Genomic DNA, 263,856 nt, shown 5'->3' on the forward strand with positions numbered 1-263,856 from the left:
CTCCCGCTCTGTCTCTCTCTGTCTCTCAGAAATAAATAAACGTTAAAAATAAATTTACAAAAAAAAACTGGGGGAAAAAAATCACACAAAGATCCCAGACATTCATACTCTTTGACTCAGAGTAATTTCACCTCTAGGAAATAACGAGAAATGCATACTCACAGCCTGAGGAGGTACAGAATGGTATAGGCCCTCTACAGAGCCAGCTGGCTCTAGGTAGAGCCCTTCTAGAACTTCCTATACATCAGATGCAGTGACTACCAGGTAATTCTCTTTCCAGGAAAGATCTGGCAATGTATAAATGCGAAAGTTCCATATAACGTCATCCCAAAGAGCCAAATATTGAAAAGCACCTAAATTTCCAAATAAAGTCTATTAACTAACATGATGTAACGTATCCAAGTGCTGAAAAATATTTTAAAAAGTGTTTGCGAGAGGTGAGGCATTTGAAGTTTTCATATAGACAAGGTATACTCAACTACGTTAAAAAAGTATTTTTGAAAGTTTGGCGAAATGGTGAATGTGAACGATTAGGTATCTCCAGGTGATGCAAATATGGAATCTTCCCCTATTTCTCACAGTTAATTCACTCAAGCAACATTTAGTGAGCACCTACTACGTGCTGGGCTGGGCACTGGGTTTCGGGCGAGGTTCTGTCCCTCCAGAAGTTTCCAATCTGGAAGAGGAGGGGAACAATGAAAATTGGGGGGGGGGGGTGTTTAGCAGGAGCTGTGAGCTCACCTAGGGGGTAACGGTTGGGAAGAAATGCATTCAGGAGAGCACAGCAGGCGCAGACCTTGGTTGAGGCCAGGAGACTCATACCCCACCCGCCTGCCCGCCCTTCGGGGAGGGAGAGGCGGGAGAGGGAGAGGAGGGAGAGCCGGGAGGGGCAGCAGCCAGCAGGGAGGGAGAGATAGGGGAGGAAAGAGCTGTTTCCACATTTCGAGCTTCCCTTTCTCATCTGCCCTTTCTTCCAGTCTGGTTGCAAACGTCCCCGGCGGCCAGTTGGTCTTACTCTGCCCTCGTTCCAATTTGGACCTTTCACCTAGACCTTTCTAGGCAGCTGAAAGGGCTTCGGTTGGTACAAGGAGAGGAGGTGCATTTTTAAGAATTTCTGTTTTGGAGTTTGGACTCCAATATAGAGCTGTCCTGGCAGACAAGCAGGGACGTGCATTCGAGACACTAGGAACAAGTTTGGGAGGAAGATGAACCCCGGGAAGATTCCACCTTTCAGCTCCTCCCTTTCTTTCCTTTTGTATTTGGACCTGACTGGGGGACACCCCTAGGGGATCCCTGTGGGAACAGGGTGTGCAGGCCTAGGTATGCAGGGTGTAGTCCTGGCCAACGTGGGCCCTGCTTTTGGGGACCCCCAAGTGGCCAGCTGGAGCAATCCCTGAGGATCTGGGGGAGACGGAAACGGTGTCCTCCAGGGAGAGGGGTGGGTGCGGGGGAAGATGGCTTTTAACCCTCTCGGTGCCAGGGGCTCGGCTGAGTCTGTCAAGGAGGTGGGAACTTCTGTTCCGCGGTGTCAGGTGGGGAAACTGAGGCAAGGGGGCTCCGCGAGCAGCGGAGGGGACTGGACCTCCCCGCCAGAGCCTCTCCCGAGCACAGAGCAGATCCCACTCAGTGTTTCCCGTCTGGAGAAGAGGGAGGGGGCGAAGCAAGCCGGAAAGACGGTTCGTCGCCGGGTCCGGATCCCCGGGGAAGAAGAGCTCGGGCCCTTCTCTCCACCTGCAGGGCCCTCCCCCCACCTGGGCGCTTCCGAAGCCTCAGCATCCTCCCCCCACCCCGCGCCGACGCCTCCCGCCCCGGGCGGTCTCCCCTCCAGCCGGCCGCTCCCGCCCCTCTCCCAGCCGCACCCCGTCCGGGGCCAGGGGCGAGCCCCGCCCGGCGGCGAGGCCTCCCGAGGGGATGCCGCGCCCCGCGCCCCAGGTCGCCGCGCAGCGGGGCTCGGCCCCGGGCCTCCCGCCCCCTCGGCCCCTCTCGGCGGGCGCAGGACCCCGGCCCGGGCGGCGCTGCTCCGAGGGCTCCCGGGCGCGGCGCGCCCTCCCCTCGCCGGCCAGGCTCCCGGTCCCGCCGCCGCGCTCAACTTCGGGGCGCAGTTGGCCGGGGACCGCCGCGCCCAGTCGGCGCGCACCCTGGCGTCCCTCCGGAACAGGTGGCCCGGGCGGCGGCCGGGCCCTCCCCGCCCCTCCGCAGCCCACCCTCCCCCCTCCCCCCCGCGGCGCCCCCGCCCGCCGCCCCCTGCGCGCGGCCCCCGGTACCTCCGGCTCCCGCGGCGGCGGCGGCGGACGAGCTGGCCCCGCGGGGCGGCGGCGGGAGGCAGTGCCCGGAGTCCGGCGGCCGGAGCGCCGCCCCTCCGGCCCGGGCGTGGTCAGAGCCGCCCCGCCCGCCCGCCGCCCGCCGCCCCTGCTGGGTCCCGGCTCCCCGGGCCGCGCGTCCCCGCTGCTCCCGGCGCCGCGGCTGGACCGCCGGCCGACGGGCATGGGGAGCTCCGGGGCCTCCCGGCCGCCCGCCCTGGGGCTTTATAATCCGATTGCCCCATTTAACAGATGAGGAAGCCGAGGCTCACACGGTTGTCCCTTGAAGGTCATGCAGCCGAGTCGGGGCAGCGCCAGGACTGGAACCCGGGCCTGGAACATCTGCATTAACCTCCCCAGCCCCCGTCCCCAGCTGTGACCCGAGCTAAACGCCGTGCAGGCATTTCAGTGATGTGCTTGAACCTTCACAACTTCCGAGGGTCCTCGCGGCTGCTGCGCCCTGGCCCCCACCCCCCACCACCGGGCCCTCCTGCGGGTCCACCCCCCACTCGCCCTGTTGTCCCCCCTGCTCTGGGCCCAGCCTCCCCGTCAGCCCGTGACCCCCCCCCCGGCCACCACCTTGAGACACGGGAGACTCTCCACCCCGGCCCCGGGACGGTCTGGCACTTAGTAGGTGCCTTTGAATGAATGAATCAGAAGGACATTCCTCGAGGCTCCCGCCACCCATCGCAGTCTCCGCCGACCTGGCACTTAGACGCCGCCTTTCCTCCCAGGACCCGCTGACCCCCTACGCCCCCTCCCCTTGTCCGCAGGCTCCCACCCTTCGCGCCCGCACTGACGCAGCAACTCTGCCCTCTCTCTCGGTCCACCTGCCGGTACTTCTATCATAAAACCAAAACAAGACGAGGAAAACCCTTCCAGGCCCCCCGGAAACCGCCCCCACTGCTGCCTCACATTCGTGCTTCCCTTTCCAGAAAAAGTTCTCTCCTCCTGTCTCCAGTCTCTCTCCTCCTTTGTCCCTTATGCCCTGCCCCCCACCAGCGCACTAAAGCCGTCCTTTTGGGTCCCCAGCGACCTCGTGCGTGTCACTGGAGCCACACGGAGGCTGGTCCTTGTCTCCCGGTCCCTCCAGCAATTCCCGTCAGTGCTGCGCTGCGGACTTCCTGTTCTCTGAAGCACCTTCCTCTTTTGGCCTCCCAGACCCACGCTTGACTGGGTCTTCTCCTTTGCAGACTCCCTTTTCTCCCCAGCCTCTAGAAGTTCCCACGGGCTGCGCTCAGCTCTTGATCTTCTGCTCCTTTCTCCACTCTTTACCTCGATGCTGCCGTCCAGGCTCGCGGCTTCCGGAGACATCTGTCTGCTGATGACGCCCAGATGTGGCCCGCAGCCCAGACCTCTCCCCGCACGCACGTACCTAACTGCTCCCTTACAAGGCTCCAGCCAGAGGCCTGATCTCTGCCCATGCTGCCCTGCGACTTCCCCGTCTCAGCTGAGGACGCTTCCATTTTCCAAATACTTGGGCCCCAAACTTGACTCCTCTGTGGCCACCGCACACTTTCCCCACGCTCACTCCAACAGCAAGTCCTGGTCCGATCTGCCCTGAAAATACGTCCAGAATCTGACACTCCTCATCCTCCACCCCCCCACCCCCCCACCCCCGGTCCAAGCCACTAGCCCCCTCCTCCCCGCCCCCACCTCCTCTAGCTGGTATTCCTGCCTCCCCCACTCCCCTGTCCAAAGAGCAGCCTGAGGGATGATGGTAGGAGGTCAGACCAGTTCCCTCCTCTCCGCCCCTCCCCCCCCCCTCCAGTGGCTCCTCACAGAACTCAGAGGGAAAGCCCCCCTCCCCCCCTGCCTCACCCAGGCCCCATCCCTTCCATGGGGACCCTGCCCAGCCAAGCTGGCCTCCTTGCTGGCACTCACCGCCTCCAGGGCCTTTGCTCTCACAGCTCCTCTGCTAGCAACAGCCTTGTGGGGATCTCCGTGGCTCTCTCCTCCTTCGATGTCAGCTTCTCAGTGAGGCTTCCCTGACCTCCCTATCTCAAACCAGACCCACACATCCTGCACGCCTTGATTTTCCCCCAGACACTTACCACCATGCCTTATGTTTCACTCATGCATTTCTTTCTTTTTTAATTTTTAATGCTTTACATTTTATTTTTGAGAGAGAGAGAGCACGAGCAGGGGAGGGATAGAGAGAGGGGGATGGAGTATCCCAAGCGGGCTCTGCAACGGAGAGCAGGGAGTCCAGTGCGGGGCTCGGACTCATGAACCAGGAGATCATGACCGGAGCCGGAGTCGGACGCTCAGCTGCTCAACCGACGGAGCCACCCAGTCGCCCCACGTATGTATTTATTTTAAAGCCAGTCCTGTGCTCTGGAATGTCAGTTCCACAGAGCAGGGGGTCCTGCTGACTTGATCACTGCTACATCTCCCTCCTGGAACAGTGTCTGGAACAGAGTAAGTGGACACTCAGCAAACGTGTGTAGAATGAATGAACCTGTATGATTTCACCACTGGTAATACAATCCTTTTTCTTTCTTTCTTTTTTTGTTTTTTCATGGTAGTTTATTTATTTTGAGAGAAAGAGATAGAGCACGAGCAGGGGAGGGGCAGACAGAGAGGGAGAGAGAGATTCCTAAGCAGGTTTCACACTGCCAAGCCCCCCACCCCTGATGTGGGGCTTGAACTCACAAACCGAGAGCCATCCCCACCCCCCCTCCCCCAGCAGCTGGTTTAACCTCACGACCCTCTGAGATCATGCTGCCACCAACTCCCTTTTACAGCCGAGGAAACTGAGGCTGAGATGGAACTCGCCCAGCTCACAGAGCATGTCAAGGTGGACAGAGATTGGAACTTGAGTTTGCCTCACCCTAAGCCCTGGGCAGACTCTGAGGTCAAACCCCTCTCGTCTGCCCTGGCCTGGCTGTTGGGGGCACTGAGGGCAAGGCATGGAGGAAGTGGGTGGGGATGGAAGAGCCCTTATGTCAGCCCTGCTCTGGCCTCAGTTTACCCATCTGTAAAGTGCCGCCAGGGAGCGAGGGGCATCACTGGAGCCTCTCTGTCCCCCCCACCCCCACCTGACCCTCTTGACCCGCAGGCTTCCCCATTGTATAGTTTGGTGTAACCAGATCAGCTAGATTCTTTTTTCCTTGTACGTAGAAGAATCCTAATTGGTTCAGCTTTCACCACTGACACCTGCTCCACCCAGAAGCAAACTGGAGGCGCCCCCATCGTCACAAAAAGGACAAGAAATCAAAAAGCAAAGCGACCCCCGCCTCCGTGACCTCCAATTCTCTCCTACCTCCAGCCTGGTTTCTCAAAAGACTCATCTCCGCCCTGTTGTGACCCTTCCCTTCCTGGTCCCCCCTCTCATCCGCCCCCCTCCCGCCCCATGCCTGTTCTCAGCTGCTTCCTGTCCCCATCTGTGGATGGGGGCTCTCGTCAGTGTCACAGTTACTTGTCAATACAGGATCAACAACAATACTGCTAACCTTTGTTAATAAAACCACAGACTGAAAGGATTTACTGTATGACCTTAAAAATATAGAAGTATCGGGGTGCCTGGCTGGCTCAGTCGGTTGGGCGTCCGACATCGGCTCAGGTCATGATCTCACAGTCCGTGGGTTCGAGCCCCGCATCGGGCTCTGTGCTGACAGCTCAGAGCCCGGAGCCCGCTTCGGATTCTGTGTCTCCCTTTCTCTTTCTGTCCCTCCCCAACTTGTACTCTGACTCTCTCTCAAAAATAAATAAACACTAAAAATATATATACATAGAAGTATTTCCTGTTTTGTTTTTGACCAGAGTGTCCTAAAAGCCACAGGAGCCTCTGACCACCATCCCCACATCTCAAGGACACCTCAGTGCACAGACTTTGACCTCGAAGACCTTCTCCACTAAAGGAAACCGGGATTCTTTGGAACATAAGAAGAAAATGAGAATGGCCCAGGATGCCCTGTTGTGGCCAGAAAGGAAAGCCACCCTCAGAAGTACTCGGCGAGCAGAGGAAAGACAATGGAACGATCCAGTCTCCCCCAACACGAGCCAAGCTGTAATAATACGACCTTCAAAAATTATTAATTGAAATAATTACAGTCAGCTTGAAAAAATTCACTCTGTGAAAGGTCAGGGCTATAATGATACCCCGAAGAGAAAGGTCAAGATAAGCATTCCAAGAGAATTGGAAAGATGGCTGCCCTGTGACTTGTTTGGATTTTTTATTGAGCTTAGTAAGTTGGGATGTGTTGGTCTGTGCACCCTCTGTCTCTGTCTCTCTCTCTCTCTTTCTCCCTCTCTCTCTCTCTGCCCTTCTCATGCGTGCATGCATGTGGTTTCTCTCTCTCTCTCTTTCTCTCTCTCTCTCTCAAAATAAAGAAATAAACTTAAAAAAAAAAAAAGAATAAACTTTTTCTGGCCCTGGGGAGCCCCGGGGACCACCCAGAACCGCCGGGGTGGAAGAGGTTTCTTCAGGTGCACTGCACGGGGTCACCGTCAGTTGTCCAGGAGAAGGGGGCATCACAGAGCATGTCCACAGTGGTCAATTAGCCAAGTGTCATCCCAGGAGAGGCAGCTAAGGCCCGTGTCCCAGCCGAGGACACAGTTAAACATCCACATCCCGTGACCTCAGCTTGTCCTGCGAGATTGTCACAAACATGAGATGGTATCCAAATTTCATCACCAAAGCCCCAAGAAGAAACAAAAGCGAGGATGGAAATGATGCCTATGGCCTTGACATTTTAGAAGCTTTTAAGGATAAATGTTATGGCAGAGCTGTTCTCGGACCTCGCCTCGGGACGTCTGTAATTGCGGCTCAAACAGTTGACAGGGATTTCATCAAGTTTGTAATCAAGGATGGAATACTCCAGAAGAATTGGATTTCTAAGTCTCGTTTATCATAGAGACGAGCTTTCGGGAAGGAAGTCCGCATAGCTGTGGCTGTCCCCTCCGGGGACTGAGGTCTCCTGACAGTTCCATCAGCAAAATTCGGTGGGCGGTTTCCAGGCCGCCTTTCTGACTTTCTGGTGCCATCTGGCTGTTGACCATAAACTCTCTGTGCTTCTTAGCCTCCTGCCCTCTGACTGTCATCCTCGGGAGGACTCTACGTTCTCCACCTGTCCCGTCCATTCTAGAGTCCCTGGCCCTTTTCCAGGCCCCCCTCAGGCATCTCGTGCGCATGTGGCCTGGCCTCCGGGTACCCTGGCCTTCTTCCAAAGCTGAGCCCTCATCCGGCCCACAAAGGGGCTGCGGGACCCAGAGACACCATCTACCTGCTCAACCTCTGGAAACGGCAGCGTCAACCCTCCTGGGCCCTCACCTTCCCCTCCGCCACCTCCTTACACAGTCAACCACCAGGTCTGGCCCATCTCCCCCCCCCCACCCCCCCCCAAGGCTCTCAAATACGCCTGCTCCTTCCACCCCCTACAGCAGCCCTCGGCCAGCCATCCGTCCAACCCTCGGTCCTTTCTGAGCACCCACAATGTTTGAGGTCCTAGAAATGCAAGATGGACGAAGGGCTGCCATGATGGGACTTAAGCCAGCACTGCGCGAGCTCTACCGCGCGCACCACCGTTCCCGGGGGACTGGTTACGGCGCAGGCTCTCGTGCTGCGGGTCTGGGCTGGAGCCCGTGAGTCTGCATCTCTAAGAGGCTCCCGGTGCCACTGCTGCTGCTGGTGGCCCCAGACCCGCTCTTTGAGTAGTGAGGTCCCAGATTACACAGGGGTTTTGGGTCTTGCCAAACAGGATTAGCAGACGGCATAGGGGGCTCAGAAGAAAGGTCCTTTGATGAAACTGAAGTTTAGGCTCCCCCCGCCCCCTTCCCGGCAAGTGCAATAGACCCTGGTTTCTTTCATCAAAGCCTCTTCCCCAAGATGGGCCCTCCCCCCACTCTTGGCCGCATCAGGAAATCTCCCATGATGCTTAATGAGCCTCTCGCCTCCTGAGCTTGATAACCAAGATCCCCAAGGCTGTCAACCCATCTCTGGGGAAGAAAACAAACGCCCCTGCCCCAACCCCCTCCTCTGTCATTACATCCAGCCCCAGACTCCAAAAGGGTTTTTCCCCAGCCAGCTTCATGCCCACTCCCAGCAGCCCTTGATGGGTCTCCTGCTTTTAGGAAACCGGGTCCAACTTTTCCTTCTGAACTTCCCAAAGCTCCCGGGGCTGAGGATGAGGTCGGGCCCTGTTAGATGGCGCTCCAAAGCCCACCTTCCCGGACCTCCCCTCTGCCTTCGAGCCCTGGATTTATAGGCTCCTCCAACCAAGGACACACATCCTTTTTCCTTCCTGCTTCTCCTTTCGCCCCTGCTGGTCCTCAGCCTTAGAATGGACTTCCCCTCTCCTGGACTGACCCTTGAGTTTCTTAACAGGATTTTACACTGTTTACATCTATTTAATATCTATGCAAGCTTAGGGAGAGCATATGATTTTGACCATTTTAGAGATGACAAATCAGGGTGGCTCAGTCGGTTGAGCATCCAAACCTTGATTTTGGCTCAGGGCATGATCCCGGGGTCGTGGGATTGAGCCCCTCATGGGCTCCACACTGGGCATGGATCCTGCTTAAGATTCTCTCTCTCTCTCTCTCTCTCTCTCTCTCCCCCTCTGCTTCTCTCCCCTGCTCGCATTCTCTCTCTCTAAAATAATAAATAAATAAATAAATAAATAAATAAATAAGGCACCTGGGTGGCTCAGTCGGTTGAGCATCTGACTCTATTTCGGCTCAAGTCATGATCCCAGGGTCATGGGATCAAACCCCATGTCAGGCTCTAAGCTAAGTGTAGAGCCTGCTTAAGATTCTCTCTCTCTCTCTCTCTCTCTCTCTCTCTGCACCTCTCCCCTGCATGTGCTCTCTCTTTCCCGCTAAAATTTGAACTAAGTAAATGTATAGATGACCAATCAGAGGCTTAACAAGGCTGGGTCACTTAGTTCAGGTCACACCGGTGGGCCATCTAACCTAGCTAACCTAGCTTTGGGACGCAGGAGAAACGGTTTAGAGTTTATCCTGCACACACCTGGGGGGGCCTGGGGGCAGGCAGGGGTGGGACACAAGTGAATGTTTTAGGGGAATATCTCTCTTATAGCAGTGGGAAGCTTGGAGGGTGCTGACGGGCTGATTTAAGGAGGCCACTGAGACAACCCAGAGGAGAGACACTGAGGCCACTCTAAGGCATCTCCCCCGGGACTGGGGGCTGGGGGGCCGGCCAGCTGCAAAATCCACAGGACCGGGGGCTGACAGGCTATGCGGGGCAAGAGGAGGCAGGCATCTGGAAGGAAACTTAGGTTTCTGGCTTGAGCCCCTGGATGCCTGTCGTTTGTGATAGGAAGCCTGGGCTGTGGCTGGCTTGGGGGGAATCGGGATGAATTCAAATTGGGGGTGTGCTTGAGATGCATCGAGGCACCGGTGACATCCAGGCGGGAGGTCAAAGGCAGATGGACATTGGAGCTAGAGCTCCAAGGACAGATCTGGGCTGGAGACGTACAGTCGGAGCGCAGGGATGATGGGTGCCTGGACGGAGCCTTGAGCGGCACCAGGGTTCAAAGGACGAAAGAGCGTTGCCAAATATTTACCTTCAGAGTGGTGGGTTGGTTTTTTTTTCCCCCCTCTTAAAGAAAATGAGAATGTTCAATTTCCGGCGCAGCCCGTAGAGAGCTGGGAGGTCAGCACTCCCATCCTCACAACAAGAAAAAAGGTGAGCAAACTGAAAATCAACAACCTTTCTCAGATCCGTTAGAGAACTGGGGTCACAGGGCAAACCGGGGCCCAAAGACTGGAGAGAAAGGCACGTCCGGGGAATCACAGCTGCTTCGGAGCAGAAGCCCCCAGCTGGAGCTTATAGCGGTAGGAACACTTCAGTGGCAATTGCCACTGGCCGGAGGCTCCGAGTAGGCAAACTCAAGAGAGAAAAGCTGAAGGAGACCCCCACACTGTCATGCAGAGCTTTGGGCAGGGAAAGGGGCGAACCAACTACAGTAAGACCTTGGATGGCGAGTAACTTGTTCTGCGAGGGTTCCCCAAGACGAGCAAACGTTTCTAATAAATTTTAACTTGATAAACGAGCAATGCCTTGCAATACGAATAGTAGTATGGGATGCCGAACGTCACGTGATCGCAACTGAGCCAGTGGTTTCCTCTCTCTGTGTCTCTGTGGGTGATCACGCTCGGATGCTTGGTCTCAGGCCGTGATGTTTGGCAGAAATCAGTGATTTTTCAGAACGTTGAAAGGTCCCCACAACTGGCACCAGTGTATTTTTGGTCACTTCGAGGCACCTACAGACAGTCCTTGGCTTTTCCAGACAAGAGCAAGCTTAGGAATGCTTTGCTTCCTTCTAGGTCAGGCTGCCTGCGGATATAGACCCTTTCCTCTGCTGCCTAATTGCCAGTTACATTCAATATAGTACACGACAAAAGTTTAGTAACGCTACGTTATATTACAGTATTGGTCATTTTTATACGAATAGTTTTTGGGTTGCGCAACGAATCATCAGAGTTTCCATTACTTCTTATGGGGAAATTCGCTTTGCTATACAAGTGCTTTGGAGGATAAGCATGTTTCCAGAACGAATTACGCTCGCAAACCAAGGTTTTACTGTATTTTGAAATATATCACAAGGGTTTTGTTCTTCTTTCTGCTCTCTAGTGCCCAGGTAGTAAAAATTTTCCTCTACCCTCTTCGGGTTTCCAGCTGAGACTGACATAAAACAGATTAACAGCAGAAAAGCATATTATATTTACATGTACTTGGATGCCCTCACAAGACAAATGAAGACCCCAAGAACGATAAGGCCCAAGCGCTTAGATCCTAGGTTGAAGACAGAGTAGTGATTGTGGAAAAGTAACTAAAATACGTGGGGAGACTAAAGGAAGGTTAAGAGTTATCCGAACAATGTGTGTTTGTGCAAATTTCTCTTGACCTTAACTTCCTGTCTCGTGATAGGAGTGTTTCTTCCTCCTGGTACAGAGAAGGCACCTTTCACATGGGCATTTTATCTCCTGGAACTAAAAAAGAGAAAAGGGAAGGTCACAGTGCACCCTGTGTGCATGCACTGTTTTTCAAGTGCCTTTAATTCAACGTAATCAATATGCCAAAGCAGCACATTTGGGAGGAAGGAGGGGGGTGCTTTGAACTCCTTTAGCAGCAAAGCCAGCCCTTAAAGGATGGGACTTTACCAGAACCTTATCCCACCTGGGAAAGGGAAATTAGCCAGCTCCACGTGCTCTGACCTTCCAGTCTTATATATGATAAGGGAAAAAAAAAAAAAAACAACAACTAAGAAACTCTTCTGAAGGTCATAGCCCAGGGACAGGACTCTGGCCTGCCAACAACAACAAAAACCAGGCAGATTTAACTATAAGATTATAGAACACTTCTCCCCATAACCTTCCCAAACAGAAAGCACCAGGCCCGAATGGTTTCACTGGTGAATTCTACCAAACATTTGAAAAAGGGACACCAATGATCTATGATCCCTTCCAGAGAATAGAAGCAAAAGAAACACTTCCTAACATTCTATGAGGCCAGCGTTACCTTAAAACCAAAACCAGACAAAGACGTTACAGGAAAGGGAAACAATAGGTCGATATCTCTCATGAACATAGATGCAAAAATCCTCAGCAGGATATTGGCAAATTCAATACAACAGTGCATGAAAAGAATTATACATCAGGACCAAGTGGGATTTATTCCAGGTATGCAAGGCTGGTCCAACATTTGAGAATCAATTAATGTATTCCATTACATCAACAAGCTAAAGAAAAAATCATACGACCGTATCAATAGTTGCCAAGAAAGCATTTCACAAAACCCGACACCTACTCAGCAAACTAGCAGAGCAGGGAACCTCTTCAGCTTGACTGAGAACATCTACAATCTGCCCAAACTTCTGCAAATTTAACCTGCCCTAAAACATAAAGTCTGTTAATTTGAAAAATACTATAAAAAACAAGGGGCACCGGACTGGCTCAGTCAGTTGAGCATGTGATCTCGGGGTTGTGAGTTCAAACCTCACATTGGGTGGAGGGATGACTTAAAAATAAAATCTTAAAAATTTACCATAGGGGCGCCTGGTGGAACATGTGACTGTTGATCTTGGAGTTGTGGGTTTGGGCCCCGCATTAGGTGTAGAGATGGGTTAAAAAAATTTTTAAGAATCTTTAAAAACACTATAAAAAATTTTTAAAAAACTGCACACACACACACACACACACACACACACTGTAGTATTTTGGATGCCCGATTCTGCATCTTGCTTTTTCTCCTAACAACACACCTTGGAGGTTTTTCGTGGCAGGACAATCAGCCACGTCTCTCAACCAGGTTCCCTGAGAGATCTACAGAAAATGATTTGGAGGTCTATTTTCTCAACTGACCCAGCGATGGGACACAGCTGATACCTTCCGAGATGCATAAGAGAAAAGTGAATTCATGATTCTAGTTCCTTCTCTTTCTTCCTTTCTCCACTTCTTCTCTCCTTGTGTCCTGCCCTTCCTTCCTTCCTTCCATCCTTCCTTCCTTCCCTCCCTCCCTCCTTCCTTCCTTCTCTCCTTCCTTCCTCCTTCTTCCTTCCTTCCTTCCTTCCTTCCTTCCTTCCTTCCTTCCTCCCTCTTCCTTTCTTCCTTTCTCTCTTCTTTCTCCCTTTCTTCTTTTTCTTTCTTCCCCTCCACCCTCTTTTTTTTTTTTTTTTTTTTTTTTTTTTTGCAAGAAAGGGGTGGCTACTACAAACAGTGCTGCGATTTAGACATGTCTGTTCTGGGGCATGTTCAATAACCTCTCTGGGCCGTGATAGATTTTCATTCTTTCTTTCTTGTTTGTTAACATAAATAGGTCCTGTCCTTTAATACGTCGAGACCACTGCTCTATTCCTTATCCCAAAGGTCCGGACATGTGCTTTTATTACAGACTTTTTCTAAATGTTCTGCAGTTTGGATTTTGATTTCCTTCCCACCCCCACCCAAGTGTTATTTAAGAGGCTTTGACATTTGCCGGATGGTAGGACCTTTGCCGGGAAGCGGGGTTGTTTCTTTTATAGTCTGGGCTGAATTGTGTCCACCTCAAAATTCATAGGTTGAAGTCTTAATCCCCAGGACCTCAGAATGTGACTGTATTTGGAGATGGGACCTTTGCAGAGGTAAGTAAGATAAAATGAGGTCATATGGGTGCACCCTAATCCAACCGACTGGTGTCTTTATATAAAGAGATTGAGACAGAGGCACCTGGGTGGCTCAGTCTGTTAAGCGTCCAACTTCAGCTCTGGTCATGATCTTGTGGTTCATGAGTTCGAGCCCTGCATTGGGCTCCGTGCTGAGAGCTCAGAGCCTGGAGCGAGGGCATTTGTCAAGTTTTCCTTTGTTATCTGCCAGTGCGTATGTTAGGTTTTTGCGAATGTCCTGCTGGTGCCTGAAAGGAAGTGTGTTCTGTTTTCAGAGTCTAGAATTTAATCATCTCAATCTTTGTTAAGTTTATTTATTTAAGTAATCTCTACACCCAGTGGGGGGGTTCAAACTCACCACCCCGAGACCAAGAGTCGCACATTCCTCTGACAGAGCCAGCCGGGCGCCCCTCAATAATCTCACCCTTCTTGATCAAGTCATTTCTGTCTTCCATATCGTTACTCATTTAGTTTTATTTCTGATTTTGCTACTGGACCTGTCATGGGAGGTGATTAGTCCGAAGGCTAAGAGACAAGCATCTGACTTCAGAACTTGCAGGGCACAAGAGTATGCAGTGAACAAGATCCTCATTCAGAGGGGAAGGGAATGAGGCATGGCCCGGGATCCCTGGCCGGCTCCTGCTGGACAGGAGTGACAAGGGTCCTTGCTTTGGCAAAGGGCTAAGCTTCTTCATTACCCAATATGGCGGCCGATGTGGAGGCCCAGCCTCCCTTTCCCTGCCTACCCAACCTGTTCTCCGCTCTGCTGGTCAGAGGCTTCTGCCTGGCCTCTTCACTTACTGTCCTGTACGACTTCAGAAACCTACAGATCTCAGGGGGAGGCAGGGATCCTTCCTGTTGCCTTCCCTTCCCTCTGGGATCCTGGCTGTCGAGGCGCTAAAATTTGCTGCCGAGCTTCCCAAGATGGTCAAAGGCTCTGCTGCCTTGTCTCCAGAACTTCTGCCCCGGGCCGTACCCCCGGCTTCCCTCCCCCACTCTCGGGTGAGCAGACGCTTTCGTGGTTTGGCTCGGCTCGCCTGTGTGTGCACTCCACCTGGCTTTCCCAGCTCTCGGCGGATCCTCACTCCGAGGCAAACCTTCTCCCGCAGAGCTGGAAGCAGAAATCCCGATCTACCCCCTTTCCAAGCAGCATCACCCCTGCTTTCTGAGCGGAATCCTCCTGGATTCTGCAGCTCCTGGGCTTGGCCACCACAACAGCCTGGCGTTCATCTTTTTGGGGGTCTGTTAGATGAGTTAGGCTCCTTCTCTGCCTTCCAGCTTCCAAAGTGTAACCACCGTCTCCTTCCCTGTTAGTTCTGCCCTCGAGGTGTTGTGCCTTTGTTTGCTTTTAATGTTTATTTTTTGAGAGAGACAGAGACAGAGACTACGAGTGAGGGTGGGGTGTAGAGAGAGGGGGACAGAGGATCTGAAGCAGGCTCCGTGCTGAGAGCAGCGAGCCCATCATGGGGCTGAAACTCCCGAACCCGTGAGATCGTGACCCGAGCTGAAGTCAGCCGCTTAACCGACTGAGCCACCCGGATGCCCCGAGGTGTCGTGCCTTTAAAAGTCTCCTTTTTGTGCCACTTTGGTTAAGCTTTGGAAGGAAACAGAAGTGGCACTTCCATATATGATCTCAATCTCCCTGCCAGCTCCTGGGGAGGGATGATCATCCTGCTTTACAGATAAAGAAACTGAACCCCGGGGAGGTCCCTTGACCCGCCCAAGGTCACTATGCCAGATGTGGGACGTGGCCCCACATCTGTCTGCCCGCCTTCTTTCACTTGGCAGCCTCTGGCTGTGACTCACTGGTTGACCAATCCAGCTGCACAGAGAGCTGCTTTCCCGCCCGGAGCACTTGGAGAAGAGACACGGAACAGAAGAACCAGGCAGGAGGAGGCCTTTGGCAACCTGGCCAGGGCTACGTACGGGCTGGTTCCCGCCCAGAGTTTGGGCTGACGGTTAAAGCTCGGGCTTCCTGGGCACAGCAACCTGATTCGAGTGCTGATCCTGCCCTGGGCTAACCTGTGACGCTGTCCCGCCTCGGGGGTCACGCTGGGCCTGCTGCATGGATCGTTGGAGCACCCAGCCCACACCGGACACCTGTTACCGTCCCCTCGGACGGTCTTCGGGACTCCAGGACAGTGGCTTTTGAACCCTCAGGTTCCTGGAACCCGCAGACAGCCGGGCCCCATCCCTGGAGTTTCTGATTCGGTAGGTCTGGGGCGGGACTTTGAGGGGCTGCCTTTCCAGCAGTTTCCAGGGGCTGCTGCTGCTGCTCGACCGGGAACCCCACTCTGAGAAACGGAATCCTATTCTGCCCTAACCCCCAAGGCCCCGCAGCTTCCTGCACAATCCTGCCAGGGGTGCCCCTGGCCCCGGGAGGTGAATGGCAGTGTCCAGCTGTTCGGGGGAAGGCCCTGCCCGCACTTGGCAGGCAAGAGGAAACTCGGGATCGTGTTCCAGTTCTGCCTCCCAATGTGGGGACAGCAATGGGTCGGCCTCCGTGTCGGCCCTGCCTCACCTCTCCCTGCCCCCATCCCGGCCTCGGTGACACAGCAGAGACATGGTCTGCTTTCTTCTCTCTCGGCTCCGCTGGCCAAGGGCTTCTGGAGGGAAGGCCTGGGTTCCATTCAAGCGCAGGGCCTGGAAGATACTGGATACCTGGCAATGTTGAATGAATGAATGAATGAATGAATGAACTGAGGCTTTTCCCCAAAAGTCAGCTCAAAGTGCCTTTCTACCTGTAAGTTCTTTGGTTTCAATCCCCCTGCTGGTGTCTCGGAAGGACAACGCTAACCACAAGCCCCACTCGAAATGGTGACCTCCGGGCCAGCCCGGGGAGGCAGGTGAGTTGGAGGTTACTGTCCCTGTTCTGCAAATGAAGACACGGGCACTGGAGGGTGGGGGGGTGAAGCCACCCGCTCAGGCCTGCAGGGTTCCTGGCAGCACCCCTCTGGGCGCCTGGTCTTCCAGCCTGGACGGAGGCATCGTCAGAGGTGACTGATGTCAGCGATGCTGAAATCCAATCAGCTACAGGGGGGCAGTGACCCTCTCTGCTCTGGAGCTGAGTCGGGAAGCACGAAAGGCCTCTCGTCCACAGGTCGGTGTGGCGAGGGCGTCCCTGGCAGGGGGCACAGCCCGTACAAAGGGGCAGGGGCAGGAGCAGCTGCTCCGGGAAGGACAGTGAGTTCAGTTTTGTCGTGTTGCATCTGAGGTGTGACTTCTCTGGGGGACAGCCCAGGGGCACCTGTGAACCTGGATGTCAGGGGAGCCGGCTGGGCTGGTGGGGCGGGGATTTGGTGGCTCTGATTGTCCTGGGAGTGGTGAGAAGGACGAGAAGAAGAGGGCTGGAAGGAGCCCCGCAACAGTCTGGGACTGGCCAGCGTGGAGGGAGAATGCCCTCGGGTGACCGAAGCGGGGCCAGGGGAGAGGCCTTGGGGAGGGACGGTGTCGAGGCCTCAGACCCTGCAGGGATCCAGGAAGACAAGGGCTGACATCCCTGCAATGTGGGACTCTGGGAGGAGAGGCCAGAGGGACCAGGGGGGACAGCAAACATATATACCATTCTCTCAGGAAGTTTGAACGCAGAAAGGAGACAAGGGATGGTCAGGAACCAGAGGGCGAGGAACAAGGTTTTCGGGGTTTTTTTAGTGATTTAGGGATTCAACAACTCTACACATTACTCAGTGCTCCTAATGACAAGTGTCCTGTTCACCCCCTTCACCCGTTTCCAACCCCCCCAACCTCCCCTCTGGCAACCATCAGTGTGTTCTCCGTAGCTAAGAGTCTGTATCTGGGTTTGTCTCTCTCTTTTTTTCCTTTGCTCGTTTGTTCTGTTTATTAAATTCCACATATGAGTGAGATCACATGATGTTTGTCCTTCTCTGACTGCCTCATTTCACTTAGCACAATACTCTCTAGCTCTATCCATGTCGTTGCAAATGGCAAGATTTCATTCTTTTTTATGGCTGAGTAATATTCCACTCAGTAATATGGCTGAGTAATATTCCATATATATACATCTTTTTTTTCCAAAAATTTTTTAACATTTATTTATTTTTGAGAGACCGCGAGAGGCAGAGCAGGAGTGGGGGAGGGGCAGAGAGAGAGAGGGAGACACAGAATCCGAAGCAGGCGCCAGGCTCCGAGCTGTCAGCACAGAGCCTGACGCGGGGCTCGAACTCATGGACCGCGAGGTCATGACCTGGGTTGAAGTCGGACGCTCAACCGACTGAGCCACCCAGGCGCCCCTATACCACATCTTCTTTATCCATTCATCAGTTGATGGACACTTGGGTTGCTTACATATTTTGGTTATTATAAATAACGTGACTATAAACATCAGGTGCATGTATGCCTTTGAATTTTTTGTATCCTTTGGGTAAATTCCCAGTAGCGCAATTACTGGATCGTAAAGTGGCCCTATTTTTAATTTTTTGCAGAACCCCCATATTGTTTTCCACAGTGGCTGCACCAGTTTGCATCCCCACCAACAGTGCACGAGGGTTCCTTTTCCTCCACATCCTCGCCAACACCTGTTGTTTCTGGTGTTGTTGATTTTAGCCATTCTGACAGGTGTGAGGTGGTATCTATCTCATTGTGGCTTTGATTTGCATTTCCCTGATGATGAGTGATGGGGAGCGTCTGTTCGTGTGTCTGTTGGCCATCTGGATGTCTTTTTTGGAGAAATGTCTGTTTGTCTCTTCTGCCCATTTTTTTAATTGGATCATTTGGGTTTGCGGCGTTGAATTGTATATGTTCTTTATATATTATGGATACTAAGCCTTTATCAGAGATGTCATTTGCACATATCTTCTCCCATCCAGGAGGTTGCCTTTTAGTTTTGTTAATTGTTTCCTTTGCTGCGCCCAGGTTTTCACGTTGATATATTCCTAGCAAGGTTTTTTATTTGCTTCTTTTGTTTTAGGGTTGGGAGGCCTTGAGTCAGCAACCCAACTCATTCACTTAGACACAAAGGGGATTCAGTGGCCGGGAGCGTCTCCAAACTGTTGGGGAGGCAAAACTTCCTGCTCCCCTCAGATTCCACGGTTGGCCTAAGAATTAGCTGACCTGAGGCAGGTTAGCAGGAGAGAAACGTACAAGTTTATATAATGTTTCTGTCTGTACACAGGAGTCTTTGGAAGAAACAGAAGGATCTAAGAGGCCCTTAGGCCCCAGAGCTTGGGGCAGTAGCTTGTGGGACAGTGACTAGGAAAAATATGGGGAGACACAGAGCCTTGTTTTAGTAGCTTTGTACACATCCGACTCCGCACTGACCCCCAGCCTCTGGTGATAAGAACGTTCTTTTCCTGCTGCAGGGAGGGCACCTTTCTCTCTGGGGAAATGTTAGGACTGGCTTTTGGGTAGAAAGGGGGAGGGCAGAGGGCTTTGTTCTGTCTGCTGCTTCTCAAGCACCTTTGATAGAGAGCTCCGGGAGTGCCTGGTGGCTCAGTCAGTTGAGCCTCTGACTCTTGAGTTTGGCTCAGGTCACGATCCTGGGGTTGTGGGATCGAGCCCTGCATCGGGCTCGGCGCTGACAGTGCAGAGCCTGCTTGGGAGTCCCTCTCACCCTCTTTCTCTGCCCTTCCCCCTGCCCTACGCCGTACTATCTATCTAAAAAAATTTTTTTTTAATTTCAAAGAAAAAGGGGGGGTTGCCTGAGTGGCTCAGTCAGTTGAGCGTCTGGCTTCCGCTCAGGTCGTGATCTCTCGGTTCGTGAGTTCAAGCCCGCGTCGGGCTCTGTGCTGACGGCTCGGAGCCTGGAGCCCGCTTCGGGTTCTGTGTCTCCTCTCTCTCTGCCCCTCCCCCACTCACACTCTGTCTCTCAAAAATCGAATAAACGTTAAAAATTTTTTCTTAAAAATCTCCAAAAAAACCCCCAAAAAACAAAAAACAAAAGAAGGCTTCACCTACCTCCATTTTCACCTCAAACTTTCCAGTTGATTGAGTTCTTCTTTCCAGTGTATCTCTTAACTTGGGCAAAAGGCTGGAGGGTAAAGCGAAAGTCCCCCCTCAAGCAGTAGGGACTGCCTGAGCCAGCCTGTGACTGACCCCGTGGCAGTGACCGACCTGACCTGTCCAGCACACCTGCACGCACCCACCGACCTCGATCCCACACTCTCCCTCTATAAACCTGGAAGTTCAGCTCCTTACAGCCAGTCTTTGGGACGTTAGTCCTCTGTCTTCCCGGTGTCAGCCTCACTGAAAACCACTCCTTTCTTGTTTTCCCACGGTTTGTTTCTCGGCCTTTGGATTTCGTCAGCAGCAGTGGCCAAACCTGGCCTGTTGGGGACCCCAGAGCCAGGCGCTCTCATGCCCCCGGCCCCGGCTACACCTTCAGCTCAGAAGAAGCCATATGCGAAGCATATTGGGATGGTATGTTCTGAACTCCTTCAAAACCAAATCTTGGGGGGCGCCTGGGTGGCGCAGTCGGTTAAACGTCCGACTTCAGCCAGGTCACGATCTCGCGGTCCGGGAGTTCGAGCCCCGCGTCGGGCTCTGGGCTGATGGCTCGGAGCCTGGAGCTTGTTTCCGATTCTGTGTCTCCCTCTCTCTCTGCCCCTCCCCCATTCATGCTCTGTCTCTCTCTGTCCCAAAAATAAATAAACGTTGAAAAAAAAAATTTAAAAAAAAAACCAAATCTTGGGGCGGGTGGAACCCCCCCCCCCCGAGCGTGCAGCCTTGACTGCCCCCCCCCCCCCCCCGTCAGGATAAAACAGAGCTCCTGTGTCTTTTCTCTCCCTGGGTGACATTATCTCATGTGGGGTCCGACTTCTTCTACATGGTCAGAAAGACACTGCCAGAGGCTTCCAGGTTCCACCAGTGACATTCTCCGCCACCAGGAAAAATTAAAATCTCGTCCCCAGCTCCGTGTGCACAGCCCTGGGTCTGGGCTCTGATCGGCCTACAGCTGGGATGCGGTTCCCGCCGGACCAAGGTGCTTCGCGGGGCCCTGAGGCCGGTTCCCCGTCTGCGCCTCTGGGCCAGCGCACCCGTGATCTGGACACTCTGGGGCCTCTCTGAACAGCCTCCTCTCCCGCTGGGAAGGCCCTGCGGGCCCAGGCATGGTCACTTGGTGTGGCAGGACGCCCAGCGTCTGTGAGGGTCTGGGGCGGGGACGCTCAGACTGAGGGGTGGGGGGCAGAGTGTCCTCTGTCCTGGGCTGCCCTGCTGACTCTCATATCACCCTCCAGGGGCTTTCACCCCTGCCCCCCGACCCTATTCTTCTCCCCCTGGACATCTGTTCCCCAGGGAACAGAGAGGGCATCTGGGGCCCCCTTGAAGTACGTCCTCCCTGGGGCTTGGGGCAGGAAGGCCCTGATGGTGGGAGGGGGCCGGGCGTTTGGAGCCAGGCTCAGGCTCAGGCTCAGCCCTGGGGACGCCCTGGCAGGGGGCCTGCTTGGCCTCCCCCTCTTGGGACCTCTGTTCTTTCCATTGTTTGGCCTCTGTTTGCTCCCAGTTTCCTAGGAAATTTGCTTTAGGGGAGATTCCAGCTGGTCTCAGCTGAACGGAGAGATCCACACTCCCATCTGTGCATCTCTCAGGCCTGGGGGGGTGGGGCGGGGGGGGGGTGTGCTGGGAGCATCCCTGGAGGCTGGGTGGGGCCCTGGCTGGGTCCGGAGAGCACAGGGGAGCCAGGAGGGGGCGAGGGGGCCGGGCAGTGTGAGAGATGGGATGAGTGGGAGAGAGACGGGAGGCGGGAAGAAATGCCGCTAAAGAGACACAGAGGCCCAGAGATGGGGGGAGAGCGAGGGTGCACGGGGAAAGGGTCAGATGCCAGGCCCACAGGGAGGGGGCCCCAGAGACGGACCCGGCCCCCCTGTCTACCCCCAGGTAAGAGCAGGCTGAGGACTTTCGCTGTTTGGGCCGGACCCTGAAGATCCGTGGGTGCCTCTCCTGGTCCCCAGAGCCCAGAAGGAAGGGAGGTTGAGAGTGGTAACTCGGGTTCAGGCCTCCTGGGACAGACACGTGTGGGAGCCACGCTCCCAGGGCGTTGCCACCTGATGGGAACACACGAGTTCCTGGACAGAGCCAGGCTGCACATCACATGGGCCACGACCACAGCACTCCCAGGCATTGGCTACCGGCTCCGCGGCTCCCTCAGGGTGACAGGACACTCAGGAGCTGCTGAAGGGAGGGTTGGGGCCACAGGACGAGGCATTGGGTGGGTGGCAGCACAAGGTGCGATCATTAGCAGACTCATTCCTTCAGCAAACCCTCTGAGCAGGCCCTGTACTGCCTCTTGGGGACCAGGCACACCAGAGTGAGGGGGACAGGCCAATCAACAGACAGGGGCGGCGGGGTGTGTCCAGGGGACACAGAAGACCAGAGGAGATGGCTGATCCAGCGAGGCATGTTGGGGAAGGCTTTCTGGTGAGAAAGAAGAGGCTGGAAAATGCGATCCGGGCAAAGGCCCAGAGGCGGGAAACAGCAAAGTACGTGCGGGAAACAATTGCCGGTCGGAATTCTCAAGTTAGGAGAGGAGCCAAGGCCAGAGCCAGGCACGGAACAGGATACAGTGGAGAGTGAGTGCGGAGGGACGGGAGAACACCTGGGAGAAACCTTGGGCCTTGAGCCACAGGGTGTGAAAGAAGGAAGGCGGCCCCATCCCCCACAGGAAGCGCAGATCTTCCAAGGGCTCTAGACTCCCAAGTTAGTAAGGACCCAGGCTCCTGGCCCCTGGCAGAAACAAGAGCAAACTTTGCGGGAAAGCAAGCCTGCTTCGGGCCCCTCTGGATTCCCAGATTAAGTTCCACAACATAGGAGTTTACAAAACACGCACACGCACGCGCACAGAAGGCATTACGAATGAGAGTCAGTGGAAGTAAAACAGACTGGGAATTTAGACATAACTCTCCGCCCCCACCAAGGACTACAGATAGGCGACATCAGGTACAGAATATAAAACAACCAAGTTCCAGATACTTAGAAGTAGAAAAGATGAAATAAAATGGTGATCAGGGAACGAGGGACCGGGGTGGTTTAAAATTAAGCCAAATAGGGGCGCCTGGGTGGCTCAGTCGGTTGAGCGTCCGACTTCGGCTCGGGTCATGATCTCACGGTTCGTGAGTTCGAGCCCCGCGTCGGGCTCTGTGCTGACGGCTCGGAGCCTGGAGCCTGTTTCCGATTCTGTGTCTCCCTCTCTCTCTGCCCCTCCCTCGCTTGCACTGTCTCTCTCTCGCTCTCAAAAATAAATAAACATTAAAAAACTTTAAGTTAAAGTAAACCAGATAGAACTGGTAGGTATTAAAAATATAATTTTTAAAATGAAATTCTCAGCGGAGAGGGTCTCCACGGCCACCACAACGCGATGAAGAATGGGCTGGAAGGCAGAGATGAACAAACACGGGGAGAAGGAGATCGAATGAGTAAAGAAGGCTGAGACACCGAGAAGAGTAAGGTGTAGCAGAGGCCAGCCCGAGTCCCAGAAGGCAGGGTTGGAAGCGGGGCGGCAAATGAGGAGATAACGGCTGAGAATTTTCTAGAAATGGTGCAAGTCATGAATCTACAAATAAAGGGCTCACGACATGTATTGAGCAGAGTAACTAAGAATTGTCTAAACCTGCAAATGTCACAAAGCCGGGAGGGTCAGAGCTCTGCTCCGGGCTCCCGTGGCCCTGTGCATCCACATGCAGCTCCCTTGGTCGTGGCCAGCTCCCGTGGCTTCAGAGCCTGGCAGCATGCAGGGATAGGGACCCGCAGGGACCACTCTGCTGCCCCACCCCACCCCATCCTCTCCTGAGACCTGCCTGTGTGACCTCCCCAGCCCTGTGGGCCCGGTGGCTGGCTCTTACCGCCACCATCCCCTTGCATCACTGTCGGGCCCCATGGCCCGCTGGGCCTACTCTGTCCTCAACCCCAGGGGGCTTGGGCCCAAGTCCTGCTCCTGATCCTGTGTGGTCCTGGCCAAGCCCACTGCCTTCTCTGGACCTTAGCTTTCTCCTCTTGAGGATACAGTTTGGCTCCCCAGCTTCCTGCCTGCTAGAAAGGCCGTGGGGAGGATGAACCTGGGTTCAGCCCAGCCCGGAGGGAGGTTGGGATTCTTTGATGGAGAAGGAGGGAGGAGCTTGGAGCGCTGACCTTGAGCCCTCCCTTAGAGTTTAAAATGAGTCCTTCCAGCCCCGGGGGGTGGGGGGGGGGTGGGGGGGGGGGGTGGTGTCTCAGGTCAGCTGGGGCGACACTGGGAGAGGAATGTTCTGCCCCGGCTCTTCCCACGGGGTCGGCCCTCCACTGTGGGACCTCGGCCATCCCTTCACCTCTGCAAGCAGAAATAAGTTCAGCGGCTGCCACCCAGCAAGTTCTGCGTGTGCGGGGGGCGGGGGGGGGGGCTCCTGGCCTGGGGTAGGAGCTCAGTACGTGAAGCTGGCGCGCGGCTTCCTCACGGTAGGGCGTCCGAGGCCTCCGCTCTTCAGATCAAATGGGAGCTCCTCACAAAGTTCAGGTGCGGTGCCTTTGGGCCGTGGGGGCTGCAGGAGCGTCCGCAAGGTCACGGTCTCGGGGCCCCGGGACGGAGGTGGCGTGGGCTCGAGAGCACTGAGTGTCCTGGGCACCGACGCTCCTGCCCGCGCACCATCCAGCCCCCTCCTCTCTCTTTGAAACGACGGTGTCTCCCCCAGCATGTCCGTCACACTGGGTGGTCTCTCCAGGTGCCTGGCTGCCTCTGTCCAAGGCCGGGCACAGACCCAGCCAGGCCTCTTGCGGGTGAAAGCACGCAGCCGGCCAATGACCTACGGCCTCCGCCTGGCGCCCAGAGAGCTGGTCCATCATCACTATAAACTATAATGTCATGAGTCCTGCTCTCCCGTCGGCCAGAGCTCTGGCTCCCGCCGTTCATTTATGGCTCTCGGCCAGGGAGCATCCGCTGGGGGGCTGGCTTGGCTCCAGTGTCTTCTGGGCATCTGTTCATCAAAAGGATGACTCTCAGGGAGGGGAAACCATGAGCACACACAGGAGGGAGCGTGACAGCCAGGTCGCTTTGCCCCTCGCCACAGGCTTGCAAGGTGGGACGGGACAACTGTCCCTTTCGCAGATGAGGGACAGAGACCCAGGCTGCAGCCAACGAGGGACCAGGCGCCAGGACCCCAGGGCTCAGTGAGAAAGCCAAGGGCCAGCCTTTTTTTCTCAACGCTGGGTTTGTGCAGGTGCGCCCGGACCCAGCAGGAAGCAGCAGGAGCCTCCCCACGCCCCCCCCATGGCCAACATTTTACATTAGGATATTCCTCCCAGGAAGTAGAAGCCTCCTCCACCCCAAAACAAGGGGGAAGCCCAGGGTGAGTGGAGAGTGGGGGGCCTGCCGGCCACGCCCACCAACCCCCATCAGTCCCCCTCAGCAGGGCTGTGGCCATCTCCCACCAACTGGCAGAGTGAAGCTGGCCCCCTGGGTGCTATGTGACTTTCTCCCGGAAGGCCCCAGTCCAAGCTGCTTTGACCTTGTATGTGAAACAAAACAAAACAATCAGGAGATAGGAATGTCCCCTAATCAACTTAAGAATTGTTCCCCAGGAAAGGAGGACAAAGGACAACCCTGCCCAGGGTGCATCAGTCATTTGGGAGCCAAATTGTTTCCTGAGTCAGGGACACACGTGGGAGGAGGTGACAGGCACCTCCCATATGCCGTCAGGCAGCATTGAGAGACTGACTCCCAGGACTTGACTCTGTCCCTGGGTCTCCTCCTGGGGGACAGGGAGAGACAGGAGGGGCAGAAACGCCAGGGCCCCTCAGTCCCTCTAGGCTGGAGGAGGAAGTAGGGGGGAAGGAGCTGGAGGCCAGACTCCCCCCACCCCCCCACCCCATGGTCTTCCCCGCCTTGGGTATGCCTGGCTGCTCGTCCTCCAGGAGACAACGGCCATTCCCAGCCTCAGTTTCCTCATCCGAGAACCAGGAAGGATGCCCATCCTTCCTTCGCAGGCTCAGCGTGCAGCGCTGGTTACCTGGGGGGCCTGTCCAGGGGGCACCATGGAGGCGGACAGGGAGACCCCGTCAGCCACGAGGACTTGTGGTTCTCTAGCCGGTGGCCTCCCTCCCTGGGCCCTCCCAGGACACCTGTCAGGCTGTCTGTCTGCACAGCTTCGGCCCTAACCAAATTATCTGGGCATCTGGCTCCAGTTCTGGCAGATTCCCTTGCTGCTCTGCCCCTCTCCAAATGGATAAGACAAGCAGATTAAATACCAATTATGTCCCCGTGACCCATGGCTGGGTTTTCCTGGCCCGAGGTGGGATTTTTCTAAGTGAGAGGATGAAATCGAAGAGGCAGACTCCTGCCGTTTCCAAAGTGCCTTCGGTGTTCTGGGCGACCACGTTCCAGGAAGACTCGTCCCGCAAGCCCCGTCCACGCCTCCTCCAGGAAACCCCCGGGATGTCACAGCTTCAATCACCGGGAGCGTGTGCCCTACTCCGGTGGGTCCGCCTCCCGCTTTGGGCCCTGAGCTCCTATCTTCTTGGCCAGGGCCAGCCAGGGCCGGGGCACCAGAGCCGCGGGGGACTTTCCGGTCGCCGAGTGCTCTGAGAATTGCAACCTCCCCCCAAAGGCACAGGCTCATCATGATCATTCTCCTTCACAGCCGCCCTGGAGCTGCCCAGTACTGGCTGTGTGCCTTGGGCAAGTGGAGGGACTTCTGAGGCTCAGTCTTCCTCCCCTGCAGAATAGGGAGGGTGACGGACAGCAGGCAGGGTGCGCTGTTAACGGGAAGGTGAGTGCACGGCCCGGACAGTGCGGGGCACACAGGCCGGGGCTCAGCAGAGGGCTGGTCTCGGTGGTATCAGCTGCCCTGCTTGTCAATCTAGGGCACTGTGGCCCTTCAGTGGTAAGCAAAAAAAAAAAAAAAAAAATTTTTTTTTTTTGAGAGAGCACACGCATCCGCAGGGGAGAGGGGGTCAGGGGCAGAGAGAGAGAAGGAGAGACAGTCTTAAGCAGGCTCCATGTTCAGCCTGGAGCCCGACACTGGGCTCAATCCCACGACCTCGGGATCGTGACCTGAGCTGAAATCACCAGCGGCACGCCCAACTGACGGAGCCACCCAGGTGCCCCGGTGTTAAGTAAGTTTTTAAGAAGACTCACAATTGTTGAGATAAAAGAAAGCATAAGGGCTCAAAAAGAAACGATAACAACAGTAACACATATGTTTAATAAATGGTGTTGAGTCAATGGGATAAGCCGTAGGGACAGAAGTGAGTTTCGACACGCGTCCCCACACCATACGTAAGAATTAATTCCCAGGGGATTGAGAATCAACACAAATAAGAAAGGCGGGGGCGCCTGAGTGGCTCCGTCGGTTGAGAGTCCGACTTCGGCTCAGGTCATGATCTCACGGTCCGTGAGTTCGAGCCCCACGTCGGGCTCTGTGCCGACAGCTCGGAGCCTGGAGCCTGCTTCGGATTCTGTGTCTCCTCTCTCTGCCCCTCCCCTGCTCACGCTCTGTCTCTCTCTCAAAAGTAAATATAAATGTGTAAAAAATTTTCTAAAAATAAAATAAACTAAAGGCACCACACTCGGGTCACAGTGCCACACAACCACCAGCTGGGTTCAAGAGAAGAACAGCCCCGTGGACCCTTGTGAGTGTGGGGAGTGACGGCAACACCCACACACTGCTGGTGAGTGAGCACTGGTTACTTCTGGAAGATTCGCCAAAGACACACGCCCGCTGCCCTAGCCTATCCCGCTCCCGGGTACGTGTGACAGAAAGCGCACTGGCGTTGCCCCCCAATCTCGGACCTGATAGTTCACAGCAGCTTCATTCCTAACGACCCCGAATCGGAAACACCCAAAATGGGTGCACAAATTGTGGTCCGTTCACACCATGGAACCGTGAACAACACTGAGGGGGAGCAAGCCACAGTGACCCAGCAACGGTGTGGACAAACAAAATAGTGAGAAAGCCAGGCACGCGAAAAGGGCAAAGCAGACAGTGCTGATGGGGGTCTGAGGGGCCCATGGAGGGAGATGGTGACCGAGGGGCCCATGGCGGGGGGGGGGGGGGGGGGGGGGTTCCTGGCGCCGCTCACAGGGCAGTTGTGAAAATTCATCCTGTGGCTGTTGTTGTAGTCACGGAATACTTTAATTCAAAAACTTACTTTAAAAGAGGAACAGTGGGGCGCCTGGGTGGCTCAGCCAGTGAAGCGTCCGACTTTGGCTCGGGTGTTCGAGCCCCGCGTCGGGCTCTCTGCTGTCAGCACAGAGCCCGCTTCAGATCTTCTGTCCCCTTCTCTCTCTGCCCCTCCCTCGCTTGCACTCTCTGTGTCTCTCAAAATAAATAAATAAACTTAAAAAAATAAAAAATACGATTAACAGTAATCATTTGGAAAACAACTCCAAATCCTTGTCCTCCCCCCCGTGAGGAGGGGCAGTGGGGGGAGCTGACGGGGTGGACAGTCTTGTCCGAAATGCATCTGTATCGTCTGTAGGCTGCATGTTAAGTCTTACTTAGATCATATTATTCCCGGAATCTTGGAAAATCCCCCTAACCTGGAAAATCCCACAGGCCCTTGGGGTTGACTTGTGGCCTGTGATGGTCAGTTTTACGTCAACGTGGCAGGACTACCGTCCCAGTTATTTAATTAAACACTAATGCACCTGTTGCTGGGAAGGTAGTTTGTAGATGTGATTAACGCCAGCAATCAGTTGGCTTTATGTAAAGGAGATTATCCTGGATGAAGTGGGGATTCTTGATTCTATCAACTGAGAGGTGTTTTTTTTTTAATTTTTTTTTTAATGTTTATTCATTTTTGAGAGACAGAGAGAGACAGAGCATGAGCGGGGGAGGGCCAGGGAGAGAGGGAGACACAGAATCCGAAGCAGGCTCCAGGCTCCGAGCTGTCAGCACACAGCCCGACGCGGGGCTCGAACTCACAAACGGCGAGATCATGACCTGAGCGGAAGTCGGATGCTTAACCGACTGAGCCACCCAGGCGCCCCTCAACTGAGAGGTCTTAAGAACCAAAGCAAGGTTCCAGAAGGAAGAAGAAACCAGCCCACGAGGGCTCCTGCTCACCCTTCCTGGGGGCCTGCCCTATGGGTTCCAGACCTTGACTCACACGGGGCCCTCTGGGGGTTCGGGTCACATCTGGGCTCAGAAGCTGGGGACGGTTCCCCAGGAGACTGCCTGCGGTGTGGCCCCAGATGCTATACTGACCACATGTCGCCCGCCTGACCTGTGGGTGTTTCGGGCCCGCAGACTCCTAAGTCTCTCTGGTGGGTTTCTTCACGCTCTGCCACAGTATTTAGATATAGCTAATAATTTGCATGGTTGATGTAATCCTCGGCCTGGTAAACAAAACGAAGGGTAGCGGTCATGTGGCCAGAAGTAGAGGGCCAGTGCTTCCGGAGTCCCGACTTCACAGCCGTGTGACTGTGGGCAAGTCACTTGACCTCATCTGGGACTCTGGATAAAACACCACCCCGAACACTCATTCTAAGCATCCCACGAGTCTGAACATATAAGGCGCTTAAAATAATGCACGACACACAGGAATTGAGTCCCTGCCAAACGCTAGCGAAAATCATCATGATTTTGGTTGGATTGTAACAGATTATTCGGGAAAGAGCCAGACTGTCAGCGACCCAGCTGTTCGTACCACCCTTCTATCTTCGAGACGTCTCCCTCGCTTGTCTTTCCGTGAAAATGGCGACACTTGGCCACAAAACAGACGCGTGCAAAACGACATACTATCAAGACACGCCATGCTCTCAAATCAGTTGGCATCAGGGAAATGGCTTTTTACTGGAATTAACGGTATCAGGAAGAAAAAAAGGAAAAAGGATCCCACCCCAAGTTCCCAGAGTTCCCGAGTGAGGCTCGCACCTGCCCATGGAAATCCAGTTCTATAACAGGCGCCGTTTCAGCCTGCTAAAAAGACACATCATGGCCGGCTACCGTTTGGTTCCTTGACTTTCGCCACCTCCCTCCCCACCGAAGCAAGGGGAGGAGGGCACCGTTGAGCCCCCAGAGGCCTCTGCGAGTCATGGAAACACGGAAAGACATTTGTGCACAACCTCTCATTCCACGTGTGTTTGGTGCTTCCTCAAAGCTGGTGTTAATGAGGCTTTTCCTCTTTTGAAGCCGAGGGGGCAGTTCACACACACACACACACACCCCATCTCTTTTCCTGAGCCTGGGTTCTCAGTGACACACAGAAGCATCAAGCACTTCTCAGTCATCTACAAACTGTCGGACAGAGGCCGAGAGTGGAGACGTCGGTGGTTTTGCCCAAACGACAAAAATGTCTACTGGTCCCCTCGTGTGGTCTTTCTTATCATCCCCCCCCCCCCCCCCCCCCGCCCCAGGATGTAGCTGATATTCTGTGACCTCCAACCATGTGGATCAGGGACTTCGTTCTTGCAGAACGGAATACCTGAGTCTGTCTTGGGCAGTGTACTTGTGTCCTGGGGCCGCTGTCACAGCACCACAGGCTGGGCACTTACTTAAGCACCAGAAATTCATGCTCTTCCGGTTCTGGAGGCCAGAAGCCCGACATCAAGGTAGGTTTCTTCTGACGGCTTTGGCTTGTAGATGGCCATCTTCTCCCTGACCTCTGTGTGTGTCTGTGCCCTGATGTCTTCTAATGTCCCCAGTCATACTGATTAAGGCCCGCCTTAATCACTGACCTTGACCTTGTTTTAACGTGATTACCTCTTTGAAGACCCTATCTCCAAATACAATCGCCTTCTGAGGATTCCAACTTGTGAATCTGGGTGGAGGGGTCACAATTTAGCCCCAAGGTTTTCCTACCCTCTCAGATCTGTTTCTGGTGGAATATGCTGGAACGTGCGATGGTGTCTCTATAGTTTGGACAGCTCTTCTGCTTTTAGCCGTCAAAATTGATCCGTTCTGAAGTGGAAAGAATGATTTTTCTGCTAGTTCCAGAAATAGCACCCGGGGTGTACCTGGAGAAGCCATGGTGCCGTCTTCAAAAAACGAGCTGCCACCCGTCCTGCCAAAGCTTCATCAGCCACTGCGCTGGGAGGCAGGACCGGATGCATCCAAGAAAATTGGCGTCTACTCCCCGTTGTCAGCCCATCAGCCTCTGCCTTTTCCAGCTGCTTTGTGGAAGCATCACACCTGCGGATTTGCTGCCCAGAACACGCACGCGACTGGGTTTGCACGGTTCTGCTCCCGTGTTTACGGTTACCTCATCACTCGGAATTCTAGAATTTATATGTCTCGTTGCACCCCCACGCTTAGGCCCGAGTGAGTCACTTTGAGCCATGGATTCCAGCTCCGAGTTGGAGGGATATAATGCAATACTATAGTAATAAAGAAAATGCAAACTTAACACATGTAAACTCTAACAGGCAAATAATATGCAAATACATCAGGCTGAGGTGAACGGGCCAGGACAGTCCTTGTCGCTCACCTGCAGCCTTTAGGACAATGATTTTTTTTTTTTTAACGTTTTATTTTTGAGACAGGGAGAGACAGAGCATGAACAGGGGAGGGGCAGAGAGAGAGGGAGACACAGAATCGGAAACAGGCTCCAGGCTCTGAGCCGTCAGCACGGAGCCCGACGCGGGGCTCGAACTCACAGACCATGAGATCATGACCTGAGCCGAAGTCGGCCGCTTAACCGAATGAGCCACCCAGGCGCCCCGAGGACAATGATTATTAAGAGCACCGGGGAGATTTCTGCGAAATCATCATTATCAACCTTGCATCACACATTGGTGAAATTTATGTCACAAACGTGTGTTCTTTTCTCTACCGGCGCAAACTCCTCGGGGTCTCAGACAGACATCTGGGGATCTGCCCAGACTCAACTTGCAGAAACGCCTTGCTCTGGGGATGGGAGAAGCGATCCAGTGTGGTCTCTGCCTCCGAGGCCTTACCATCTCGCAAAAAGGCTTGCGGCTCTGCACAAGAGAGTTTGTAAAGACGAAGGAGCGGCGCCACAGGGCCAGCCAGGCTTTGGTATGTGGGGACCGGGGCTCTGATCCCAGCTCCACCATTTACCGGCTATGCCATCCCATACCCGGTGCAAGCCTTGGTTTCTGCATCTGCGAATTGACGGTGAGAATATTTTATGGGGGTTAAAGTCTCTGCACAAAGTAGACGCTCAGGCAATGTGCCCCCTCCCTCAGGAGGGCACCCCCCAATCTGCTGCCCCGAACCCTCCCCCTTCTTCCCAAGGCACCCCTACCCACCCAACTGTGTGGTTCCCACAGCGCCCCAGTCCTTATAGTACACCACCCCCGGCCACTCCTGATTGGTCGGGGGGCGGGTCCTGGCTGGAGCAAAGCCAATCAGAGCCCTTTCTTGGGAGTCTGCGCCAGCCTGGAGCCAGTAGGGCTCCTGGCCGAGGCGGAGGCCGGAAGTCACGTCCAAGAGCTGCTGGCCGTGCTGCTCTTGCCGCTGCGGGCAACAGTCTGCAGTGAGGGAACCGGGCTGGGCGCCCTTGGTGGCACTCCTGCTTCCCGCCGTCTCTGAGGCCAAGGTGCATCTCCGTCCTCCACCAGCATCGGATTCACTCCCCAACCCCTCCATCGGGTCCACTGGAACCCCCATGGCAGCCTCTGTTCTCATGCACCTTCACCTCCCAGGCCACCCTCGGCACCTGTAACAGTCTTCCTCCCCCAAGCTTTGCTGAATAATGGTTTTCCAGGAGATTCAGCAGGTGAGGTGCCTCCCGTGCACGGTCTCCCGTTTGCTCTTCCCTGTCTGTTCCAGACCCTACCCCTGCCCCTGCCCACACACACCCGGGCTCTCCCCCCACCACGTCTAGACCCTCCTCTTTTTTTTTTTTTTTTAAATTTTTTTTTTCAACTATTTTTTTTAATTTTTATTTTTGGGACAGAGAGAGACAGAGCATGAACAGGGGAGGGGCAGAGAGAGAGGGAGACACAGAATCGGAAACAAGCTCCAGGCTCCGGGCCATCAGCCCAGAGCCCGACGCGGGGCTCAAACTCACGGACCGCCAGATCGTGACCTGGCTGAAGTCGGACGCTTAACCGACTGCGCCACCCAGGCGCCCCATAGACCCTCCTCTTTTTAAATTTTAATTTATTTTATTTTAGAGAGAGCGAGCGCACACCACTGGGGAGAGGGGCAGAGAGAGACAGGGAGAGAGAGAGAGAGAGAGAGAGAGAGAGAGATCCTAAGCAGGCTCCATGTCGTGCAAGCCCGACATAGGGCTGGATCCCACCACCCTGCGATCGTGACCTGAGCTGAAATTAAGAGTCAGGCACTCAACCAGCTGAACCACCCAGGCACCCCCAGGCCCTCCTCTTTGCACATCTGCAGGCGGGAATCCAGCTGCACAAATACTGAAACCAGGCTGAGTTCCCCCCCACGGTGACCGCCTGTGGCCTTGCAAACAGGAACCTGGCTTCTCTCTTCACCAGATGCCCCACCCTGGAGGAATTTGGGACTCTCCACCCAGAGAGTCCGTGCGGTGTGCTTGCGGGCACCAGAAACTTCTCTGATCTGAGGCCCAGCCTGCACCCACCTCCCCCCCACCCCCGGCCCCCCAATAGCTGGGGCTGTGCTTTCTGCTGAACCTGTCTGGGCAGGTTGGTGGCAGGAAGGGGCCCAGCCTGGCAGCCCAGGCTCCGGGGAACCTCTAGGGACTGTGGCATTTGTTTCTGTTGGGGCCAGTCTCCCCGGGGTCTTTGACCCCCACTCTCTGGACCCTTGGGCCCTCCCTTGGCTCCTGAAAGGCAGGTCGCAGGGTGAGGCCTCGTATGTCATGCCCAGCCTTGCACAATGAATGGACTAAGTCAGCGTGCCCTCCTCCAAGGCCTGGGAAGCCCTCTTTGTCCCTGAATTTGTCTTCCGCCTGCCAGGGCCCCGGAGGACTCGGCTGGTGGTGCCTGGGTGGGCCGTGGCCAAGCCTGCCCATGGGAAGAAGCTCAGGTTGAGAGTTCTGACGGCGGGGGCCAGTCCGCAGGGCCCGCCTCACTGCCACCCGGGGACCGCTCCCACCACACCCCTGAAATGTGGGCTTGTTCTCACACAATAGCCCGCTGCGTCTTGCTCCTTTTCCTAAGTTAGCCTCACTGACAAGGGAAGTTAGAAGGCGGGTAGTCTCCGGGTCTCTGAAAAAGTCCCCAGTTTCCTAGGGACATTTCTTTCTAAACTGCTGTCCCCTGGCCACCTCCTCCCAGGGCCGATTCTCCACCCTGGCCCCCCACCCCCATCACACTTTGGGGCTAGCTGCAGCTTTCTCTGGTCTCAGAGAAATTCATGATTCTCAGCAATTGCCCCAACACTGGCCTGTCCCTATTGAGAACTGTTGGGCATTGGGCCCCTGGGACGTGACTTCCTGACTTTGAGCCCCCAGTCCTTCCTGGTGATCTGTCACCAGTGTACCTCTGAGCCCTGTCATGTGGGGACATTTGGGGGGCTTAGTTCTAAAGGTGACCGAGGCCTCCCCTCCTCGCTCTGTTCGGCCTCTGAGACCCACCTGAGGGCCAGTCAGAGGCTCTGAGGCTCAGCCGGGTGGGGCTGCCTTTCAGGGGCCTCGGTGAGGGCCTGAGTCATCGACCCAAGCATGTCTCCTGTCCACCTACCTACAGTCTCCCAGAGTTTGACTTAAGACGTGTGGTTATTCTGGCTTAAACTCAGCCCACGATTTTACAGGAAAGTTCCGTGAACTTCCTTGACCAAGTGATTTCACACAGTACTGAGCCAGGAAACTTGAACCTTGTGACCAAGCCCTCGGAGGTGCCCCGAGAAGGCACGCACAATTCTTTTGTAAAATTTGAGGAAGTGACACATTCCTGTTGCGAGTGGTTCCGACCGCCATGTTTTTCCACCCTGACTGACCCCACGCCCTTCCCCATCTCTCCCTGGGTGTGGGCACCAGGCTGGCTTTGGTGTGGGCACAGTGTTTTGATAGTCCAGCTACAGAGAAGTTGAGTCCAGGGTGTATAACGGTTTGGGTCGAGTGGAATACTTTGATGTGGTTTGCACTCGTCACTCTGTCCCCGCCACCCAAATAGTGTCCTGTGGGCGATAGGATGGTGTCCCCCAGGCCGAGCCCAGAGGACATACGGGTAACGGGGGGAAATGTACAATTGTCAGCAACATGCGACATGCGGTGTTCAGCAAAGGTTGAAATGTACAGAGTCAGAAGCTAGTTGCCGGAACATTCTCCCAAACGCCAGGCAGGTCAAAGTGTATGCAGGGAATTAAATTGTCACCAATGCCTGGTCAAAACTATCTATAATTTATAAAGTCTTTTATTTATTGTTTAATATTTACTTATCTTTGAGAGAGAGGGAGGGACAGCGTGGACAAGGGAGGGGCAGAGAGAGAGGGAGACACAATCCGAAGCAGGCTCCAGGCTCCGAGCTGTCGGCACAGAGCCCGACGCAGAGCTCAGACTCACGGATCGAGAGATCAAGACCTGAGCGAAGTCGGACACTTACTTGTCTGAGCCACCCAGGGGCCCCAATACCTCATTTTATAGTCACAGCTTTGCATCTTTTTTTCTCATAAAGAGGCATCCGAACAGTCCCCTTCCTGTCCAGCTGCCCCCCCTCCTGCAGGGGCACTGCCGGTCTGGAGTAGCTGCCACCGTTGCCCTAGAGATGCAGGGGTATGTGAGACCCTCCAGGGTCACGGGGGGGGGGGGGTGTCTCTGACCATCTTGTTGAAGGTCACAGGGCGGGTCTGCTTTTGGCTCACCGCCAAGGGGCTTGATTTAATGCACGATCCAGCCGAGCACTGCCCGGGAGCTCAGGAGCCCCAAGGAGCCCCTGAATGTAACCAGGCTTAGCGAGGCCCAGGGTGGGCAACCTCACCCTCCGCCCTCCCCTGGCTCCCCCCCCCCACCCCCCCGGCTGCATGACTCACTTCCTGCCAGAGACGCAGGGTGGGGATGTGGCGGGTAAGGCCCCGAATCACACTCCACGACTTGCCAGCGGCCTGGCCCGGGCACCTGCCTCCCCGTGCCTCAGTTTCCCTGTGTATAAAGGCAGGTGGTACTGTGCCTGCCACGCAGACCTCTAGAGGAGGGGCTGAATTAATAGTGTCTGGTGCCCGGCAAGCCCTGTCAAAGCTCGACGGAAAGTTCTGGACGCCTGCCAGCCACTCTTCCCGGCTCCTCCTTGAGAGCATGCGTGCGCCGCGGTGGGACTTCTCCCCGGCAGATGCGGGGACGGGGCCTCCTGTCACACACCACCCTGCCAGGCCCTCCGGGTCTCTCTGCCCACCCCGATCTCCTGTGAAGCCTGTGTCCTGCCTTCCTCTCCCGCCTTTGCTCACGTCCTTCCTCGGTTTCCCTCTGAAGGCCGCTCTTGCCCCCACCCCCACTCTCTGACCGGGGGCTCAGGCCCCCAGGGGCCCTGCCGCTGTCACATACAAGGAATCCAAGTTCCAATCCTGCATTTCATGCCCCCGCCCCCCACCCCCAGCCCCATGATCTGACCTAGCCACACAGCTGCTCGGTCATGAGAGGCCACGGAAAACAGAAGTTTTCCTCGGAAAAACCGGGAGACCCGTGTTCGAGTCTTAAGCCTGGAGGAGGCCTTGTTCTGTAGGCTTCCTTTTGGTTTGTGGAACAAGATGGGGTGGGGGCGGGGGAGACACACATTTCTCCTGGGTCCTGACGGGTGGTGGGAGGGTGAACCTGGACAGGGTGGGAGGCTTTGAGGCCCCTGCTGTCTTGTTTCAGGCATGGGTTCGGCCCAGTTATGGGAGGAAGCCCAGGGCACGATGGGTCCCATCTAGGAGCCAGCGAGGCCGAGCCCGGTGCCCGGCAGGTGACCAGGAGGGGCAGGGAGGCCTCGGGGGCTCTGGCTGGGTCAAGGAGGAGGTCTGGGCACAGCGTGACTGAGCAAGCCCCTTCCTTAAGATCTCTGAACCTCGGTCTCCTCCTCTATTAGAGGCAAACGTCAACCCTGCCTCTTCTGAAGGACTGAGGTTAAACCCCCTGATTCTGTGCGCAGAGCGTTGACACTGGGGCAGAGTTGTGTCGTTGGGTACCTCGTGTCCCTGTCCGTGTCCTTTTTTTCTTGGAAATGCCCTTGAATCGTTTCTGTGATGATTTCCTTCCCTCTGTTCTCTCTGTTCTCTCTTTCTGAACCCGCTTATTCGGAGGTCAGCCCCCGGCATGTTCCCTGATGTCCTGAGCTTCTTTAAAAAAATTAAAAAAAAATTTTTTTTCAATGTTTATTGTTTTTGAGAGACAGAGAGCAAGCAGGGAAGGGGCTGAGAGAGAGGGAGACACAGAATCCGAAGCAGGCTCCAGGCTGTCAGCACGGACGCGGGGCTCGAACTCACAAACCGCGAGATCATGACCTGAGCCGAAGCCAGTCTCCTAGCCAACTGAGCCACTCAGGCGCCCCTCACCAGTCTGCTTTTACGGCGTCCCAGCCAGAGAGCCTAGGAGGGTAGAAGGAAAAAGAACTTCCTTCCCTCCACTTACTACACCGGAGCCAGAGAGGAGGTCTCTGGGCCATGCTTGGGCCTCTCAGACCTGCCCCTCAAAAGCCTGAGGAACGTGGGGGTGTGAGCAGGACAGAGGTCCGAATGGTGAATGCACTCGGGGGACAGAATCGGGCCCTGGGAGCCTGCTGGACCAACTATTGGTCACATGCTCTGAGGGCTCCTTCCTGGAGGAGGTGACAACCGCGGAAAGGCCCGGAGGAGACCCAGAGCCTGGCTGCCCCGGGACTGTGAGAGGCACGGGGGCCGAGACCCACGGTCCCTGGACAACACCGAGGAGTATAGGACTCAGAGGGGAAAAGAGAGCCGGGTGGTCTTGGGTGGGAAGACGGGAGCCCTGAGTTGTTACAGGGCCAAGAGGGGGGTGGCTGGGGCCTGGCCGGAGGAGGGGCCCTTGGGCTGTGCAATGCTCCTGGCCAGAGACAGCAGGAGCTCCTGTCAAGTGGGTCAAGCAGAGGCCGTGGGGCTGGGGACACTCAGGAAGTAGGCTCCACAGACCCATGGGCTGCTGGCACAAAGTGGGAGCAGCGGGCAGGTGCAGGCAGGTGCGGGCAGGTGCTGCCTCTCACGGGTGTCCTTGGAGGACCAGGTGGGGGGGAGGTGAGGGAGGAGGCTGCCTGCATTGTTGGGGCTCGAGGGAGGGGTGCCGTAAGAACATCCAGAGCCAAACTGGAATGCCTCAGTATCGGCCTAAACTCAGACTGAGCCCCGGGTGCCGAGCAAACGCGCGCCCTCCCTAAGGAGTGCCCCGGGCCGTCTGCGCCTGCTGGGGCACAGCCCCGGGGTTCACGCCAGCACTCACACCCACTGTGTGTGCTGCAGACAAGGGTGCAGCTAACTGGGCGACGGTAAGGTCAGAGGGTGACAGGGAGGAACTGAGGGCGTAGGCGCCTGAGGTTGGTGTCCCGTGTGAGCGGTGGGGAGGAGGTAGCATCAGGGCCTCAGGACACAGCTGGCAAACTCAGCAGGGCTCACCTCCGCCCCAAACCCAGGTTCGGGGCGGGGTGGGGGGGAGGGGGGGCGGGGGTGGACAGGCGCAGGAGAGGGAGAAGCACAGACAGGGGGAGGGAGATCAGGCGCCGGAAGCCTGTTTGCAAAACCAGCAAGTCCCCTGGCGTCTGCTCCCTCGCCGTCCCTGTTTCCGTCCGTCTGTCCATCCATCTGTCCGTGCCAGGCCTACGGCCGGCGTTCCTGCCACGGTGCTCTTGTTTCAGGTGAGACAAATGACCCGGACAAGCAGAATGATAAGAACTACAAACAGGAAAATGGACCGGGAGTGGAAAGAAAGGGAGGAAGCCTGTGTGTGCCTTTGTAAACCGATCACAGGACACAGAGCAAACACGGGTACCTGAGCCTCGTAGCCACAGAGGTGCGCAGTTTGCAGGGGGTGGGGGAGGGGGAGGAAGGCCGGTGATCCCACATCCCAAGGGCCGGAGTAGCTGGTTGGGGGGGGGGGGGCGGGTCCTCAGTGTCTGACCCTGGAGGTCACAGTCACCCGGGGTCCCAGACCTGATTCCTCATCTGGCCTCAACGCCACTGGCCACCATGCATTCTGGGGGTTGTCACCCCTCCGCACCTTAGCAGCTGGGCTCCTGGCGCTCTCTGCGGGCCTTGGGAGCCGGGTGTGGGCAGGGAAAGGGCTGGGAACAAACCAGAATGGGTGACGGCGGAAGAGATGGCCTAACACAGTAGCGCCAGGGGTTAACAAGGGCAGCCTGTCACCCCCCCTAGGGGTGGGGCTGGCAGGACAAAATTCCCCCATTCAGACTGTGTGAGAGACACCAGGGAATCAGCGAGCAGGCCCTCAGCAACCTGCCCTCAGGACGCTGATAATTCTACAGAGCTAGGAAGGCAAATGGGCAGGAAACACACAGCAGAGGAGGGAGTGGCAAGAAGGCAAACGTTCCGGGAAGGAGCCGAAAGCAGGATGGGGGATAAGAAGTGCCCGGGCTTGGGCTGCAGTTTTTAAATGGGAGATCAGGGTCATGGAGAAGGTGACTTTTGAGCACAGACTGCACTTGGGGTAAGAGATCTGGGGGTAAGGTCTTGGGCGGGAGAAAGGGGCACAGTGGGTTGGCAGGGGGAGCGCAGGGAGGGGCCAGGGGAGAGGACCCGGGCTTGTGCTCTGGGATGGGCGGAGGACCAGCGAGCAGACCCGGCCCGCAGCGCGTCAGGCTCTAGGTGCGCCTGGGGGTGGGGCCGCGGAATTCCGGGCGGGAGGTCACCTCTGACCGCCCGGTTTGCAGGGTGAGCGCCTAGAAGGGCGAGGAGGACACGGCGGGCAGGGCAGGGGTGCCGAGCTCACTCGTGCGGGCGGGGGCTGGTGGGAGCCGAGCGGCCGAGGCCGGGCTCCCGGGCCCAGCAGGTGGAGCTCCGCGCCCGGCGCCTCCTCGCCCTCCCGGGAGCCCCTGGGTCTCCGCCCCGCGGGGGAGGGAAACCAATCGGGGCCCAATCGGGGCGCACCCACAGCTCGGTTCACATCTAGTTCCCAGCCGCTCTCCAGGGTGATTAAATAATTCTGCATTTCCAAGGAGAATTTGTTCTGGTAAACGCTTTGTAAAACTAGCCCCGCCCCCTGGCTTTCTCAATTTCTCAGAACTATCATCCGGTCCTTACCGGCTTTGCTCCCAAGAATGAAAGCGCAATAAACCCCTTTTCCAGAGCACCACGGCTTAACCCCCGAGCCCAGGCTGGGCCGGTTGCCACCAGACCCTTGGATCGGCCTATTTCCATTTTCTTTTTTAATCCGTAGGTCCAAAACATGTTTTGTTAGAACAGTTATTAACAACATCCTTACTATATACGAAGCACTCACACTGATAATGAAACAAAACAAACACCGAGGCCCAAGGATAAACGGGCCAGGAACACAAACAAAACCCCCACGTGCAGCAGGAGGCCCACCTGCACACGCACGATGCACACTCACACGTGCTGGGGAAGGTGTCGGGCACTGAGATGTTTTCTCTGAATACCTCGGACAGGGGGTCCAGAAGGCCCTGAAAAGGCACCCAAGCCGGGCTGGGGGGTGGGGCTGCAGAGGCCCTTCCTTGTGAGGAAGTTCAAGGAAAAGCCACTTTCAGAGCTAGAGCAAGCGAACCACCTTGGGCAGGAAATCCAGGAGGATTTCCTGGATGTGGAATGAGCCCAGGCCCCGGCCTGGCTGGAGCAGGGCCAACCCAGTGTGGAAATTTCTTGCGGACACTGTTAGGGACGGAATTGTGTCTTCCTAAAATTCGTGTGTGTAGGCCCTAACTCCCAATGTGACTCTACGTGGAGATGGGCCTTTAAGGAGGTAGTTAAGGTGAAGTGAGCATAGAAGGGTGGGGCCCAGATCCCACAGGAATGGTGCCCTTGTAAGGAGAGGAACAGAGCCCAGCCTCTATGAGGGCAGAGAAGAGAAGGTGGCCTTCCACAAGCCAGGGGGAGAGTTCTCTCCAGAAATCACCCCTGATGGCACCTTGATCTTGGACTTCTGGTCTCCAGAGCCGTTCAGCCCCCGGACTGTAGTATCTTGTTACAGCAACACATTGGGCTCGGGACATGCCACTGTGCACATCCTCACTTTCAGCAAGGACACCCCACCTGCCACTGCCCTGGGGACAACACCTCAGTTAATGACAGCTGCACATCAGGCCCCAAACGTACATGAAAAACAGATCCATCTCTAATTATATCGTAGTTCAAATGCATGCCAATGTTATATCATGAGCCCTGATTTACAAGATTCATTACAAAGGCTTTTGCAAAAAATAAAATAAAATAAAATAGGCAACACGATCTGCTGCAAGGGTTTATTATATTTAGAAGTCTACAAATTTGATCTTTTAAGAAAAATTCACAAAATATTCAGTTGAAACCACATTTCTGGTTCATCAGATTTCAAATATATTTTACTGTGCTGAACAATATATTCTAACGCTGTCTAAAACACAGCCAAATTATTTTTCTTTATTCATTTATACACATTCTGTAATTTTTTGAAAACCAAGATTAAGATAAAAAATATTAACAAAACTACCCAGTTACAACTACTGTTCTCCCCTGTACTGAGATATTTCCCGTGGGTCTGTCTTCTTACCTTATTCATTTTAAATTCTGTCCACTATGTCGGTTCGTAAACACACTCAGGAGATTCTCAGCTGACATCTCCCATAAATTCAAACAGCAACACCGTGTCCGAAGATTAATTCCCTTGGCAATGCAGAAGCTTAGCCTTGTTAAAAGTGCTCACTGTAAATTATTTTTGAATTCATAGATCATACAAAGGGACAGACGGCTTTAAACATTATTTTGAAATCACTGTGACATGTGGAAATACAAATGAAGCAACCTGCCAAATTAGACATTTTTGGTCTGTTGTTTTTATTCTTTGCTCCCTTTTGAATGAAACGTGTGTTGGTGAATTCGGTTTCTCCGGGCCCCTGGAGCATCGCTGCTTGGGGTAGCCCTTCGCCCACAGGTCACACGGCACTGAGACCCCCTCCCCCAGTCCCGGAACGAAGGCTCTCAGCCCCCCAGAGGTGGGAGAAGCCCTTGTCTCCAGACCCCCAGCTGCTGGAACCAGATTCCACACAAATAAAGCAAGGCTACACACAGATATGCCCAAAGGAGCGCATGGGCAGGAAGGAACGCAAAACAGAAATTACAATAAAGCTTCTCCTACATCAAAAATGAGAATTTCTCAAAGGAAATATTAGAAATCAGGAATGCATGTATACCATGTGAAAAAGCGGCAGAAAAATCTGCAAAACTGTCTGGTCTTCACTGCGGTCTGCGACGTGCTCACTGGTTCACGTCAAGAGGCCTTTCTGGAAACGCGCGGCCCCGCGTGGGTGCTAAGAACCGTAGCGATCCTGGCGAGAGAGAAGCAAGACGCACGTTTGCTCGCGCTCAGCGCCGGTTTCTCCCTCTCACGCGCACCGAACGCTCAGCGTTCCCAAACTGACATCGCAGTGAACACGGAACACCGACTGTCTGTCTGGCATCTGGAACGTACGCCGCACCCCCGCCCATCCCCTCAAAGAGCCCAGTAACTGGAAGGGGCGTGGCCACAGCCGGGGCTTCCTGATGCCGAGGTCTGCGTGGGCGGGGCCGTGGACAGGAGGACATCCTGTCCCTGAGCCCCGCGGCCACCTGCGGCTCCCGCGCTGTGGGAGGGTCTGTGGGGAGGGGCGCAAAGCATCTGGGGGGTGGGGGTGGGGAGCCAAGTGGGGAGCCTCTCTCTGGGAGGCAGGTGTGACACAAGTGGAGTCTGAACCCTGAAATTCTGGCTCAGCTGAGCGATCCCGCAGAAGCAACTTAACCTCCGTACCTCCGATTCTGCATCTATAAAATAAAGGTATAAAAGAGGGGTAACCTGTAAAAGGGGATGACCTTCCCTAAAACATGGATGTCACCTACGTGGAAGGACTGATGTGGGCTCAGCTGACCTCAGGGACATGAAAAGAGCCCCGTGAATTGTAACCAAAGGTTGTTCTCAACAGCAGCCAAAACAGCAGGAAGCTCTGGGCGGAGGGGATTCTCTTCAGTGGGGGCCGCCCCACCCCCTCCCCAAGCAGGGAAGCCCCTTCAGAGGCACCAGAGGCCGCACTGATTAGGTCCTACCGCCCGTGGCCACGTTTTCGCGTTAGTAGCAGCATCCTAGAACAACAGCACGTGCACCAGAAGGTTCACGAAATAAGCCTTAAGCGATGGCCCTCCGCGGTGGTACGCGAGGATGCCCCGTCCCTGCCTTATTTCGGAGACCGAAATACCACGTAAATCCCCAAATTAGGGAAGAGTTAAATAAATGCTCTGCATTTTCGCTCAACAGAAGGTAGCTTCTGAAGAATTACACAGAAACGCTCACAGCAGAGCACCACGGAGAATGTCAAGTCATCTGTACAGCCGAATCCTTTTGAGTTCTAAGAAGATGTGCATAGAAATCAAGAACTAAAGTAAAATATGCCGAAACAGTAACAGAAGCTGTCCTCGGGATCATGGGCAGTTTTTATTTTCTTCTTCCTATTTCTCTGTTCCAACACAGGAGAGAAGCGCAGCATACGATCAATTCCTGTAACAATTCCTCTAGAGTCATCAACGAGAACATTTAAAGCAAAAATAAAAGCCCAGTTTCTGGTTTTCATGACGCCCCGGGTTCCACCGTAGCAGACATATAAGTCAACAACAGGAAATCGAATTTGCCGGCAGGTGAAGAGCGGTCCAAGTTGCATTTTCCACGCCGGAGCCACCACCCCACTCCGTTCCTGTCACCCCCGGGGCACTGACCTGGATGGAAGTCATGACGCCGTTAGCGAAGACCGAGAGCTTTCCAGCAACGGATCGCACTCCCTGCTTAAACTGGGCCATGTCAGGCGCAGTGGGCAGCACGCTCGTGAGGTTGTAGCTTCCTGCACACAGAACAGATGCCGTTTGTCACTGGACCGTGGCGACAGGCGGCACAACCGGTGCCCAGGGCACTCCATGACCTTAGAGGGCACAGAATCCCCTCCCCTCCCGCTTCCCGCTTCCCGCAGGCAGCAGCTGGGGGGAAGGGAGAAGAACCTTGCGGTGGGGTCAGGACCCTGTTTCAGTGCCAGCCCCACCCTGAACTAGCTGTAAGACCCCGTACGAGAGCAGATGTCGTATTGGGTCTTGGGACCACCAGGGGATCAAATACTGGCACTGTCTCTTCTAAGCTGTGTGTCTTTGGAGAGCTTTCTCACCCTCTCTGGGCTCCTGGTTCCTCCTCTGAACACAAGATCTGACAGGTAAATACTCAGTAAATGGCAGATGGGCGGACATCTCTAGGTTTTGAGTGCTCAACATCCTCCCCCCCCCCCCGCCCTGCGCTTTTGGTACAAGCCCTCCTCCCTTCTCTTGGGGAGCCCCGTGGACTCCATCCAGAGGGGTGGGCGTGTGACCCAGGCCTGGCCGATCAGAGCCTTCCTGGGACTCCTGTATCTCTCAGGGAGAGGAGCCTTTGCTTGCTCTGGGGCTGCCGGTGGGGATAAGGCACCGCAGCGGCCGCTGTCTCTGTCACCCGCCACTCAGGGCAGGGGAAGCCTGCAGGACAGGAGAACGAGGTTCACTAGGGAGGGGAGCCAAACACACAGGTGTCTCTCTGAGGCTTTTCTGACTCTGAGCCGGAGCCAAGCTCACCCCCCCCTCTTGCTTCCTGAGGCCAGAACCAGTGGGATTTCTTTGCTTCGGCTTTGGCGGCCGGCGGAAACATCAGCCTATTTCCACCAGTGCAAGGGAAGCGCATCGGCGGTATCGCACCTGAGCGGCGGCAGCTCCGGAGCAGACAGCCAGGGTTTCGGGCTGAGGCTCCGTCACAGAGGTGTGACAGAACGCTGGAGGGGCCCCGTGACTGTGAGCGAGCCCAAACCCTGCAGGTCCTAGGGTGCCAAGCCCAGCCACCCCCGCACGACCCAGCCGCACCCACCTGCCCCTTAAGCAACAGAAGCCAGTTCCCTTTCCAAGAAAAAACGGAATGGGTGTGTTTATCTTTCCACACGGACGCCGCCCAGAAGGGACAGTGTGGATCCCCAGCACGGCTCCCGTGCCCACCATGCAGGGAGGGGCCGCCGGTGCGGGTTCCTCCCCTCTCTGCTTCCAGCTGACTTGTTACTCATTTTTAATTTTGTTTTTATTTCTTTCAAACATTTTATTTTTGAGAGACAGAGCGTGAGCAGGGGAGGGGCAGAGAAAGAAGGAGACACAGAAGCCGAAGCAGGCTCCAGGCTCCGAGCCATCAGCACAGAGCCCGACACGGGGCTTGAACCCATGAGCTGAGACCACGACCTGAGCCGAAGTCGGATGCTCAACCGACTGAGGCACCCAGGCACCCCTCCAGCTGACTTTTTAAAGTTTTGCAGGCCTTGGCCAATAAAAGAGTGGAGGCCCAGCCTGGACGCTGGATCTGGGTTCAAATCCTAGCACAGTCGCTCACCAGTGTTGCTACTGGCCTGCAGATGGGTCTTCATAGCAAACAGGAAGCTAGTATGAGATCCTGAGGGTGCAGAGGCAGGGTCACGGCTGCGCCACTACCCGGAGAGGTCCACAGTGGCTGGGTAGGTCTGGACCAGAGGTCACAGGAGGGACCTTAGCAGAAGCACCTCCACTTACAAGTTTCCAACTTGGGAAATTTTTAAAATTTTTTTTTAATGTTTATTTAGTTTTGAGAAGCAGAGACAGACAGCATGAGCAGGGGAGGGGCAGAGAAAGAGAGAGACACAGAATCTGACACAGGAGTCAGGCTGTGAGCCGTCAGCACAGAGCCCGACACGGGGCTCGAACCCACGAACCGCAAGATCGTGACCTGAGCCGGAGCTGGACACTGAACCGACAGAGCCACCCTGGCGCCCCTCCAACTTGAGAAGCACTTAAAGAAGAGAGCACAGCTAAGGCGGGACAGCTCTGGGACCATGATCTCTCACTGACTAGGTACAGTCCCCAGGTGCCCTGAGATGGCGGCCCATCCCCTAGAGTCCTTCCTCTCCTCTCCTCCCCTTCTCTGTACAGAGCTCCCAAATTCTAACCCTTGCAACAAGGTGTGTTCAGGTGACAGGGTTCTGGCCAATGGGATGTAAGCCGAAGTGCCATCCAGGGCTGAGGCCTGCCCTTTTCCCTGCCTCTTCCCGCTAGCAGGGATGCAGATGGGATGGCTAGGGCTGGAGCAACCATATTGGGCATGAGGTGAAGTATGGAGAGGAGATCATGAGCAACAAGAAGAGAAGGGCCTAGGTCCTTGGCATCTGGGAACATAGCACATGTCCTGAACTGCCCCCCCAGAGTCCCATGTAAGAGGGAAACGAACTCAGATCTGATTTAGCCTCTGTTATCGTGCACCTTTACTCCTTACTTAATCCTCACTATCCATCTAAGTCCTGGGAGTGTAAGCAGCCTGCCAACTCCGGAACGGGTGTCAGGTCTCTGGCAGGGAGGTGGCTTCCCGCCCTCCGCCTGTAGGTCTGCTGCCTGCAAACCTGTGAAAGCTGATTGAAGGTCTCCCGTGTCTGTGAGGTCTCCCTCCTCCTCTCGTATCTGGGTGCCGTGTCTCCTTTGAGGGCCGCCCAGGGCAGCAGAGCCCCGGTGCGCTCAGACTACACAATGGGCTTCAGGAAATGACGGCTCAAGCTGCTTCCTCAGGAAGAGGCTCCCTGACCTATGGTCTAGGTCAGGTGCCCGGTCTCCCTGCTATCTATCTGTCCCCATTACACCCCCAGCGGGCTTGGTGCTGAGGACATCATCACAAACGTGCTTTTCCAGAGCTTACTGCCTACTGGGGAAGGCAGACAATCAACCGATAACAGCACCGGGAGAGCTCGGCCAGCAGTTAGAGGCCACCGAGGCAGTCCAGGCACGAGTGGCTGCGGCCGAGCCGAAGCTGGTGGCAGTGGGGTGGGTGAGTCCGAGTGTCCCGAGGAGGCTTAGGGACCAACTGGCAGCGGGGGGCTGGGAAAGAGAGAAATTAAGGCTGATTCCCAGGTTTCTGGCTCAAGCAACCGAAAAGGTGGCAAGACAGAGACAGAGGCCCCAGAGCGTCCAGGCCAGGGGACGGGGCCAGCCGAGCCACGCCACATTAAGTGGTTGGCGTGGAGGCCCTGTATCAGTCGGGAAGGCCAAGTGACACCGTGCTAGCACCTCACTGTGCCCGCCACGGGCCGGCAGGGGGTCCGCTTTGCACAGTCACCCGAGATGGGGGCCCATGGGGCCGTCTCTCGGTGGAAGCCTCGGAGGCCACCTCCGCACAGGAGGAACCACGGCAACGTGCACACGGCGCCTGACACTGGCCACGTGACATCCCGGCCGGGGCAGGGGACGTTCCTGTTTGTGCTGGAAGGGGCACGAGCACAGTGACGACCATGGCTCCCGCGCTCAGCTGGCGGAGGGACCCGCTGACCGGCACCCCGGCTTCCAGGGCTCCTTCATTACCCGTCCGTTCGTTCACTCGAAAGACGCATCCTGAGGGCTTTCCCTGTGCCGGGCATGCCAGCTGCCAGGGGACGGAGATGAAAACGGACAGGTCCTGTCCCCGAAGGGCTTAGGGTCCAGTCCGGGGGGGGGGGCTCATCAGATGGCCTCTACCCTGGTTACAGCAGAGGATGCCCGGAGCGTGCACCCAGGGCTGGAGCAGGAAAACGCTGGGAACTGAGCCCGGAAAGGCCCACAGGAGCTGAGAGCCAAGCGGCAGGGAGCAAGGGCAGGATGTGAAACCTGGGCCAACCAGAGACTTCTGGGTAGAATCAGCCCGGAGAAGGGAAAAGGGGTAGCTGCAGGAGGTGGGAGGGTGGCGCTGCGGAAGACCGAGGAGCCCAGGACGGTGCCCCGGCTCCTCAAACAATCGATTTTCAGTAGACGGTCATGTACCCGTTTCCCTGAAATGGGGACGAAGGGAGAGAAGAAAGGGTTTCCAACATGACACGAGTGACGAGTTTAATAACGAACAGAGCACGGCAGTGACCTCTCTGCCACCCGCCCAGCAGCCCTGTGCCCAAGCGACGAGACTCCGGCCGGCGGCCGACTCCGGGTCGGCGACGCCACGGCGCAGCTGTGACAAACACATTCACCGCCTGACCAAACAAAATCACGTGGCTGCGGACTGAGGCCAGTGCTTGGAGATCTGCGGGCCCCGAAGAGGTCGCATGCCTGGACTGCGGGCCTGAGTAAGAGGAAAGGCGAGCAGCCAAGGTGCCCCAAGGGGACAAAGCAAACAGGTGCACGGAGCAAACGAGTGAGTGGGGCCTAGGAGACAAGGGCCTCAGCGTCTCTGGCCCTCCCGGTGGACACGCTCAGATTCAAATAGCCAGAGTCATTTTCTCAAAAGAAAAACCCCGAGGGGACAGACTGGGCTTGGAGCTTCTGCTCTCCCAGAGCTGCCTCTGTTCTGTCATTCAGTGCCCTGAGTGGCTGCCTCCTGACACAGGACCCGGGTGATGGCAGTCCCACCTCCCCCAGCTGACCCTGCTCTGGGAGGATGGCCACAGGGACCGGCGCTATGCCAGGCTGGCGGTGGGTGCTTGCGTGTGTTTTTCATCTGGTCCTTCTGGTATCCTGAAAGGGAAGGGCCCTTGACAAATGTCCAGGCTGCTGGATTAAACACATCCCCAGGAAGCATTTTGTTTCGCCAGGAGGCATTTCGAAGCTGGAGTCATTCCCCAGTCCCCCCACCACAATGAAATTATAAAGTATACCATGATCTCCTCAATGACTGAGATTTCACAGATGGGAAAGCTTCTAAGGTAAGAAACCCAGAAGAGTCTCTTAACCAGCTTTTGCTGTTTGCCGAAATGCACTCTTGACAAAAAGTAAATATTTAATAAGAGTTGTTCAATGCGCTTACACTTATGGTCGTTACCGAAGGCAACTTTTATGATGCGCTTGATGGAAGATGCCAAGCGAGGGTGACCACGGTCTGAGCCGTGGGCTTGGATGGAGGAGGGAGCACGAAGGCCGGCAGGGGGGGTGGGGGGGTGGGGGGGGTGGCACCCTTTCTGTGACCCTGAGTTTGGGACCCACACAGGGCCCAAACAATTAAAGAACCTTTGTTCTCTGAAAGGGGACAGGAAAGCATACATGGGCCGGCCACAATTGTCCTTCAACAATTGGAAAGAGTTTTCATTTGATCTCCAAATGTTTTTTTTTCCTTTTTTAAACAAACAGGGTTTCAGAGTGAAACTTCCAATAACCTGAATTACAAAATCACACACAGCTGGTTGTGGGGGGACGACTTTCAACACCTGAGGTTCTGAGGGGCTGACCTGATACCCTTTTGCCGGGGGGGGGGGGGGGGGGGGAGGCGGGGCTGTGGGGATGCTCCCCTGCTCCCCTCCGAAGGGCGCAGGGCCAGCACCCCTCCACCTGGGAAGGCGGCCACAGGAGGAAGTCCTGACAAGAGATAAGAATACAAGTCCAGGAGCCACCCTGCCCCACCCGGACTCGGTGCAGAAGGCAGCCCAGAGAGCGGCGGGAGAGCCGCAGCCCCACCGAGCACCCCTGCCTGCAGCAGCTGAGGCCCTGGCCCCCACCTGCCCCTGGGGCCCTGCATCCCCTGGGTGGAGAGCTCCTTCCCACAGCAGCAAGCAGCCTGGTGTGCTTACTGAACCTGAGGGCCACAGTGGATCTTCCAGCATCCCCCACACCCCAGAACTGAAGGTTCCAGGCACTCGGGTCTGTCCCACGACCTTCTCTCTTGAGGCTGTTTCTCGCTGTACTCAGAAAACAGTTGTTCTCTGCAGCTGCCCATGCTGGTCACCTGTGCCCAGGCCTGGCTCCTCCAGGTTTGGGGACGAGGGGGAGCAGGTGGTCCTGGGCCTGGAGCATTTGGCTCTGGAGGTCCCCTCCCCCTGGGCTCTCCCGCCGAGTGGGTTCCTGAAGTGACTTCAGAGGACACCGCTCCTTTAAAGCGAGCTGTGACGAAGGAAGAACACACAGCCTTCCCGTCGCCTTTGGCCAGGCTGAGGCCTGGGTAGGACTCAGTCATGGCTCAGGGACCCAGAGGCACAAGCAGAGACCGGCTCGGCTCTGGACGTCCAGGATGGGCCCATGCTCTGAGGTGCACTCCCTGGGGCTCCCTGGCATCTCTCGTCCATGGGGTCTGCACCCTAAGAGGGCTGGGGAGACAGGAGATTCCTCTGCACCTGCCTGTTTCCACAGGCACATTCTGCCTTCCCTCAAAGACTGAGCCTGGTGAAGTCCCCTGTTCTACCTGCCTCTGTCTCCCCTGGGTGCCAGACACCCAGGTGGCACTTCACACATAGTACCTCACTTAAGCCTCAGTGCCACCTTGCGCGGGATGTAGCATCTACCCGCTTCACAGAGCAGGAATCTGGGAAGACTGGAAAATGACATGAAACACTCAAGGTCTCAGGCAGGGAGCGGTCAGTGACAGCTAGGAGCCCAGGGCCGTCCACCCGCGGGGCTGTGATACTACACAAATCGGACACGGCCTTTGCACTGGACCAGGAAACATGTTCCAGGAAGATGACTTCTCTGGCAACCCGGGGACGTCGCTTAAATGTCCTGACCCAGTCTCCTCACACGCCAGGCCTGAAACGGTAACTTCTGCTCTGTTCACAGAGGGGGTAAGAGCATCACGTGACGGTTGCGGATGATCTTGGAAAAGTAAAAAGTTCTATGCAGAGAAAACGTACTCACGCCGTAGACACGGCGGGCACCAACCTTGTTGGCAGCCCCGCCCCCGCATTACCTGCCGTCTGCTTCCTCTGCTCATCAAACAGATCTGCTGAGCTTATGGAGGAACTCGCCGAAAGCCTCTCCAGCCGAGCCCTGGTTTCATACTAGAGAAGACAAGGAATAGGAAACATCAGGCTCCAAAGGCTGTGAGCAATTCTGCAAAAAGAATCAGCAAGGAGCTGTCGGTTCACAGCTGCTCAGGGCAGGGGAACCAGAGAGCAGCAGGGCACCTCTGTCGCGGCGCTGTGCCCACCAGCGGCCAGCAGAGGCCACTGCACGGCTGCCCACATGGGCTCTGCTCCGTGACTTTCAAAGTAGACTTAAATGTTGCCAGCTTTAAAATAAGGCAGCTTTTAGGGGGTGGGAAGAGCAAGTGGTAACTCTAAGCTCCTGAAGTGCCGGGCAAAGCTCTGTTGCTACGAAACAGACTCAGTGCCTTTAGGAAGCAGCTCCCTGTGTCGCCCAAGAAACCTGGCAGTGACGCGCGCCTCCGAGAGCTTTGGCAAAAGCACACCAGCACCCCGACATCAGAAAAAACCTTAGGCCTCTCCATTGCCGTATGATCCTTCTGTGTAGCAAGACTCCTCTAAGGCGAGAGGCAACAACCTGAAAATAAATCTATATACCCTCCCCGAACATATCTATATACACCATTTAACTTCATTAATAATAATTAAAAAGTTAAGTAAATTACAGCTGTATCAAAAATCGCCTGAAATTTTTTCTCAACACATTAAATAGATGTGTGTTCACAACACTGAGAGAGGAATCAGAGAAACGTGAGACACGGTCCCTACCTTCTAGCCAGTTCTCCAGCTGGGGCAGTGAGGGAGAGGAGTCAGGAGGACCTGGGTTTGAGTCCCGACTCCATCACCTTGGGCCCAGGGGCCTCTCACGCTCTGAGTCCCTCCCACTCTGCGCCTATCACCTCCTCCCCTGGCTCCCAGGTCCCTGCTCGCTTCCTGCTCAATAGGGCTCACACACAAACTCTCTGGACACTTACATCAGCTTGGGCTTGTCGTCCAAAGTACATATCTGATGAAATGGCTTTGACATTGCCAAACTTCTTCTGGGCTTCATCTGTGTTCTCAACTGGCTCATAGTCTGGCTTACGGCGGGCAGTAGGTCTATAATTAAAAACAGGCAGAACAGGAGCGACGTCAGCAAGACGGTGAAGTAGGAAGTTTTCTACCATCGTCCCCCTACAGAACACTGATTTTGACAACTGTCCACAGACAGGACGCAGGGGTGCAGCAGAGAGATTCCAACACACTGTTGGGAGTAAAACGATCCAAGACTGGGCACAAGAAAGAGGGTAAGAGGCACAGTTTCACCTTCCCTGAGTCACCCCTCTCCCCGGGTGGCACAGCTCAGTACCAAGAGAGAGCCCCCTGGCCTGCGATATCTCCCATGGGGGAAAGTGAGAGGCTGGTGAGTGGGAGCCCGACTTCCCCTGCTGGGTGGGACACTGCAGAAAATGCCCCTTCTTTCCCACCCCACCCGGAGTACTGAGGTGATCTGCATGGCTTAGGGGCTGGGAGAGGCTGGAAGCACAGCAGCCAGGGCTCAGAACTCAAAGGCACGTAGGTCCCACCGACCATTTTGTGGACGCCACGAGGAAGCCTGCTCACAAGCAGCTGGGTACACTTTGCCCGTGGAGCCCCCCGCTGGCCCATGGATGCCTTCCAACGCTCTGTGCACCTCACCCACACATCTCCCACCTTCATAGTCGGCTCCCCACACAAGCCCCCACAGACGGCGAGGACAAGCCTTTGAGCGTGTGCAGAAAGCCAGCCCGCTCTGGGGCTGGGAGGAAGTACACAAAGGAGCATCTCCGGGCACCAAGGGAGAGTACACAGGAGGCTCGAGCACCTGGCCTGGCCTTGTGGGATTGAGAGACGGCATTCATCTGAAGAATCCAGCCCCAAAAGGGAAGTGGGGTATTTCCATAGAAATAGAGTGGCATAGAAATAGAAATAGAAATAGAAATAGAAATAGAAATAGAAATAGAAATAGAAATAGAAATATAGAAATAGAAATAGAAAATAGAGTGGTATTTCCATAGAAAAGGTCTGAGAAAGCTTCAGGATCCCTAGCAGGGCTGCTGGTGAAGGCATTGCTCATCCCAAGCCAGTCGGTAGAGACAGGAGGAGGTGACTCTTCTTCTAATGCGAAGACAGCAACACAAGACGCCAAGCAGCACGAAAAATCAAGGAAACGCGACACCACAAAGGGAACGCAGTAATTTTCCAATAACCGATCCCAAAGAATCGGCTGACAAAGATTTCAAAATAACTGTTTTAAAGAAGCTCAGCAACCTATGAGAACACGCACAACTCAACGAAGTCGGGAAAATAACACGCAAACAGAGTGAGAAGTTCAACACAGAGACGGAAATCACAAAAAAGAACCAAACAGAGACTGTGGAGCTGAAGAATACAACAGAGGACATCAACAGCAGACTGAGTCAAGCAGAAGGATTTGTGAACTCGAAGACAGGTCATTTCAAATCATCCTGTCAGAGGAGAAAAAAAGAAAAAAGAATAAAACTGAGTGAAGAAAGCCTATATGAATTATGGGACACTGTAAGAAACTAAGTTATGCATTACAGGAGGCCCATCAAGAGAAGAGAGGGCAAAAGGGGCAAAAAGCTTATTGCAAGAAATAACAGCTAAAAACTTCCCAGATCTGGAGAGAGATATGGACATTCGGGTACACGAAGCTCAAAAGTCCTCAAAGAGATTCAACCCAAAGAGATCTTTACCAAGACACATTATAATAAAACTGTTAAAAATCAAAGACAAAAAGAGAGAAAGATAAATACCATACGATTCAACTCATAAAAGAAATCTTAAAAAAAAAACATGAATAAACAAAAAAAGAGCAGAATCAGAAGTATAAATATAGACACAGACAAATGATGGTTGTCAGACAAAAGGGGGGTGGGAGAATGAGCCAAATGGGTGAAGGGGAGAGGGAGATACAGGCCCCCAGTTATGGAATGAGTAGGTCATGGGAATAAAGGTAAAGCATAAGGGGGGAAAAAAAGAACTTTTAAGTTTTTTTGTTTTTTCTTTTTGTTTTTCTGAGGCAGGGGGTGGGGGTGCAGAGAGAGGGAGAGAGAGAGAATCCCAAGCAGGCTCCACACTGTCACACGGGGCTCGAACCCACACACTGTGAGATCATGACCCAAGCCAAAATGAAGTCAGATGCTTAACTGACTAAGCCACTCAGGTGCCCCCCCCGAAAAAGAATTTTTAAAGCAACAAGAGAAGAGAAACTCATCATGTACAGTGGAATCCCTGGGAGACCATCAGCAGATTTCTCAGCAGAAACCTAGCAGGGCCAGGAGACAGGGGAAGGATATATTCGAAGTGAAAAACAAACAAACAAGCAAACCCTGCCAACCAAGAGACTTGTGTCACCGAAATCCTAAAAGGAGTCTTGGAAGCTGAACTGATGAATGCTAATTAGTAACACAAAAACATGAAAGTATAAAACTCACTGATGGAGGTAAGTGTACAGTCAAATTCACAATACTTGAATGCTGCAATGGTGGTGTATAAATCACTTACCTCTGTGTAAAAGTTAAAAAACAAAAATGGTAAAAATACAGCTACATTAATTTATTACTTGATATACAATATAAGAAGGAGTAAATTACGACATCAAAAACATAAAATGTAAAGGGGGTAGAGTAAAAAGGTAGAATTCTTGTATGTAATCTAGGTTAAGTTGTTATCCACTTAAAATAGACTGTTATCGTGGCGCCTGGGTGGCTCAGTTAGTTGAGCATCCGACTTGAGCTCAGGTCATGATCTCGCAGTTCGTGAGTTTGAGCCCTGCATCGGGCTCTGTGCTGACAGCTATAGGCTGTTTATAGACTGCTATAATTATAAGATGTTTTATGTAAGCCTCATGGTAATCATAAAGCAAAAATCTATAGTATACACACAAAAGAGAAAGAGAAAGAAATAATAACATACCACTATGGAAAGTCATCAATTCACAAAGGAAGACAGCAAGAGAGGAAGAAAGGAACAAGGGAACCACCAAACAGCCAATGAACAATTACTAAGATGGCATTAGTAAATCCTTACTTTAAACATAAATGGACTAAATTCACCAACCAAAAGACACTGAGTGGCCAGATGGATTAAAAAACAAGGTCCAATGACATGTTGCCTCCAAGAGACTCTCTTCAGCTTGAAGAACACACATAGGCAGAAAGTAAAGGGACTGAAAAAGATACTCCACGCAAATGTAAACCAAGAGAGAACAGGGATAGCCACACTTATATCAGATGAAGTGCACTTTAAGCCAAAAACTGTAACAAGGAACAAAGGTCATTATATAACTATATAAATGTGTATGTGTGTGTGTGTGTGTGTATATATATATATATATATATACACACACACACACACATATGATCAATTATAAATATATATGTACCTAATATTGGAGCACCTAAATATATGATATAAATATTAACAGATCAGAAGGGAGAAATAGTACTGTAATCACATAGGAGACTTCAGTATCCCACTTTCAATAATGGACAGATCATCCTGAAAGAAAATCAAGAAAAACTGGACTTCAACAGCATTTTAGACCAAATGGACAAACAGACACATTCAAGACACTCCATCCAATAGCGATAGAACACACATTCTCAAGCACACATAGAACAGTCTCCAGGACAAATATATGTTAGGTCACAAAATAAATTTAAATCATACGTTATGTTTAAGAAAGTTGAAATCATATAAAGTGTCCTTTCCAACCATAATGGTTGCAAGTAGAAATCAGTGACTGGAGAGAGGAAAACTGGAAAATTCACAAATATATGGAAATTAAACAACACATTCCTGAACAACCAGTGGGGTCAATGAAGAGATCAAAAGGGAAATAAAAAAATATCTTGAAACAAATGAAAATGGAAACACAACACACCCAAACTCATGAAACACAGCAAAAGCAGTTCTAAAAAGGAAGTTTATGGCCACCAGGTATCTGAAAAGATGCTCAACATCACTCATCATCAGGGAAATGCAAGTCAAAACCACAATGAGATGTCACCTCACACCTGTTTGGATGGCAAGTACCAAAAGAGGTAAGTATGGAGGAGAATTGGGGAAAAGGGAACCCCTGTATGCTGTCGGTGAGAACGCAAATTAGCAGAGCCATACAGAGAACAGTATGGAGGCCGGTCCCTCAAAAAATTAAGAACAGAGAGAACAGAGGGGCGCCTGGGTGGCTCAGTCGGTTAAGTGTCTGATTTCGGCTCAGGTCATGATCTCACGGTTCATGAGTTCAAGCCCCACATCGAACTCTGTGCTGACAGCTCAAAGCCTGGAGCCTGCTTCGGATTCTGTGTCTCCCTCTCTGTCTGCCCTTCCCCCGCTCTGTCTCTCTCTCTCTCTCTCTCTCTCAAAAATAAATATTAAAAAATTAAAAAATTAAAAATAAAAAATAGAACTACTAGTTGATCAGCAATCCCACTTCTGGATTTGTATCTGACACAAACAAATCAGTATCTCGAAGAAATCTCTGCCATGTTCACAGCAGCATTATTCACAATAGCCAAGATACATGTCTGTTGATGGATGAATGGATAAAGAAAATATATATACAGTGGAACATTATTCAGCCATTAAAAAAAGGAAATCCTGCCATTTGTGACAACACGGATGAACTTGGAGGACATCATGCCAAGTGAAACAAACCAGACAAAGAAGAAAAATACCGCACGATTTTGTTCCTATAGGTGGAATCTAAAATTAAAAAAAAAAAAAAAAAGTCAAACTCATAGTGTGGAATGGTGTTTCTTTCCCACAGCCTTCAAGGTAGGGGAAATGGGCAGATGTTCAGAGGGTACAAACTTCTATTTACAAGATGAGTAAGTTCTGGGGATGTAAAGTAGGCAGAGTGACCAGAGAAAGTAATACCGTGTTATATACGTGAAATTCGCTAGGAGTACAGATCTTAAGTGTTGCCAGCACACAAAATGAAAACAAACAAACAAAAAAACCCCCAGCCCAAATAGGTTAAACTAATTTGAGGTGAGGCAAATGCACTTCTCATTTATAATGTATACTAATGCCATTTTACTTTTTAAAAAGCTGACAGTAGTAATTTTGTAAAAGGATTTCAGGCCATTTAAAAAAGCCTGAAAATTCTAAAAAAACATGAGTAAATATCCAAAGCACCCGACATTTGAAGGAATTTTCCTATTTAAACAGACCCAGCATTCTGATCTTCAGCTCCCTGTGGAGGTAAGTTGGTGAATACTGAGGGCACTGTTTGCAATGCACGGAAGACACCGTTCCGCATCACGCAGGATACAAAATCAGTAGGCTGGCCACAGACTGCAGTCACCCAGCATAATCCCAGGCTGTGCCTGTTGTCCCAACGTATTACTAGGTCTCCCTGCACTTTTGTCCGGTTTGGACAGGAGATTGTAAAGTCTTTCATTCATAATCAACAACTGGAGGTAGTTGTTCGGCAGGTGAACGGACAAACAACTCAACAACGAAGAGGAAGGAACATCATGACAAGCGTCTCACATGCACTACGAAAAGTCAAAGAAGCCGGTCTAAAAAGGCCATTTGCCGTATGATTCCATTTATAGGACGTTCTGGGAAAGGCAAGATTGTAAGGTCAGAAAACAGACCAGGATGCAAAGAATATTCTTGAAACAGTAGAATAAAATCATTCGCTAGTCTTAGAGAATTTCCCTGGAGACCCATGGCCTCAATATTTACAATCCCACTGTTCTCTGTTCATACCTGTCTGAATAGCCCGTGGGTTTCAGGATAGTGTCCGTATCTTTGATGGTCTCTTTTTTCCAATAGGAATCTGAACTGTCATCCCAGCTAGAAAAAGAACTGCTCCTTAACTCCATCGGCTCGTCAAAGTACCTGTATGAAAAAGAGGGACATGGTGACTTGGGAGACCTTACTGATGTCCGCTCACATGGGGTGCACGGCGGCTACACTTCCTGGGCCTTGCAGTTGGAGTGGCCATGTGACGAGAGCTGACGAATGAAACAGAAGCAGGCGTGAGGAGAGTCATTTCCAAGGCCTTTAAAGTGCCTGTGCTTGGGGCGCCTGGGTGGCGCGGTCGGTTAAGCGTCCGACTTCAGCCAGGTCACGATCTCGCGGTCCGTGAGTTCGAGCCCCGCGTCGGGCTCTGGGCTGATGGCTCAGAGCCTGGAGCCTGTTTCCGATTCTGTGTCTCCCTCTCTCTCTGCCCCTCCCCCGTTCATGCTCTGTCTCTCTCTGTCCCAAAAATAAGTAAACGTTGAAAAAAATAAAATAAAATAAAAAATAAAGTGCCTGTGCTCAACTCGCCCAGTCCCTTCTTCCTGTGCCACATGAAAGATAAGGTGGTTTTCCAGGCGCTCCAGCCTCAGGCAGGAGAAGCTTCCATCCATCTGGAAGATCAAGGTGTTACTCAAAGGACAGGTAATCTGGACAATCACCTGTACCCTCAGCTGAACAAGAAATAAACCGTTGTTGTGTTAAGCTTTTAAGACGGGGTTGGGGGCCGGGGCGGGGGGGTGGATACTTGTCAGTGCAGTATAACCTAGCCCATCCGGATAGCACACGATGCCTTTGAGCGTCTTTACTCACCACAAGTTACGTATTTTGCTTTCTCTGGGTCTAGTTCTGCCTAATCAGGTAGTCGCAACAAAAACCCCACTCGAGGAGCTCCCTGTTGGCAGTCCCTGCCAGGTAAGCCTGGCGACAGCCCTGACCACTTAATGTAAATGGTGCTAATTAGCCTCTTGGCGGAGTCAGATACAAAGCTGTGGATGGCTAATGGCTGGACCAGTGTGCGGATGCTTTTCCAGCCTGGGGCTTGACGTGAACTTGATCTGTAGGCCTGTAGGTGGGTTTACTCTTTCACCAGCCGAGTACCGCTGAGCCAGGCCTTGCTCAGAGAGCAAAGCTCCACGACAGCTTCCTGTCCTGCACGGTGACAGAAAAATCTCTGACCACGAGCAGCAGGGTTTGCCTGGAACAGGACAGAGACTCAGAGGCGAGGTGGATGTGCCAGAGCCTTAAGAAGTGACCGTGCTTTGTCAGAATTCACAACAGCTTCGGATGGAAAAGAGCCCTGCCAGAGACATGCTCCTTTTATTTATTTATATTTTTAATGTTTATTTATTTATTTTGAAAGAGAGAGAGTGGGGGAGAGAGAGAATCCCAAGCAGGCTCTGTGCTGGCAGCACAGAGCCCCACATAGGGCTCGATCTAACAAATGGTGAGATCATGACCTGAGCCAAAACCAAGAATCAGATGCTTAACAGATTGAGCCACCCAGGCGCCCCCCACTCCTTAAATGTGGAGTTAAAGAGGTTCAGCAGAGGCAGATTCCAAGGCTTAGGTCTCGAGAAAGGAAGGATGATGGAAGATAATGTAGAGGCTTCCTTTCAAAAATGTCACCTGGCTTTCTGCAGAGTAAGAAAAGACGCGCATGGGATACATGGTGAACACCGAGCTCGGATGTCACAAGAAGTCGCACAAAGACGGAGAGCCTGGGCAGTCAGAGGGGCCTGTAACCAAAGATGAATAGAAGAGGGCAGCAAGAACCTGTAGGAAAAAATAGGCCAAGGGCCCCTATGAGCTAAGAGTTGGGGGGTTGGAAATGCTAAGAACAAACATACTTTTTCTGGGTTAAAAAAAAAAAAGGCGAAAGGGATAAACCTGCTATTTGAAGGAGATGGTGTGGCTTTACGTGGATAATAGAGAGAAAGCAGAATTTCCAGAAGGGGCTCTGCCTTCTCTGGCGAGGAGGTCCTGAAGAACAAATCTCCTTCCGCTAGCCTTCTCTTCCATGTAAGGAAGACACAGGTTCAGAGTAGATCCGTGTTTCAGCGAGAAACAGGCCAGGCTCTCTTGGTGGCTGATGGGCAGGTGGGCCCGAGCCCCGGCTCTGCCTGGAGGAGCAGGGACAACCGGTCCCTGTGGAGGAGAGACCTGGACAAGCAGACTTTTAAGTGGCTCAGAGAAAGGGGGCTTGCCAGATGTGGGAGGCACACTGGCCTGAAAGTGATCTTCAATTATTCAAGAGATTTATTTGTAAAGGTCCAAGCGAGAGAGTTAAGACCAAGTCGATGAGGAATTTAGAAACGACTTAACAAGCATCTACGAGGAGGAGCCGGTGCTCTGCTAGATGGGGACACAGGGCAAGGAGACACATCCAGCCCCTGCTCTCGCGGGCCTGGCTGATCTGAGCTCAGAAACCCAGCAAGGTACATAAGTAAAGGCATCATTCCTCACAGAGCTGCCCCAGGACAGAATGGCTGCCTGGAGGAGGAGGAGGAGGAGGAGGAGGAGTGGGGTGGGGAGAGGGGCAGCATGGTCCCCTGGAGGATGCTCACCAAGAGGATGCTGGGGGCATGAGGGTGGGAAGGACCGGGCAGGGGGTGGTTGGAACTTCCAGGCTCTTCGCAACTCTGAGCTGCTGGGACTTAGGATTTTGCAGATTTAGTGTCACTCCAAGGAAATATTCTTCATTCTTATAAGTCCAAGTGCTCATCTTGGAATATAAGCATGTCGGATTTTTTCAATGACTGGATTATTCAAAAATCAGGAGGGAGATGGGCGCCTGGGTGACTCAGTCGGTTGGGCGCCCAACTTCGGTTCAGGTCATGATCTCACAGTCTGTGAGTTCGAGCCCCTTGTGCTGACAGCTCAGAGCCTGGAGCCTGCTTCAGATTCTGTGTCTCCCTCTCTCTCTGCTCCTCCCCTGCTCATGCTCTGTCTCTCTCTGTCTCAAAAATAAATTTTAAAAAAACATTAAAAAAAATTAAAAAACAAAAAAACAAAAATCAGGAGAGAGAAAGCCATTCTGCTCGGATCCTACTGGTCAGCAGGAGCACTGGGCAGCATTCTAAGTGTGGGACAGGTGGGCGTGGGGGTGGGCTCTCTGTGCTCTGACAGATGTGGGAGGTGAGCAGCAGCCCTGGGGGTGCAGACAGCTGTCCCATCGGTTGGAAGGATGGGCTAACTGATGCCTGATGGCTGTGGGGCACTTGCCTGACCTTAGAAACACAGCAGTCTTGATTTCCACATTTTTCCTGACTTTTTTTTTTAATGCTTATTTTTGAGAGACAGAGAGAGAGCACAAGTTGGGGAGGGGCAGAGAAAGGGAGACATAGAATCCAAAGCAACCTCCAGGCTCTGAGCTGTCATCACAGAGCCTGACACGGGGCTCGAACTCATAAACCGTGAGATCGTGACCTGAGCTGAAGTCGGGAGGCTTAACCAACTGAGCCACCCAGGCGTCCTTTACTGACTTTCTAATGTTCTGGTTTCTAGATCCTGGTTCTCAATGCTCTTCACTTGTATTTTTGTTCTCACTCTGTCTTCATCCAACCCTGAGGACATTCCTTGCAATCCTTTGGTACCCCAACAGTGCATATCTGATTTATAGCTGTAGACAACCATCTACCCAGTGAAGGCCACGCTGACTGCTTATATAAGGCTCAGCAAATCACTCTAGTTTCATTATTTTGTACTCCGTATATAATTACACTGTTTATATCCTGAACATAATGGAATTCAATTTGAAAAATCCCAGACATGGTGGATTTTATTTTTCATAGAAACAGCACTATTTCATAATTTATAATGTTCAAGTTCTAAAGGGCTAATGAATAATTCGGAAGCAGTGCAGGCTGCTCATGGAGCTAATAGGCTGGCTCTCCTGGAGGCTGTGTTTACGATCCGTCAGTCGCCAGAGTACTAATAGCTCCCTTGTTCTCTACCAGCAGTGGTCACAACCAAGGAGGCTAGAAAAGGCACTCATGGGGCACCTGGGTGGCTCAGTTAGTGTCCAATTTCAGCTCAGGTCACGATCTCCCAGTCTGTGAGTTTGAGCCCCGCATCGGGCTCTGTGCTGACGGCTCAGAGCCTGGAGCCTGCTTTGGATTCTGTGCCTCCCTCTCTCTGCCCTCCCTTCCTTGCTCACGCTCTGTCTCTCACTCTCTTCTCTCTCAAAAATAAATAAACATTAAAAAAATTAATGAAAAAAATAAAGAGCAAATCAGAAATGATCTCACATGCATGCAGCTTTTAAATCAAGTTAGAAATTTTATCCTGTAGAAAATATATGTAAATTAAAAAAAAATTTTTTTTTAACATTTATTTACTTTTGAGACAGAGCATGAATGGGGGAGGGGCAGAGAGAGGGAGACACAGAATCCGAAACAGGCTCCAGGCTCTGAGCTGTCAGCACAGAGCCCGACGCGGGGCTCGAACTCACGGACCGCGAGATCATGACCTGAGCCGAAGTCGGACGCTTCACCGACTGAGCCACCCAGGGGCCCCTATGTAGATATTTTTATGTGTTTTGTTTTTTTTTTTAGTTTATTAATTTATGTTGAGAGAGAAAGAGAGAAAGCACAAGTGGAGGAGGGTCAGAGAGAGGAGAGAGCGAGAATCCCAAGCAGGCTCTGTGCCGACAGCGCGGAGCCCGATGCGGGGCTTGAACCCGCAAACCGCGAGATCCCAACCTGAGCCAAAGTCGAACATTCACCCGACTGAGCCACCCGGGCGCCCCTAAATACTTTTGAAAGGCATGATTGGGGGGTTGCCTCTGTGTAAACCACACCTGGTGTGTTATACAAGTGACTCACAACAGGTGCAAAACCATCCCTGTAACTGACAGGGAACACCACTAACCTAGTAACTTTTTTTGGTAAAATATCCGGACTTGACAGAATGGGAAGCAGTGTGAGGAGAATTTTTTAGGCAGAGTACTAAGCTATGAACTTTGGGAGGATGTGTGTCACAATCAGCTTCCAGTTAATAGTTAACATGTATGTGTATCTCGTATGTATATGAAACATATATCCCATGTAGATACGAAACCGCTTCAGGCCTGCGTAAGTAACCGCCAGACGACAGTAACGGCCTTCCAGACGTGAGCCACGGAGCCTCCTTCAACGCACCGCCCATGACTGATGGACACACACTCGATTTTCCCGAGCTCCAAACTTGGAAGGTGGCCCTCGGCGTAGTTAAGAATCTAACCACAGTAATTACACATTTAGATTGAGTCACGTCTCTTGAACTGAACTCCTATGTCATAAACGCAGCTAAACATCACACAAATAGTCAAGCGCTATTCTAAGTGTTCCATTTGCATCAACTCATCTACCATCGCACAACACAGTGAGGCAGACCCCAGCATCTCTAACTTACAGATGCGGAAGCTGCAGCACAGAGAGGTTGAGCGACTTGGCCAAGGTCACACAGTCACTAAGTGGCCCAGCCAGGATTCAAATCCAGACCGTCTGACCCGGGGTCTACACTCTCACCCCTGTGTTCTCAGCTGGTGCTCACCTCCAGTTCACAGCCCAGGTTTCCACGGTGCCTTTTTAGCAGGACTCTCCTGTACGGGTCAGGTTCTTGGAAGAACCTCACACGGTAAGTCAGTTCAAGTCTCAACTTGTTCTCCCTGCCCTTCAGGCCCCTGGACCTGAACCGTGGTACTTGCCACGGTTGCCTTCACACCGAAGTTAGGCAACTGGTCCCAATCTGATGGCGGAGGCTGAAGGACCGGCACCTAGCTGACCCTGAGAGCCTTCAGAGTGTACTAGTGTTTTCCACGAATCGATCACACACACACAAATAGTGTTTGCTATTTGTTCTGAAACAAAAGGATACGGACCTTTGGGCTCTTGCCTCGTTCTCCAATTTCACACTTAGATAAACACAATTCCTACTTCTTATTTTTTTTAAGTTTCTTTATTTTTGAGAGAGAGAGAGAAAGAGAGAGCACACGCAAGCAGGGGAGGGGCAAATGGGAGACGGAGACAGACAATCCCGGGCGGGCTCTGTGCTAACCGACACAGGGCTTGCATTCAGGTTGTGACCTGAGCCAAAGTCAAGAATCAGATGCTCAACCAACTAAGCCACCCGGGCGCCCTGCAAGTTCCTACTCTATTTTCAACTCTTGGTCACTGATTTTATTATAAACATCTCGCAGGCATTGTCCACTTATGAATCTTTCCCCAATAATTTTCCAAAGGACACCCTTGACTCCAGCCGAAGCTTGTAAAAGCAATGAAGTAAACTGATTGGTATTTGCTCTTCATGCAAATAAGCGAGTAGGTCCACATGAATGACCGCTTTCTAAAACAACGCTCTCAGGCTGATTTGGGGCAGGTTACCTTGAGCTGGAAGTAAAATATGGGTCGCCACTGTCATCGCTGTACTTCTTTCTTGATTTTGCTATGATCGGCGTCTCCTGCTCAATGGTCTGCATATCTGAAGTCACGGAATGTGAAATACCACTGGAGAAAACAGAGAATAAAATGGAGAGGAATTATATCGGTTCAGGAAGACACTTGTGCTCACCAAAGAACAAACGTTTTATACTTTCAACAAAAACGTCAGTGGGGTTAAAAACATGAGCAATAAAACGGCATATATAGTTTTTGGCATAAGCATCGAAAAGTACTGGGCCTTTGTGAGGACTGGAACTAATGACACAAGATGCAGTCACACATATTAGCTCTGTCTGCAGCATCCGCTTAACAATGAGTCAGGCCTATTCCCTTTTTGCTTTGACTCAATTTGGAACTTTTCATGCTAGGCCGAATACTAGAGAGGAGTAAAACAATTGAAGAAAGGAAGGAATCATGAGAAAATACTTTCCCAGTTGACGCCAATAAGGAAAATCCACGCGCCATTAGCAACGTTTAAATTCTGGAAGCCACGTACCTCCTGCAGTTTCCGAACCCCATGCCGAGTCTCTCTGACTCTATCTTTTTTTTGCCACTCATGTTCATCTTCTCGTCCTTCTTCATTTGAATCTCAAGATCCTTATAGGCTAATCGCAGTGATGAAACGCTGCCAGAAAACCAAAGGCTCCTTAATTTAGCTTTAATTCTGTGTTCTCAAGTTAAAACACTAAGTGAAATTAAACACGTCGCTGATAATCTGAGCTTCGTGCTTCTTTCCATAATTAACAACTATGAAGGCGAATTGGCTTTTTGTTTCCCTAAAGGTCTTTTTTGAGTAGATGTTCAAGAAAATTTGAATGAGTTTACACCTGCTTTTTGGTTGCTGCTGACCCTACCTTACTGTTCTAGTTCATATCACCTATCATCATGTATTAATCATCACATCATCATATACTACCTGCCGCGTAATAACGTAATATATGCTAAGATTACGTCTACATAGCACAGTAAAAAGCAGAATTTCTTACTTGAGCTAATATTTATACTTTTTGCATTACATAGCAAAAGTATGAGGTTAGTTGCATTGGTTTGCACATACATTTGACTTTACAAGTAGTTAAATGAAGGGGCACCTGGGTGGCTCAGTCGGTTTAAGTGTCTGATTTCAGCTCAGGTCATGATCTCACGGTCCGTGGGTTTGAGCCCCGCGTCGGGGCTCTGTGCTGACAGCTCGGAGGCTGGAGCCTGCTTCGGATTCTGTCTCCCTCTTTCTCTGCCCCTCCCCTGCTTGAGCTCTCTTTCTCTCTCTCTCTCTCTCAAATATAAATAAGCATTTTAAAAAACCAAATATATAAATTAAGACGGAGTTACTTAATTGCAAAAGATTCTTCAGAGGACCACTATAGAATCAGGCTTCCAAGAGCAGTCACTTCTTAGCCAACCTTCCTTCTGTGCTACTCGTCAGACACTAATCATCTGTTTATCAAATACCTGTTACAAATGATGTACCACAGGGGTAAAAAGAGGTATCCAACACTGTCCCTTGCTCTCAGATTCCTAAAAACGTTACAAATACTTAATTTTTCATAAAGAAAACTACACAATAACAAGAGTATTTTATATTAGTAAGACAGCAACAAAACTTGGGGGCCCTGAAAGGTGATATACCCATGTTATCAGGAATTCTAAGCTATTATCTGTTTCATAAAATTGTGCAAAATCTCATGAATTTGTCCTAAGAAAGCCACCGTGTAAATTCCATAATAACATAAATACATTTTCCTGTAGTAACAGGGAATGACAACTAAATTTCTTACTAGAAAAAAAAAAAAGAGTCAACAGAAAACAGAAAAAAAAATAACACTGCTGCTGTTTCCTTCCTTAGTCAGTCAGGATTTGTTTTGTTTTAATCTGGTAGTTTTGTTTTCTTTACCATTATTCCTACAGAGCAGGGTCTGACCACGTCCCCAGTTTTATCACTCGGAAAATAAATGATACTCTTGCGTCAACTTTTTGGAGGAAGACCAGAGATCTGCCGAAAACCACGAACGGATAAAACTGGAGCGGCAGATTCTTCTGGAGAAGATGAACGGCCGGGAAGAAAACGTTCCACTGGGAAGATGTGAGACGGGAGAACTTTCCTCCTCAGCATCTGGCTGGGACCGAGGCTACCGCCACCAACAGCACCTGCTCTCCGACCTGGGCTTCCCGTTAACGCGGGGATGGCAACGCCCACAGGACGAAGGAGTCAGGGCTCCGTGTTTCCCAGGCCCTGCTCAGGGGAGGCTCCCAAGCCGCTCAGGCCAAGCAAGGGAGGGGGCTCCGGGGCGGCTCTCCTCTCCCTCATCTTCCCACCCACTGTGCGCAGGCTCCTCTGAGGGTGGGCCCAGGAACCGCCAGCAGGTGAGGACCAGGACAGACAGCTAGGGTTTCACAGGCTGAAGACAGAAAAATGCCGTTCCTTGACAGTTTACTCAACTGAAAATAACTCTATTTACAGCCGTTAAAAAATTAACTTGCAGAAAAATAACGCTGTTGCGTCTTTAGGATAAGACACGTGTGCTTTCCCGGAGCTGGCGCAGCCCTGGCTTGGCGGGATGGGGCTGTGACGGGTCTGAGAGGGAGGACAGTGTCTTGGGCACAGTGGCGCGGCTGTCCTGAACACGGCCAGGAAAGCTGTCAAAGCAGGTTCCCAAATCAAATTCATAAACACCCATGGCCCGCATCTTTGCGTATACGCTTTACTGAACCGTCCTAGTGAAAGATTCGAGTTAAGGCTGGTGTTGCCTCTAACAATACGCTAATCTCCATCCACCCCCCCTGCAGGGAGGGAGCAGGTGCTTCGTGTTCCGTGTCTTCTGTTCTGATCAGGCTCTAGATTGTACACGCTCCAGGAAAACCACGCATGAACAATCTGCACAGAGCCCACTCCCAAACACCAAGAGAAGCAGTCTAAACCTCAGGTTGGACCTTCCCCCCATTTTCAGGGTCAGGATCCCAGCTTAGAGAAATTACAGTGAAGTCTGTGACCACGGCTCAAAGCAAATTTTACATAAAGCATTTCAAACCACATTTAGTCTAACTACAGTTTAGTGCTGCCCCCTACGTTCTAGGAGTTAAATGACAATGAGAAACAACAACTTCCAATTCTCTGGGCTAGAACATCCCTTAGCAAGCTGCTAGCATGAATAACAAGAAATCACAGCGGGTTGAGCACTTACTCTGTACCAGGCACTGTTCGATGCACTTTAATAAACGTTAACTAAGTTAACCCTCAAAGCATTAAGCCTCATAAAATAAGCATTATTATTTTCTTCATTATGCCATCCGTAGTAACTCAAGCCATAATAATAATAATAATAAATAAATAAAATAAAATAATAAATAAAATAAGCACACATAAGAACTAGGAACCCAAGCTGCCTTTCCTTTAGGTGTTGTGCTCACTCTGCTTTCTTCTCTCCTTATGATTGTTTTTATACCCAGCACGTGCACTTTCCAGGCGGCCATACTGCTCCTCTGTTTCCAACACAAACAAAAACCTCTCAAGAGCCTGAAATGTCTACTTACAATTCTCTTGACTGGCTTCCTGGTTTCCAGTTTCTGCCCCAGTCTGTCTGTCCTAATCTCATCACCAAACTCACTTTCCAAAATACACCCCCTTCATCAAAACGATTGGCCTGACTTCAAGGTACCCCACATTATCATTCCAATTTCACCAATCCAGGCAACTCCCCCTTCCCAGCACCGAAAAAAATTAAATGGCATTTTGAAAGCAAATCTCAAGAGTTGTTTGATTAATAGCCTTATTCACTAAACACACGCTACTATAACTAAATCAAACTTACATTGATTCTTCCTTAGGTGCCGCGCTGGCCAGAAGGTCTTCCTGTTCCTTCATTCTATCTACAGCTTGGGCTTGTTTTTCAATTTCATTAAAGCATGTATTTGCCAGTTTCTGGGCTCCCAAACTTCCTTTTTTGGCCCCAAGCTAGAAGATATAGAAGATTAGATTTGACCCACGCTGTTTGAAAGCTTCAGCTAATGGCTAACACTTCCTGAGGTCTATTACCCTCCAGGCAGTGCAACCCACACTTCATATTTGTTCTCTCGCTTAGTCCTCACAACCCTGTGAAGTTGGCACTACTGTTATCCCCAGGTTAGATGAGGAACTCAAGTCTGGTGCAGGTTAACTGACTTGAACAAGATCACACAGCCAGTAAGATGACAGACATCAGGAATCACACCCTGGTGACAGCATCCCTTATTAGAAACGCAAACACGACAGGAACTCCCACAGGGCCTCTCCTGATTTTTTAGAATTCTGTCATTAGCAAAAGAAATGCTGTCGAACACTCATTCTAGAAAATCTTCACTACGTGTAACATTCACCTCATGGAACAAAACCTATGTTTTTATCAAAGCCCCATTTATGGGGCACAAGGGTCTGACTCTTGACTTCGGCTCAGGTCATGATCTCACAGTCCTGAGATCGAGCCCCTCGTTGGGCTCTGCACTGGGCATGGAGCCTGCTTGGGATTCTCTCTCTTCCTCTCCCTCTGCCCCTCCCCAGCTCGTGTGCATGCACTCTCTCTCTCTTTTTCCAAAAAAAAGTCACATTTATTATTACAATATGGCTCAAAATAAATTTTAAAAAAGTGACAGGGGCACCTGGGTGGCTCAGTCGGTTACGGTTCAGGTCGTGATCTCATGGTTCGTGGGTTCAAGCCCCGTGTTGGGCTCTGTGATGACAGCTCAGAGCCTGGAGCGTGCTTTGAGCTCTGTGTCTCCCTCTCTCTCTGCCCCTCCCCCACTGATACTCTGTCTCTCTTTCTCAAAAATAAATAAACATTTAAAAAATTTTTTTAACGACAAAGGTGGCTTTCTTGAAAACATAGGCTATTTTAAAGCCAAACTACCAGATATTTATATGCAATACTTACTCCTCTTTTAGCTTGATTTGGTTTCTTTTTTATGATAGAGGACACCTCTGTCAAAAAATAAAAAGTAGAAAGTCAGACCAATAGAAATACTCAATTTTTCTAATTCTAGAGTATTTTTTTTTAATTCTAACATATTGTACATATTATGTAAGAGACTGTAACATTTTCCACCTTAGTTGGTCACCCAGAACATTCAAGCACACGAGTGTATTGCAGATTAAGAGAGCTTTGTTAAAATGGAGTTTCTCGGCACTTCTAAGTAGGATCCAAGCTCACAGAAAACATTTTGTGCACACCACACTAGAGAGAAATGAAGAGCCTGGCCTTGCCCACCCCACCCCACCCCACCCCACTCATTGCTTTCTTCAGAGCATTTCTTAAATACATTAGAACCAACTCTCCTCTTAAGCTCTGCTCTTCAAAAACTTTTAGAATTATTTTAAGATATAAAGTTAGCCAGGCATTATGCACACAACGGAAGCAGTGGTATGGTTTTTCACCCTGACTTGTATACAGATTTATCACATCAATCAATGAGAATTACAAAGCATTCCATTATTTGAGTAGTAAGGCTTTCTAAATTGCACAAAAACAGATGAGGCTTTAAGATAAAGTTTCTTAAAAATCGTTTTCTGGGTAAACTTTAATCATAGATTACACATTCTGTTTCTACAATTATGTTTAAGAGACCCAGTAAGAATAAAATTTTAACTTTTTTCTTACAAAGATGAGAATGTGCTTTAATAATAGAAAAGACAGCATAGGGGCACCTGGGTGGCTCAGTCGGTTGAGCAACCAACTTTGGCTCAGGTCATGATCTCGCGGTCTGTGAGTTCAAGCCCTGCGTCGGGCTCTGTGCTGACAGCTCAGAGCCTGGAGCCTGCTTCGGATTCTGTGTCTCCCTCTCTCTCTGCCCCTCCCCCACTCATGCTCTGTCTCTGTCTCAGAAATAAACATTAAAAAAATTTTTTTTAAAAATAAGAAAGGACAGCAAATAACCACACACAACTAAAGATTCAAATTTAGCCCTAACGAGAGAATAACATCATTACGTGCCAAGTAGGAAAAAGATATCTATGGAAGTGTTTCTTTCCATCACTTTCTTTTGGATCCATGTTAAAGCACTCACGTAATCTGCTCCCAACCTCCTACGAGGCTATTAACTCGGGGTGAAAATATCTGGAACATTTCTAATAGTTCAGCTATTTTTTCACCAAAGTACTTGCTTTCCAATTAATGCCATATGTGCTCATTTCAGAGTATAATTCCCTGATGATGAAAAATTAAAGATCCTGGTAAAATCAGAAAGAGAAGAACACTCTAGGAGACGTCGCTCTGCCCTCTGCTCATGCTGGGAACATAACCCAGTTCAACACAGATGAGCAAATCAACAGTTTCCGCAGCTCAGCCAGGGACCCCGCACTGGTTGCCGCCACTCACGGGCCTCAGGCTGGTCCTAAAGGGGAACGGCATTTTTGCTCAATAAAAATCTTATTAATAGATTAGTAATCATGATGCCAGATTACACATTCTAGGCAGAATGGAAAGCCAGGATTCATCTTTCTCTCTTAATGAATCTCACTGTCTGAATCAGAATATGGAGTCGTAGGCGTATTACCTAAAGCAGCCTTTGTTGGTGCGTTAAGACCTTCCACACTTGGTCCTTGTTCTGGTCCACCTGAAAGTTAAACATATTGATATCAATGCAGAAAATATACTCATTAAATGTGCTTTTGAATATAGGACACATTCAACTTGCTCGGTACCACGTGTTACCCGAGTTTGTCGATTATTGGTTTTCTTTTTAGCTCCCTATTCTATTTTACCATTACAAGAATTTTTTTTTTTAATTTTTTACATTTATTTATTTATGTTTGAGAGACAGAGAGAGACAGAGCACAAGCGGGGGATGGGCAGAGAGAGAAGGAGACACAGAATCCGAAGCAGGCTCCAGGCTCCGAGCTGTCAGCACAGAGCCCGACGCGGGGCTCGAACTCACGAACCACGAGATCATGACCTGAGCCAAAGTCGTGATGCTCAACCGACTGAGCCACCCAGGCGCCCCTATAAAATTTTTTTTAATGTTTATTTATGTATAGAGAGTAAGAGCATGCACCTGAGAGAGTCAGGGAGGGGCAGAGAGAGGGGGGTGGAGAGAGAAAGAATCCCAAGCAGGCTCCACGCTGTCAGCACAGAGCCTGACGCAGGGCTTGAACTCACAAACCTTGAGATCATGACCTGAGAAGAAATCAAGAGTCGGATGCTCAACCGACTGAGCCACCCAGGCGCCCCCAAGGGGAGGTGGAATTCTAAACGATAAGACCTTTTGGAGAAACTCTGCGGCTAAGAATGCAGGGTTTAAAATATTTATAAGAACAGAATCTTGTTCTGCATGTAGTTACCTCAGTTTCCTGTTAGCAAATCAAATGGGAGACACCTGGACTCCAGAGGTCACAGGGACACCTCCAGGGCCCCGTATGCTTCAACCTCCAAAGGCCTCTTATGCTAACTAGTTGTAACAGTAACAATATTCAAATCGCCATCGGTACTTTCAGAAGGTACAACGCTCGCCTTGTCTCTGTGTTAGTCAGGAGAGTGTCGGGATTATTTTTTCTCCTCTGTCCTTTTGGACAATGACAAACCCGTCGATGGCTCAGGTAGATTCCTTCTCTTAAAAAACAATCCCCCTCTGGAGGGGCTCACAGCCCAGGGAAGGGACACACACGGACGTGGTAATTCCCAGAACCAGGCCGAACTGCGCTAAGAGGGAGACCACACATAAATGTGGTCGTGACTGGGAGTGTCCGTGGGGGTGGACACAGCCTCTCTGAGGACAGGCGTTCGCGCAGAGACTCCAGGAAGGAGGCGGCAACATGACAACCGAGGACAGATTCCCACTGCAAGCGACAGGGCCGAAGGGCCAGTGCGGCTACAGGGCAGTGTGGGTCTAAGGAGCTGAATTGCTACGCGTCACTTAGAAAGGTGTCTGTCTTCTGGGAATGCAAGCTGGTGCAGCCACTCTGGAAGACGGTATGGAGGTTCCTCAAAAAACTAAAAACAGAACTACCCTATGACCCAGCAATCGCACGACTAGGCATTTATCCACGGGATCCAGGGGTGCTGTTTCGAAGGGACACATGCACCCCCATGTTTATAGCAGCACTATCAACAACAGCCAAAGGATGGAAAGAGCCCAAATGGCCATCGATGGATGAATGGAGAAAGAAGATGTGGTATGTATACACAACGGAGTATTACTCGGCAATCAAAAAGAATGAAATCTTTCCATCTGCGACTATGTGGATGGAACTGGAGGTATTATGCTAAGTGAAATGAGTCAATCAGAGAAAGACAAATATCATGACTTCACTCCTATGAGGACTTTAAGAGACAAAACAGACGAACATAAGGGAAGGGAAACAAAAATAATATAAAAACAGGGAGGGGGACAAAACAGAAGAGACTCATAAATATGGAGAACAAACTGAGGGTTACGGGAGGGGTCGGGGGAGGGGGGAGGGGCTCCATGGGGAAGAAGCACTAAGGAAGCTACTCCTGAAATCACTGTTGTACTAGATGCTAACTAATTTGGATGTAAATTTAAAAAAATAAAAAATTAAATTAAAAAAAAAGAAAGGGGTCTGTCTTCTTACCAGACACTTAGGGTCACAGGCACAAAGAATGAAATGTGCCAAAACGTCACAGACTGCAAATCATACAAAACCCAGCCATGCCAGCGTCCTTCGCATACGAAGGGAACAAGCTTTTTGTCTACATATGAATTGCAAAACGCTTATCACCTGTCTTTAAAGCATCTCTTCGGAACAGAAATGTTGCATGTGTGATAGATTCGTTACTCTCTTCCCTTCACGAGGCTTGAACGTGCACAGAAGGCTCCCCCGGCTCCGAGAGGACAGAAAACCTCCACCCGTTTCCTTGCAGCACCTTTATACTTCTATGATTTATATTTAAATCCTTGACCCGCCTGCACTTTGTTTGGTATAAAGAGTAAAGAAGGAATTCTACTTTACTGTAATATTTTATCCAAAATGCTAGACGCTTGTCCCAACTCATCCACTGTTCCCCAGAACGCAAAGGGTTCCCGTCCTGGTTCCCTGACAGGTCTACTCCTAAGACCAGTAAAATGAAAAACCGGCGTCCTAACATCTGCAGTTTGCTGCAATCTCAGACAGTCCCACCCTTACACCTGCACTTCAGTGCAAACGAAGCGACTTTTCCTCACAGCAAGCTCCCTACCCCGCTCACAGAGACCTGAGTGGCCACTCTCCCAGGACTCTCTTCTCGATAAGTATCAGTCACTCTCTCCGACCCTCCAGCAAAACCCTCGCCAGGAAGTTTCTCGAGTAAGCATCTCAGTCATAAAGCTGGTGGAGTGTTTGGTCTTTGCTACTTCACAACCGAGGTTCTCTCAAGTTCCCCAAAGCAGCTCAGCCCTTCTGGCCACGCTCCAGGGTGCCCACGTAGCTGTCAAATGTCACCTCGTTGTTAATTTGCTCAAGCGTTCCGGCTAACAAAAGATGCTCAGTCTTAAACCAGAAAAGTTGACATCTTGATCCTTGTTATTCCTATCACATAAGTGATGTTTTTAAATGCGAGCAACGGACATAAGTACGGGTACAATAAATACAATCCTATAATAAAGTCACCAGAGGTAAATCATTAGATACCAACTATTCATAGAATCGGTCTTAAAATGGAAATCTTGTTTTCTGACCGTAGAAGTAACAGAGACACATAAAAAAGTTCAGTCACATCAAAACTATATCAAGTTGAAAGTAAAAGTAATTCATTCGGTAATTTTATTCTCTGGTTAACAATTTGGTATGTACCTTCCAGAATGTTTTCTGTGTGTATATGTTTTTGCTTCAGTGTTTTACAAAAATGAGATCATATTTCCTGTTTGGTAATATCTTCTCCCCCCACTATATAATGTACCATGGGCATCTTTCCTTCATGAAATACAAGGATCTTATTTTCTCTTTCCTTTTTTTTTAAAAAAAGATTTTATTTTTAGCGGCACCTGGGTGGTTCAGTCAGTAGAGCGACCGACTTTGGCTTGGGTCATGATCTCACGGCTCAAGGGTTCGAGCCCCGCGTCAGGCTCCGTGCCAACAGCTCGGAGCCTGGAGCCCGCTTCGGATTCTGTGTCTCCCCCTCTCTCTGCCCCTAACCTGCGCACATTCTGTGTCTCTCTCAAAAATGAACATTTAAAAAAAATTTTTTTTTAAAAAGATAAAAAATGATTTTATTTTTAACTAACGTCTACACCAACGTGGGGCTCAAACTCACAACCCTGAGATCAAAAGTCACGTGCTCCACCTACTAAGCCAGCCGGGTGCCCCACAGGACCTTATTTTCTAATAGTTTCATAGCCATTGAACCAAAGGATAACATCACACGACAATTCTGAAGACTACCTTCATTATTAGCTGGAGTGGTCTCCACATTCCTTGGTGACGAAGAAGATGCTTCTGGCTGTGCTGATGTCCAGCCTGTGCCACTCACCTGAAGGTGAGAAAATTCACCAGTCAGCAAAGCAAGAAAAGAAAAAAAAGAAAAAATCAAAGCTAATAATGGAACGGTCACCTTCCAGGTACCTGGGTTAGCGGCAAGGAAAGATAATATTAAGACATGTCTATTCTTTTTTCTTTTTTTTAATTGAAGTATAATTAACGTACAGTATCCCATTAGTTTCAGGTATACAATATAAAGATTCAACAACTCCATATATTACTCAGGGTTCATCAAGATAAGTGTGCTCTTTGTCCCTCTTTACCTATTTCAACCCTTCTTCCACCCCCCCACCCGTGCTTCCTTCTGGCAACCACCAGTCTGTTCTCTGTATTTAAGAGTCTGTTGTTTTATGTGTCTCTTTGGTTGGCTTCTTAAATTCCACATGTGAGTGAAATTACATCGGATTTGCCTTTCTCTGATTTATGTCACTTAGCATTATAGCCTTTAGGTCCATCCATGTTGTTGCAAATGGCAAGAGCTCATTCTTTTTCGTGGCTGAGTAATATTCCTGTGTGTGTGTGCATGTGTGTGTGTGTGTGTGTGTGTGTGATCTTCTTTATCTATTCATCTATGGTGGACATTTGGGCTGCTTCCAGAGTTTGGCTACTGTAAATAATACTGCAATAAACAGGGATATAGATCTTTTTGAATTAGTGTTTTCATTTTCTTGGGTAAATAGCCAGCAGTGGCATTAGTGGATCATATGGTAATTCTATTTTAAATTTTTTCAGGAACTTCCATTCTGTTTTCCACAGTGGCTGCACCAATTTGCGTTCCTACCCATGGTACATGAGGGTTCTTTTCTCCTCACATCCTGTCCAACACTTATTTCTTGTGATTTTGATTTTAGCCATTCTGACAGGTGTAAGGTGATCGCTCACCATGGTTTTGATTTGTGTTTCCTTGATGATGAGTCATGTGGAGCATCTTTTCCTGTGTGTTTGCCATCTGGATGTCTTTGGGAAAATGCTTATTCAGGCCCTCTGCCCATTTAAAAAAAAATTTTAATGTTTATTTTTGACAGAGAGAGAGAGAGAGAGAGAGACAGAGCACGAGCAGGGAAGGGGCAGAGAGGGAGGGAGACACAGAATCCGAAGCAGGCTCCAGGCTCCAAGCTGTCAGCACAGAGCCCGACCTGGGGGCTCGAACTCACGAACTGCAAGATCATGACCTGAGCCGAAGTCGGACGTTCAACCGACTGAGCCACCCAGGCGCCCCTGAAAGCAGCATCTTAATGGTCCCTTCTCGTTATTCGTGGTAGTTACGTTTTTTTTTTTAATATTTATTTGTTTTTGAGACAGAGAGAGACAGAGCATGAGTGGGGGAGGGACAGAGAGAGGGAGACACAGAATCTGAAGCAGGTTCCAAGCTCTGAGCTGTCAGCCCAGAGCTCAATGCAGAGCTCAAACTCACAGACCGCAAGATCATGACCTGAGCCGAAGCTGGACAGTCAACCGACTGAGCCACCCAGGCGCCCCTCGTCTGCCCATTTTTTAATCAGATTATTTATTGTTTTCAGTGTTGAGTTGTACAAGTTCTTTACGTATTTTGGACATTAACCCGTTATCAGACATATCATTTGCAAATACGTTCTCGCATCCGGTAGGTTGCCTTGTCCTTTTCTTGATGGTTTCCTTCGCAACGCAAAAGCTTTTTATTTTGGTGTCGTCCCAAGAGTTTGACTTTGCTTCTGTTCCCCTTGCCTGAGGAGGCATAGCTAGAAAAAGGTTTCCGTGGCTGATGTCACAGAAATTACTGCCTATGTTTTCTTTTAGGAATTTAATGGTTTCAGGTCTTGCATTTAGGTCTTTAATCTATTTTGAGTTGTTTCTTTCTGTGTAGGGTGTAAGAAGGTGGTCCAGTTTCACTCTTTTGCATGTCGCTGTCCAGTCTTCCCATCACCGTTTGTTGAAGAGACTTTTTCCTCATTGTAGAGTCTTACCTCTTTTGTTGTAGATTAACTGACCACGTAAGTGTGGGGTTATTTCTGGCCTCTCTATTCTTTCCATCGAACTGTGTGTCTATTTTTGCACCGATATCATACTGTTTTGATTACTACAGCTTTCTGGTATATCTTGAAATCTGAGATTGTGATGCCTCCAGCTCTGGTTTTCTTTGTCAAGATTACTTGGGCTATTCAAGGTCTTTTGTGGTTCCACACAGATTTTAGGATTTTTTTGTTTCAGTTCCTTGAAAAATGGTGTCGAAAACACGTATATTCTTAAGTCTCTGTTTTAAGGCTCCAATTCCTTATTTTTCCTCCACCAGATTTTTATTTTGTGATAACTTCAGACTTGCAAAAATTCTGCAAAGATAGTAGAGTTTCCATATACGCTTCACCCACCTTCCTCTGATGGTAAAGTACCCACGGCACGTCTGCCAAAACTAAGAATTATCACGGAGGGATCAATGATTTAGCTATCGTTATTAGCTAAACTCCAGACTTTATTCAGATTTCACCACTTTCCCACCCCTGTCTCTTTTCTGTTCCAGGCTCCCATGCTGCATCGGTCGTGTCTCCTGAGTCTCCTCCGGTTTGTCACAGCTGCTCAGTCTTTCCTGGTTTTCCATGACCTTCGAGCTTCTGAAGGGTAGCGATCGGCTAGTTTGTAGAATATCCCTCAGTTCGGGTGTGTCCGATGTTTTCTCGTGCTTAGCCTCAGTTTGGGGGAAGAATGGCACAGGGCTGAGGTACCCTTCTCACTGCCACACGTCAGCTTCCCTGAACGTGGGCGATGCGGACCCTGATCCCTTGGTTAAGGTGGTGACTTCCAGGCTTTTCTCTGATAAAGTCACTGTTTTCCCCTTCCCATTCCCCAGTTTTGGGAACAAGTCACCAAGTCTGGCCTGCACTCAAGGGGAGAGGGGGTGAAGCTGCATCTGTGGAGGGGCAGACTATCTACAGATATGACTGAATTTTTCTCTAAGAAAAATCATCCCTTCTCTCCACTTATTTATCCAATCATCTCATCATTATTCGTGGGGACTCGTGGATATTCGTTTCATTCTTTGGATTGTAATCCGAACTGTCGTTATTTATTTTGTTGCTTGAATGATATCAGTTTTGACCACTGGGACCTCTTTCCGGTTGGTCCCTGAGTCCTTTAGACATGCCCTCCCCTATCTGTCACCCGCTCCGCCCAGCACCTGCTTACTTTCCGACACTCCAGGGCACTCCAGGCTCCCCAGTGGCCCGGGCCCTAGAATCGGCCATTTCTCTGAAGGTAGCCCCGGTCCTCCTGGCAATTAGAAACCAAGATGTGGGTGCTGGGTGTGCTTGTGTACCGGAGCGTCCCTGTCGCTGGGCCTCTTGGTGGACAGAGGCGGGTAATACACGTGTGTCTGTCTCTGCTGACCCATGTGTATCCACTACTGTCATCGTGCTCCACTGTGTGTGTGCGTGCGTGAGTGTGCGTACAGAGACATGCTGAAATAAACGTGAGTTCACGTTAATGCTAATTCCACACGAATTCCCACACTAGGCACCAAACTGTCGTCTCCTCCTTCCAGCCTGTCACTTCTATTCCTAACACTTCTCGGCTACTAGTCCTGGACGTTCTAGATCTCGTTCTATATTAAACAAGAGGCACAGATCATGACAGACCACCTTATCTTTTCTTTTGTTTTCTGTTCTCTTCTTCTTTTTTTTTTTTTTTAATTTTTTTTTTAACATTTATTTATTTTTGAGACGGAGAGAGACAGAGCATGAACAGGGGAGGGGCAGAGAGAGAGGGAGACACAGAATCTGAAACAGGCTCCAGGCTCTGAGCTGTCAGCACAGAGCCCGACGCGGGGCTCGAACTCACAGACTGTGAGATCATGACCTGAGCCGAAGTCGGACGCTTAACCGACCGAGCCACCCAGGCGCCCCTGTTCTCTTCTTTTTTGAGAATTGTTTCTGGTAACTGTTAACTATGTCAATGAATGTGTATGTGCACATCATAATAACAACAACAAAAAAATCAAGGCTTAGCAATTTATACACCTTTCCACATTTTACTTGGAAGTTGGTTACAGAACGGGTTAAACAAACAATGCTCCCTCCCCAGTGGGGCTGGGAAGAGGCAGGGCAGTGAACAGACATCTGAGGCTCTGAGCCAGGGGTCCACCTACGTTTCCTCACAGGACAGCTCCGTAAATATTTTAGGCTTTGGAGGGCTCACGTTCCCTGACCTGAGAGATCTGGGGATTGTTCTTGGCTCCTGTCGGACCACGACGACAAAGATCATTATTCTGATAGCATTTACTGACGGTGCACCCTGTGCCAGCTCCTAACTCCTTGCATCTGTACTGACTTCATTCTTACAACAGCCTTGAGATACGGTATGCTCTATGGGCACGACTAAACAGGGACAATGAGGTTCAAACCCCTATTAAAATTTGGGTTAAAAAAAAAAAAAAAACCTGTCTTCGTTCTTGGTCAGTTCCATAGCTGTGACCTGAATCATGGCACCACCAGTAATAACTGCTCAGCCCCCCTGGAGCCTGGGCATGGGCCTGTAACCAAATTCTGGCCACTAGGATATGAATGGAAGTGATGTGCACTGCCTCCAGATTGTTTTAGTAAAAGGGGGGGGGGCACACGCTTCCCTAGAAGCTTCCCTGCCCATTGCTGCGAAAGGTCATGAGCTGGGGCAGACACTTTGGACTGTGAGATAGAAGCCAGTACGTGGAGAAGAGCAAAATAAATCCCTCGGTCAGTCCTGGACAGGCGACTTCCGAACTGCTGATGGAGATTCATTTCTATCTTGTGTAAAGTGATTTATTTCGGGGTTGTTTATCACAGCGGCTTAGCTTGGATCCTAAGTGAAACATTTCAATATATGCCCTTTATAACTGTAGGAGTAAGCATACTTTAAAATTATATAAAGCAGACTACATACCTCAGGAGAAGCATGAGAGGCAAAGAAGTCTTCCTCTTTCGGTGGAGAGGACAAAGGCGGAACCACACAGCTATCAAGCCACAGCTAGAGCAAAAACATAAAGTGTGTGCTGAGTCCTTCACCTGGCTTTAAAAGTTTTTCTTTAATACTCTCACTCCCTTTCTAGAGACCTGTTTGCTAATGATTGGTACTTTCCGCTATTATACAATCAGTTAACAGGCCTACACGGGGCCCCTGAGCACATTTTGGTTATGTGTCAACCCAGTAACTTTTGCTCCCAAGCCTTGAGGATGTCAAGACCAGGTTCACAAGCCGTCTCTGAAAAGGAAAGGTGGAGGGCTTAATATCCAAGTGCATATTGTATCTAGAGTATCATCAATCCTCATTTTTAGTGGATTCCATGTTTGCAAACTCACCTACCTGCCACAATTTATCTGTAACCCCCAAGTCAGGACTTAAGACACTTCTGCGGTCCTTCATAGACATGTGTGGATCAGTAAAGAATGTAGGTCACCCCGAGGTGCACGTTCCCAGCTGAGGCTGAACAAGGTGACGCTCTGTCTCCTTGTTTCAGCTCAAACTGTAAGTAAGTGTCCTTTTTTGTGGTCCATTTAGCGACACATTTTTCACAGTGCTGTGCTTTGTTGGTGATTTCATTGGTTAAAATGGCCCCCAAGCCCAGCGCCGAAGTCCTACCTTGTGTTCCTAAGCACAGGAAGGCTGTGATGTGCCTTATAGAGAAAACACAGAATGAGGTAAGCCCCACCCCCCACCCCCGGGCATGAGTTACAGTGCTGTGGACAGTGAGTTCAATTAATGAGTCAATAATTATATATTAATGATATATTAAATATTATATATATACCTATAGATATATCTAAATATATAGATATCTATAGATATATCTATAGATATATATTATATAGATATATATATATCAATATACTATTAATTATTATATATTTAATTGCATATTAATAATATATTCAGCCTGGCTGGCTCGGCCTGCTTAAGCATCCTACTCTTGATTTCGGCTCGGGTCATGATCTCAAGGTTCGTGGGTTCGAGCCCTGCATCGAGCTCTGTGCTGACAGTGCGGAGCCTGCTTGGGATTTTCTCTCCCTCTCTCTCTCTCTCTCTCTCTGCCCCTCCTACTCCCTCTCTCTCTCACAATAAATAAACTTAATTTTTCTTAATTTAAAAATTTAATAATATATTCAATAAGGTGTCCTTAAATAGTATCACATGTAAGATAAGGTTATGTACTGATCAGCTGATGGGAATGTTGTGACCAGACACTCACAGGAACCTAGCCCTCTCTCTCTCCTAGGAGTGATGTTTCCGCATTTACTCATTCAGTGCATCACTCCCATGAACCTCAAGAATCGACCACACATGGTTTCCTTGCAAGAGAATCCAGCTAGAAGGTTTTACTGTTTGGGATAGGTAACACCACTTTAAAAAAAATTTTTTTTTTTTTTTACTGCTTTTATTTATTTATGAGAGAGACAGAGTACGAGTGGGGGAGGGGCACAGAGAGAGAGACACACACAGAATCTGAAGCAGGCTCCAGGCCCTGAGATGTCAACTCAGAGCCCAATATGGGGCTTGAACCCATGAACCACGAGATCATGACCAGAGCTGAAGTCGGACACTTAACCAACTGAGCCACCCAGGCGCCCCTAAATTCTCTTTTTTACATTTTTATTCACTTTTGAGAGACAGACAGAGACAGAGTGCAAGCGGGGGAGGGGCAGAGAGAGGAAGACTCAGAATCCGAAGCAGGCTCCAGGCTCCGAGCCATCAGCACAGAGCCGACGCAAGACCCGAACCCACGAACTGTCAGATCATGACCTGAGCCGAAGTCGGACGCTTAAATGACTGAGCCACCCAGGAGCCCCCAAAACCACTTTTTGTACCGAAACGAATGTTCATCTGCCGGAGGCGCTCCAACCCACCCGTGACTTACATCAGTGCCATGCTTCCGCGTTGCCTGGGAGGCCAGCGACTTGATTCTCTCCCGATAGAGCTGAGCAGCACGACTGTTGTACTTGGCATTGGTGTCATTGGTGGCACAGCCGTGTTGATGGAAAAAGGAAGACTACAGAGGAAAATGCACGAATTAATAGCAACGCGGCATTAAATCTCACCTGTGACTGAAAACATTACTTCATGTTATGAAGGAGTTTTGGGGAAATACTAGTGAAAACAAAAGTAATTAAACCACATAATTTACAAAAAGAATTCGTACTACCTAATTTAAAGTCAACTCCTCCTCGTAAAAGGGAATGCTTTCCACACATTGAACATTGGTATTTTTGTGTAACCGGGCATGAGGCTCACGGTACAAAATGACAAAGCTGTGACCCTTCATTTCTCCATCAACCCACTTTGGTCATTCTGAATTATTCTGTTATTTGGGGGGACGCTTTCCACTCTGGACTACTTTTAGCTCATGAGAAATTCATTTCAATTTGAATTCCTCTAACTTGGAATTTCTGACAAATTGGTTAACAGGGGCCACGCCAACCATCACCTTGTCTAGTGCTGTTTCTTCGTGAACAGAAACCACAGCATAAGCACGAGATAAGATAAACGTTTCAACAGTTAGAGGAAACTGTTTCCAACCACCTCATAAGGGTCGGAATTCATATCTCAATGAAAGCAGGCATTCTAGAAACCTGTATGAGCAATCCTCGTATTGACCCAACTGGATTCATCAGATATACTGGGTTTGTAAATGAAGTTTAACATATTTGAGGCTCTTTATTTAGGTTTGTAAGGGAGGGTAAAGAGACCTGCTCTTTTAAAACTATAAGTTAATTGGACACTTGAGAAGTTATGTTTTACGCAGAAGTTACTAAGAAAGGGGATCTCCTTTGTCTTGTTCGGCGCTGTATCTCAGCACCCAGCCCAGAGCTTTGTGCTTACGAGGTATTTAAAAGATTTGGGGATAAACAAGTTACCAGGGCCATCCACTCCCAGGCCCGTCGTCTTGTCTTAGCTACTCAATAGGGCCTTCCAAACTCATACATGCAAATACCCAACTTCCCTCCCCGCTGACAGCGAGAAGGGAGACAGCAGGTCTGCGATGAACTTACTGCGTGAGCATTTCCTCCAACTTGCATGCATCGCAGCTGAAACCAAGACCAGTTCGAGTCCAGCTCAGTAGATCTAAATGGGGAGAATGTTCGCAAATGTTAACACGTTCTTCCCCCAGAACGAAGCCACCAAAGTTTTGGAAGCAAGAGTTCCCTTGATTTTCAGCATCCTGGAGACTTCTAGGTCTGTGTTAACAGTGACAGGGGATGTGCTGGGCCTGCAGAGCCTGTGATAGTGATGCAAACAGCTCCCGGCCCCTCTCATCCTTCCTGGCAGCCATGTTTCCGATGGCCCAGCCACACGCTCCCCTCCACGCGTGACCACAGGTGGGCCGCCCCAGGCCAGGAGCACTTCCGCTGCTCCAGACAGCGCCTCATCTGGGGCTCAGGGACAAGACGAGCTTCCTGGGCCGTTGGAACAACTGTGGCTCCTCGCCTCCCATTCTCAGTGGCTTATGATCTAAAAATCGGTAACGTCTCTCTGCTCAAAACAGATGTGCTCTTCTGATTTTTCAGATCAGCTACGCATTTGTCCAGTCCGACCTCTAACGGGAGACTCGGGGACGCTCACAGTCTCATCAGCAAGCAGAAGGGACCTAACCAACACCACCGCCATCAGGGAGGGGAGAAAACTCAGGATTTAGTGCTCCTGACGTGAAAGCTGGAAGGGCCTTCTCCCCTACCACACCTCGTGCTCTACTTCTCTGCAACTGAGACCAAATCCAGGCAAGGTAAAGGCAATAACCGTATTTCCCAACAATAACAATTCGCCGAGCGATCACTGTAAAGCAAGGTGTGATATTCCAACAACGTTAGAAGCCTTTACATTAAATCCGTAGGTAACAGCAAAAAGCAAGGCTGTCCCATATGTAACAGCTTGTCCCCCACTAACTGTAAAGGAACGTGGACATTTCTGAATGGGTGTAGGTAGAGTACCTGTACAAAATAGGAAGGTAAAGGGGCGCCTGGGTGGCGCAGTCGGTTAAGCGTCCGACTTCAGCCAGGTCACGATCTCGCGGTCTGTGAGTTCGAGCCCCGCGTCGGGCTCTGGGCTGATGGCTCAGAGCCTGGAGCCTGTTTCCGATTCTGTGTCTCCCTCTCTCTCTGCCCCTCCCCCGTTCACGCTCTGTCTCTCTCTGTCCCAAAAATAAAACATAAACATTGAAAAAAAAAAACACAAAATAGGAAGGTAAAAAGAAAAGACGCCTCTTTTCCTTTTATACTGCCCTCCCATTTGCCAATTTCTATGCCTATTTGTATTGCTTATTAGCCTTTGTAAACGTTAGAATGTTATTTTGAAGCCAACAGCTACCCTAAAATAACAACACTAATACATATCATTACTTGCACCTGTAACAAATCCACTCCGTGTCAATACATAAAAAGCAAAATTTAATCTACCCTTTATAAGCAGCAGGTTTCCCAAAGACAAAAATAAAATCTTTTAGAATTTGATGACCAGGCAGTGTGACTAAATGATATACCTTGTTCTGAGATCCTTTTTCTGATGGATCTTAGCCACATGTTCACGACTCTGCATCAGACGGAGTCAGGTACCACCCCCATCCCACGCTGTCAGAGCATGGCAGGTAACAGCACAGCCTCTGGAGACAGACTGAGACAGAACAAAGCTCAACTCTGCCATGGCTAGCTGGATGACCTCGGAGAAGTTACTTAGCTTCTCTGTGCCCGCTTTCCTCATGTGCAAAGCAGTGATAATTATAGTATTATCTATCTCACTCTTGTAGAAATCAAACAAGCTAATATCTGCAAAGTGCCTGGCTCGCGGTCAATCCCATATGGCTAAAATTCTCACCGTCGCCATCACCATGATCATGTTAACCCTGTCACGCTGTGTCAGGTCAGAAGCAGCGAGCTCCAGAGGACAGGAATGTCCCACGTTTTTCTGCCACACTCCTACAACAGGCACATAACAGGTACCTGAATTTGGGCTGACTTAATTAGGTCCTAAAACTGAGGCTGCAAGTACTTGGCTTTGCTAATCGGCCTCAACTTTTGGTCTTAAACTATCTTAAAAAAACAAAAAAAAAACAAAAAATAGGGGCGGTTCTGCCATTTAAGGGTCCAACCTCAGCTCAGGTCGTGATCTCACGGTTCAGTTCATGAGTTTGAGTCCCACACTGGGCTCTGTGCTGACAGCGTAGAGCCTGCTTCAGATCCTCTGTCTCCCTCTTTCTCGGCCCCTCTCCGGCTCGTGCTCGCTCGCTCTCTCTCTCTCTCTCTCTCCAAATATTACTCTATATATTCCTTAGAAAAAAAGATTAAAACGAATTGTTCCTGAACTGGGTTGTGGAGCCTGAAACTAGTCAACCTTTAGAGGAAACTTAATTGCTCACGAGTGCCCATTCCTACACGAGGAGCTGACTTCACTGTAGGTGATTTCTTCCCTCCAATGTAGATTGACAGACACGAAAGGTAATTGACAGTCTGTGACAGCGCTAAGAAAAAAGTCAAGCAGAGGCAGTAAGAAAAGTGGAAGAATCAGTGACACTTTAACAAAGTGGCTCCTGTTAGCAGCCAAGTCAATGAGAAAAGACGCTTCCCACAACCTCTGTAATCCTTACATGAGTCCAGTATAACCTCCCCAAAACTGCATGAATTAGCTTCCCTAGTGGCTGCCAGAGTCAGTAAGCAGCACATTTAAATCGATTTTAGAAACCAGAAGGAATCTCACCAAATAAACATGACAAAGCTATCACGTAATCAAAAATTTTAAATGGAATTTCATCCATCCAGCACCGTTAATCTAGACTTTGGCTCACAGACAAGCCCGGGAACAGCTTCAGGAGCCGCCTGTTGCTAGCTGGCTTGGCTGCTTGATTGAAGGCCACCACGCAAGGCGTTGCCTTCCTACACGAACATCACAAGTGTTTCTCCTCCGGCATCCGCTGGGCGGGCACACACGTGACTCAGACCTGATCGCTGGCGGCATCTGCGGGGGACTCACCATGTGCCAGGCTTTATGTGGGTTCATCCGCTTTCTTCTCCCAAAGCCTCTACGATGACTCCCCGGCTTCTCATCCCCACGTTCAAGGGAAGGAAACAGAGACACCGAGAGGCAAGCAGCACACCCAGAAACAGTTGGGGTGGTGCTGGGCTTCAGCCCCCAGCAGCCAGGCACAGTGCCCTCTCTCCTCACGCCTGCCCAGCACCGCCTGGCCAATGTCTGTGGGCACCTTCTGTGCCCGGGGCCCAGGTCGGCCTTCCTGCGTTCGCCCCTCAAGGTCTCAGCAGTTAAGTACAGGCTCTTGGCCTGGCAGTCAAGACCCTCCACAACGTCCCCCAAATCTTCCCCTTGAAATCCTATGTCTCTTCATTTTCCTCTGCCTAGACAAATTAGCTACTAGGGCCCCCCCCCCGGGTGGCTCGGTCAGTTAAACATGCGACTCTTGGTTTCAGCTCAGGTCATGATCTCCAGGTTCGTGAGTTCAAGCCCTGCATCGGGCTCTGTGCTGACAACAAGGAACCTGCTTGAGATTCTCTCTCTCCCTCTCTCTAGTCCTCCTGCGCTCTCTCTCTCTCACAATAAATAAATTTTTTTAAAAAGGTGGTTACTTGGGGCGCCTGGTGGCTCCGTCGGTTGGGGGTCCGACTTCCGCTCAGGTCATGATCTCGTGGTCTGTGAGTTCGAGCCCCACGTCAGGCTCTGGGCTGACAGCTCAGAGCCTGGAGCCTGTTTCAGATTCTGTGTCTCCCTCTCTCTCTGACCCTCCCCCGTTCATGCTCTGTCTCTCTCTGTCTCAAAAATGAATAAATGTTAAAAAAAAAAAAAAAGTAGTTACTAAACAGTTCACTTTTTCCAGCCTCTATACTTTTTTAAATTATTTATTTATTTATTTATTTATTTATTTATTTATTTAGAGGGAGAGAGAGCATGCGCGCATGCGTAAGCCAGGGAGGGGCGGGGGGGGGGGGGGGGGCGGGGGCGGGGAGAGAATCCAAGCAGGGATGCTGGGTTCGATCTCACAGCCCTGAGATCATGACCTGAGCCAATATCAAGAGTCAGTAGCTCAACCGACTGAGCCACCCAGGCGCCCCATACCTTTTCTCAAAGCCTGACTGCTGACCTCCTCTCCCCTGCCTTGTTTCCATGATCAAAATCTCACCAAAACCTCGAAATTCATTGCAAATGTTACCACCTCGTGGTCAACTTGGACTGACTTTCCAACCGGAAGTAGAGGCAGTGCTGTTTTCATGTCCTATGGGGCACTTTACGGTCTATCTTTTTGTTTCTTTTTTTTTTTTTTATTTTACTTTTTTAGTGTTTATTTACTTTTGAAGGAGAGGGAAACAGAGTGTGAGCGGCGGACGGGCAGAGAGAGAGGGAGACACAGACTCCGTGGGGCTCGAACCCACAACCCGTGAGATTGTGACCTGAGTCGAAGTAGGATGCTTAACCAACTGAGCCACCCAGGCCCCTACAGTCTATCTTCTTATTCACGCTGTACTGAAGCCTGTCCCTACCCTGCTACTAGATTCCATTCACCTTTCATAAGCTCATGAAATACTTAACAGTGAACCTGAGAGGACAGGGCTGGAGGGAGAGGAGCACGGGGAGGCGCAGATGCCCCAGGAGCTGAGGCCCGGAGTTCAAGCCCCGGGAGGTGGTGGGCAGGGGCCAATACAGTTACATCCTCTGCAGTCAGCTCCGAGGCAGCTGGCCATTTCCGTGGACGCCTAACCCGCCTTTCCCTTTTTGGTTGGCAAAAGTTCATAGGTTTTTTCCTTTGTAAAATTGTTGACTTGAAATTCTACTTAAAAAAAAAAAAAAAAACAAAAAAACCCTCCATTTAAATAAACATTCCACCCATGCCAAATTGTTCATCTGTTCGTGACTGGGAGGTGGGACTGTTGGGGGGGTGGGGCGGTGCGTGCGTCTGGCAGGGGAAGAGGGTGTAGAGGGGCAAGGGATTCTAGAGGAAGGACTTTTCACTTACTTTATGAACTTTGGGACTGCTTGGATTTTTTTTTTTTTTCCCAATGACCTAGCGTTTGTAATTTCTTCCCACCAAGAAAAAATTTTAAATTTTTTTTTTTCAACGTTTATTTATTTTTGGGACAGAGAGAGACAGAGCATGAACGGGGGAGGGGCAGAGAGAGAGGGAGACACAGAATCGGAAACAGGCTCCAGGCTCTGAGCCATCAGCCCAGAGCCTGACGAGGGGCTCGAACTCCCGGACCGCGAGATCGTGACCTGGCTGAAGTTGGACGCTTAACCGACTGCGCCACCCAGGCGCCCCCAAAAATTTTAATGAGCAAACCTCCGCCTCTTAAAAACAAAAACCCTGCTGAGTACTCTCACCTTCCTTGACTTCCTCTTGCCCAAATCCTAGACTGCTGCCCTCCGGTTGTATAGGACTTTTGGACAGTTGTTTCTGAATCATTTATAAACACTGCGATTCATAGTTCTATTTATCTGACTTTTAAAAGGCTAGTCATTAAACCTACAGCAGCCCAGACAGACCCTGCTGTCTAGCCTCATTATGATCTGGGTCAGTCCTCCCCTCACCAGGGAACACGTCAGAAGACCGCCTGATTGCCTGGAATGGTTTATACTGGAGGTGTGCTTTGCTGGAGAGGCAAAGGGAGGGCCAGATTACAAGGGCGGGACTTGGCACAGAGGAAGAGGGACAGAACACAGTGAAGACAGAAAGGAAGACCAATGGAGTCCAGACTTCATGAGCTCTGGGCAGAGCAGCTCACCTTATGGTAACCAGTTAACAACCAATCCGGGGGGTGGGGGGGTGGGGGGGGGGTGGAGAGGAGGGAAGTACCCTAAAAAGAAACCTGCCCGGGCAAGTAAATCCCTCAACATTTAAAGAAAAGGACAAGAACAGGACAGTGTATTCAAAATATCCTGGGAGCAGCATCTAAGACAAAAAGACCAGAAATGGATAGATACTCTGAAACCAGGAAGAACACAAAAGAACTCCCTTTTCTAAGTAATTGCCTACAGAGTTATGTGGCTATAAATATTTAGCCCATCAGCCTCTACAAACTGATTTCCGGAAAAAAGAACTCACGAAAGTACATCAGAATGTTTTTTTTTTTTTTAAGTGAATATATTTTTAAAAGAAAATTATATTATTTTTACTATGTAGCTTTTGTGCCATTATCGAAAATGTCTCATTACAAATAATAATCGATTTATCTTATAGGAACCAATGTTCTTCATAGTAATAGTATTATATCGATGTTCCTTAAGTCATAAGGAATGGAGGGGGGGTTGCTGAAGAGCAAGCCTCGCTCAGTTCCAAGTGCTGAGCCTGCCTGGGGATCCTTTTATTATTTCAGATTATTTTATTTCACACAAGGGCACTTCAGCCTCCCACCGGACTGTGGGGCTGTGTCCAAGGGGGCCACACGCAAAAGCCCCATCTAGGCTGCAACCAGACTGTCCAGAGTAGAAGATATGTACTCCCCAGAGGGAGCCAATGGCAGCCCACGTCTGCAGATTAAAGAAAAAAAGACTTTCTTTTTACAAGCACTTGAAATTGCCACTCAAATTCCCAACACAATCATTCACTCAGGCTTCGTGAGGTCAGCGGCCCTGGGAGCCAGAGCTGTAGGCCTGTGCTATAACGAGCCTTCTCACCTTTTTCAATCTTTATTTATTTTTGAGAGAGAGAGAGAGAGAGAGAGAGAGACAGAGCATGAGTGGGGAGGGGCAGAGAGAGAGGGAGACACAGAATCCGAAGCAGGCTCCAGGCTCTGAGCCGTCAGCACAGAGCTCGACGCGGGGCTCGAACTCACAACCAGGAGACCATGACCTGAGCCGAAGTCGGACACTCAACCGACTGAGCCACCCAGGCGCCCTGCTTCTCACCCTTTGTATCAGCTCTCCTCCAGGCCCGCAGCACCCCAACCCCCTGCTGTCGCTATCTGCTGGTTATTAGAAGGGGATAAAAGGAAGGGAAGAGGGTCTCAGATCCTCCCTCCTGACTCTGTCTGCAGCACCACAGCCTCAGATCTCTGACACAGAGCTCTACGGGACAGTCACCGAACGGAAAATAAGTCATCTTCCCAGTTACCTAACTATAAAGATTTCGATCCCCGCGACTCCTCGCTGGCCTCTCATAAGCAGAAAAGGGGAAAAGAATCGCTTTCGCCCATGACGAAAACAGACTCACTCACCTGATAAAGCTCAAGTGGACCCCGAGTGACCTGTGTGACCCTGAGCAGTCGATGCAAAGGAACACTCCGTAGGTTATACTCGCCCAGCTGGGGTTCTTGGCCCCACAGTCAAAACACACCTGGAAGACAATTTCAAAACTCAGTTATTAATTCATCCCTATCAGCTAAATGAGCCATCTTACAGGCTGTGATACATGATCGAGCTTGAAAGCTGCTTAACGTTCACAATTTGAAACGGGTTAGTACAAAATATCTCACCTGGTTGTTTTTTTTTTTTTTTTTTTTAAACCTCAACATTTGGGGCGCCTGGGAGGCTCAGTTGGTGAAGCGTCCAACTCTTGGTTTTGGCTCAGGTCGCGCGATCTCACAGTTTCGTGAGTTCGAGCCTCACGTCAGGCTCTGCGGGGAACCTGCTTGGGATTCTCTCTCTCCCCCTCTCTCTGCCACTCCCTGACTCACCCTATCACTGTGTCTCTCAACATAAATAAGTCAACTAAAAAAAATTTTTTTTAAAAACCCTGAACTTTCAATTTCTTTATTATTATGTTACAGGTAATTATGTATTAATTAGGCATCAGCAGGGCTCCCTACCAGTCACGCGAATGAACACTAACCAGGGACGTCCCCCTGGTGGGAACACTCAAGGCCTTGTGGCCTCGTGGCCTTCCAGCCAGTGGCTCTCCACTGGCCCCCAGTCAGCTGAGGCGGAGGGGATGGGAGCCGCCCTCACTTGCGCGGGGTGACCTGTGACCAGTAAGAAGGCAGAAGTTTCCAAGATTAGATAATAAAAGACGCCGTGGCTTCCTTTCTGTCTCTTACCACCTCTCTCCCCTGGAGCACTGGCTCTGGGGGAGGCTAGCTGGCAGGTCTGGGGGACACTCGAACGGCCCAGGGGAGAGGCTCAAAGTGGTGAGGGACGGACGCCCCGAGGGCAACGGGCCGCTGAGGAGCAGGGGCCGGCGGAGCACTTCAGGACCAAGCTTGAGAGTGGGGAACCCCAGCCTGGAGAGACGGCAGCCCCAGCAGACGGCCTGATGGCACCCTCATGAGAGAGCCAGGGCCCTCCTCCCTCAACACTGACTGAGGTCAAACAGTCCTCATCTGAGAGCGTCTGGCAATAGGGGCATACAAACGACTTTAAAATATCCAGAGTTTGTCACGGAATTTAATATTTATAATTAATTAAAGTCAGAACAACAGAAGGGGACGGGGCGCCTGGGTGGTTCAGTCGGTTGAGCGTCTGACTTCGGCTCAGGTCGTGATCTCACAGCTCATAAGTTCGAGCCCCGTGTCCGGCCCTGTGCTGACAGCTCAGAGCCTGGAGCCTGCTTCGGATTCTGTGTCTCCCTCTCTCTCTGCCCCTCCCCTGCTCATGCTGTCTCTCTCTGTCTCAAAAATAAAAATAAAAACATTTTTAAAAAAATTAAAAAAAGAACAACAGAATGGCAAAAACTCCACTAATAAGAGAACGTTTTTTTTTTTCTTCCAGAATAAGAGTCCCAGATTTTAAATACACTTGATAGACAGAGACGCCTATGGGAAGTTTGTCCCAACTACAGTCATCAAGAAAGATCTGGCTTCTGGCCTTCTGAGGGCAACGCGAGAGTGAAAACATGGGCGGATTTTCCAAAGGCCCTCAGCACGACAGGCTCCCACGAAGTATGGGGTTAGAGTGACAACTGACGCGGAAGGTGCCGGTCCGCTCCAGTGTTTACTGACTACCTGCTGTATGCCAGATACCATGGTAGGCACTAAGGTATTTGAGAACGGATTCCACAAACACCTGCTGGGACCCTGTCCCCTGCCAGGCCACCTGCTGGCCTTTCTGGAGCTCACTGCGCAGGGGGAGGGTAGGACACAGAAATTAAGATGCCCCGAGGTAACAGCCAGTCGAGTAAGGAATCCCCTTCCGTGGGACCCCAAACAGTGTGACCAACTCTGCCAACGGCGCTGCCCCTCTGCAAGAGGCCGCCCGTAGTCCCCCACTGACTCAACCAATCGTTGTGCACTTACTACCAAGTGAGGACCGGAAACACGGGAAGCAGACATCCGAAGGGGGTTCAGGAAGAGTCTGCCCGCGTGGAGCCCGCACATGCACCCACAGTCAGCAGGCAAGAAGGCAAGACGGTTAGTTATAGGCGGAATCTTAGTAAGCAAGGACAGGAGAGAAAAAGTTCTCTAGACAGCCCCCGAGAGGCAACTGGACTCTCAAGAACAGAATCTTAAGGCACAGTAAGCGGCGACAGCCTGCGGAGGAGAGGCCCCGCGAGGGAGGTGACAAGGGCGATGGCGCACGGCCCAGAACGGGCAAGACTGAGAATCTTCCCGGTGTGGGCTTGTCGCGTGGCTGGGGAGAGCGCAGACTGGCTTCTAACAGGCTGGTCTCAGCACCCTCGTGACCAGCAGCTAAGATGAGAAACTGCCAGAACGTAGCTCCGCGAGGGCAGGCGTCCTATCTTGTGCACCCGAGCTGAGCACGGAGCCTGGCACCAAGTGGGCACCTACTGAATGCACACACAGGTTGTTGGACAGTGTGTAGGGGCGGTTGAGATCAGGTACTGCGGGGTGTGAGACCAGCAGGCAGTTAGCGATGCAAGTCTGGCTCTCACACATGCTGGAGCGGGAGGCGGCTTTGAGAGCGGGATTGCACTTGGTTGTGATATGCAGTCCCACAGCAAAACTGAGATATGGTTTTCTTTTGCTTTTCCTTTCTTTTTTTTTCTTTTTTTTTTTAGTTTACTTCTTTATTTCGGGAGAGAGAGAGAAAGAAAGAACGAGTGGGGGAAGGGCAGAGAGGGAGGGAGAGAGAATCTCAAGCAGGTCCCTCGCTGTCAGCACGGAGCCCAACTCGGGGCTCGATCTCACGAACCCCAACTGTGAGATCATGAGCTGAGTGGAAATCAAGAGTTGGACGCTCAACCGACTGAGCCCCCCCGGCGCCCTGAGATACGGTTTTCTAAGCAGAATATCACTTCTCATGGTGTTGGAAAGCAACTATCTCTAACGGTTGGCTTTGCCTACTGACGAGAGTAACTACTAGAGAAGTAACAGCTAACGCGGAGTGTTTATTCCACATCAGGCACTGCTATTGGCCAACTGGACCATCCTAACAACCCTACAAGAAGGCATTATTATTATCCCCATCGAGGCCAGCTTCTGGGCACACGTGTGACCTATACGGCCGCCCAGGGCCCCACGGCTGCTTAATGCTCCGCTGTCCCATCTTGAAATTCTCAACACTTTTAATTTTTTAATTTTTATTTTAGAGAGAGAGCGCGCACGCACGAGCAGGCAAGAGGGCGGAGGAAGAAAGAAAGGGAGAATCTTAAGCAGGCTCCACGCTCAGCATAGACCCCGACACAGGGGCTCGATCCCACAACCCTGGGATCATGACCTGAGCCAAAATCGAGCCGGACGCTCAACCGACTGAGCCACCCAGGGGCCCTGAAATTTCCAACGCTTTTTAAACAAGGGCCCTGCATTTTCATTTTGCACATTTCGTATTCTCCGCAAAGCACTTGGTGTGGGTTTTCACCCCCATTTTAGAGAAAACTAAGGAATTACGAAGTGAAGTATCACAGCTGAGAAGCGGGATCTTGGGGACTCTACACCCCCAGCGGTCTGCCCCAGGGCTCACTCTTCACCCCTCACCACACTGCCTCTCACAGGCCAGGCTGTCCTTTACCTGTCTTCCACCCGCCAGACTGGAAGCTTCCTGAGGGCAGGAGTCTGTCTCTGGATCCCTCAGTGTGCCCCACCGCTCTGTGGACCGCAGCTGCCCAGCGAATACTTGTTGGCGGAACAACTCAAGCAATCGAGCAGTAAAACTCGAGCAGTAAAACACAGAGAGACCAGGAAGGACTTCTCAAACCAGAAAACAGACCCTTCTGAGTTAAAACCTTGATCCACGGTAAATATTCGTCACACACGAGCAGGAGACATCGGATAACGTATTCTTAAAGTAAACCACGTGGTTTCTTTTGAAGTACCTCTTCCGTCTGTATATCTTACAGCTCTCTCCATTACAGCCCCTTCTTAAAAATGCTTACGGTTAGGGCGCCTGGGCGGCTCAGTCGGTGAAGCGTCTGACTTCGGTTCAGGTCACGATCTCGCGATTCGTGAGTTCGAGCCCTGCATCGGGCTCTGTGCTGACAGCTCGGAGCCTGGCGCCTGTTTCAGATTCTGTGTCTCCCTCTCTCTCTGCCCCTCCCCTGCTCACGCTCTGTCTCTCTCTCTCTCTCTCTCAAAAATAAACATTAAAAAAAACTTTTTAAAATGCTCACTGTTCCCCAACTCTTCCACATCACTAAAATGAGTTTTCATCTTTGCTTATCTAACGGTTTCTTCCTAAGGATCAAGTGAAAAATTCTTCGTCAAGAAAGGTAGCACAATGCTGCGGAACACTACCAGAAAATATTTTTGCTCCACGCTTTTATTAATCCTGTTACGGGACATAACATTTTCCACAGGTGCGTGGGTTTGTGACAATAACAGTAACAATAAACTAGCTGATACTAGTGGGGACCGGCACATGGAGGTACTGTTCCAACTGCTTTTCTTGGGTTTTCTCATTTAATCCTTTGCAATAACCCTCTGGGTTAGAGCCTGCTCGTGTCTCCATTTTCCGCTGAGGAAAATGACGTACAACGTGGCCAAGGAACCTGCCCAAGGTGACATAGTTACCAATAAGCCCACACGTATCCCTCAAAGGGTCCTAAAGACGATGAGCTCTTCCTTAAAAGAAGGCACCTTCGGGGCGCCTGGGTGGCTCAGTCGGTTAAGCGTCCGACTTGGGCTCAGGTCATGATCTCACGGTCCGTGAGTTTGAGCCCCGTGTCGGGCTCTGTGCTGACAGCCCAGAGCCAGGAGCCTGTTTCAAATTCTGTGTCTCCCTCTCTCTTGGACCCTCCTCCGTTCATACTCTGTCTCTGTCTCAAAAATAAATAAATGTTAAAAAAAAAAAAAATTAAAAAAAAAAAAAAAAAAGGAAGGCACCTTCCCTTCGATGAATTCAGAGAAGACACACTGTTTCGGAGATAGAGCAGACAAAAAGTGTAACTTCTACACTGCCAGGCGCAGACCCTAACCTTGTCTAGCTCTAGGGCAACCACTCTTTGTAATAACAGATGAATCTAAATTTGAAAATCAAGAAAACGGCCAAGAAATGGGCACTCGAGAATTCCCGGAGCCTTTCTCCTCCTCCGACTTCCCAACATTCATCAGACATCCCCTCCAATAAGCCGTTTCCTTTCTCATCCTCGTAGTCTGTAAAAATACAGGCTCCCTTCCAAGGCTTAGGACAAAGACGTCTTAATTTTGCGAAACTCGGGATCTTTCCATGCTGGGACGCCCCGGATCACGACCATGATCGTTAACAGCTGTTCACTTTGGAGGTGACAGTGGGGAGCCCGACAAACTGCTGCCACGGGAGGGGAGGGGAGAGTCCACGCTGACGCCCTGACAGCCCTTTGCACTCTCCAGCTTCCACGCTGACCTGTGATCCTCAGGGGAGGGTGTCACGTGAGCGCGATGTGTCATCACAACATCTCCAGCCGGTTGCGAAAAGTTGTAAAAGTCAGAGGAGAAAACCACCTCTGAGACCAAAAAAAAAAAAAAAAAAAAGGAAAACCCCAATCTCCAAACTCTCCAAAGATTTTAGAGAGACCCAAAGGGAAGAAAGAGAAGGGGGTGTACGGTGGGCCTTCTTAGCAAGAGAAAAGAGGCCATTGAACACACACCACTTGGCCGCTTTAGCAGACAGGGAAACTGAGGCTGCCATCAAAAACCACGGGCAACCAAGCAGGCTCCAACAGGCACCCCAGGAACTTCAGAGGTCAGCTCCAGTGTGCGGGGCTGGGGGTGGGGGGTGCGGGGTGGGGATTGGGGTCGCACGAGCTTCCCCACGCGCCCAGCGCTGCCAGCTGGAGTTTCCGAGCCGGTGCATGCGTCCCAGCTGGGTCACAGGTGGCCTGCGGTGTCCGCCCCGCTCACAGGAGCCCCTGTGTATGCCCCCCAGCCCTCTCTCGGGGCCCCGAGCTCGCCCGCAGCTCTCTCCAGAACTCACGGGGTCCACTCCGCCACCCTGCCCCCCGTGTGTGCTCCCCCGCTCGGTGTCAGGAACCACAAGGTCTGTGCCCCCCCCCCCCGGCCCCCGGGACCCCCAAGTGCCCGCCCCGCCCGGGGCCCCGGTGTGCGCCCCCTCCCCCCCTCCCTTGCTGAGGCTGGGGGCGGCGCGCGGCCCGGACTCCAGCGAGGCCCAGGCGCCGCCGCAAGTGCGACGTGTCACAGGCCGGGCCGGCCCCTCCTCCCGCGGCCGCGGCCACTGCCGCAGCAGGGGCCGCCCGCGGGGTTCGGCGCCGATGGCCAGCAAGCCTCAACACGCCCGGCAGCCGTTACCTTATTGGTGGGCACCGAGCGGAGGCGCTTGAAGATGGTCAGGATGTCTTGCTTGCTGGGGTCCCCCATGGTCACCACAGAAGCGAGGCGCCGCCGGCCCGGCCAACCGGGAAGGACCAAGCAGGAGCGGTTGCCGCCTCCGGGAGATAGACGGCGGCCGAAGGGGGCGGGGCTGAGCGTGACGGCCAGGCCCCGCCCCCTGCCCCCGCCCCCTGCCCCGCCCACAACCGGAGCTCACGCGCCGCTCTCTTCTCGCGGCCTCGCTCGGCAGCGCCGCTGGCTCCGCCCGCTCGGGCCCCGCCCCGGCGCTGTCCGCGCGTGCGCAGGAGTCTCGGGCGCCTTCTTCCGGTCGCCGTCTGCTCCCGGCCGTGCGAGGCGAAGCTGGGGGCGGATGGGTTTGGTTCCCGCGCGCTGGCGCTTGGGACCCGCCGCCACTCGGGCTGGTGGATCGCCACGTCGACCGACGGCCGACTGCGTGCTTGGCCGAGGTCTTCTCACCTCGTCCTCGTGAGGGCGCAGAACCAGTCCCTCCAGGTGGCAGAGGAGGAGACGTGAGGGCAAAGGGCCGACCCGCCACCTCCCGACGCCGATTGTCGCTTGTCACCTTCCTTCCTTTAAAAAAAAAATCTTTTTTTTCATTAAGGTGAAGCCGACCCCTGGGGTGGGGAAGCTTTCATCGCCCGAAAATTGGTTTTCTTAGAGGATCTGTTTGGGTATCGGGTCAGCGAGAGAGGGCCGTTCTCTTGAGGTTCAGCCCCAACTGGTGAATAGACCAGAAAAGCAGCGCGACTTTCCCCAGCGCCCCGGGCTGCAGCCCATCCTTTGGCTGACGTTACAGAGGGTTTGAACTCGAGGAGGGGCGCCTGGGCGGCTCGGTCAGTTAAGCATCTGGGTTCGGCCCAGGCCACGATGTCACGGTTCATGGGATCGAGCCCGGGATCCGGCTCTGCACTGATGGCGAGGAGCCTGCTTGGGATGCTTTCCACCCCCCCCCCCCAACTCTCTCAATAAATTAGTAAATTTTTAAAAATATAAATAAACTCGTGGAGAAAGGTGCCTCTTTCAACTGTTTGGGTGTCGAGCCGCCAGGAAATTGTCACCTGAGGCTGGGGTGCACCTGGGTAGTGCATGCACGTGCAAGGAAAACGGGGCAACCTTAGCTCCAAGCCTGATTCAGCCCGCTACTTCCTCTTCTGTGGCCTTGGTCAGGTCGCCTTGACTCCTGGCTTGCTCATCTGTACAATGGGGCTGGAGATGAAGAATCAGGGCACCCCCGGAAGCAGCTTCCCCCCCGGGATCCCTGGAAAAGGCTCTGGCAGTTTCTTTCTGCTTTTAGAAGCCAGGAGTGCTCACTCAACCTGTGTGGTTAGATGCCCTCAGGGGAAGTTGGCAGCTTGCTGGGATGTGGACTCAGATAAACCCAGGGTTGGAACTTTTCCTCAAGGAAGGAAAACACGACCGTCCAGAACAGTGAGTTACTTTTGCAGATAGCTGTGACTGAAAGTTCTTCCTTCTATTGAGTCCAAGTAGATATTCCTGTACTCTGGGTCCCTTGGTGTTGATGCAGGCTGGCCCTTCAGAGGACCTGGAGGGAGTCCTGCAGGACCAGCCAAGAGGGCCCTTGGCTTTGCACAGGACAGAAATCCAACCTAGTGGGAGAGAGGAAGTGAGAGCAAAGGTTATTACATAGCGTAAGTGATACAACATAGCAGACGGAACGTCTGGGAGACTCAGAAAGGAAAGAAGAGAGTCTCTCCTTTGCTTGGGGTCTGGGTTGTTGTTGTTTTAATGTGTGTTTTTTTTTTTTTTTTTTGAGAGAGAGAGAGAAAGAGAGAGAATCCCAAGCAGGAGCCATGCCGTCAACACAGAGCCCAACAGACTCAATCCCACCGACCGTGAGATCATGACCTGAGCCCAAATCAAGGGTCAGACACTTAACCGCTTAACTGACCGAGCCACCTGGGCACCCGGAGGGTCTGGGGTTTTAATGGAGGGTCGTGGTCTGGTGTACATGACTTAGGCATCTCAGGACTGGTCAAAACAAGGACAGGGGCTCAGGCGTCCTCCAGAAGCCCTGGAGCCCGGGGTCTTGGCATCGAGGTATCTGGAGTCTGTGGTCTTGGAAAATGTACCTGACGATCCTGCTTGGTCACTCCTTGGATGTTTCTATCATGCTGGAAGGCTCTCAAGAAATCATTAACTCCTTGACCTTTACAAGGAGGATATACGTGAAGGCATGCGCAAGACAGGGGTGCAGGTTCCCGTAGGAAAAAGAGCAGAGAAGTGTTTTTGTGCTTTGTGTTTCTCGTTTTAACGAGGTCCCTTCAGTTTCCCTGTTTGGCCCTACACACAACACCCGGCACGTTTATGAGGAACTGTCCTATCTTTTGATGGGACTGTTTACTCTTTGGAACTGAAATCTTACTTACCAAGTTACATATCAGACTCGGAGTATTATCTGCCCTACGGCATAGAGATCCCCGAGGAGAAGAAAAAGCCATTCAGTGAAGTGCGGTGTCTACGCTGGTAGGCAGGGGTATAAAGGGAGGAACACCACCATTTGTACCCCCATCATTCTCTTAGTCCTCATCTGCTTAAGTGTCCTTCATAGAACTTACTAGCACCTAACACTACGGTCTGTAATACTACAGGCTGCCTCTCTTCGACTGCATATAAGTTTATGGAGATCAGATCTGTTTTGTCTCTGCCTCTGTCCCCCGCACCAAGAACGTGCCTGGCACATTGTGTACATTCACGAAGGATGTGCGGAATAGACTTCGAAGGTAGGAAGCTATAAAGAGCGCCACTCCCAACACGATCACGAGCAAAGACTGGATAATCAACAAAAGCATGCCTTTTCTCAAGCCAGTCAGATGGCTGAGGTTGCAAAGCCACCAAGTAAACTGAATTCCAAAGAGAAACGAGCCTCCCCAAAGAGCAAAGGAACACAAGAACTCCTTCACCTTTGGCAAAGCGTAGGAGAAAGGTGGCCGCCATGCAAGTGGGCAAGGGCAACTCAGTTACAGTTGTAATGAATTCTTGAAGGCCAAGTGTGGGCTGGCACGTCAGTTTGAAACAGCCAGAGGCCTCAGATGCAAGGGGTTTGCATTCACTCACAAGCTCTTGTCCATAAACCTCCATCAGAAACCTTTCTTCATAAGAAAGATGGAGGCAAAGAGACGTGAGAGACACCCCTGGGTGAGTCAGGTTTCCAACTGTCCGGAGATGGGCGCAAAACCCCACCCGCATCCCTTCTGGAAAACAAAAGTGGCAGACAAGCACTCTCCCTCAGGGTTCAGGCAAAGACCCGCCGCTGCCAGGAGAGGAATAGAACCAAAGCCCAGTAATACCAAATCCAAAAGAGGGTAAGAGAGGTTCTCGCTCTCAAGAGGGCAGGCAAAAATTCACTGCTCCAGATTTAAGAATAACAGAATACAGAAGGAACCAGCCGACAGGCAGGTCCACGTGGCCTGCCGGGGACCGTCCTTGCTATTTACCTCTTACGAAGACATTCTGGTGTGGCTGTGGCCAAGTGAAATAATAGTTTATTCAGTTCATTCAGTTAGGAGCTTGCTGAAAGCCAAGTGCGCCTCAACGGAAAAAGTAGACTTGCCTAGACAGTCATCCGATGAATCACAAAGTGAGAACAGGCACAGACCTTGTCCCTTGCCCCAGGAGGACACCAGTGAACTTTGGTTAGCGCCGAAGAGGAAAAAAAACATAGGAATGCTATCTCTTACGCCACTTCTGTGCTGGTCAGATACATCTGAAAATGAACTCAGGAAATCACGAGCAGCATTATCTGATTCCCACGAACGCCTATGATGCTCCGATAGTGCACACTTGTCAATTCACAAATGCCCCGCTTTAAAAGGTAAAATATATAAATAACGATGTTTGTTATTGCCTTGATGTTACTGATTTTTACTTTTTATTTGTATTTTTTTTAATGTTTATTTTTGAGAGAGAGAGAGAGACAGAGTGCGAGTGGGGGAGGGGCAGAGGGAGAGGGAGACACAGAATCCGAAGCAGGCTCTGGGCTCCGAGCTGTCAGCACAGAGCCCGGGCGTGGGACTCGAACTCACAGACGGCGAGATCATGACCTCAGCCGAAGTAGGATGCTTAATGGACTGAGACACCCAGGCACCCTGCTGATTGATTTTTAAAAAGAAATTTAAGCTGATGCCCTTAGCTCCTGTAATGGGATTAACAATTTGGGATATCCTCATTGCTATAACATTTGCACCATTAGCAAAAATAATTGGAAAGCGAAATGAAAACTATGTTTATACAAAACCTGCACCTGAATGTTTATAACAGATTTATTTACAATCATCAAAAACTGGAAACAAAAACAAAAATTGGGGGGGGGGGCACCCAGGTGGCTCAGTCGGTTGAGCATCTTACTCTTGATTTCAGCTCAGGTCATGATCCCAGGGTTGTGGAAACGTTGGGGTTCGGAGCTGTCGGCCTACAAAGAATTCTTGAGACATCTTTGGTCCAAAAAGGTGCTTTTACTAAAGCACGAGGACCAGGCCCCTGGACAGGAAGAGCTTCTAGGACATTCTGGAAAAGGCAAAAGTGGACAAAGGGAAAACAGATGAGGGAGTTCCAAGGGGTGAGGCCATAAGGAAAGGTTGACTACAGAGCAGCCAGGAGAAATTTGGGCGGTGATGAGACACTTCCATTTCTCCATTGTGGTGGTGGTTACAGGACTATATGCATCTGTCAGAAGTTGACTGTACGTGAAATGGGGCGCATGTTACCGTATGTAAATTATACCTAAAACGTGAAAAAAGAAACAGGAAATGAAACAAAAGCTCAGGAATATGGGACTCAGGACCCATGGGATACCACGCAGCCATTAAATGTTCTATTTTGAGTGGAAGCATATTTAGGGTCCTGAGAAAAGGCTCGTGGAACGTTAAGAGAATGAAGCAGGGTGGCAAACTACATTTGCGGTATGATCCCAATTTTGTAAGACGCGTGCGCACTGCTGGCAACGACGACACGATACGTGCGCTACACACGTGCGCGTGTAGAAGAAAGACTAGATAAAAATACACGGGAATATGAGCAGTGCGGCGCATGGACAGCCGGACCACGGGTGACTTCGTCTTTCTGAATACTTTTTGCCCGGTTTCCCAGGGTCCAGCCGAACCTTCGTTCCTTTTTACAACGAAGCGAGAAACATTAACCTTGTTATTTGCAAATATTATAAAGGGGCAGGAGCAGCCTGGCTGTCCTGACCCGGAAGTGGCGCGTTAGCTGCACCCAGCTTGTTTTGCGTTGGCCATTGAATGCCGTTGGGCTCCGGGCTATTGGTCTTTGTGCCTCCCGGCCAGCCCGCCCTTCAGGTTTCTGCGGCCCGGCCATCTCTGCCACACTGGACCTGACCTCACAGTGCTACTTAACCTTTCCTCAAAGCGGTCAATGTTATTTACGTAGTTCTTCGTTCATCTGTTCCGATGAAGTTTTGGGGTGACGGTGGAGGGGTCCGGAGCCGACGGCCAAGATAGAATTCTTGAAGACGTCTTTGGTGCAAAAAGATGATTTTATTAAAGCCCGGGGACAGGACCCGTGGGCAGGAAGAGCGGAGCTGGGGTCGTGAGGGGTAACTCATTACACGCCCCCCCCCCCCCAGGTTGGCAGGGGGCAGGGATAGAGTAGATCTCTAAGGTATTTTGGAAGCAAGGTTTCCAGGACCTTGAGGGGCTGGCTGTGGCCGGGGGAACGTCATTTATGACTTAGTAAAACCCCTGCAGAAGGGAGAGGGGGGTCGTAAGCTTGGAGCAGGATTGCCAGCATATATACTGGGGCAGTTGAGATAAGGAAGTACATTTACCGGATCCTCGGTGGGGATAATGTTAGGCTAAGGTCCTCTTCTGCCCCCAGCGGAGTGTCATCATCGGGGCAGCTGAGCTCCTGGAGGGAGGTCACTCTTGGTTTCAAGGACTTGTCGATGGGCTGTAGGCAGCAAGGGAATTTAATTTTTCATTTGCCTGAGTTTCCCCGCAGCACCACGGCAAGCACTTAAACCCCTTGCCCTTTGTTCTTGGGGGGCCGGGAGTCTCCGAGGAATATTCTATCCCGGGGGTGGGGGTGGGGGCGCTGTTAGCCTGTACTTTGTGATCAGGGAGCTTGCCCCACGCTCCCTAATCACGTTCCTCCCTTCCTTCATTTCCCAGTCCTTTCCACAAAGGATTCGAAGAGGTGGAAAACACTAGAACCTGAATTTCACTGGATGGTCCAGAATGGATGTCATCTCATCTTTTCAGGTTAGCTCCGCGAGCGCCAGAGCACTAGAGACAAGCTCTGGGGCTGGAGATAGGAAGGCTCAGTCCCCACACCAAGCGGCTTGCTCTTCGTGCCCGCAGTGACAGTGAGGTGGGGTGCTCCAGAGCACAGGGGAGGGCCTTTCGGTCAGGCAGCGATCTGCTGGGGAACTGGGTCCCGGACGTGTGCTTTGCAGAGCGCCGCCCGGGGGGGAGGGGAGGGGGGGGCGGGCACCTCCTCGCCCTCACAGTCCAACAGCACAGCCTAGCGGGCATGGCTTGTACTGCACCCCCCCGCGTCTGAACGCCCGCCTGGCCGGGTGGCAGCTGTGGCCCGTTGGGCAAGTTCCCCCAACCTCTCTGTGCCTCCAGCTCCTTACCTGTAAAACTAGGAATGATCTCATGCACGTAGTTCATGGGGCTGCTGTAGAATTCAGGAAGTTAACAGATGCTGAAGAGGTTAGAACAGGGTCTGGCACAGAGTGAAATACAAATGTGAACCACTATTGTTCCCATTTTATCAATGAGCAAACCAAGGCTTAGAGAGACGAAGTATTTCAATCAAGCTCACGTAGCTCATTACGGTCACAGAGTTGGACCAAGTCTGAGTACAAGGACTGTTACCTCATAGTCCATGCTTTTTTTTTTTACTTTGTAATGTTTATTTATTATTTTCTGAGAGACAGAGAGAGAGCAGGGAAGGGGCAGAGAGAGAAGGAGACACAGAATCCCAAGCAGGCTCCAGGCTCCGAGCCATCTGCACAGAGCCCGACGCGGGGCTCGAACTCACGGATGGTGAGATCATGACCTGAGCCGAAGTCGGACGCTCAGCTGAGCCACCCAGGCGCCCCTCATAGTCCACGCTTTTAACCACTAGCTTCATTTTTATGCCTTTGTAAGACTGTTGTTAAGTTTCAGGGAAACAAAAATCTTTTCTCAGATTTTGGTGCAGAAAAAACCCAGCCTCCTTGCATACAGTTTCATACATGGATGAACACATGGGGTCTGGAGGAAGGACACATGCCCAGCGACTGGTCGGGAGGAATTGGACTCTCCATCTGAGATCTGCTTACCTTGGCAATTATCGGCTTGAGTCGCGATGACGTCCGGGGCTAGACTGCCTCGGCAACAGTGTTCCCCAGATTCGTGTGTTTGTCAAGCACGTTCACACTCTAGCCCCGCATGATCATGAAAAAGAGAAGGTAGGAACCGGTTCCCCATTTTCCAGATGAGGGGGAGGGGCTTACCTGAGGACCTGAAGCTCATTGGTTGACACGAGGTGCCCCTCTGACCCCGGTGGGAGATCTCTCCCTCTGCCAGGTGGCTGCCCCTTAACCTTCCCCGCCCCTTGCATGGGAATCATGGGAATAGCCAGGGATGGGATGTCACATTGGTCTGTGTCCCTTGCTCCCTGGGCTCTCTTTGGACATATTTTCCCCACCTCCTTGGGCCAGACCGTGGTCTATCAGTCTCTGAGTCCCCAGAGACCAGCTTCCATGCCCCAGAGCTGGGTTAGACGCATCCGCTGGTCATATGAACAAATCAAGGAATACGTGGAATCGCTGGTACTTTTGGCGGCTCTGACTTGCTGGTTGGACCAACGGTTCTCAAAGTGTGGTCCTGGATCAGCACCGTGGGACTTGCTAGATAGGCAAACTCTGGACTCCATCCCCAACCTCGTGACTCAGAAACTCTGGCACGTGGTCCAGGAAGCTGGGTGGTAACGAGTCCTCCGGGGGTTCGATAGCACCTGCTTTTTGGAGTTAGGCACTGGAGTTGAAACCCCAGCTCTGCCCCTAACCTGCTGTGTGGCCTCATGCAAGTCAGTCAACCTCTCTGGTTTGTTTCCTCATCTGCAAAATGGCGCTCAGACATAACGAGGAGGTTTGTATGACCCTTCGCCGAGAAAGGTGCTCAGGACTGGACCCGACATGTAGCTGATAAATGTTAAGCCCAAGGCTGGATGGAAACAGTGGGCTGAGAAACTGCCTGTCCCCTGCCCGTGCGGGCTCAGCCTGGCTCCTCGAACTCTGTGCTTGGCAGTGGCCCCACCTGGTGCAGGATGACCTTGTGCCTCAACAGCAAGCCTGCCAGATTCCGTCTGGCCTGGGTCTGTCCTCCCTGGGGCAGCGGAGCGCCTCTATCCTAGCCCCAGATCCCTCCACCAGTGGCCCACATCTGTGTGCTGGGCGCTGTGGCCTGGGCCCTGCTGCTCACTCCCACCAGAGACCACAGAGGTCCAGCCCGGAAGTTGATGCCTGGCCTTCTAAGGGAAAACAGAGTCCAGAGAGGGGCACACACCTCCTGCAGGTGTCTGGGGAAGGGATGCAGAGGGCAAGGCACCGGTCCAGCAAGGTCTCCTGCTTCCGCCCCGCCCGCCCCAAGATCATTCCCATTTTATGGAGAGCGAGGCTCTGAGGTTCAGGCACTTGCTCGGGCTTCAGGCCGCACAGGGGTGGGGGTCCTCCCCGGTCAGTCTGCAGTCCATCCCGACATCTTGCCAGGCAAGGGATGCTTCCCACCGGAAGTGGGGGCAACAGCTCCAGGACCCCAAGTACTGTGCCCCCAAGAGCCTTGGAGATGGGTTGGGGCCCTGTTTGTCCGAACTTCCTGAGACTTATAGGGTGGCCTCCAGAGTCCACTAGGCACCCCCTCCTCCCGGGTGTCAGAATGACTCGGTCCCTCCCTGAGCTTCTGGAGTCCCCTCGAGGCAAACTTGTGTCCTTCCTCGCTTCTGTCCTGGCACCGTTTAGCCTTGCATACAGTAGGTGCTCAAATATGCTCGGTGAGTGAATATCACCTAGGCAGAGGGCCAGCTGACTCCCCGCCAGGAGGGGCTACTCAGGGTCAGGCGCCGCTCAGTGCCCCCAAACCATTCACTCTGCGACCGCGGAAATTTCACTCCTGCCCCTGACGTGGCCCGTTTCCCCGTGAACAAGTAGAGGGGGTGGTCCCGTGGCCCACAGGGACCCTCCCCGACCTCCCCCATCAGTATGCTGACGGGTTGTAGGCAGCCGCCTCCAAGTCTGCCCCCAGTCACAGCCCAAGCCCACAGGTCACCCAGCAAACACCAGACCAGGCACGTAATGGGTGGTAAAGGGCCCTGCCGCGAAGCCCAGGACACAGGCCCGCTCGGAACTCGGAAAACCTAGTGTTTTAGCTCAAGCTGCTGCAGAGCGGATCTCTGCCTGGGTCACTCAGCCAGGGCTTGCTGGCCCTCGGGGCATTCCCTGGGGCTTGGACGGGAGCTGAAATACCCTTTCCCACCCTCTGCTGAGGGGAAGGGACCGGGCAGGCAGCAGAGGGTCCCAGGGCCCCGTGAAGGTGGTGTGCGTGCAGTAGTGATACCGGAGATGAGGCAGCTGGGACCCCGGCGGTTGCTATGGAGGGGGAAGGACAGAGGGACGAAGAGGACTCGGTGGCCCAGCACAGAAGGTGTGGGAGGGGCAGTCAAGGATGCCAGAAGGTTCTGGCTGGGGATGGGGGAGGGGGGTGTCATCACCACAGTAACAGCTACCACCTCCTGGGCCCCCGGGGCCTTGCACGCCTGCCTCTAACCCTCCAACAGGAAGGCGGGCACCACTTTGGCCTGGGCAAGCGAGGGGTGGGTTGGGATTCCCTGAGGGCCAGGACGGGAGGGGGCAGGTGGGCAGGGAGGGCCCTTCAGGATCTCTTGCAGGAGCTCTGAGAGGACAGGCTGCGAACAGGGCCTGGCTGAGCAGAGGGGGTTTCATCCTGACTTCTGAGGGTTCCTCCTGTTCACCCCCTGCTCTTTAGCCGCCAGTGGGGGCTGCGAGGAAGGGCCTGCCCTCGAGAACCCTGCAGTTCTGTCACGGGACCTCAGGCAAGTCGCAGAACTTGAGTTTCCAGACCTTCCGTGTCTCTTCTGCAAAGCAGGGGGACTCCAGCCTCCCCTGAGGCTGTCATGATGCGAGCTCACCACGTGCCCAGGACTGGCCGGCTCGGGCCTCGGGGACGGGAGCCTGCTCCGACCCCTCCCTTCCGCCCTGTCCTACCTCGCGTCTCTGCGGCAGCCGGGGGGCAGCTCCGATGGGCTCCAACTCCTCATGAGCGGAGAGCAGGGGCCCCATCGCCCATCGGGTGACGAGGCTTGGTCTCCGCCTTCCTGAGCTGGGCAGAGCGGGGCTGCGGCGGCAGGCGCCCGCCTTGCTCCTCCAAGGGCCCAGTGCCCAGAACGGGCGCGTTTCTGGACGAGCCTTACCAGGGTTCGGTGTATGGGGCTGTGGCAGCCCTGGCAGCTCTTTCTCGCCTTGCCCTTTCGACTCAGGCCACCCCAGGGAGGGTGGAGGGCCCCACAGGGATTTTAGTGCCACAGGCCGGCTGGGACTCCTTGGGTAACTATGGCTCTAGGAGCCTCCGTGTCCGCTGCAAAATGCAACGGGGAGCCTCATCCCGCTCGCGGGACGTCCGGAGAGGGGCATGTTATCTGCAGGCACCGTATGAGCAGAGCACAGGGCCCAGGAAGTGTGTTCACAGCAGCCCAGGTGATGGACGGTCACTCATCTGGGTCCAGCCAGCCTGTCTACACCGGGGAAGCCCAGGCCACAGCGTGCGGGTTTTGGGGAAAACCCTGAGGGGTTCAGGTGCCTCAAATCCCCAACCTCTTTCTTTTGCAGGGGACATAATAACCCTTTGGGCAGCAGTCCGGTGCCTGGGATCTCGCCCAGCTCCAGAGCTGGTAAACGCTGACGGAGACACGGTCGCACCGCTGACGGGAGCGTGAGGCACACACGGCTCTGAGACGGTCACACTCACGAGATCAACTGTTTATTGATTTTTTTCCTAAAATACTATCCATTTAAAGAAACTCCTAACTGAAAAGACTTGACAATTTTTGGTAGATCTGTAGCAAAGGAATGAGGATTTCTGCTGGTAAGTTTTCATGACAAAACAGACACACACCCACTTTCCAAGCAAGACCTCAAGCTCACTGGAAACGTTGAGAAAATGCATAGCTTGTGATGGCGGCGGCCATTCCAACAATGTCTGAGTTACACAAAATAAAGGTTTTCCCTCCTTCCCTCCCTCCCCTGCCCTGTCATTACAGTGTGGCTCCTGCCCCAGCACGTCTGCTCCCGATGACCACGGCTGCTCAGAAGAGACCCCCGTGCTCTGGGGTGAGACCCAGCTTTCGTGCACTCACGAGGAATAAAGGAGGACTGTGGACCCTGCGGCTGCCGCAAAGACACGGGAGTTTGTACAGTGTTCTGCTACGGAAACGACTAAGGCTAGTCAGAAGGTGGACCCACGGCTGGCCGGCGAGGACACGCTTCCCCACAGCTGTCTCCGCTGCAGAGGCCCAGGGCCGCGTCCCGAGCCCAGAGGAGGCCTGGCCCACCGGCCAGGCCTGTGCCCAAATGTCACAGTCTTCAAGCAGTTCAGTTAAACCCACTGTCAAAAGCCGTTACGTCTCGTTAAAACAGTAGGCGAACTCTTTAGATTCTCTGAATATCCAATAATATATACAGATATACACCGCGAGAGAGGACAGTCTGATGTAAAGCATCTTTGGCTACAGATGCGTGTGCTTGAAAAGTCAGTCTTACTTTTTAACCTTCCAAATCACTGACAAAATCGTTAACCGGCAAGAGTAGAATCTTAAACACAAATAGGATGAAAATAGCTTTTAAATATGGCGACGCGGGGAGTACGACGTAAGGTTATCCCCGAAACTCGTGGAGGACGCCCCGACGCGGACAGCATTCACGGCCGTGTCCAGCCTGATGCGCTCCTGCCTTCCCACCGCTCTCTCTTGCCTCCCAGGCCGCCCGCCCCTCTCGATGAGCTGCGGCGGGACCTACCGGGCAGCACGGGAACAGACCCCCCCCCCCCCCCCCCCGCAGGACTGGTGTATATCAATCTGTGCCATCGTTTAAACACAAATGAGTGGAAGAACAGGCATGTAAAAAAAGCATCACTGTACACAGCCTTTAAACAAAGGACCTCGAAGTCCTCACTCGAGTGAAGCGTCCACTTGAGTTGCAGGTGAGGAGACTCGTCGGAGAAAGCCATCGGCGGAGCGAGAATCAGCGGAAGCCACTGCCGATTCGGAGGAGGAGAGGAGGAAAGACGAGGGCGAGACTACACAGATCTGTGAAAAGCCAGCACAGCACGCACAGCGGGCGGGCCGGGGGCCGGGGCGCTTTCCGTCCTACTGCGGCTTCCTGCGCTCAGACCTCTCCGTCGGCACCGCGTGCGGGAAGGGCGCTGAGTCCCGGGTGAAATGACCGGCTCGTCCGCCTTCGAGAGACACCATGAAGCCAAGAGCAACGGAACCGTCAGCTTTTGCAGGAAAAGGAGCAGACGCTCACACGGCCGGCTGGTGCCGGGGGTGTCGCTGCCCGGGCCCGACGGCCAACGGAGCTCCCGGGACCGCTGCCTCCACCCTCCGCCAGCCAGCCGGCTGGCCTGTCACTGGATTGCCTCGACGTAATTCGCGGGGTACAGGCCGACCTGTCCGTTGTCCAAGCGTCCCTTGCACCAGCCCTGCTCATCCTCGTCCTCGATCTTGGTCAGCTCGTCCCCTTCAAGACAAGAAGGGAGCGGTCCCGGTGAGCGGGTGGGTGACAGGCCGACCGCCCGGTTAGAGTCGCCCTCGCGGCTCAGCCCCCACCCTGGGCCCACAGAGGGTCTCGGACCTGGGGGGAAGGGGCAGGCATTCTCTGGGGGACAAAGCGGGGCCTGCGGCCTGGTTATTTCTCTACTAGGTTGCATCTGACGCCGTCCTTTCAGCCACAGGGGCCTCTGAGAGGTGTCATGGCTGCCATCTCTCAGTGACCCTAAAACAAGCAGCTCCCACAGACACTGCAGAATTATTATTTTTTTTTTTTTTTAATTTTTTTTCAACGTTTATTTTTTTATTTTTGGGACAGAGAGAGACAGAGCATGAATGGGGGAGGGGCAGAGAGAGAGGGAGACACAGAATCGGAAACAGGCTCCAGGCTCTGAGCCATCAGCCCAGAGCCCGACGCGGGGCTCGAACTCACGGACCGCGAGATCGTGACCTGGCTGAAGTCGGACGCTTAACCGACTGCGCCACCCAGGCGCCCTGACACTGCAGAATTAAATGCCACAGGCCCGTGCTTCCTGACTGTCCCAGGCCAGGTCAGAGGAATCCCTTCCGAGGGTCCACACCACCCCTCCTCCACCCTCTCCTGCTGTCCTCCCTCCTGGGCCCTGGCCACTCGGTCTGGTATCTCCTCCAGCACTTACTGCCCTGCCTCATGCTTTCGTTTCATCTGTGTCCAGAGCAGGCTGTGGGAAGGGCAGGGACCCATCACTCGGTCCCCAGCGCCCAGCTCGGGGCATTTGTCCTCAACCCCCCTCCAAACACTGTGAAATGGAAGCCATTCGCCGCGTGTGTTAGTGGGGCTGATGCACGTCTGGTCTGTTCGGACACGGAGGAACCACGAATTCAAGCCAGGCCCCGGGCAGCGGAGGAGATACACTCATGAGAGGGGACAGAGGGAGGCCCGGTCCTTCCAGGAGCCAGACCAGGGGGACGAAGACCAAAGGTGGGGTCGGGGCCGTGGTGGGGGAAGGTCCAGGCCTGGCGGCCAGAGGGGGCCAGAGCCAGGGGATGGGCGAGGAGCCACCTTGCGGAGACGCCGTGGGAACCCGCAGCCCGGACTTTCCCGGGAGCGGGGAGCCGGTGGGAGCCGGTCGGCCCGGCTAGGAGACCGGGCAAAGCGCCCTGCGCCTGGGCCCGGTTTCCTCATCTGCAGACCGGGTGCCGGGAGGATTAAGCGTCAGATCGGGGAAGGGCCGGGTGGTGGCCGATATGCAATGAGCAGCTGCCGTCACTCCCACGTGGGGGTGGTTTTTCCTGCAGCCGCTGCGCCCGAGATGGGCACCGGGGCCGCTCTGTTAGCACTGGCCCCCGCACAACTCTGACTCGGCAACATCAGCAGTGAACACGGGGCGGAGGTGAGCGTCGCGAGCGGTAAACTCTATCTTCTCCTGTCCTTCCTGCCCCCCACTGTGGGCTCCTGGCAGGGCCGACGCTTCTACAACTGGCTTTTCCCTCATTCCGCCTTGCGTGCCGCCAGGCTCGCGGGTGCACGGCGAGACCAGCTACGTGACACTCGCACGGGGTGGCAAGGGCGCCAGGGAGAGGCTCCGTGGGCACCTGAGCCCCCGAGGAGCCGCGAGCACCAGCACAAGCTACAGACAGAAGGAAGCGGTGGCAGCCGGGGGCAGACGTCACGTTACAAATAACACAGAAAACAGACACGGTGAAGAGGGCAGCTTTCGGGCTGTGAAACATGAATCGGTGATTAAAAGCATGGGTTTCAGTCAGTGTGCTTTTATCAATTCACTCGGAGCAGAAGAGGATGTTTGTATCTAAAAGCTGTTGGCAAATCCAATAGGTGGGACTCAGAAAGAATGAGGAATTAAAAATGATTAAATCGAGGGGGTGCCTGGGTGGCTCAGTCAGTTAAGCGTCTGACTTTGATTTTGGCTCAGGTCATGATCTCACTATTTGTAAATTCGAGGCCCACGATGGGCTCTGCACTGACAGCAAGGAGCCTGCTTGGGATATTCTCTCTCTCTCTCTCTCTCTCTCTCTACCTCACTCTTTCTCTCTCGCTTGCTCTCTCTCAAAATAAATAAATAAACTTAAAAGGAAAAAAAAAATCAATGAACAGATGAAGTAAGGGGCTAATGACCACTAGATCTCAGAAACTGGGCAGAGATGCGTTATGGTGCTTAAGGACTCTCTACAAGCGGCCAGGGGCACCTGATGACCAACCCCGGGCTCGAGGGTGTGGGGCCAGCTGCCGGCCTGCCGAGCACACGACACGGCCCTCCGCCCCACAAGCTGGGCACGGGGGTCCGTCCCAGTGCACACTGCAGCCTGCGCTGGTTGAGCTCATCCACCTAGAGGGGTAGGTGCTGGATCTGGGGTGTCTGTGAGGAGGGAGCAAGGCAGAAGGAAGGAGCTTGGCTCTTTGTGGGCCCACGTCTGTGGGCCTCCTCTGAAAGGCTCTAAGATAGGCTCTTTCAAACTGAGGGTTGCAACCCATTTTGGCAAATTGCAACCAGCATTAAAAAACAAACAAACAAACAAAAAAACAATAAAAGACAAAGGCTAGAAAATCTGCGGCACAGGGCTCCCGTAATCTGGATCCAGACTGTTCTGTAAAACAGAAGTTTCCGCTACTGGCAACAAAGGTGTGCTGGTGACAGAACGTATACGATGTGGCTGCAGGAGTGAGTTCAAAAGGCACTACCCTAAAACGGGACTCCAGGTGGCCTAGGGGCACACCGAGTGCTATTCTGGGGTCTGGGCCAGGAGGCTGGCTAAGGGCTCCTCTGCCAGCTGGGGGCGTCTCTGGAGACAGGCTTCCCCTGGGGACCCCCAGGGCTGCTGGGAAAACTGGCTGGTGCTGGAGACCAGCATGTCCTGCCCAGTGCCCCGCTGTGCCCGGTCCTCGGTCCTGCAAGGGGTGGCGCCTCAGGCAAAGGCACCAGGGCGCCTCATGCCTTCTAACGTGTGGCACTGAGCACCTGCTGCTTTTGAAATGTGGCGGGAAGGACCGGCAAATGAAACTTGCAGGAGTTTCCCAGACTTAGAAAAACAAAGACACCCCCTAAACCCTAAGCCCCTAGCAGGTCGGAAGCATCCGCCCCAGATGCCCGCCAGGGAGCCCACCTACCAGCCTTGAAGCTCAGCTCATCATGCTCCTGCCCTTCATAGTCGTAGAGGGCCCGGACCCGCACTTCTGTCCCCGAGGTGGCATCCTCGTCAAATGGGTTTGAGTCCCCGTTGGCGTCCGTGGACGAGAACGGGTTGTTGGACTCGTCATCTGACCAGTCAGTGGGGTAGCTCTGGGTCTTCTCGTAGCTGCTCACACTGCAAGAAAGGAAGGGTTGACCCGGCGCCCCGAGCACGGGGCCGGCAGAGGCGCGAGGCCCTGCCTGGAGCCTCACCCCTGCCAGGGGAGGCCGCAGGGCCCTGGGGCCGGGCAGGGGGCTCCTTCGGCAGGAGAGGAGCCCCTCGGCACACCTGTCTCCCTGTGGTGGTGGCGCGAGGGCCTCGACGAGGGTTAGCAGAGTACAGAAAAGAAGCAAGCACGGATTATTAACGGGTGCCCCCCCCGCCCAGCGAAAGAGGAGCCAGAGGCTGTCCACACCGGCAGCCGGGCACCTCCTGCAGGCCTCGTGCATTGCTCTGAGTGCCAAGGGGGCAGGAGCCTGGACAGAGAGAGACGAGAGACAGAGAGCGAGCAAGGTGGAAACCGGAGGGAAATGTTTGTTCACCAACTTTTTGGCCTTAACGTCCTCCTTCTCACTGACGGTGCTCCCCGTGTCGTCCTCGTCCTCGAAAGGGTTGTAGTTGGACAGTGACTGTGCTGACCGTGTGGGGTTGCTCGGGACACTAAGGTCACTACAGGGAGAGAGACAGCTTTCAGGGGACCCCAGCTCGGCACCCCGCCCGGGGCCTGCATGCTCCCAGCTGCAGGATCACAGGGCCAGGGTCTGAAAGGACACATCGGCCACCCCCGCCCCAGATAGGAGGATATGTTGTTTGAGTGGGAACATGGTCTCAGCAAAAACACTTAGTGATATTCTGGTGGCTAAACACACTTACGGCGTCTAAGAGAGAACGACACTGCCATTTCCCCTCCTTGCCTCTGGACACTGGCTATCCTGAACAGGAGCCCTGGGGTCGGGACAGGCTGCCGCTGGAGCACAAGTCACGTCTGGGCTTTCGGCTTCTCCCCGCAGCCCCCCAACCTGGCCCCCGTTCCCGATGCTGTGAGCTGGCGGGCCAGCCTGAGGGGCTCAGCCTGGGGAGCAGACAGCCTGGGAGGCTCAGAGCCCTGCTGCAGAGAGCAGGAGGGAGGCCCCTGGCCCTCGCCAGACCCCACAGCACAGCACTCTCCTCCTTCTGACTACAAAGGGTCCGGTGGCCTCCTCCCCACTTCTGGGGTTAGAGCTTTCAAAATTGGCACCAAAGCCTACTGAAGCCCTTTCCAAGAAGAAAGAAGGAGCCCTTTCGTGCTCCACAGAGAGAACATCCATCTGCACAACTGTATCAGCCGCCTACTGGGTGCCAGGCCCAGAGGGGACAGACTGGAGAGAAATCTGACCCAAGCCAACAGCCAGGACGGGGGCCAACAGCCAGGACGCAGTGACTGTGGGCACAAGGTGCAGAACAGGATGGCCAAGAAACGAGACAGGCCCCTAAGAGCCCCGGCACCTGACTGTGGAATTAAGCTGCAGGGTGGGGCTTGTGGGGCCAGCACCGCCTCCTGCCGCCAAGTGGGGGACTGTGTGCGGTCGGCACCCACAGCGCTGGATGGATGGCCCAGACAGAGTGGGGGTGGGGGGCAGCGCACAAATGCTACCAGTGACCCCAGGTGGCCAGCCACTGCCTCAGTGGCCTGGCGAGGGGCACCGGACCCAAGCCTGGGCTGTATGCCTGAGGCCAGCAGGCCCTCCTCTCTCCCTGGCAGCTTTCTCTTTCTGTAGGGGGCTGGTGCTGGGCGGCCCCGGCTGCCTAGACTCTCCCACGCCCTCCTCCCCGACCCCTGGGGTGGTGTCTCACCCTCCACACCCCTGCGCCAATCACACAGGTGCTGGCCTGATCCCTGGGACAGCTCGTACTGCTCTGGCCACTTCACCAAGTTCACCTGTCCAGATGGAGGCACAGCCATCTGAATGGTGAGCCATCACGTCTGCCCAGGAAGCCCGGGTAGGAGCTTCAGTGCCTGGGGATGCAGAAAGGGCTCCGGAACCTTCACGGACCCTCCCGGGAGGCACAACCGTGAGGTCTATCATTACCGTTGTGGCAGGGAAGCCTCTGGGTGCGGAGCCCGTGCGGCAGGAGTGGCCTCTGGGAGGGGCAGCTCTGCAGAGGACAGCAACACCTGCCCGCCGGGATGCGGAGGCCCGGGGACAGGCCTCGTCCAGCACACGCTTTCCCAGAGGTTCGATGACCTCAGCATCACCTCGTCTATCCAAACTAGGTTTCAGCAAACAGTGACGTGGGAAATAAAATAACCAACGCTCTCACCAAAGAGGTGACATGTGGGGGCCTGGGTGGCTCAGTCGGTTAAGCGTCCGACATCGTCTTGGGTCATGCTCGCGCTCCGTGGGTTCAAGCCCCACGTCGGGCTCTGTGCTGACAGCTTGGAGCCTGGAGTCTGCTTCAGGTTATTTGTCTCCCTCTCTCTCTGCCCCTCCCCCACTCACATTCTGTCTCTCTCGCTCTCAAAAAAAAAAGGGGGGGGGTGGGACACGTGACAATGCTGTCCTGTGCTGCCCCCCACTCCCAAATCAGGCCCCTGCACACGGCACAGGGAAGCAACCTGGCCAGGATGCCCGGTCCCACCGGAGGGAGCCACGACAGCGACTTCCACCTGCCCGTGTGCCAGTGGAGATCCACAACGACCAGCCTCTGACATCAGCTCCCGCCCTCACCTGGGGCCAGAAGCATGTCTGTGGCAAAGGCTCCCTTCTCTGGGTCCTTCCACAGCTCTGGCATCAGGTGAGCTGATGATCCTTCCCAGGGATGCCCTCGGGCCACTACCCAGCAGAGCTCGGATGCCCTGGAAGCATCTGGAAAGACGTGTGTGTGGGGCTCCCTGCAAGGCTTCACTGGGGAGTGTCCGGCCCACGCAGAGGACCCAGGGGACCTATCCCAGGGGACGGAGGCTGCCCCAGTGCCCACCTGCTGGGCTTGCTCTGCAGAGCCTGATCGCCTGTCTGGTTGATGCCCGTCAGGGTGACCCCGTCAGTAGCCTTCTTCTTCTCTCTCCGGCTGAGAGTTCGATTCAGGTCTGCGGACCACTCCTGGGCAGCAGGCACCGAGGGAGAGAGACAGGGAAGTTCATTAGTTTGAGGCCACGTCAGTCTAACACACCGGCCAGCCAGCCAGTGGCCCGCCCTGCCTGCTTAGTGACACGGAGCCTCGCTGCCTCGATTTTGCCTTGTTTTGCAGCCGACCTCAGGTTCCTGGCACCTTCCTACTCCCCCCTCCTCACTGCTAAAGGTGGGGACTTGGGCCTGTGGTGGCCTGGTCTCGGGAGGAGAGTCTGGCCAGCCAGCACGCAGGTGTCCAGGGAGCTTCCCCATCCGGCCCCTGCCCACGTGGCACTAAGCCTCGGGCCACCTCAAGCCACCAGGGGTCGCCAGAGGCCTCGCCAGTTTCCTTGAGCCTTCCAAATTAGCTCTTTCAGCAAAGATCCTTCCCATTTATTCCCTAAAGTGTTTCTGGCTCCCAGGGGAACAGGAGGGCTGGCTACAGGACTCTGAGCAAGCCTGCAATGTGGGGACCGCACCACGGGGTGCAAACGCACAGGGCCTGGATGTCACATCACCAAAGGGGCAGAGAAGCCGGCTCGACCTCGCAGGTCTCCGGGAGTGGCTCCCTCACTGGTAGCAAGTGCTGGGGGGCTAACCGAGCAAAGAGTCGACTCCCCAAAGGTTCCCTAGTTTCCCAGCACGTAAACAGCTTTTATCAACTGCACTGAGGGACACTGGAAGCGGGGAAAAGGAAGAAGGGCCGTCCCTAACACGTGTCCCTAACGCGATCTTGCAGAAAGGCAGGTAACCCCACCCGTTACCAAACCACCTCCACTGAACTCACCCTTGGTGTGATCGAGGCCACAGCGTGGCCCACATGTACCTGTAGGGCCTCCAGATTAGAAGGCATCTTAGAAACACCAAGTCTAACCTGCCAACTTGTCAGACAAGGAAACTGAGGCCCAGACAGAAAACGTGACCTTGGCCACACAGAGTTGGTGGCAGACTTGGGCCTGACTCCAGATCCTGGTCACCTATTTGTTGATAATTATCTTCTCAACCAAAATCAGCTGACTCAGAGAGACCCGTCCCGACTGGGTGGGCTCCCCAGGGCCCACATAATCGACACCAGGCCGGCCGGGGAAGGAGGGCCGGCCGTTCACGAGGACAATGACCAGCACGGGCAGAACTGCTGCCTCAGCTCCTCTGCCGGCACCAGGCTGTGGAGCCCACACGCAGCCCACGCAGGCTGGACACACACGGCACAAGGTTTGGAATTCAATACATTAGCCAAAGAACAGAAACTTACTTCATCCTGCGGCATGGAAAATAAAAACAAATAATTTCATTAGACCCTGTAATTTCATGACCCTGGAAGAACCATTAAGCACGTGCCACATGGGGTGCTGCTTCCCGGCCTGCAGGATCCACAGACAGAAGGGCCACGGTGCGCTCTGGCCGGGACACCCACCCCAGTGGGACGGCCTGTCAAGTCTTCCTTCCCCGACCATTCCGTTCCCTAAGGGACCGGCGGGGGGGGGGGGGGGGGGTGACCTCCTGAGCCAGCTCCAGAGAGCAGCACACGCCCCCTGCAGGGGGAAATCCTGGCTCTGTCCACAGGACACAGGTCAACTCGGTTCCTCCCCATCCACCGCCACTGGGCGGGGAGGGAGGGCAGGGAGGCTACGTGCTTTCTCCTGTAGGTCCGCTTCCACCCTGGAGGGCCCTGGGGCTCTGCTTTGTGCAGGTGCCTCGGAGGAAGGGGCCCAGTCTGCTCTCGGCCTCCTGCTGGGAGAGCTCCTGCAGACAGTGCAGGGGGCCCACCCAGCTTTCTTCAGAAGTTCCAGAAGATGGAGGCACACGTATGAGGTCTGACACAACGGCCAGCACGGACCAGGTCACGACCCCCAGCTGCCCGAGGAGATGGGCGCCCGTGGTCCTCCCCATTTGATACGTGGGAACAAATGACTCGCTCAGCGTCCCACAGCTGGTAAGTGGTGAGGCCAGACCTGAGTGTAGCCTGTACCCTGGCAGCACTGGAGGCAGGGGAGGCCCCTCGGCCCTCGCGCAAGGCGTCCTTCCCAGAAGGCAGCACCCGCGGGCCCGCAAAGCCTTTCCCGGCCCCCGCTTCATCACAAGGTGCAGAGAATCCCTTCCCTCAGAGAAGGAGGGTGGCAGGACTCATGTGGGGCCCGATGGGGCCTGGCGACCGAGTCCTGTGTCTGGAAGAGACCCGAGGGCCTCAGGGCCTCCCGTTTTACACGTAAAGATACTGGAAGGCTCGGACCCAGGAAATCAGGAAAAGAGGAAAGTTAACCCCGAACCAAAATTGGTTGAATTTCCCGTCTGAAACAAGGCAAAGTGCCTCGCGTGAGGGGGAAGAAGAGCCCACTCTCCACCCCGTCCTGGACCGGAGGCCTGCCAAGCCCAGCTGCACGGTGGCTGCTCCCTTCTCAGCCGTCTGGCAGGGTGGGGCGGGGAACTGGGGCCCCCGCGTGACCTGTGGGTCCTGGCACTCACCACCAAGAAGAGAATGCCAGTGGTCACCAAGTGACCGTCCAAATTCTTAATGAGAAGGGTCTTTACTGAGATTCAGAAGGCCCTTCAGTAGTGCCCTGGGGACTCTGAACATGAAGCTGGTTTCTAGAATAGCCATGCTTAAAGGCTGCCCCACAAACAGGGCAAAAGGCCAGCACAGAGTTGAATGAGAAAGTCAGCACATGTCTCAACCTCATGGGCCCAGGCCCCTGCCGGACCAGCGGGGTCACGGGCACAGCCTCCTCTTACCTCAAACTGTGGCCAGTTCATGGACATGCCTGGCCCGTGGTTGGCTCTGAACCACCTCAGGTCCTCCACTGCGTCAGCAGCTTTGATGCTCTGTTCCAGGTCGCGGTAAATGTTCTTGTAGCTAAATCAGAAAGAGGAGACAGGACCGTCTTGGAAGGCAGGGAAGGCTACCGTTCATCCCAGCCAAGAGCCGGGCCACAGCAGGCACGTGGTCCCCAGCCACACTAGAATCAGCTTCATAGTATGGACCAGGAGGTGCTGCCTGGGTCGGCGGGATGGCCCCCTGGCCTCCACGTGCACAGGAGACAAACAACGATCACGGTGCACGAGCCACAGCTTTGGCTTCCCACAAATTGGCTTTTTGTCGTTGTTATTTTTTATTTTTTGGCGGGGAGGGGCAGAGAGGGAGGGGGGGCACAGGGGGTCCGGAGTGGGCTCTGCACTGAGAGCACGGAGCCCCACGCGGGGCTCGAACTCACGAACCGTGGGATCGTGACCTGAGCCGAAGTCAGATGCTCAACCGAGCCACCCGGGGGACCCTTCCCACAAACTGGCTTTTAAACCAAACGGGCCGGGGCCTGGCAGCAGACTCACGGCCCGCTGGGAGCACCCTCTGCCCTAGAGCCTCAGAGGGAGCACGGCCCCGCGACACCTTCCCTTCAGACGTCCCACCTCCCAACCGTGAAAGAGTAAGTTTCTGCTGTCCTAAGCCACGGGTTTTTGGTATTCTGTCACGACAGCCCCAGGGGGCCACTCGCCATCTACTCCCCAGGGAGGCGAGCCCCCCCCCCAGCCAGCGGTGCAGCTCCTAGCAAGTCACGCTCCACAGCCGGCCTCCGTTTTCTCGCCAGTGAGATGGGAAATAGTGCCTCCCACTGTACCGACTCTCCTAAGGACTAATGAATGCCGGCAGGGTAGCCCCGCGAGGACTGTTTCTATTGTGTCACACAGGAGACAAAAAGAATGTAATTTCCTGCGAACGACGAGCCTTAACTGGTGAGTCCTTTCTGAACAGCTCTGCTATATGGATGGCTGAAGTCCACGTCCACAGTTAGCCCGGACCTCTGTCCCAAAGGAGGCATCACGGGACCAAGGACGAGGCGAGTGTGGAAGAAACACTGCGGCGTCCACGTCATGGTTCAGAGCTGAGTCTCTGAGGGCCCATGCCGTCCAAGGGCCACTGAGAAGTCAAGGGCTGAGCAGGCAGCCAGCTGCTCTGGATGGAAGGGCCTCGCGAAGGGCTTCGAGGCAAGGTGGTCCTGAGGGTGGGGCACCCCAGCCCGGGAAGCACGGGGAAATGCTCCTGGCTTGATTTCAGATACGCCGCTGTGGTCGGTCCAAGCCGCGGCACTCCCTTCCTACCTGGGCCCAGAGCGCGTTCGTGGAGCTGGCGGTGTGTGGCCCGAGGCCCCCCGGCTCAGGCCAGCCGTGAGCCATCAGCTGCCACAGGCAGGGGGAGGGGAGGGGAGTACACCACACAGGCCGACCCCGTGGCACAAGACCCTCCCCGGACAGGAAAACTCAGCGGGGAGGAGGTCTTGGGACAGACACGGCCACCCCCAGCCCTGGTCTGGAGAGCAGTTACTGAGCTGTACGCAAAAGCCACTTTCCACTGACCACATGGTGACGTGCTCCCTCTCTAAACGGGAACTCACCTGGCCACGTTCGACAAGTCTAGGTGCTTCTGGACTTCCAGCAGGACTTCCCGGAAGAAGCGCAGGCGCTTTTCCTCAAACTGCTGGCACTGCTCAAACACCTGCTCCATGTTCTCCATGTACTGGGGGGTGCCCTGGTCGAGCTCCTTCAGCGACTTCTCATACTTCTCTTTGGTCTACAAGAAAAGCCGGCACCACGGGACGAAGGTTCATCTCCGCTCACCCCGGCTCCCTCTGGCACAGAGAAAGCCAGCCGGGCTCTGCGCCACCCTGTTCCTCGCCAGCCTTTGTCCCTTTCCGCCACTTCTGGCGTCGTCGGCATCTAGACTCGTCAGGTGACAATATTCGGGCAGACGCTTTGAGGGACTTCATAGGGAGTAAGCAGGGTGAGGAGCTGGGACCCAGCGTCCAAGGATCGACTTCCTCAACGCCCCTCAGGTCCCAGCCCACGGGACTCCCGCTCCACCCCTGATCCCAAAGGGGACACCCACCCGAGTTGGGCGGGGAGAACACTGGGCAAGACGCCCTTCCCACCCCCACGTGGCCAGGCCCCCCCCCGGCTCATCGCCGAGGCCTCTACAGATTCCAAACCACAAAGAGCACAAGCTCTGGAGTCTCACAGACTCCACTTTCAAATTCAAGTTCAAGTCCAAGCCCCCCCACTTCTGAACTGCAAACCACACTCTTGGCATCTGCTGGGCCTCTCAGCTAGAACCAGCCCAGACAGGTAGATGCTGGGGGAAGGGCTGTTCACTCTGGAGCCCAGGGCGCGTGGTCTCGAGCACCAACCACTGCCACGCTGACTCCCACCCACGTCATCTACCCGTGTCCTCTTCCCCCGGGGAAGGGCTGCCAGGTCACCCACGCGCCTCGGGCCTTGCCCACGACAGCGGTGACTCAGAAGTTATGTCAGAGGCAAGATCACGGGGTTGAGTGCCGGACAGACATGGGGGCGGGTCCTGGCACCCCATTTTCTGACAGCCCCACTTTCCTCCGCAGAACATGAGGTACAGGCAAACCTTGCCTATCGTGTTCCACGGGTATTGCATTTTTTTCACAAACTGAAGGTTTGTGGCCACCCTGCGTGGACCAAGTCTATCGGTGCCACTTCCCCAGCAGCATTCGCTCACTTCAGGTCTCTCGTCACATTTGGGTGACTCTCGTAATACTTCAAACTCTTCCGCTATTATTACTATTATTATGACATTTGTCATGGCGATCTGTGACTAAGGATGACCACGTGAAACCTCAGTTGATGGTTAGAACTTTTTAGCAATAAAATATTTAATTAAGGTATGTGCGTCGTTTTTAGACGTAATGCCATTGCACACTTTGTAAATTACACTATAGTATAAATGTATCTTTTATATGCACTGAGAAACCAAGAAAGTCATTTGACTTGCTTTACTGTGACACTCCCTTCGTTGTGGCGGGTCCAGAACCAAAACCCCAGGGCCTGCACTTCTACTTCGACATTCTGGTATTTAAATGAGGTAACACAAGATGGGCACCAAGTTGCACAAAGCAGGAATTCAAAAAAGTTCTGGGCCCCTTGTCCTCCAGCCCACTACACTCCCCTACACAGCTGTTCCTTCAGAGACTGTCCTAAGAAGGGATTTTACCAGAAAGGAAGTATGATAGGACCACGGTAGTATCCTGGGGCAAATGGAGGGACAGCAGAGCTGGGGCGGTATTTCCGATAAGCCTTTCCAGCTGGGGCCGTATTTACTGTAAACCTTTCCACTATGGAGACCCTGAGACACGAGGGTGATCACGGACAGGTGGGCTGGCCACGCAGGAACTTGGCTTTTCTGGTCCTGATGACAGTGTGGGCTTCCAAGAAAGGGCTGAGCCTCCCTGAGCCGTTACAGGCCGCCTCACCTTGAGGATCAAGGCCATGCCTTGGAACCCCGGCTGTGGGTCCCCCGCAACCTCGGGGGCAGCTTCTCTGCCCCCGCTCGAGACCCCAAGTCTACTCACTGTCTACACTGCTTCCCTCCCAGACACGCTTCTGTGACTCAGGCCCTGGAAAACTCCCCTTTATGCCCCAGGGATCTCTCTTCTCAAAGACTTCCCCAACAGGCCCCATCCACTCCCTGGAACAACCCCCTGCCCCCTCCCATATCTACCGTTCCTTGTCCTGCTTCTGAGCCTCCTGGCTGGGCTTGGGTCCTCTGTGACCCCAGAGAAAGGTCACCCCTTCCAGTTTGGGCATTCCCAGCAGGAACAGAGAGCCACCGACTGCCCTGATTATTCCTCCTCCTCCTCATCGGCCGCCTGCACGTGTGAGGCCTTGTGTGGGATCACTAGCTCGGAGGCCCGAAGACCTGAAGCTCTAGTTTAAACACCCGGCGCCCAGCGGTACCATCAGGGCGACACAGAGCAACCACTTCTCTGGGATACTTCAATACAGCAGCCTCCCTGGGCACCCCGGGGCACCCAGTGGCGACCAGACACTCCCCGGGCACGTGGCCCGTGTTCACAAACAGTCCGGCCCCAGCAAAGGCCAGATAGAGAGCGCTATCACCACCACTGGGGAATCCCCAGCACAGAGCACTTAGAAAGTTCCCGGTAAACATCCATGGAGCAAAACGAGAAGCAGCCTTCGCTCTCCTGTGGACGGTGACCTTTAGCACTGAACGTGAGGAGTTCCTTTCTGATGGATACTGCGAGGTGCAGTCACTGCCTGACCGGTAAGAAATACAGAAGGGCGTGTGCAGCCAGTCAGTGTTGGTTTTTGGAAACCGCTTCAGGAAGGGGAGGTGGGGGTGGGGGTGCCCTCCTCTCTGGGCTGGCTCTCGGCCTACGAGGACCATCGTGCTTCAAGGTCACCGACCAGACCGCAGAGCCAGGAGGGAAATCTCTACAAAGCGGCCCAGTCATCCTGACAGGTGCCTTACATCTGACCTCGGACCCTGGGTCTGTTCTGCCGAAGCATCGATTTAGTGAACTCTGTTCGGAGCAGCTGGAAATAAAACAGGAAAGGTATGTGTCTTCGTCTCCCTCACACCCACACCCCGACGTGGAAACGGCGCATCTCTCCTCTGGGCACCGTCCTGGGCACCTGGCAGAAGCGGCCCTCAGCACCCCGCCGGCCTCACGTTCCCAGAGCCCAGGTGCCCTCCCTATTCAGCGCGTAGCCCCAAGGCTCCTGACCCGATCCCATAGCGGAGGCAGCAGCTGCTCTAAAACCCCACATTCCTGGCCCTGCCCCAGGCCCAGAACCAGGAGCGGGGAGTGGGGGCTTGCTCCCCAAGAGGCTCCGGTGCTCGCTCTGAGGGATGGGTTCTTCCACAGATGACATTCTGCACGACCCCGCCTCCTCGCTACGCTGACGACAGAGCAGCGAGGAGCGGAGAGAGAGGGTACGGGCTGTCCCCCGCTCACACCACCAGCTGGCACAAGACTGAGCCTCTCCCAATGCAGTGTCCTCAGTCACACACGGAGATGCCACCACCTAAGTCCCCGGCTCAGTGGTGCTCACCCAAGCCGGACACGGTGGAGGGTGTCCACGGAGCAGCTCAGGGCTCCTGCTTCCCCTCGGCCTCACGTCCTGTCCCGGCCGCAGGGCCTCTCCACTTCTCTGCGTCTCTCTCCCCAGACGCAGGCTGGCGTCTCCTCGCTCAGCCCTGCCGCAGAGCAGCCCCTGACGGCCCCGGCCCCCTGCACCCTCACCGCACAGCAGAGGCGGTGGCCCGGGGCCTCGCTCACGTCAGCTCTCACTTCCTGGGAGCTTTCAAACGACGTGAACCTGTCCAGCGTTGGCATCGCGTGCCCCGGCCTTCCGGGCAGGATCACTCCGGCCTCCGCGGGCACCCTCACGGTCACACCGCCCTCCCGTCCGCTCTCTGATCCACGGCACTGCACAGAGGGCACCCAGGATGCCACGCTGCCTGTGCGCCTGCACCTCTCCAGGGCCTTCACCGCTGGGCCCTGCTCCCTCGACCCCGCCTATGGCCACAGTGCCCTGGGCCTTCCAGGCACTCCCGTCCTGCCATGGGACTCCTGCCCCTCACCACCAGAGCAATCCCTGTAAGCTGTGGTCCTCCTCCACACCTGTGCCCTCCCCAGGTTCTGGAACCTTCTTTCAGTGGCTGTTAGCAGTGTCAGAAGTTCCTCACCACCTGCCTTGCAAGACCACTGGCAATTTGGACATCATAACCCCCTGTGCCAGCTCAGACGTCAGCTCCCTGCCACTGACGTTCACGCCTCCACGTCCCGCACAAGCTGTTCCCGCCTGGCTGGCAGCAGCCCCACCACCCTTCCCCGAGCGGAGGAATGGCCCGTTCCCCTGCCTGTCCAGCACTCGCTTCCACCCCAGTCCTGAGCGGGGCACGGGGGGCCGCGGGAAGGGGCTCACTGCGGAACTCTCTCGAGGGCAGCACTGGGTTCCGCTGCCGTGGCACCTCCCCCCGCATCCGCTCCAGCGGCGACAAAAGGCCGTGGGCCAGACGGGTGGCCAGCTGAGGCACGCGCGTTCAGCGTGGAAGAGCTGTGCCCGGTTTACCTTAAGAACATCTTGCTTGCATTTTTCTACTTTGTCTTGCAACTTCTTAAGCTGCTCGGGGTTGAGGGATGGGTCTGCTTTGCTGTTGGTTTCTCGTGACGTGGCCAACTTCTCCTCTTTGCACGCCGCGTGGTAGGCCTTCTTTGCTGCCTCCACCTGCGGGGGGAGGGAGCTCCTGAGTGCCACGTCGGGAGCACAGAGTCCCGACTCGAGGCTCCACAGACTCGGCTCGTGCCACCCAGATGAGAGGGAGGAGCAGGTGCAGAGCTCTGCGCGCCGCACGATCGCGACAGGGCATCCAGCAGACGCTGGCGCGGTGCCTGCCTGGGGCCGGGTGCCCTCCTGGGCACCGGGGGTGCGGCACCCAAGGCACCGGGCTGTCACGGAGCTCTCCGTCCAGCCAGAGAGGCGACTACAAGAGACGGCTGAAGAACAGAGTCAGAGGGTAATGAGTGCCAAGGAGGAGAGAAGAGCGGGGAGGGGACGCCGTGCTGAGCTGCATCCGGAGGCTGGGGAGAGCCGGCCGAGAGACGCCACGGAGCAGGAATGGGAAGGAGGTGTGGCTGTCTGCGGGAAGAGCATGCCAGGTGGCTGGAACAGCGAATACAAAGCTCCAGGGCTAACGTGAGGGGCTGGTGTTGGGAGTCACAGGACACGTGTTCCATGGCTCTCTCACATATATACACGCACACACACAGGCGCATATACGCGCACATGTCTGTATAGTTTTTTTTTTAAGTTTTTTTAAAGTTTTCATATTTTAAAAAAGTTTTTAAATGTTTATTTTTGAGAGAGAGACAGAGTGCAACTGGGGAATGGGCAGAGAGAGGGGGAGACACAGAATCCGAAGCGGGCTCCAGGCTCCGAGCTGTCAGCACAGAGCCCGATGCGGGGCTCGAACTCACGAACTGCGAGATCATGACCTGAGCTGAAGTTGGGCGCTCAACCGACTGAGCCACCCAGGCGCCCCTGGAGGTGTGTATCTTTACTTCACAGACGTTTCCCTGCTTAAGCCAAAGTCACAGAGTTTATTCTAGAGAGGAAAGAGTTTTGTAACCGTGGCCTCATGAGGGGGATAATCGTTACAAATGAGGCCGCGGACAAGAAGAAAGGAGAGTGGCGAAGGCCGAGACAACAGAGAAGAGGAGAGCCTGTCGTTACAACCCGAAGACAGAGGTCTGTTCTGGGCGGTTCTGGGGAGGAGGAAGGCAGTTTGGCTCCCGAGAAAAGCTGGGGGACGGGCAAGGAAGGAAGCAGCACGGCCACCCAAGGAATGGGGCTGGCGAGCTGCGGGTGGTGAGGGCAGGGGTGCGTGTCTGAGAGCCTCCCGCGAGCCAAGGCTGGGCGAGGCTCAGCGGCTTCGGTTGCTACGTTTGGAAAAACCAGTATCAGTATCATCTGCAAATTTCAGAGAAAAACACATACAAAAGAAACGTTTCAAATCAATCCTTTCTACTAGCCCAAAGGGACTCCGGTGTCTTGAACTGGAGTCAATTTTAGCCACCACGGGCCTCCGAGGGGTGGCCCGTCTCTACCGCTGCCCAAAGCAGTCAGAGGGGGAGCAGCCAGGAAGCAGGGGCGCCGGGCCGGGCAGGGAGCTGCCTGCAGGAGGCATGCACCTCTTTTAGCTTCTTGGCCCAGGGCTTCTGCGCCTTCCGAAAGCCGTCCTCCGCCTCTTTGGTCTCCTTGAAGCCTCCCATCATCTGCTTGTGAAAGGCTTCCTTCTGCCAGTTCTTGATCTTCTCGAAGTCCTCGTTCATCAGTGAGGCCTTCACCTCCAGGTGCAGCTCGCTCACTCTCTCCGCCTCGGCCATGACCGCCGTCCAGGCCTTCTCCACCGTCCCGTACTGGGGCCCTGGCACAGGAGAGAAGCTGCTGGTTACTCGGCCGCGGCTCCCAGAGGGGCCCTGCTCTGTTAACCTGTCTCTGCTGTGAGGACCGGATTCTAGGCCCAGCAGCCTGGCTGCTGGGCCGAGAGGTTTCCTTTGGGTTCTTTCAGATCTTTTTCTCTCAGTGGCTGTTCCTTTTTCAGCCTGGGATGAAGAAAGAATAAGGAAGCGAAGCTGGATGGACTCAGCCATTCTTTTGTTAGGGAAATCAGGGGATTACCCACATTTCCTTTTTTTTGGAGTCACTAAGCTCTTTAAAAACTCGAATTTCTGCATCTTGGAAGTTTTTCTTTTTCCTAATTAATATTTTTTAAATGTTTATTCATTTATTAGGGTAGGGGGGTGGGGAGAGACAAAGAGAAAGAGAGAGAACATCCCAAGCAGGCTCAGCACTGTCAGCATAGAGGCTGACATGGGGCTCGAATTCAGGAACCAGGAGATGGTGACCTGAGCTGAAATCAGGAGTCAGACACTTAGCCAACTGAGCCACCCAGGCGCCCTAGCATCTTGAAAGTTTTAATGTGCTTAGGGCTGGCTGGAGAAGGAGGTGCCTCTGAAGTGAGCTGACCTCTCCCCCTTCTTGAGGCCTCTCCCTTCCCCGTGGGGGACTCTCCAGCACCTCTCTCATTCACTCCCAGGAGGAGCCTGGCTCAGAGCAGGAACTTGAGAGCTGCTCGTCAAACAGAGGACTGTCTCCTCAGCAGAATGGAAGCCCTGTCTTGGGGAGAGGAAGGAGAGTTGGAGGCAGGAAGCGCTCTGGCCAGATGGAAATCTCTAGGCAGTGGTCCCCTCGCACGCTGCACTCAGGAAGGAAGCTCGTAATCGGCCTGTCACTCTGTTGAGGGTGTGGGGTGCTGGCCTCAGGTGAGGGAGGGAGAAGCTGTGACAGAATCTGAGGGGGACAAGTGCTGTTTGAGCTGTGTACTGACACAGAGAGGCACCGGAGGGGTGGGTAGCCGTGGGGGGTGTGAACCCTTCTGAACCTCGACTCCCTGTGTCTACAGCACAAGCTGCTCCCTGTCCCGCCTCGGTCTGCCACGCGGTGGTGGGATCCACGCGGTGAGGGGGGCAACGGTGCTCTGTGAGCCTCAAGTTTTGCATCAACACAAGGGACGGTGCTGGCAGCTGGACCCCAAGAGGTGGAAATAAAGTAACAAGTTACGGCTCCTCGTCACCCGTGCGTGACCACCTCACTCCCTGGCACCTGCTTGTACCAAGGCACTGTGCTAACCACCCCCACCTGACTGACGACCAGTTTCAGCAACAGGGGAGACACGGGCAGCTGGTCTAGACCGGCCCGAAGCTGCCTGGGCTCCCCCCCTCCCCCCGCCGGACCCCGAGGCCAGCGGCCTGACTTCCCCATCCTCTGAGGTGGGCTGCCACGGGAAAGGGCCTGCCCCACGGCACACCCTGAGAAAGCCCCACCAACCAGCTTCTGTCGCAGGAAACCCTGGAAGCCATCAAGCCCCCCTCTACTGCTGGGAGGTGCGTCCTGAGCACAATCCATATCTCCGGCAGCAGTCGGTTACCAAACTCCAGAATCTTCTGAGCGTTTTGCTAGGGAGGGAGCTGGGGCAGAACGCACACCATACGACACCTCTAGTTATTCCTGTTAAAATTCCAAATTAGAAAGCCTGGTGATGTCACCATCTAGTCCTTCCTGATCTGCCACACAGCCAAGCTTACGAAGAAACAACCCTCTGTGTCGGACCCGCCGTGCAAAGCAGCCAGCTCTCTGCCATGAGAGCGCTGACTCGAGTCTGGGTCCCGAAGGCGCCGTTCCGGGTTAGGCCGGCAAGCGTAGCATGTCCTACGGATGACCGGGGCTCCGCAGAGGGGGGCTCGGGTGCTGTCTGCAGAGAGGAGCCCCGTGCCGCAAAGAAAGGGGAAGAGAGCTCACCCCGCCCGCGCTGCTGGGTGACGGCGCCCCGCTGCCCCCCGGGGCGGCGGCCTCCCTACCCTTCTCCACGAGCTGCCTCCAGCGCCGCGCCCACTCGGTGAGCTGCTGCGCGTACGCCTTCTCGATGCGCGCCCGTTCGTGCAGGCAGTTCATGAGGTCGCTGCACAGGCGGTGGCCATCGTCGATCCGCTTCACCGTCCGCTTGTAGTTCCCAACCTAGGAGACAGAACCACACGGTGAGGCCGGGGCCCCCTCCTGGGACTGGGGCAGGCCTGACTCCCGCGACTGCACGCGTGGCCTCCGTGCCAGCCGGGCTCTTCCACTCTTCCACTCAAAAAGCACCCTGCGTTGTTAGCTGACAAGCTCCCCATTTTTATTACTGGCAGGAACATTGAAAAAAAAAATTCAGAGCTCAAAAACCACGTGGCCAGCGTCCACGCTCTGACACCACGGGCCAGGGAGGGGGACAGACCAGCATAGGCAGGGCTGTGGTGGAGGGAATGGCGAGCTGAAGGTGCCCAGAAGGGCATCTCGTGTAGACCAAGGGGTCAGGGACAGCTCCTGGAGCAAGTGCTGTCTGACTAGAACGATAATAATAATTATTATTATTATTATTATTATTATTATTATTTAGTGGCTCAGATCTAAATTATTCTATAATTAATATTACAGAACTGGCTAAAGACCTTTGGAAAATCACTGGTATAAACAGGTTTCAGGCACCTCCCACTTTAACATCATCCCATGCTGGATTATTATCACTTCCCGATTAGAGCCCTCAACACTCTCCCACCTTCTGAGCACCTACTATGTGCCAGGCAACACAGCAGGTGTTTTGCACCTGCAAATACTGCCCTGCCATGGCAAGTAGGAAGAAGATGAGAAAAACAGGGCTTAGGGGATGACCTAGGTCACTAAGATCGGGGGCAGCAGCTGAAGGCAGCATCTCAAACGGCTCCGGGTGGGACCGTCTCCATGGCAAAGCTCAGGCTCCTCTCTGCTTTGACCAGTGTTAAGGTGAGTTTGGACTACATTCTCTCACATATGAAAAGAGAGACTAGCTCGTTTAAATTATCAAATATAGGGGCGGCTGGATGGCTCAGTCGGTTAAGCATCTGACTTCGGCTCAGGTCATGATCTTGCAGTTCATGAGTTCGAGCCCCGCATCTGTCTCTGTGCTGACAGCTCAGGGCCTGGAGCCTGCTTCGGATTCTGTCTCTGTCTCTCTCTCTCTGCCCCTCCCCTACTCTCTCTCTCTCAAAAATAAACATTAAAAATTTTTTAAATAAACTATCAAATATAACAGAATTAAGAAATATTAGTGGCTGCACTGGAGTGAGGATCAAAGCGTTCACCAGACCTCACCTAGAAGGGCAGCGCGGACACTGGGGCGCTGGAGGAAATGTGGCAGAAAACGATCATGCCATTCCAACCCTTCCTTCCCACTCGCTTCCAAAATCTTCAACTTTTACCACCTTTACCATTTCTGAAGGTCTCTCTGCTGGCTGATCCCTCTCCTATTTCACCCCTGTTTAGACTCAGTCTGGAAGCTCCTGCAGAACAGAGGACTAGGTCCCACTCCCACACAAAAGGGGACAGTCCTCGCTCTCCCGGGCAGGCTGCAGAGACCGACAACGGCACAGCCTGTTGAACTCGGGTTTACGAAGAGTTCACACTAGAGTTTCTCCTGCCCTGAGCTGAACTAACCGAGGGGAGGGGGGCAGTGGTGAAGTCCTTGAAGAGGGACAGAACACGGGGGCCCCCGGAAGGCCATGGGCAACAGGGGAGGAGCTCTGGCCCCTCAGGAAGGGCTGTCACTGAGGCCAGAGAGGACCCCGCTCCCATGGGGACCAGCAAGGAGCCCCGGAGGCCAGGCGGCCCGGGCAGCCTTCTCCACCAGACGCCGAAGTGCACGCACGGCTCCGGGAGCCCACGGCCAGGCGGTTGCTCCTGACCAAGACAGGCAGCTTTCAACTGTATCCTCAGCAGGCCCTGTCATTAGCGAGGCAAAAAGCAAACGTTTCACAACCAGCTGGAAGTGACACCAAGTGCTCACTTCCCTTTAAAATAGGGTCCCGCTGTCATCTTGAAATCTACAGCAGGATGGAAAAATAAATAAATAAATAAATAAATAAATAAATAAATAAATAGCCAACCAAACACAACTCTGTGTCGCTGAGCTGGCGGCCACAAGGGCTAAGATCATCGCAGCTCGATTCAGGCTCGACGGGCGACGTGAGACCGTGACGTGGAGCTGGCTTTCACCTGTCACCAACAATATCCAAACTGGTAATCAAGATCACAGCGTGTTGGCTCTCCAGAAACCTACCCACCTCTCTGCTTTTCAAAAGCCTCGTAAAAAAAGTTTAGGGAACAGAAGAGGGTATCTGTTAAGAAGGCACACGCTGGTCCGAGCCAGGTCCTGAGCAGTACCCCAGGCGCTGTTCATACTTCAGGACAACTCTTGAAATCTGAAATCGCATTCCCAGCTACAGCAAGGAATGCAGGCAGGACGTTTCCAGAATCATGTGTTTTGGGTTTAAATGTTGGCCGCTGTGACCACTGCTGAGGCCAAGGGGAGAAGGGAGTGGTCATGACAACAGGCACTGAGATGCTCTAGGAACGTCTGCCCTACTGGGCTTTCCTCCATTAAAAGGCTACATATGGGCTCGAGACGCCTATCCCTTTAGTCTACACCCAGGGACGTTCACCAGGAAGTACTATTAACATCTGCACAAACTGCCCAGTGACAGAGCGATGTGGCCTTCCCGCTCCCCTGAGCAAGGTCTTGGAGGTCAGGGTGCTGACAGCTGTTTCTCTAGACTGAAATATAATCTACGTACAATAAAATTCACCCTTCACAGGAATACAGTTAGACGAGTTCAGATGCATGTAAGCCGTGTGTACCAACACCGTATCAAGGTACAGAAACTTCCATTTCCCTGCCTTGTCCCCCGTGCCCTCCTGCAGTCAGCCTCTGCCCCACACAGCCCCGGCAGCCACTGATCTGATTGGCGTCCCTTGTGGGGGCAAAGGTCAGGCCGCCCCAAGCCAGGCCACTGTGGCATGAAGATTATTTTGAGTTAAAAAGCAATCAAACCCCAACAGATTCAGGAAAAGCTCTTTACCTCCCCCACCCCCGACCCCCCACTGCCTAAAAAGGATCTGGATTGAGGACCTGCTCCAGGAAGAAAGCTATTGTATGCCACAGATAACGTTATTCTGTGAGCTAGGCGTGGTGGACAGAGAAGGGCCCAGGAAGGCCTGTCTGATCAAAGTTCTCTCTGTCCCATTGTTTCCTGGCGGCTCGGCAAACATTTGTCCACCAAACACTGACTCTTTTTCATTTACCTGTGAATTACATTGCTTCCCTTTGAAGCCCCAGACCCCTACCCCTTCTCCTTCGTTCAGGATGACAGACACACCTCGCTTTGCCTGTCTTCGGAATATGCCACGTCTGTGCGGATTCCCCAAGTGTACAAATTAAATTTTTTCTTCTTCTGTTAATCTGCCTCATGTCAATTTGATTCTTAGTCCAGCCAGAAGGACCTTGAAGGGCACAGGAAATTCTTCCTCCCCAACACCCTTTACCAAGACGTCCGGGATAAATGGAACCACCCAGCATGTGGCCTGGCCTTTGAGCCGGTTCCATGTTATTGTCTCGGTCAGTAGTTTATTCCTTTTTCCTGCCAAGAGCTGTTCTATCGTGTGGAGACACTGCCATGTACTTGCTTGCCCTTTCGTCCTGTTGAAGGACACTGGGGTTGTTTTCAGTTTGGGGCAATTACAAATAAAGAAGCTATAAAGATTCCTGGGCAGGTCGAACACTTCAGAGTGGGAATGTTATACAATAAGCACACATCCAACTTTGTAAGAAATTGCCAAACCGTGACCCCAAGTGGCTGCACATTTCGCCTCCCAGCTGCAGGGTAGGAGGGTTGCGACTGCTCTGTGCTCTCCTTGGCACTTGGCGCCGTGTCGGGTTTATTTTTGTAATATTTTACCATTTTGTTTAGTACGTGGCAGTTGTCTCACTGTGATTTTAATTTGCACTTTCCTAACGTCTAGTGATGCTGACAGCCTTTTCTCGCTCCTGTCTGCCACCCATATGTCTTCTTTGACAGAGTGTGCTCTCTTTGTTTTAATACATTAAAAAAATTGAGGTATAATGCCGACTGGTTTTTGAAGTGCAAGAAAAGTTAATTTGCAAATACGTGACACGGCGATCGTATGATAAAGTGAGGACATACATGGTTAGCTATTTTTGCTTTACCAGTTTTGTAGTTTAAAAGTTTCTCTCTTGCTTTTTTTTTTCTTTTTTTGTTTTTTTTTAATGTTTTTATTCATTTTTGAGAGACAGAGAGAGAGCACAAGCAGGGGAGGGGCAGAGAGAGGGAGACACAGAATCTGAAGCAGGCTCCAGGCTCCCAGCTGTCAGCACAGAGCCCGATATGGGGCTCGAACTCACGAACCGTGAGATCGTGACTTGAGCTGAAGTTGGTCGCTTCACTGACTGAGCCACCCAGGTGCCCCTCTCTCTTGCTTTTCAAAACTCTGGTTTATGGGGTGCCTGTGTGGCTCAGTCAGTGAAGCGGCCCACTTCGGCTCAGGTCATGATCTCGCAGTCTGTGAGTTCGAGCTCCGTGTCGGGCTCTGTGCTGACAGCTCAGAGCCTGGAGCCTGTTTCAGATTCTGTGTCTCCCTCTCTCTGACCCTCCCCCGTTCATGCTGTCTCTCTCTGTCTCAAAAATAAATGTTAAAACAAAACAAAACAAAACAAAACAAAACACTGGTTTGTTCTGAGATAGCCAAATGGCAGATAACTTTACGTAGAAATTTAAAAACTTAACAAGATTTCTTCCAAACCTTATTATCAGTTGATTTATTCACAGAAAGCCCAGTAGGGTCTGAGGCCACCTATGTTTCTAAGTTCCTCTAAATTAAGGCTCACCCCCTCAGATACCGAGATACTAAAGGCATACACTCACCACACATGTCCGTGGGTGCAGGGCTGGGGCACCCCCCTTCCTCAGGGGCTGCCCAGACAAGGGGAGGGGCGAGAGGTGGGGAAGGTCTACTGGAGGCAACATCCAGACCAAATTTTCAAGGACCAGTAGGACGCTGGCCAGGTTAAAGGCAAGGAGAGAAGGAGAGGGACACATCTGGAGAGAGAGAACAGTAGGGGCGACAAGCTCTGCCAGCAAGGAGACCCGGGGGTGCTGGCCATGAGGCATGGAACGAGGAACACAGAACGCAAGGGAACGACTGGCCACTTCGATGGGGGGTTGGGTGCAGCTGGGGGGGGGGGAATCAGATGGTGAGAAATCTCGAGGGTCAGGCGTTCATCCTGGAAGGTGCCACGCTCGGGGGCTGGGCGGGGGGCTGGAGGGGCAGGGGGGGCGGTTTCAGGAGTGCGAAGCTTCCAGAAGAGGGTGCGAGCGTAACCTCCTCAGGCTGGGCCCTCAGCAGTGGGGACAGAGAGCGGAAAGGCAGGACAAGGGACTGCTCTGTCCTCCGGGTGGCAGGTGGGGGCAGGATCCCAGTGGCCAGGCACCTGGCCGGGGGCAGGGGGGGGGGACTGTAATTCATGCAGGTTGGGCTTGGAAAGAGCAGAACCACCACCTTCTAGAGTCCTCCAGAAGCCACTCTCCTGCCCCCACTCCTCTAGGGGGCCACACTCCTCCCCACCACCAAGCTCACTGTCCTCCGGGGAATCAGAATCACTCCATCCTCTCTCCACTCACAACTCCCTACCCTGAGGCCTGGAGGGAGCCCCTAGCAGTCAGCCCACCTCTCCCTTTCTCTAAGTCTGACTCCAGTCGTTCCTCGGGTTTCCTCCACCCCAGGGGCTGAGAATCCAGCGTCAGACACACCTTGGGGTTTATAGTCAGCTAAGACGAGTCTGGGGCTGGAGGTGCAGTGATCCCTGTGCAGAAACATCTGGGTAATTGGGAATCAGAACAGAGACAGTGGACTCTGTCCAAACCCCAGCAGGTTTGTAATTACAGGGGCGCCGGGAGGGACTGTTTATAAACAGGTCGCACCAGCTCCTCGTTTATCCTCTGGGTGGAAACAGTCTGGAACTGCCTTTCACAAGGACGCTGCACAACGCCTGCTTCTCTGACTTTAGAGCCAACTTATCCGGACCAATCCCCTTCTGTGGAGCACGGTGGCCAAAGGCAACAGGAAAGCTGGAGGATTTGGAAGCAGCCCGGTGAGACCTCCAGGCTCCCAGGCGGGTGACAGGGCGAGCGAAGGCAAACCCGCAGCTCCTCGGAGCCCCCCCACCTGTCGGCCTCCCAGTGCCAGGGCTGGGCCCCAGTACAGGCTCAGCTACCATCACCTATGCTAACCACAGGCCACTGGGTCAGAGGAACCTACAAGGTACCACGTACTGGTCATCTCAAGTACACCTCCCATTTTATTCTTTGTACCCTCCTCTTTGGCTATTGACCACCAGACCCATCACAGACAGATTACCTGTTACAGCCTAAGTCCCAGAGTGAAACCAATGGCCCAAGTGAGAACGGAGCCAGGCAGGGCCGCCCCAAAGCCCACACTCTCCTACCCTGAGCTGCCTTGGCTCCCTCCTGCCCGTGGCTCATCTCAACACTACCAACGTTCCCAATGGACTTGGGGCCCCCCAGGAGCCCCAGTGAGGTTGTGGCTGCCTCACTGCCGACTCGATGCACAACAGAGTGAGGGAGTGGCAGCCTGTGCCCCAAAACACCCTGCCCTCCCCAGCCAGTTCCTGTGTCCATGCCCCCAGACAGCTTTACTTCCTGCCGTCCCGAGCTGTGCAGGCCAGACCTGCAGCGCACAGGACGTCAACCCCCAAATACCGTGCGTCTCACACTGTGCCCTAAGAGGGTGTGGACCTCCTCATCCACCACTCTTCCCCCATTGCCTTCCACGGGGTCTGCCACACAGCTGGCACTCAGTAAGAATGTAAGATAGGACCAGAAAGTGACTACAAGAAAATACAGGTGACTTTGGGCTGGGCAAGATCCTTAAAATTTCAAAAGTCAAAGCTGTGCGCTTACATGCATGCGTGTGTATGTATATGAATACATCTTTTTTGCATCAAAAATTAAGGATTTCTGTTCAGAAGCCAACACCACAGACAAAGTTAACAGACCACAAACACTGTTTTCCAATCTGCTATGTCTAAATTGACAACACGCTGAACTGGAATATCCCAGTAAGTCCTATATACCAACATGAAAAAGGCCCCGAGGGAAGTCGGGCAAAAGGTATGAACAGGCAACTTCAGAGAGAAGCAAAGTCCAAGGGGCTGACGGCAGCGAGGCGCTCACACTCGTGTGATTGGGGAAATGCCCACGATCTCAAGGCTCTTCACCTGACAGACTGGCAAACCCCACAGAGTGGGAACTGACAAGCGTGGGGCAGGGGGGCATACGGCATACGGGACCCTTACTGTATATACTGGGGGAAGGTAGCCTGAGGCAGGCCTGAGAACAACCAGGCAGTAATTAAGTCATTAAGCAGACACATGCCCTGTGAGGACCTGGCAATTTTGTTCCTGAGTCATCCCCACAGAAATGTTCTCTTGGGCTGTGGGCACACAGGAGTCTTCACCCTGGGGAATGCATGGGTGAATGGGGGTGGGGGGGGGGAGCTGTGGCACACCAAGGCGGAGGCAAGCGGCGGGAAAAGTGCAGGACTGGGGTACAGACCTTGCGACCTGCACGGACCTCACGAACAGAAGGAAACAGAACGGTAACGTGGGCAGCATGACAGCCTCGGTGTGAATTAAAAACAGCCGCACACAAAGCAAGGCTATCAAGTTTACGAGAACCCGGGCTAACACAAGCCATGACACTAGAGAAGGGAAGGGACTAGTGTCAAAGGCAGGGAGAGAGATGGTGAAGGATGTGGGTGTTGGGTCGCATCCACCTACCAGTCCCAGCTGTCTAATGAGGCACAGCTTGTCTTCCCCAGGGAGGCTTCCCTGAGACCAGCTGTCCCTGCAGGACCACCAAGGGGGAGCACCTGTAGCACCTGCACTTGCAGACAGGTGGGGCCAATTCCCCACCACAGGCTCCTGCTTGCTGGTCCACGTGGGGGCCACGAGAGCCCTTCCAAACACTGTCCCCATGGCCTGCAGCCACAGCTCGACCCACATGGGTCACGATCGTGCATGTTCACCGCCTCCCTGCCCCAGCCGGACTGCAAGCCGCTGGCCACGGGCATCACAATGAGTGTTTCTCAGCAGCAGCAGCAGCAGCATAAAAGAGCATGTCAATGCTGTGCCAGGCAGTGTAAAACAGCTCTACACGTGTCCCCTCCTGTGACAATCCTCAGCAGTGGATACCATTAGTGTTTCCATTTTATAGGAAAGGAAACTGGGGTCTAAAGAGGCAGAGTCACCCACGATCGTGCAGCCAGAAAAAGGAAGAGCCCGCCTTCCAGAACCTTCCTCGGGCTGAGAAGAGAGAGAGTAAAGCCAAGACTTAACGAGTCAATGTCAAGTGATGTGTGTGTTTCCAACCAGCCTTATGGGTCCCAGGGAAGGCCACAGCAGAGTTCAAGACAGAGAAGTAACGTACGGGCCCTGTTCCTGATTCTACTGTGTGCCACTGAGGCTCATCAGGAACCCCAAATCTGTAAACTACTAAGACCACTTGCCGAAGATGACCTCGATTTCACGCCCAGAAGGCTTATTATGCCCTTTAACGTGGGACACTGAAGGCCCAGGCACCACAACTGCCCCTTGCACATCCTGGAAAGGCAGGTTCAAGGGCGAACCAGCTGTGCGGAGCTGACCGGACAGAAGGAAAAGCCCTTGGTGTTGTCCCTCCCTCCCGGCAAGTCCATGGAATCAGAGTCAAATGTTTTATCCAAAGCTGATAAAGTACACGGAGAGGCTCCGGGACATTCTGAAAGACAAGGATGAAAGATGACCCTGTTGGGATTCCTTAACTATAGGCCTGCAGACAGTGGGGAGATTGGCTGAATGAGCTTCTGTTACCTGGTTTGAGTCCCCCAGCCCCCAGCCCTCTCTGATGTGGCCGCCTCTCAGGAGGGAGAGGCAAAGATCTGGGCCTGGCCCGAAATAAATGGCCTTGTGTGGGTCTCTCTCCCCACGTTTCTATTCCTTCAGCTGTAAGGCAGAAGTAGAACTGATTTCGTAAGGACTAAACACACTGGGCTAGGGTGGGTTTATGGTACGGGCCGGTTTCTTCCCGGTCGGGTGCACTCTTAGCCGGGCTCAGGCATCGCTGGACAAGACCGGGCCATTTCTGCAGGTTGTCCATGGGGGCATAGGATCAGATGACCTCCAAGGGCCCTTCTCAATTAGAGGATTTCTAATGGAAGGGTCTGTCAACGCTACCAGCTGGCCGGCTGCCCCCGAAGCCCTCATAACTCAATTTCTGACAGCCTGGTGCCACCCTCTTGCCACACACCAATGTGTCATCAACACCTAACTGCGCCAAGAACTGTGGGAGGGACGAGGGATACAAACTTCTGTGGTCCCTACCTTCCTGGGGTTTGTGGTCAGATAAATAACACAATTACAGACGGTGACAAGTTCTGGAAGGAATGCCCTGGGTCATCGGAGTTGCCTGAAGGAAAGGGAAAGGGTGTCTGTGGCAAGAGCAGAAGAGAACTCTGAGGGGCAAGGCTGCTTTCTGAAGGCTTGAGGCAGGATATCAAGGCCCCACGGAGCATGAGCCACACGAGACGCCACCCCCTCGGGGAAACTGCACCCCCCCCCCCAGCTCACCCTCCCTCACTACTCCAGTATGGACACATGTAGCTACAAGCCCAAATGCGGTAACACAGTGGGTTCCGAGGGCAAGGACCGTGCCTTCATTCTCCGTCCTCCGGGCCAGGCCCACAGAGGGCACCCCGTAAGATCCTCTCAATGCCCGAATGCCGCTGGAGGGCGAATCCCCGCTCCACGCACACAGGGAGGGACGGCAAAGTTGCTAAGCGTTCAGCTGGACACACGGGCAATGAAGTAACTCGTGATCCTTTATTTACCAAGGTCTTAATCCAGTGAGCCATTCCAGCTCTCCTCACAAAACTAAAAGGAATGGACCGTTGGAGCACCACCAGAGAGTACCTCCAGGGATGACGGATGTCACTAACACTCGTGCCGATCTGGAAAGAGCCGTTTAAGCAGAAAGCAGCAGAGAGCCCCGCGGCTGCTTCACTCATGCTGACGAGGCTTTCCTTCAAACCCAGGATCCGAGTTAGTTCGGCCCCGGGTCTACTCGTGCCCCCGGCAGGCCGGGAGCGCTCCAGGCCTGGGCCTTGGGGTGTCGCCACTTCCCCACCCACGTGCCTGGTGGGGCGCACGTCATTTGCCACATCCCACACACAGAGGCAGGGGAGCCCCACGGTGCCAGCGCAGAGCCTCCTGTCTCAGCCTAGCCCAGCCCCTACTCTGAACCCCCCTTTCCGAACGGGGTCACCATCGACTTCAGGGTTGTGCAATCTGCTGGGCGCCTGAAGGCACCGGGGAGCGCGGACCCGCTCTGGAAAACCCTCGAGTCTGTGCCTGCTTGCAAGCTGTGCTCTGGCGCCCCTCGTTCTATGGGGCTCCACCTGACTTCTCCCCGCTGCCTTCCAGCTGGGCTCGCCCACCATCTGGGCTCCCAACTCACCCTGCACTGGAACCAGAGGATCTAGGAGTTCCCCACCTTGGTGCTCCCCTGAACCGGCCCTAACCTCACCGGGCTCCACCTCCTCAAAACGGGGTAATGTCATTCACCTGGCGGGGCTCCGGGAGCCCGAACTGTGCTCTGGCTGCCTCTGACCCAGCGCCAGTCCCGTCTCACTCCGGGGCCTCACTCCGGTCCCGGATCCGGTTTTCAGCTCTCGCTCCCAATGCTGACCGGCCCTGCCGGCTGTGCCTGGAACCATGCTCACAAAGTAGGAGGGTGAAGAAATGAGGCTCCTTACCCTGCCAAGGCACCCTGTGCCGCTCGACAGTTTCAAAGCACAAATCCCAGCCTTCAGCACCGTGGAAGATCAACTGCTTATCGATCTTTAAATGTCCCAAATAACAAACGAAAAAAAGAAGACCCAGAATCCCAGAAATTCCGGTTCTCAGGTCTAACTCCAAAGGCAGAACACATCGTGTTGAGAGGAAGGATGCGTTTAAACAAAGTTACTTCAGAGCTGACCTCCTCCTAGGGTGGCCAGCTAGGTTCACTGTGCTCTGCGCCCTCAGCATGCGATACTCAGTGTCAGCAAAGGCCCGGCAACACCCATGGACTTGTCCCGAGCACAGCACACGCCCCACCTGCAAGCCATCACCCCCAAGACTCCACCCTGGCTCTCACACACGCTCACCCTTCAGCCGAGTGCCCGGGAAACAGCACGAGGACACGGCTGCCCAGTGATTAGGTCACTACCCTCCCTGAGTCTCCCTCACCCCAGGCAGGCGCTGGGCGAGGGGCACCCCACTGCCGTAAGAGCTGCCGCTAACCTGGATGGTGAGCCGGGTCTTGCCAGGTGCGTCAGCCAGGGCTCGCTGGCAGCTGTTGTCGGAAGCTCTAACAGTGAAAGGGGGCAGGGACAGTCAGAGAGCTGACAGCAGGTGAACCCCTGGGGCACAAAGCCAAATTACCTTGGGGGAGACTGCCGGACTGGAAAAGTGAGAACAGCACTTCCCCTTCCTTCCAGGCCCAGCCCCTCCCCAAATCCCGCTTCCACAGTCCCCCCACCCCTCCCTGAGTCCCCTGCCTCAGAATTCCTGGTTCTACCTTCATGATTCCTGCAACCACCCCACACAACACACACACACACACACACACACACACACACACACACACACACACGGGCTGCCTCACCCTAACTCCAGGCCTGGGCCCCTCAACTCCAGCCCCAAACGTCTGCATACAAATGTCTCCATGGAGCTAAGCCAGCAGGGCCTAATTGAGCATTCAAGAGCCCACCAGCTCTAAAATTGGGTAATTCTATTTATTTACTGAGTAGAAAGGGAAAACGTTGTATCTTACATGGCTTAAACAAGTTGCTTTCACATCAATGAGATCAAACAAGAGAATAATTTATCTTTGGAGGACACGCGAAGCACCTTGAGTGTTCGATTCTCTCAAGGAACGGCTCCTTACGTGCAGTCTGGATGGGGGGGGGGACAAGCCCGTTCCCGTGTACGCAACATGCACGTGCAGGGCCGAGAAGCGGGTGAGCAAGGAGGCCACACTCCCCGGGGCTTGGGAATCACGGCCAGGCCCTGTGGAGGCTGACTATAATCCCCGGAAGCATCCCGAGGAGGAGAGGTCTGCCTAGGAACCCGGGCAGGCTGTCTCTCTATTCTGAGCCCGAGGGTCACACGCTCACGAACAGTGGCGCCAGGGTCCGACCAGACAGGACCCAACCGTCTTCACGCTGAAGCAGAAGCATTAAGTGTGTGGCGCTCAGAGCAAAGGGGCACTTCTCTCCCGTAAGCAGCTCCCGGGAGGCTGAGAGCTGAGGCGAGAGAGCAGTTCCAGAGGCAGGCGCCTGGGCCCAAACCCCGGCTCCGCCACCGACTACTTCCGGGAAGCTGGGCATCCGCCAACCACCCGAGCCTCGCTTTCTCCACCTGCAAAGTGGAGATGACCATCTCAGAAGGCAGTTGTAAGAACCGAGAACACCCACAAAGCCGGAGCAGGGGCCTGGCACAGAGCACGGGTGCATTAAATGCTAGCCGTTATCACTGTTTTTCATTTCTAAACTCCTCGTTTTTGGTTAACGTTCCTTTTAACACGTTCTGCTAAAAGTACACGGACCGTAAGCACATAGCTTATGCGCGCACAGCTGGGTGACTTAGCAGCGAGTACACACTCACGCATGGGACACGGGGGCAGGGGGACAAAAGTCCCTGCTCGCCCAGAGCCACCTCTGACACAGCCCTGGCAAGCCCACTCGGGGTGGGGGGGGGGAGCCTCTTCCGCATCCTCAAAGCATTTGCTCTGGACCGTTTAAAAGGCCCTTGTATCTGTTTTATTCATGCCGTGTCCCCAAGGCCTAGCACGGGGCCTGGCACGTGGCAACGCTCTACAATTGTTCACCGAAAGACTGATTTCTGCCCACTATTGTGGTTATCTGCACACATATTTTAATTCCAAATATTTCACGCAAGCTTATGAGCAGAGCAGGTCTTACCACCCAGCATCAAACCTCTTCCTTTCTCTGGCTTACTCATGCATCCAGTCAACGATCATTCAGCGTGTCAGGCACCGTGCTAAGTCCCAGGCACCCAGGCATGAGAATTTGAGGATCGAGAATCGAGTCCTCGCCCTCAGGTTCTCAGAGCAGCAGAGGGAGACGCACACGGTGAGACTACACGCTGGATGGGCCTGCGGGAAGGCCGCCTGAGCCCCGCCAGAAGGGGTCAGGGAAGGCTGCCTCGAGAAGGAGCTGGAAGGAAACGGAGATCAGGCTGGAGGAAAGACCACGAGGAAGGCAGACAGCGCCCTGTGGACAGGAGCCTGGGGGTGCTCCGTTTAGCTGAAGCCTAGGGCAGTGCCGCTCAGGAAGAACCAGGTGGTTCAGCAGCTGCCAGCACGGGCTTAGGTCTTAGTTATGCTAACGAGTATGGCTCCACTGTGGAGGTGATGCAGAAAACAGAAGCTTCCCATCCCCAGGGCAAGGAATCGCACAGGTTTGCTTTTCTGGATGAGCCGCCCTGGCTTCAGGCTAGAGAACAGACTGAACACAGCACAGGGGAGGCCAGGGCCCTGACCCTCCATCATGACGCAGCAGGTACTAGTTTGCCTGAAAGAATGAATGAATTAGAAACTTTAGGGCAATTACGGCCTGCCACCAGCCTGCCGGGAGCTAGGCCTGAGCACGGTGGGATTACGACAAAGCCGATGCACCCACAGACAGGCCGTCACGCGGAGGAGAACTCCGTCCAGGCCTGCGTACATCAGGGCAGTGGCCGGAGAGCGAGTGGAATAGGTCACTGCCACAGAGCACCAAGGTTGTTGTTTCCATGTGCCTTGTGCCTCCGCTCACCGTCCCCCTGCTGCCCTGTGACTGCCCGACGTGGCAAATGTTGTCTCTGGGGTCTCAAGACCGTGGACTCAGCCCAGGGTCGGACCACGGTGGCCGCCATCAGGCTCTGCGGAAGCCACGGACACAGGGCACCGGCATCTTCTGAGTATGTTACCTACGAAACTCGTCTAGAGGGACAGGAGAAGCGCACCCCGTTCCACGCGGACAACTTTCCAGGCCAAACAGTGCTGCGTGTGGAGACGCCCGCAAGTGATACCCTATCTCCACAGTCCGAGAGGAAGCTGCAGGGGGAGGTTTCTGTGAAGGAGGCACCTGCCGACTCTTCGGGGGCCAAGGTTCCCAGAACACGTTACAGCAAGATATTTCTGTCCTCTTCATCCCCCAAATACTCTTCTCCTCCAAGGCTCTTGGCGCCCACAGAGCGCGCGGTATGGGTCAGCCCCAGCCTGGCTTCTCTGGGGAGATGTGAGCTCTAAGCACACATATGACTGGCGGCGGAGCAGAACCCCTGCCTCGGGGATGAGGTGGATTCAGAGCCCAGTTTCTGAAGTTAGCAGTAGGCCCTCCCAGCCCGGCCACCATGGGGTCCTCGGAGACCCGGGCAGCAGCAGGCCTGCAGGTGACAAACCCGCCATTTTGTGTGCGGAGCCCCCGAAGACAGAGGAGGCCAGGCTCTCCTAGGAAGCACTGGTGACACTTGAAAAGCCCCACAACTCGCAGCCGAGGCTCTCAGTGCACCGGCCCCAGAGCCAAAGAGAAGACCCGGGAGCAGGGCCTAGAAGCAGCGGACACGGTGGGAGGGCCCTCGGGCTTCTGGAGAGAGCCAGAGCCAGAAGACGTGCCAGAGGTAACGGAGCCCCCCTACCCCCGCCGGGAAGCCTGTGGGGAGGGGACGTGCCAGGCTCCAACTTGCCGAAGAAGCCACCCGCTTGCTGAACAGTCTCCCTTGGCCCCAACCTACCCAATCCCACATGACTTCCCGCCTCCAAAGAATTCACGGTCTTCAGCCCTCTGCAAGGCCCTGCTCATTCCGGCCTCCAGACTTTGCTCCAACCCAGAAGTCTGCCCCATCTCCCTGCTCCCGACTCAAAGTCCAGCCCTACCCACCCCACACACCTTCCCTGGTGATTCCAGCCGGCAGGCTCTCCTCCTCTGAACGCCACGACGCCCAGAGGCAGACTGCGGCTTGGTCCCACGGCCCTCAGACCCCGTGGAGGCCAGCATCCGTTCTCCACCCAGAGCCTTCCCCGCGGGGCCCCTCTTCTCTAAATGGCTCACTCTGTGTTGGGTGATACACAAAATGTCCCCTCCAAATACCCACAAGCACTTCCATTGATATTAGTTCCTGTGGGTGATCTGTCCTCCCACAGATCAGGACCTGTTCACTCATCTAGCAAACATGTGAGTGCGGAGTGAATACCAATCCCGCTCGGCCTCCAAAGCACCCTTCCTGCCCCTCCCCCAGGGGGAGCCCCACTTCCCGCCGCGCTCTCCAGCCAGCATTCCGGCAGCCCACACAGTGATCTGTCTAGTGTCGGTCTCTTCCCACGGGAGCTTACCTCCAAAGGTCACAGCCAAAGGCTCATGGAGGGCAGGGTCATGTCCCTCCTGCACAGGCACATGGCCAGCATGCAGAAAAGGTTTCTGGAATGATCCACTCCAGTGAGTACCTTTCAGCAGAAAGGAGCAAGACTGAGCATGAGGACTTCTCCACCTCGAGACCACAAGGCTGTGTTGAGATTTGTACAGGTCTGTGGTCACATCAGCGAGAAGACACCTTTCGTGGGCAAGAGCGACCTTGCTGGCAGCTTGGAGAAATGCGCAGCTGGCCGCGTGCACCTACGCCACTCAGAGCCCGACGGGGCGGGTTCACCCTGAGCGATCGCTCCTCCCTTCAGCGAACACCCATCCCGGAGGAGGAGGAGGTGGGAAGCATGGAGTTATACAAGCTGAAAAGTGATTTCAGAGACAGCATCACAAGATGAGCCGACCCTGCCTAGAAAATAAATCGTTGGCCTTAGCATTCCTCGGGCAAAAGATGTTCTTGGCCGTGGACATTATCGCAGCTAAGAATTTAACAGGGAGCCTGAGAGCTTCAATCAGCGACAGGACCTGTTAAAGCCACTCGATTTCATATATGCTGACACTATATACTGGCAACTTTGACCTTTTTTTTTAAAGCAGCAGCTGAAGGCTTCTGCAGTAGCCCTATATGTAGATCCCTGATGTCTCCAGAGCAGTTTCAGCCATCGACTGGGAACTCAAACGATGCCGCCAAACGCACCCTGCGGGAACAGGTGATGTGCTGTGTGCGTGCTGACCCCCAGCGCCCACATCGGAAGGACAGAGCTCCCCGCCAGCACTTGTCCCGAAGCCCCTTTCCACTTTACACATGCTCATTCCTGGAACCCTCACGACAATACTGGGATATAGGTACCATTTTTACCCCCATCTTACAGATTGGGCAATTGAGGCAAAGAAAAACTAGTAACTTGCCCCAAGCGCCCCCACCCTCCACCCCTATGTAGTTAGTGATGAGCCAGGAGTCGAGCCTAGGCCGTACCTCTGAACCGGTCCCGGTGCCTCTCCTGGCCTATGGCTCACAAGGCCCAGCTCGCTGTGTGTGCTGACCTCTCTCTGCACTGTCATCCAGCTCAAGGCAGGTGCTGATTAGGACCAGACGGTAATGTCGCCACGGTTACAAAACAAAAAGTTTCCCCACAGCTAAAGGATTCTGTCTAGTTCGGGTTCAAGGTCGAAACTAACGAGGACCTGAGTCCCCACCAGACGCACCCGGTCTCACCGGAGCTCACGGGAGGGCTCCGCACAGCCATCGCTGGCTGGCCGTGAGTTGGCAAGGCCACAGTCTCCCTCCTGGGCGCGAGCAAGACCCCTCTGCCCGTGAACCTGAACCTGCATGGGGGGGCAGTCCTGAATTCCAGCGCTGTCCCAGAGGCACCTCCAGACCATATTCTGTAACTGCCTGTTCCAACACAGCTTCACATAGTCCACCACGGACACCCCACAACCCCCACGGCGTGAGGACATTCCTAACAACGCCAGGAAGCCACTGCTGCGGCGGCCGGACTCAACAGCGACTCTGTCGTCACCCTGTCACTCTTAGGGCCTTCTGAGGAATGTTTCCTGAGGCAGATGTACCTCTCTGGCTACTGAAATTTGGGCTCTGGCCTGGATATCCACCAGGGAGGCTGAGGGGTAAGGACTCGGACTGTCCCATTTCCCACTGGAGTCTCACACGACCTAGCACGTAGTAGCTGCTCATGAAACACAGACTTTTCATAAGATGAAGTATTCAGCTAAAAGTCAATAATGACCTTTTGGCCAACACATAGGAAAGAAAAGTGTTAACAGAACTTTGAGTTCCTTGCTCACGTTTTTTAACACTGGGCACCTGTGATCACTGTCTCTACTGGACAATAATATCAGATGGTGCTTGTTCTCAGACAAAACGATACACCTACTCAATCTCCGTTTTATGAAACTAATTCGTCCAAGTCCCCAGCAAACCCCAGCGCTTCCTCCTTATATCTCATGCCACTCGCGCCTCTGTTGCCTGGAAAGCAGCCACATGGGTGCTGACGTCTGTATTCTCACTTCATCCTGCAGCTTCCCCAAAGGCCAGTATCCTCTCTTTATTTTTTTAAGTTTATTTATATATTTTGAGAGAAAGAGAGAGAGAGAGAGAGAGAGAGCGCATGCACACAGGTGACTGTGTGCCCGCCAGTGGGGGAGGGGCAGAAAGAGAGGGAGAACGAGAATCCCAAGCAGGCTCCACATCGTCTGACATGGGGCTCGAACCCACACGCTGTGAGATCATGACCTGAGCCAAAATCAAGAGCTGGACACTTGACTGACTGAGCCACCCAGGCGCCCCTTACCCCCCCTTTAGAGATGAAGATTCTGAGGCTCTTATCAGTCAAGCCACTTGCCCGAAATCACAGCTAGCGATGGCACAGTCGGGAACAGAACCCAGATCTTTCTAACTGCAGAGCCGGTGCTCTCTCCACTAAGCCCACTGCTGCCTGGAAAGTTCCAGGGGTTTTGCCCCAAGAACAAAAATGGGCTTTCCTTTAAGCAGCAGGCAGAAAAAAGTAAATGGGCTCAGGAAGAGTGACTTCCAGAGAAAACAAAACTCCCCCCCACCCCCCGCCCTCCACAAAATTTCTAATCAGGGAAGGAGTTGCTCATGGGCCTAGACTCACGGGAAGATGCTCTGACAGCTCAAGGGCGGTTTGCTCGGCCCCCTGGACAGCCTGCACTGTCCCAGCATGGTGTCACATCACCGCCGTCCATTTTTCCACACACGACTCAGAAGCCATGCGGCCTCTCGGGCCAAGCCCCGCAACGAGCATACACAGAGCCAAGTCACAACACGGCTAAGCACGAAAGCAAAGATCCGAGAATGGACACGGCGCTAAGACCCTGACAAACGCGGCTTTATCAGTCCTTCCTGGCAAGGTCAGCTCACCACCTGCACTGACAGCCAAGCCACCCCTGCCGCCACCTGGATCTGACCCCAAAGACAGGGCCTATCTGGGGTACGCTCATCTCCTCCCCCAGTTCCGGCTGGGAGAAGCCAGGCCCGTCAGGCACCATCGGCCTGCTCTCCGCTCACGTGAGGAAGCAAGCGTGGGCATTACCTCCCAGAAGCTATCGCTGGACACTTCCACTCCAACGGAGTCGTCGTAAGCGACAGACATCTCTTCGGACAGTGAGGGAGCAGCGGCCAATGCTTAGCGCAGAGGTCAACTTCAGATGCTCAAAATCCGTAGACAAACCTGTCAAAGAAAAAGCACGTCATTGTGGTTTTTAAATTTAAAAAAAAAAATTTTTTTTAACACTTATTTATTTTTGAGACAGAGAGAGAGAGAGAGCATGAACAGGGGAGGGTCAGAGAAAGAGGGAGGCACAGACTCTGAAACAGGCTCCAGGCTCTGAGCTGTCAGCCCAGAGCCCGACGCAGGGCTCGAACCCACGGACCGTGAGATCGTGACCTGAGCCGAAGTCAGACGCTTAACTGACTGAGCCACCCAGGCGCCCCTTAAATTCTTAAGGTAAGAAGCAAGTCATGGCCATCACACGGCTTCCATATCCATTACTGCCTTAGTACAGAGCAGTCTCAAACGTCCCCTTTAGGTGAGAGAAAATCAATAAACACATATATATGCATGTGTTATATGCCCGTGCGTGTGTGTATTTCGTATTAACAAGCGAACCTTCTCAACATCTTACTGAAGAGCTCAAAGAGCTTTCTGGAGAACAGTTCGTGTTCTCAGACCAACAGACTGATAACCTTACTAAACAAGCTTCCTCGTCGCTTGGAGAAAGAGAGCACGTGTGCGGAGAACAGCGAAAGCAGGCAGAATTCCTGCATCTCTGGACTCGCCCTGCCCCAGCCTGTCCCACCCACCGGGCAGGACTAGGCCCTGCGGTCAGACACGAGTGGAAGTCATCCGCCTTGGCCACCTGACTCCACCCCCAGGCTCCCCCATGTTTCACTTGTGTTGGGCAGTGTGTCCCCAGCCACTGTGTTGGGCAATGTCACCTCAGCCACTGAGGCCCCAGATCAGACCAGTTTATTCTGATACCATCAGTGTGAAGGTCAGCTAGAGTAAAGACAAACAGGCGAAAGTGACCACTTCTGGGTCATGAGGCGGCGTTCTAAACCCAGGCAAGGGTGAAGGCGTGACTAACCCCCTGCTAGAGGGAGGTGCCACGATGTTCACGAGCACAGACCACAGCGATGCATGACCCGTCCACGGCCACGTGAGACTCGCTGGCTTCTTGGTGAAAAGTTGACTCCACCCTCCTTCCCATCACCCTGTGTCCAGATCACACAGCCAGAGTTCTGGAACTTCCCCTCACGACCAGAGTCAGGAGTCCAAAGCTTCAGCTTTGCTCGGGGAGGGACCAGGCAGGATGGGGTGGATGCAGGGTGACCCACAATGCTACGCCTCCAAGGTACAAGACTTTGTTCTGGACCCTTTTCCATATGCTACCGCATTTAATTCTTACAACCCCCAAAGCAACAATCCAGAAGCGTGGTAAGGAACAGGAACACGGGCTCTAGAGTCAGGCTACCTGGGCTCTAATCCCAGACCTGTTACTCACTAGCTGGGCAGTAGTTGGCAAGTTACCCAACCTCTCTGTGCCTCAACAGCCTTATCTGATTATGGGACGTACATCACAGAATTACAGTGAGGGTGAAATGAGGCCAGACACACAGAGGCAAACAGTACATGGTCCATGGTGAGTGCTGTGGACACAGTAAATTACAATGTAACATCATTAGACAGTAATAATTACCACTATCATTACTTTTGTCTCCACTTTACAGTTGAGAGAACTGGTGCCCAGGGAGGGGAGGTTAAGTAACTTGTCTACAGTCACCCAAGTCATGAATGGCAGAGACAAACATTTGACAAGTTTGCTACGGTAATGTTCTCTCCATCACACCAAGATGTTTTCCAAGAACAATCTGAAGTTTAAATAAATCTGGTGTCCTATAACCTAAGATCTAGTGGCTATTAAAAAGGCTTCATGAGGGGCGCCAGGGTGGCTCAGTCGGTTAAGCATCTGACTTCGGCTTGGGTCATGATCTCGCGGTGCGTGAGTTTGAGCCCTGTGTCGGGCTCTGTGCTGACGGCTCAGAGCCTGGAGCCTGTTTCAGATTCTGCGTCTCCCTCCCTCTCTGCCCCTCCCCCATTCATGCTGTCTCTCTCTGTCTCAAAAATAATTTTATATATATATATTTATTTATTTATTTATTTATTTAAAAAGAAAGGCTTCATGTGATGGATGTCACAGCTTCTGAAGATGAACACAGCACTTGTACAGCCAATAAATTCAAAGAGAGGATGATGGTACTTCAAAGCCAAGTGCTCCAAGTTCACGCACGCTATAACCAGGCGGTTGCCCGGGCGCCACGTGGACACACCTCCTGACAGCATGCCGGCTGGACCTCGCTCCAACATCACAGGGCAGCGTGTGATTTTAACTCCAGGGTATCAGAAAGGCCGACCGTCTTCTCTGGCTGGGCCCTGGTGCCACGTCCCACAGCACCCCCATCTATGCAATCGTGTGCTCTTGGCCCGGGCCCTCCTGGGAGCATGCCGGCCCATGTTTGCAGTGGCAGAAAGTCTTCTACCCAGGCCAGCCGTCTCTGCTCCAGGCTCCTCAGGAAATATCTGGGCTTTGGGCTCAGGCAAGTCTCAAAGTGGTCCAATCCGGCCGCTGGCTAGGCTGCCTGGCCAGCTCTGGGAACAGCTGCAGGGAGGAGCTGCAGGGATCTGGACGGAGAAGCAACTCGATACCTGAAGAGCTCAGCCGGAGGGACTCAGACTCGGCTGGGGTTCAGCCATGGTGTAGACATAAACGGACGGTCAGTTCTGCCTGAGATTTATTAAGAGCCTATTAAGCCTATTAAGAGGGAGCCAAGAAGAGGTTGCCACTGGGCTCACAGCACAAAAAGACACACTTGACTTCTAGGGGCCAGAACCTGAATCACCAAGTAAGGAAACCAGGTCACACTGGATGGAGTTGCAAGGGCTTCAGAGAGGAGGCGTGCTCTGAGCTGACCAGCAGGAACAAGGCGAGTCCAGCCCTCCTCGCCCGGGCCCCACACTGGCAACGTGGTGATGCTCCCTCACTCCAGGGTCCTGAGCCCACCCTGGCACTGCACTAGCCCACTGTGACAGTCCCCAGGTGCCAGCGGTCCCGGCACCAAGCTGACCCCTGGCCTCAAGGACAGAGCTTTCGACATTTCACGATGAAGTATGATGTCTACTATGCGATATTTTAAAATATCCTTTTTTAGGTTAGAAAGTTCCTTTCCACTGTAATTCTTCTAAGAGCTGTGGTCACAAATCGATGTTTACGTTAAGACTGGCTTTATTTTTCCTTAAATGTTTGGCAGGATTTGTCAGTGAAGTCTCGTGGGCCTGAAGTTTTCTTTAAGCACTTTTCATCATACGTTCTAGTCAGAAGGCAGAAGACTATTCATATATTTTCTATTTCTTTGTATGTTGATTTTGTCAAGTTGTGGTTTTATAGGGAATCCAGGTGATTTTTTTTCAGATTTATTGGCATAAAATTGTTCATATTATTCCTCCTAGATCACTTTAAAGACTGAGGGAACTGTAGTAGTGTCCCTCTTTTCATTGTTGACGTTAGGTTTTTGTGCCTTTTCTCTTGATCAGTCTCATCAGAGATTTACCAATTTTCACTTTTATTTTTCAAAGAATCAACTTTTAGCCTGCTTTCTTTCAGCTGTCTACTGAATATCGGGTCTTCATTTTCCTTGATCTCTTCCCTTTATTAATTTCCTTCCTTCTACATCTGTGGCTTCAAGTTGTTCTTTTTCGGACTCTGGATATGGAAGCGCAGCTTATAAATAAGTTTTCTTTCCTCTCTTCTCACATACGCATTAAAAACTATATATTTCTCTCCAAGTATAATTTTAGCTATTCCACAATCTCATTTATTTTTTGTAATAGTCCCACGAGGCAGGTATCTTTATTCCCTTTTCACAGATGAGAAACTGAAGGTCAAGTAAATTGTTTAAGGTGATAAATGGTGAAAAAGGGGGAGATTATGACTCAAGGCGAGGTTCTGCGGTTCTAAAATGCCAAGTTCTTCCTTTTACAGTATGTTACATATAATTAGCTGTTTGTGGGTATTATACTATGAAAATACCAAGAAAGTAGGAGTGCTTTCCTCCATGGGGTATAGGAAAAGCTAGAAAGGAACTGGCAGGCGGCTGGGCTCTGCTCCTGGGTGCTAGAGAAGGGCTTCCTATCTATAAGCAGAGAAGGTGGTCAAGATGGCTCAAGGGAGACCAGGGAAATCTCATTTCCCCGGAAATCCGTGACTGGTGATTTTACGAAACAGATTTTGCAAAAACAGAATCAGCTCCCAGCCGTCAGGGCTCACATAAGAAATGTTCTCCTGACCAACAGAGAGATTCGTTTTTTTTACCACCAGAATGTGACCGGCGCCACGACTCAACAAGGCACAACGATCAGCCACTCTTCCTGGCCCAAATGACCTCCTGAGTCACACCAGCCATACCCGGGCCCAGAGATGGTCTGGAAGGGACTGGAAGAAAGGCGCCCAGAGAGTATCACGTGGCCCAGTGACGCCATGGTCGTGTGTCAATTTAAAATTGGAAAGAGGGGAAGACCTGCCATTATCAGCTATTCTTGGTGAGCCTCATTCATTCATTCATTCATTCGTTCATTCATTCAACAAAGATCTAAGTTTCAAGAACTGAGTTTATTGGGGCGCCTGGGTGGCTCAGTCGGTTGGGCGGCCGACTTCGGCTCAGGTCATGACCTCGCGGTCCGTGAGTTCGAGCCCTGTGTCAGGCTCTGTGCTGACAGCTCAGAGCCTGGAGCCTGTTTCAGATTCTGTGTCTCCCTCTCGCTGACCCTCCCCTGTTCATGCTCTGTCTCTCTCTGTCTCAAAAATAAATAAAACGTTAAAAAAAAAAAAAGAACTGAGCTTATTAGTGCCGGGAATGCAAACGGCCCATGAGCTAGACCTTGGTTTCTTTTAAATGAAACTGAAAACAACTAAACTGGACTAGAACAATGGGAAAATTAGGGAAGATCCAAATGTTAAATCTGTCAAATGCAAACAGAAGAAATATTCTTTGCCTTTACAGAGCTGTAAATAAAGTGAAATTGGTAATGAATGCTTGATGGCAATCAAAATAAAGTCTCATAATGTCTGTTCCACAAATTTACATGAGACAAGAAAAAGCGATAATACCCAATTGTTAAGGGGTCTCAGTGTACCCATCAGCTTGGGTATCCTTTTTTATTTTTATTTTTTTAACTGTATTTGCAGCTTCGGAAAACAAAAAGGACCCACGTTTCCGCAGAGGACTCAGAGAAGAGTCCGGCAGAGAAAGGAAAGGCAGGAAGAAGGATTAGCCACAGCTCCAGCGCTCACAGACAGCACAGGGCCTGCTCTTCCCAGCGTGTTTCCCAGCATCACTTCGTTGTGGGGATGGACACACGTGTGAGCGCCTAGAGCTGCAGACAAGCAACTCTAAGGTAAGAGGAGAGGCCTCAGGACACAGCCCGTGCTCTAAGGAAAATGAGATTCCTGAACAAAACCCTAATGTCCAGCCCGACACCAGTGCTCCCTTCCAGTGTGGACGCTCACTTGAGCATGCGCCCTCCTGAGTAGGAACCAGTTGCAGACCAGGCCACGCCCAGGGAAACCAAGGCCACCGACGAAGGAACCAGAAGAACTGGCTAACGCTACCACACAGGTGTTCAATAACTGTCTAAGGACTGAACGATACCCCCAAAGCAGGCTCTCTCGGCCGAGGTTGGCCACGCTTGTGTCAAATCAAAAGGCGAGGACTCAACCCGGCCCCTGTGACTCCATGCGGCCCGACCGCAGCAGGACACCGGTCGTCCAGCCAGAGTCGTCCCCAGCTCTGGAGACCCTGTGTGGATGGGAGGCCGCTCCCTCAGAAAGGGCGCCTGAGTCTCAGGGCTGTCGCGACAGCCTAATCAAGGCTATCAAGGCTAGTCTAAAACTGACCCCCAAAGCATCCCCGGCGGTCCTCGGCCTGTCAGGGGATATCGCTCAGATTTTCTGTTCACACGCAAACGTCCCTAGCCGTAAAAATGAATCTGGTTTTAGCACGTCCGGGCTGAAGAAACATGTAAGTCGGGGCAACTGAGGCCTCTGAGGACAACGAGAGACCCGCAAGCCTGTTCCTCCAAAAGGAGATGGGTCAGGCAAATTTCCTGGTTCTGCCTCCTTCCTTCTTTCAGGGTCCGGAGCCAACCTAAGCCACGACTAAGCTTGAGGACGTGCTACAGAACACATTGACCTCTGAGGCCAAAGGGTACCGAATACCTCCCGAAGTATGTTTACTGATGCCAAAAGCATATAGTGTGTATTTATTTATTAATTGGGTGCTTCTCAAGGGGAAGGGGAAGGTCCCGGGGAGGCAGCGGGTATCTCAGCTCCGACCCTGTGGACTCAAGTCGTCGTCCCCTGTGAGAGCCCCACCTGTCCTCTAAGGCGGGGACACCACTGGCGCCCTGACCTCCCGAGGTATGAGGAGGCTCAGGGAAGGTAACAGATGCAGGAGAACTCTGGAAAAGTGCAAGGTGACAGACAAATGAGTCAGTGCCGCTCTTTCTGAGGATGGGACGGAAGCGAGCGTGTCTTCGGTATATGCCACCCTGTCCAGCACCCAGCAGGGGACTGATCACTTCTTCCTGAAGCAACTGAACCGTGATACTCCGCCGTAAGCTCTGAACAAACGCTACATGCGCTCCCGGCCAGGTCTACCCCCTGGGGTACGCTATGTGCCAAAGTCACCACAACAGGCTTTCACGGTCCAGCCCAGTGACAGGAAAATGCCAACAGAATGCCAAACAACGGATTCCGAAATGAACCTCTGGGACGAGGTAGTGTATGCTCAGTTATTCTTGACTCCTTCCCATCACAATGGGAAAGACAAAGAGAAGACAGTATGTTCCCCGTGTATTTCTTCGAACCGTCTTTCTTTCCCCCCAATCACAACAAAGCAGCTGGTTCAAAAGAGGCACACACACGTCTCCCTCCCTCCCCACAAGGGCCCACGGAGCAGACACGAAGACACGCGTAACACCCGTAACCCCGCAACGTCACAGCAGCAGGCTAGAGGACATGCTAGAAACTAGCAGACAGGTCTGGGCCAGAAGAAAACCATCCCAAACGCCAGGGTGGGAATGAGCCTTCCCAGGGTAGGAGTGCCAAGCCCAGGGCTGAGAAATGCCAAGGGAGGGGGGGCCCTGAGGGGGGCAATCACAGGAATTTTTAAAACTGCATTTGTGACCAGCAAGTCTAGACTCCCTTCAGGGAGGCCTGCCTGGGAACCCAGAGCAGGTTCCTACACACCCTGTTCTTTTTTCATAAACATGAACTGATAACCAAGGGAAGGACCAATGGCAGAAGAGCCACGAAATAAACAATAATGAAATAAAACCCCAAACCATGAAAAGACCAAGATCAACAGGACAACTTTCATTTGGAGCTGATCTCTAGGGAAAACACAGATACTTCAGGGAACGAGACAAAAACTCTAAGGAACTCTGATAAGACTTCTCCAAGAAAGTCAAGGCTTGCTGTAAACAGGAACAGGCTGCTATGAAAAAGGAGCAATCAAGAAATAAGATTTGTTTTCTTGATTTTTAGGAACCTTATTACCAAAATTAACATTTTGATGGATAGTCTGTATAACACAATGACGAGACTATGGCTGAAGCTAGTGACTTCGTGGATGATAAGACCACAGGCATTTCCTATTACATAAAACAGGAGGAGAGAGAGACGTAAGCAGGAGGCTGGTTAAGGGACAGGAGGTCCTACAGGCTGGGAGGGGCCAGGAGTCCCAGCACGTTGCTCACTTACCCCTCACGTCTAGCACCCCCAGTGTTGCACGTCAAAGGTGCTCAGCAAAGACCTGAGTACAAGAGGAACAGGTTTACAGCCTTCCCCTCCTCTCTTTCCAAGGCCCCTGGGAGGAAGGTGGCTCTGTGGCAGTGACCTGTGGGTCGTCAGTGCAGTCCGAGGCAGGATCCCCTTGGATACCCTAAGATTCCAGCTGCTCAAGAGGCAGGACAGTGTGCTTCTGTCTGAGACCTTGTCTGTCCCGCAAAGGTATATCAGCAGCGAGCTCATGACTCAAAAGCAAGGAAGTCCTTGTAAAAGGTTTTACAGTGTAAAAATGTACAAGGGTAAAGTGTAAAGGTGTACAGATCATCACCCCCTCTCCTCCCCACCCTCTTGAAATGCATATCCGTGGCCCTCCTCACGTGTCCTGGGCACACAGTAGGCCCTCGATAGGCCCTCAATATTAGCTGAGTGCACATGCTAAGAAGCACTTGACGAAGATCTGAGAATCTGGAACCCAGGAACGACTGAGGCAGGGGGAATGCTTCCAGATCTCTGGCTTCCAGAGACTTCTGCCACTGACGTTTGTAAACTCTGGTGAGTCAGAGCCACTCCTAAGACGGTAGGCGGTCTCAGAGGTTAATGGAGGTGGCCGAGGGTGCCCTTGGCCCAGGCTGGGAACTGGCATAACCTTCTTCTCCTCTGGGCCTGATAACAGGTATCAGGTAAACAAAAAATACAAATTACAGAAGTACATCTAGCTCGCTCGAAAGGCTTTAATCTGCTCTAAAAAGGAACAAGAGAACGGGTCATTAGGCCAAAAAGCTATTACTATAAAGCAAGCACAGTCAGAGTGAAGGCACCATGTTTCATCTCCCCTGAGAGTCGGCCTGGCGGGGACGGGGAAGAAAGCCCCCTGCAGTCCGCTGCAGGACCCAGAAGGAAGGTGTCGTCGCCGCTGCCTCCCACCCCACACTGGCCTGCCCCGTGCTGCCCTGCAGGCCTCTCAGCAACAGCACACGCCAGACCTAGGTCGGTTTCTTCGTTATCCACGGTGGGAAATTCTTCACTCACTGCAAAGTGACCACAATTTCTCCTAAGCCATTATCTGGCCCAGAGTGAGGGGAGATTCATTCCCTGAGGGGCAGATTCACTCATTCAGGCCACGAGCTGATGTGTGCATACATACCATGTGTCAGGCACAGTGGCTAGGTCCCCAGGATGCAGCGGTGAATGAGACGGACACAGTCCCAGCCCCTGGAGCCGACACCCTAATAGGACATACTGGCACACAGTGAAGTACAAACGGCCGTACTGTGAGGGCACGTGGGCACGCAACAGACAGGAGAAAGGCTTTCCAGAAGAGCGAGGGCAGCAGCAAAAGCCCGAGTGCTGGGCCTGTTCCAGCACCCAGCACGGTGGGAGCCCACGTGCGTGCCCGAGGCAGCACTGAGGTCGGCAGGGATGGCCTGGCACCACTGGGGAGCTGCATGGAACGCAGATCCCTCCGTCTGAGCGACTGGTTCAGACTTCGAGCCTCAAGTGCCTCTAAGACACGCTCTCGGAGAGCAAGCGATGTGAATGCCCGGTCACCTCAGATCTATCCTCGTGTGTTGTCACATGCCTCTCAACGCGTGGTGTATTTCACAAAAGAGGAACATCTGGCCTTTCACCCAACTATCTCCTCTAAAGCTTTATCCTACAGATAAATTCACCCAAGAGACAAACGCAGGTATTCACTATGGTGTTATTTTTAATAGCAACAGAAAGAAAGAAAGAAAAAAACAAACCCTGAAAACCTCTGACTGTCCGTCAAGAATCAAAGATGCCAGTACAGGGGCGCCTGGGTGGCTCAGTCGGTTGAGCGTCCCACTTTGGCTCAGGTCATGATCTCGGGGTTCATGAGTTCGAGCCCCACATCAGGCTCACTGATGTCAGCACAGAGCCCCCTTTGGCCTCTCTGTCTCCCTCTCTCTCTCTCTCTCTGCTCCTCCCCGGCTCATATTCTCTCTCTCTCTCTCTCTCTCTCTCTCACACACACACACACACAAATGAGTAAACATTAAAAAAAAAAAAAAGATGCCAGCAGAACGGAGGAGAAGGAGGGAGGGGACAGAGTGTACAGACATGAAAGATACCCCCCACACCGATCGGAACAGTGGGCGTCGCGTGGCAGACAGAGTCCGAGCCCACTGGTATTACAAACTTTGGTGGGTGCCCGCCAAAGTGCACCCACGCACACAGAGTCCCAGTGAGCTCTCTGACTTCTCTAGGGGTGCCTTGGGGCCGGGAAGGGACTTTGCGGTTTTCCCCCCAACCTTCTAAGCGATTTGAAAATTCTGACCATGGGCAGGTAACACCCTTAGAATAGAAAAACTAGTTAATAAAAACACGCCCTTTTGTTTCATTAACAGCCTGTGTCGGAACGAAGGCCAGTCCCCTCTCTGTACCGCGCGGCTGCCCCGCACCTTCGAGAGAAAGGAGGTCCACGTGCACCCCGAGGACTGACCGCCCCTCCTCACCCACCCCAGCCCCGCCCACCGGGTGTCCAAGTCCACCACCACCTCTCCCTGCAACGACTGAGGGCATCTCCTGAAGGGTATCCCGGGGAGCCCTGTTCCTCCAGCCTATTCTCAACACAGTGTGACCCTCTCCCAGCTCAAGTCACACCCTATCGCCGCCCTCACGCAGGGTAAAGGCCCAAAGCACCCAGGCAGAGTGCAGCCTGCCCTGCTCACTGCCCACCGCGTCACCTCCCCGAGCCCTGCACCGCCCCGCACACCCACTCCCTGCAACCAGCTTCCCCCGGGGAGCCCACAGCGGGAGGCTGGCGTCCTCGGGCCCCCGGGCAGGTCTTCTCTGACCCGTGTGGTCCCCCCACAGCCTCTCACACTCCCAGACCCCGTCTCTGCCTTATCCTTCTCCCCCAGGCGCTTATTTCCTTCCAAGGAGATGTATCATTTACTCGATCCTTCTGTTCGCTGTCTACTCTCCGTCTCCCCCTCTGGAATGTGAGCTGCCGCAGGGCAGGGATTTTTGTTTTGTTCACTGCGGTAAATCCCAGCACCCGAGGTCCCACACACCGCAGTCGCTCCGTAAAGGCTTGCTGGACGAATTCAGGATGAGAAAGGCTGAACTAAACAGTCTCAGTAATTTTGACTTCCACAGATTGAAGATCCACAGGTGGAAAATACTCAGAGCTCGACTGTGAAGATGTTTTAACTCCAGTGGTTAGAATTCTTTTATTACCAATACTGCATACGTTAAACCGGTCCCCCTTCCCACCCAGGCCACACAGGAGGCCCTTCTGCCACTCAGCCCCCTGGGCCGGACCACCCTGGGGCCCACAGGTTCCCGGTCCTCTCGGCCTCTGGCCTCGGCTCGGGCCATTCCGTGTGTCTAGGCAGCCCCCTGTGAGAAAGGACAGGCTCGCTAGCCGCCTCCCATGAGGCGGGCGCTCGGGGAGCAAGGCCTGAGCTAATACCCTGCTTTGCACCATTAACAAAGCGGGAACGCTTTTTTTTTTTTTTTTTTTTTTTTTTAAATAGCTTAAATATCTGGCACAGCCTATTCTGTTTCCGGTGATTTCATCTGGAAAAGTGAACAGTCCTCAAAGGAAGAGATAGAGATCAGCAAATAAAGTGACTTGTATCTCCGGAACACCGTGTAGAGGGTTCACTTCAACAACGGAAGGCTGCCTGTGCGCGGCAGGATGCTTGGTTTTAAAGGCTGCCCCCGCGGGGGAAGGACCCGGGGGCCAGTGGCACGGTGAGCCACAGGCCCGGGCAGGGAGGGCAGGGTCCTCCACGAGCACCCGCCAGGGTGGGCCGTGTGGGCTGAACACACTGAAAGGGGCTGCGGGATTGAGACCCGGAATCTGTGCGCAGCCAGCTTGGGGGGCCGTGGAAGCCGTCCCCGGAACTAGCAGAGGGTCCGAGCACTTCGGCGGAGGACTAACCGGGGTGCTGGGGACAGGAAGGGGGGGGGGTGTCTCCAGAACTCCGTGAGGACATGAAGCTGCCTCGCCCCGAGCAGACACGGCCCAGCCTCCCAAATGCTCCAGTTCGGAAGACAGAAAAAGCAGGGGAAGGGCTCGTCTTGTCCTGTTTTAGTCGACGCCACAGAGCAGCCCTTTTCGTCCCACAGAGAAGGCCGTGTCGGGGAAGCAAGGAGAAAACCAGGGAGGCTCTCCCGCAACGTCAAGTGCGGCCCCCACGGCGGCCAGGGCCCTTCCCTGGCTGCGCTCGGCCAGCGCCGAGTCGGGCCCACTGTCCCCCCGCTTGCCTGGCGCAGGGCCTGGCCCACCCGCCCTGGCTCTCACTACTCGGGCTCTTCTTCCCTGGCCACCCGCCGTCTGTCTTGCCACAGTTGTGGCCAACGAGCCAGCCGTGGTCTGCTTTCCTCAACGCGAGCACGGCAAGCATTTCCCCGGCTGTCCGGCCGTCTTCCTGTCTGTCCTAAGGGCCGTGCAAAGTCACACTGTGGTCCCACGCTACAGCCCAGGCCTCGCGGCCTGACCAGGGGTTGGGTCCTTCCAGTCAGAGCCAAGACCGGGGAGCTCCCCAGGTCTGTCCTGCCGCTTCATCGGGCTCATCGCCCTAACGACAGTTGGCGGACCTCTGGGCTACAGTTGAAAAAGCAGGATTTCAATTTGACCTCCTCCAGATCACACCCGCCAAGAAGGGATGGGAACAGACCCTGAGAAGCACAGGAGAAAAGATGAAAGACCCCAAGACATACCTTGGCAGAAAAATGCTGCTGTCTGGCGGTGGGTGGAGGGAGGGGCCTGTTCTACCTGGTGAATCAGAGTATCTTAGAAGGCATTCACACGAATGTCGCATGATGTTGCACACAAGTAAGAAATGGGCAGAAAAGGGAAAACTGAAGAGGGAACTCCCATGGAAAGGAGGCTTCAGCCGTGGGGGACACAGTGAGCCACTGGCTTCTCGTGTCTTGCTTGGTAAATACAGAAATCAGATGGGTGGGGGGCTCTTGTTTCTTTTTAAGAAACCTCAAGGAAATGAACATTTATAAAATTTTACATATGAGATGCCTCTGACGTATCAACGTGCCGAGAGTTCAGGACTCCATTCAAACCGACGTGGACACCAGCTACCCACACACGGATATCCCGGTGGGCCAGCGTCCAGCCGGTGGGCCAGTGTGAATCTCTCAGTGCAGTTCCCCTCAAGAGGCAAGAATGAAGGCATTGGTGGTGGTGGTCAATCAGTGTGGTTCACGGTTAATCAGTGTGGGTACAGCCCGCCAGGAACGCCAATTTAAAACATACATGCACGCGTGCGCACACACACGTATTCACATACCCCAAATAAACCAGCCCAACAAAACTACGTTGAACCCATCTTAACTGTGGATGATTTAGAAGCCGTTTTATACTCTGAGGGCTCTCAGGGCCAGTGTTAGGAAGACTCAGCCCAAGTTTGCCACTGAACAGCCAGGACCCAGGGCAACGGCCCTGCATCTCACTACCTTCGGATGAAGGTAGAATGTCTCACAAGAACCTCCTACTGGCAAGAGACTGTGGGAGAACTTGAGTGAATTGAAGCCAAGTCATTGTAAGAATATGTCCTTGCAGGGACCTTCACGGCTGCAAAGTGCCTTCCCACTTCATCAGATCTGAGCCTCACCGCCACCCTGTGAGGACATTCTCACCCAGACCCCAGAGTCCCGCTTGAACTCATCCGCAGGGGCTCACGGCAAAACTCGCCTCGGTCAGCACCGAGCCCATGCTTCCTGAGCATGTCCGCATCACAGAAATTACTGAACAGTGTTCCCAGGGACACAGGATGTCACGGTTCTGCACGTATGAATCTGAAGTTTAGAGGGACAGTCGATAGCAATTAACACGTGCCCTTTACAAAACGAGTAAAGAGAGGCACGACCGTCATGTACATCATGACAGGCACTCTGACTCTATGTCCCAGGGCTTCTCGAGAAGAGCCCCCAGCCCCCATCACTGGCTGCTGGGAGGTCAGGCACAGTGACAATTCTGGGGCGCGGGGCGGGGAGTCAGAAGATTGGGGAGCGTTAGGTGGGAGCAGCGTGCCTGCCAGGGCTTAATCCTGCTTCCAAACTCTGAGCAGAAGAAAGAGCATCCCTGAACCCCACAAGTGATAACTCAAGGTTTTCTTTCTTTTAAAAAAAAATTTCTTTTTAACATTTATTTATTTTTGAGGGACAGGACATGAGTGCGGGAGAGGCAGGCAGGCAGATACACACACACACACACACACACACACACACACACACACACACACACACACACAAGGAATCCAAAGGAGGCTCCAGGCTCTGAGCTGTCAGCACAGAGCCCAACGCAGGGCTTGAACCCAAGAACTGGGAGATCGTGACCTGGGCCTAAGTCGGATGCTCAACCGACTGAGCCACCGAAGCGCCCGGTTTTCTTTCAAGGTTAGTTTGCCTGCCTTTTAGAATGGATCTCACAAAGGCCACGTGGCTGGGAACATCTTGCCAATCTTGTGACCTGCTCTCTAGCGGATGACCTACTCCCGACCGACCGGGACAGCGCAGGGGGGTTACCCACCTTCTGGGCCTCGGAGCCACTCCCACCCAACCCCCCCAAGGCCCAGGAAAGCCCAGCCCTTTTGGGCCCTAAGACCTCCTTCCACACCATTCTTCAAGGTCAAGATCAAATGTCACCTCCCCCACGAAGCCTTCCTTTATTCCCAGTTAATATCAAGCTTTGTTGCCTGGCCTGCCCTGAGTAGCACGTTCCTCTCCTACAGGACTCACTCTATCCACATCTATCATCTATAGATCTATCTGTCTCCATCAAGAGACAAAGGGTCCTTGAGGGCAGAGACCACATGGTGTCTATTTTTGTATCCCAATCACAGCACAAAGTCAGTTGTACTGAATACAAAAGTCCTACTTATCCTGTCTTGACCATGACATGACTTAGGCCCTGAGCTGTGCTCAATACAACAAGAGACAGGAAGTCGGAGCCTCTGACTCTGGTCTGCCCAGCCCCTGGGATCCCACCCCTGAGCATTAGGCGTGAAAGAAATAAACCTCTCTCTTCTGCTCCCAGTTCAATCCTGACCCAAGAAGCACATGGATGCGCACATTCATACACACTAAATAAAGGGACACACTATTTTGCAAGTGACTATCTTTCTTACTTTTAAATTCATTGAGGGGTGCGTGGGTGGCTCAGTTGGTTGAGCATCCGACTCTTGGTTTTGGCTCAGGTCGTGATCTGAGGTTTGTGGGATCAGGTTTGTGGGATCGAGCTCTGTGTTAGGCTCAGCACTGACAGCACAGAGCCTGCTTGGGATGCTCTCTCCCCCTCTCTCTCCACCCCTCCCCTGCTCATGCTCTCCCCTCTCTCTCAAAATAAATAAATAAACACCTTTTTTTTTTTTTTTTTAAGGGACACCTGGGTAGCTCAGTCTGACTTCAGCTCAGGTCACGATCTCATGGTTTGTGAGTTCGAGCCCCACATGGGGCTGGCTGCTGTCCGCACAGAGCTTCCCTTGGGATCCTCTGTATCCCTCTCTCTCTGCCCTTCCCCCGTTTGCTCTCTCAAAAATAAATATTTAAAGAAAATAAAAATTACAAAATGTAAGTTTCTGACAATTCAAATTCAAAAGTATAAGAATACTTTATTTCTTACTGATAGCCCTAATCTCAGAGACAGATGACAAATGTATTATAATACAATGGCTTCTAATGAGAAGTCAGATTACCTTGAAGACTTTAATTTGAACTAATATTCAAGTTCCTGGTATATTACTCTCTTTGCAAGTTAAATGTATTTACATGTACTTCCTTGATTGAAAGCATGAAAATATTAAACAAATGAAGTTCATAAATTTAGACACATCACTACTGAGGCCACAGCAGTTGCAGCAAAGACCTCCCAGACGCACTTGGGCAAAAGCAGGTGATGAGGGGTCGTCTCAGTTACTGTTGACGAAAGGGGTACACAACACACGAGCTAATTTCATAACTTACTGGATGCAACAGCAAGTCCGACAAGGGACGCGGTGGGCAGGAGGGAAAAGCTGAGTAGGACAAATCAAGGGAAGCTGTCAAACCCAGGAGAGCCAGGAGAAAAGGCCAGGACAACAGGGCTAGAAGCCGACCATGGTTCCAGCAATCCTGTTCTCACGAGGGTCTCACCGGGCCAGGGCCCCACAGTCCCACAGCCCCCAGATGCACCAGTGTGGGTGGAACTCTTCCCGGGACAGTCTCTCATTTCCCCCTCCCTCACCTGACATTTACTAAGCCCTGATCTGGTGGCAGACACCATGATAAGAGCAATGCGGGGGGGGGGGGGGGTGCTCACAGCGCCCTCAGAGTTGAGCGGGGCTCAGTTCTTGTTCCCACCAGACATCAGAATTCGCAAGAAGAGCCATATTTGCTGAGTGCTTCCTAGGTGCGAGGCCCCATTCATTCTCAGAACAGCCCTAGGAGGCGGCTACCACCATCATCCCCATTTTACAGATGAAGGAATGAGGTACATTTCAATAACTTGACTAAGGCCACACAGCTGGCAGGTGGTGAAGCTGGGACTCAAACCCGGGGCTAGGCGCCCCGGAGCCTGCCCCTCAGCTGGCAGGCCACACGGTCTCCGGGATGAGGCACGGCGAAGAAGATTCCTTGCAAGGAGAGGCAGAGGTGAGTGATGTGAGTGAAACCTGACGAAAAGAAAGCTGGGGGGCCTCCCGGGGACAGCACTCCAGCCGGGACTCGAGTAAGGGGACAACGCACGCAGGCGCTCACTCATTCGGCATTCACTGAGCACCGTGGAGGGGTCCTGTCCTAGAAGCATGTCTGCTCAAACGGCTTAGGGCAGTGAGGGACAGACGGGTACCCTGTGCCTACCTCGCTCAAAGCTGTACCCCAGAGCTGGGCACGGGGCCCAGCATAAACGGGACAGTCATATGTGAGGCAGAGTGAGCACCCATGCCCCCAGGCCTGCTGCGCACCAACTAGATAACCGTGGGCACATCCCTTAACCTCTCTAAGCCTCAGTTTCCTCGTCCAGAAAGTAAAACGGACACTACTACTCCTTGGCATTGTTGGCGGATGAAACACCCCAGTGCCAGGTGAAGTACCTGCTCTCCGCCAGGATGCTGAGGCCCGGAACGGCGGTGCTTTCCGCGCAGCAGCCTCCCAGGGGACAACAAGCTGAATCCGAGGAGCCAGTGGGAATTAGGCAGGTGCACAGGGGTAAGGGCAAGGCGCCCCAGACAGGAGAGTCCTTAGGGAAGGGTGGCGGTGGGCTGATGGGGGCAAGAAGGGAGCACGGGCCAGCCAGCGTCAACGAGAGCATTCGGCGTGGCCCGATGCCCACCTTGAAACAGAAACAGTGAGGAAGGAAGGAGGAAATGGGGTCACATTTCTACATAAAAATCCCCATGTGGTTTAAACTTGAGGAGTTTCTCATAACTTGTAATCTTCCAGCCGCTGGCTGGGCTGAGAGCAATGTTATATGTCATTAATAGTTACATTTTTAAATTGGCAGGCCTATGCAGACATCATTTTGTTATTACTATTGTTAACAACCAGGGTGTTATTTACTTACATAATACCTCTCTGCACAAAGAGCCCAGGGGTGCCTGGGTGGCTCAGTCGGTTAAGCGTCAGACTTTGGCCCAGGTCATGATCTCGCGGTCTGTGGATTTGAGCCCTGCATCGGGCTCTGTGCTGACAGCTCAGAGCCCGGAGCCTGGCTTCGGATTCTGCGTCTCCCTCTCTCTCTGCCCCTCCCCTGCTCATGCTCTGTCTCTCCCTCCCTCTCAAAAATAAATAAACATGATAAAAAAATTAAAAAAAAAAAAAGAGCACAGAAAACATCACAGAATCCCAAATACAAGGAATGCAGGTGGTATTAATAACTCTAAAACTTCACAAAGTTAAAATGGAAACAAAAGCTGAATGTTTTCTCAGAGAACCCCAGTGTTAGGCAGATCACAAAACCCAATCTCACTTTCAATTTCTAGTCTCCCCAGGGCAATCTTTTAAAAGACCTAAAGCATGACACTTCCCTGCTCACACCCATCATACTCGGAGTTAAACCCTAACTCCGTAATTTTGCTGCAAGTCCCATCACGACCTGGCCCCTGTCCGCCCTCTTCCACTCTTCCTCACTGACCGGCCCCATCTGGCCCCAGCCACCGTGATCTTCCTGTGTTTCCCAAGCACACTAAACTCCTTTCTGCCTCAGGACCCCTGCACGTGCTGTTCCCTCTCCCCCAGAATGCTCTTTCCTAAGATAACTGCATGGCCGCCATATGGGCCTTTGCCCAGAGGTCCTCAGGGCTTCTTCCCTGACCATCCTTTCTCATCCAGCCCCACCTCCCACCACCATCACCCTATAAGATCTCTAAGATCATAACAGTAATATTCTGTGGCCATAACTGTAGCTGACATCTCCTGGATTACACAGAAAAGAAAAAAAAAAAAGGCTACTCATATGACTAACCACAAAACGTTTCTTGAGCTGACAGCAAAACTTCATATTTCAGTGATTCTTAAAAAGTCACTTCTTGGGGCGCCTGGGTGGCGCAGTCAGTTAAGCGTCCGACTTCAGCCAGGTCACGATCTCGCGGTCCGGGAGTTCGAGCCCCGCGTCGGGCTCTGGGCTGATGGCTCGGAGCCTGGAGCCTGTTTCCGATTCTGTGTCTCCCTCTCTCTCTGCCCCTCCCCTGCTCATGCTCTGTCTCTCTCTGTCCCAAAAATAAATAAACGTTGAAAAGAAAAAATTAAAAAAAAAAAAAAAAGTCACTTCTTCCACAATGGCCAGCCTGAACAGTCATTAAGTGAGAGGACCTTCCCACCTGGAGCTCTCTGGGCAGCCTCCAGAGCACCCAGAACCACAGTTTTATTTTGTCTTTGTTGTTTGCAAAGAGGTCCTTCCTGAACCAAAGGAAACAACTGTGTTAGGAGCTAAAGGCCCAGTCAGTTACACCACCCTTGAAATCCTCAAGTATTAGGACTTGCTCTATCATTGTATCGACATTTGTACTTATAGAATTTGCACAGGTTTGGCCAGACGGATCCCCTATAATGAACCCCAAACACACACCCAGAACCTACATTTTGATACTACGTTCACGTGTCAGAGGAAAACCTCGTTATCCCGGAAAAACTGGAAGAGGTCAAAGACTTTAAGAGACTGGAAACAAACTACCTCTGTGATTCCGTATTATTCTGGGACTTTGTTTTAAATCCAGAACACTCCTTTAAGAAAATACACGTTTCTGAAAGCCATGAAATTCAGAAAAGTAGCTCCTTGAATAATCCCAAATGCCAGGAAGAGAGGGCAAGGCAAACCTCGCCAGTGACTGCCAGGACCAGCACTGTTTTCCTTTTGACTGCAGATTCTAAAAAGCAAGAGGCCTTCCCAAAGTGGAAACCTCAATCAAGTCCAAAAATAAATGAATAAATAGAGTGACAAGAGACACACTGATGCTTCAGGAGAACCAAGAACCGACAGTCTGCTGGATGTCTGGACCAAAATGGCCAATGCCAGCACGTCCCAACCAAATATGGCAGCTTGCCCATCCTGTACCCCCAACTGTGGGATCTAAAGGGGAAGTGGCTCCACACAGATGACACTGGTCCCCTGCTTAGACCACCAGCGGGAGCCTCCTAAGAGCCCCCGCCCATCCCCACTTACTGCATTATCCTTCGCAGAACCAAACCTTCTTTCCTCCCAATGCCTCTGATGGGAAAAAAAAGTAACTTTCCCACTTTGGAGCAAAATGCTATTGCAGCTGGAGAAACATTCTTGGATATCATAAATAAGATACTCTGATTCTAGGGAACTGGAGATTTGATGCTGGAGTGTGAGAAAGGATGAACAAGCAGATTTGAGGAAATATTATGGAGCCATGGTAACAGAAACCACGGAAGAAACTCCAGTCGCACAAAACTGTTTAAAAATAAACCGGATACTAAAATACCAGTAAAAAGCTACAATGACTCACACTGTTCTCCTCAAATACTTCTGAGAACAGCCAGTTCTTTGACAGTCTCCCAGTCTTTTTCCCTACTGGAGAAACGGGAGACAAAGAAAGTAAAAAGACGCTTTGAAAATTTTCTCTAATTTTACCAGCAACTTGATATGAATAAGACCTTAATATGTTTTACAGTTTTACAGTTTGATGGGAGCACAGAAACATACATTCATGATGACAGAACTGTCTTGAGGCTTTTAACAAAAGCCAAACTAAATTCAAAAAGCCTGAGGCCCCAGAGTGTGCTATACTGAGTGTTCAAATACTAGTGAACGTGGTCACGAACCGCAACACGATTTCTATCATTAACGTACAACCTTTTAAGGCATTCTGCGTGTGTGATCACCTTTCCTTTTCTTCCCCACCTCCACTGCAGGTACTCTAACTACACTTACACACCTTTTAATGTGGCAGCCGCACACACAAGACTCCTTTGGGCCCGCACATGGAATAAACTCACAGGTCTTAGCCCTGGGGGGCCCTGCGCTGGCCTGCCCTACCTGCTCGGCCCACCTCGGCCTCCTGCCGGGCGCTGAACAACCACAGGTGCAGCGCTCTGCTGCCTGAGACCATCCTTCCCAGTCACTTCCTTCCTACCCAGCCTGCAAGACACTCAGAGGAGTGTCACCTCCTCTGAGGAGCCCCCCAACCACACCAATGACCCTCTGCCCGCCACCGTCCCTCCATGGTGCCATTATTTGGTTATATCCCTATTCCCCCAACCAAGCTGTTGGCTCCCGGGGGGACCCCGGTGCCTGTCACAGTAACTTCGGCTGCTTAGAGAACACTGTTGAAGGAAGAATGGAGCCAGGGAGTAAATTTCTTAGGAAACCCCCATCCTGCAGTTATCTGTGCCATTACCTCATTAGCGCAGGCCCTGCCTCCCAGCCTGTTCCCCCTTCCCCTGCCCTACTTACTGTACCTCTCCTTTTTCTCATGAAAATAATTATGCTCCTCAAACTGCCACTCTCCCACATGCCCAAAGACCCGTTTCGGACCGACTACCACCCTCACCTACAGCTGTGTCTGGGGTCTAAGCACCAGAAAAGCTTGTTTGCAAAAGCTTTTGCTAGTTGGTGAACAGCTGCAGTGAAGAAACGGTCCTTAGGCAATCCTTTAAATTTTACTTTGTTTAGGGCTGATTTTAAAATCTCCTGCAACAGAAATTATTCATCAGGTCCCTTAATCACTGAGATTTCAGTTTCGTTTGTGATCTAAAGCCCAGGAGAATCACTCACACACACCAGCTTTGGGCAGGGGAAAGTGTCGTCCACAGAGATGAAGGTCAACGTGAGAACATGCTCGTGGCAGGAAAGCTGGAATACACTGAGCCAATGGAAACACAGGTGACAGGCCAGAAGCAGCATCAAATGAAAGATCTGGAAAGCGTGCTATCCGTGCTCACCACCATGGCTCAGGAGATCCCCTGTGCATCCCGTGAGGGACTCCGGGGGTGTCCCCGAGAGAACTGGCCAGGAACGGGACTGACCCAGCCATCCAAGTCTTGCTAGCCGTGTGCCCCAGCGTCACATTACTGCTTGTGCCTCTGATATTCCACTCACGAGATGGGGATGACGAGGAGCAGACTTCTTAATGAGGATCAGCTTAGATAACGCAAGGACCCTCCCTTCTCTTATGCAGCCAATGATAAATGTTGGTTCCCTTCCCTGGCTCTGGTGCAAATGTCATGAGATGGGGCACCATGACCTTGGACTTCACACAAGACTCCCTGGGCCTCCAGTTTCTTCGTTCACAAAGTAGGTGATCTTCAGGCGCTACGTAGATTCGGACGTGCTTAGGGGAGACTGGGAGTGCAGGCCGAGAGAGGATGGGCTGGGGCTGGCGCTGGCTAGAAGTTTTCAGTGAAAATGCGTATTATGCAATTTGTGTCAAAACGAGAAATGAAGAAAGTGACTTTTTTATTAAATAAAAGCAGCAATCAAAAGGCGGTTTTGCTTTTCATTCAATTAGCAGACATCCATTGGGAATACAATAGTAGCTACCCACTTAATTTCCATTATTCCTTCCATACCTGCGGTCAGCCCATGTTCTGGGTGCTGGGGAATCCAACAGGGTACGGAGCACACAAAAATCCGTCCCCTCTGGTAGAGTTCCACTCCAGTGCAAGTGACTGACAAGGAAAAGAACCCAGAGTGGCCGCTATGAGGAGAAACAGAGCAAGGGAAAGGGATGAGGCTTTTGAAGGTGGAAAGGAGTCTGCGCTTTTAGGTGGAGCGGCTGGAGAAGGTCTCACTGAGCAGGTGGCACCTGAGACAAAAGCGAAGGGGCAGGCCAGGAGGGCCTCCAGGGGAAAGGCACCTGGCAAAAGGAAGCTCACAGATGAAGGCACAGGAGGCCCGCCCGGCTGGGAAACGGCCAAACAGCCACCACGGTGTCACCCAGTGAGACAGGACGGTGGCCGAGGCCAGGCTGACAGCAGCAGAAACAATGACGCGTGAGTTCTGAGAGAATACTGAGCATGAAAGAAAATGACCTCACTCTTTCAACTTCTATCCCACCAGTGTCCATCCCTGACCCGCCGCAGGGGTTTCCCGGCTCAGTCGTTCAACAATCACGTGCCCAGGGGCCACTGTGCCTGTGTTTCCCGAGCTGGGCTCTCCCCGCCCCAGACCCAGACCTGCCCGAGGCCCGCTATGGGTATGAGCAGGGACGCGGGCCCTGAGCCCTTCCCAGGCAGCTGCGGGGAAGTCCGGCGACCCCAAGCATCCCAAACTGTCTAGGGCCAGCTATACAGACACGAAGCCCAAACAGCTTCTCCATCCTGCTCGAGCGGTCCTGGACCCCCACCTCCAGAAGCAGACATTTCCCAGCTCACTTCACCACCACCCCCGGTCCACCCGTGTGCAGAGTAAAGCAAAATCCTAGTGCTAAATGCTGATTCACACTGACGGCACTAAGAACTGATGCCATTTTTTAAAAGAGTTTATGTATTTCGAGAGAAAGAGAGTGCAGGGGGACGGGTACAGGGAGAGAGAGGAAGAGAGACAGAATCCCAAGCAGGCTCCTCACTGCCAGCTCAGAGACCCGGGGCTCGAGCTCACAAACCGTGAGACCACGACCTGAGCCGAAATCAAGAGCTGGACACTTACCTGACTGAGCCACCAGGAGCCCCGGAACTGATGCCATGTGACCCGAGCAGAATGTGAATGGTTTTGGGGCACAGCAAGTAGACACTTCAGGTAAGCACAGGTAGGGTTTTTGAAACACCTCACTCTCCACCTGCGCTAAGGAGTTCACTTCTAAAGTATCTCCTGGGCTCACCAAGGAGAAGAGGCGGACAGCAAATACTCAGCAGTGAACTCCTAAGGCCTAAGAATGAAAACTGAATGGTTCTGAAGATCCAGAGAAAGGAGTGTCTGTTTGTTTTATCCTTCAAATTGGCAGGGAGACGAAAGGAAAGCCCCAGATGCAGAAAAGGCGTAATAAAGCCTCTCCCTTTGTTACACTCGAAGAGGTGTTAAAAGGCTTGACCTCTCCTTTCCGATTATCTTACAGGAAATGAACTCAAATCTCAAAATACGCTGTTCTGACAGAGAGCAGGCTTCTGAAGTGGATGAGGAAGTTCTCCCTCTAGGAAGGCCTCGCCAAGCGGAGGGTGTCCGTCCCCCGTCTCCTCCCGCACTCCCTCCACCTGCCATCTGCAAGGCTCACAGAGGTCCTTCTACTCCGTGAGGAATTCCGCGGGAATCGGTCTGTATAACCCACAACAAGTGCTGGAGAGACGAGACAGGACCACGGGTGACGGGAAGACAAGGGGAGAGAGGAGGTGTTGTCTGAGCTAGAGCTTGGTGGATAGAGGTGACAGATTTTCTGTGCGAGAAATCAGTACCAAAAAATACCAGATTTGGAGTCACGTAGTAACCCTTAAAATGACTTTGCTTTACCCCTGGTGCCTTTTACATCCTAACAGTTCAAAGGAAACAAGTCGATGGCCACCCATCACTGGACGTTTTCGGCCCCTCTGGCTCTTCCAGAGGGGGAAGTCCAGCCCATCTGCGGTTAGTTCACCCACACAATTTAACGAGGACCCACGCCCCCAAAACTCATTTCTCTTATGCAATGGAGACACATTAGCTGACAGGTCTGTGCCTGGGACTGATTTTTTTGCGGTGACACTTGTGAGACCTCCCTCTGCTGGCAGGCGCCCTGGGAACATTGGAGGCAGGGGCTGAAAATCTCCCCAAGCTAAATATTGACTTGATGCTCCACAGGTTTAAAAATAGAAAAAGCTACTTTAAAAAGACCAAAAACGACACATTGGCAAATCTGATATCAATGTGAGAATGCAAACAGCAGTGCAAGAAAATGTACAGGAAGAGTCCCAAGATCTGAAAGGAAAAGAATTGGAAGCGGGCCCAGCTGGACTCCAGTGACACCCCCCCCCCCCCCCGCTGCTCCCCACAGTCCCCAGGAAGGCAGATCCGCCGTGGGGCTGGCCTGCCCGGCTCTCGGGCGGGGATGAAGGGGCTGTTACTAACCGCTGCCTGAACAGTGTCACAGCACCATGCAGTCAGTCCCTCGGCTCACTCACTCGCGAAAGAACAGATCTTGAGACCCACCATGCTCCGGGTACTCGAGATCACGGCGTGTAAGACAAAGCCCCTGACACATTTTATACCTTGCATTTTAGTGGCATTTGCACGCGCCAGGCCTTTGCTAAAGTGCTGAATGTGGGACTGCCCCGCCAGACCCAATTACTAGGTTTCTAAACCTGGCCCTTGCCCGAGTACAGCCCGCCCCGGGGAAGCTCCCTGGAAGGGGGCGCGACGCTGGTGATCAGCCTAACACACAAAGCGAACGCTCAATGGAAAGAAAGAGAACTGGCGTAAAAACTCAAATTCTTTCTTAACGACGCGTAACACGGGCAGCATTTTACTCCAAAAACAGATTTTTATCTTCTATGCAACAAAGGAAAAACACGCACCATAAATCATCAGACTGGATGCCGCCCCAGGGCAAGCCCGCGTCTTCACCTTGAAACTCAGAAGCTGCACCCGGCACAGGGCCCACATGCGTTTGCTGACTAACAGTGGCTCCTGGTGGGAGAATAAAGGGGGTGCGCAGAGGGCCTACGGGCTGCGGGCACTCTTCACACGTGCTCCTCGAGATCCACTCCTCCTTGAACCGATGTAGGAGGGCGGGGAGGAGGGAGAAGCCGAGTCAGCGGGCTCAGCCGGTGAGGTCGGAAGTGGTGAGCCCTGCACTGAGGACAGGGGGTTAGCCCGTTCCCTTCAGGCCGGCACCCCTGCCTCCGCCTCCTCCTCCCCCACCTTGGGGCTCAGTGTTAAATCCTGGAAGTCACCGCTTAGGAGGCTCCTAAAATAATTCTCTCGTTTACATAAATGAGAGAGACCCAAACGCACCTCAAGAACATACAAAGGAGTGACATTATTGGGCCAGAAGAGGTTGTGTGTGGGAGGGACAACAGTTTAAGCAGTTGAAATTTTGCTATTTTTTTTTAACAGCCAAATGTTGATGTTTTTTACATGGAGATATAATTCGCACACAACTCACCCATTTAAAGCGTAGCCGATGATTTCTAGTGTGTTCAGAGTTGTGCGTCTATCACCACGGACGATTTTAGCACATCGCATCACCCCGAAAGAAACTCTGCGTCCTCTGGCAGTCACATCCGTCCCCGCGCCTCCAGGCCCTGGCGACCCGAACCTAATTTCTGTCTCTACAGATTTGCCTATTCTGGACATTTCACACCAACGCGATCCGGCAGCGTGTGATCTTTTGTGACTGGCCTCCCTCGCTCAGCACAACGGTTTCGAGACTCATCCGCGCTGAAGCACATACCGGTACTTCATTTCTTTTGATCGCCACTGTTCCATTCTATGCATCGAGCACAGTTTGTTTACCCATGACCAAGGGGATGGATGCTTCTGGGTCGTTTCCACTTTGGGGCTGCTATAAATGCTGCTCTGGGGATTTACACACAACTCTTTGTGCGGATATACACCTTCACTTCTCGCGGGTAGATTCTGGGGGCGGACATGCGGGGTCATATTGCACAGTTAAAGTTGTATTTAACTTTTTGAGGAGCTGTTTTTGAAAGTAAGTTCTTTTTTTTTTAATTTTTTTTAATTTAGTTTACTCATTTTGAGAGGGAGAGAGAGAGAGAGTGAGCGAGCATAGGAGAGGCATTGAGAGAGGGAGAGAGAGAATCCCAAGCAGCCTCCGCACCCGATGCGGGGCTCAAACTCACAAACTAGGAGGTCGTGACCTGAGCTGAAATCAAGAGTCGGCTGCTCCTGAGTTGAGGTCCCATCTCTCCACATCCTCACCGGCACTCGCTGTTGTCTGTCTTTTCTGTTACAGCCATCCTAGTGGGTGGGAAGTAACACCCCACAGTGGTTTCAATGGGCATTTGCCTAATGACTAATGACGTTAAACACCTTCTCATGTGCTTTTTGACTATTCGTATACCATCTCTGGAAAACTGTCTGTTCAGATCCTTTGCCCAGTTTTTAATCGGGTTACTTGTCTTTTCATCGCTGGGTTTTAACTGAGTTCTTTACATGACCTAGGTACAAGTCCTTTAGCAAATATGATATAGGATTGAAAATATTTTCTTCTGTTCTGCGGGTTGCCTTTTCACTATCTTGATAGCACCCTTGGAAACACAAAAGTCTTTAATTTTGATAAAGTCCAATTTATCTATTTGTTTCTCTTGCTGTGTTTTGGTGTCCTATCTAGGAAACCACAGCCTAGTCCAAAGCGAGGATGATTTGTGTTGCTTTCTACCCAGAATTTTATAGATTTAGCTTTTCCATTGAGGTTTCTGATTCACTTAGAGCTGAATTTTATATTTGGTAGGAGGTAAGAGTCCAAATTCATCCTTTCACATGTAGATATCAAGTTGTCCTAGCACTATCTGTTGAAAGAGTGTTCTTTCCCCATTGAACTGGCTTAGTGCCCTCAAGTGACCATAAACGTAAAAAGTTACGCTCTGTTCTCTCAACTCTATGCCATTGATCTATATGTCTACCCTATGTGCCAATACCACACTGCCTTAAATGCTGTAGATTTGCAGAAACTTCTGAAGTTAGGAAATGTAAGTGCTTCATTTCTGTTCTACTTTTTCAAAATCATTTTCACTACTCTAGGAACCTTACATTTCCGTATGAATTCTAGAATCAGCTGGTCAATTTCTACCAAAAACAACAACAAAAGGCAGCTGCGCTTTTTGGTAGGGGCTGCACTCAATCTGTAGAGACTGGGAAGTGGTGCCACCTTAACAACATCAAGTCTTCCAATCCACGGATGTGGGAGATCTTCCCATTTATTTAGGTCACCTTTAACTTTTTTCCAACAACGTTTTAGTTTTCAGTGTATGAGTCTTGTACTTCTTTGGATTATCCGTTGCTAGCATACAGCAATACCATTATTTTTGTACACTGATCTTATGTCCTGCAACCTTGTTGAACCCAGATATTAGTTTTAATAGTTTTTTAATGAACTCCTTAGGGTTTTCCATATACAAGGACATGCCATCTGCAAACAGAGACCATTTTATTTTTTTTCTTCCCAATTGATATGCCTTTTATTTTTTTCTAGCTTCACCGCCCCGGGTGGAACCCACGGTGCAATGTGAACAGAAGTAGAAAGAGCAGACATCCTTGTCCTTTCCGTCTTCTATTTCCCAACCCTAGGAGTTTTCATTCATGCCCTTTCTCAGACCAAAGTCCCCTCCTAGTCCTACTTTGCTGAGTGCTTTTATCATGAAGAGGTGTTGCACAGATTTCCTTAATGTTGCAGAACAAACAGGTATCACCAAGGACCAAAGTTAACTTAGATTAAAACCACCTGACATTATATACTTTGGAGGAAGTGAAGGGTCACCTAGAGGCAAATAAAAATCTATTTTAAGCAACTCAAAGGAATAGCTTATTCTCCGGCTTTAAGAACACAATAAACTTGTAGGGGGCGCCTGGCTGACTCGGTGGAATGTGTGACTCTTAATCTCAGGGTCATGAGTTCAAGCCCCATGTTGGGTGTGGAGCTTACTTAGAAAACGGGTGCCTGGGTGGCTCAGTCGGTTAAGCATCTGACTCTTCATTTCAGCTGAGGTCATGATCTCCCAGTTCATGGGATCAAACCCCGAGTCGGGCTCTGCACTGAGCGTGGAGCCGGCTTGGGATTCTCCCTCTCTCTCCTGCTGTCCCCTCCCCACTCACGTGTGCATGCTTGCTCGCTCTCTGTCAAAATAAATAAAACTTAAAAAAAAAAAAGTGAAGAAAATGATAAATTTGTAATATTGAACAAGATATAGTGCCCAAAACGTATGCAATTACTTAAACCTCTGTACAACAAAATGTGACAGGAAAAGCAAAGAAAGAAAAATGGATTCAACGCAATTGATAAAAATCTTACTGCCTAGCATATATTAAGGACTGACATGAAGAACCAAAGATCCTATTCCACCGCACAAAGAGGTTGTCAGAGATGAGCACACAGGAGAAAAGACAGCCGGGGCACAGACAGGGATGCTCACAGAAGTGCCATCTGCTAAGCCAGGCTACGTTCCTAGGGAGAAGCCTGTTCACAGCGCCCGGCCCCCTCACTTCTACCTGTCACCCACTGAGGGGGATCATGCTGCAGCTGCAGGACAGGGAAGCCTCCCGAATCGGCCTGGCTCCCACTGACTGTGTAGAACTGTACCCCCGACTCCCCACAAGCACATGCAGAGAAAGTAAGACATTCTTATTACGTTAAGCCTGATACTTGGGGTTCGGCTTACTACTGCAGCGTAACCTGGCCAAATCTCACACAACAAATGACCGTGTGGGTCTTCCTTAAAAGACCCAACAAATGACCCGTGGGTCTTCCACGACTTCCTTAAAAAATGGAAATAACTTGCCAAAATAAGAAAAACTAAAATAACAATGCCAGTTTGGGTAGGGCTATAGGAAAATACAAATGTACTCTAACGTTGCGGATAGGCTTCATGGAAAAATCTGGAAATCCAGAACAAGGGAGTTATCAGCCTCTGGGGAATAGGCCCCCAAGCAAATAAAGTCAAAGAAAAAAATAACTCGAACAAAATGTTCATCCCAGCGATATTTATAACAGCAAAAACTGGAGACGAGTCAAATGCTCACAAAGTGAGAAAACAACGGTGAACTGACAAAGTGGACACCACACGGCCATTTTAAAGGACAAGCAGGTGAATCATCTTAGGTTCACAGCCGAGTACAAGTGAAAAGGCGCACGAAAACCGCGCAGGGACGTTCATCACACATAAACTTGAAAGGCAAGAGTTGCGTGTATCGCCTTTTTGACCCCGTGGCTTCATCGTGAAGCAGACGCTCAAATGTTTGCAAAGTGACTGAACGTCTCAACCAACGAATAGCCCAGTCGGGGCTGACAGGGGCGGGAGGAGACCGTGTGGTGATGGAGTCGAGTGCTCCTTACTTCTGGGACACAACTTGAACGTGCACGTTTTCAGACGCGCGTATTTGTATCGGGGGAGGTGAAATCGTATTCTTCACGGGACGAAGCCGGATTCATGTCTCAAGGGAACGGGTGCGTGACGTTACGCAAAGAAAAACTCACTGAACTTCAAGCTCTCGAGTACCAGGAAGGAATCCTCGGTAAGTGCTGTCCCTGGAGAGGCCGGCGGGCCACCTGTCGGCGATGCGCGGAGGGAGAGGCGGGGTCGGGTCCCCGGGGGGGCTGCTGGACAGCCTGGCTGGTTTTGCGGTGCCAACGTGCCCGGCAGAGCAGTGGACACGGAGTGAGGGTGTCCTCGTTCAGACACCTGGACACCCAGTGTTTGCTGTCTAATGGATTCCTTCCTGTCCGTAAGCACAGAACCTCCCTCCGCGATTACAACGATCACGCTTCTTCCTTTGGACCCGCGTTCACATCCATGGAAAAACTCAACACAATTCACAGGGCGGTAACAACTGAGTCGCGCCTCGTGAGACACACCCTCCTCGTGTGCACACCTCCTCCCTCTCCTCCGTCCCGGGCTGGCCCTCGGGACAGACACCGCTGGAACCCGCAAGGTCAGGCAGGCTGACCCGGGCCTCCCCCGCAGCCCCCAGCGGCTGCTGGGGGCTGCAGAAAAGCCACACCTCCTGGGGGGGGGGTCCTCCTCATCCTCACCGCCCTGTCTCGGGGCAGCTCTCCCCGGCCCTCCCCAGAGGCCCCTGCGACCTCCTCCCGGGCCACCCCCCTCCCTCTCGCACAACGCGGGCAAGCGGGCAGTCAGGAGCCCCTCGGCTTCTTGTAGAGCCGGGAGGCGTCGGCGCCCACAGGCTGGCCTCGCCACACACACCCCTGTGGAAGGCCGCCCCCCGGCCCCGGCCCCGGCCCGCCTCCGCCCCCCAGGACGCGGAACCTCACTCCGCCCGCCCAGCCCTCCCAGCCCGCCTTCCTCACCCTGCCCGGTCCTCACCCTGCCCGGTCCAATGTCCACCCGCAGCTTCCTCTCCCGTCTCTGACAGAACTGGTCAGACCAGAAGGCGAGACCATCCGGGTGTCGGAGGCGGATACTCCCCAGGCCCCCTGGCGTCAAGTCCAACCCAGGGCGGCTTCGGGCCTTCTCGCCGCCCCCTCCCCCGCCCCCCACACCGCGTGCTCCCGCCCCCCAGTCACGCCCCAGCGTCCACCGCGCCGCGCCTGCTGCCTCCCTCCCCCTCTTCCGCCCGGGCCCCGCATGCTGGCCGGGGCTCCCCAGGGTTCCGACGCCCTGCTCTCTAGCGACACGCTCCACCTGAGCAAGCTCTTCTGTTCCCACCCGTCGAGCCATCCTTTTCCCCTCACGGCCCCCGACCTGCAGCTCCGGCCCAAACGTCCAGACAGACGCACACGTCCGACCGCCTTCCGGACGCCTCCGCCGGGTCGCCACACGGTCCCTGCAAATCACCGCCCGCCTTCCCCGAGACCACTCCGGTCCTCGGGTTGCCCGCAGCGGGAAATGGTGCCACCGCGCGCACAGCCGCTCGAGCCAGAAAGTCCTTTTCTTCCCACACCCGAGCCCCTCCTGACCCCACCGCACATACTCGGCGCCCGAGACCTGACCACACCAGGCCCTCGGCATCTCCTGAACCCTCCTCCTCCACCATCCCCCCGACAGTGGCCACCTCCGGTAAGGCCACCACCCTCTTCCGCCTAGATCGCTAACGGCAACGGGTCTGGTCCCCCCCTCCTCTCATCCTCCGTGAGGCTGCCGCGGTGCCGGACACGTCTTCCGGAAGACGAGGTTACGCTTCCGCCTGGAATCCCTCCAAGACTCGTCCGGTGGCCAGCGGGGTCTCCCGGCCCCAACCGCCGCCCCTCCCCAGCTCACCATTCCACCGCGCTCCAGTCACGCTGTGCTCATCCAGCCACAGCCGACAGCCTGTAGTGTGAGCCTGAATGTGTGAGCGGACGGTGAGTGCATACTGGAGCGCATCGAGCGACGTATCTAATATAAGCCAGGGTGAGGCCTCCGAAACCACAAGTGCCCCAAGTCCGCGGCAGCCTGAGGGTGAAGAAGGGAGAAAGATAATAAAGGCCCAGGACGTGTCAGGGCGGGGGACGCGTCACAGGTCCCTCCTGGCTCCTGACTTGGTGACGGGAAAAGCACGCTGTGTGCCCCCCCCACACCGGGCCATTCTACACGCGGCCCCTCACGCTCACAGAGAGTCCGCAGCAGGCCCCATCCCACACGCAGTCAAACACAGGCTGAGCCACCAAGTCACCGACCTCAGGTGGCATCACCTGACTGGGGAAGGGGCTAGAGTCATTTGTGGACCCGGCCCACTCATGCCCTCCGGACGCCGCCACCTCCCTGCTGCACCGTGTGGGGTGCAGGTGGGCCAGACGGCAAGGGTCTCCGCGGGTCCGATTTGCTACCGCTCTGAATGTGGAAAGGGGTCATGACCTGTGGTCACCAAAATCTCCACAAAGTCCCTATCACCCACGACTAAACACATTCAGCAGATGTGGCTTCTGCCTCACGAATGGAAGCTTTCTAGACCGGCCGCCCAGGCAGTCACGTTCAACAAAGACTCACTTCAAGGCACTGAAGAACAAGCACTCATTGATCTGCCACCGTGCGCACCCAGCAAAGAGCCCCGGCGACGCCGCAACACGAGAAACCGCGTGCCGGGGACTGAAGCGGCGTTATTCCAACAGAATCTCGGAATGCCCTCGCACAAGCCATGTTCTACACGCGCACGCACACGCTCCTGCCAGTCTGCGGCTCCTCACACGTCCCGCTGGCGGTCAGGGCCGGAGAGCACGTGAGGACACATCAGCGCATCGCCACCGCCGCCTCCCCGTTCTCTTCGGGGCGTCCTCACACCCAAGCCACGGGACCCAACGAGCGACAGATGGCCAAAGACGCGAGAGACAGCGCGCGACGAAGTTCCAGGAAACGGGGCTGTCGATTCAGGCCCCTTCATCTCGCCTTCGCCCCCCGGGACCCTGAGAGTGCGGCCCCTCTCCCCCGGGGCCGCCGCAGCCGGCCCTCCAGCTACATCCAACACTTCCCGAAAACTCCGTCTCTCTTCTTCCTTGAGCTGCAAGTTTTCCAACTCAAGAGACACACGTGACCCCCAGAAAGGAAAAGACACGTAGGCCCAGATGAACGCCAGAAAGAGTCTTCTGGCAAAAGCAGAAGGAAAAAGCATAGAATGGGTCTTGTCCTTTGTTCAGGCAAGAAAATGGGAGCATTGAACGAGGACGGACAAGATAGGGAGAGCGAGGAAGAGCCACGCAGGCCGCTGAGAGCGGTTACGAGGCCTCCGAGGTCTGTAAAGCAGGTTCCCAAGATCCAACAAAGGGCATTATTAACAACACGCATGAGTCAGAGTGGCCTCAGGTCAAGCACTTCGGCGGCTTTCAACCCTTCCACTTTGAGGCAGCCCCTTCCAGAAGGAGGACTTCCTGTGGCACAAAGGGCCTCTGTGGGCCGCTCCCCGCCGCCTCCTTTCCCGCGCAGAGCGGGGGCGCTCGGTCTTCCCTCCCTCCAAGTCAGCCCGAGTGCAGCACCTGTCCCCTACAGGGCCTGCGGCCCCGGCTGAAGGGCGAAAGTCACCCACCTGCAAACTAAGGACAGCGAGAGAGAAGCACATGGCACCCCTGGAAGCATAAATCTAGAAGGTTCCTGAAACGTGCATCTAGGATTCTTCACAAGACGCGCCGGCGTGACCTCTTCGTGGCCCAGTCACCTCGGGCAAAATACTTAAGAGGTCTGTGATGGATGCTGTTTCTCGTAACACGGAATCCAATCTCCTTCGAGCTTGTGAGGATCAAATGGCCTCTGTCTGAGACCCGGCACAGTGCCAGCGGGGCTGGGGGGTGGGGGGGTGCTCTTCGATGACAGCCAGCTACCAGAGTGAGGGTGACTATGGGACAGCCTCGGTCAATGACGCCAGGCGCAATCACGGAGGCATCCTCCTCCTCACGGGCTTGGGAGATACCTTGCCTCCACCACAGGGTCAAGCACTAGGACAGAATTCTGCACACGGCGCTGTGGGGACACAGCAGGGTCCACACAGAGTGCGCGGGGCTGACGTTCCAGGGGGAATTCACCAGCTAGAGAAGTAGGGAAGGGCATTCCGGATGGAGGCTCCTGGGTGGCAAAGAGAAGGGGATAAACTTCAGCCCAGGGTCACACAGGCCCTGATGGCCAAGCCCTGGGAAGCGGCTGTGACTTTAGGAAGGGAGAGGGAACTGCCGAAGAGTGGCAGGGTGCCGCGGGGGGGGGGGGGGGGGGGGCCACACCATCCAGCCTGGCGGCACGAGTCACTCCTTACACTGCAAGAAGACTGACTTGTGTTGCTCTGTGTGGCTCCTCTCCTCGCAACAAAAAGGAGCCCGTCCTGGTAAGAGAGTCGGCGGGAAACCACCGACTAGACAGCACTGTGACAGCCCGTCACAGTCACAGCTGTCAGGAAATAAGCTGCTCGAATACTCCTCAAGCAGTGCTGTGAATATGTGCCTTTGAAGTTAAAAAAACAAAACAAAACAAAAAAAAACAAAGTCATGCAAACCACAAAAGGAGTTGGTTTTTAAGTATTATGCACTTGGCTATGGTGTCACTTTCTCAAGACAGTCTTCCATTTCATTCAGATGCACCAGCCGGAGTCAAAGCAGTCTGTTCCTGGGGCGCCTGGGTGGCACAGTCGGTTGAGTGGCCGACTTCGGCTCAGGTCACGATCTCACAGTTCGTGGGTTCGAGCCCCGCGTCAGGCTCTGTGCTGACAGCTTGGAGCCTGGAGCCTGCTTTGGATTCTGTGTCTCCCTCTCTCTCTCTGCTCCTCCCTGCTCATGCTCTGTCTCTCAATATAAACATTAAAAAAAAAAATTTTTTTTAAAAAGCAGCCTGTTACAGAGAAGGTACAGGGCCAGCTTGGAGCCGCTATGACACGCTGACAACTGAGTTCTAACGTGACAGTGAGTTTATTTTTTAAGAAGTTCACATAATACGAAGGACTCTCCAGTGGTTTGGGAAAATGAAGAGGGAACCTATCCAGCAGCAATCTGAAACTAATGAGCTACAAGCAAACACAAAACAAAGAGCTAAAGTCTCCACCAGACAGGGAGAAAGAGCAGGGCTTGAACTAGCTGTGACAGGTGCAACTTTTAGCTCCTAAACCTCATTCTCTGTACACGTAAAGTGGGGACAAACATGGCCAACCTACTTGATGGGGAAGTTATGAGACACTTAAATGACACTTGACATGTGAGTGCCGCATTTACGAGGCACTCAGTAAGCGTTCACTCTACCTGCCTGTCCCTGGTCCAGCTCCTCCTGGGCTCTCTGGGCCGCATGGCAGATGTCACTCGCGTAAAGCAGGACTCGTGTGCTCGTTCCTTAGTTATGCTACAGAAAACTCCAGGAACACAAAACAAAAAGCTGTAATATTAAGCCTCTTCTATATTTTTTTTCCCGATGCTACCTGCCAAATAAGCATTTCCAGTTACCAGATTACACAGAAGAATTAATGACCTTCCCATTTATGACAAAATACCTAATTACCATATATATTATCTGAGAAGCCCTAAAGAAAATGCTTTACTACCTTAACTTCAGTTATACTACCAGGCACACATCTATGCTCATATGTGCACACACACACACTCTCTCTCTCTGTCTCTGTCTCTCTCTCTCTCTCTCTCACACACACACACACACACACGCGCGCAGGCAGGCAGGAAGGCAGGCAGGCAGAAAGAGCCTATCCTGAATAAAGAGCATTTGTTGGTCTGGCTGGCTCAAGAAATAGCCAACTTTTTAAAAACGTTTTCCATAAAATATGTAATTTATTCTGATAAACTCAGTAAGATTATAAATCAAAACAAGGATATTGTTTATAATTTTATGTACGTTCATCCCAATATTCTAAAAACGTGGACCTTCTTTTACTTATTTTTTAATTTTTAATTTTTTTTTTATTGTTCTTAAAGCATGGACTACCTGAGTGCCAAGAAACCTTGCTGGGGGCTGGGAGAAGGGAGCAAAGTGAGTCCGTAATCAGACCAGCCCTGCAGTCCAGGAGCTCATAGTGCAGCCGGAAAGAGAAGACAAGGTCACACCTGATTCGGGGACAGAGGGGAGAGAAGACGGAGGCCAGAGGACGGGGGAGGGGTGGGCAGGAGAGCAATTTGGAAGAGGAAGGGGGAGGCCTGCGGCCAGGTGAGAGTGAGGATGTGGTACTCCAACCGAGGCATGGGCTCCGAGGCTGGACACAGACTGGCGAGGGCACCCAACGCCCACCAGGGCACAGGTGGCTGTGCCGTGGCACCTGCCATCTACATTGCTGATGACTTTAGCTTATTTAAAAATTGGGGTTTAAGGGGCACCTGGGTGGCTCAGTCAGTTGTGCATCCGACTTCGGCTCGGGTCGTGATCTCGCGGTCTGTGAGTTCGAGCCCCACGTTGGGCTTTTGCGCTGGTGTGGTGGAGCCTGCTTCAGATTCTATGTCTCCCTCTCTCTCTGCCCCTCCCCCGTTCACACTGTCTCTCTCAAAGGTAAACAAATGAACATTGAAAAAATATATATGTATATAAACATATGTACATACACACACATGTTTAAGAGTAGGTGATTACCCAGAAAAACAGTCCAGAAGGTTATGTACCAAAACGTGACATGCTTCATTCAACAAACAGTACTGAAGGCCGACGAGGCTCCAGGCACGGGGGAGGCAAAGCACATGGGGCACGAGGGTGAAGGGGTGAGACAGTCCCCGCTGACGTTGCGGGGGCCAGAGCGCTTCCAGACAGACCAGGAGGTAACGCAGTGGCAGGCGGTGTTGGGGGGAGGGGACAGAGTGTTGGGATCTACTGTAGACAGCATGGCGGTCAGCGAAGGTTTTCCTGAGAAGGAGACACTTGAGCAAAGAGTTGAATGAATGCTAACATTTATTCACACCCCTCCAGACGGTGGAACGTGTGAGTTTGGGAGGTGGGTTTTGTTTTTGTTTTTGTTTTTGTATATCTGTATTTCTTAATTTTTCTGCCCTAAGAATATTGGTTGGGTCTCTTTTGAAAATTCAAAAGGAAAATAAGGCAGCACCGAGGCACCTTCTGTAACTTCCGTAATCATGAAACGCAAGATTTCTGGTAAAGGAGTCCATGTCCCTTATCTTCAAGTCACCGATAACTGGCCCGGTGTCACTCACGCTCGCTCAGCACAAGTGCCCACACTGCCTTTCCTCTTCTGTGACTTGAAGCCCCGGCCCCTCTGATGCTTCCTGACTTCACTTCCCTAGCACAGACCTCTCCCCAGAGCTCCACTCCAGCACAGCCCCAAGCACTGGCTCAGCATCAACTCCTCGGCACCCCACGGGCCTCTCTGACACACCGCCCAAAACTCAGCCCTGGCTCCTGCCCCCTCGGACAGGCTCTTACCCAGTCTTCCTCCTTCAGTAAAGAGCCCCATCACCTACGCCAGCTGCTTCCTTAAGACAAATGCCTCCATGCCACCCCGATGCTCTCCTGCCCTCACACCCCACATCTCTCAGCTCTACCCTGAAACAGGGCCACGGTGTGGTCACCTCACACCATCTCTGCTTCGGCTAGCCTGGGTCAAGCCAGCGAACTTACAACTTGCCAAGAGCTGCCGGCCGTGTCTTTTAGCGTGCCGGAAAATGCTAATCACCGATCTACACTCCCCTCCCTGACCTACAAGGTCCCCTGCAAACTGGTCCCGGCTTCCAGCTCCGGCGTCAGTTCCTTCCAACCCCGACCCCTGCCTGGCTCCTCCAGCTACCATGACCTTCCTGTGGGCCTCCAAATGCACCAGGCTTAGGCCTACCTTCACACCTGCTTCCTCTCTGCCAGGAACACCCCTCCTCCAGGCTCTACAGGTTTTGCTGCCTCAAATCATCACACATCTGCTCACATATCACCTTCTTTTAAAAAGCCTAACCCGTCCCCATTCCTCTGACACATCAGCCCCTAAACTCGGCTTTATTTTTTAAATAACACTCAGGCTCCCAGGCCAAATTATGTATTTATATACTGTCTCTCTCCAGCCACAAGAACGCAAGTTTCTGAAGAACGAGAACTGTGTCTACTTCACCCCTGCATCCTTAGCACTAATGCACAACAGGAGCAAAAATAAACACGTCTGGAATGAACGAGTCAAGGAATGTGCTAGGCTCTGGCACAAACACAGAGTATGACAGGACAGGCTTCTGTTTTCAGCAGCAAGGCAAACCAGATATCTTAATGAGTTTCCCACTGAAAAAACTGAAAAGCTGAAAAAAATAGAACGGCATCACTTTATTATACTCCAAAATATAATAAAGGAACCCAAAGACACAAAAAAGGCAAATCTGAAGAAGAAATATAAGGAGGGGGCGCCTGGGTGTCTCAGTCGGTTAAGCGTCTGACTTCGGCTCAGGTCATGATCTCGCGGTCCTTGACTTCGAGCCCCACATTGGACTCGGTGCCGACTGCTCAGAGCCTGGAGCCTGCTTCGATTCTGTGTCTCCCTCTCCCCCCACAAAATGAACATTAAAAAAGAAAAGAAAAGAAAAGGGAAGGGAAGAAGGGAAGAAAAGAGAAAGAGAAGTAGATAAGTCACCTTTCCTTCTGAGGTAATAAAGAGAGACAAAGAAAGAAAATATAAAACAAAGATTAAAGACTTGGAAAAAACAGTGAAGCCTAACTTAGCATCTAAGAAAGTTCCAGAAGGAGACATTTTTTTAAGTTTACTTATTTATTTTTGACAGAGAGACAGAGAGACAGAGAGACAGAGAGACAGAGAGAGAGAGAGAGAGAGAGAGAGAGAGAGAGAGAAAACGCACGCACACACAAGCAGGGGAGGGGCAGAGAGAGAGGGAGACACAGACTCCAAAGCAGGCTCCAGGGTCCGAGCCGTAAGCACAGAGCCCGATGCGGGGCTCAAACTCATGAACCATGAGATCATGACCTGAGCCAAAGTTGGATGCTTAACCAACTGAGCCACCCAGGAGGCCCCAGAGAATTTAATTTCTAAACTGAGAGAGAAAATGGAGGTGGAGGGCATGATGGAACTCAATCGAAACAAAAGACCAAAACAAAACAAAACACCTCACCAGAACTGTAGCAAACAGAAAGCACAGGAACAAGAAAAGGCTGCTTCTTATCACCACTTCTAATCGAACTATGCTGGAGGCACTGGCCAGTGCAATAAGGAAACTCAGTAAAATGAGAAAAGAAGAAACAAAGCATCACTATTCGTAGACGCTGTGGTTTCAGCAGGGCTGAAGGGCACCGGAAGGACATCCAGAGCAAGGGCTCTCAGCCACCTCGGACGAGCTAGCTTCGCTCAGGGCCGGGGGCTCTAAGTATTCGCTTTCATGTACCACGAGGGAGGAACCACTTACTTTACCCACGAAGAAATGAGACTCAGGGAAGCTAAAATCTCGTGCCCAAGGCCACCTGGCAAGTAAAGGGTTGGTTTTGCAATGAAGTCTATCTGTCCCCAAAGCGTAACCACGGTGGCTGCCAGAGAGAGAGACAAACCGCAGGATAAGCACCGTGGGTACTCTCTCGTGTGACCGCCAGTTGTCCGGAGCACAAACAGAAGACGAAAGGCAGGGAGGGAGCGAGCGAGCGAGCAGGCGCTAGGTCTGCGGGCTGCAGAGGAACGCTCAGGTGGGGAATGACGTTCTGCAGGGAGAGGGTGCAGACTCGAAGGTAAACCAGTACCTTCAAAGGGGCAGGATCAAAGGGGCGGTGGGGGAGGAGAAGAGGGAAGAGCTCGATACCAGGAGGCAAAACCGGTGCCAGAGGCTGGGCCCCTTGGAGGCCACACTAGGGATCTGGGCTCCTCTGGAAGGCGGCGGGGAGGGACCTGGTCAAGGTCCGGGAAGGAAAAGTTCCCTCCGACGGAGAGGAGCCCAGACCACGGAGCCTCTGAGAGCCGAGCCGCCCAAGCCACCAGCCACCAGCCACCGCACACGTGAGCTGCAGCTAGTACACCTGAGGAACTGTCCCCTTCATCACAGCGACTCTTCATTCATTTTCGTATAAACAGCCACGTACGTGTGCTTAGCGCAGTGCAGCTCTACAGGTTAGAGAGGAAGCAAGAGAAACGGTTAGGAGAGCAGGACTGAGGACGGTCTGGAAGAACAGAGGACTTCCCGAACGATTATCCCAGGAAGGGGAGGGGGGGGGGCGAGGCAGGGAGGGTAACGGGGATTAAAAATTCCTAATTTTGGAGGCAAGGTAGAAAGTAATGCCGCAAAGGAAAACAGAAGGTTCAGAAGAAAGAACTGGTTTCGGATGAAAATAACTGGTTTGGGCCTGATAAGTCAGAGGCGCCTGCAGGGCATCCACACGTGTGCCACAGGCCAGCCGAGTCACACCCAAGTGCGGCAGACGCCTTCTGATGTCCCTGCCTCCGCACACACTGTTTCCTCCAGCTCCCTTGTGTGCCTGACAGGCCCCTCTCTCTGAAACCCACCAACAAACTGTGAAGTTTTCCCCAACTTCCCCCACCCCGCACAGTAGAATAAGGCCCCTCCAGCTATAAGGAGATTCATCACCCTGGCATTGGGAAGTCTCTAGCCCAACGGACTGTGAGCTCTTCAGGGGCAAGAACTCAGTCTCTACCATCACGCACCCCAGGGCCCTAGCACAAGACGAGAGGCACACTCGGGACGAGAGGCTCTGCCAAGTGGGTGAACTGAACGTATGAACGCACGCGGGCACAAACGAGCCAATCACCTGGAGCAGCCACCCAGCAGCCCGGTGACCTGTCTCCCCGGGTGGTCCCCTAATGGACAGTTGGAAATAAGCACGGAGCTCGCTCAGGTGGCCGCACGGCCATCACTGAAAGCAGTCAGGTGCCAGGGTGACCACGGTCTACGTCAGCCTCGCCGGGACAGCAGCCACCATCCCGCACTCGCATTCTTCAGCCTCGGCGGTCTACTGGCTGCTCCTGGGAGGAAATGTAAGGCTTGGAGTTCAACATCGACCGTGCAAAGACTTCTCCCCCGCAAGTGGCCCCGCTGCTTCTCTGCACGGCCTCGGGGCCTTGCTGCATATGACACACTCCCTGCACAGTGCAGGCCAGACCTAAGTGAGCCTGCACGGAACAGGCTCACAGGCGGTGAGTTACCAGAACAATTCCGCTTTCCAGCTCAACAGATACTAGGTCATTGGACCACTGGGCCCTGTGCTATGTTTTCTTTGTGTGTCAGTTCATAGTGAAAAGAACCATAAAGAGGTCACTTTGTCGTCCCCGAGCTGCCCTGTGCCTCATTTATCTTGCTGTACTAGCCCTACCGGTACTGAACACAAAGACAGAATTCCAAGTTGGGAAGGTCAACGTTTTATTAGCCTATTAATTACACCAACAACATCTTGTCAAATAGGCAAAATCATTCTCCCCTGATCCCCCTTAAGGACTCCACTGTGGAACAGTCCTGGTGGGAAACAAGACTGAGTAGGAAATTCATTGCACTGGCTTCATGGGGGGGTAAAAAAAAAAAAAAAGAAAATTTTAGTCCCTTACTATTATGACGGCCATAATATGTGTGCCATTAGCACACATTTCATATTCAGGATACTTTCCGTGAGACTCTTTAAGTTAACCAAAAATAGAACAATATGCTTCAGGAGTCCACATACAGAGTCACTTCTTTTGATTCACTGATGACAGAGTCTAATGAGGAAAAAACTGAGGCCAGATTCCCAGGGCTAGAGGAGACATTAAATAAGCACCCAGTCTGTCACCTGGTGCCCAGGCAGAATGCAAGATGCAAATGCACTTAGACCAGCCTGGTGACACAGGACTATAGTGCCTTCAAAGGCAACTTCTGTGGAAAGGGGACCATTGCAACTCGTTTATTCATTCAAATCCACAGTCCATGTTTTCCATGATTATTTCCCCTCATACTGTCACACACTCACACACACACACACACACACACACACACACACACACACACACACACACACTCTCTCTCTCTCTCTCTCTCTCTCTCTCTCTCTCTCTCTCTCTCTTTCTTTACCTGGCTCTAGGACCTATGATCTAGCTGGGATACTGGAAAAAGGTTTTCCAAGGTGACCACTCAGAGCGGTCCTGGAGAGAAGCCCCGGACAGAGACGGAAGTGAGGAAGGCCCATGCCGGCAGCACAAAGTCTCAGAGGCTTCTGAGCCAAAAGCGGCCCCAGGGGCTGTCCTCAACCCCTCCTCGGTCTGCAGCAAAGCCAGCACCATACCTGTTTCACATCTTTAAATTCTCACGTATACCAGAGTCCACACTAATGTGAGCGGAAGCCAGGAGCAAGGAGGAATGCCAGTTACCTACTGACTAGGGCAATGGTATGTAAATTATACATTTATAGATACATGTATTTACACACACAGTTACAAATATACACACATATATATTAAGAAGGCCAATTACATATGAAGAAAAGGAAACCAATGTACCGAAAATATGACAGTAAAGGTAAAATGCTAACTGGGGAGCCAAGGGAACTAAATTATGGGAGAAGTGAACCAAGCCACTCCCTGCTCACCCTTTCTTTAACCCCTGGGTGAGGTCACCTGGCTCTGCCACTGAAAGCAGCAGCTTCTCAAGGATAATGACAAAAGCGCCTGCCAGAACAGGAGGGAAACACAGCGCCGAACCTCCGCGTAAAAACGCTGCTCACGTGTCCTACTCACTCTTAGGGTTATAAATTAAAATAGGCATAAAGTTACTGACCACAATTCCAAATACGAGTAAAGTATTTATAAAATGCCTGTTTCTGGGGGCACCTGGGAGGCTCAGGGGGTGAAGCGTCTGACTCTTGATTTCGGCTCAGATCACGATCTCAAGGTTCGTGGGTTCGAGCCCCACGTCAGGCTCCATGCTGCTGGTGTGGAGCCTGCTTGGGATTCTGTCTCCTTGTCTCTCTGCTCCTCCCCTGCTCTCTCTCTCTCTCTCTAAAAATACATAAACATTTTTAAAAATTTTTTTAATAAAAAAGAAAAAAAGAAGAAAATGCCTATTTCCCTGCAGCATATTTGTTTCAGAAACTCTTGAAGGCATATACTTTTAAATACTTCAAAAAATACAGATAAGTACTATTCTGTGAGCCTCTACAAGGGATTGGAGGTGGCTTTGGACAGTGGGAGCATATCAGGGTCTAAGAACAGTTAGTTACCTACTGCTCTCGGTAGGTCTCTATTTGCATGTAATTTGCATACCTGAATTTCAGGATTCAAATTCCATTTTTAGGAGAGACTGTTTTAACTGATTCTGGAAAGTTGTGAGTGAATTCCACTGTTATATATTAAACCGTTACCCTTTTTTTTTTTTAACATGATAACCTTTTGTTTTAAAGTTTGCCACATTCCAAAACCTAGGCTGTCCAGACTTAGCCCCATCGGTAACTCCCTCAGAGGGACCAAGATGTCCCCAGGCTTGAGGTTTGTTTTTTGTTTTTTTTCTCCCACATCCTCAAGAATCCTCTTTCAAAGAACCAAGTACTTTTGTCTGTTTCTTGTATTCTTGTGAACTTATTAAGTTTGGATCCCTGGGGGCACCTGGGTGGCTCAGTCGTTGGAGGGGTCTGACTCTTGGTTTCAGCTCAGGTCATGATCTCACAGTTCCTGAGTTCGAGCCCTGCATCAGGCTCGCGCTGACAGCGGGGAGCCTGCTTGGGATTCTCTCTCCCTCTCCCTGCCCCTCCCTCCCTCCCTCTCTCAAAATAAATAAATAAACTTTTAGAAGTTTGGATTTCTCAGCTAGCAGGTGATCATATAATGAGGTATACTTATAACACTTATAACAGGCCTGGTTTAGGGGTGAAGCAAGAACTTTATACCACAGAGAACTCTAGTTTTAAGAAGAAATCTCTCTCAGAGACAGAAATGTCAGCTCACTTTGGGCTTCAGGTAATTCACTGTAGACCTGTACCAGGTGGTGCTGGCTTTGGGAAATTGCTGCAAAAAAGCTGAATACTTGAAAATGAGACAAATGAAAACGGCCTCATCAGAAGAGAAAAGCCATTCTTGACCAAGTCCTATTAATCGTGAGATAATGTGTGGAGAAAGCAGGGAGAAGAGAGGCCAGTGGCCCACAAGCTACCAACAACAAGCTGTGTGACCTTGGCCAAGTCAACAAGGCGTGTCGCATTGCCTCTGGCTTCATTCCTTTGCTTTAAAAAAAAAAAAAAAAAAGAAGGGCCTGACTATACTGCCCGCAAGAGCCACTGCAACCCTAAATATCATGTTCCCATCTCTTTATGCCACCAAATGAATAGCAGAATTATGTGGCAGGACGAAACAGAGGACTAATGATGTATAAAAGGGGGGGGGGGGAGGCTTATTTTTATTACGGGCATCAATCTCAGACCTGCAAGACATGTTTCAGTCTGAAGTTATGACACCTCTCTGTTACTTTCCATAAACACAGCATTTAAAGTTCATCTAGAATTCAGTAAGATATCTTAGTGTGAAGAAGGAAAAGAGTTTGAGGAGCTACCCAGAATTACAACAGCAAGGGCAAAACCTGTGGACCTCATTAAGGTCTGAGGGAAATAGTATATATTTGGGAGATTTCTTTTTTAAAAAAAATTTTTTTTTTCAACGTTTATTTATTTTTGGGACAGAGAGAGACAGAGCATGAACGGGGGAGGGGCAGAGAGAGAGGGAGACACAGAATCGGAAACAGGCTCCAGGCTCTGAGCCATCAGCGCAGAGCCCGACGCGGGGCTCGAACTCACGGACCGCGAGATCGTGACCTGGCTGAAGTCGGACGCTTAACCGACTGCGCCACCCAGGCGTCCCTATATTTGGGAGATTTCTAAAAACAGGAAAGCACACTGGGGCGCCTGGGTGGCGCAGTCGGTTAAGCGTCCGACTCCAGCTCAGGTCATGATCTTGCAATTTGTGGGTTCGAGCCCCACATCAGGTTCTGTGCTGACAGCTCGGAGCCTGGAGCCTGCTTCTGACTCTGTGCCTCCCTCTCTCTCTGCTCCTCCCCCGCTCATGCTCTGTCTCTCTCTCTGTCTCAAAAATAAATAAAAATATTTAAAAAAAAAAAAAAAAGGAAAGCATAACCCGAAAGTGTCTGAAATACGCAAATCGTACAAGGTGACAGCCTAACAAGAAAATATGCTTCTCTGTGTGGCACAGGCTGAGCCAGCAGGGCACTTTCTGGAGAACAGAAAGGACCCAGACGCTGCCTTTCAAATGTTCACGGCGACAGGTAATCCAAAAAGTATATTCACTTTGCGATCGATCACTCAAGCGCCGGGAGCTTAAAAGCCCTTCTAACCAGAAGCACTTTGAGTCCTGCATACACAATAAGGAGGAAGCCACAATTTTTTAATTCCAGAACACGACTTCCAAGATAGGAAACAACGCAATACGCACATGAGGCTGCTTGGTTATGGAAACAATGGAGCTTTTTGCCCTCCGCTATCCACTAAAAATAAAAACACAGGGGCTAGTGACAGCAGTCAGAAGGGGCCGAGCGCACAGGGTCCGGCTGCGGGGAGGAATAAGAAAAAACTGACCGAGGAGGAGGGCGGGGGGCCCTTGGAGCGAGCCACAGGCTAATTGTGGGAGTCTGGGGCAGGCGGCCGTGAAACAATTAGTGTCCGGAGAAGCGAATTTGGTCGCCTCTTCTCACAAGTCCCATTTTCATGTCTGCAGATTAGATTTGGCTGCGAAGAAAAGAAACGGCAGCATGCAAAGACAGAATGTGCCCGACGGCAGGAGAAGGAACCAACCCCTGTCAGCAGTTAACTCAAGGAACTCATTTAGCTCCCCGGTAAGAGAAAAAATACAGCTGGGAGTGTGTAAGCTGGTCTACGCCAGGCCCAAGTTTCCCATTTATTCCACCTATTTGGGAATGAAGCATGCATGTGTGCTCTAAAACCAGAGTCAAGATGATAAAGCCCGACCTTTCATTTGTCTCGGCCAAAAATCTATTCACCAAGCAAGAAATCAAACATTTACTCCGACATTTTCGCAAAGCATCTTGGAGAGAACACTCCACGCTAGTTCGGTTCCTATTGAACCGGGTGAACGTTTCCATCGAGAAGCTCTAAGACGAGGTGTGTTTAAAAGGTGAGATTTCTGTTAAACCCAAGCACCCAGGGGGGAAAAAAAAAAATCAATGACAACTCTGCTCTTACAAAGGTCTCCCCTCAAGGAAATACACGCCTCAGATGGCACACTCACGTTTTTCTGTCAAACGCCAGCTTCGACTGCCTCCCTCTGCAGCTCAGCCTCCCTCCGTACCTGCCTCCTCCCGGCCCTGCTGGTGTGTCTGACCTCCAGCTCCCCGCCGAATTCTCCCAGCGCATTTCATCATTTCCTGTTGGCTGCCGACTCCTGGCAGCGAGATACGGTCGGGCCTCCATGCTGCAGGCACCCTCCAGGCACCAGGTCCGCAGACCTCCGCTCCGGGCCCGCTGGGACCCTCACAGAAGCGCTTTCTTTTCAGAAAGCGGCCCAACAGAAATCTCAGTACTCGAGAGAAAGTCAGACAGAGGAGATCTGGGGACAAAAGGCATAGGACCCTCCCCAAATCAACCTGTCCATCGACTGACTGACACTGCACACGACAGCCTTAGAATCTGTTGCAGTTGGGATCCCTCCAGGTAGGAACAGAGACCTGCGCTGGAGCTAAGGGGCCAGGAGTCACGGGAGATCATGGGACAGGGACTTACTTGCAGGGGATAATCTTACATGGTCCCTACACGTAAAACTCAACTTCTCTTTGGGACTCCATACAGCGAGGTGAAAGCGGCTCAACAGCTGGAGACCCCGGCCTCTCAGCAGCACAGGCGGCCTCCGGAGGCCCTCAAACGCGCGAGTGGGAGTCGCCAGAATAAAAACTAAACGCAGAAAACACCCTTCCTCCTGGAGCTTTACAAAGAATTAAAAGTGAAGGAAAAAGAATAACGTAACTTTAGGGGAAGGGGCAGGGGTCCTAACTCATTTTTAAATATACGTGCCGATGAGAATACATACTGCATAGTTCCCCTGAGTTAAAGTAAAGAGCCGACACAAACACTCTACGCTGCTTGAAGCCAGGGCAGAACGGGAAGGGACTAAGCAGGGAAGGGTTGCCACGAGCACTCCTGAGCAGGGCTCTGTTTCCTGAGCTGTTTGTGCGCTCCGTTTGTGAAAACTCACTGGTATGCAAACGTGTAATATGTGCACTTGTATGTATGTATTGTGTCTCGTTTTTAAAACGTATGCAACAATACTAAAAAATACAAACACTACAAAAAAGAACAGATGTTGAAACTAATGTGTAAAAACACAAGAAACAAATGTTTTAAGATCTCAGTTTCCCCAAAGTACCCTCCCAGAAGATACAATGTGCACCCCTCCCCCAACCCCTATGGCAAGCCAGATGCTACGTTTAAGTGGCGGTGGCCAGAACTGGATCCTTCCCTCCTTGCAACATGGGCCTCTAGTCTGACCTTACAACATGAAAGAGAACAGGTTAAGAATATCTTTCCAGAATCTTGTGTTTAGAAATGCCTTAGTGGAGGGGCGCCTGGGTGGCTCAGTCGGTTAAGCGTCCGACTTCAGCTCAGGTCATGATCTCTCGGTTTGTGAGTTCTGCCCCACATTGGGCTCTGTGCTGACAGCTCAGAGCCTGGAGCCTGTTTCAGATTCTGTGTCTCCCTCTCTCTGACCCTCCCCTGTTCATGCTCTGTCTCTCCCTGTCTCAAAAATAGATAAAATGTTAAAAAAAAGAGTTTTTATAGAAATGCCTTAGTGGAAAAACACCAATAAAGCAATGACCATGCCGACGCAAGGCTCAATTACTTGACATGTGATAATAATTCACACTACTTGGAAAATTATCATGTCACCCTCTGGCCCCCGAAAGAAAATCCCCACAGAAGTCAGCCCAACGCAGACTTCGCTGTACCCCACAGTCCGCTCGGTTCCCCCGCACCCTTACAGAGGGACACACGCTGGAGCTCTAGGCCAGCCGCACCGGGCCTCCGGCGTCCTCTGGCCTGCAGGGAGGTGCCTATTTCATCCCGGGAACTGCTGGGGGCGGTTAATGGCCCTCAAGGTCATTTTGTCCAGTGATGGACACTAAGGCTGGAGAAGGCTAAATAATGTTTCTAGAGACTACTTCGGTGTACCTGACCACGACACGCAGACAGGCTTTCTACAACTAACGGCCTGGCATTTACCTTCCAAAGCGTTTTAACTAAATTTAAGCAGCACAAAGTATGGTCACAAAAGTCCTTCTTTTCTGGGGGTATTTTCTTCCACTAAGAAAGAATAAACACCTGAGTTCTGGTAGAGCCAGATGATCATCTACCTTTCCTCTTCATCGGTTGGCATGACAGAAAACCCCGCCCCAGAGGCCCACTTAGGACTCTTGGTTACGGGGGAGGACAATCGTGGCAAGATAGATTTATTCATTTTGTTTTTCTAAGACCCTCATTCTCTTTACTTTTTTTGTAATCCAACAAACACAAGCTGCTTGGTGAACATTTATACAATGCTTACTTTATGGTTAATCATGAAAATAATCCCATCAGGGCACTGTTGCCTCTCCCATTTCCCAGATGAGATAACTGAGGTCCAGAAATATTCTATTACCTGCCCTGTGTCCCAAAGCTGGCACATGGGGGTAGCTAAGATCTGAATCAGCTTCCTGAATCCAGCTGTTAACCACTCCCCCCACCCCGCTGCCTCACCACTGTGGCCTCCCTCGATAAACCAGAACTGAATCTCGGATACAGCTGCTGTGTAATAAAAATCTGATCTGAAGTGAATTAAGAATGCAGAGAGCAGGGGTGCCTGAGTGGCTCAGTCGGCTAAGCCTCCGACTCTTCATTTCGGCTCAGGTCCTGGTCTCACGGTTTGTAGGTTTGAGCCCCACGTCAGGCTCTGGGCTGACGACGCAGAGCCTGCTTGGGATCCTCTCTCTCCCTCTCTCTCTGCCCCTCCCCCGCTTGTGCTTTTTCTCTTTCTCTCTCTCTCAAAATAAATAAACTTAAAAGAAAAATGCAGATGGCAGTGGGACTATGAAGTAACGAGCCCCGCTTTCCTTCCAGCGTGGCTGGGGCGTTCTTCCCCGCTCCCCACAACCTCAGCCACACCTCACCAGTGCGTTCCCAGTTCCCAGGGAGAGACAAGCTGTCCTACCCCTCTGGCAGAGGACAAGACTGTCTCAGGCAGCTCTCCCGCCCTAAGGCAGTCCTGGGACAGAAACACTGCTCCAGGGAAACCCACCTGCTAACCTCTGGCACCTGGTGCCTAAACTGGTATTTCCAGTTCCAATCTGGTTTCTGTCACCGGACTTGAAACCATTGGGCATTCATTCAACAAACATTAGTGGCAGGCACAGTGCTTAAGGCCTCGGGGGCCCCATGGTTGTGAAAGTCAAGGTCCCTGCCCGGGACTCCTCAGTGTCGGGGCAGGACACACGTGTAAATAAATCAACACGGCACGGGCTGATGACTGCGAGAACCAACGTGCACCAGGGGCGGAGGGAACACTGCCAGGGCGGCAGCGACCCAGGGTGGGAAGCGGGGTCGGGGAGGGCGCCACGAAGAAAGGGACAGGAGAGGGTTCTCCAAGAGCTTGTCGTCGGCCTACTCAAACCACGTAGATAGGCAGGAAAAGAAATTCAGGGACCCAGGCCAGCAAGTCAGCTGAACGCTACCAGAGCCTCCATGACCTCCGTCCTCAGCCAATGGCTGAGTCCTGCCCCTGCAGTTCACCAGCCCAGCGTAAGCCCCAGACGTCAGGACGACACCAGGCAGGCTGCCTCCTCTCTCTGACACCTTTGTTATATGATCGGCGCGGGGCGGAAACGGCTGCCTTTACCGAGCTCTTCTAAAAGACTCCGTAAGATAGGTACCGCTAGCCCCGTTTTACAGAAGGGAAACCACCAGAGAAGTTAGGCAACCTGCCCAGCACCACCCAGCAAATAATGGCAGAGTAGGATTCAGAGTCAGGTCTACCGGATACTTTCAAAGCCCACGGTCTCTCCACCGGGCTCAGGCCTCCCACGGAGCCAGCCTCGTGAGGGACAGGAGGACATGTGTCAACAGGTCATGTCACATGGGGGCGAGAACGGGACTTCCACTATGTGATTTTTTCCCCCCATTCTGCTACCGGTCTGCCCTTGCTCTAATGCCACACTTCTTCCAAAACAGCTTTACTGAGATGTAATTCACATACCATACAATCCAGCCATTCGCAATTTACAGTATATCTAATTCAATGGTCTTTAGTGAATGTAGAGAGTTGGGCAACCAACGTCCCAATTTCAGGACATTGTTACCACCTCAAAAAGCAACCCCGTGCACTTTAGCTGCCACCTCCTTCTCCCTCCCGTCTTCCCCGCCCCTTCCCCAGCCCTAAGCAACTACTGCCTCTTGCAAGGTGACCCTTAAAGAGGTTATGGACACACAGTAATCAGGACGTTAATAAAACAGTGCAGACTGCAGTTCTGTGCTTCAGTCTTCCCTCCTGGACTAAACAGAGCTCCCAGATGAGCCAGGACAGGGCCAGGGAAACGCCAGACAGCTCAGAGGCAGGTGCTGGGGGGAGGGGTGGAGGTACCTGGCGGCCCCATGCTAGCTGGGCTCCGCGGTTCTCGTTCTCGTGTCCCTGAACTTAGCGAGCGCTCAACGCAGAGCCTGGTGGTTTGGCACCTGCCGGGACGGCGGAAGTCATGCAGAAGCTCTAGAAGACCCCTCTGGTCACAAGGCCCCACACCGGCAGCAATGCCCATCTCCCCATCTCCGGAAAGGCAAACCAGGATCGTATCCACTACCACAGGCAGGCGCCAACCAGATCGGAGTCATATTGAGAAGCCAACTCTTCAAGATTCTCAACTGGTGACGGCCGGGGTGAGAAGGTGCCTCCTGTGCTCTTCCTCAGGAAGAGCCTTCCTCAGTGCGGAGGGGAGCTGGGACAAGGGGATCCACAGACCAACCAGGCACGCACTTCCGCGGGGCCCTGATTTCTCTATCACACTTCTCCATACGGGACGCGGAAACTCGGCTGCGTGAGGGGCAGGAAACTCCTCCTCGACACTTAAAAGGAATGAGCTTCCGACAGATGCAAACGGGTGAATCACAGAAACTTGGTGGTGAGCAAAAGAGGGCGGGCGCGAAAGGGTGCCTGCTGTGTGTCTCCACAGACACAAAGCTCTAAACCAGGCCAAACAAACCCACCGAGTCAGGATCAGTGTGTGCCTGGGGCTGGGGCTGGGGCCGGCCGGGCCGGGCCGGGCCGGGCCGGGCCAGGCCGGGTGGGGGCGGAGTGCACAGGGCACAAGGGAAGTTCTGAAGCGATGGAAATGTTCTCTGTCTTGCTTGGGGCTGTGGCTACACAGGCGTATCCATTAGTCAAAGCCCTTGAATGGCTCCATTCGGTTGTATGGACATTAATATCTCAATGAGGAGAAAAGGGGAGGGGAGCAGGCAGGGAGGAGGGACTGTGGGGGAGAAGGCAAGAGAGACAGGAAAAGAAGAAAAGCCCTGTGCGGAACCTGAACATCGGAACTGTCCCCACTCTGCAGGGCCAGTGCAGCAAAGCTGCTTTCACCGAGGACCACACGGCAAGGTGCCTCTGAGCTCCAGGCGGTGTCAGCGTGTGTGTATTGCACTGGGTCTCAGTTCTTAGAACGGCTGGTCCCCTAACAGGCACAAACGATCCCGATGAACCCGAGTGCCCTACCCCGTCACCAGGTGAACTCCCTTAGCACTGCAGTAAAGAACGCGAGAACGTCTAGTCAGCGGATTAGAAAGGGCAGCTCTCGGTGACAGGTTTCGATGGCCGTTTGACAGTCGGTAAGCAAGTAAAATCTAATGTGATAGTTACAATTATTAGCTTTTCTTTCTCCTCAGATGATAAGTAAATCTGAAATTCTAGAATTTAAATGGGTTCTAGAAAGCAGTCCGATGGGTTATTTGGTGTTGGTTGGTGGAGAGAGTAGTGGCCGTGTTCAAATCCTACTTGTTAGCCTTTCATATTTCTATGGAATAAGACATAAATAGAGCCGTCTTTGCCTTTGCTTTTCCCACATATGTATACAAAAAGGAACAATCCAAGCCAAATTTCTAACATTCTCGATCAAAGAAGAAGGTGCCAGAACAAGCTGAACTAAGTACCAGTTCTATCTTTGGAAAAAAAAAAAAAAAACAAAAAACCCTTTAAAACTCTTTATATAAGCGTCTTTGCTTCCCTGGCACTTGCCCAAAGCTAAAGAAAAAAATGAGCCAGACTAATTAAAGCAGAAAGCCCAATTGAGAAAAACTTCAAAGCACCAATGTGATATGAAAAATGTCCATTTCTTTTCTTACACATTTGATAACGTGCCATCGCGAGAAGAAACCCCTGCGCTTCTAACACAACATGTGCGTGGTTAAGATGTCACTCTCGGTTCTGGGGCCCCCTCAGGCCCTCCCGGGTCACCACGCTGAAGATGGAAACTGATCCCTGAAGGAAGGTCTGAACTCAAAAAGGAGTGGTGAGCAAGATTTGTGGTGAGTTTTGGGTATCTGCAGGAATAAAGTTAGAGACAGGCCGTGTTCGAGCGTTACTGGCGGTTTTCCCCCTCTTGTATGTGCGTGCACCCTCTCTGTGCTAGGCTCCAGGAACTACAAGCTAAATCGCTCCCCACACTTCTCCTTACGCAGCTTAGAGTTTAGGAGGGTAGGGAGACAAGCACGCAGGGGACCACCCAGTGTGACGGGTGCTACCTAACAGATGGGAAGCAGGGAGCCCCACCTAGGAGGGTGGGGGAGATGGGAAAACTCTCCGGAAGCTGGGCCATGGGTGGAGTCAGGTAAGGAAGGGGCTGAGGCTCCCTCCTCCCCCAAGAGGGGAGAGGGCACCAGACGGAAGCTCCCAACTTTACCCACCAGGGTTATTTTGTCCACCAAGGGCACTAAAACAAGAAGAAAAACCAATCACCTCCCATTATTTCATTTCAAAGGCATTTTAATAATAAAAAAGGCATTTGACACTAAAAAGCAGGTCATACAACTTCAGAATAAATCAAGAGCCTCAAGCTAAATATCTCTAGCTTTGTAAAGAATAATTACAATGTTGATACTTTGGCCCCATGGCAGTAAAAATACCATCATGAACTGGTGTTTAGAAATTCTACAAATATTAGGTAAAATTAGGGACTATTTATGACATCTTATACACATTTGCCATGATGTTTACATACAATGACTATACTTCCTGATAACCCTGCAAGGTGGGAGGCCTGTCCCCATCTTTTGGAAGAGAAAACTAGAGCTCTAGGGAGGTGGCTTGCCGATGGTCACACAGTGGTGACACTGCACAGAGCTCTACACTTGGTTCCCTCTGCCAGCGGAGTCCTCGGTCCCACAAGCATGCCGTGACGGTGTGGGAGAGCTCTGGGAGACCTCTGAGGTCCTTATCAGAACTCAACCTGTTCTGGGGCACCTGGGTGGCTCAGTCGGTTGAGCGTCCAACTTTGGACACTGAGCCTGCTTGGGTTTCTCTTTCTTTCTCTCTCTCTCTCTGCCCCTCCCCTACCCATTCATTTCCTCTCTCTCTCTCTCTCTCTCTCTCTCTCTCTGAAAATAAATAAACTTTGAAAAAAGTTAAAGAACTAAACATGTTTTATTGTTGCTTTGGAGATGGCAAAGGAAGAATTCAGTTCTTGCCTTTTCTTTTGATAATCCCAAACAACCAACTCAAACCCTTCATGAAACCGGGAGAGGTATAAATATGTAAATAAGTGAAATCACCATCCCAGAATGTTCTCATTACCTTCTCCTGCAATTAGACCAGTGCCAGCGATAAAGAAGATGATGGGAAAGAAGGGAGAAGATGGAGAATCCCGATGTGCCAAGAAATAGGGGGCATCCAAACCCTTATTCAAGAACACTGTGCTTCAGCCTGGCCTGTAAATACACATTTAGAGTTTAATGAATGAATCTAAAGCCTGCAGGCACTGTTGAGTATTGTAGAAATTCAATTTATTTATTTTTTTTTTAGTTTATTTTAATTTATCTTGAAAGAGAGAAAGAGCAAGCAGGGGAGGGACGGGGGGGGGGGGCGGTGGGGAGAATCCCAAGTAGGCTCCTCACTGTCAGCACGGAGCCCAACGTGGGGCTTGAACTCACAGACGGTGAGATCATGACGCAAGCTGGTCAAGAGTTGGTCACTCAACCAACGGAGCCCCCCAGGTGCCCCTAAAAATTCAATTTAAAAGACACGCTCTCTAACCCTAAAAGCTCCCATTCTCAGGTCTGAAATGGGATTATAAATAGAATACCAACGACAAACTTAAAAGTGTGTCTCGTTTGACAAATCTCATGTTTTCCTTCTACTTTTACCACTTAAAATCGAAGCCTACTCTAAACAATCTTAAACACAACATTCCCAGTTGTACTTCGACAAGGCATGAGACCCTGCCAAGTGAGGACATTACAGGCTGGCCTCCGTGGGCAAGGTGGAGCTGAGTGGGGCCAAGCAACAGAGAGGGGCGCAGAGTGGTGAGCAGGTGCGGGACCCTGGCAGGCTTCTAAGCTCCTCCACCTGTGACACGAAGACAGCCTCAGTTGCCACACCGGGGCTCGGGAAGATGAAGGGAGGTAATGTACACACAGGGCATTTTTACATGGTGGCCGCTGAGGTCAGCCCCATGATGCTGACCACAGCCAAAGTCGCGGAAGGATCAAAGGGGACTCTCCTAGGATAGGGTGGAAACATAGTAGGCAAAGACGCAGGGACTCGGGTGGCAGCAGCACCCCAGGAAATTCAGAGGGCAGGCGACCAATACAGGTCAGAAAATCAACGACGCAATCCGAATGGAGGCAAACCCACGGTGACCACGAGGAACCACGTATGGATATGGAAGGGGCTGCTTCAGATGGTCTTGCGAAGGAAAATAAAGTGTGGGGGCTCTGCCCAAAAGCCAACCGGGCTGAGCAGCAGAGAGGGCTGAGTCCGGGACAGGTCTCAGGGGCACACGGCGTGCACCCTGGCAGGGGTCGCAGGAGAGAGCAAACTGTTCAGCCTGGCAGTGGTTGCCCCACATCCGTGCCCGGTGACCCGGCTCAAGACAGAGTATAGACGAGGAGCCCATTTCCCCCTTGAGTGAGACTGAAGTAGAGGACAGGTTACAAGGGCTCAGATGGTTAAGCGTCCAACTCTTGATCTCAGCCCAGGTCATGATCTCACGGTTCATGAGATCGAGCCCTACATGGGGCTCCGTGCTGACAGTGAGGAACCTGCTTGGGATTCTCTCTCTCCTTCTCTCTCTGCCCCTCCCTCACTTGTCCTCTCTCTCACTCTCGCGCTCTTAAAATAAATAAGTAAACATTAAAAAAAAAAGAGAAAAAAGGACAGGTTACAAACGGCTTAAATCATATGATCCATTTGTTTCTAAAAATCACATTTGTGTGTGGTAAACGTAACGCTCTGGAGAACTGAACATCAAGGTACCGAGAGTGATTTTCTTCTTTTGAGTAATTTGTACTCGTATTTTACAAAGTACGTGCATGATTTTACAATGAAGGAATAAACGGAGTTCCTTACAAGAGTTTAAACCCAAACGGGTGACTCCAAGGCAGTGCGAGGCAGGCCTGCGGAGGGCCCACGGCTGCACAGAGGGCACTCGGGACCGCGACGCTCGGAAGCCTCTGGGCACGGCACACCCAGGGGGCGAACCCCTGCCTGCAAGGCTTCCATAAAACCCCCGTTCTGGACAAACCCTGGAGCAAAGATGCCATCAACCAAAGCCTGACACCGAACCTCCAGAGGGAGGCGCGTCACCCTTGCAGCTGGTCTCACTGGTTGTGCAGTATTTCACGTGGGAAAGCCAAGGGATGGGCTTTCCCCACAATTCACTCCGTAACTCCGTCTGAGATCTTATGAACCATTTCCGTACACATACTTAAGTCCTAGGAAGGGTCGAGGCTCTCCAGCCGCATCCAAAAGCAGAAGACGCTCAGACCAACGATCTCATCCACAGTAGAGCGCTTCTTTAAGACCTCGGCATCACCCAAATTAACTCCACACAGAGGCGGGTCTGAGGGAGCCATTGTGGAGGGTAAGCACATCTGAGGTTACCAGAAGAACAGAACCAAGTGAAGGCCCCGTCCCCAGGGCCATCCACACACAGGCAGGGGAGACTTCTCAGGCTCTCACAGTGTGACGCCTCCCAGTGAGAACCCTGAGAAAGGGGAGTCGGCTGCCAGACAGCCCCTTCCCTAAGAGGGGACAAAGATCCCAGTGCTTCTGGCAACACACATGCCCCACAGAGCTGGGTGACCACCGAACCCATACAACGAACATACGCACGCAAAGCTGTATAAAGGTCGTGACAGGGAAGATGGTCCTGTGACAGTACCTATGTACCTGGACTAGGGCTGGGGCAAATTTATTTTTTTTTTAATTTTTAATGTTTATTTATCTTTGCGAGAGAGAGAGAGAGAGAGAGAGACAGAGTGTGAGCAGGGGAGGGGCAGAGAGAGAGGGAGACACAGAATCTGAAACAGGCTCCAGGCTCCGAGTCGTCAGCACAGAGCCCGACGTGGGGCTCGAACTCATGAGCTGTGAGATCATGACCTGAACCAAAGTCGGATGCTCAACCGACTGAGCCACCCAGGTGCCCCAGGGCTGGGGGAAATTTTATAAACAGTCCAGAGCATTGACTTCCAAGGCCAAGATCGTCTTAAAATGTGGCACCAAGCATGCTTATGATGCTTCATGACAGTGTTCACTTTTACGACTCCTCACTCTGTAACTGCGTTGGCGGGTGAATGGGGGGGGGGGGGGAGGAGTTGGACACGAAGAGCAAGCTGACCCAGACCCTGGGGCCCTTCGTGCTTATTCACCCAGTGTGCCCCTTCCAAATCCACTTCCAGTTCCCTACCTGTTAGAAAGTGTCTTGAGGCTCGGGGGGGGGGGGGGGGGGGGGGACTGGGACCTTTAACTGGTACCAGTATTTCTCTGCTTCATTTATCGAAACGCCAGATTCACAATGTGTAATGTTCAAAACAGTGCATATATAAGAAATAGGCCACGTCCAAATTCATTAGATTCAGATGCTCTTTCCAACAAATTAATGTGACAATAGTGAAGATTTTCTGTCTGTTCCACAAACGTATTCCAACTCATCTACGACCTCATTTTCTGCAGGATTCATTTCTGATGGTACACCGATTATTGTGCTACATCTATGACGTTAAGAAATACTTTCATTACGTAATTATTAGCAGTACCACTTAACACTGCTTTATACACAAGCCTGTCTTCCCACGGAGGCCTTGGGGAAGAACCAAATACCTTCAAGATGAGTCCTACCAGCCCAAACGACTCTGGCAACAACCAACATCCTAACACCTACACCCTCAAAACCATGTGGGATTCATTGTATCTGTAGACTGGAAATGTTTTCCTCTTCATCTTTTATAGAAAACGTCAACCGTAGGGGAGCCTGGGTGGCTCGGTCGGTTAAGTGTCCGACTTCGGCTCAGGTCATGATCTTGTGGTTCATGAGTTCGAGCCCCGTGTCAGGCTCTGTGCTGACAGCTCGGAGCCTGGAGCCTGCTTCAGATCTGTGTCTCCCTCTCTCTCTGCCCCTCCTCTACTCACACTCTGTCTCTCAAAAATGAATAAATGTTAAAAAAAAAAAAAAAAAAGAGGGGCGCCTGGGTGGCGCAGTCGGTTAAGCGTCCGACTTCAGCCAGGTCACGATCTCATGGTCCGTGAGTTCGAGCCCCGCGTCGGGCTCTGGGCTGATGGCTCAGAGCCTGGAGCCTGTTTCCGATTCTGTGTCTCCCTCTCTCTCTGCCCCTCGCCCATTCATGCTCTGTATCTCTCTGTCCCAAAAATAAATAAACGTTGGGAAAAAAAAATTTTAAAAAAAAGAAGAAAAAAAGAAAACGTCAACCATATAAAAAGTAAAAAGACTAGAATCATGACCCTTAGTTTCAACAATTACCAATGGAGGGCTGGCCTTGTTTCACTTGTGATTGAGAAAATTGTTCAATGCTCCCAGAATCGTGGGCCCCAGATGCGTTTTCACGGGACCCGGCAGGCCCACAGCACGGGTGCTTACTCTGGGAAGAGACACACGGCAGAGGAGAGGCCCTCACCTGAAGGGAATGGCAACTTTTTGGGGAGCCAGAGCCGCTCAAGCCATGTGTCACACTGAGGAGTAAAAATACCATCCTACAAGGTGACCCTCACCAGGGATCAATCATGCTGACATCACTGCGCTCCCTGAAACGGTTTCAGGCAGGCGCTTCACCTCTGCCGTATTCTTCCCCACAACTCATAAGTCCCATCCAATAATGTGAAAGAAAAACATGAGGCAAACCCAAAGTGAGGGACATCCCCCCAAATATCCAACCAGCACTCTTCAAAACTGTCAAGGTCGTGAAAAACAGGGAAAGGCAGAAACCATCACAGATGAAGGAGACCAGGATAAACGCGATGTGATGTCCTGGACTGGATGCTGGAACAGACAGAATCTCAGTGGAAAAAGCAGTGAAATCCAAGCACAGTCTGTAGTTTAGCTAATAACTCTGTACCAACGTGAAATTCTTGGTTTTGCCAAGTGTGCTGCGGTTACATAAGATGTTAACATTCGGGGAAACTGGGTGAAAAGCCTGTGGGAACTCTCTGTATTGTCTTTGCAACTTTTCTGCATACCTCAATTTTTTCCAAAATAAAAAGCTTATCACAGAAAAAATAATATAAAAAATTCAACTGGCTAATAAGTGTTCATTATACCCTTTATGAGGAGTCGGTGGCAATGTGGCTTTCCTTCTAAAATTCATCCAGGGAAGACGAAGCGTGAAGAAATAAAACAGTTTGCTAAAGAGTCTCAAAGAAAGGGAGCCCGCTGACCTGAAGGAAGCTGAAGGCCGTTCAAGGTCACTGACGCTGTGCACCACTGGACACGGGAGCATCTGACTGTAGCAATGAACTGGGTTGACAGAGGTGACCACAAAACCACGAGACTGCACTGCCTGGTCTCCCCACTCCAGCCTCAGCAGAGCCCGCGAGGAGCAGGCCCGGGCTCCCGCCCTCCCTTCCCGCCCAGCCTCTCCCCTCCAGAGCCTCTCTGGGTTCACTCGGCAAGCTCTGAGGGTCTGCCGGCTCGCGGACTGAAAACAATAAAAGGAGGAGGGATTACATACCACTGTATGAGAACTCATTTTTAAAAAAAGTTTTTTGGGGGCGCCTGGGTGGCTCAGTCGGTTGAGCACCTGACTCTTGATTTCAGCTCAGGTCATGATCCCAGGGTTGTGAGATCAAGCCCTGAGTCGGGCTCTGCACTGACGGCACAAAGCTTGCTTGGGATTCTCTCTCCCTGTCTCTCTGTCCCTCCCCTGCTCACTCGTGCACTCTCTCAAAATAAACATTAGAAAAAAAAATTTTTTTTTTCTAATGTTTATTTTTGAGATTGAGAATGACAGAGTACGAGGGAGAGGGCAGAGAAAGAGAGAGAGAGAGAGAGAGAGAGAGAGAGAGAGAGAGAGAATCCTTAGCAGGCTCCAGGCTGTGAGCTATCAGCAAAGGGCCCGACACGGGGCTCGAACTTGTGAACTGTGAAATCATGACCTGAGCCAAAGTCGGACGCTCAACCGACTGAACCACCCAGGCACCTCAAAATAAATAAACATGTAAAAAATAAAAACAAAAAATTGTTTTTTATAAATCTCGAGAAAAGATGAGCTGTTATCAGAAATGCACTGGGTGGTGGGGGGGTTACCTGGCTTGCTCAGTTGGTAGAGCATATGACTCATAATCCCAGGGTCATGAGTTCAAAGCCCCACACTGGGTGTGGAGCCTACTTAAAAATTTTTTTTTAATTTTTATTTTTTAACGGGGGCACCTGGGTGACTCAGTCGGTTAAAGACCAGACTTCAGCTCAGGTCATGATCTCATGGCTTGTGAGTTCGAGCACCGTATTGGGCTCGGCGCTGAGAGCTCAGAGCCTAGAGCCTGTTTCAGATTCTGTCTCCTACAGTCTCTGCCCCTTCCTCATGTGTGCGTGAGCTCGCTCTCTCTCTCTCTCTCTCTCAAATGAATATTTTAAAACATTGTTTTTAATTTTTAAGAAAAGAACTGTGCACTAGCAAGTATGAGGCTGAGCTCTGCACAGGGAAAGGGCTGGAAGCAGCAGAAGCAGGATTCTGCCCTTGGTCTTTGTGACCCGGAGACCATGCTTGGAAGGGCTGAGCCTATCGCCTCACAAAGACTGAAAATTCACTGGTGCTTTTCAATAGCTTTGCATGTGCTTCTTCGTAACAGTGCCTTCCCGTATTTGAAACAGGACACAGTTCTAGAAATCAAAGCACACACCTGGGTTTTCAAATTATAAACAGCATATGGGGATTTAATTCATTCAGAACTGGATTTAAGAAGACTTTTGTGGCCAGAGTCAACACAAAGTAAGCACGTTAGCACAGCCAATGTCCTCGTGGGCACTAGAGCAAACGTCCTGCACTTGAAGGTCAGCCCACGGAAGAATTTATGTGAAATACTCCTGCCCAAGCGCTCTGCAGCAAAATTACTGAGAGACAAAGAGAGAGAACCAGTAGCGATTTTTTTTAAACAATCTTAAAAAAAAAAAAAAAGACAGCTAAAAAAAGGTTGTACTTGTTCTCCAGAACAACAGTTTGAAAACGACAGAGTCTGCCATGTTTGTCATCAATGAGCAACTTCATTATTTCTGCTTATCCAGTAATTGGAGAGTAACTGAAGACTGTCTTGCAAAATTCAGGTCAAAACTCCCCCAGCGCCCTGAGTGATGCAACCAGGAGTCTGTACAATAGGGTCACTGCCCGACGGCCCTCCACTGAGCCTTCGCTTTTCAACTTCACACTGAGAAAAAGGCCACATAGGCTTTTTTCCGTTCATTTTTTAAATGCTGTATTGAGTTAGAAACTGTCCAAACACACCCTGGACTTTACACATTTGACAGACTCTAGAGGACAAGCTCTCGGGCCCCACACCCAGGCTCGCCAGGCCTGGCAAGCCCCACACCGGCACCAGGCACAGCAGCCTTCCCCAGACGCCCAGCGGGGCCGGGGTGCTCGGCTGTAAGAAGACCGGCAGGTCTTGTCTCAGCTTGCGGAGGGGATTAGGTGAGACAAAACACCTGGTCTGGCACCTGACAGCCTATCGTGTCCCAAAATCTCCGTCTCCTTCCCTCCAAATCCCTCTATCCACTCTCCTTCTGGTTGCCCTCCAAGACCCAGGTACCACGGAACAACAAAAAGCCAATTCCACCGAGGAGCCAGCACAGCTGGCTTTATTGTCCCCGCACAGCTCTTTCCCGTGGGCACCAGATGACAGGTACCACACCCACCACACTCATCTATCAATTGCCTATGAATTTCATTTGTATTCCGACGACCTCTACACTGATTTCCACGAAGGAGGATTTCCTCAGTGCTCCTGGTCTGTTACCCCATGTCTAACTCCTCCCCGGGGGAACAGCAGCACACTCTTCTTGGTGGGCAGGGGACAGCTACCAAACACAGGCTTCTTGTCTGGGTGGAGATTATCATTAAAAGATCATAAGCAAGAGGAACAAGGCCGGTGGCACCATAATCCCAGATTTCAAGATCTACCACACGAAGCTAAAGTACTCAAAAACAATACGGAACTGGCACAGAAACAGACAGATCAGTGGCACGGAACAGAAAGGCCAGAAATAAACCCACGCTTATATGGTCAATTAATCTTCGACAAAGGAGGCAAGAATATTCGATAGGCAAAAAACAGTCTCTTCACTAGGAAAGACTGTGCTGGGAAAACTGGATAGCCACATGGACCACTTTCTCACACCATACACAAAAATAAACTCCAAGTGGACTAAGGATCTAAATGCGACACCTGGAACCATAAAGTTCCCAGAAGATACATAGGCAATAACCTCTTGGACAACAGCCTTAACAATGTATTTATGGGTAAGTCTCCTCAGGCAAGGAAAACAAAAGCAAAAATAAACTATTGGGACTACACCCAATAAAAAGAAACAGCTTTTGCACGGCAAAAAGAACAAAAAACAAAAACGATCAAAAAACCAAAAAGGCAACGTACTGAATGGAAGAAGAGATTTGCTTGTGATGTATCTGGAAAGGGGTTAATACCCAAAATAAAAAACTTATACAACTCAACACACACACACACACACGAATTGAAAAATGGGCAGAGGACTGAAATAGACATTTCTCCAAACAAGACACACAGATGGCCAACAGACATAGGAAAAGATGTTCAACATCACTGACCATCAGGGAATGCAAATCAAAAGCACAATGAGACGTCACCGTACACCTGTCAGAATGGCTAGTCTGAAAAAGACGATTAACAGGTGTTGGTGAGGATGCAGGGAAAAGGGAACACTCGAGCACTGTTGGCAGGAGTGTAAACTTGTGTGACTGCTGTGGAAATGGTAGGAAGGTTCTTCAAAGCGTTAGAGATAGACGTACCATATGATCCAGTAACTCCACTACTGGGTATTTACCCAAGAAAACAAAAACACTAATCTGACAAGATACATGCACTGCCATGTTTATTGCGGCATTATTTACAATAGCCAGGACACGGAAGCAGTCCAAGTGTCCATCAACTGATGAACAGCTAACAAAGATGTGGTACGTGTGTCACACACACTGCAGTACCGCTCAGCCATAAAAAAAGAATGAGCTTCTGCCCTTTGCAAGAATATGGTTGTGGACCCGGAGAGTATTGTGCTAAGGGAAATGAGTCAAGGACAAATACCATTTGGTTTCACTTATATGTAAAATCTAAAAAACAAAACAAACAAAAAACAACAGAAACAGACTCATACACACGGAGAACTGGCGGGTGCCAGAAGGGAGGTGGGTGCAGGGATGGGCGAAATAGGTGAAGGAGACTAAGAGGTACAAACTTCCAGTTATAAAATAAGTAAGTCACAGATGAAAAGCACAGCGCAGGGGACGCAGGCAATAACGCGGTAATAACGCCGCGTGGCGACAGACGGCAACGGCACTTACCATGGTGGGCACCGCGTAACGTGCAAAATTGTCAAAGCACCACGTTGTGCACCTGAAGCTAATATAACATTGCACGTCAACTACACTTCAAGGACAAAGCAAAAAAATAAAAATAAAAATAAAGAAGAGGTCATCGGCACTGGACTCATTAAGGCCTCTTTTCCTTCCCTCTCCCCTGCAGACCAATGCAAGGCCGCCATCTGGAGCAAAGGTATCTGCTCGGGAGACCCAGCGAACCTTCAAGGAGGCCATGCCCGAAGGCGGGTCAGGGAGAGCCAGCAAATCCACCCGGCTAGTGCCACCATATCGTCCACATCTGTTGTGAAGGGGGTATCTGGTCACTCCTGACACTCGTGGCATCTCTCACGGGTCCCAACCTGAGTGAGTGTAACCTACTAACTCACTCCAACCCGATTCCAATCGGTACTCAATGATGAGCATTTACGAAGCTCTCGTCGTACGTTCACTGTAAAAGTGCTAATTTTAAGGGAGACAGAGATCCACTTAGAGAGTCTCCGTCCTTGAGGTTCACTCATAAGGAAGATAAAACCAAACACTTTAATAAAAGGCAGAATGGAGGAAGGGAGGTTGTCTCTAGTGGTGGTAAGCTGATCAGGCACAGACCAGGAACAGACCCTCAGGGCCAGAGGTAGGGAGGAATGGGGAGCTGTCATTTCACGGGGACAGATTCAGTCTGGGAAGATGAAAAAGCTCTGGACACGGATGGTGGTGGTGGTTGCACAACAAAGGGAATGTGCTTCATGCCACACAATCGCACAATTTAAATGTTTATTTATTTTGAGACAGCAAGAGTGAACAAGCAGGAGAGGAGCAGAGAGAGAGAGAGAGAGAGAGAGAGAGACTCCCAAGCAAGCTCTGCACTGTTAGAGCAGAGCCTGACGCGGGGCTCGAACTCACCAACTGTGAGATCATGACCTGAACTGCAATCAAGAGTCAGACACTTAATCGACTGAGCCACCCAGGTGCCCCAGAAGTGAACAATTTCAAATGGTTAAAATGGTTAAAATGGTTAAAATGGTAGGGGTGCCTGGCTTGATCACTCATCGGTGGAGTATGTGACTCTTGATCTCAGGGTTGTGAGTTCAAGCCCCATGTTCTGTGTAGAGATTACTTTAAAAAATAAAATCTATGAGGCGCCTGAGTGGCTCAGTCAGTTAAGCATCCAACTTCAGCTCAGGTCGCGATCTCACAGTTAGCGGGTTCGAGCCCCACATGGGGCTCTGTGCTGACACCTCAGAGCCTGGAGCCCTCTTCAAATTCTGTGTCTCCCTCTCTCTCTCTGCCCCTCACCCTCATGCTCTCTCTCTCTCTCTCAAAAATAAACATTTTTTAAAAAGTTTTTTAATCAAAAGTAAACATTTAAAAATTAATAAAATCTTTAATTAAAAAAATAGAATGGTTTAATTGGTAAATTTTATATTATGCATACTTTACTACAATAAAAAAAGTCAATTTTAATTTAAAAAAAAAAAAAGCAAAGAAAACAAACAGACCCACACATATTTCTAAACTCCTCTATGGCAGAGGTGGTGTCCCAAAGCACAGAGGAGTCTCTCAATAGTGATGCCACATCAACCAGTCATCCACATGGAAGAAAATAATACTGGATTCCTACTTCACACAAAAAAACAATCACAAAAATCAACTTCAGATAGACTAAGGCTTCATGTGGAAAGCAAAACTTTAAAATTCTTAGGAGAGGGGCGCATGGGTGGCTCAGTCGGTTAAGCGTCTGACTTTGGCTCCGGTCGTGATCTCACGGCTCGTGAGTTCGAGCCCCATGTCGGGTTCTGTGCTGACAGCTCAGAGCCTGGAGCCTGCCTCAGGTTCTGTGTCTCCCTCTCTTTCTGCCCCACCCCCCCACCTGCACTCTGTCTCTATCTCTCAGAAATAAATAAATGTTAAAAAAAACTTTTGTTAGAAGAAAATAAGTATCTTTATAGACTCAAGGCTAGGAAGGATTTCCTTCAAAAAGTCATTAAAAGTACCAGATCATTAAAGAAAAGATTTAATCTAGTGAACTGCACTGAAATTAAAAATGTTTAACAAAAGATAGCATAATGACAATAAAAACACATGGACAAGGTAGGAGGCAATATCTGTATCTCATCGAACCAGCAAATCGGCTACTATGCAAATGAAGAAGAACCAACACAAATCAGTAAGGAAAATACAGACAACCCAAGAGACGTACAGAAGACTCATCAGGCATCACCAAAGAGGACCCATGGATTGCTAACACCCACATGAAAAGATGCTCATCTTCATCAGTGACCAGAGAGACGCAAATGAAGGCCAGAACGAGAAGGACACTGACAGCCATTAGATGGGCACAATTAAGGAGTGCGACAATAGGGGCGCCTGGGTGGCTCAAGCGGTTAAGCGTCCGACTCTTGATTTCCGCTCAGGTCATGATCTCACGGTTCGGTTCGTGACTTTGAGCCCTCCATCAGGCTTTGCGCAGATAGCACAGAACCTACTTGGGATTCTCTCTCTCTCCCCCTCTCTGCCCCTCCCCGCCCCAAGAATGAATGAATGAATGAATGAATGAATGAATGAATAAATAAACATTTTAAAATTTGTTTAAAAAAAGGAAGTGTGACAATGGCCAGTGTGGAAGAGAATGTCTATGCATGTGATTAATTTTATAGGCCAAGTTGACTGTCACAAAGTGCCCAGGTATTTGATCAAACACTATTCTGGGTTTTTCTGCAAGGGTGTTTTTGAATAAGATTAACATTTTAATCAGTAGATTGCCTTCCACAATGTGGGAGGATCCTAATCGAATCAGCTGAAGATACGGACAAAATAGCCAACCCTCCCCCAAGCAAGAGAGAATTCTCTTTCAGCCGGCCTTCAGGAGGGCCTGGACTGTAGCATAGTGTCTCCTGGCCCAGACTGTAGATTTGGGCATGTCAGTCTCCATAACCACGTAAGCCAATTCCTCGAAATAAATCTCTTTCTACAGATACACACATCCTATTGGTTCTGTTTCTCTGGAAAACCCTGACTAATACAATGCACACAATGGAACACTATTCACAGTAAAAAGGAATTTGCAGATTACTTACGATTCTCTTTTTATAAAGCTCATAAACAAAAAGTGAATACATTGGTTATACATGCATACATATTCTTTTTTAAGTTAAAAAAATTTAAAAATTTAAAATAAAATAACTAATTAAAATAAAAAAAATTTTTTTTTAAAAAAGGCAGGTTAATGAGGGAATGATAAAATATCCTGGAATACCTTTACCCACTGGCAGGAAATACCTACTAGGAGCTTCCCTGTGGTGCAGTACTGTTAAGTTCCCAAGCTGGGAGGCTGGCTTCAAGGTCATTATTATGCTTCAAAACTTGCATAGACCAGTCTAGAAGCTGCCATCTGACCCGAAGCCCAGGGTTCAGAGCACTCAAGCCTTCCCTCCCCCTCATTTCAAGAACACTGGTCCACTTATTTTGCATGTGGAAGAGGAAGGGAGAGGTCAGAGATTATGGCTGGGCTAACCCCTCGCAGAGAGGGTACAGAACCGCGGGCGCCTGCCAGGTTACCCGCGCTGCCACTGGCCCTCAGCAATCTGGACGCTGCACTCAGTTCCGGGTACTTGTACTGCTCCTCTGGCCAGTGAGGTGGCTCCTCCCGGTAACAATCGTCTCCGCCACCCAACCCCAGGAATTCATTCCTGGTTCCTGCAGGGTGAGGTCGGGAGCCACACCTGGTGGTGAAAGGCCAGTGGGAAGTCCTCGGGACAAGTGGTCACATGCTCCAGACAGAAGACAAGCACAGGGCCAGCTCACTGGACAGACACTGCCACAGCCACTCCTCTGGCCCCTCTCCCCATACACCTGTCACGTCCACAGGATCATCCGGGAGCTCACGGTTGTGAAGGAACAGGGAGGGCTGCAGGCGGGCCTCCCTGTCGTGCTGGAACTTAACAGAACGACAACTTAATGTGCTTGCTGCCCGCTTCTGGGAAATGCTTCCGTATTTATGTAGATTCCTTCTATGACCATTTTACTTAGAATTTCATCAGGATTAGCTGTTGGATTTTATTATATGCCTTTTAAACATCTGCTAACACAGTCAACGTAGGTTTTAATTTTATGTAGTGAATTGGTCAGCATAACATTGAGTACTTACCAGGCACCAAGCCCTGTTCTCATCACTGTGGACGTATTTATCCCACATTTAGCCCTTACGTCAACTCTATACGATGGTGCTGTTCTTGTGCTACTGATTTTACAGATGACACCAAAGCTCAGGAGATTTAAATAACTCAGCCAAAGTCAGAGAGTTAACAGACGTCAGGACTGGAACACAACATGCTCCTCAGCCCTGAGCCAGAGCCTCCGCCGGCTGACACACTTCCTGTTAGGCTACCCTGTGCTCCCGTAATAAACCTTACTTGGTCATGCAGAGTAAAGCTTTTTTTTTTTTTTTTTAAATTCAAGTACAATTAACATACACTGTTATTATCAGTTTAGGATGTACAATAAAACGATTCAACAATTCTGTACATTTCTCAGTGCTCATCACCATAAATGTACTATGCATCCCCTTTATTTCCCCATCCCCCAGCCCACCTCCCCTCTGTAATCTTTTATTACACCACTATATTCAAATTACTGTTCTAGTTAGAAATATATTTAGAAATGTTCCAAATATATATAAACATACATATGCATACACACACAGGAAATTGGTCTATAGTCTTCTCTAGACCATGGATGGAAAAGGAAATCTACACACTGTAAAGAGACAGACACATAGGACTACATAAAAATTTTTAAGCTTTATGGAAAAAGACATCTAAACAAAATAAAAACAAATTAAAGGAACAACAGCCAGAGGGACATATTTGCAATTCATACAACAAGGGATTTATAGCCCAACGTACAGAGCTCCTAAAAACCGAAAACCAAATTCAATAAAAGAAAAAAATGAACAAGGATTATGGATAAAAAAAAAAACTCCTAGAAGAAATACAAACGGCTAATAAATATGTGTGATGTTCCTCAGCCTCACCAGTACTCAGGAAAATATAATACAACAATGGGATGCTATTTTCACCCATCAGATTAGCAATAGACAAACATCTAGCGCCTGGTGGAAATGCCCAGAAAAGGCACACAAGTCACACGCTGTTGCTGTAATTATGTCCTACAAAAAGGCTGAAGCAATTCAATCCGGCCCAACTACCGAAAACTACTGCCGTGGGGAGATATCCAGAATACAGCATTCACTCACTCACTCATTCAACAACAAACACGTACAACACACAGAGCACTTTGTCAGAGCTCTGTTTCTCAGACAGCTTAAATTCAGGAGTCTGTAAACTAAAAGGAAGTGAAAACAGCCAGTTGCTGAGCGGTGCCTACAGTATGTTCCTGCTTTTATTAAAACATGCTCTGATGTCTGTGAGAGCCTAGAGAAAGTTGTGGAAGGCTCGGCTATACCAGGTCAGTGCTGGTTTATCTCCACAGTGTTGTGACTGGAAGTTTACCACCGCCTGGACGTGTATACATCTTTCTGTTTCGCTTGGCATGAACATAGAGTAACAAAGGCAGTAACCTGTAACTTCGAAAAATCTAAGAAAGAATATTACGGCTTTGGTTTACACACAACAAAAGAACAGCACAAAGTCCACATCGGCTTGGGGCGCAGAGCCCAGAGTCCACCTCCTGTCAGGCCGACGGGTGCAAAGCTGGGCTCTCTGCTCCGGGATGACGCTGTGTCTCCTCACTTGAATTCACCCACCCACACAGGGGGCATCTCAAGAAGACTTCGCCTCTCATACAGACAGTAAGTTTTGGGAGGCAGGCTGGAAACATGGCTTGAACTCCTGAGTTCCTATGGATGACACGCTACATACTTTTAGCCTCTAGAAGTTCAGGTGAACTCATCTGAGACACATACAAAAGTGTCTCTGCATCCTCCTGGATGCATCCTGGCCCTTGTTAACGTATTATCCCACTTCACAGGGCGCCCGGCAAAGCCTTTCCCAACAGGCTGCTCCTTGCCCAGCACCCATTTCTCCCCCTTCTAGCTACGGCATTCCAACTGGGCTTTGGGGGGGGGGGTGTCCCCCCACCCCTCGGAAACAATCGTCCCTTCCCTGACTCCTTTTCGGTCTGTGAGGCACCCCACCCGCTGTCTTCTAAGGAAGCAATTTTATGCTCAGGTTAGCTTAGGACCACAGAACCGTGACTGGTACACCGTTTCGTGACTGAAAGGAACACCATCCTTCTTGACCGATCCACTGGAGCAGAGCACAAACACAGGTATTTTAAAGCTTTGTCACTTAGGAGAAATAGCCTGTGCCTCTACAAAGGACGGAGACACAGAAACTTCAAAAATAGATTTACTTACCACTGCCCAAGACCCAGTGACAGTTACATACGTTTAAATCTCTACTTACAGAAAAATATGCAGCTGAACACAGAAAGAAATGATTGGCCGGTCAAATACCTGCTTCTCCATGCAGTCTGACCCCTTCCTGCTGGGAGCACAGGTTCTCTCTGAAGACATCTGCCACTCTTTGACTTGTGTATCAGTTACTGAAATACAGCAGTGGCCCCCACGAGGCTGGAAGCTTCCGGAGAACAGACTCCCCATCTAATTTACTAAAGGACCCTCTTGGTATATCGACTGCATGTGGCAAACAGACCCCACACGCTCCCCAACGTGCTAAGCAAGCGTTTGTCCCTGGGAATATTAGCACCGGGAAACCTCACTAAAAGGGAGTTGGGGAGTTCTGGCAGGGGGAGCTCCCAAGCCCCCCCACCGATTGGTCAACTGCAGACCCAAGAGGAAGAGACAGACTTGACCTTGCACGCATACAACTCCACTACTCCAGTAGGGGGAAGAGACGCTTCCCTATCCCCTTGGTCAAGGGCTCAGCCAGTGAAGACCCACCATACTTTGAACTCCCAGGTTACTCCAATGGACTTTTAGTTTGTAACAACCTTCTCGGCTTACCCCTTTCTCCTTAAAAAAAGCACACCTCTCCGCTGTTCCCTGGACTTGTCTACAGTTTTGCCAAAACGGGTTTGGCCCAGATTGTAATTCTCTTATTCCTGAATAAACTGAATAAACCCTTCTTTTGCTGGTAAAATAACTGGGAATTTTTATTTTTAAAGTCAACATCCCCAAACCTATTTATGCCGTTGTACCAATAAAATATACAGGTACAAAAATAAGCATTTACATATAGATATACGTATATGTGTACTTGTACGTATACACACACACACACACACACACACACACACTTAACTAAAGAAACCCATGAAATAACTACGGTCGTTTCTACGAAAATTACAAGTTGCTAAATTTTTTTTAAGACTTTTATAAACCCTAACTAAATTACAGGTGTGGGTGAGACAGGTAAGACAAGTATAAAGGACTGGGTGAAAATGTGTAAAACGTTTCAGATTTAGCAACTCAGACTGCTTCATGCATCTTCTTGGTTGTCAACCCTCTTCATCCAAAAACTGAATATGGAAGACAATAAATTACGGGTGTGGTTTACGCAGGAAAACGACTCACAGTTCCGATTCGCAGACAGAAAGTAAAAGGTCAATAAGAGACTGGCACATGAGATGCACTGATTTTTTCTTTTATGTTAAAAATAAAATGCCTAAACTCTGTGGTTTTTGTATGATTCTTGCTTTATCCAGCCTCGTCAGCTGACGGGTGGGTGGCCTGTCTCGGTCTCACGAGACAAATGCTGAGCGACCACTGACCAGGCATCACGTCAAGTGCCAAGGACAGTGCTGCCTCAAGGGAAACACACTGGAAGACGACTGGGCTGGAGGAGGCGCCCACAGCCTACGGGACACAGCACTTAGCAGAGCAGAAGCATTCTTCCCCACCATCAATGAAAACAGAACAGCTGTGTAATGTGTTTACAGACCAAGACAAATTAATAAAAGTACCTAGTTCAGAATTCTCAACTTCCAATCTGAAAGAAAAGCCCCAGGCTTCCCTGATGGTGCTCTGATGTTGATGTCAGCCTGCTAACAAGATTCTGCTCCCCGCCGTGCTTGCCCGTCTCCCCAGACCACATCTGGGGACGAAGCGAGACTTACGTGCCTGACCCCGGCCAGCTGGGTAATATACCCCTGATGCAAAGCTGACTCCAAGGGGAAAAACCACTCCCTTTACTCGGCACTTCAGGGCATCCGGGAATAAGGAGCAAAGTAAACGAGAAGGAAACGGAAATTAAATTGCTCTTACCTCACCTGGGCCAAGAGGTGGCAAAGCTGTGGCCTAATTTGACTGTTACCACCGGGGGAAGGGCTGAACACCTCCGCATTACAGACACACAGGGCTCTGCCCCTTGGCATATCAACAATGCCACCAATTTAATAACGATGAGATTGCAAAGCCAAGCGGTTTACAACTTCAAAAGACTACTCCAAAAGAGACAACTGCTTACCCAAAAAAAGCAAGGTGGGGGAGGCAGTTGGAAAACAGAAGTGAGGCCAATACTTAATCTTCCTTATTCTAAATTAAATCCTAGGGGCGCCTGGGTGACTCAGTCAGTTAAGCGTCTGACTTTGGCTCAGGTCATGATCTTCCGGTTGGTGAGTTGGGGCCCCGCGTCGGGCTCTGGGCTGACAGCTCGGAGCCCGGAGCCTCCCTCGGATTCTGTCTCCCTCTCTCTCTGCCCCTCCCCTATTCTCTCTGCCTCTCTTTCTCTCAGAAGTAAACATGAAAAAAAAATTTGTTTAATCCTAAAAATGGATATACATTGGTTTGTTTAAGTAACCAAAAGTCAGGAAAGCCGGCCGCTCCCTACAAAGAATGAAGTCAGGAAGCGTGTGGGACAACATGACCAGAGAGAAGCCCTCTCCCCTTTCAGCGGCTCACCTCCCCGACTGCAGTGCTCACCCCCGGAGCCGCTTCTATGGGCTCCACACGCCACCCACCAGCGCCTGAAGATGGGTGCGCTCGGAGGCTCCGTGGCGGCAACTCGCGGTCCCCTGACCACGTCCAGACCCAGTTCCAGGGCTCGGCAGGGTCACCCCTTACTAACCAGCACCCCCAATCAGCCACACCGGCCACCAGCCCTCAGCCAACCCCTGAGCAGGGCCCGCGTGGTTTTGAAACACTCACAAACATCAAAGAGCACGACGAATCACGCCCCCCACCCCCCCACCCCCCCATCTGCCATCCAACCTGTGTCTGCCTCTGCACCACGCCTACTCCGGAGGAAGGAGTCAAGTTTGAAAAAAATCCTTGCCATCTGGCAGGTGCCCCCACCCTACCCCCACCCTGGCCTCACTAAGCAAACCCCAGGTGCCGCCCCCGGCGCCACAGCCCTATCTCCTCTTGAAGCAATTCCACCCACCCCACCCCACCCCCACCGCGCCCCGCCTCGCTGCAGGAATGCAGGACTGACGCGTCCATTATGGGTCCACAGAGAGCCGCTGGCCGCCTGTCTCCACACCCACACACCAGCAGAAAGGGCACATCACGGTCACCTTGACTGAGCGTCGGGGGTCTGGCCCGCTGCAAATGTCCGGAGTCAGGAGGTTGGAGGTGTCATTTCAAAATCGACGATTCCCGTGCTCTGTAAGCTTGGTCAAGCCACCCCGAGTCAATTTCCCTTTTCCCAGAATGAATACAGAAAAAGAAGCAGTGGACAAGAGAGACACACGAAAAGGAAGAGCCACAGCTCCACTGGGAGATTTAAAAGAGGGAAACGATAGCTAGCAGAAGAGAACTCGCCCAACGGAAAAGGAAACGCGATCCAAACTAAGCAAAACGGTGCCGCTGTTGGAAGCCACAAAGCTCAGCCACAGAAGCGGTCGGCAAGTCTGGCAAACATCCCAGCTGTTTAGGAAAGAGCAGTGGCCACCCAGCCGAAACGTCCACAAGTATAAATCAAGGGCGGCATCCATCCAGCTCAAGGAAATTGAAAAGAGTGACCTTGGTGCCCCGTCCCCTTTCCAGCCTGTGCTCCGGGCAGCGCCGCTCGGTCCCACCACACCTCAGATCCTGCACCTCAACTACTGGTTCCCACCACATGTTCACGGAGGCCTGGCAGGGGCCCCGTACTGTCCTCGGAGGGGAGGACAGGGGATAGATGGGCCCCCGCTCATGTGACGGGGACAGCCGAACAAAAGGATGGAGGTCACATCCATAGAAACCCAGGTGTGAACACAATGGCTTCAGACATACCGCTGAGACCGCAGGATGGGGACAACATTAGACGGAGTGGCCAGGGAGGGTCCGCTGAGGAGGTGGCTTTGGTGCTATGACCCAAAGGAGCCAGACAGACAGGACAGTCCGGGGAGTGGACACCACATGTGCAAAGACCCTAAGAAGGGGCCGTTGCCACTGCCTCAGACATCTGCCTCTCGGCTCTATCCTTTTCTCTCCATTCCAGAAAACCTTCCGGAACTCAGATCTGAGCTCACCTTACTCTTCTGCTTAGAGACCTCTGTTAATCCCAGGAGAGAGAGAACAGGAGGATCCCCGAGGCTGCTGTCCTCAGGAATCAATGCCTAACGTACAGGATGGTGACCACACTCGATAATACTGTGTTGTACATCTGAAAGTTGCCAAGAAAGCAGATCTTGAATATTCTCAGTACAAGGAACAAAAAATCTGTAACTGTGTGGTGACGGATGTTACCTAGACCAATGGTGGCGATCACTTCGCAAAATATACAAACATCGAATTGCTACTGTATACCTGAAACTAACATAGTGTTATACTGTCCTTTATATCTTAATTTTTTTTTAATTTCAAGTGAAAAAAATTAAACTTTGTTGATTCCTACTGCCTATGTAATAGTCCCTGAGAACCAAACTTCTTGTGTGGATTTCACTCCATGTAAATTATACACAGAGGCACAGACATCTCTACTTCCTCCAGGAAGCCACTCTTTAGGACTTACCAGCTGGGCCCCCAGAACTCTCCCCCCGCCCCGCCAACACACAGACCAGGACAGAGCCGTGCACTTCATCGCGTTCAGGTGAACAAAGGACACACGTCACCCGACACCCCAGCGCGGAACTCTGTGTGAGCACAGGCCACGTGCTCACATCCCAGGCTACCCTCACCGCTCTCTGCAGCCTGGCCCAGACCCACTGGACACTGGGAGAAGGGTCTATGCCAAGGAGCTCAAGAGTGTGGCACATCAACCAATCCCACGGCAGAGGTGAAAGCCCAAGACAGACCCGGCTGTGCACTTACTGGCTAGGTGACTGTGAACACATACCTTCACCTTCCTGAGCCTCTCTGTCTCCTCCCCATGTAAAAAGGAGGCAGCGTTAGCCTTGCAGCACCACAGTGAGAGGTGGATGGAACATACGTGAAGTACCTGCCACGTGCTGGACCACGGATACCACCGGCTGGCTCTCCACAGAGAAGGACTCCAACCCTACATATAACCGGCCCCCCGCTCGAGGACCTCACTGGCCACCCACCACGGTCCTTCAAGACCACCCACTGTGAGTTCAGGACCGACAGCTCCACACCTCACTGGTGCCATGTCCAGAAGTCAGGCACGTGCCAAGAGCGAGAGTGGACCACGGCCACATGAAACTTGAACTCATTTTCATAAAGATACAACTCAACCTTCCATTTCCCTTACCTCCCTCCACTGCCCGTTCCCCAGTAGAAAAGTAGACAGGTGAGATTGCTAAATCCTGCCTCCCAGTAACCTAAAAGGGAAAACATGTTCTGCAATGAACTGAAAATTTCATTCAAAGGTTTGTATCTCAACAACCCCTACGAGTCCAGCCGCAGGGCCCACTGGCCGGATGTCTAACTGCTCCCAGCACCACGGCAGCTCAGGAGTAAAGCCATGCAGCCAAGGCATGCAGACTGCAGTATAATGCAGCAAATCCTTCCTAAATAGCTCTGTGCTAAACACAGTTAACGTTTCTCGTCAAACTTCCTTCTCTTTCTTACTTTAAAAAACTTTTTTTAATATTTGCTTATTTTTGAGAGAAAGAGAGACAGAGCGTGAGTAGGGGAGGGGCAGAGAGAGGGAGACACAGAATCTGAAGCAGGCTCCAGGCTCCGAGCTGTCAGCACAGAGCCTGATGCAGGGCTTGAACCCACGAACCGCGAGATCATGACCTGAGCCAAAGTCAGGCGCTTACCTGACTGAGCCACCCAGGCACCCACACCAAACTACACTTAATCCATCATGGCTCCAATATTCCAAAGAAACATTTTCAAAACTTCAAATTATGTACTGAGCTTGCCATAAAAAAAGTATAATGCCATCACACACATTTGGGGAAAAAATGTTCAGACAAATCTGTGATCTAAAAGATGGTCAAAGAAATAGTGTATTTCTTAACACAATAGGAAACTTATTCTCAAAGAGAAAAAAAAAAAAAAGATCCATGTAAACCCAGCTCAGGATTTAAAGAAATCACCAAATGATGCTTTTTAAATACACCACATGCTGCAGTCAGTCAACGCTGCTTCCCCTAATGTGGCAAGCCCTGAGAACTGAGGGTCCGCATGTTACTCGTGCCACAGTCATTCATGCCACAAATGTCCGCCTGCCTATTATGACTGGCCAGCACGGACCTAACACCTGGGGACTCCGATATTACAGGGAGCCCCTGCCTCCGCCTCACTGTGCTCCCAGCCCAGCAGAGGACCAGCAGGTGGTCAGCAGTCACACCACGTGCGAGCAGCACCACACGGGGCACTTGCACTCCGCGGGGCCGGGACTGGGACAAGGGTGTAAAAATAGTGCTGAGTTTCGAAGGACGGGGAGGAGTTCGGCGGGCCAATGATGGGAAGAAAGGGCGTTTGCAGCAGAGACAACAGGATCTGTGGAAAGGGAGAAACACTCGAAGTTCAGCACGGCAAGAGATCAGGCTGAAGGGGTATGCAAGGGCCAGATCACAAGTTTGGACTTTACTGTGATGGCCACAGGGCCACTAAAGAATTTTAATCTGGTCAAACAGCCCAACTGCTCCCACTGCTGATAAGGAAAGGAAGACTCAGAAGAGAGAGCCAGGTAAATCACCCTTCCTGCTGTGGTTCAAAAGAGTTAATGAAAAATGTTAAAACCTGATCCCTCCTCCAACATTCAATAACGTCTGATAAGCATGGCCAAAGACTTCTTCCATCCGGTCACCTGCTCTGTGCCTCCTTCCTCATCTGTAAAATGGGCTGTGGCCACCCCAGAGGGCCGCTGTAAGGACTGAATGGGCGATGCACACAAAGGACCCAGGGCACAAGAAAAGCTCCACTGCTGTCGGGTGCTGGTGATGGTGATGGGAGCAGCACACGAATCAAGATCAAGTACCCACAGGTGAAAAAGCAGATGAGCCTTTCCGCCCACCTGCGAAGCTGCTGCATATGGATGCAAAGACGGAGGCTGTTCGGACCCCTTTGGGACTGATGGGAAAAGAAAGAGCACCCCACACCTCGCACACATGGTCCTAAAGCTGGGCCAAGAGAGCCTTCAGTCCGAGACAGGTCACACTGTTGCCAGCCCACACAGATGGGGGATGATGGGTCCGCTTCCCTTCCCATGTGCCTAGCCTGGGCCCCACTCACCTGTCCGGGCACAGTGGGCTTGCTGTCCCCTCACCTCTCCATACCCAGCAGGCCTCCACAGTCACCTCCACAAATGAGACACTGCCCGGAACCTGCCCACCAGGAAGTCCTTAAGAGCTCAGTGAGCAGGGCTCTTAAGACCCAGACTGGAGGGAGACACCCCATGAGAGCCCAGCACACCTCTCCCAGCCCACCTGACCCAGGGAGAGGGCCTCTGCTGCCAACGGCTTAAGTCACCAATGGAATGAAGAAAAAGCCAGGCTGTGTGAAGCTGATGAGAACAGTAACCAGTCATAAAGGAAGGAGATCTGGGTGCCTAGAACCACAATTCCCAGACCTCGGGATTTCTAACTGAAAATTTTCCCCCCAAATTTGAGGGACTTTTCACAAAACAGTGCTGAAATGGATATCCATCCACATGTGAGAATATAAACAGCAATTCATACCTCATCCCATAGGCACAAAAAAATGACTCTACATGGATCACAGACCTGAATATAAACCCTGAAACTATAAAACTTCTACAAGAAAATATAAGAAAACACTTGTGACCCTGGATTACACAAAAATTCTAGCTATGATACCAACCTAAAAAATACAAACTGTAGAACAGATCTGATCAAGTTGTTTCAACTTCTCTCCAAAGGACACTGGCAAGAGAATGAAAAGACAAGCTACAGGGGCACCTGGGTGGCTCAGTTGGTTAAACACACAACTCTTGATTTCAGCTCAGGTCTTGATCTCACGGTTATTGAGCTCAAGCCCTGTGTTGGGCTCTGCACTGCATGTGAAGCCTGCTTAAGATTCTCTCCCTCCCTCTGCCCCTCCCCCCCCTTGTACAAGTGCATATACATGCACATGTGCACACGCTCTATCTCGCTTAAAAAAAAAAACACGTAAAAAATAATTTAAAAAATAAATGAACTTTTGGGGCACCTGGGTGGTTCAGTTGGTTAAGCGGCTGACTTAAGCTCACGGTTTGCAAGTTCGAGCCCCGCGTCAGGCTCTGCGCTGACAGCTCAGAGCCCGGAGCCTGCTTCAGATTCTGTGTTTCCCCTGTCTCTCTGCCCCCTCCCCCGCTCACACTCTCTGTCTTTCAAAACTGAATAAACGTTAAAGAAATTTTTTAAAAAATTAAAAATAAAAAAAAAATAAGTGAACTTTTTAGAATGGACAAATGGTTTGAATAGATACTTCACCAAGAAAGATATACAGATAGCAAAGAAGCACATGAAAAGATGCTCACCATCATTAGTCATTAGAGAAAAGCAAATTAAAACCACAGTGAGCCACCACTACAGACCTACCAGAATGGCAAAAGTCAAAGACCGACCATACTAAATGTTGGCAAGGACATGCAGGCACTACAACTCTCACACACTATGGGGCAAGCGTAACACGGTGCGGCACCTTAGAAACCAAAAACAGCTTGGCGCCTGGGTGGCTCAATCGGTTAAGGGTCCGACTCTTGGTTTTGGCTCAGGTCATGATCTCACAGTGAGTTCAAGCCCCATACTGTGAGATATGCTGATGGTGTAGAGCCTGCTTGGGATTCTCTTTCTCTCTCTCTCTCTCTGCCCCTCCCCAGCTTGCTCTCTCTCTCTCTCAAAATAAATAAATAAACTTTAAAATGTTTAAAAAAAAAAAGAAAAAAGAAAACAGCTTGGCAGTGTCTTAAAAGGTTGAACAAACATTACCATACCATCCAGCCATTCTGCTCTAGTATTTACCCAAGAGAAATGAAAGCTTTTGGACAAAGACCTGTACACAAATGTTCACAGCAGCTCTGTCTGCAACAGCCTCAAACCACAAACAGCTGAAATGTCCGTCAACAGGCAAATGATTAACAAACTGCGGCATCACCAAACACTCGACAGAAAAGAACGAAAAGTGATAGACGCTACATGTACAAATGTCAAAATAATTCTGCTCAAAGAAACCAGACTTAAAAACTACATACCGTATGATTCCGTTTCTGTAAAATTCTAGAAAATACAAACTAGCGTACAAGGGCAGAAAGCAGACCCGCAGTTGCCGGGGAGTAGGGAGTAGGAAAGGACTAAGGTGGCTCAGGAATACTTCTGGGGGTGAAGGATATGTTCGTTATCTTGATTATGGTGATGGTTTAATGGGTGTATTCACATGGCAAAATTTATCATAGTGTAACCTTTAAATATGCACATCTTATTGCCTGTTGATTATACTCAATAAAACTATTTAAAATATGGGTGGAGGAAGGGCACCTGGATGGCCCTGTGGGTAGAACATGTAACTCTTGATCTCAGGGTCATGAGTTCAAGCCCCATGTTGGGCATGGAGCTGACTTAAAATTTAAAACATTAAAATTTGGGAGGGTAATAACATGAAGCTGCTTATCTTTTGTCAAGTAAGAATACTCTAAAAACTACCAGCTTGTGGGGTGCCTGGGTGGCTCAGTTGGTTAAGGGTCTGACTTCAGCTCAGGCAATGATCTCATGGTTCACAAGCTTGAGACCTGCATCAGGCTCTGTGCTGACGGCTCAGAGCCTAGAGTTTGCCTCAGATTCTGTGTCTCCCTCTCTCTCTGCCCCTCCCCCATGCATTCTCTCTCTCTCTCTCTCTCTTTTTCTCTCTCTCTCTCTCTCTCCTTCTCTCAAAAATTAATTAAAAAAATTAAAAAAAAAAAAACAAACTACCAGTTCTTTTCACAAACATGAAAAGAAAGGACAGGGGCACCTGGCTGGCTCAGTCAGTTGAGCTACTGACTTCGGCTCAGGTCATGATCTCACGGTTTGTGAGTTCGAGCCCTGCATCGGGCTCTGTGCTGACAGCTAGGAGCCTGGAGCCTGCTTCGGATTCTGTGTCTCCCTCTCTTCTGCCCCTCCCCCACTCATGCTCTGTCTCTCTCTCTCAGAAATAAACATGAAAAAAAATTTTTTTAATAAAAAAAAGAAAAGAAAGGACAATTTTATTTATTTATTTATTAAGTTTATTTATTTATTTGTGAGAGAGAAAGCCAGGGAGGAGCAGAAAGAAAGGGGGAGAGAGAGAATCCGAAACAGGTTCCACACTTGTCAGTACAGAGCCCTACGTGGGGCTTGAACTCACAAACTGTAAGAACAGGACCTGAGCCAAAATCAAGTCAGATGCTTAACCGACTGAGCCACCCAGGCGCCCCTGAAAAGAAAGGGCATTTTAAAGCTAAAATACAGGGGCGCCTGAGTGGCTCAGTCGGTTAAGCGTCCAACTTCAGCTCACGTCATGATCTCGCAGTTCATGGATTCAAGCCCCGCATCGGGCTCTGTGCTGACAGCTTGGAGCCTGGATCCTGCTTCGGATTCTGTGTCTCCCTCTCTCTCTGCCCCTCTCCTGCTCATGCTCTCTCAATAATAAATGTTAAAAAAAAATTTTTTTTAAAAAGCTAAAATATAGAATGGCTACAATTTTATACCAAAAGGAAGCCGTTCCCAAGAAAAGGTCATTGCTAATCTTAATATACAAAAAGAACACGGCCTTTTTTCTCACAGTAGTGACAATACCATTTCAGACCAGCTTTTGTGACCCACTGGGCTGGGGACACCGCTGGAGGCTCCACAATCCTCAGGCAGCTCCCAGGCTCGTCTTCACGTCCAACTTGGCAGTTACTCCTGGAGGGGCAGCCCCCCACCCCACCCCCACCCCGGTCCCAACAGCCCCGTGGAGGGTCACGTGTACTGTGGGACACTGTGGCTGTGGCAGTGACCCAAGACACTGTGTCCTCCCCTTCCAGGGGACAAGAAGACACAAGAAGTATGTTCCCCAAAAGGTTCCTGGAGTGCTGCTTGGCTGCTGAAAAAGTGAAATGCCTTGTTTGTGGAAGAGCTATTTACCCCAAAGCCAGTGTGTCTATATTTTGCTGCAAGGAAAAGTCTCACATGTCAACATTAAAACTGTTCACTGGGAATCTTCCAGGCTGAAGTCCATTGAGCTGAAGCGGAAATAAAAGAAGGCCACGATCTAAACCGGAATCTTCTGACACCGTGCCAGAACGCTAACAAGATCCCGAAGATCTCAATTAGCCAAACCCCAGAAGGAGACTTCAGATAAAACGGGGCCCGGCCAGTGATCTCATCGTGTGCGGCTGCTCTAGTGGTCAGAACAGCTGAGAAGAGGCCAGGCCTGCTCTGGGGCCCACCTCCCCGAACCCCAGCTGTCAAGCAGGGAGGGACACCTCCCGGCCCTGCAGGGTGCCACGAGCAGCAAGGATGGCAGGGCCCAGCACGCTCAAGTCCCCCGAGCAGGGACTTTGTTATGTCAAGAAACCAAACACACAAGGAATCCGGAGCAGTTCCCCGCACCACACGACCCCCACGTGCACTCGCGAGAACACGCCGGCCTGCACGCCCGAGCCCCGTCCACACAGACGCTACCCGGACGCAACCGCCATCCGGTCGCCTCTCAGCCTGAGGTGCGTGTCCGCCGAGGCACGGTCCGCCCTCAGTAGGACGCGGCGGGGGAAGAGGCCCACACGGCTCTTACCAGTGGGCTGCGGAGAATTCCAGGGTCTCTGTCCCCGCGCCTGGTCTGCAAGGAGAGACACGGGTTCCGGGTAGGCACGGCCCCTGGCCTTTCAGATTCCTCACCCTGTGGGGAGAGTCGCGTTGGGAGAAGGCCCCAGGCAGGCGTCCCATGGGCCCAGTCTGATATACACTGAAGTGTGGATGAAAGGTGTGTGGGTGCGCCGTGGCCCCTGAACACGCGCCCCCCACCCCCACCCCCCGGAGCCACAGCCTCCCAGCCAGGGCAAGAAGCCACAGAACTGCCTCCCCGCGTCAGAAACCCTACAGATTCTCTTGTCGCCCCCCACCGCCACTGCTTCCCCGATCCCCAGATCCCCATCTCATTGGACTTCGAATCTGGCCTCCCCCCACCCCGCCTCCCCCCTTTCGACTGGAAACGCTTTAGAAGGCCTCCCCGCTCTCTCTGAGCGCACGAAGCGATGGCTTGCCCCTCCCAGCCTCGGGACTGCTCGGGACCCAACGACAGGAAAAGCGCCCGGACGCTGCAATGCTGACTTAGCCCCGAGCAGAACCCGACCCTCCACGGTATAAGCTGGCCGCAGAGAAACTTAACCCCGGCACTCAGTCACGTTTCAAAATAACTCTAAAGGTGCTGCTCTGTGTTTGGCACGAAGTCGTGGCAAGCCTTAGAAGGAAGCAGACTATGAAGTTATTAAATGTAAATATTTAAAGAACCAGCAGCTACGGATGCCAGGAGGACGGCGGCCTGCGACTTCCAGAGGAACGATTCTGTTATGTCAGGGGCCCAGTCGAGATCGCAAATGCTACCTCATCCCACCCTCCAGAGAAGAGAGGAACTTTTTAGAAGCAACTTTTCAGGAAGTCCCTGTGTCCTCTGGGCAGTGCCTCAGAAGTTAAAAAACAAGAAAACGACTCTCTGATGTGGAAAATCTGTTGTGCATATAAATCTCCTCCTCCTTTAAGCCAAGCAGTGAACAACGTGCATTTCAAATGCCATTCACGAGGCAACTGTCTGGGACTGGCGATGAGATCATGCCATTTTGCTAAAGGCATAGACACGTATACACGGCAGCATTAAGTGTCTATAATGCCTACCATACGGGGGCCTGAAACCCACGTTTCCATCCTGGAACAAGACCACTTGACGGGACAGTCAGGCAAAGAAGACATTTCTGACTCAGCGCTGAAGGAAGCAATCAGAGAACGGAGATGTCCCGGGCAAAAGGGCGGGCCAGACTTCATTTTCCGGTGGCCTTTCTGATGATGCCCTCGGGCCTAGCTTGCTGAATTCCACAACCCCAAGCCGCTCACCGATCAAACACACACACTGCACGGCCGGCCGAGCTACGAGGCCTGTCACTTAACCTAAGCCCAGCTTCCCACCTGCAAAACAAAGTTGTCATAAGGATAAGTGTAATCACGCATGGCAAAGTAGGGCACCTGCCACAAAGAAGCCTCCATAAATATTAAATTTTTAAGTATCATTATGATAATGATGAAGTTAAAAAAAAAAAAAACAAAACAGTTTAGGAAAGTGAAGGCTGGAAGGAGCCAAGCCTTAAGCAGGCGGGATGAGGCCTGGACCCTCCAGCCCCGAGGCTGGCCTTCCCTCCACACTAGGGCATGCGTTGTCTAAGCATCCCTAGTCCCCTGATTAGTCGTCCCCCACCAGAATGTAAGGTCTTGGTCTACTGTGTTCCTGCTGTAACCCCAGTGCTAGGAATCAGGCCTGGCAAGAGACGGACATTCAAATATTGTTGAATAATCAAATGAGGATTTATGAACTTCCCGGAATTGTGCGCAAAAACGCTTGCAACCTCTTGGCGGGGTGGGGGAGTCTATTGTCATGAAATTCCAAAAGAGAGCTCAGAACTAAACCCAAGTCAGGATATACCGCTGAGTTCCACCCACATCTCAGAACACTAATGACCAAGGTTATGTTAGTAAGGCAGCAAACTTCACAGAGCAAAATCAACCAGAGGGGAACTTACCCAGAAAAGAGAAGGCTTCTCAAGGGCTGGCCACCATGCAGTCTTCGGCTCTGCCGTGGGCAGGCCCCAGCCTTTACATCTGCAGTTCGGATTCTGGAATGTACTTCGCAACAAGAAAGTCGAAAGCCAGCAAAAACCCTGTGTACAAACTACGCCTGGTGGGCACAGCTCTGAGTGCGCGATCCCTCTGGGGCCACACCCTCACCTCCTGGGGAGCCAGCGTCCCTGTGGGGACCACCAATGCACTAGAGGGCTTTAAGGCAGATCTGTGCGCCTGTCCCTTCAACTGCATACATCTGTAGCGGAGGAAATGGCGCTGGCCCGTGACCAGAACTCAGCAGTCTCGTCCCCATCCCACTGCTCAGAGAGGGGCCCTCCTACAGGGGAAGGCAACCCGGGTCCCCGGTGAGGAGGGTGAGGAGACGGCGGCAGGACTTGAGAGCAGGGCTCTGCAGTCTCTGAACAGGGGCAACGTGCCACCTCCACCCCGGGAGGGAAAGCCGCCTCCCCCCACCCAGCACCCAGGGCTGACAGAGTTCATCTCTCGGGAGTGGGCCTCCACCTCTTCCAATCGTGCTACTAACATTAAGTTTTTGTAAGGCAGGAATTTATTTTTTTTTAATTTTTTTTTTTTTAACGTTTATTTTTGAGACAGAGAGAGACAGAGCATGAACGGGGGAGGGGCAGAGAGAGAGGGAGACACAGAATCAGAAACAGGCTCCAGGCTCTGAGCTATCAGCCCAGAGCCCGACGCGGGGCTCAAACTCACGGACGGCGAGATCGTGACACTTAACCGACTGCGCCACCCAGGCGCCCCAAGGCAGGAATTTAAAGGGGTCCCCTCACCCTGCCTATCAGTTAGAGGGCACATGATTCTCAACTTTTTTTTTTTTTAATTTTTACTTATTTTTGAGCGAGAGAGCACGAGCAGGGGAGAGACAGGAAGACAGAGGATCCAAAGCTGCCTCTGTACTATCAGCACAGAGCCCAATGCAGGGCTCGAACTCACGAATGGCGAGATCATGACCTGAGCCAGAGACGATCGCTGAACTGACTGAGCCACCCAGGAGCCCCTGGTCTCAACCATTTCTGAATTTCGTAAACTACACGTTCCTGCTGGAGGTTAGAGACCAAAAAGCACAGGCCTAAAACAACAATTCTGGAGACAAACACACACACACACACACAAACACAAAACCTTCAAGGAGGGTCACATGACTGGTCTTGAGCTTTAAAGGGAGGTGATAAAACAGCCTTTCCCCCCAAATCAGGCAACTTCACACCCACCTGTAAGAGCAAGAAGAGAGAAATCCAAAAGGAAATAAAAGCAGCATTAAAGAGAAAATAACAGAAACAAGTCTGGAATTTATTATACCAACCACCTCATTCACTTTTCATAAAAAGAGACGTTAACTTTTTCCCCATGACTCACTCGTGGCCAGGTCTACCCCTCTCGCCCCACCGCGAGGCCCTGTTTCCGTGGGACTCTCAGGTAAGGCCCAGCCCCAGGTCAAAGAAGCAGAAGAAACTTGGTGGGCCACCACCGTGCACCCTGCTGAACCCAGAAAAAAGCGTGGCTCAAAGGCTGCTAAGGAATCATGCCTCAAGGTCAGGTATCAGAGGGCCTGTCCTGAGACTCAGTAGCCCTCACGCCACGCCACCCGGCCAGGTCACGGCAGCTGAGCAGACATTTCTCGGGAAATAAAACAGGAAGTGTGGAAAAAAGGGGAAGCTAAGAGCGTGAGCCTCTGGGGCTTGGTAGTTACCATCCAGCTAGGCTGAGAAGCTGCAAGGATGCCTGAGCCTTCCGGCCCCTGCCAAAGCCTCTGCCACACACACAACCAAAGGCTTGGCAAGTTGCCTCGGCAACAGCTAACCTAGGCCCGTTTAGGCATCTGTGGAAACCAGGGCAAAGTACAGTTTCCATACTTGTGATACAAACACAGACTGCTAAGCACAGAGCAAAGCATGACTCTAAAACCGGGGTTGATTGGGGCGTCTGGGTGGCTCAGTCAGTTAAGCGTCCAGCTTCGGCTCAGCTCATGATCTCATAGTTCCTGAGTTCGAGCCCCGCGTCGGGCTCTGTGCTGACAACTCGGAGCCTGGAGCCTGCTTCGCATTCTGTGTCTCCCCTCTCTCTGCCCCTCCCCTGTTCGTGCTCCGTCTCTCAAAAACAGATAAACATTAAAGATAAAATAAAATTTTAAAAAAATTAAATGAAAATTAAATGAAAACAAAATTGACAGAATACACATGAGTGGGGAGGGGAAGCAGGAATGGAGGTGGCACCCAGCTGAGCGGACCCAGAGAAGCCAGCCCTGCAGTGTTGGCAGTGAGGACCCACTGGTGCCTGGGAGACAACACTCTCCTTACGCTTCTGTGGTGTTTGCGATGATTTCCTCTTACTCATACTAATGTCTCTCATTCTGTTCTGTTGTGGACGTCAGCCTTTCTTAGCCAGGATAAGAACTAAGAAAAGAGTTTTTGTCCTGGGGAGGACAGAGGACTCCAGGGGAAGCAGGCCCTGCCCACCCCAGAGATGGGAGGCCGTGAAGGAGGCACAGCAGGAATCCAAGGGAGGGGCTCCAGGAGGGGAAGAGCGAGGCCCTGAGGCCCAGCACCGCTCCCCACCAGAGCCCCTCCTAGTTCCTGATAAGCAGGTCTTTTGCAGACCCTGGAAAACGAGCCACCAGGAAAACAGGACTCCACTCAGTCTGAGGGAGGATACCTAAGGGACTGTGGAAGATGAAAAAGCCAGCCATCCCTCGGGGAAGGGACACGGTGAGGGACAGTGAAGGACACAACAACTTCCGAACAGAGAAAAAAAAAAAAAAAAAAACCACAAGGAGAGCAAGCACGACACTATAAACCTCCCAGTATGTTCTCTGAGCTGTTGGACTCTAACCGTTCACAGGGCCAGGAACACCTCTGAGAGCTGCCTCTAGAAGGTACACAAGGCAAAATCTGCAGGATCACTTGATTCCCAGGCTGTCCTGACATCCCAGTGACACTGGCGGGGAAGACCTGGCACAGCAGGGCCCTTCCCGATATGCACACTGTCCGAGAACGAAGAGATGTGGTGGCCCAGAGCGGCAGGACCACAGTACTGACGGAGGAACGCAGCCACAAACATTTACAACCTTGGGGACGTAGAACATTAGCTCGGGTGATTGATAAAGTAGCAACGCCTTTTTCAAAGACTGTTTCCTGCTAACTCGAGTAAAACGATAGCCAGAAACCTAGAAAGGAAACGTGACTCATTTGAGAAAACCTCTCGAAAGTTTCTTAATCTCACAGATCCTTGCACGTTCCAGAGGCCAAGGCATCTTAAAGAGAGAGAATCCCTCGACACTTTCACCCATAAGTATCAGGAAAACAAACCCACAAGCAACAGAGAAGGCTTTCAAAACCTCTAAGACGTTCATACCCTTTAATCTGGGACTTCTATTTCTGAGAATTTATTCCCAGGAACTGAACACACAAATGGAGAAAGAAAAATGAAACTGTAAATTACAAATTCATCTACAATAGCCAAAAAAGTTGGAAATTACCTAAAATGGCCAGCATTAAGGAAATGGTTTAATCTCATTACATTCACAAGATTATAAAATCATTAAAGGTCTTGTTAAAGACAATGGTAAAACCCTGGAAAAGATCAGATAAAATATTTCAGTGGATCTGAATAATGCATTCCTACCAGCGAAGATTAATGAAAAAGAGGCACATGCGGTTGGTGCCTGCCATTTACAACCCTGTTTACAACCTGAATGACCTTGGACTAGGCACACGGTCTCACTCCTGCAGTGTCCTTGCATTCAGACTGGTGATGTCAGAGGTCGGACAGAGGCAATGCACCTCCCTGGCCTCCCCTGAAGCCTGAAACAAAGCAGGCAGCTAGCATGTGGCAACTACTCTTAAGATAAACTGAAAACCCCTATGCATGCGGAAGGTAAAACACAGGAAGAGTTCTTTATTCAGAAAACTCTATTTTCTGGGACGCCTGGGTGGCTCAGTCAGTTAAGCGTCTGACACTTGCTTTCGGCTCGGGTCATGATCTCGCAGTTCAAGGGTTCGAGCCCCACGTCAGGCTCTGTGCCACCAGCACAGGATTCTTTCTCTCCCTCCCTCTCTGCCCTTTCCCTGCTAGTGCACGCTCTCTCTCTCAAAATAAATAAATGAACATTAAAAAGAAAAAAAAAGAAAAACCTTTGCACCTTCAATATTTAAAAGAAAAAGACAAGAATGGGGTTGGTATAAGCCTTTTAACGATTATCACCAGCATACAAACAAACATCTGCTCTAATTTACCTCGACAACGGATCTTCATTTGGTATCACAATGGCAACAAAACGTGAATATCTTTCACAATTTTACGTAGTGCAAAAGGAGTGCTTTACAGAAATGTGATTTCTCCTCAACTCGCTGTTTTTAAACAACATGTGACACTTTTCAAAATACAGCCAGTGGGAGGTGAGGCAAGGGTACGCCTAAGCCGGGAGCTCTGGAATCCCCAGGCATGCTGTCCCCCCCGCCCCCCCACCACACACACACACACACACACACACACACACACACACACACACACCAGTCAGGAGCTGGACAGTGGCAGCGGACAGGTGGATGATGGACAGGCCGTGACCACACACCTAGCAGCTGAGCTACTGAAAAGCCTCTCCCTTTCCTGCCCTTATCTCCCTGCTATATAAATTACAAACTTCCAGATTATCTTGCCCAAGTTAGTGGCAGGCATAGATCCTATCTTAAAACAAAAGACCACATGACTCACCTCTTTTCTGTTTCTGAGAGGTGGGGAAAGAGGACTAGCATGTAATGCTTATTTTCATAGGAGACTGACTGACCCAGAATCTACTTATTCAAGGCAGCAGATGAGTGAGAAGAGTGTGGCTTCAGAGTCAAGCTGAGGGTCAGCTCTGACGGTGACCCTGTGAAGGTCACTTCATCTCTCAGAACTCTGATTTACTTACGTGGAAGTGGAGTTAACGCTCTCTCGTGGCAAGAATCAAGGGAGCAGGAATGTAGAGCTTCCTGTACGGTCCCTCAGGAACCCCAAAACCCAGAGGCCTGTCCCAGGTGGTGGCCTCCACCCTCAACCGACCCCCACTGTCGCGGGCCTCCTCGCTGGTGCCTGCCCAGACTCCTGAGCTGAGGATGCGTTTACTGGCGCTGGACGTCTGTCCCAACTGCTCCCTGGATTGAAACACCGTCACATCCAAGCTCAACGGCACCCAGGCAGGCCAGCTCCAGCCTCCAACAACCAGTCAGCTATAAAAACCCACTAATAGTGGGCCTGGAGGTCCGTGCGGGGGGCACGGCCGGCTCTGTGGTTCCTCTTGAAGACCACAACTCACAGACTTGGCACGCTCGGTTGGCGACAACATAATTGGGCACAACGGAACACAAATTGTAGTTTCAAATACGAGAATGTTCACAAAGCATGGTTTAGGCACCGCTTTATAATAAAATTTCATTCGGTTGAATAGGAAACGTCACAACACTGGACGCAGTCCGTTCTGTGAAGGCCGCCTGCAGGCCCCAGCACAGGCCCCACACCGAGGCTCCCAGGGAAGCCCGGCTCAGGGTGGAGGCCCGGTCGGGGTCCTGGCCGGCTGGCCTCAGCCAAACCACCAGCCCCCCAGGCCTCCCTCTTTTCCTCCTCCAAACAATGAAGAGTGAGGCCAACCAATAAGGCTGCTCTGGAAACAAAACGAGAGCTCTAGGAAAGTTCTGGTAAACTGCAGATGCCTGCACAACCAGGCTGTTTTTCATATGTTGTCATTATAAAATCAAGCTCCTGCACAAATACTAATTCTAAAAGGAGAAGGGTAATGGTGCAGTTTGGGACACAGGGAGAAAACCGCCCATAATTCTACAGCCCTAACTACCATCGCTGCACGTAGTCTAATACTTTCCCCATGGGACAAGTGTCCGTGTACCTTCACAACTGGCTTTCTCAAGTCGTGGTATTTTTCGTCACCTCAGTGACAGCCATCATCACCCTCACACATGCGCCTTCGAATCTGAGAGTCACTAAATCACAGCATCGGCCCGTCATCTCAGACTCAGGCTCTCCACCACCTAGAACATTCAACTCAGGCACAGAATCGCCCTCCCAGAAGGAGCAAGGCTTCGGGAGAGGTTGGACCGCCCTCCGGCCTGCGCCCCAACAGGAAGGGCAGATTCAGACAGAAGCAGAGAGGCGGCAAGGAGACAGGAGCCAGGCCCTGCAAGTGCCAGGGCGGGCCGCACTCCATGCATGTCCAGAGGCCCTGCCCCCATCGACAACCCGACATCGTCCCTATGACCCGGGTCACCAAGGAAAGGTGCAAATATACCAAATAGACTTTCACTGGGGAAAAGAAAACATTGTAGGAGGATCTGCAATACAATTGGATAACATAACATCAAATTAGGCATTTTATAGGCACACTTGCTTACTCAGCAAATTCACTTAAGTAGACCTTGGACTCTGAGCTCGACCAAAGTTACTGAGCCCGCACCATGGAGCTGGCACAGGTGCTGAGCTCTCGGGGCCACACTGCCCTCCCTAGGTCATGTGAGGAGGGGGCCGTCAGCGGTCCAGTTCTGAAGATGTTGAAGCATGTGGCCAAGGAAGGCCACACGGTTACCTAGGGGTAGAGCTGAACTCAAACCGGGACTGTGCGACTCTGAAACCGTGTTACCTCCCATAGCTTAGTGCAATATGACCTTCCTGCAGGAACCAGAGGTGAAAGTTACCTCCTGACTGCATGGATCGGTGAGCAAAAACCACAGGGAAAAGGCAGAACCCAGGCAGCCACTGCATTACCAACCAAAACTGCAAGCAACACGATAAGCAAAGAGACTGAGGCAAGACGGTTGCCAATCCCACTCTGGAAGCCCCTGTCATTAGAGAGTGCAGCCACCGCCTCCTAGAAACCTGGATGGTAATCCCTGAGCCTCCAGGGGACAGCGGTGACCTTGGTGAAAATGAGCTACCTAACCACCCGTCCCCATCTGCATCCCAGACTTCTCAACTGACGTTTCCTTTCTGTGCAGAGCTTCAACCTGCTGTGTCTGCTGCCCGGAAACAGTTCCCCACTGAACTCCCGTCCTCCAGGAAGAGGTCCAAAACCCGAGCCAGCGTGCCGGGCAGGTTACACAACCTGAAGCCTGCCCACCCAGCCTTCCCTCCCTCCACCTGAAGAGGCTCCTCTCACCCCAAGCCACTCACACTCCCACATTCTCGACAGCACCGTGCCTCCCCGACTGGGATTCTCCTTCCAGGCATCGTCCCCTGGAAAGCACCTGTGGATCTGGAAAACCCCTCCAAAGTCACTTCCCTGAAGGTCAGCTCTCTGCAGCGTTCTGAGGGCAGTCAGACCCTCCCACCTCGGTCCCCTCTACTTTATTCATGCTCCTATCTGCTACTGTCCTGGTGAAACGTGATTGCTTCCAGGTCAGCCTCCTTGACTGAGCTGCCTCTGCAGAGTGTGACAGTCACCTTCATCTTGGGATCCCAGAGCTGTGGGCGGAGCCAGGCACACTGGACACTCAGGAGCCAGGATGCCCCCAGCTTCGACCCCCCCCCCCGCCTTGTCCACTTCCCCACACCCACAAACATCTCTCCAAACGCTCTCGGCCCCAGGGAGTGAAATTAAAATAAAAAGCAGGCACTTGGACATGGCAGTCTAAAGGAGCTGACAACCACTCTTAACGATATTTAAATCACAGAGAGCAGGCCACTGGAAGAGAAGCGCCAGCCTACAGATGCAAGCTTCCTGGTCAGAAAAGGGCTTGTAAATACCAGCAGAGCTAATGAAGGAGCCATTATGGCAGGTCACGTTTAACTAGACACCATCCCTGCAAGGGGGCGGGCAGCCTGGGGCCTCGTCATGGGCCTTGCCCTCCGACAGCCTCATTTCCTGACCAGGCTGCTACTTCTGGGGACTTCCAACTGCTTAATGCTCAGAATTCACTGCTGCCTGTAGCCTCCACCAATTCCTCTCTCTGGGGAGCGATTCATTTAAGGAAGCCGACACATGGCATGAGGCTTTCTGTTCAGTGTCAGGGAGAAGGTGCATATCTGCCTCGCCCTTGTAGGTTTCCCAAAGAAGTGCATGGTGAAATGAACAAATAACGAACAAATACCTTCTTCCACCTCTGGACGATGAATAATAGTCTCAGATGCAACCTAACAAGAAGACAGGACCACACGCACTCACACCACATTTGAGGGATACCTACTGTATGCCACCCTACACCTCCATCTGAGTATTCAAAACATCTTCACTGCGATGATTCTTTCCATCAGTAATAAACCACCTAACATCCGTGAGTCTTTAAAATTCAGTGTTCTTTTGCATACATGAGCTGAGACTCTGTGCTCTGTTAATAAACTGAAAAAAATCAGTCCCTAAAATATTCAGACTCTGGCCAGAAGGCCACAAGAAGCCACTGTTGGAAAGTCATGGTCATTGGCACAATCCACACCCAACCCTCAAACCCACCCAGGAGCTCTGGGCCCAGGGAGGGGCCTCACAGGCTGCAGGCGTATCTCATCTGAAGTACATATTTGGATGGACAAGTCAAACATTTGGAGTTCTGACTTAACATTGACTTCACACGTTTTTCAAGTGCTAAGCAACTGAGTGGTAATCATTTCAATGTACCCTTTAATCAATAAACATTAAACGAGTCTGCTCAAAACACCTAAGTCCTACAAACGTGTCCCTATGAAAAATATGACAAGAAAAACATAACAAAAACAAAATAATCCTTTTGACAGTCAGGCAGAAAGGTGTTCAGTGATCCAAATTCCGACAAAAAAAAAAAAACAAAAAACAGCCCTTTCAGCAGATGAGCAAATAGTTTCCTCTGTAAGTGACACATCCTGGGATATTTACACTGCCAAACATAACTGGTAATGACAACCACCAAGGAAGCAAAACCTAATGGAAAAACCCCAAGCTGGCAACCAGGTGCCCCAGTTCTGGTCCCAGGACAAGCCTCTGGCTGTGTGATCCTACCAAAGGAATAGCCAGCCCCGTACCTCTCTCTTCATCGTGAAAAGGACTATCCATCACCACCCAAACCAGTCAGAAACATTTTAAGGACCCAAAACAAAAAAAAAAAAAAAAAAAGAGAGGTGAAAATGCTTTGGAATGTGTCCTCTATAAATACAAGTCATTGTTATTATTAGCTCAAAGATGACCGAGAAAATAGGATTACAGAGTATCAGCAGTGAAGGGGGTTAGAGATGGGGTGATCCCAGAGACCTCAATCTGGCCCAGCCCTCTGAAGCTGTGTGCTTTCTGGGAAGGAGTGCCCAGTTTTTATTAAATTCTCAAAAGGTGAAGAACCTCTCAGGCCTTCACCTTACAAATATAAAACCTGAGGGGCGCCTGGGTGGCTCAGTCGCCTAAGTGTCCAACTACAGCTCAGGTCATGATCTCACGCTCCGTGAGTTTGAGCCCCACATCAGACTCTGTGCTGACAGCTTAGAGCCTGGAGCCTGCTTCAGATTCTGTGTCTCCCCTTCTCTCTGCCCCTCCCATGCTCATGCTCTGTCTCTGTCTCTCCATAATAAATAAACATTAAAAAAAAATTTTTTTAGAGAAACACATAAACATATGTCCAATATATCTCAATTAAAAACTAAAGATTTGGGGGCAACTGGCTGGCTCAGTCGGTGGAGCATGTGATTCTTGCCCTCAGGGTTGTGAGTTTGAGTCCCACGCTGGGTGTAGAGATTACTTAAAAAAAAAAAAAAATTCTTTAAAAAACCAGAACAAAACAGGGGCTCCTAGGTGGCTCAGTCAGTTGAGACTCTGACTCTTGCTTTCAGCTCAGGTCATGAACCCAGGGTCATGGGATCCAGCCCCATGTTGGGCTCCACAATAAGTGTGGAGCTTTCTTAAGATTCTCTCTCTCTCTCTTTCTCTGCCCCTCTCCGCCCCTCTCCCCTGCTCATGCTCTCTCTAAAATAGAATAAAAATAAATAAAAATTAAAAAACAAAATATTTTATTCTAGGAATTTAAAAAATACAAGGTGTTCTATTAAGCTAACAGATTAACGTGCAGAATGAATAAATTGTTATTCTGGGAATAAACGGAAGCCAACACATAACTAAAGAAAGGACATCTCTGTTGTTGTTTAATGTGTGTTTTTAATCAAACTACCAACGTGTGTGCTCCCAGATCGCCGCTGTTCTTTAAAGAGTTACCTTTGGAACTACACACACGTCAAGAACATTGCATGGCACAGAATACCTCTGAGTATACTTGGAGAATTCTTTTAAGACTGTCTGCGGTCAGCAGACAGAACATAATCATCGCAATACCAAACGTCTGAAGGAATTCCTACACAGCCGCCCCAGGGACCACCACTGGGACCCATCAGGAGTCAGGTTTCAGGCACCAAGATACTTTCAGGTTTGTGAAGGATCACCGCCAGGGCCGTAAAGGTCGGTCTCTACCTGCGGAATGCACACTGACTTCATAACTGAGGCCCTGCCACCCTGCCTTCAGGTGGGCCAACTGCAGTTCCAAACAATCTAACTGGAAAAAAAACTGAGCCAGCACCACGGCTCACATGAATGTGGTCATTACCCCCATAATCTATGGGGAGGCCTCCGTACAGCGACCATGACAATCTGATGGCAGATAAGGCAGGCGCGAGTCAGCGCAGAGGTTCCACTGAGTGTGGCCTAAGAGCACTGGGTAACAGGTGCCCCATCTCTAAACGCAAGGCACCATTACTATTAATTAAGGCGTCTGTGGAATCTTTTTGATATTTCTTAACATCCCAGAATCAACTGATGACCCGGTCAGAAGCAGGAAGCCTGAGCATCGTGTCCTTAAGTCGGTCAACACAATTTTCAAGTGAATATAGAGAATAAAATGAAAAGGACAAACGCCCCTCAGCTCCCACCCCAGAAATGGCCTGGCTATCAGAGATCTGGATTGGGCATCAAGGACAAGGGAAAGACAACCTTATCTCCCAGCAGCAGGCGGTGCCGGGAACCCACACACTTTTTCAGATGCATACTTTTAGGTAATTTAAACACTACAACCTCTCATACACCTGTGACTGAAAGTAATAAAGTTCCAACTCCCAAACACCATGAGCTGAACGTGCCACTTCCGTTCAAATGAGTTTTTAATTCCCCTCCGAAACCTGAATAAAGAGTACAGACCGAATCACCCTTCTGCTCTTCCCTGTTATGTTACTTTCCCGAGTACTCAATATCACCGGCCCAACAGCCAGCTTCTTTAAAGCCTGAAGACAATTGTCAAAAGAAAATCACACACCACAGAAAAGTTTTTGATGTGGTGGCCTCATATCTCAAGTAGCATAACCTCACCAAGGAGAATGCCGAGCTCCAGAAGAAAGTTTAGATGCACGCAGATGAGTTTCCCACATGAATCAAGAGAAACGCCCTGGCTCCTAGTCAATGCCTGTACGTGGAGGCTTCAAGCAGGCTTGTGAATCAAGTGTGATAAGAACATTTGGGGGCAAGAAGGGGAGGGCTGGCATTCACCAGCGCCCACCTGGTTGGTTTCCTTGCCCTGGGCTCCAACCTGGCAATCCCAGGAGGGTTAAAACAGAACTTCAGCCTAAAACTGCAGAGGAGGGAAGGAAGCTATGAGCTCACCGTCAGCAACTCAGGTTTGAATTCTTTTAGCTGTTCTCTTGATTTTCATCAGCACAGCCAGGGAGTGTTTGGTAAACAGTGTAATGAGTAGCCGTGGAGATTCTGGGCAGCCTACCCTCCTCAACCACAAAAACACAGGACAGTTGCAATAGAGGAGGGAAGACCCGGGAACGGTTACACACACCCCACCTCCAAGGACACCTTCCCCTGGGCACCCAACTGGAGGGCAGCATCCTCAAAGACAGCAGCTGCGTGGGTCCCAAGGAGGCAGCACAGTTTGCCCTCCCGACCAGCTCCATCCGAAAAGCAAAGTCCCCCGCCCCCCCCCCTCCCCCGCCTCCAGTGGAGCCAAAACCCAACGAACCACTGAAATTAAGGGGCAGAAATTGCTACCTCTCCAGTCCGGGACCCCTCTCCAATTCCGATGCCCGGGCAGGCTCGGAAACCCCAGAAGAGAGAACGTGTTCACGTTTCTTACGAACCACTGACAGTCTGGTAAAACTCCGAGGATGGAACGGAGGCCAAGAGCTCCAGCCTCTCCTGCCTGTCCCCGCTGCCCCAGGACCTGCTCGCCAGGAAGGCCTCGCCGCCCTCACCCCCGTGGAGCCAGGAGAGACACGGGGAGGGTGGGAAGGAAGGAAATAGAGGGCAGTCCTCAAAGGGCCCCCAAATAAGCTCATCCGCGTTGGTGTCCCGCCTGCCCTCCAACTGGCGCCTACCAGCCACCCCGCTCCTCCCCTCGCAGCCGCCCTCGCCCCCCACGGGTCCCCCACTGAACCTCCGCGCCCCTCGGCCGGGCGGCTTCCCCGGAGCGCGCCCGCCGCTCCTCCCCGAGTGTCTGCGGAGCGCCCACCTGCCCCCTCGGCAGCAGCCTCCAACCCCGCCGGCCCCGTCGCGGCGCTGCCCTCCCCAGCGACCCCCACCCGAGAACCTTCCAGCTCGCGCTCCGGCGCCCGCCGCCCCCGAACACGCCCCCTCCCACGGAGACAGGAAGTCCGCGCGCCGGCCGCGCGGCCGCACAGGCTTCCCCCCGGGCGAGCAGCGCGGGCCCGGCCGCCCACCGGCGCCCCGGTGGCCGCCCGCGGCGCCCCAACCGTCGCGGCGCGCCCCTCACCTCGGCCGCCGCTCGTCTCCCGACTCGCCGCTCACCCCGCTCCCGCCGCGACGGCGTCTCCGGCTCCGGCTCCCGCCCTGCCTCCGGCCGCGCTCCTCAGCCCAGCCCTGCCCTGCCCCGCCGCGGCCGCCGCTGCCGCCGCTGCCGCCGGCCAGGAGCGCACCGCCCCCGACGCGCCCGCCGTGCTCGCCCCATTGGCTGCTGAGCGCCTGGCCCCGCCCCACGGCCCCTTCCACACCTCGGATTGGGCCAGGGAGCCGGGAGGCGGCACGCCCCCTGGCGCCCAAAAGGACCTCCTCTGGGCACCATTGGCGGCGTCTCCTGTCAATCAAGGGGGAGTGCCTACTTAACCAACCGATAGGGTGCCGGGGGTCACTGTCCCGGGGTCGCTCCCAGGCTGTGCTTCGCCGCGCTCACGTACTGGGGCCAGAGTCCTGAGGCTTCGCTGGCACCCAGGCGTGGGGAGCGCCGTAGGGCAGCGCCTCACCCGACTGGGAATTCAGGGAAGTAGTCGTTCTGAAAGTTTCCTCTCCTGGGGCGCTCGGCGAAGCCAAAGTCAACAGGGCTTCCTCCGATTCCCGCCACAAGAGTACATTCCTCTTGAGCCGCTTAATTTAAGCCCTGGGAGGAGTGGTGGTGGTGGAGGGGTGTGTGTGTGGACAGAGCCGCCAGGGAGGGCATATGGATGGCCAGGCACCACACAATGGAGCGCTTTATTTCTGGTTCTTACCTGACCTTGCTTGATGGGAGTATTAGCCCCATTCTGCAGAGAGAAATAACAATGAGTACAAAATTACCAACATTCGCTGACCACTTTCCAACCATTGCTTCCGAGGATCCTGGTAGAGAGGATGATCCGAGCATGCCCAAGGGAGGGTTTGGAGACAGGCCAGGCAATTTGGGGAGCTGAACGGCGGAGGGGGGGGGGGGGTGCTGGAGTAAAGAGGATAAACGGCGGAGCCAGGATTAGAAACCCAAGTCCGCCCCAACCCAGATCTGTGCTGGTTCCACGGGGGAATAACCCTCTGAGGACGGTGCAGCGATGCTGGAACATGCTTAAGCTAGAATAGTAAAAGGGGAAGCAGGACACAAAATGGTGGAGACTGTATAATTCCACTACCAACAGGGGCGCCTATAGGTCAGTTGAGCATCAGCCGGTTGATTTCAGCTCAGGACATGATCTCGGTTCGTGGGTTCAAGCCTGGCCTCAGGCTCTGCACTGACAGCGCAGAGCCTGCTCAGAATTCTCTCTCTCTGCCCCTTCCCTGCACTCTCTCTCTCTCTCTCTCTCTCTCAAACAAACAAACAAATTCTACAAATTCTGGGAGAGTCCGCAAAGAGAGAGTTTTTTCACTTTCCAAACCGTTCGTTCTTTTGCATTGTTTTTGCTAATTGTGACGAGAGGTTTGCCCCGGAACCTCCAGTGGGTCACCTCTGTCTCCCGCCTCCCGCTCTCCCCCACATACTCCTCGGTCCTTGCCCTCAGCCCCTTCTCCATGCTCACACATGCTCACACATATCCCCCTTCACGCTGCACACCTGTGAGGCTAGGAGGGGGTCCCTGCGGACAGGACACCACGGGGAGGCACTGAGCCTGGCACTGGCTGGCAGTAAGACACCTCCCGAGCCTTTCTGGCCTCCAAGCCCCAGAAGCCACTTCCTGGTTCCTTCTTCAATATAATTCAAACTGGCCTGGAGCCAGATCCTGTCTCTGACCCTTCCCCACTCAGGGGCCTTGGGCAAGTCACTGCAGCTCCCTGCACCTCCTTGTCCCGATCTGTGACACGGGGGTGATAACAGAGCCCATCGTACGTTGTGGTAAGGGGTGAGTGGGACAAAAAAGAGTGTGGACAGCATGCATGTAGAAGTGAGTACTCAGTATCTGAGCAGTTAACGTCAGCCATGCTTTGTCAACTGACATTGTGGTTCCCCCCCCCCCCCCCCCCACAAAACGTGCCCATTACCTGGGTCTGGAACCAAGAGCGACCCAGTTAGTCCTTTATTAGCCATTCCCTACTCGGCAGCCTGGATAAACTTTACGTAGCCCAGGTTAAAACATTTTCACTGAGATCCAAACACTCTGCAAAAAAATAAAAACACCCAGATATGGTTGTATAGCTGGTAAATTGTCTTATGCAGAGATATATGTTCCTTGTACGAGAAAAAAAAAAAATCAAAAGCTGTTACAGACATCCGTTCTATAAATAATTCCAACGTCAGGGTGCCTGGGTGGCTCAGTCTGTTAAGCATCCGACTCTTGGTTTCAGCTCAGGTCATGATCTCATGGCTCATGGGTTCGAGCCCCACAGTGGGCTCTGTGCTGACAAGATGGAGCCTGCTTGTGATTCTCTCTCCCCCTCTCTCTCTGCCCCTCCTTTGCTCTCTCACTCTCAAAATAAATAAATAAACTTTAAAAACAATAAGTCCAATGTTTAGGATGGGGGGGGGGTGGGGAGAGTTGGCAGTCTGGGGAGGAACGGACCTGAGAAGACCCAGCAAAGACATCGAGTCTGGAAGAGACCTCCCCATCAAGGGACAGCAGCGATCCCAGAGAACCAGAACCTGTCCAGTGGGAGGGCCACAATATTGAAGGCAGTGATATTTAACTGAGCCAAGGTGAACAGAAACGATGAAAGCAAAAGCCCAGAGGCAAGAAATCCTGCTCTCCAGGAAGAGAGGAGGGTTCTGCTTGGCCAGAGCATTGCAGGCATGAGGAGAAATAAGGAGAATTAAGGTGGGGAAGGCGGCCGTGCAGGGAATAGCTGTGGGTGCTGGTAAGTCACTTCGCTACCCCCCCCCCCCCGCCGGCCCTCCTGCCAGGTCTCAGTTTTCTCAAATGTAAAAAGGGGGTGCGGTGGGAGTGGGGCACCTGGGTGGCTCAGTGGGTTAAGTGCCCCACTCTTGATCTTGGCCCGCAGGCAGTTCAGGAGCTCACTGACAGCAGGGAGCCTGCTTCGGATTCTCTTTTCCTCTCTCTGCCCTTCCCCCACTCATGTTCTCTCTCTCTCTCTCTCTCTCTCTCTCTCTGTCTCTCTCAAAATAAATAAACTTTTAAAAAATGCAGAATGGGGGAAATCATAGGATCCAATGCTTAGGGAAACCTCAGGGATCCATGAGATCATACCTGCTCTTACGACGGATCCTGGCAGTCAGCACTGGTTGAGTGAGTGCCTCGGGATATATTTAATGTTTTAAATTTTTTAACTGTGACCCCATACACCAGATGCAGGAACGTGTACTCCGCATCAACTATTAATATTTTAGAGACACCAAAGCGTTAAGTGGAGGCTAGAGGAGCACGTTTCTGGATACACCTCAGAATGAAGCTCTTCCCTGCCAAGTTGTATCAAGATCTGGATTCCTTGCAAATGTGTCATTGATTAGGAGGCAATTATCCCGGCCTTTCTGGCTTTGCTCCGTTTTGTTCCTTTCTGGCCTGTGCACGTCGGCTCACGTAAAACTGTGCCATCAAGTTACATAGCTGCACTCACTGAGCGTGCCACGTTCAAGCCGACTCTGCGGGGTGGGAGCCTGCTCCCGCCCAAAGTCCGCAGGATATGGTCGCATCAGCTGGACGGTGTTTCCCAAAGTGGGCATCTCCAGGACACCCTGCATCGGGATCACCCCATCTTCCACAAGCTCCTCCTATTCCCAGAGGGTTCTTCTGACTCTTACTCCGTGCAAAAGCCAGTGGGGGCGTGTTCAAGGTTACAACGTTGCCATGTGTACTTTAGTAGGGAACAAGTGGCAACAAGGAAATCAATACATAAAGTGAATGTTTTGAAACTGGACGAAGACCTAACAATGCCCAGGCTTAATGTGATACATCGTACCCTGCAACGAACACAGCCGAGCCTCCCAATCTCCCTCTTTAAGCTCCTGCAGTTCAGCAGGATGAGAGGTCCTGGGTGCCAGGAGGGATGCCATGCTGAATCCAAAGCGTCATCTTTCCCTTGGCAGGCTCCTGGATCAGCCAAATGGAAGGGTGTCTCCTGGTTGTAAAACAAATTCTTGTTTTACAAAGTTACCATATGCAACTATTTCTGTGATTCCAGATTTCCTTGATGCCAAGTGAAATTAGATACCAAAGCTAATCAAAAACAAACAAACAAACAAACAAACTGCAGCGGTCACAGAATGTGCGTTCATCAAAAAAGTGACATTGCTCTTTTTATTTTAATGTTTATTTTTGAGAGAAAGAGAGAGAGAGAGAGAGAGAGAGCACAATCAGAGGAGGGGGCGGAGAGAGAGGGAGACAGAATCCGAAGCAGGCTCCAGGCTCTGAGCTGTCAGCACAGAGCCCGACGCAGGGCTTGAACCCACGAACCAAACCGGGAGATCGTGACCTGAGCTGAAGTGGGGTGCTTTGACGGAGCCACCCAGGCACCCCAAAAGTGACACTGCTTTTATTGGATCGCTTTATAACAGATGAATGCTAGAAACTCACACTTACAAAAGAAGTTGTATACCATGCTTATGTCACAAAATAAATGCTCACCCATAGAGCGCCGCTTTTCACCAGACGTAAAATTTCATGGAAAGAGTGCCACAGATAAAAACACAAAGAACTAGAAGACGGTGGGGAGCCATCAAGGGCTGCTCTTGGTCCCCAGACCAGCTGCTACCAAAGGTCCCGCTGAACGGGCAGGACCCGCGTCCGTGTGTCTGTGGCTGACGTGTTCAATCACCATCTGTGACATACTGGGGTGGGCGGGGCACTTCCTGGTGAAATGGTCTTGGGCCCAGGATTTTACGCAGCATAATGTCACCACCGTGGCAGCAGTACAAGAGACAGCAGTGAAGGTCAGGCTTCCAGGGACACCCCACTCAGGATAATATGTAACTGGGTCCCAGTCACCTCATCGTGTCAGAAGAAAGGAGGAGGAGAGGCCTGAGTGACACAGGCCATTTAATCTTTTGCTAAGAAGAATTTTTCCCCCCAGCAATTAGGAGAGCCTGGGACTCAGTCACAGGCTCAAAAGTTCCTCATTCCTTGTCCTGTGCTTTGCTCTGTTTTTGTTTTAAGAGACTTCTTTTTTTTTTTTTTTAGCATACTTTTAGGGATACAGCTTTGGGCAACTCACCTCACTTCTCAGCCTCAATGTCCTCATCTGGACAGGGGGACGATGGCTCACCCCTACCTAACAGGATGGCCGTTGAGGAATTAAATGCGGGGATAGAAGCAAAACCCTTCACGCGGTGCCCAGAATGCCATGGGCACCTGCTTGACTGATGCCGGTATTGGCCCATACCATGATGCACCTGCTGGCCAGATCCACCTGCTGGTCTGTGAAAGGGAGAGGGAGCAGGCGGGGTGCCTGGCCCGCCCGAATGGAATGGACGTGCTGCCTCCTTCTCCCACTCCTGCATTTCCTGTCGGGTAGATGTTGTTCCCAGAGAGGTGGCCTTGCTGTCGGGTTGTTACCTGCGGAGGAATGAGGAATGCGGAATGCGGCACCGGCTCTCACAGGCTGCCCCACCCTACTGCCTGCATTCTCCCCCCCACGGCCCTCTGCTCCTGCCCCCGCTTCCTCTCCTGCCCCCCCCCCGCCCCTCCTCCCTCTGTGGGAGCCTCCAACCGAGTCTGAGAACAACCCATCAGAACCCACCTTCTGATCCAAACGGCCCCAGTGGGGGTGGGAGGTGGGGAAGGGCCAAGACCCTCCATATGAGGTTCAAGCAATCCCCCCCCTGGTGGGTGGACCGCGCATGCCTGCAACTTTCTCTTCTCTCTGGGTTTGGGCAGCAGATGATAGATCCAAGCCAGAGGCTGCCAGGGTAAGGTCAAATGGTTTCGAATGTGAACGCCTTGTGGCAGAGGCTCAGAATATTCCTTTTCTTCTCCAGGTGCGTGAATGACAGACACTAGATCAGGATAAGCGATCAGCAGGTTAACAGGCATAGGGGGCGACGGTTTCACATTAGCACTACTGGGCTGGCAGTGGGGCAGGTGGGAGAGATTGGCAGGGGGTGAGGGGGGAGACTGGGGACAGCATCTGGGACCACAGAACATCAAAGCCCCAAGACCCCACAGGGCAGCCAGGTGAGTCCTACACTCCTTGTAAGGTGAGGAAGCAGAGGCCCAGGGAAGGCCCAGGGCCACGGATCCTTCCCAAACTTGGGGCTCCTGGCTCCTTCTCCAACGTTCTTTACCCACACTGACGCCACCTCTCCCTCTAACACAGCAGACACATAATACCGGGGACCAAGGAAGGCATGAATGAAGAACACACATTATCTACATCTGAGCGCCTCCTGCCGGGTGGGGGGCTGTGGACAAGGCTCCCAAGGGGCCCAAGCAAGCCCTGGGGGCCCTGGAGGCTCCTGCGAAGGGCAGAATTTGAGCAGATCCTCCAAGATGATAAGCAGGCCTCGGGAGGACATGTTGCAGGGGCAGGTCGTGAGGGCAGCGGGATCGGAGCTGTTGGCCTGAGGTGCAGGGCACGCGGATTCCTAAAGCGCGAACAATCCTCACAATTGAAGGCCGAGGTCAGGGATGGCTGGCCAGGGCTGAATCCAGCACCCTGCCAAGGACACGCTCCCGGTAGCCGTGTTCTAGGCACCTGCGGCCTCGCAGCTCTTGGGTGGCCTGGGGTGTGGGAGAACAGGGCCCAGGCCCCCTCCACTGTCCCTCTGGCAGCCTCCAAACACGCCCTTCCTGTTGTGACAACTCGGTTCTCTGTGCAACTGGTTCCAGCCTGTGGCTGGGTTTCAGATTGCGGCACGTGTGCTCATGGAGGCTGACGGAGTATCACGTGGGCACCAGGGAGAGCCTGGCCGCCCGCCCAGCCGGGCCTTGGTTAATTACGGGTCACAGCCTTCCTGCTATGGGTCCACAGGGCACCCAGAGACAGGCCCTCCCCGGGGCCGGGCCTGGGGACAGAGCCACCGCTCCCCCATTTGTGCAGTCGTGGGTCCGTCAGCCTTCACTGGGCACCTGCAGGGATGCATCTCAGGCTGGGCACCCAGGGAGGGTCCAAGGGGTTCAACCGGCCCTGGCTTCTCCCAGCCCCCAATAATAATCATGGCTGCCACCCAAATGACCCCCTTCTGTGGTGACAGGCCCCGTGGCGGTGCTGTATATGTTGCAATTCACAACCACCCCCACTTTGCATTTGGGGAAATTGAGGTTCGAGGGGTAAAGTGACTTGTCCAAGGTCATGCAGCTCTTGTCTGGCTCCCAAACCACGCCCTTCACATCCCCAGACCCTGCTGGGTCTCCTAGCACAGACGGCTCAGGAAGAGCAGGGGTCGTGTCACTGGCCAGTGTTCCTGGTCTGGGGGCCTCCCTGAGCACTGGCCTCGGAGCCTGTCAGACGTCGGAGGCTGCTTCTGGACACTCGCTCTGTGGTACTCTCTCCCACTTCCTCGTTTTGGCTCTTGCTGGCTATTCCTCACCGGCTAATGGCTAACGTCCCTTCCCAGACAAGCACACGCTTCCTCGGAGGCCCTCTTCTGGACGCTTCCAGAAGACCTCTCACATGGCCCTGTCCCCCTTTGGAAACCACTGAGAACACAGAAGTCGTCTCCAGCAACTCTCCTGCTATATCTTCATTTGTCACACTGCGGGTGCGGGTGTGACATTTTTTTTTTTAAGTCCGTGGGCCTTCCCTTCCCAACCAGATAGAAGGGCCCTGAGGGCAGGGGTCACGCCCATGCCTAATGGGAGGGAGCAGCCCAGACGTGCACGGATCTAACCCTCCCAACTGTGGGGCAGGAACTGTGCTCCCCATTTACAGATGAGAAGAGCGAGGTTCAGAGAAGTGACAAACCTAGCTGAAGGAAGGGAGGGGGTGATGCTGGGACCGGGACCCGCCATTTCTGCCCAGCCTTTGGGAGTGTGAGAGCCCTGCCCACATTAGGCCCAACCCAGGCCTCTCAGTGCCCCGCAGCCCGCAGCCCCCTAACCTGGGCTCAGGAACTGTTTGCTGCCCAAACCCTCTCAGTGCAGATGTGGAAACCTCTCACTGCACCCACTGGGCATGGTAGGAAATTCAGCCAACGGCCCTGGAGCGAGAGAGAGACAGAGACAGAGACAGAGACAGGGCATGAACGGGGGAGGGGCAGAGAGCGAGGGAGACACAGAATCGGAAGCAGGCTCCAGGCTCCGAGCTGTCAGCACAGAGCCCAACGTGGGACTCGAACGCTTGAACTGTGAGATCATGACCTCAGCCGAAGTCGACGCTTAACTGACTGAGCCACCCAGCTGCCTCTCTTTTTTCTTAATGAATAGACTTTTTTTTTAAGTTTATTTATTTTAAGAGAGAGCGGGGGAGGGGCAGGGAGAATCCCCAGCAGGTTCCGCACTATCAGCGCAAAGCCTAACACCCAGCGTGGGCCTTGAACCCATGAGCCGGGAGATGCTGACCTGAGCCAAAATCAGGAGTCCTATGCTCAACCGACTGAGCCACCCAGGTGCCTCAATGAATAGACTTTTTTTAAGTTGATTTGTTTACTTTTGAGAGAGAGACAGAGAGAGAGCAGGGGAAAGGCAGAGAGAGAAAGAAAGAAAAGAAAGAAAGAGAGGAAGGAAGGAAGGAAGGAAGGAAGAGAGGAAGAAAGGAAGAAAGGAAGGGAGAGAGAGAATCCCAAGCAGGCTCTGAGCTGTCAGTGCAGAGCCAGATGTGGGGCTTGCTCTCATGATCTCATGAACCGTGAAATCATGACCTGAGCGGAAATCAAGAGTCAGACACGCTCAACAGACTGAGCCACCCAAGCGCCTCGATGAATAGACTTTTTTATGCGCTTACGTTGCCTCTACGCCTTTTTTGTGACTCAGCAGCTCGCGTCTTGTTATCTCTGATAAAATTCCCGTTCCGTGCAACAACAGTGTATCCATTCGGTCCCCGAAGGACACCTTGGTAGCTTCCAAGTTTGGGCGATGGGGAGTAAAAGTCCTATGGGCGTCCAGGTGCAGGATTTTGCGTGGACCCGAGTTGTCAGCTCGTCTGGCTCAATACCAAGGGGCGCTAATGTATTTTTTCAGTGGGCAGTCATTTTGGACCCTGGAGACGGAGGGTCAGAAAAAGCCTACGAGACGAGACATGTGGGTAAGTACGTGTAGAGTCACATGAAAATGGGCGAGGCCACTGGAGCACATTCGAGCTGGGGAGAAAGAGAAGATGAGCCAGTGTGGGAGAGGTTGAGCCTGTGATGAGGGAAGTGTGCAACCCCAGCTGACCACCAGGCCGTGGTCACCGAGGCCTGAAATGTCACCTGCAGGCAGAGGAGGGGGGCAGATGCTGCATCAGAAGATGGTTTGAAGCCTCAAGGACATGTTGTCTCTTTTTAAATTAGCTTGTTCTTTTATTTATTTATTTTTAATTTTTAATGTTTTATTTATTTTGGAGAGAGAGACAGAGAGAGACAGAGCATGAGCAGGGGAAGAGCGGAGAGAGAGGGAGACACAGAAATCCGAAGCGGGCTCCAGGCTCCGAGCTGTCAGCACAGAGCCCGACGCGGGGCTCGAACCCAGAACTATGAGATGAGATCACGACCTGAGCCGAAAGCAAGAGTCGGATGCCCTAAGGACATGGTGTTTTAATTTTTTTTTTAACGTTTATTTATTTTTGAGACAGAGAGAGACAGAGCATGAACAGGGGAGGGTCAGAGAGAGAGGGAGACACAGAATCTGAAACAGGCTCCAGGCTCTGAGCTGCCAGCACCGAGCCCGACGCGGGGCTCGAACTCACAGACGGACCGCAAGATCATGACCTGAGCCGAAGTCGGCCGCTCAACCGACTGAGCCACCCAGGCGCCCCAGGACATGGTGTTTTAATTGGGCGTCAGGAAGGGGCAGGATTTCAGCGGGTCGAGGTGGGAGGGAAAGAAGACGCCAGGTTGTGGGCACAGCGTTTGCTGTGGCCCTGGGACTAAACACTGGGGAGCAAGGATGGCTGGAGGGTGGGGGGATGCCTGGAGGCTCACCTGTATTTACAAATGGGGAAGCCACTCTAGGCCAAGTGACAGGGGGCCCCGGTGCCGGTGGGGAGCTGATGCTCCAAAGACAACTGATGCTCCAAAGACAACTGATGCTCCAAAGACAACCCCAGGCCAAGGGGATTCCTGGGTGGCGGTCGGTTGAAATTTTCCATTCACAGTCCTGTTTCCTTTCTTTCTCAAAGCCTTTCTGTTTGGGCTTCCTTGCCTTGGGGCGTGAGACACAGCATCCTCCTGGCCGGAACTGGGGTATCGTATCCCCATGACACGCCCCTCAGTTTTTGTGGTCGTGACTCAGCCTTCACCTTCGCCCACATTCTGGCTCCACTAGCCAGGGTGACCTTCTCCAAGAGTCGGTGGGCGGGACCTGGAAACTTTTTAAAGTTTCCCTTGCCCAGGGGACGGTGGGAATGGGGGAGGCGGGTCCCGGCAACAAAGACCTACTAAGAATAACAGAAGAGCAACCCCCTGGCCGGCAGGGATGACTGTCACCCTCCTGCCACCACCCACACTGAGGAAACGAGGAAAACAGACTCAGAGGTCAAGGAACCGAAAGCAATGTGGGCGGGGATTCTCCCAGGGAGGTGGCTTCCAGAACTGGGCTTTGAACTCAGGTCTATTGAGCACCAACCAGACGCTGGACACTGTCCTGGGCACCGGGGATGCCATGGTGAATGACCACAAGCCCCTGCCCTCGTGGGGCAGACCTGCTATAGGGGAGAGGGATGCCCCACAAATCAGCGAGCGAGCAGCAAAGTCACTCTCAGGGCCTTGGAGGGAAGCCCTTCCTCTCCCTGCTGGCCGGTTCTGGGGATGCCACATGCACGCTGCTCTCCTTCTTCCCACCCCCCCCCAAAGTGGCTCTTTCCCCTTTTCCAGAAGCACCAGATCAAAATTCTAGGCCACCTCAGGATGCTGGCACGGTGCGACACGCACCCTTCGGCTTAGGGGATTCCTAGAGGCTCAGAGGCAGAAAGGTCCAGCGAGCCACCTGTCCCAACCTTCTTCTCCATGGTGTATCCCCTCCACCACACCCAGGGGCGACTCTCCCTGGGACAGGGGGCTCACTGCCTCAGAAGATGAGCCATTCCAGAGCTGGACAGTGCTAACAGAAAGGTCCCCCTTATGCCAAACCAGCACCTACCCCCTTATTTCTTCCGCCCGCGGCTCCCCTTACAGCCCTTCGAATCTGTCACGTTGCCCTTAAATCTTTTCTTGGGAGGACCTTTCCTCAACTTTTAAACCATTCTTTGGACCCCGTCTGGTCTTGCTCTGGCTTGTCGGTGCCCCCAGCACCTGCTGCTCTAACACGGTCCCAAAATGCTTCACCAAGTGACCGTCGAGGACACAGAGGATGGAATGTCACCCTGATCCCGAGCTGTGCCTCGTCTCCGCCTGGGGATGGATGGCAAAGGCCCAGGCAGCAGGAGCCACACGGCTGGAGGGTGAGGACAGTCACAAAGGAGAAGACACCTGCGTCCCCTTCGGTCCGTCATCCAGCTGACCCGTATCCCATGCCTGCTGCCGCCGGGCCAGGGCCGGGGGGGATGCTGGAGTGGCCCTCGCAAAGGCTTTGCGAGGGGGAGAAAAGAAAAAAGCAAGCGAACACCTGACTAAGGACTGATCGTCCTAGCCGATCAGTGCTTTGAGGCAAACAGAAGGTGAAAAGAGACCGTGGAGCCAGTCCTGCAAAGAGCGAGGGGGAAGAGAATTCCAGGTAGAGAGGCCCGCCAGTGCCAAGGCCCTGGGGCAGGGAAGAGCGTGGCACACTCAGAGGCTGCTGCGAAAGGAGCAGGGGCAGAAATGGGAGGGCGGTGGGGGATGAGGCCAGAGGGGTGAGGAGCGTGAGTTTACTCTAAGATCCAGGGGAAGTTCTTTTGGAGGGCATGAGGCCTCAGATACGATCTGACTTATGCCTTACATTCTAAGAGAAAGGGGAGACCAGTGTAGACAAGAGCTATCAGTAAAGCCTTCATGGAAGAGTCAGTGAAACCTTCCCACCGCGGAATTAGAGATAAGTCACCATCTCCTCCCAGAACTGAAAAATTCAGCTCTTTACTGCAGGTTCTCCCAAGAAGACATACAAATGTTCCACAAGCACATGAAAAGCAGGTCAACATCCTTAGGCATCAGGGAAACGCAAATCAAAGGCACAGAGACCCATCACTTCCCAGCCACAAAGATGGCCAGATGTAAAAGGGCTGTCCTCGGGGCGCCTGGGTGGCTCCGTCGGTTAAGCGTCCGACTTCGGCTCAGGTCACCATCTCGCGGTCCGTGAGTTCGAGCCCCGCATCGGGATCTGTGCTGACGGCTCGGAGCCTGGAGCCTGCTTCGGATTCTGTGTCTCCCTCTCTCTCTGCCCCTCCCCCGCTCACGCTCTACCTCTCTCTGTCTCAAAAGTCAATAAACATTACAAAAGGTTTGTGAAAGACAGTCGGTATTGGCGCGGCCGTGGAGAAAAATAAATCCACACGCACCGCTGGCGGGGACGTTAAATGGCGCGCTGTGCTTTGGAAAACGGTTTGGCAGCTGCCGAAAAAGTTTATTTTTCTGTGATTCAGCCACTCTACTCCTAGATATCTACCCAGGGGAAACGAAAACCTTTGTCCACATAAAGACCGGGCACAGATATGCAGAGCTGGTGAGTGGTGTTACTCACAATGGCTACGAACCGTTACAGTGGTTACAAAGTAAAAACAACTCCAGGGCCATCAGCTACCCACCCCTACGCACCCCTACCCCAGCAGTCAAAAGGGGGGAAACACTGGGGTATCCTGTCACCTCAAACACATCATGCTAAGGACAGGAAGCTAAACATCACATGCTGTAGGATTCCATTTACACGAAATGCCCGAGAAAGACCAATCTATAGAAACAGAAAGCAGGGTAGCGGTTGTCAGGGGCTGGGAGTAGGAATGGGGACTTCCTGTAAACAGGCATGGGGGGTCTTGCGGGGGACGGAGACGTTCTAAAATTGGATTGTGGTGGTTGCCCAACTCCGTACGTTTGCTAAAAATCATTGAATTGAGTGTCTATGGTACAAATTGCAACCTCAACAAAACTCAAGCACCCGCTGGATTTTATGGTCCGTGATGGCAGGGACTGGCCCATCTTTTTCTGCGAAGTGTCCCCAGCACCTAGAACAGCTGGGCACACAGTGAGCACCCAGTAAATATTGGCGGAATGAACGAATGCATGCATGCATGAACAAAGCCATAAAAAGTAATAACCTTTAGTTGGGCGAACGACCCCGCGGAAGGTCCCGCCCTCTCTTCTCTCCCGCATCTCCCTACTTGAAAGACTTGTCTACGTGGCTGACCCACTCATGGGTCTCCCTGCTGAGCTGTGACCTTGCACTCCCAAGTTGTGAAGTCGCAGTGTCCCCCCACCCCAGGTCTCAGCACCATGACCCTGTGCAGTGCTCATCCCTGGCTTTCCTGAAATGCCGTGCCCTGCCTGTTCCTGTGGGCTGACCTAGGACAGCTGCCCTCTGCCCACAGGCCACCTGCTGGGGCACCCCTCCCATCTCCACGCTGGTGGCCCTCAGTTCTGTGTCACTGCCCAGCCTAATCCTCAACTGCCAGCGTGACAGTTCAACGTCTCTAAAACCGAAGGTCCTCATTCTGCTGAGCCCTGCTCCCCCGCAGAGCCCCTGCCTTGAAAGAACCTTCCAGAAACCTGGGCATCCTCCTTGACGCCTCTCTCCCCCTTCCTCACTCATCCCCTCACCAAGTCCTGTCTGCGCTGTTTCTAAGCATCTCCTCTCTCTCCAGACCGCTGCCTTCCATCATCCAGGTGACACTTCTGTGTCCCTTACTGAAACCACAGTGACCTTTTTATAGGTGAGGATGCTGTGGGCTGCGGGCATCGGAGGCCATGTCTAGACAGCTCAGGCTAACGGTAGCACAGAGAGGAAGGACAGTGGAATGGAAGGAAGAACTGAACGGTCGGGACCAGGGAAATCGAGTAACTGGGCAGCCCCACACCCTGGCCTTGCAAGCTCATGGTCCTTCTTGCAAGGGGACTCCGCCTCAGTAACTCAGCCTCACAGTCTCTCCGCTCTGGTCTCAACTGGGCCAACGTGGGGGAGGGGCCCATGTATCACGAGCATCAGCTCTTTCCAGACCCCCAAGGAAATCACCTGTGTCCCGCAGCCAGCCCTCCCAAAGCCCCAAGCAGCTCACGGGCCCCCCGATCCTGAGCATCTGTCCAGACACAACCCTGAGGGCTGGCCTCTCTGACCCACTGGCCCCGCCCACCCCTGCCCAGCCGCGCTCAGCTCGGCCGGTCATGGCACCTCCTTCATGACCTGCAGTGCCTGCCCTCCGTCCGCGTCACTGCATTTCTCCCCATCCTTGGCGTTGTTCCTTTCTCTCCCCTTTAGGATGACCTCTGCTGGGGCGCCTGGGTGGCTCATTTGGTTAAGCATCCGACTTGGGCTCAGGTCATGATCTCGCGGTCCGTGAGTTCGAGCCCCGCGTCGGGCTCTGTGCTGACAGCTGGGAGCCTGGAGCCTGTTTCAGATTCTGTGTCTCCATCTCTCTGCCCCTCCCTTGCTCATGCTCTGTCTGTCTCTGTCTCAAAAATAAATAAACGTTAGAATGACCTCTGCTACGCGAGGACTTGCCCGTCTTGTTCACGGTTGGGCCCCAGGGCCTGCTGATCAAACGGCCGACGCCCCTCCAACACCGGGGGGACTCCGTGGAAAGGCAGGGACGTCGGCTCGCTGGAGAGAGGTTTCTGTCGGGGACACCTTCGTACCAACAAGAGTTTGCCTAGAAGTCAGTTTTCCGACACATTTCTTTTCCTTCTCAGTCGGAAAGCTCTGATTTCCTTTTCCACGAGTCCCCGATTCAGGAGCCGGTGACCTTCTCACTGTTCGCGACCCAGCGCCGTGACCCGGAAGCGGTGTTATTTCACAGTCACGAGGAGCGGGGCCTCACTGAACGGCTCCTGGAAAGCGCGGCTGACACCGAACGGTGAGGGGTCGGGCGTGCGGACAACCGCCCTCCCGCCACGCGGTCGAAACTTCGCCTGTAACTTCTGGCTCTCCCAAAGCGTAACTCCTGCTGCTGATCAGAAGTCTGACTGGTAGTGCAAACAAGCTGATCAACACACATTCGATACGTATTGGGTATATACCGTGTTCTCACAGCAAAGTGAGCTAGAGAGAAGAAACTGCATCACAGGCAAGAGAAAATAATGTTTACGGTACTGTGCTGATGGAGAAAAAGCCACCGATGGATGAATACGTAGACCCCAAGGATCAGATGCATGTGAGTTAACTCCATTTTGCCCTGTTTACTTAACTCTGCTTTCAAGGCTCAAACCCCTTTCACACAAACGCCCCCTGCTGGGCAACTGAGAATCGCTCCTGCCTCCCGAGCCCCTCCCGCCCAGGTGTGCCGAAGCCACGCCCGCCACCCCCCACCCTCCCCCCTGCACACCCTGAGTTCACCTCCTCAGCTCTCCGCTCCTGTGCTTCCCTCCCGCCCCTTCCCATCTCCATCATCCTCCAAACCAGCCCCCAGACTCACATCTCTAAGGACACCAATCTTGTCCCTCCTCAAGAACATTCAATGGCTCCCTAGTGCCTGTGGAATAGGTCCAAGTTCTTTAGCCTGGCATCCAGTATCCTTCGTGATATGGCCCCGAGCCATCTTTCTGCAATTAGCCCTCACCATTCCCCTGCCTCCCATGCAGTTTCCACTCATTCTTTAAGGCACAGCTCAAACTCCTCCTCCTCCAGGAAGCTGCCCCAGGTTGCCATGCTGCTTCTCTAGCACTGAGCCTCTGCTGTCTCTTTCATTGCTGCATAGGCCTGGTCTTTACAAGAAACAGCTCGTGAACTCCTTGAGGGGCAGGCGCGGATACTTCAAAGTGGTAGCAAAAATGTGTAGCAAAACAGTTGTAGCAAAAAGCTGATAGTGATTTGGCACTTTTACAGCCATTATCTTCCTTTTCTCTCCATGACTCTCTGAGGTGGGCGGGCACAGGCTATTATCTCCACCTTGCAGCCGAGGAAACAAAGCTCAGAGAAGCTAAGTAACTTCCCCACAGGCGCACAGCAAGAAAGCAGGGGGGCCGGGAGAGAGCTGGTTCTTCTGCCCCGGGTCTGTCCTTGTTCCGTTACCCCCTGCAGGCTCCCTCGTGTGCCTCCCACACCTCATCCACGGAGAGTGACAGCCCGGATCTCTGGATTATCATCTTCAGCGTCAGTTCCTGGACTGTCCCGTGGCGACAGTGACCTACTGTTTCCACGTGAAAAGGGCTTCCCTAGCAGACAGCGCCCTGTGCTGGAAAGAGCCCGTGGGAAGTTACATTTGCCAGGTCTGTGCCCTTCAACGGCTGTGTGACCTTGGGAAGCTCCGCCCACAATGAAGGACCAGCCGCGTCCCCTGGTTCCCAGATGAGGTGCTGGCATTTGATGATGATGATGATTCTTAGCAGGCCCCTCAGGCTTGGTGAGAGAAGCAGTTTGCAAGCTGCGTAATGTAACCGTAGGGGAGGGAGGCGTGGGGCTCGTGTGCAGAGAAGCCCCGGCCAGGTATCCCCTGGCTGATTTTCCGCTCGCCACTCACAGCACCTGCTGAAGAGAAGAATGTGTTTCCCTGTCCTCCAAGATTAAACGGGGCCCCTGCCAACCTCGGGGAAGAAGTCCATCTTTCTTAACACTTGGCCGTGTCAAAAGTAACGAAGTCCGCCACAGGAACCTGTTACACGTTCTCTGTGTTCTTGCGTTCTCCCCACCAAGGCTGGAGGGGCGATCGCCTGGGGCCTAGAGGACCCCAGCACCTGGTTCTGCCCAGTGACCAGGCACCCAAAGGGCCTGTGGGGTGTGGGGGGCCTGAAGAGGCGGGGGTCTGCTCCGGACCAGCCGCTGGCAGGAAGGGGGCTTCTGGGTAACCCTCATCCACAGGGAAGGGAGCCTGGTCCTGTCCGGAGCCGGGGCTGGTGAAGCAGCCGGTGCTCCTGCAGCCGGGCCGGGGAGGTTTGGTCCTTCTGTGGCCTGAACGATGTTCATGCGGTCGTCCGTGTTCAGTGATGACCCAGGGGTCTTGTCTTCGTCTTGATGATCTGTTAGCGGCCTTGTTGAATGCTGATATTCCGTGTAAGTGTTTATATTCCACGGGAGGCCCCCGAGCTGTGAGGACCAGGCCTACTCCTCCTGGCCGTCAGGGCTACTTTCTGTTCCGCGGGGACAATGTCAGAGGACAGAAGTCCTCTGGTCTCTCCAGCTGGAAGAGCTCTCGGCGCCCCCATTTTAAGATGTCTTTTCCGAACCACCGCAGGCCAGCAGGGCCTAAGGCCTGGGACGGAAGGCGGCCACAGCACGCTGCTCTGTGGGCAGGTGGACGGGGACACAGTTGGAACCCTGTGCCAGTCCACCTCGCTGTTCCAGCCAGAATGGGAATCAGGCCACGGTGTGAGTGGTGAGACCCCTAGCAGGAGAGAGCCCTCACGGGGGCCTCCTGGGGAGAGGGGACCGTGAGGGCTCTCTCCTGCTGGGGGTCTCAGCAGGTTCCAGCACCTGACCCCTTAGGGGTGCTCTAGGTAAAGCAGCTCGGGGTAGGGGGGTGGGGGGAGAGGCTGGGGGCAGTGGGGGATGGGGGAATGGTCACCAGGGACGAGGCCAGCGAGGCCCCACTGGCCCCTGCCACCGCAGTTCTGTGGAGCATGCCTGGTCCCACCCCCGCCCAGGAAGCTGCCACCAGCGGTGGTCAGTGAGGCGTGCTACACTTGGGCCAGGGCCTCAACGGCCACCTGGGCCGTCTGCCCGGCCACCTTCGAAGTCCCGTCCAAGCTATAGCTTCCTCACCTGAGCCCTGGAAGGAGGCTGTGCTCAGGAACTCAGTCTCTGAAGATCCACCCAAGGACCTGGAAAGAGAACCTTGGGGTCCAGCTGGAGCTTCCAGGCAGCGTTTTTATGGAAGGAAAATCAAGGGGGTTAAACTTGAAAATGAAAAACAAATTTTTTTTTGGACAAGTGGCAGTCAGGCGAAGCCTGTGGTTCCCTACAGGGGATACTGCAGTCCCCCAGGCTCTGTTTCTATATGGGGCACCGGCCACGCCAGGAGTGAGCGTGAGACGGACCGCTCTGAACACTTCCAGGCGCCAACGTATGGAAATTCTATTTGCAACTTAAAAGCACAGAAGATACAGTATAGTTCAGGCTGGGATAAAACAGAAGATATGTGAGAAGAATGTAAAAATACATTGTCTAGGGCGCCTGGGTGGCTCATTCAGCTAAGCGTCCAGCTTCCGCTCAGGTCACGGTCTCGTGGTTCATGGGTTCAGCCCCCGCGTCGGGCTCTGTGCTGACAGGTCAGAGCCTGGAGCCTGTTTCAGATTCTGTGTCTCCCTCTCTCTCTCTCTGCCCCTGCCCTGCTCACGCTCTGTCTCCCTCTCTCGCTTTCAAAAAAAAAATAAACATTAAAAACATATTAAAAAAACACATCACCCTCCCAAATGAGAAACAGGCAAAAAAATCAGACGATGGCCCCGTTGCCTCAGGAAGGGTCCTGAAATGCCCTGAGGGCAGCACCTGTTCAATGACACAGTGGACACCTTGTGGGTGCCTGGTCACTGAGCAGAACCAGGTGCTGGGCCCGAAGACAAGCTGGCCAGGGTGCCTGCAGCAGACCCTCCTCTGCCTCCCTGGCCTGCGGGAGGGTGACAGCCTGATGCTGGGGAGACGGAGGGCCAGGTGGCTTGGAGGAAGGCCCCCTGGGCTGGCCGGGAGAGGAGGCAGAGCTGGAAACAGGACCCAGAGGGAGGACAGATGGTCCAGGCAGAGAAGAGTCATGTGGGTTTGGGGCGGGTGGACAGAGCGTGCACGGAGGGCTTCCTGAATCCCCCCAAGGACAAGAGTATTGTAGAACCACCACACGCTGGGGAGAAATGGCCGTAATTCCAGAAAAATCCTGCTGGCTGGAGGGTGGAGCCTGACTGGCTGGGAGGGGGCTGCAGGCTGAGACCGGTGGGGGCTCTGGCAGGGGTCCAGGTGTGGGGGGGGGAGGGGATGGGGAGGAGTTGGGGGGGTGGGGGGGAGGGGAGGCTAAGTGAGGAGGCTGTCACCAGGCTTAGGGGCTTGGGGGGGGGAGGGGAGACTTTCAGGAAGACATCTTCGTTCCCAGCTTCAGCACCCAGTTTGCCAAGTAGGCAAATGATGAATGTAGCCTGGGAAAAACCAAACAAATCAAACCAAGAATCATTGCGGGGGCGCCTGGGTGGCTCAGTCAGTTAAGCGTCTGAATCTTGATTTCTGCTCGGGCCATGATGTCACAGCTGGTGGCTCCAAGCGGACAGTGTGGGGCCTGCTTGGGATTCTCTCTCTCTCCCCCTCTCTCTCTGCCCTTCCCCCCCCTCCCGCCCCCCCCCCCTTGGGTGCACGCATACTCACTCTCTCTCTCTCAAAATAAACTTTAAACAAAAAAGAATCACGGTGAAAATGACCCTCAGACTTTGGGAACCGGCCCCCCCCCGCCGCAGTGCCCATCCAAAGGTAAATAATGGAAGCTGACAAGAAAGCGCCAAGTGCCGTCTGGACGAATCCACGCGAGGACCACTGCTGGAGCCCCGGGCCCGGCCATGAGCCGCGTTTACAGCCGCTGTTCTCCCGGCCTGCTTCGGCCATCGCGCACTTCCCACCCTCCTGTGTTCCAGAAGCTCAGAGGAAACATCTGATGTCACTGATGGAACAGTCAACATGTGACAAATCTATTTAGCAGACACTCGCTCTCACCTAGCAACCCGGTCGTCGGCAAACTAAGCACCTCACTCCTGATGGGACGGGGCTGCCCTCTGTGCTCAGGCTGAGGTCACCGCTCCCCACCAGGGACCGACTCCGCCCTTGTCCCGGATACATTGAGAGCAGAACCACAAGTAAGTGATTAGCCGGGTTGTAGGAACTCGTGGGGGGAAAGGCTGCGTGCAGGAGCCTGGAGCCAGGCCCGGAGGCCGCCCCCGCCCCGGGGTGAGCGGCCGCAGTCAGAGCCAGGACCCGGGGACCAGGGCCCTGCTTATTCCTGAAGCAAATATGCTTAATCCCTGTTCTGCACGCTAGGAAGCCGAGGTCCCAAGATCCACCGGCTGACTGCCTTGGGACAAACTAATAAATGGCAGAGCCAGGCCTCAAGTCCAGGTCTGACTCAAACTCAAACTCAAACTCAAAGCCGCACCCACCGTCAACACTGGACGTGAAATCGAGGGCTGCACAGGACGCACATGCAAGTCCCGTCATTAAGGGGGAAGCTTCTCGGGCTTAAAGTGAACACCGCAGACAACCCCCGCCCCCCCCCCCCAGTGTAATTCATCCGGATGCTGGTTTGATATTCACACTGTACCTCTCTCCCGTTCCGTCCTACTGCATAAAAGGCCCTTTTCCCTAACACACGGGAGCGCACATACACATGCAACACGACATCCAAGCCTGACGTGCGTTCACACCTGGGTACGGGAAAGATCCCGATCTCTTATGTCCTCGGGACAATAGCATGAGAACAGATCCTGTGACTAACACCGGAACCAAAAGGCAGGGGGGGAGTTCTAAAGATAGATTCAAGACGGTGACCGAAGCATCAGCAAACAGGTGTCCGGCAGGAAGGTCAAGTGAAAGGCTCTTACTAAAAGTAACCCACAGGGACGCCTGGGTGGCTCAGTCGGTTGAGCGTCCGACTTCGGCTCGGGTCATGATCTCACGGTTCGTGAGTTCGAGCCCCGCGTCGGGCTCTGTGCTGACCGCTCAGAGCCTGGAGCCGGTTTCGGATTCTGTGTCTCCCTCTCTCTCTGCCCCTCCCCTGCTCTCAAAAAGAAATAAACTTAAAACAAATTAAGAAAAAAGTAACCCGCGTCTCAAAGTTAGAACATGCGTCAGTCACTCGGCCCAACTGACTCAGGTGTTCCCATGTCTTCCTGTGGGTCACTTAGCGTCCAGGGTGGCATCGTGTCCACCACACCTAGAGCTTGTCCTGGCTGATGGCTGCGGACAGTGCTTACCCCCCCACCCCCCAGGCCTGCGGCAAACCCAGATGCTGACGTCACGTAAGCCACGAGGCGGGAACTGTCTGGGCCCATCTGACAGACTCACCTACAAAACCCAAGTGACAGAAACGGGTCTCTTCCGACAGCACCGACAGACAAAGGCCTTCGTAAAGATAAGTTACGGACAAGTATTTCCAGGGGCAGGTTTCCCTCAGAGTCAAGTGCAAGGGAAGGAAGCCAAGACGGCTGTCAGGTTCAGTACCTCGCTTTAGCACAGCGGCAGGGGAGAGAGTCAGGTTTTGTTGTTTTTTTTTTTAATTTTTTTTCAACGTTTATTTATTTTTGGGACAGAGAGAGACAGAGCATGAACAGGGGAGGGGCAGAGAGAGAGGGAGACACAGCATCGGAAACAGGCTCCAGGCTCCGAGCCATCAGCCCAGAGCCTGACGCGGGGCTCGAACTCACGGACCGCGAGATCGTGACCTGGCTGAAGTCCGACGCTTAACCGACTGCGCCACCCAGGTGCCCCAAGGTTTTGTTTTTAAGTTAGTGCGGTATTTTCAAAACGTGAACACCTCGTAAAAAACCAAATCACACGCCGAGGCTGGTACGCTCTGCGGAAGGGGCTGGTCTCCTCCACTTGTGAATCCATTCTTCCAGCTCTAATGAAATAGAATGGGGCGCTGGGGTTTATAAGCAACATATATTTGGTTGTCACACGGTTCCTAAAAATACCCTTGTTAATTTGCTTTCCAGGAGCTACAGGGACATCATTTTGTTATCATGTTTCGTGTTGTTCCCAGTTCCTGAAATAGCTCCAGATAGCAAAGGTTGAAATGGGCGTTTTTTGGATTCGAACGAACCACTTTGTGCTAAAGGCTGAGCGGTGGCTGGGGCTCCTGGGTGGCCTGGAGGGGGCTGGTTGCGGGAGGAACCACTCAGCGATCCCAGGGTTGGCACTTTCAGCCCCGCCCACACTCTCTGGGGAGGAGGTGGGGCTAAAGGGTGGAATCAATTCACCCATCAGTGGTCCACAGTTTAATCAGTCGGTACCATGTGACGAAACCTTCATACACCCTGAACTATGGGATACGAACTACAGAATTCGGAGAGCTCCCGGGCTGGTGAACACACTGAGGCGGGGAGGCCGGTGCACCCGGGGAGGGCACGGCCGCCCCACCCCCCACCCCTTCCCCGCACACCTTGCCTTATGCCTCGCTTTAGGGGGCTGACCTGGTGGCAGCCCCCGTGATGAATCGGTAACGTAGCAGCGAAACTGTTTTCCTGAGTTCCGTGAGCCACTCCGGGAAATTAATCAAGCCCTCGGAGGGGTCTGAGAGGTGGTGGGAACCTCCAACTTACAGCAGGTAGGTCAGAAGTTGTGTGTGACATTTCCCGGGCACTCGCGGCCGCCCTAAAGGAAAGCACAAATGGTTACCTGATAGAGATCGCGGTCCGGCAGGACAGGAGCCTCCGACAGCCTGCAACTGTTTTAACGATTTACGAGAAAAACAAGGCAAGCTCCAGAAACTTCCGAGCCTCCGAGCCTCCGTTTCCTGGAGCCCTAACGTCACCCTCCCCTCCAGAGTGATGTGGGGAACTAAGGCAAGAAGAAAATGTAGAGAACATTACGTGTCCTTGTAACCTGCAGCGCACTGACAGATACCTGAGGCAAATACAGAGAAGAACATTCCTCCAGGAAGTCCCTAGGGTCTTAAGGTTAATGCTTGGCTCGCTGGAGGGAAAAAAACAATCTTAGCTTGACAATAGCAAAGGCTCAGGTATCCTAGGAATCCTCCTTAGCAATGAGAGTCCTTTTGTTTTTTAAAAGTTTTAAATGTTTATTCATTTTTGAGAGAGAGGGGGCAGGGGAGGGGCAGGGAGAGAGGGAGACCCAGAATCGGAAGCAGGTTCCGGGCTCTGAGCTGTCAGCACAGAGCCCGACCCGGATCATGACCTGAGCCAAGGTCGGACGCTTCACCGAATGAGCCACCCAGGCGTCCCTGAAAGTCCTTTTGGAGGCCTCCCTTTGGCCTTCCCTCACCTCCCCTAACTCTGGTATAGAACCAGTCACGCCTCACGACCCCAGCGCAGCTTTCTGCCCAGGGTCCTGTCCACGTGCTTTAACAGAATCACCTTTTCACACCAAAGACGTCTCAAGAATTCTTTCTTGGCTGTGGGCCCCGGACCCCCATCGTCGCTTCAAAAGCGCATCAGTGGGGGCGCGGGAGGGGCCGTCTCG

At 52.3% G+C, this 263,856-nt stretch overlaps 3 protein-coding genes and 1 long non-coding RNA gene across 12 annotated transcripts in view; all 4 read right to left on the reverse strand.

Moving 5' to 3' along the window:
• The window catches only part of A4GALT (alpha 1,4-galactosyltransferase (P blood group)), a 24,050-nt gene extending 21,752 nt beyond the window's left edge, over positions 1-2,298 (reverse strand). Inside the window, exon 1 of the mRNA XM_043562798.1 lies at positions 2,265-2,298. The gene's annotated coding sequence lies outside the window, so the exon portion shown is untranslated. The remainder of the gene's footprint in view (positions 1-2,264) is intronic.
• Positions 2,299-40,566: 38,268 nt separating this feature from the next.
• Positions 40,567-95,367, reverse strand: ARFGAP3 (ADP ribosylation factor GTPase activating protein 3). 2 transcript variants are annotated; one of them, XM_043562802.1, is made up of 16 exons: positions 95,186-95,367; positions 88,790-88,908; positions 81,635-81,707; positions 80,503-80,634; positions 78,534-78,617; positions 73,554-73,641; positions 69,734-69,793; positions 68,116-68,162; positions 67,021-67,163; positions 63,711-63,839; positions 63,158-63,280; positions 56,760-56,891; positions 50,972-51,095; positions 49,982-50,072; positions 43,057-43,178; positions 40,567-41,642 (listed from the first exon to the last, which is right to left on the reverse strand). In XM_043562802.1, exons 1-16 carry the CDS (start codon positions 95,252-95,254, stop codon positions 41,625-41,627), a joined length of 1,554 nt encoding a protein of 517 aa, XP_043418737.1. In that variant the 5' UTR covers positions 95,255-95,367; the 3' UTR covers positions 40,567-41,624. The 2 variants fall into 2 exon arrangements, with proteins under 2 accessions (XP_043418737.1, XP_043418738.1); XM_043562803.1 differs by lacking the exon at positions 88,790-88,908 and having other exon boundaries at positions 95,186-95,304.
• Positions 95,368-106,232: 10,865 nt separating this feature from the next.
• On the reverse strand, positions 106,233-240,845 carry PACSIN2 (protein kinase C and casein kinase substrate in neurons 2). Of its 8 annotated transcripts, none has more exons than XM_043562808.1 (12): positions 240,693-240,809; positions 145,632-145,769; positions 127,032-127,188; positions 124,803-125,038; positions 123,184-123,339; positions 118,677-118,852; positions 117,022-117,142; positions 115,544-115,549; positions 114,161-114,282; positions 111,749-111,871; positions 111,141-111,337; positions 106,233-108,005 (listed from the first exon to the last, which is right to left on the reverse strand). In XM_043562808.1, exons 2-12 carry the CDS (start codon positions 145,689-145,691, stop codon positions 107,893-107,895), a joined length of 1,467 nt encoding a protein of 488 aa, XP_043418743.1. In that variant the 5' UTR covers positions 145,692-145,769; positions 240,693-240,809; the 3' UTR covers positions 106,233-107,892. The 8 variants fall into 8 exon arrangements, with proteins under 8 accessions (XP_043418743.1, XP_043418744.1, XP_043418747.1 ...); XM_043562809.1 differs by lacking the exon at positions 240,693-240,809 and adding an exon at positions 191,057-191,138; XM_043562812.1 differs by lacking the exon at positions 115,544-115,549 and having other exon boundaries at positions 240,693-240,845.
• Positions 240,846-245,584: 4,739 nt separating this feature from the next.
• On the reverse strand, positions 245,585-248,740 carry LOC122472862. The gene is made up of 2 exons (XR_006294537.1): positions 246,302-248,740; positions 245,585-246,117 (listed from the first exon to the last, which is right to left on the reverse strand). It is a non-coding gene; the product is annotated as an uncharacterized LOC122472862 (long non-coding RNA).
• Positions 248,741-263,856: the final 15,116 nt, after the last annotated feature.

The sequence above is a fragment of the Prionailurus bengalensis genome, chromosome B4 (assembly GCF_016509475.1).
Source record: "Prionailurus bengalensis isolate Pbe53 chromosome B4, Fcat_Pben_1.1_paternal_pri, whole genome shotgun sequence".
Classification (NCBI taxonomy): domain Eukaryota; kingdom Metazoa; phylum Chordata; class Mammalia; order Carnivora; family Felidae; genus Prionailurus; species Prionailurus bengalensis.

Coding starts and splice junctions, on each gene's coding strand:
- ARFGAP3 (XM_043562802.1), bottom strand. CDS start 95,254: ATGGGGGACCCCAGCAAGCAAGACATCCTGACCATCTTCAAGCGCCTC. Junction 67,164..68,115: donor CAAATCAAGCTAAAAGAGGA/GTAAGTATTGCA, acceptor TATATCTTCTAG/CTTGGGGCCAAAAAAGGAAG. Junction 63,281..63,710: donor GGGTTCGGAAACTGCAGGAG/GTACGTGGCTTC, acceptor TGTTTTCTCCAG/TGGTATTTCACATTCCGTGA.
- PACSIN2 (XM_043562808.1), bottom strand. CDS start 145,691: ATGTCTGTCGCTTACGACGACTCCGTTGGAGTGGAAGTGTCCAGCGAT. Junction 125,039..127,031: donor GAGGCAGCTCGTGGAGAAGG/GTAGGGAGGCCG, acceptor CTCCTGTGCCAG/GGCCCCAGTACGGGACGGTG. Junction 123,340..124,802: donor GGGCCAAGAAGCTAAAAGAG/GTGCATGCCTCC, acceptor CTCCCCCCGCAG/GTGGAGGCAGCAAAGAAGGC.